General features: G+C 43.2%; 1 protein-coding gene across 1 annotated transcript; it reads right to left on the bottom strand.

The window, feature by feature from the left end:
* Window positions 1-32,468: 32,468 nt before the first annotated feature.
* Window positions 32,469-228,972, bottom strand: LARS2 (leucyl-tRNA synthetase 2, mitochondrial). The gene is made up of 21 exons (XM_069960317.1): window positions 228,909-228,972; window positions 223,004-223,249; window positions 220,526-220,654; window positions 193,970-194,061; window positions 164,348-164,408; window positions 129,095-129,184; window positions 115,499-115,642; window positions 104,036-104,143; window positions 102,677-102,836; window positions 101,171-101,275; window positions 99,047-99,159; window positions 97,521-97,804; window positions 95,609-95,707; window positions 90,774-90,911; window positions 84,031-84,134; window positions 70,743-70,925; window positions 69,915-70,084; window positions 66,969-67,046; window positions 36,639-36,750; window positions 33,443-33,570; window positions 32,469-33,329 (listed from the first exon to the last, which is right to left on the bottom strand). Exons 2-21 carry the CDS (start codon window positions 223,229-223,231, stop codon window positions 33,150-33,152), a joined length of 2,706 nt encoding a protein of 901 aa, XP_069816418.1. The 5' UTR covers window positions 223,232-223,249; window positions 228,909-228,972; the 3' UTR covers window positions 32,469-33,149.
* Between the last annotated feature and the right edge of the window lie 10,231 nt (window positions 228,973-239,203).

Here is a 239,203-nt window from a genome sequence, read left to right as displayed (position 1 = left end):
CGTACATGTAAACGCAACGAACGATCGAGCAACGAGCGAGAAATAGTTCATTTTGATCTTTGAACTTGTTCTTAAATCGTCGTTTGCAAAAAATTTGCAGATCGTTCCGTGTAAACAGTCGTTAACCTATTTTACCTATGTGCAAGATAGGCTTAAAGGGGTTATCCAGCGCTACAAAAACATGACCCCTTTTCCCCCTACTGTTGTCTCCAGTTTGGGTGCGGTTTGTAATTAAGCTCCATTTACTTCAATGGAACTGAGTTTCAAAACCCCACCCAAACTGGAGTCAACAGTAGGGGGAAAGTGGCCATGTTTTTGTAGCGCTGGATAACCCCTTTAAGCGATCGCAAAACGAATCTCTGTACGATATATCGTTCCATCTAAACGCTGATCGTAAAAAAAAAATTGTTACTTCGAAATCGTTAATCGTATGATCAGGCGAATTATCGCTCTGTGTAAACGTAGCATAAAGTGTACCCATCACTACAAATAACTTTTCACAAAAGTTATTGGTCACAGTGGGTCTCACTGCTGATAGCCGTGGAGATAAAGCCCAGAAAAACTCCAGACTTCCTAGGACTTGAGCATGCTCCAGTAGGGGCTCATCTCTATTGGTCACCATAAGGCTGGGTTCACACTACGTATATTTCAGTCAGTATATGTATATTTCAGTCAGTATATTTCAGTCAGTATTGCCACCAAAACCAGGAGTGGATTAAAAACACAGAAAGGATCTGTTCACACAATGTTGAAATTGAGTGGATGGCCGCCATTTAATGGCAAATATTTGCTGTTATTTTAGAACAACGACTGTTATATTGAAATAATGGCCGTTATTTACTGTTATATGGCGGCCATCCACTCAATTTCAACATTGTGTGAACAGATCCTTTCTGTGTTTTTAATCCACTCCTGGTTTTGGTGGCAATACTGACTGAAATATACGTAGTGTGAACCTAGCCTAAGGGTGGTATTACACGGGCCGAGCAGGGCCCGATAATACCTGTAAACGAGCAGTGATCTGCTAGATCGTTGCTCGTTTACTGGGCCTATTACACGGCCCGATAATCGTTTGACAAGAGCTGCAAGGACATCGTTACCGATGTCCTTGCAGCCCTTGCTAAACTGGCATACATTACCCATCCACGTTCCAGGGCTGCTCCTGCCGTCCGCTTCTCCCGGGGACCCGCGCGCGCTCTAGCTTCACAGCGGCCTGTCAGCTGGTAGGCCGCTCAGCCAATCACAGGCCGGGACCGCCGCGGCCTGTGATTGGCTGAGCAGCTTATCAGCTGACAGGTCTCTGTGAAGCTAGAGCGCGCGCGGGTCCCCGGGAGAAGCGGACGGCAGGAGCAGCCCTGGAATGTGGATGGGTAATGTATATTGTTAGTCGCCGGCCATGCACCGCTATTACACGCCGCGGCGAAAATAGGGTCTAACCTATATCAACGATCAGCCGATGATCGTTGCATTTATTACACGGAGCGATAATCGGCCGAATCGGGCCAATTCGTCCGATTATCGTTCCGTGTAATAGTACCCTAAGGGTGCGTTTACACAGACAGATTTATCTGACAGATTCTGGAAGCCAAAGCCAGGAATGGATTTGAAAAGAGGATAGATCCTAGTCTTAAAGCCCTATTCCACCAACAGATCTGACAACAGATTATCTGCCAAAGATTTGAAGCCAAACCCAGGAGTGGATTTGAAAAGAGGAGAAATCCAGTCTTTCCTTTATGACCTTATCCCTGTTTATAGTCTGTTCCTGAGCTTGGCTTCAAAGATCTGTCAGATAAATCTGTCTGTGTAAACGAATCATAAGGTGATAGAATACTGAAGGCTAAATAGATGGTGTAGTACACTAACCACTAATGCAACAATTATGAACTAATAAAGACAAAATTGCTTTATTTCTTTATTGCTGCTCAGTTCTCTTTCAAAAAGAATTCATACGAATAAATAGTTTTCCAGGGCTCCCTAGGACTGAAACCAATTTCTCCAGATTTGGATCTGCCCAATAGTGAGTCTAAGCTCTTAGGTTCCAGGCTACAGCAGTGTAATCTAGTGGGCAAGGTTTGAATTGTCACACAACTGTGAAAAATTGTAAGCTCTGAATATAAATCATAATCCAGAGGAATGGAGGTTCTTTATCAAGTCATCATTATCTTGCTGCATACTGGCAATTCACTATCTTCAATTCCAGTTGGTTATGCAGTCCACATGAGAGAAACCTTTGACAAAGATACAGGAAGAATCCTTTATTGGACCTCAGATTTGTAAGCTTCAAGATGAAGAACTTCTCTATTTATTGCAGGGCAAGGAAAAGACTGCTTGGATAACATTCGCATTAGTAGTAACTCAGTTTTTGGGAAACTGAAGAGCAGATAACTTTAAAGAGTTTGTGAACCTTAAAACATGTAAGGATCTTGGCTGTAACATGTCTTTAAAGATCCATTTCTTACATTTGCAGCTATATTTCCCACCAAACTGCGGAGCAGTGAGCGATAAGCATTGTGAGATTTCAACAAGGTATTGGGACTATTAAGAAAAGATATCAAAGAAAATGGAATCCATCAATGCTTGCAGATTGCTGTTGGACTATTGTAAAAGATAATCTGATGCAGGTGTGCAATAGACAAGAGTTGTCACTTGAATGAGGACAAAATACTGTAGTGCAATTTTTGTCACTTTATTGTTTGCAGTAGTGTTAAGATATGTTTTAGTTATTTGAATTGTTGCGGTTTCCTCTAAATATAAAAAAATTGTCATACAATGTGATTTTCTGAAAAATGTTTAGGGTATAAACCCACACACCGTATATGCAGCGTATTTACTGCTGCGATACGCAGCAAACTCGCAGCAAAATCGCAGCAGATTAGATCTAAATAACTGAACACAGCATCAAATCTGTACCAACAAATCTGCTGCGTATTTGTTGCATATCTGCTGCATATACGGTGTGTGGGTTTATACCCCTAAAATAAATTCTGTCTCTCACAGTTGAAGTGTACTTACCAGGGCTGTGAAGTCGGTAAGCCGCAGCTCTGACTCCAACTCCGACTCCTGCTCCTTCATAAATGGCCGGTCATATACCAGGGGAGTTATTTATCACACTAGCTCAGCAGCTTCTCCCTAATGTTCTACATGATCCTGGGGCAACTTCTGAGGGAATAAGGAAAGATATAAAGCAGCTTCTCCTGTGTGTGCAGTGGATGCAGCCAGTCTCCAGCCTCCATGTCCTGAACTACTCACAACTAGACTAGATGGAGCAGGTGGTCTTTTCCTGCTGACAATCTTCTATGTTTCTAACTAAATTTTCACCATACACACAGAAACACTGCTAACAATGCCAGATACCTGTAATAGAGAGGTGTTACACATAGTGATATAAAGAAGTCACACATAGTCATATAGAGGGGTCACTGGAGGTGTGGGGGCATGCCATAGCACACACACAGCCTGCTGCAGCCATAGCATACACACACAGCCTGCTGCAGCCATAGTGCACATACACACATAGCCTTCTGCAGCCATAGCATACACACAACCTGCTGCAGCCATAGCATATACACACACACAACTTACTGCAGCCATAGCATATACACACACACACACACACACACACACACAACCTGCTGCAGCCATAGCATACACACACACAACTTGCTGCAGCCATAGCATACACACACACAACCTGCTGCAGCCATAGCACACACACACACACAACCTGCTGCAGCCATAGCATACACACACACAACTTGCTGCAGCCATAGCATACACACACAACCTGCTGCAGCCATAGCATACACACACACAACCTGCTGCAGCCATAGCATACACACACACACAGCCTACTGCAGCCATAGCATACACACACAACCTGCTGCAGCCATAGCATACACACACAGCCTGCTGCAGCCATAGCATACACACATAGAGCCTGCTGCAGCCATAGCATACATACACACATACAGTCTGCTGCAGCCATAGCATACACACACACACAGCCTGCTGCAGCCATAGCATACACACACATACAGCCTGCTGCAGCCATAGCATACATACACACATACAGCCTGCTGCAGCCATAGCATACACACACACATACAGCCTGATGCAGCCATAGCATACACACACACACCGCCTGCTAAAGCCATAGAACACTGAAGAAAAACACATTGAGGACAGAAGTTACTGCAACACTACTTATGTCTCCTCCTCCTCCTCCTCTATATTACACAGGATATCTTCATATTACACATCCAGCATCCAGGGAGGGAACAGCACAGATTGGACTCTTCCAGCTCAGAAACAGACTGCCAAATAGTGACTGAAAACCTTTCAGAAGGAATATGTTTACTTAGGGAAAAAATGCTCTTGGCATGTGTTTCTTGCAAAGTGGGGGATTGCACTTGTTTGTTTTTTTTGTTTTTTTTTGCTAGCCAGACAATCTTCTCACTAAGGTAATAAAAATAGAGCCTTAAAGGGAAACAGCATTTTAGAAGGCTCTGTTATGTCTCCATAGAGCAGGGCATACAAAGAATGAAGGATTTCTAAGTGCTGTTGAATAATTTGGCAGTTTTGTGACCTTGGGGCGGTACTAAAGCCCTCAGTGGATCCACAATAAGTATGTTTTTACTTGTTTTTAATTTTGTAGTACACGTTGTATACTACTTTCCATTTATCTGAATATACTGTATGATACAGGAACTTGGCTAGAGGCACATCTGACAGGCACGATGTTCAGTTTGCAGAGGCGCTCAACATCTCACCAGCATATAGAAACAGATACTGTATACATATAAATAATAGGGGTGCCACAGGGAGAGAGGCAGGACTTAAAATAAAATAAAAAAAGTATAGGTTTTTCTGCATTGAATTGTATAAATTTACATTTCAGTATGTCTATAATGCAACATTTCAATGGGAAAGAATACCACAAAAAAAAATTCAAATATATAGATGACAAAACATAGTCAATAGTGCCAAACTTTTGACTGTTTGCTCTATTTAAGTCTTTGAAGACACAGTGGGTTATGTTTTCATATATTTTATACTCACCTCTTAGCGTACTGGTGTGGATTAGGTGATGATGGTTGTGTAATTGCAATATAATTCAATATGACTGTTTTAGCAGTGGGCAATGATGGGCTGGAGAGGCATATCCTTAAAGAGTTGCACAAACCTCCAAGTGATAGCCAACACTACCCTGACTGCTGTTACATCCTTATGGCACTGTAGTGGGCTTTGGGTTCCTTCTGGTGCAGTACAATGTCCATCTTTTTGTGGCCAGAGGGTATAAGCAGTTTCTGGATGACAAAGGCATTGATGCTCTTGACCCTTAACATTCCCCAGGCTTAAATCGAATTGGTAACGTCTGAAATGTTATGTTTCAGTTCATTTGACACTGCCTAGAACACCATTTAATGACTTACCAGGAAAGTGCCCAAAGGTTAAAGTGAATCAAAGCAAATCGTTGCTATGCAGATCATCAGTCTGCAGCAGTGTTACTTGGTATTGCTGCGGTAATTAGGGGTTAGTGTCTATAGGGCTGCTCCAATGCTAAAAACCTGAACTGTCACTTACAGCTCTGCTTGTTAGGCGTTCTACAAAGCACAGTCAGGACTAGAGATGAGCGAACCCCGAGCATGCTCAAGTCCATCCGAACCTGATCGTTCGGCATTTGATTAGCAGTGGCTGCTGAAGTTGGATAAAGCTCTAAGCTTGTCTGGAAAACATGGATACAGCCGACCGGGTTCGGATGGACTCGAGCATGCTCGAGGTTTACTCATCTCTAGTCAGGATCTGTCTGTTTAAAGAGGACCTGTCACCCCTGTGCCGGGGTGACAGGCTCCCGACCCCCTGTTAGATCCCCCTATACTCTTGTGATCCCGCCGGGTCCCGCTTCCTGAGCCGGTCGGGTCACGGAGATTTCAGCGCCCCAAGCCCGGCGCGCGCGCTAAGAGATCAGTCCGATGCCCATAGAGAATGCAGAGCATCGGACTCCCCATTCATTCTCTATGGGCATCTGACTCTGCTGTCAGCGCGCACGCCGGGCTTCGGGCACTGAAATCTCTGTGACCCGACCGGCTCAGGAAGCAGGACCCGGCGGGATCACGTGAGTATAGGGGGATCTAACAGGGGGTTGGGAGCCTGTCACCCCGGCACGGGGTTGACAGGTGTCCTTTAACTCTTTGATGACTGTAGCATGATTAAAGGAGATTTTCCAATGGTCATTAAGTATTACATGGCCCCATGATCGCTGTAAGGGTGCCTTTACACACAAAGTATCCACAGCGAATTTCTCGCTGCAAAATTTGCTGCGGATACTTCAAGTTCACTTCAAGTATGTCAAACTAAGTGCCATTAACCCCCGCGGGCTGGGAAGATACTGTATGTGGTCCCTGCACCTGCTTGCTTCAGGGTCTCCCTGCGGCCATCCAATCAGTGAACGGCCACTTGGTATTGGATTGGGGAAGGTAGAAAGAGTAACATATAGTTGGTACCAACAAAGGAGGAGTGGGATAATAGTGGGAATGAAAAATAAAGTAATTAAAATTGTTATTTTGATTTTTGATTAGATTTTAAATTCTGCCCTCATTTCATGATTGTGGTTTGCATTAACAGTTGTTACGTCATTTTGCTGTCAATCAGTTACACAATTCGTCATTGTAGAGAGAGCTGAAAAAACATTGTGTGAACATAGCCTTTTACTGCAGCAATACCAGGGAGTGCCTGACAAGCTTTCTGCCCGTCAGTGCGCTCTGAGAAGGTGATTGACAGGAAAAGCGTCTTCTAACAGGCAGATTTTCATGTCAGTTACCCCGTAGAGCACACTGACAGGCAGAGAGCCTTGACTAGTAACAGCCTTCATTTTAGTGCCAAAAGATTATGAAAATTATTTGTGTTCTTCATTACCAATACACAGAAATCTCTTTGCATTAAAATTACAACTGTCCAGAGCCATTTCCTATTAAATTCCATAGACAGCTAACATCTGGCCACATAGTTTTTGCTCAAAAACACTATGGTGTTTTTCAAAAATTGTAGACAGTTTGAGGCCAGCCTAATGCTGCACAACCCCAAACTATGACTGTATTTTTTTCACATTTTGAACCTTTCAAACCTTATTTTCTAACAGTTCTACAACACTGCCACCTACTGTTAATAGTAGAGTATTGTTGTACCGTGTTAGCCATAGAAATCAGTAGAATAGAGAAGAAATCATGCGATACCTTTTGGAGGCTAACTGAGTATATTTGATTGTAAGCTTTTGAGAGAGCTTACAATCAAATATACTCAGCCTCCAAAAGGTATCGCATGATTTCTTCTCTATTCTATCTACTGTTAATATACATGTATAGAATGTATAAAAGAGCAGCTAGATCTCACACAGTGTTGAAATGTCTAAAAAATTTAATATATTAAGAAACTTTAAAGATAAATAAAAGGAATTATATACTAGATTAGATCGCCCAGCCACTAAGAAACATGACTATATTAGGCTTCTTTGCCGTGTTTAAATCAAAAGGTTTGGCATTGTGAAGAACATTGAAGCACCAGGCTGACAAAGAGCCCGGAAACCTTGAAACAAGCTATCATGTCTTCTGCAGCTAGTTACCATAGAAATCATTAGCTAGTCGGCTCTTACTGTCAAAGATACAAACTATATATTCAGAATAGTTACAGCCAAGTATGTCATTGTGTTGTCTTTCTCCAATATTTGCATGATCACAAGTCACCAGTCACCAGTAACAACTGATAGTGTCCTAGTTGTGATAGAGATACAAAAAATGTAGAATCACAATGTTTAAACATCATAATGTTTAAATCCTATGATGCATCATGATTTTGGAAAACATAATTGGGGAAGGGCTGTGACTACCTGCCGTCTGAAGCTGTGTGACAGTGGCTTTAAGAATACTTGTGGCTCATGAATATATATTTTTTTTAAATAAAATGGTCAATAGGGGGGTGTGGGGGTATTTTATAAGTGGAAGAGTCGTCTGGGGGGAAACTAGACCATTCAACTGTGACATTAGATAATTGTTTTGAACCTGCCTACTCTGTCCACATCTATTGTTGGCTTTTTATTGGTCTGTTTAACCCTTTAACGACAACTGACGTAAATGTATGCCATGAAAGTCATGGACCAAGTGACACATGGCATACATTTACATCATGTTGTCCAGGGCCACTTTGAAGCGAGCTCAGGAGCTGAGCTTGCTTCAAAGAGAGTGAGGACCAGCTGCAATGAGCAGCTGGGTCCTCACTGTTAGGCCCCGTTCCCACTGAGCAAAGGTAGCGGAATGAACATGTTCATTCTTTAGCGCGGACAGGGCAGGAGCGCGCGCCTCCCATAGACTCCCATTATGAGCGGGAGGCTAACGGCATTCCGCGGTGGACAATTCCGCCGCGGAATTCCGCTACCTTTGCTCAGTGGGAACGGGGCCTTAATAACGGGCCACCATTTACCCTTTCAATGCCGCGATTGTGGAATTCAAATGCCACCGACAGGAGCTGTGCCTTCCCTCTTTCCCATTTTATAAATAAAAGACAAAAAAAATAATAAAATACATAAACATATAATACACTGTAGCTTCTGTAATTGTCTGATCTATTACAATAAAACAACACTGTTCCCGCACAGTGAATGGCGTAAACCAAAAAACGGTAAAAATGATGATTTTTTTATTACATTTTATATGAAAAAAAATCATAAAAAGCAATCAATACGTCCGATGTACACATATGGTAATAACATGCAAAACACATGTCCTATACAGCCCCGTAGGTGAAAAAATAAAAGTGCTATAACAGTCACAATGTCACTATTTTAAATATACCTATTTGCAAAGAAAGATGTTTTACTGGGGATAAAACACTAAAACATTAGAAAAGTTACGTAAACATGCATATCGCTGTATTCAGAATGACCTACAGAATAAAGATAAAGCGAATGGTGTAAACATGGAACCCCCCAAAATTTGCAGAATTGATTTTTTTTTCCAATTTCACCCCATAAATTATTATTGGGGGATTTCGGCTTTCAATTTTTAGTAGATTGAAAGGCAGCATTAAAACACCTGTTCTTGAAAAAAAACAAGCCCTGACATGGCCTTGTAGATGGAGAAATAAAAAAATTATAGCTACTAGAAGGCAGAGGAAAAAATGAAAACGCTACATTGAAAATTGTTGCGGTTATTTTGGTCATTTTAGGCTCCGTTCTTAAGGGGTTAAATTCAATGAATAAGTTCAAGCATTGTAATTTTAGTATACTATATTGTGTATTGTCAAAGTATACTATATGTTTTTTTAGTGCAGAAAGGAAGACAATACAACGTGGGATTCAGTAATAATGACATTGGTAAGCCCCGCTCCCACCAATACACCTCGCCACCTGTCAGTAAGCCCCGCCAATACGCCACTTCCTGTGTCTTGACTCTTCTTTCTAATGAAGAGTCGAGATTTCACCCAGTATAACAGTGAATAAGAAATAATGCAAACATCGCACCCTGGTGTTAGAAAGTTTAGTCTAGGTTTAAAACACATTATGGCCAACATATTTCATTAAATTATAGTACAAGATTGTCAGTAAGCCCAGGATCTGTTGTTTAACTAAAAAAAAAAAAAAAAAAAGTGAGAGCCATAACGCTTTTATTTTTCCATGTACAATATGTCATATTTTTTTTTTTTTTTTTTTACACATTTTAAGGCCCCCTATGGGAACAATTACATTCATCACATTGATTACACTGGTCAATGCTATGCCATTCCATAGCATTGATCAGTAAAAACTGCAATCTTTCCATAGAGTCTACCTACAGCATTAGAAGATCGCTGATCTGACCACATGGAGGCAAGCCCACTGCGGGGCTCTCGATTGTTCAATGACAGAGACCCCTCCTGTCACTGATAGTTAAACATAGTGATCAGCTGCATTTAAGTTGTTAATGACAGATGGCAGCAAAATCGCTGCAGCCCATCATTAATGGTGCAGACCCTCTATGAAGCAAATTTAGCTCCTGAGCTTACTTCATACAGCCCCTGGACCCTTTAACGTACTGGTATGTCATGGGTTCTCAATAATAAGAGATTAACAAAAAGGTATAGTCCTATCTTCAATTTAGACTGTGGGTTAGCTCTCTAAGTGACCTATGTGTATTGTATTAATTCTATTGTGTAAGAGACTGTCAGACTGGAAAGAATTCACCACTTCCTGTAGGACATACAGCAGCTGATAAGTATGGGAAGACTTGACATTTTTAAATAGAAGTAAATTACAAATCTATATAACTTTCTGAAACCAGTTGATTTGAAAGAAAAAGATTTTCGCTGGATAGCCCCTTTAAGGTTGAAGAACCTGTTTCCATTGAGCACCTACATTTGGATGAGGAGTGCAGTTACAAATCTTCTAAACTGCTTGATATAGGACACAATACCTGCGCAGGACTTACTCCAGTTCTAAGGCTATACATAATATCTACATGTTCTCATCCAGGTAAATAGCACACAGCAACAAATAAAAAGCTGTTTTGTAAGTCCAACTTATTAGGCTTTATAATAATACCCATTCATTAGATCAGAAATGCCGCACCAAACCCTAGAGATGGACATTTGGAACATACTCTTACAGATAGGTTGATCAGGGAGCTAATCAGAGGGATAAAGCTGCTTCCTTAAAGGGGTTATCCAGTGCTACAAAAACATGGCCACTTTTCCCCCTCTCTTGTCTCCAGATTGGGTGGGGTTTGAAACTCAGTTCCATTGAAGTAAATGGAGCTTAATTGCAAACCGCACCTGACCTGGAGACAAGAGGGGGAAAAGTGACCATGTTTTTGTAGCGCTGGATAACTCCTTTAAAAGTAAATAAGTCATGGAAACACATGGTACCTTTCATATAGTCATCTATGTTTCCAGAATATGCAAAATTCTTTTATTCTCCATTGTAAAGTGTCAAAGATACTTCCAGATAAAAACTGCAGCAAAGGCTGATTTTAAACTGGTAAAGTAGAAGCTATTTTTGTGTCCATATGATGGCTAAAAATCAAATATATTGTATGCATTGGCACAGATTCTCAGACAATAGACCTATAGGTCAGGTGTACACCTCACCTCCAGTAGTTCAATGTAGCATTCAAAACAAGATCCACAAGGCAGCACCACAATTCCACTCCAAACAATGTCCTTATTGCACCAGGTGCTAGCATCTTTCAGAATGAAGACACCGTGGTGCTGCCTTGTGGATCTATTTTTCAACCCATAGTTAGAGATGAGCGAATTTGCCGAAGTTCGGGTTCGTATGAACCTGAACTATCGGCTTCTGATTCCCGCTGTCTGCATCCTACGTAAACAGGGTGGATACAGCCTTACGGACCACCCGGAAAACTGGGATACAGACATTGGCATAGGCTGTATCCCAGTATTCCAGGTGGTCCTTAGGCTGTATCTACCCTGTTTACGAAGGCTGCAGACAGCGGAAATCAGAAGCCGATAGTTCAGGTTCATACAAACCCGAACTTCGGCAAATTCGTTCATCTCTACCCATAGTCACTCTATATTACACTTCTGTGTAACTGGATTAATAGTGCAACGAAAAGGGTCTTCTACTTCTTCCAGTGTATAGGTCAAAATTTCATCATGCCCTCCCAATAGAGAATGCCCTCAAAACAGCGAGTGAGCGCTGTCTGTCTGGCAAGGTCTGCATTTTTACAAAAACCTCCTCAGACACCCATTGTACCACTGTGCCAAATTTGGGGCCAAATGGTTGCGGCGTTTAGAGGCTGAGTGCATAGAGACATTAACTTTTAGAATATAGATAGCCATCACTCAATAGACCATTATACTGTAGCCAGTAGTTAATAGCTGATTATTTATTCTGAAACTGGTATTATATGCTTCTCTGTATAGCAATGATACATTCTTTGTGTGTATATTATTGGAGTGTTTTACCCTACAGAGTTATTGGGTGATCAGTGCAACTCTCTGTACATCCGTGCAGAGAAGCATGTTAGGGGTTAATGACAATGCCTCTTTTGTAGCGCTGCACCATAGGAATGTCGGAGGGATTACTGACTGGGAGCTCAGCTGCGACTTAACATAACAATGTTACTCTACAGTATTTTTAGCTCACAGAGTAACAAACCGGAAACATCTTCATGTTAGCATCTTCGTGTGATGATAATAGATAATGTGCTTGCCAAGCTCTGGGATTCCAGTGCTGAATGATGTAAACCAATGCAATCCAAAGCACCAATGGTGTGGCTTGGATTTGAATTTCCCATGGTACCTCTGTCCAGCTTTTCCTGTCTCAAAACAGGAAAGACATTGTCATTTTTCTCGTTTTTCTTCAATAAGAACACAGAGTAAGAGCACAATCATACTCTTTTCAGTGAGCTATTGCTTTAGGCTCGTCATGTGGAAAACCTCTCCATAATGTAAAAATCCTGTGAGGAGTGGAGCATATATAGAGCTGAGCTCCAGCAGTACTTTCGGCTGGTCTTGATGCAGTGGTTACAATTAATTGATTACAGACAGTTACAGATTTCTTTGTTCTCATACCCCTTCCCCCTGCTGCACTTGACTGGCCTTTTGTTTATTTCCCCAATAACATTACACACAAGTAGTATGGACACATTGCTGGACTAAATGAAAAGATACATCTCTTAGGGAGCTTTAACCCCTTCACCCCCCCCCCCCCACACACACACACACGTAACAGATTTAAACATTTCCTGTGACATTTTTTGTACATTTTATTGGCACCTTTATTTTACCATATGGTAAAACTAACATGTCACCTTTATTCTACAGGTCAGCATAATTACAGTGATGCCAATTTTGTATACTTTTTGTTTTGTTTTACTACAAAAAAAAAAAAAATAGGTGCATTGCTATGTTCTGCCCCTATGCCTATGTTCGCACACATTAAAATAAAAGCTAAAAAGTATAGAACTAAAAGAAAGTATTTTGAGTAAGAATAGAACTAAATATATTGCTAAAGCAGGTGCTAAATACTGAGCACGTTTAACATTTGGTCAGTCGTAATTAATTACGGTTGTTAATCTATACAGTGTGTGCACTGTGTGTTTCTATATTGAAAATACAGACGTAATGTTACCTCATAATTATGGTCGTAGTTTACCTTGATTTTATGAAGTGTAAACTAAGCCTAGAACTTTTTTATCTTTCCGTCTACAGGGCTGTGTGAGGACTTTCTTTTGCCATGATCTGTAGTCTTTACTGGTATTTTTGGCCTAGATTTAAAGGGGTAGTGCGGCGGTAAAGAATTATTCACAGAATAACACACATTTCAAAGTTATACAACTTTGTAATGTATGTTATGTCTGTGAATGGCCCCCTTCCCCGTGTCTCACCACCCCCACCCGTGTACCCAGAAGTGTGGTGCGCTATACATACCTGTCACGTGCCGACTCGTCTCCGATCTTCAGTCAGTGATGTCGTCTTCGGACGGCCGGGCCGCATCCCTCTGAGCATCCACAGTTATGCTTAGCCAATCGCGGCTGAGCAGCCAATGACGCGGCAGAGGGCGGTCGGCACTCAGGACGGTCGGAAGGATTCGGCCCGGCCGTCCGAAGACGACATCGCTGACTGAAGATCGGAGACGAGTCGGCACGTGACAGGTATGTATAGCGCACCACACTTCCGGGTACACGGGTGGGGGTGGTGGGACACGGGGAAGGGGGCCATTCGCAGACATAACATACATTACAAAGTTGTATAACTTTGTAATGTGTGTTATTCTGTGAATAATTCTTTACCGCCGCACTACCCCTTTAATTATTCCATTTTTTTTCTGGTTTGTGATGTGACCTAAAATCATCTCTGCCATTTGCTTTTTACTGTGCAGGATTAGTAACATTATATTTTAATAATTCTGCCAAATATGAAATACCAAGTATGTAAATTTTTTGGTTATTTAACGTTTTAATTTTAAAAATCGTAGTACCCCTTTAACCACTTAGCGACCCATGACATACCTGGCAGATTGCAGCCGGGCAGTGCCTCTATTTGCCGGCGCGGGTCCCATTGCCACGCCGGCTAATTAAGCACTTCAATGCAGCTGTCAAACCTGACAGCTGCATTGAAGGGCTTTACACTTCACATCCCTGGTGTCTAGTGGGACGGATCTCCCGTTCTTCTGCCCGTGACGGGCCTCAGCGTCGCAATGACACTAATACCGGCTTGGCAATAGATTGCTGTGGCCTGCGGAATCTGTGACCGATCTGATGGATCTTTGCTGTGTGTATACACAGCATTGATCTCTATGAAAGATCAGTGCTGTTTATATACAAGTCCCCCAGGGGGGCTCATAGTTAAAGTAAAAATAAAAGTAAAAATGTTTTTTTATTAATAAAAAAAAGCCCCCTCCCTTAATAAAAGTCCAAATCACCCCCCTTTTCCCATTTTATAAATATAAATAAATAAATAAACAAATAAACAAACATGTTTGGTATCGCCGCGCACGTAATCGCCCAAACTAATAATTCCTGATTCCTGATAAACATTCCTGATCTCACACGGTAAACGGCGTCAGCGCAAACAATCCCAATCCCAATCACCATCATAAAGTCGCATATGCGCAATCAAGGTACCGATAGAAAGTAAACATCATGGCTCAAAAAATGACACCTCACACAGCCCCATAGACCAAAGGATAAAAGTGTGGGAATGGAGCGATTTTATGGAACATATATTTGTTAACAATGGTTTGAATTTTTTATAGGCCATCAGATAAAAGAAAAGTTATACATGTTATATATTTTTTTAATCGTAACGACTTGAGGAACATGCATAACATATCAGTTTTACCCCAGGCTGAACGGCGTAAAAACAAATACCCCCCAAATAAAAGAAATGCTTTTTTTTTTTTTATTTCACCACACTTTGAATTTTTTTCTGGTTTCACAGTGTACTTTATGCAAAAATTCAGCCTGTCATTGCAAAATACAATTAGTGACGCAAAAAATAAGGGGTCATGTGGGTTTCTAGGTGGAAAAATGCAACTGCTATGGCTTTTAAACATAAAGTGGAAAAAGCAAAAGCTCAAAAATGAAAATTGGCATTGACCTTAAGGGGTTAAAGTCCTTTTACACAGGCCGATTATAGGGTTCCCCATTTAAAATGGCCAGCAATCAGCCAAATAATGAAAAACTACTAGTTCAGTTGCTGATCTGAAGTGGCGTCTGAAATGATGTTTTTGTCTTTGTTGATAACCAATTGCAGTAATAAAATTAGATTTTTCCTTTGAAGCTGAAGTGCCACAGAAGTGATACTGAGTTAGAGCATGTACACCTCTTACCTCCTACACCCTCCCTGTCTTAACTAATTGACATACAGGACTGAGCGTCCAGCCCTGTATGTCAGTTAGTCAAGGAAGGGAGAGGTGGAGGAGGAGGCGTGCATGCTGTAGCTCAACATCAGCTTCCAAGAAAAAAATCTAATTTTATAACTACAAATGGTAATCAGCAACGGCAAAGGCATCATTTCTTTTATCTCCCTATCTCATATTTGTCTGCAGCTTTGTACCAGGTATGGATCTGAAAGATTCCTTTGTAGGCCCTTTTATATGGGCTGATAGGGACACACAGACATTTACAAATTGGTATAACTTTTTTTCTCCAGGTACCCCATTAAGGCTCTTTTTACACAAGCTGGTTATAGGGCAAATAAGATTTTATAGGAACATTCAGGCTGTACTGAAGATCCAATGAGCTGGCAAGCAAGCGTTTACTCATTTGTCAGCTGATCACTGGCCCTACATGGGCCGATTATCGGGTAAATGAACATTCCCAGTTAACTAGTAAAAGGGCCTTAAACAGTTAATGTCATTAAAATATCTTTTGACATGTCATTGGACTATGTAGTAAAAAGTCTAGGGATGTGTTCTGTGCTAATAATAATGGATTGGGAACTGAATTAGCACATTAAGGGGAACCAATCAGCACATCTGTATTAATTGGGCTCCCAGAACGGCTGCATGCACCTCGTAGCCAGGTCTTTAATGATGTCGGGGGTTCCAGGCTCTGTGTTCTTCATGTCCGGTAAAATACTTTTTAATCCTGCACATGAGGCAGGGGGAGAACATGAACTAGTCATCTGGACTGTGACTAGTCACGGCTCTCTGTCCTGTCAGCATGCTCTGCGGGGATGATTGACAGGCAAGGCATGCGAGATTGAGTCTAGAACCCCCTACACCTAGTAGACCTGTGAGGTGCGTGCAACCATTCTGGGATTAATTGGTTCCCTTAAAAATTTTGCACTACGGCAAATGTCCTAAGTAACTGAATTACAAAGAAGATGAGAAAAACAAAAGTATAGAGTGAGGTCATCCTGCATATAAGACTGCAGATGTGATTACCAGAGCAAGTTATGGGGAAAGTAAAGAATGCAGAATCTGAAAGTCTGTGAAGGTGATTAGTGGTACAGAAGAAAAAGTAATGGAGAATGTGCAGATCAAGTGCTGTACATAAAAGTCTTCTGTTAAATGGCTGCTAAAGCAAGGAGACACGTTGTACATATCCAGAACATAAGAAAATGCTTTTACTTTCTAGTGCAAAGTATCAAAGTGGCTTCCCCAAGTTCCAGAAGTGCTGAGGGCTGTAACACCTTCTCACTCCCCCCCCCCCCCCCCATCCCTGCTTGATTGACAATCAGCTGGAAGCTACACCCGGTTTCAAAATGTGGCACAGGGGCCAGGGCAATTTAGTAGTGATAGGGTTGCAAGGTGGCGTTACAGCCCTCAACACTTCAGGAGCTTGGGAATGTCTTTTTGACTTTGCACTTTAAAATAAAAGAATTTTTCTACATTATGGAAGCACAGTCAGATAAATGGAAGGTATCATGTGTTCATTTGACCAAACAGCTATCTAACAGTGTCAGCAGACATTTATGTGCAATTTAAGAATCCATGTCAGGTCCAGTCCTCAACCATAAACCCTTTTGATTCAATTGGGGTTGAGTGCATTACCGTCACAGCTTGTTCAAACCCATGGATACCTGAATTTTCAGCCGCAGAATGGAATTCACCGCCAATCAAGTCAGCGGATCTTGTCACAAGTACACTTTACACCCTCCCCAGTTCTTTGTAGCTGCCAGGCACAGTGATGGAATGATGTGCCCAGTAGTCTGCAGCAGGGTGGCAGTTTTTAAAATAATTAGCTTTAAATGGGCTCTGCTGCTACGAGTAAATAATTTTAAAAGGGTAGTGCGGTGTGAAGCATTATTTCACTTAACACACATTACAAAGTTATACAACTTTGTAATGTTTGTTATTATGTGAATGGCCCCCTTCCCCATGTTCCCCCCCCCCACACACGCTAGACCCGGAATTGAGATGCTGTATACTTACGGTATCACTGTCGACCCTGCGGTGCCATCTTGGGATGATCACATCATCTTCAGTAAGAAGCCAGACGGCTCCAGCCCTCCCTCATGCCGCCCCCCCTCTAGCGCGTCATCAGCTGCTCAGCTGTGATTGGCTGAGAAAACCTATGGCGCCCGGGGTCGACAGTGATACCGTAAGTACACGGCATCACACTTCCGGGTCCAGCGTGTGTGTGTGTGTGTGTGTGTGGGGGGGGGTGCACATGGGGAAGGGGGCCATTCACTTAAATAACACACATTACAAAGTTGTATAACTTTGTAATGTGTGTTAGTGAAATAATGCTTCACACCACACTACCCCTTTAAATCAGAAATTTTTTTCATTTATTTTTGCCTGTTTTGTATATGAAATATAATGCTATACATTCAGCCACCAGGTGTCTCTACTGAAAAGTTGCAGTTGAGGATGCAACACTAAGGTCACTTGGTCTGTAGTAAGCAATAAAAAGAGACCAAATACATGAAGTGATGTCAGCTGGCCCAGTCAAAATGAATGATGATTGGCCAGAAGCCATGCACTCCTACACCTGAGTAAACTAACTGATAAAAAGCTGACCAAATGCAGAATGTGGTGAAATGCAGAAGCATAAGCAGTACAATGGATCACTAAACAGGCTGAAGGAAAAGTGAAATTAAAATAAAAAAGACAACATATATAATGCAACTATAACTATATATTTACTGGGGTGATATACGTATCCCACTAAAATGGTTGCTGTTTTCTGTTTGAAAGGAATCCTAATAAAAAAAGTTTTAAACATGTCATGATAGGTGCACTTTAAAAGGAGATATGGAGGCAAGGCTGCAGTCATGAAGTTCCCAGCACCCAGGGTGCCAATCAACCCCAAGAGGCTGAGAGGTGGCTGCAGCACGATTACATACTGCTGCACCTTTATGCCTCCTTACTAGTGATGAGTGAGCATGCTCGTCCGAGCTTGGTACTCGATCGAGTATTAGGGTACTCGATGGTACTCGTTACTCAGACAAGCATCTTTCGATACTCGAGAAAATCTCATCATTCTTTTCCTGTAAGTTTGGGCGCTATTTCTCAGCCAATAAACATGCAGGAGACTCTTTGGTACATCCTGCGATGATGTGGGACCCATACATGTCGACCGCAGCGATTGGTTGGCCAGATCAGATGACCCTGCCATATAAAACTCTGCGCTGGCAGTGCTCGCTTCAGACGCATGCTGTGAGAGATCAGGGACAGAGCTGCTGCTGGTCACGGAGAGTGTCAGTGTAAGATTTAGTGTTCCAGTAGGCAGGGTATATACTAGCAATATAAACAAACAGCCCTTTTCAGGGCTTAAAAGCTTTTATTAATACTATTACTACAGACTGCTGGCTGGGAGTTGCAGTGCTGCTACCGCGATTTAACCAGCACACGGTGGTGACCAGCTGCTGGCAGAAAGGAGGCATTAGGTGTTGCATACACACCCCTAAGAAGTGCTCAGTGTACTCCTTTTTGATTTTGGGGCTGGTGGTGCTGCTGTACTACATTTTATTGCTGGGATTTGTAGTACACCTTTATAAAACTTCACTGCTCATAGTAAGGGGGTATCACAGCATGTATCTAGGTCCAGCCACTACCAGATTGTACCGTACAGCCCCCCTAAACTAGTGGGTACTACACTGTATTGCTGGGATTTGTAGTACACCTTTATAAAACTCCACTGCTCATTGGACAGGGGTATCACAGCGTGTATCTAGGTCCAGCCACTACCAGATAGTACCGTACAGCCCCCCCTAAACTAGTGGGTACTACACTGTATTGCTGGGATTTGTAGTACACCATTATAAAACTTCACTGCTCATTGTAAGGGGGTATCACAGCGTGTATCTAGGTCCAGCCTCTACCAGATTGTACCGTACAGCCCCCCCAAAACTTGTGGGAGCACAAGTATTTTTCCTGATTTCTGTATTTCATATGCAAGGCCTATCTAATTTCAATCACATCACAACTGCTTTCACAGAGTAAAGGGTGTGTCAGAGAGTGTGTCTAGGTCCAGCCACTACCAGATTGTACCATACAGCCCCCCAAAACCTGTGGGAGCACAAGTATTTTTCCTGATTTCTGTATTTCATATGCAAAGCCTATCTAATTTCAATCACATCACATCTGCTTTCACAGAGTAAAGGGTGTGCCTGCCCTTGCCTCCATGTTGGCTACTGCTGGGTCTTCACTGGCATCCATGTTGACTACTGCTGGGCCTGCCCTTACCTTCCTTGTCTTGTCCATTTCAAACCATATCATCTGTGGATGTCATCTTATCTTACGGGTGTCTTATGCCATTCTTTCACCAGTACCTTCTACCTTTTTTCAATGTTGTAGCCGTTTTTAAGGCAGGATTGACCACAGCAGTAATGGACATCCATGTTGACTACTGCTGTGCCTGCCCTTGCCTCCATGTTGGCTACTGCTGGGTCTTAACTGGCATCCATGTTGACTACTGCTGGGCCTTTACTGGCATCCATGTTGACTACTGCTGGGCCTTTACTGGCATCCATGTTGACTACTGATGTGCCTGCCCTTGCCTCCATGTTGGCTACTGCTGGGCCTCAACTGGCATCCCGGGTTCGTGTGTAATTAGCAGTGAATTTGGTTGTGGGTGACAAGGGGCGGAACCTGGTGGCGGTTCTGCAACTCGGCAGTCTCACACATGTACCATGCCTGGCCCACATCTTCAACCTAGTGTTGCTGCGGTTCCTTAAAACTTACCCCAATGTGGCTGACTTGCTCACCAAGCTGCACCGCATCTATGCGCATTTCCGCAAGTCAACCAGTTAAACTAACCCCAACTTCTACAGTCAAATTCAAACTCAAAACAATGATGGGGGGAGAAGTGGGGAGTCACATGATGCAGGGAATATTTACCTTCCTTGTCTTGTCCATTTTGAACCATATTATCTGTGGATGTCATCTTATCTTAGGGGTGTCCTCTGCCATCCTTTCACCAGTACCTTCTACCTTTTTTCGATGTTGTAGCCGTTTTGAAGGCAGGAATGACCAGGCCTTTCACAAGTACCCCAAAATTTAGTTAAGCAGTATTCCCTCACTCAGTTACCATAATTGTCTCACATCTGAGCGGAGAAATGAGTATAATGTAAAGGAGACCAACATAATAGGGGTTCTAGTTACTCAACAGCACACCAACAAAGCACAACTGAACCTCAAACTGATATCAATACAAACAAATCTTTATTGAATAAATAATTAAAAACACATGGAATGACAAAGAGCAGAAAAGGAATGAAGCAGTCAACCACTTCTGGACAGAGGTTAAAAAACACACAACAACGAACATAAAAGCAGGGGGTGATGGTGGTAACTCATGAAGGTGTAATGCAGATGAGAACAATATTATGAATGATCTATAATGAATCCTAGAACCACTGGATGTGTCATGCTGCTAGCATGGACTATGTGTAGCTGAGTGACCTAATGGGACTTTTTGGTCAATTTATACCATCGCCATAGTTTTATTATTTATTATTATTACTTCTTATATCATGCTGCGTATTTAGGTTTTTCTTGTGTCTGCATTATCATACTAGCCATACCCCATTGAAAGTTTGCACGTAAGCACTTTTTCTTTCTCTTTTCTCTCTCGCTTATACAGATGCGTCTCTTGTAATTTGGCACTTTGTGGGTCCCCCTTTTGTTTTTTTGTTTTTTTCTTTGTCACTATTTGTGTGTATTCACTTTTTCACATCACACGTGTGTTGCACTAGCACTTACACTTATCCTCCGCACTGTAGATATTGACTATCTTTGTTTTAATAGATATATATGTGTACATTTTTCTATTTTTGTACATTTGTACATCATATTTCTGTTTTTGATTATACACTGTCACTCATGAATTTTTATAGGTAATTATGTAATGATATGTTAATTCACTTTGAGGTCTATTGTCTATATAGATTCTCGTCATAAATGTATATGATGACCACTATATATTTATTTTCATCAAATTCATTTTCATCATATTCATTTTTTACATTGTTCGATGGTGGGTGGCTGTATTTATGTATTTTTTTATTTTTCTGTGTAGCTTTATAATTAATTAATTTATGTATTTATTTATGCAATCCTTATTATACACGTTGATCCATTTCATCTTTTATAAATGAAATTTCCTATTGGCGATATAGGATGTCCTATGGTCTATTCTGCACTAGTGAGCACCTTTCCCTTTAATATGCAGTATTTATCTGTTTTTTGCTGGCAGTGGCAATACCTAGTGAGTTCCACTAGATGGCAACAATGCGTAGGTATACGGTGGCTTTGTCATGACGCCGTGGCACACGTGACGGGTCACGTGATCAATATGTATCACATGACGGGCGTTTCCATTTCCCTTGAGCGCGCGTCACGTGATTGACGCGCTCCACGTGACTTACGGACGTGGCGTTATGACGTCACAGGAGGATGGCGGACAGACGCCGAACCCGGCAACATGTTCTTTTGCCGCTTCTGGGTAATTATAATGATTATTTACACCTGTTGAGGGATAATATGATTGGTTTTCAGTCTGCTGAGTATAGGTATTTATATTGGGGCCTTCTTACTAGACAGCATCCCCCTTTTGAAGAAGGCATAGCCGAAACGTGCGTCGGGGTGGGGGCTGCTGGTGGACTCTTTACCTCACTGCTACCTTTGGTAATATACCTCTAACTTTATTTACACTTACTATGTATGAGATATTAGGATCTAGGTGTATGCATACTTTGATTTAGCAGATAGGATATTGTTCTCATCTGCATTACACCTTCATGAGTTACCACCATCACCCCCTGCTTTTATGTTCGTTGTTGTGTGTTTTTTAACCTCTGTCCAGAAGTGGTTGACTGCTTCATTCCTTTTCTGCTCTTTGTCATTCCATGTGTTTTTAATTATTTATTCAATAAAGATTTGTTTGTATTGATATCAGTTTGAGGTTCAGTTGTGCTTTGTTGGTGTGCTTTCACAAGTACCGTCTACCTTCCTTGGATGTTGTAGCCTTTTCGAAGGCAGGATTGACCAGGTCTTTTTAATAGACACTTGTCCTCTCTTAAAGACTCTTTAAAGGATTGAAAGTGTATTCATTCGTTCAAATCAAATTCCGGGGCCTCTTAAGAAGACTGTATTGTTATTCTTCGTCCATACCTCCAAAGATATGCCTCTCACACACAACTGCATGTGGGTGTGAGGCTAAAACTAGCCATAATTGTATTGTCCATCTTGGTCTGCGTCTGTGGTGTCAGGCTAAGTTTTTGGGTGGTCCATATGCTACCGGTGTTTGAATGGTTCCATGTGTTCTCACCGCCATGCTGTGTCAGGCCAAATTTTTGGGAGGCTCACTTGCTACCTCACTTTTAATGGTTCTTTGTGTCCTCACTGCCATGCTCTGACGTCACACTACGTCTGCGGAGGAGTGGGACTGGTTGCCAGGGGCCCACCGATCGCACCCCCGCCAACCAGCCAGCTGTTTTATTTTATTTTCTTTTTACTCTTACTCTACTGTGTCAGGGCTAATTTTTGTGAGGTTCCACGCCTGCCTCATCTAAAGGCCGGTAATGGCCACTTTATGTTTTTTTTTTTCTAACCTTCAATTTAAATTTTAAAATCAAATCGACTTCAATTCAAGTGCTATTTTGCAGGGCTGCCTGGTCATCTATTTTATCTCCAAGATACACGCCACTGTTCAAAGGAACAGACAAAGATAATGGTGGATCCTAATTTAGCATCCACTGTGGATGTCAACTTGCGGGTGTTCTCTGCTGTCCTTTCATTTTTTTAGCTCGGGGCCTCTTAAGAAGACTGTATTGTTATTCTTCGTCCCTACCTCCAAAGAGATGCCTATCACGCAAAACTGCATGAGGGTGTGAGGCAAATTCTAGCCATAATCCGGCTATTTTAGTTTTAGGCGCAGCAGCACTGCCGTGGGTAAGCGCCAACAGGCGGTGCTCAAACTGATGAACAGCACCTTCTACCTTTCTTGGATGTTTAAGCCGTTTTAAGGCAGGATTGACCAAGCCTTTCATCAGTAGCTTCTATTCTTCCTTGGATGTTGTCGTAGCCTTTTTGAAGGCAGGATTGACCAGGTCTTTTTAATACACAGGCTACCGCACTTGCCGTCTCTTAGAGACTCTTTAAAGGATTAAAAGTGTATTCGTTCAAATTCCGGGGCCTCTTAAGAAGACTGTATTGTTCTCTGTGTCCTCACTGCCATGCTCTGACGTAACACTACGTCTGCGGAGGAGCGGAACTGGTTGCCGGGGGCCCACCGATCGCGCCCTCGCCAACCAGCCAGCTGTTTTATTTTATTTATTTTCTTGTCTAGCCGTGGCCTCACCAACCCCCGGTCGAGAGGCATCAGGTGTACCCTTGATGGTGACTGACAGCTGGCCTAGCCAGTTAACTGTCAGCACCTAGGTTCGTGTCCACTAAAAATCCCAGCCCCTGGACTCACTCCAATTTTTGGGTGGGCTCACTTGCTTCCTCACTCACTTTTAATGGTTATCTGTGTGCTCAATGCCATGCAGTGTCTGGCCTAAATTTTAGGAGGCTCACTTGCTTCCACACTCACTTTTAATGGGTCTCTGTGTGCTCAATGTCATGCAGTGTCTGGCTTAATTTTGGGGAGGCTCACTTGCTTACTCACTCACTTCTAATGGTTGTCTGTGTCCTCACTGCCATGCTCTGACATCACACTATGTCTGCGGAGGAGCGGGACTGGTTGCCGGGGGCCGCCGATCGCGCCCCTGCCAACCAGCAAGCTGTTTTATAAATTTATTTTTTTGTCTAGCTGTGGCCTGGGCCTCACAATCCCCGATCGAGAGGCATCAGATGTACACTTGATGGTGACTGACAGCTGGTCTAGCCAGTTAGCTGTCAGCACCCGGGTTCGTGTCCACAATAAATCCCAGCCCCTGGACTCACTCCAATTTTTGGTTGGGCTCACTTGCTTCCTCACTCACTTGTAATGGTTCTCTGTGTGCTCAATACCATGCTGTGTCTGGCTTAATTTTTGGGAGGCTCACTTGCTTCCTCACTCACTTTTAATGGTTCTCTGTGTGCTCAATGCCATTCTGTGTCTGCCCTATGTTTTGGGAGGCTCACTTGCTTCCTCACTCACTTTTAATGGTTTTCTTTATGCTCAATGCCATGCTGTATCGGGCCTAATTTTGAGGAGGCTCACTTGCTTCCTCACTCACTTTTAATGGTTCTCTGTGTGCTCAATGCCATGCTGTGTCTGGTATAATTTTTGGAAGGCTAACTGGCTACCGCTTCTACCTTGTTTACTCTGTCCTTACCGCCATGCTGTGTCAGGCTAAATTTTGGGGTGTTTCATCATATGCTACCTCTGTTTTAATGGTTCCCTGTGTTCTCACTGTCATGCTGTGTCAGGCTGAGTTTTTGGGTGGTCCATATTCCTATCTCTGTTTTAACCAGGCTGTTGCACAGAATTAGGCATAATGGTGTAATTAGGCAGCCTCAGAGGCATGCATACATGCTGTCCCTGCTGTTTCGTGTCCATTTCCGTTGTGTTTCCATCAATTTCTGAGGTTGACAGGTTTTCACACGACCTTCCCTCTACCGAACTTGAGTCTCCTGCAAAAATACTCGAGTCTCCCATTGACTTCAATGGGGTTCGTTACTCGAAACGAGCATTCGAATATCAGGAAATACTCGTCTCGAGTAACGAGCACCCGAGCATTTTAGTACTCGCTCATTACTACTTCTTACCAGAAGCAGGGATTAATGCCACTCTGCCTAAGGTACCATACAGGGGTTAAACAGGATGAGGGATCTAACCAGTTCCCTTTAAAGATTACAAGTCATGAATACATAGATGAACTGGTCGGCAATATGAAGGTTTGATGAAGTAATTAGAGGTATATCGGACGATTAAAGATTGTGTAAGGGGTAGTAACTAGAGATGAGCGAACCTCAAGCATGCTCGAGTCGATCCGAGCCCAAACTTTTGGCATTTGATTAGTGGTGGCTGCTGAACTTGGATAAAGCCCTAAGGCTATGTGGAAAACATGGATATAGTCATTGGCTGTATCCATATTTTCCAGACAACCTTAGAGCTTTATCCAAGGTCAGCAGCCCCTGCTAATCAAATGCCGATCGTTCGGGTTCGGATCGACTCGAACCCGAACCCGGTTCGCTCATCTCTAGTAGTAACTTTATATTAGTGAAAAGAAATCAGACAAGCCAATCTGGGTATTATACCAGACAAGATAATAACAACAAACATTACACTGGAAGGCCATTTTAATAGACACCTGCCCTTTCAGGACTGGAGCCTTCCTGTATTGAAGTGGCACAAGTGACCAGCAAATTATTTGTTGGTCAGTTTTGGTTATGAATCCAGATTATAATGGGAAAATTAAATTATCCTGGGACAGAATTTTAAAAGCTGCAAACTTGATTTAGAGTACACAGGGAAGAGTGTGACCTTGGAAAAGGAATTCTGTGGACGCAGCTTGGTAACAAAAAGGTCAGATGAGGATGTCAACAATTTCTTGGATGAATAGGAGGTGCACAGTCAGGAAACTGTACTTGCATACAACACTGGTGCTCAAAATGAAGTCCTGGTCAGATGGATACAGATTTCCGCTACACCATGCTGAGGTGTGGGTCAGAATTTGGCACAAGCAGCAAGAATTCATAAATTCTTGCTATCGGATATTAATAGCTGTGACTGGTGGAGGCAAAGTTATGATGTGAGAAATGTGTCATTGGCACACTCTATTTCCTTAAATACCTGTGGATGGACATGTAGACAGTAGGGCCTACAGTATCTAAGCATTGTGGCCAATTAACTTCATCCATTCATGGCAGCTTTGTATGCGATAGTAGGACACTTTCAGTAGGAATGAACCCTGTCAAAGGGGTCATATAGTCATGGTATGGTTCCAGAAGCATGGCTGTTTTCCTCAAATTCCCTGGTCTTCACTTTCCCCTGGTCTTCATCCTATAGAGGCTCTTTCTGATTAGGTAGAATGAGTTGTGGTTCTGAACAACTTGCTACTAGATGGGTGTCTCTAATAAAGAGGCCATTCAGTGTTTCTATGTGTACACAGAAATAGGATAGGCCGTACAACATTTATTAAAACATGTAAATATGTAAGAAATACTCTGTATTTAGAATAATTTTTATCTGTTTGAAAAGCCATCCTTTATAGAGTCATCCTAGTCATCCTTCTGCTACAAAGTTAGTTGTATCTTGTAATAAAAAGTATTATATTAATCTGAAAATTTTGCAGCAAATCAGGTTCATTGACCAGGTGACACGCATTTCTGCAACACCAATCAAAAAGTGATGGCAAACACATAGAAGGCTGCTAATGTAACATCAATTCTCATTTGTGCTTCTGTCAGTACCATTCCAAGTGAAGGTGTGAAAACACAACCCATACAATTTTGTGTGTAACATGATATAATGTTAAGTGTATGTAGTGAGTTCTTTTTTTTTGGTCTATCTTTGTGTGACTATTACTTTGAGTTTCTAGCTCAAGTGATTTATTGCTCAGTCTAGTCCACATCTTTATTGTGATTTTCTTTTATTACAAATCATTTAGTTACAATTATAGTGGCTGAACTCTTCATCTGTCTACACAGACACAATCCAACATATTTAACCACTTAATGACTGCCATTTCAATTTTATTTAATGATGGATGAGTTTTAATGCACTGTGTTTTTAAGGGGTGCTTTAGGAGAAAATGGCACCGTTTTGCATTATACAATGCCGATGCCCAGGCAGCTACTATTGACTTGGCCATTAGACACTAGTTTGTTCTCATATTATAAAACCACTTTGACCCTGGTGTCAATTGTGACATCTACAGTGATTGAGAGAGGGAGAGGGCAGGACAGAATATGTTGGCAGCTGCACGTACAATCTCCATTGCTAAAAGAGACTAAAATACACAAGTGAAAGATGCTTAGACTGTCTTCACCTTCATATCACAGCAAGGAACACTTGATAAATTGAGCCATGAATTTAAACCAAAATATTTACTAGGTCATTAAAGTGACACTGCCCCCCCCCCCCCCTTTTTGCATTCGGACTTCTTTACACAGGTGTAATGGGTAAATTTACCAGTTTTCATACCTTATTTTATGATCTTTTAGCACTAAGCACAATCTGCAGTTGATAAAAGATGACTTTTTACTTGAATAAGCACCACGACGTATGATATAAAATAAGGTATGAAAACTGCTAAATTTACCCTTTACATCTGTGTAGACAGGCCCGCTTCTGCCATGAGGCGGAATGAGCCTTCCGCCTCAGGCGGCAGAATTTGCGGTCCGGCAGGGGGCGGCATTATGTCCCCCCTGCTGTCATTTTTGTTAAGTATCACTTAACAAAAATGACAGCGGCCGCTCACCTGTCCCGTCGCCCGCGCTCTCCACATCCCGTCAGGTCCCGCGATGTCACCCTGCAGCTGTCACGGACCTCCAGGCTGTGGTGAGTGCCCGGGGTCGGTGGGGGACGCGCTGGGGTGATCGGGTCGCGCGACCCGATCACCCCACTCACTCACCACAGCCTGGAGGTCCGTGACAGCTGCAGGGTGACATCGCGGGACCTGACGGGATGTGGAGACAGCAGAGATCGCGGGCCGGCTGCGGTGTGGGACAGGTGAGTAGATGGTTGCGGCGGCGGGGGGGGGGGGGGTTGTGGGGGGTCCGTCGGGGATGCCGGCTATCACTCAGGCGGCAGAAACCCTTGAATCGGCCCTGTGTGTAGAGATGTCAGAATGCAAAAAGGGGGTGACAGTGTCACTTTAAGTTAACATTCATGTCATCCTTCTTGCCACTGGGTGCTGTTAATTTCTTGGCAACTCATTAACTGCTGATCTAACGGCCTCTATTTTGCAAGGCCTGTAATAAAGTATAACTCAAATAGAAAAGTAGGTGAAAAGTCATAAAAACATTTTTGCTACCCGCTCATTGCATTTCAATGAGCCACAATTGCATTTAAACTGAATCTGTAGGCTCCCTGACCTCCAAACCACTGGTACCATTGCATTGCTTTGGTCAATCCATGTCTAGTCCTGGGTCCAAATATCTCCTGGCGCCATCCATTTTATAAAAGCACTGCAAGAGCAACACCAGCAGATATTCGGACCCTGAGACCAGACATGGATTAACCACAGCAATGCAATGGTGTCAGCTATTTAGGGGTTTGGGGTGCCTACAGATTCGTTTTAGATGCTAAATCTTCATGAATCAGGTTTGTAGTATGCACAACTACAACCACAGGCCACAACTAAACCCCTTCCTTGCTTATTATTAATAGTTTGTGCCATACAAAAGCCTAAAAATTCAGAGTTGATGTGTCCATGGGTCCATGTGGCTGTGTTATACAAAAAAGCTGCGCAGCTAACAGGCTTTAGAAGCCTAAGGCTATGTTCCCACACAGTATTTTTGCTTGGTATTTTGGTCAGTATTTTGCAACCAAAACCAGCTGTAATTTTAAAGCAATGGTGGTTGTTTTAAAATAACAGCAATTATTTGCCATTAAATGGCAGCCATCCACTCAATTTCAACAGTGTGTGAACATAGCCTTTCTGTGTTTTCAATCCACTTCTGGTTTTGGTTGCAAAATACTGAGAAAAAATACTGTGTGTGAACATAGCCTTTCATAGGACAAGGATCCTCAGAATAGCTCCAAGGGTCCCTGTCAATTTAAAAACCTTTTGAAATGTTTTAGAGACATAAATACAAAATGATGACAGCATCCCAAGTATGTTGAGAAAAATGCTTACTTCTTTATCAGTGCATCCCGAAAACAGCAGCAACATTTTACCAATAGTGAGACATATTTAGATTACATATAGTCAGAATGCTACATCAACCAATAATAAAAATACTACCCACTGTGGACGACCCCCATCCAATAAGTGTTAGTTATACATCATAATAAATAAGTCATAGGACTTAGCATAAAACCTGGACTCAGTGCTAAGAAATATAAAGAATACATCACAATACTTCCAGTGAAATCTGTATAGTGTATTCAGAAAAAAACTGTGCACAAGTCAGCGTGTCCACTAAACTAAATGATATCAACTATTGGCAAGTACTGAGTGATCCATCCCTGTTGTCAATGTTTCACTGTGACTATGACAGAAAGACCCATGCGGGCTGCTGCAGCAGATAGTCAGATTTGCTTCAGAGTAACTAATCATGTTTTACCCCTGCGAAGGGGAGATGAAAGACTAGCACTATAACTAATGGTGCCTTTACACAAAGATTTATCTGACAGATTTTTTAAGCCAAAGCCAGGAACAGACCATAAACAGAGAACAGGTCATAATCCATTTCTTCCTTTGGCCTCAAAAATCTGTATAGAGGCACCCTTAGATATCCTTAGGGCTGTATGAATGGCCAGATATGCTACGTAAATGAACACGGATCTACTATATTGGCACTTGCTTACTAAGTCTATTACACAGCCCGACAATCATGCAGCAAGGTCTGCACAGACATTGTTATTGATGTCCGTGCAGCCATTGCTGCATATATAGAAAATAAGAAAGCAATACTTTACCTCTACACACTCCCTGGCTTCTCCACAGCCGCTGCTGGCACTTCTGAGACGTCTCTTCAGTGACAAGCTGCTCAGCTAATCACTAGCTGAGATGGGACAGAGCTGCAGCCAGTGACTGACTTAGCGACCTGTCAATGCAGAGACGGGTTCAAGAGTGGTGGCTGCAGTAAGCTTGGGATAAACTGAAAGGACACAGAGAAACCCGCGGACGTAAAGTATAGCTTTATTATTTTTCTGCAGTCATCGGCAGCCGATCTCAAGATGCCTAGTCAGCAGCCGATGATTTTAAATCCTGCTGAAAGACAACGATCAGCCGATGATCGGGTCCTCAGCTGATCGTTGTCCTTATAATGTGGGTCGATGTCTCCCCGAATCAGCCTGATTGCACAGATAATCTCCCCTAATAGGCCCTAACTCCTAGGGGTTTAACCTAAATTTTAGATTCCATATACAGTGGTCCACACTTAACTATTGGGTCTCTTTTTTGAAACCTTGTGAGGTGTAAAGGAGGCCAGACCACTTCAATAACTAATGGCCAAAGGATTATCCAACCATCAGCTTTATCACCAGCTACCCATCCTCTACATACTGTATACAGGAATGTTCGGCATTTGTCTGTGGCGAGGAGAGGGGTAAGATGCAGCAAGAACGCTCTCACCAAGGCTTATTTCTTTCTGAACAAAGAGGTCAGCCGGGGCCTCACCAGACTGACCAAGAAGATGCTGGGCCTCACCATCTGTGATGAAAGTCCATGCAAAGATAAAAACTATTGCTCAGTCTACCCTTCATTTGTCTCCTAACCTCTGTATAACATTAAATAAGCACAAATTGAGTTAATAATGCTCCTTAACCAGAGATTGTTGCATTTAGGGAAAGAACTGTGTAGCTACTTTTGTGAATACTGACTCCTCAGCTGGGCCTCACCAACAACTAGGGGGTGCCTCACTGGTGAGGCCCGCCTCACAGTTTGAGAAGCACTGTTCTACGGGATGCCCTTAATGGGGTTGTTCCTTGGAATGATGCGCTGTGTGTTGGGCCACCTGTCCTCTTTGCAGTGTATGATCTGGTCCGTACACAGACATGGTTCCCAACTTACCATGGTATGCCTGCTATCAAACTGCTTTAGTAGCAGGAATAGTTAAGGTCTGTGATGTTCACAGAACTAAGCCCTTATGGTTATGGCTATGCATTAATTATTGTAAATAGGTTGGAGACCAATTTTATTTATTTTGTTTTGAATAGTTCAACATAATGTTCTATTTAATATCAGACACATTATTACTTTAGGCCTGCCCAATATGTAGCTCGCAATGCAGAAATTGCACTGTGTGTCTGGAGGCCCACATGAGTCCTGCTATCATTGCCACAGTGAAGCATTGTAGTTGCTTGAAAACAAGGATGGGTCACTCAGTACTTGTCCGTTGTTGATGCCATTTAGTTAAAGTGACACTGACACCCCCTTTGTGCATTCTGACATCTCTACACAGGTGTAAAGGGTAAATTTAGCGGTTTTCATACCTTATTTTATATCATACATCATGGTGCTTGTTCAAGTAAAAAGTCATCTTTTATCAACTGCAGATTGTGTTAAGTGGGCGGGGCCTCACAACATTAGCGCCACTTAGCCCCGCCAACAACACCACAGTTGGCCACGTCCCCTCTCCGGCCATTGGAACAGGCTGGCCGAAAGGTCTAGACCCCACCCCCTTTACGTCGGCCAACCAATGGGTGTCAAGGGGGCGGGACCAACGGTGCCATTGTGGGCGGGACTAAGTGGCGCTAATGCCATGAGGCCACGCCCACTTAATACAATCTGCAGTTGATAAAAGGACACTTTTTACTTGAACAAGCACCATGACATATGATATGAAATAAGGTATGAAAAAAGCTAAATTTACCCTTTACACCTGTGTAGAGATGTCAGAATGCACAAAGGGGGTGACAGTGTCACTTTAAGTGGATACGCAGTTGGCTTAGTTTATTTGCAAGCAGCAAAGATCCGGAGCTCCTCCATGGTTATACAGTTTTCACTGGGAGATATTGTTATGCACTTATATTTACAGTATATGTATTTTTATTTATTAGCACAGAGTCCAAGTTGTATGTTTGGCCCAGCGACTGTGTAAATAACACTGCACGGGGTTGCCCACAGTGGATGGTGTTATTATAGCATTGGTTGATGTGCTGTTCTAACATATATATCATTTCTTTGTATGTTTGACAAAGCCCACATATAGGCTGCATGTCTGATAATGTATTACTGCAGTTTTGGGGATGCTCAAAGAAGCAAGCATTTTTTTCGAAATACTTATGCTACCACCTTTTTGTATTTTCTAAGGTAATATGGGAGCCATGGCCACCATCAGAGAAACAGATCACTGATCTCAGGGAGACCAGCTAAACGATAACACTGCCGGCTGCTAGTAAAAGCGCTCAATGCAGTGAAATCCTAGGTGCATTGCCCCCTGGGAAACATGAATATGCAAAAGAAGAGCCCGTGGAGCCTCATTGAATAGTCTCAAAACCAAGGACTAGCCAGATATCCCTCTGGGAAGGACCCAGCCAAGGGTATATGTGTTGTGTGTGTTTATAATGTTTGCAGAATCCAGTGGCATACATAAAGTGGCAGCTTTACCATTTTAACCACCCCCATGAGCCTCTGTGAACTGTATGGGCATCCTCAGTATAACGTGGTGGACGAGAGGTGCTTTTCAATTGTAAGAGCATCCTAGCCAAACCTTTATAATATGTTACACATATTATAATGTACAAACCATTTATTTTTAATACAACAATATTTTGTCTCAATTTATGCAGCTACTTATTATGATGAAATGCAGCTACTTACAGGAAGGACCAGTTATCACCCCATGAGCCCTACACATAACTACAGGTATTAGAGATCATTTGTCCAGCTGTTTGCTTCTCATAAGAAATATGTAAAGAAAATGCAAGCAGAATAAATAAGTCCTTGTATCTTCAATTGAAATCTACAATGGTGAAAATTGGAAATATTTCCCATTTTTTAGCAGCTAAACCACATCACAGAGAATCCTTCTATATAAAATAGACACTTATCAGCTGGATCAGTGGAATCCAAGTATGAAGCTGGATCAGTGCAAATGCCATTCCCACAGTGTGTACTGCTGTGCTGGAGTGATTAGGCTCAAGGTCCTCTGTTAGGAATCTTTATTCTTGTACAAGGAAGTTAACAAGAGCTGTTCGTGGAGAGAGTATCACCCTTTTGATAGTCCGCCCCTGAAGATAGTTTGCGCCAAGATCACTCTGTATAACAAGGTCTTGAACCTTTTCAGCATCTCTGGATAGTGTGAATGGTACACTGATGGAGCCACAGTTTTTGTTATTAATCTGCAAAACAGATGACAGAATATAGTATGTAAGAAAGTGTAACAAATACACAGAGATGTCTGTCATGTGAGAGCTGCATTATGTCTATGTTATGCTGAATGACTTCTCTTTACCAGTACTGAAACTTCTACTGTGTCAGGTGGACTAAAGTATTCCGGGTCAAGTGCGGGCCAAGTCTGGAAAAGGACATCTTTGCTCCATTCATATTGTGTGCACAGTTTATGAGTCACATGTCCCATACCTGTAAAACATAAAGACTGATTATATTTTGGACCAGATTTGCTGGGGGGTCATTGCTGGGGGGCAACTCTTAGAGGCATTCAATGTCCGTGTTTGAATGCAACCACAGACTTCACAGCTGGTAACAAGAAGGTTATGGGATCAGATTGATTCACAAATGCATTAACACATACTCAATCTATAGCAGATTTCACAATGTGGGCTTGATGCTACATTGTGCAAAATCTGCAACATCAAATCGGGAGTGGAATAAGTATAGATAAATACACCTTAATAATGGGCCAATACTTGTGGGCCAATGCTGTGTGCTTGCTTCTCATACATACATTTGCCAGCCAGCCCCTGTAGTTATCAGTCTTTGGTTGCTTCCACATCATGCTGCCCTTATTACTGCAGCTGCCATTGGGCTCTGGTGTTAGTTCCACCTTCATGGTCTCTCTAAGGGCCCTATTCCACTGGACGATTATCGTTCAGATTATCGTTAAATCGTTCGAATCTAAACGATAATCGTTCGGTTGAAATGCAGTTAACGATTAACGACCGAACGAGAAATCGTTGATCGCTTTATAAGACCTGGACCTATTTTTATCGTTGCTCGTTCGCAAATCGTTCGCGTTGAATAAGACATCGTTCGGTCGTTCGCAATAGATACGAATGCAATAGCGAATAAATAGCGAAGAAAAAACGATCGCAATTACGATCATAAGTAACGATTATCGTTCAATGGAAATGAGTGAACGTTTTCAGGTCTTTCGCAATAGTGGTCGTTTGCGATCGTTAATCGTTAATGATATGCAAACGATAATCGTCCAGTGGAATAGGGCCCTAACACTGATGTGGGATTTCAACCAGTTCATGGGAGGAATGCATAAACAGAAAAAGTCTTTAGTCAGCTCACCCACTCAGCCTTGCTTCACCATTTACATGGACCTCTGTGACTCCAAAGCTCGTGGAATAAATATTGCGGGCCGCAACCCGATCCATCCTCTGAAAGAAGATTGTGTATCCACGGCTTCATAAAATCCAATAGCTTTTATTTAAACGTCACAAAATAAAATAACAAAACTGATTAAAAAACATGAATTTTTTTAAATCAGTTTTGTTATTTTATTTTTGACGTTTAAATAAAAGCTATGGATTTTATGAAGCCGTGGATACACGATCTTCTTTCAGTTCATGGGAGGAATGCCTGCCCCCACCCACCCACCTGATTTGAATGTTGAAAGTTACTTTTTAAAAGGAACCTGTCACCACGGAAATGCTACCTAAGCTATCAGCGTCAGGTTACAGAGCAGAAGGTGATGAACAGATTGATATACAGTGGTGCCTTGGATTATGAGCATAATTCGTTCTGGTACCGTGCTTGTAATCCAAATCCACTCTTAAACCAAAGCAGATTTTCCCATAAGAAATCATTAAAATGCAGACAATTGGTTCCACACCCCAAAAATAATGATTTTTTTTTATTCTGAATAACATGTAAAACAACTGAAAAGAATATTGGAGAAACAGCTGAATATGTGATATTTTAAGTTACTGTACAGTAATGGAGAGGATGGGAAACACAAGGGCTGACAGAGACTGCAGGGAGGAATGAGAAGGGCAGATGTGGGCACATAAATGCAGCACTCTCTGTCTGGGGAGAGAGGGGTTACAGCTATGAAGAGATTACCTCCACAGTCCTGTCCCCTGATGTAAGCCCCAGCCTGAAGTGGATCTGCTGTGATTTAAGGTGAGGGAGACTTCCTGGGTCAGAGTACAGGGCTGTAGACCACGCTATGCAGACCATGCCCTCCCCCACTCCCCCTCCCATCCAGTACAGGGAGCTCTTAAACCAAAGCAATGCTCTTAAACCAAGTTACAATTTTTAAAAACTGTGAGCTCTTCTTGCAAAACACTCTTAAACCAAGTTACTCTTAAACCAAGGTACCACTGTATATCCTTACAGGAGAAGATGCCGTATAACTTGTCATTTATTGATTGGGAATCTCTCATCTTTCTATGCTAAGGAGTCCAGTGAATGATCCTATAATTGTGTGAGAGTGTTCACTAAACTTCTTAGTATGGAAAGATGAGAGATTTTAATCCATAAATTACAAGTTATACAGAATCTTTTCTTGCTCTATTATCAGAACATTATTTCGATAGCTTAGGTAGAATTTAGAGATGAGCGAACCTGGAGCATGCTCGAGTCCATCCGAACCCGAACTTTCGGCATTTGATTAACGGTGGCTGCTGAAGTTGGATAAAGCCCTAAGGCTATGTGGAAATCATGGATATAGTCATTGGCTGTATCCTTGTTTTCCAGACAACCGTAGAGCTTTATCCAAGTTCAGCAGCCCCCGCTAATCAAATACCGAACGTTCGGGTTCGGATCGACTCGACCACGAACCCGATTCTCTCATCTCTAGTAGAATTGTATTGGTGACAGGTCTCCTTTAAAAAAAATAAAATAAAAAAAAGAGAGAAAAAGCAGAAAGTAGGGGGTGTGGAAACATAAACATAGTACACCTACCTATCCTCCTGCCCTTTAGCGACGCTCCTGGGTCCAGCTGACAGACGGCAGCCTCCAGCTGCAATATCACTTACCTGGCTGATCGATTTCCCGCTCAGCGAATTAGTGACTGGGGCACCCCAGTCATTGCCTGAACAATCAGCTAGCCCGGCTGTGATATTGCAGTTGGAAGAGCTGGGTACATGACCTAGCCAAATTTTAACTAAAAACGACAAACGGAAGCCATCACCGGGACTTGGGAGCAGCGCTGTGGAGGCACAAGGACTGGTAAGTATTTTTTGTTTCTTAAGTTGTTGCACCCCCCTGCCTCTTTTTAATTTCATGGGACTTCTTTTTTAGGTGACAGTAACACAAACTGAAAGTGCACCCAGTGCTTTCTCATAACTATATTGAATTAAACAGTGTCTATTCCCTTTTATGTAACGGTGGACCTAAGAATGTTTCTAATACAAGATTACAATGACCTTATCATACTATAATCTAAAAGACACTACAATCATAAATGGTTTAAAAGATTATGCTCCTAAATACTTTATAGGAGTTCCAGGATTTACCTTTCCATAACTCTGATGCCAAATGTGGGGCCATTGGTGAAATCATAATGATGAGGCTTGCTAGTGCATCTTCAAACTCTCTGCTGTGCTGAATAACTCGTAAAGATGATTGCTGATAAAAAGGATAGAGAGGGGTATTACTAGTTACACACTTCAAAGACTACTCTGTCTCCATACCTTTCTACTTATTTACTTCAAAATCATAAGGTGACAAGTATAAGACAAATAAGTACATTTTCAGATTCTCCATGGCAAGTTATTGCTGGATAGATTGAAGTGTAGACCATGGCACAATATCCCCTTGGCCTGTTGACATATTTAGAATATAAAGAGAATCCTTACATAATTCTGTTCTGCTGTTCTTCTGATATGCAGGAAAGTTTTTTGCTGCACCATGCCCTCTTCCCTCGGCTGCTGATTGACAGCTGCTTGCCTATACACAGTAGCTGATGGGCAGACTGAGCTGCTGCTCATGAATATAAAGGATTGCTGAGCAAATGCATATAATGATGAGGACTAGGAAAGTCCTCAAGGAGAGTATCTCCTAAGCAGTTGCATAAAAGGAGGTCAGTGATGCATCACTCTGTTCAGCTTTGTCATTAGCTTTTGCTACCCTTAGATTGGTCAGCATAAACCTAATAATAGTCTCTCTTTAAAGTGTAAGTGTAAAGTTTGCAATTTACATTCATTATTATTATTTTTTTTTTTGTTATCATGAAAGAGTCAGGAAACAGGAAGTCCAATGTTTTCCATGCCATCTGAGCTCTCATAGAAGGCAGTCATGTGACTGATGGACACATTGAGCCGTGACTCTCTGTACAGGTTGGAATTCCTGTGTTTAGTCTGTTTTTTTTCTTTCAACTAGCAAAAGTCAGAAAATCTGCCTTCAGGAGACTGGACCTGGTAAGTTCAGCTTTGTATTACAGCATGATAACAACAACAAAAAAAATAACGAATGTATATTGCAAACTTTATATGACATCAACTGTTGATTAAGATTTTCAAAAGTTATAAGAACAGAGACACTTTAAAGATTCTATGCTAATGCAGCCACACTTTAGGGCTCAATACCTGCATCCTTCATAGTTCTATGGATCCAAACTTGGGTCACCTATTGAGACCCTCAGAGACCATTGGAACGGGCTGTTCTGGCGAAAATATAGATCATATTATGGACATAAGAAACTAGCCCTAGACAAGACATCTTGGAAAGTAAGGTGTCCAACATGTTAAAATATGCTTGACTATGATTCGTCCACACTGATCATGGTAGCAAATTTAGGTACTGTATATTGTTAATTCCACATCCACAATTACACCAATATCAAACTGACTGCTCCAGGTGTTTTAAAATCCCTTTTTGTAGCTTCATCAGCACCAAAACCGATTCCAAATGGTTACTTCCTCAAAAATATAAAGCTTTGATATTGATTTTATCCATCCTATGCACTTGTATTGTGATACTCTTTATTTAACACTATTCCTTTCGACCCTTCTGAAAAGTAATTATAGTTGTCTGGAAATAAGAGTGGCCTGACGTCTGACATTGGGCAGGAAATTATTTCCTTAACGGTGAGAACACAGAGGTCCGTGAAAAGATCGAATAAGTAATGTGTGATATGGACCTGCCGAAATGAGATAAATGCCACCTTATCATCAGCTTCATGTACAATATGTGCCAGGAACCCAAGTGTCAAACTGAATCCATGGTTTCTAATAAAGAGACTTCATCACTAACATTGTGTTCCTATTCCACACTGATGCAGAAGAAATCAGAGGCTGCATACAAATTAGGCAACCCAGAGTCAATGTTTCCACTATAATATGCATGTATTACTCTGGTTGCCCATCTTTAAACCATCTCCAGCTCCAGTATAGCTTTTTTTTTTTTTACACTGGTTCCCAAAACTGTCCACGATTAGAGATGAGCGAACCTCGAGCATGCTCGAGTCCATCCGAACCCGATCGTTCGGCATTTGATTAGTGGTGGCTGCTGAAGTTGGATAAAGCTCTAAGCTTGTCTGGAAAACATGTATACAGCCAATGACTATATCCATGTTTTCCACATAGCCTTAGGGCTTTATCCAACTTCAGCAGCCACCGCTAATCAAATGCCGAACGATCGGGTTCTGATGGACTCGAGCATGCTCAAGGTTTGCTCATCTCTATATTCACGATCTTAGGTGTGGATTGACTAGCGATTTGTACAATGGTAAAACTATTTGATCAGTGGGGTCCAGATACTAGGAAAGGTGCCAGTGATCTATAAATTCATAGAAATTCCCATAAAATTTCTATAAATCAGGGACAGCAGAGCTTTATTTAGCCCATTTGTTTCAGTAAATGGTGGTTTCTGGTTGGTCACTATTACATCTTCAAAAGTTTATTTTTTTAAAAGGGATTCTTAACCTTGTAATCGTTGAAAACATGAAAAAACTATATAAATCTGGTATCACTGTAGTTATTCCTACTCACAGAAAAAGGCACCATGTTAATAATATCATGTAGAGAATGTACAAAAAACAAAACCAGAATAGCTCTATTTTTTGTTCTTCTCTCCCCCTTGAAAAATACATAAACATTTTCTATATATTATTTGTACCCCTAGGAAGAAACACAAGAAGAAGCACAAAAATGAGGCCATGTGAACGCATTGGGCACTACATGGCTAAACTGGGGAAATTTTCTGTCTTTCCTTGGCATCAAATGATTATTGGTAGGGTCAAAATGCTTAATGTACTCCTTAATAAATGCATTGAGTGGTTAAGTTTTCAAAATGGAGTCACTTTTTGGAAGTTTATTTTATTATTTCATGTCAATTTAATTTGCCATTGTGGATCAATAATGAGTAAATCAGCACATTCATCCTAAAAGGAAAACTAACAGCAAGTCTTTTACATGCTGTTTCCATAGTGAACAGGGCACTAAGGATGAAGGCAATTTTCCTACCTTGATCCTCAGTGAAGTTTAGTGAATCTTGAGTTTACTCCTCCATATGCAAATTAGGCAGTTTGGTGCAGTGGAGGGAGGGACTACTGCCCTTAGTACCCTGATTTGTCGCCCCCCCCCTTCTAGAGAATATTGACGCGTTGCTCTGCCATGATGTCACTGTAGCGCTCATTGATGCAGAGCGCTGGATAAATACAGTATTCATCAAGGAGAGGTGGCCAGTTCACTAGACCACCTCATTTAAACACTGAATTTCTTGAGAACTTACTGAGGGTAAAGATAAGCAAATTATATTCATCCTCGGCATCCCCTGCCCTATGGGAACATAACAGCAGGTTAGAGACCTCTAACCTGTTTTAGTTTCCTTAAAAAAAAAACAGATGCTCTTTTACTTTTGAGCCCTGATGCATATCCAGGCAAAAGCTTCGGACCACATGGTGTATCTAAAGCCAGGGCACACAGTAGAATAATAAGAAAATGTCTTTTCAGTGTAGCACAAGTAAAGCCCTGAAATGGCAAACTGTTGTTCTGTGGAAAAATTGCAATTTTACTTGTGCAACATTCACTATGTAATTGCTGAAAAACACCTGTGGTGATAAACTGCTTACTACGTTTGTACTGTACATGTATACCCTGCAGAGTATAAAACTGGGTCATTTCTAGGGGTTTTTCCACTGTTATAGCAGCCCAAGGGCTCAGCAAATGCAACATGACATCTAAAAATCATTCCAGCTACCTATGTGCTAAAAAAGCAGAATGGCATTTACCCCTCGTCAGGTCCCTGGCATGTGTCCAAAAAGTGTATGACCGTGTGCGGAATATTGCCTCACAAGGGGGAAATTCATTTTTTTAAAATTGCGATGCTGATTCTTCTGCATACCTTTTAAACATGAGAAGTTCTGAGATAAAACTACATTTTATTTGAAACATTTTTATTTCATGGCCTGATGCTAATAAATACCACAAAACATCTGTGAGGTCAAAATGATTTTTAAACATCTTGAAGACAAAAAGGCCCCAAAATTCACTAGGTTCTTCTTCAAGTATAAGTAAAGCAGAACTCCAGGGCCACAGTTGAAAAAAACTTCAAATTAGGGGAAAATTGAAATTTAAATAAATGACTAAACTAGCAAATTTGTAGGATTCCCTCATTACAATATGCATATATTTAATACTTCACCCCATGGAAGAGGTAGAATTAAAAAAAAATAAATCATAGCAATTATATATATGCACACAAGAGGGTGCTATCATCAAAGTAGAAATATAAAGGACCTTTCACACCCACAACAAACACATTTTTAAATGCAAAAAGAGTTTTAATTAAAAATAATTAGCAATGCCAAAGGAAATAATGATAAATGACATTAAACCAGCGCTGTCTGCTGCAGTGAGGTATTAGACTTTAGCTCAGGAAATTAGTAGCAAAAAGTGTCAAATGTGAAAATAAAGCATCTGCATTACATCATATTTCTGCCACACTGACTTGTTAATGTATTCTAACATTGGCACATTACCTGTGCTAGACAAGGCACAACACGCCTACCAAACTGACGATCAATACAGGGTTTTTTTAAATACATATTTTAGATAAGGAAAGATAGAAAAATAGATGACTATTTTAACCCCTTAGCGACCCATGACGTATCTAATACGTCATGGCGCCGCGGGGGGTGTTCAGAGCGGGGTCCCGCCGGGACCCCGCTCTGAACGGCGCTGATCCCGGCTGACACGTGCAGCCGGGCAGTGCCTCTGTTAGCCGGCGCGGGTCCCGTTGCCGCGCCGGCTAATTAAGCACTTCAATGCAGCTGTCAAACCTGACAGCTGCATTGAAGTGCTTTATGCACACTATCCCTGGTGTCTAGTGGGTCGGATCTCCCCCTCGCGATGCGATCACGGGGGGGAGATCCGTTCTTCTGCCCGTGCCGGGCCTCAGCGTCGGAATGACGCTGATCCCGGCTCGGCAGTAGATTGCTATGGCCTGCAGCAGGCCATAGCAATCTATGACCGATCTCATGGATCTTTGCTGTGTATATACACAGCAATGATCTCTATGAGAGATCATTGCTGTGTATATACAAGCCCCCCAGGGGGGCTTCTAGTGTATGTAAAAAAAAAAGTAAAAAAGTGTTTTTATTAATAAAAAATCCCCTCCACTAATAAAAGTCCAAATCACCCCGCTTTTCCAATTTTATAAATATAAATTAATAAATAAATAAACATATTTAGTATCGCCGCGCGCGTAATCGCCCGAACTATTAATTAATCACATTCCTGATCTCGCACAGTAAACGGTGTCAGCGCAAAAAAATCCCAAAGTGCAAAATTGCGCATTTTTGGTCGCATCAAATCCAGAAAAAATGTAATAAAAAGCGATCAAAAAGTCGTATATGCGCAATCAAGGTACCGGTAGAAAGATCGCATCATGGCGCAAAAACTGACACCGCACACAGCCCCATAGACCAAAGGATAAAAGTGCTATAAGCCTGGGAATGGAGCGATTTTAAGTGACATATATTTGTTAACAATGGTTTGAATTTTTTACAGGCCATCAGATACAATATAAGTTATACATGTTATATATCATAGTAATCGTAACGACTTGAGGAACATGCATAACAAGTCAGTTTTACCATAGGGCGAACGGCGTAAATGCAAAACTCCCCGAAATCAAAACAAATTCGTTTTTTTTTCAATTTGACAGCGCAAATGATTTTTTTCCGGTTTCACAACATATTTTATGGAAAAATTATGCCTGTAATTGCAAAGTACAATTGGTTTAGCAAAAAATAAGCGCTCATATACGTCTCTAGGTGAAAAAATGCAAGCGCTATGGACTTTTAAACATAAAATGGAAAAAGCAAAAGCGCAAAAACGAAAATTGGCTTAGACCTTAAGGGGTTAAAGGGGCTGTCTCATATTTACTTCTGTCTGTTTACCCTATACAGGTATACACAAGGCTTTACAGAGCTGACCAGTGTTGTAGGGGAAATGAATGGTAAATAAAGCCTTCTTTCGGAACTGACAGGTGGTCACAGAGGATAAGAAACATTAACAGGCTGAGGTCAACTGGTTCTAAGGCTTTTTTTCCTCTCCAAATAATAAAGATGTTTCTGAAGGCCTGACTAGGTCTCTTCAGTGCTCTGCTATGAGTGTACTGAAGTAAGCAAGATTCTGTTTAAGGCCATGTTCACATATCGGGGATGTCTGACATGTTCACCCTGGTAATACTGCAGTATCGGCTGGATGAACATCGCTTTATTTTAATTGGCATTTGGGCACATTCGGGTGTGCCTGCACTCCAATTTGCCATAGACCACAGTGTAAAGTACTGCCAAGAACCGTACAGGCTATCACATACAGCTGCTGTTTACTGAATAGCAGTCTCACAAAATAGACCAGTCAGTTATTTTGTGCGGCTGCAGAGAGCCATGGGCATAGTGTATACAGTGTGTATACACTACGCCCGTGGTTCCATACACTTCTATGTAACTAAGCAGTGCTGTTAAACAACGTCCGTTGTTGCAACCTGCAACAATGGCAGTTGTTTAACTATGAAATACAGTGTGTGAACATGGCCTAAGGATGCACTCACATGTAAAGACTTTGCAATGGATTCCACGTTTTGCAGCAAATCCACTGTGATGCTATGTCACATTATATTCTATTTAATAAGCTGCTGGTCAAAATAATAAACAGTAAATGCTTACCTGCTCGTGCTCCCTGTTCATGCTCTTGATTGAGTCTCCGTATCCATGTTTACTAACGGCTTGCTCAGCCAATCAGTGCGCTGTCCATAATGGGCCTCTCTGCCTGTCAATCATCCCAAAACTGCGTGCCAACAGAGAGCAGTGACTAGTCACAAGCAACTCCCTGCCCATTTGGCACCCCTCTCCTTGCCTCGAGCGGCAGATTAAAGGTACCTTTTCTCCTTACTAAAGCCACTGGTACATGCCACTAGCTGCACAGTAGCTCTATACTATGATTCTGGGAACCATATCAGCACAATCCGATACGGTTGCCTTTAAGATCTGTCCCCATTTACAGCAAAATAGTTTAAGGTGTTGTAAAGCAACAATGATATATATATATATATATATATATATTACATTTGACGTGTCTTTCTACCATATCAAAAGTTTTTTGTGATGACAGTGCCTCTTTAATGGTTGTGTAATCACCGATCTATATGAATTCCAAGATGACATGACAGACATAACAATGAAAGCTGCAGCTACATTCTGCAATTTATTAGAGGTCTGTTCTTTCATGGTTCATCACCTACCTCCCTCATTGTAATAATTATGGAATGCAGACAAAATCTTTATCTACATGTATTAAAAAAAACAACTCTAGAAGCTGTCAAGGGTGCACAATAGGAGCAAAAACCTTCTTATAATTTGCTATTATCTGCTTTCAACTTTTCAACAAGAGCTTCTAAATTAAGCCAACAATATAACCGAGCACTGAGAATAACCATTTTTGTTAGCTGAAATCTTAATCAAAGCATTCACACTATAAGATATAGCATCAGAATGGTGATTTCCCCTCTGCTTCAATGTGGCCAAAGAAATCATAAAACATAAATCCTTAAATGACACTAATAAGTGACTATTCAGGTGTCAGAATCAGGAATCAAAATAGGCTGACCTAACTGGCCTAAATTCTCATTACAACTAGAGACGCTCGGCATTTGAATCCTGGTGGGTGAAGAAGATGGATGCAGCCCTAGAGCTGCCTGGAAAACGTGCATACAGCCTATATTTTCCAGGCAGCCCAAGAGCTGCATTCATCTTCTCCAGCCACTAGAAATCAATGTTGTTCTTTTAGTGTTTCATGGTATGGCACTTACTGTGGTTTCAATCATTTTTCATTACAATGATTTGTCGTAAAATGGACACTGTACAAAACAGATCAGGTCAGACTGTCTTAAAAATGGCATATAGCACTGGACAGTTGGAAGGGCATACCACAGATTGGGTTTTAGTTACTAGTGGGGTACCACAGGGGTCAGTGTTGGGTCCACTTCTTTTTAATATTTTTATTAATGATCTTGTTGAGGGGCTACAGAGTAGAATCTCCATTTTTGCAGATGATACTAAACTGGGTAAAGTAATGAGTACAGAGGAGGATGATATTATCCTCCTCTGTACTGATTACTTTACCCAGAGGGATTTGGAGAAGCTAGAGGCTTGGGCAGTGAAATGGCAAATGAAGTTTAATGTGGATAAATGTAAGGTTATGCACTTGGGCCGTAGAAATAGTAAGTACAGTTATGTGCTAAATAATAAAACACTGGGTAAAACTACTTCCGAAAAGGACCTGGGGGTATTGGTGGACAGTAAACTCAACTTTAGTGATCAGTGCCAGGCAGCAGCTGCCAAGGCTAATAAAATAATGGGATGCATCAAAAGAGGTATAGATGCTAAAGATGAGAACATAGTTTTGCCTCTTTATAAATCACTAGTCAGACCACACATGGAATACTGTGTACAGTTTTGGGCACCGTTATATAAGAAGGACACAGCTGAACTGGAGCGGGTGCAGACGAGGGCAACAAAGGTCATTAAGGGAATGGGTGGGTTACAGTACCAGGACAGGTTATAAAGCTTAGGGTTATTTACGCTGGAAAAAAGACGTCTTAGAGGCGATCTGATCACAATGTACAAATATATGAATGGACAGTACAGAGATCTTTGTAGTGATCTTTTTACTCCTAGTACTGTAACCATGACAAGGGGGCATCCTCTACGTCTAGAGGAAAGAAGATTTCATCATCAGCATCGACGCGGGTTCTTTACTGTACGAGCGGTAAGACTGTGGAACTCTCTGCCACATGATGTTGTCATGGCCGATTCATTAAATAAGTTCAAGGGAGGCCTGGATGCAGGGGCGTAGCTAATGTCTCCTGGGCCCTGGTGCGAGAGGCCAACTTGGGCCCCCCCCCCTCCTTTCACGACCAAGTGATGCTATTGTTGTGTGTGTATATATATATATATATATATACACACACAGTGGTGCCTTGGATTATGAGCATAATTCGTTCCAGGACCGTGCTTGTAATCCAAATCCACTCTTAAACCAAAGCAAATTTTCCTATAAGAAATCATGTAAATGCAGACAATTGGTTCCGCACCCCAAATATATTTATTATTCTGTACTGTACAGTAATGGAGAGGATGGGAAACACAAGGGCTGACAGAGACTGCAGGGAGCATGAAGGAATGAGCAGTACAGATGTGGGCACATACATGCAGCACTCTCTGTCCGGGGAGAGAGGGGGTTACAGCTATGGAGAGATTACCCCCCCACACAGTCCTGTCCCCTGATGTAAGCCCCAGCCTGAAGGGGATCTGCTATGATTTGGAAGGTGTTTAGAGTACAGTGCTGTAGACCCCGCTATGCAGGCCATGCCCCTTCTCCACTCGCGCTCCCACCCGATACAGGAAGTTCTTAAACCAAAGCAATGTTCTTAAACCAAGTCACAATTTTGAAAAACTGTGAGCTCTTAAACCAAAACGCTCTTAAACGAAGTTACTCTTAAACCAAGGTACCACTGTATGTATATATATATATATATATATACACACACACACACACACCAAGACAGATATTACCTATTACCGCCATACTGTTACCGACCAAATCCTGTATACTGAGACCAATATTACCAGTAATACCAGTATATAGGAAGGAAACATTACCGCCACACCACAACCACTACCATCACCACCATATTGTTACTGACCAAATCCAGTATACTAAATCACCTCATCCAGTCATATAGAGGTGGCCCCAGCTCTACACAGGCTCTATACACCATATACATTACAGTGCAGATATATCAGGTGACTCACAGGGGATGTCTTCTCTGATCGGAGTTCTTTCCTTTTCATCATCTTCTCCATCCGTCCTGGGCCGTTATGAGAACTTCTCCGAGCCACGAATCCACAGAATCTGCCAGACAGACATATTAGGCTCCACACTCTGACACCATCTCCATCTCTCTACACACTACACATCTGTACTATCCCCTTTACACCCTCATTTAGTGGGTAGCCCTGACTCTATGTGACCTCCTAATAATATATGCCCCCCTCTGTGTATTCCCTCTCCCCCTATGTTGCCCCCCTCCCTTATAGATGGCCCCCTCTACCCCCTCCCTTATAGATGGCCCCCTCTACCCCCTCCCTTATAGATGGCCCCCTCTACCCCCTCCCTTATAGATGGCCCCCTCTCTCCTCACCCTCCCTTATGGATGGTCCCCTCTCCCCCCACCCTCCCTTATAGATGGCCCCCTCTCCCCCCACCCTCCCTTATAGATGGTCCCCTTCCCCCCCCCCTCCCTTATAGATGGTCCCCTTCCCCCCCCCCCCCTCCCTTATAGATGGTCCCCTTCCCCCCCCTCCCTTATAGATGGTCCCCTCCCCCCCCCCCTCCCTTATAGATGGTCCCCTTCCCCCCCCCTCCCTTATAGATGGTCCCCTTCCCCCCCTCCCTTATAGATGGTCCCCTTTCCCCCCCTTTATAGATGGTCCCCTTCCTCCCTCCCTTATAGATGGTCCCCTTCCCCCCCCCACCCTCATAGATGCCCCCCTCTTTCCCCCCACCCTCATAGATGGCCCCTCTTTCCCCCCACCCTCATAGATGGCCCCTCTTTCCCCCCACCCTCATAGATGGCCCCTCTTTCCCCCCACCCTCATAGATGCCCCCCCTTTCCCCCCACCCTCATAGATGGCCCCTCTTTCCCCCCACCCTCATAGATGGCCCCTCTTCCCCCCCACCCTCATAGATGGCCCCTCCTTCCCCCCACCCTCATAGATGGCCCCCTCCTTCCCCCCACCCTCATAGATGGCCCCCTCCTTCCCCCCACCCTCATAGATGGCCCCCCTCTTTCCCCCCACCCTCATAAATGGCCCCCTCTTCCCCCCACCCTCATAGATGCCCCCCTCCTTCTCCCCCACCCTCATAGATGCCCCCCTCCTTCCCCCCCACCCTCATAGATGGCCCCCTCTTTCCCCCCACCCTCATAGATGGCCCCCTCTTTCCCCCCACCCTCATAGATGGCCCCTCCTTCCCCCCCTCCCTCATAGATGGTCCCCCCCCCCCCCCCTCCCTTATAGATGGTCCCCTTCCCCCCCCCCTCCCTTATAGATGGTCCCCTTCCCCCCCTCCCTTATAGATGGTCCCCTTTCCCCCCCTTTATAGATGGTCCCCTTCCTCCCTCCCTTATAGATGGTCCCCTTCCCCCCCCCCCCCTCATAGATGCCCCCCTCTTTCCCCCCACCCTCATAGATGGCCCCTCTTTCCCCCCACCCTCATAGATGGCCCCTCTTTCCCCCCACCCTCATAGATGGCCCCTCTTTCCCCCCACCCTCATAGATGGCCCCTCTTTCCCCCCACCCTCATAGATGCCCCCCCTTTCCCCCCACCCTCATAGATGGCCCCTCTTTCCCCCCACCCTCATAGATGGCCCCTCTTCCCCCCCACCCTCATAGATGGCCCCTCCTTCCCCCCACCCTCATAGATGGCCCCCTCCTTCCCCCCACCCTCATAGATGGCCCCCTCCTTCCCCCCACCCTCATAGATGGCCCCCCTCTTTCCCCCCACCCTCATAAATGGCCCCCTCTTCCCCCCACCCTCATAGATGCCCCCCTCCTTCCCCCACCCTCATAGATGCCCCCCTCCTTCTCCCCCACCCTCATAGATGCCCCCCTCCTTCCCCCCCACCCTCATAGATGGCCCCCTCTTTCCCCCCACCCTCATAGATGGCCCCCTCTTTCCCCCCACCCTCATAGATGGCCCCTCCTTCCCCCCCACCCTCATAGATGCCCCCCTCCTTCTCCCCCACCCTCATAGATGCCCTCCTCCTTCCCCCCCACCCTCATAGATGCCCCCCTCCTTCCCCCCCACCCTCATAGATGGCCCCCTCTTTCCCCCCACCCTCATAGATGGCCCCCTCCTTTCCCCCCACCCTCATAGATGGCCCCCTCCTTTCCCCCCACCCTCATAGATGGCCCCCTCCTTTCCCCCCACCCTCATAGATGGCCCCCTCCTTTCCCCCCACCCTCATAGATGGCCCCCTCTTTCCCCCCACCCTCATAGATGCCCCCCTCCTTTCCCCCCACCCGTACAGGCTGATAAAAAAAACAAAACTTAACTCACCTGACATCACGCTCCCACGTTGATTCTCACTCCTCCTGGTCTGTCCCCGACTGCTGCGCGGCTGCCGGGGGTGTCGCGTCTTATCCCCGGCAGCGCGCGCATCCCAGAACTCCCTGCGCGCCGGAACCGGAAGTCAGGGCCCAAGGCGCGCAGGGAGTTCTGGGATGCGCGCGCTGCCGGGGGTAAGACGCGACACCCCCGGCAGCCGCGCAGCAGCCGGGGGAAGACGGAGCCCGACTCTTGTGACCGCAAGCAAAACAATGCTTGCGGTCACAAGAGTGATTGATCGGGGGGCCCCGCGGGCCCCCCTTGTGGCGGGCCCGGTCGCGGCGGCGACCCCCGCGACCACGGTGGCTACGCCACTGCCTGGATGCTTTTCTTGAACAATATAATATTACAAGTTATGGGCATTAGATTTCCGGTGATACGTTGATCCAGGGATTGTTCTGGTTGCCATTGGAGTCGGGAGGAAGTTTTCTCCCTGTGATGGGGCAATTGTCGTCTGCCTCATGGGGGTTTTTGCCTTCCCTGGATCAACACAGTAGGATTTCCCTAGGTTGAACCTGATGGACTCTTGTCTTCTTTCAACCTTATTTACTATGTTACAGCTCTGTTTGGAAGTGGTATACACTAAGCAGCTCAGCCAATCACTGGCTGTGGTGCTGTCCCATCAGTGATAGGCTAAGTGGCTTGTCACTTCAGAGAAAGGTGTAGAACGGGAAGGACAACGCCAGAGAGCATTGACTGACAATTATACATGTTTATTATTTTCTATATTCCTTAATTAGCCACTGACCGTGCACCTCTTTTTACACAGATCAATGTACAGTTGGCAGCTGATGATTTTTCATCATACTGAAAGACAACAATGAGCCAATTAGCGGCTCCTTGGCTCTTGTCTCTATTACACAGGGCGATATCTGCCTGATTGGACAGATAATCGCCCCATGTAATAGGACCTTAAGGCTCTGTTACACCAATCGATTATTTGACGTATTCGGCCTGTTAAAAATCCTTGTCTTTAAACATGTTGAAAGATTTTGGAATGATAACGACGGTCTGCTGGCTATCGCTCTGTGTAATAGGAGCAGTGGCAGCAGACTGCCGCTATCTCCCATGGGCTCCCTGGACGATCTAAAGATCGTCCAAAGAGCCCCTCCTGGGGCCCCCTACCCTTACCCTCTTGCTGTCAGTGCGTGTAATAGTTCTGGCAGCGGGCGGGAAACGAGGAGCAGGTGAGCGCTGATCTGACAGCTTTCGAGTCAGCTCTTTAAATAAGAGATCCCACCCAAGGGCTTTATACACTGTTTGGGTTGCTCACTACAACTTTATCATGGCTTCTATGTTACTGCTTCTGCTGTTTAGGCTACACACAATACACAAATGGGCAGGATCTCCTCCTCTGCATGTGGTGTAGACACCATAGACATTAGACTCCACCCATCAGCTCTGGGAGAACTGAAAATTACAGATTTAGTTGGCTGAGCAGAAATCTGCACAAAAAGCCATAAATGAGATATGAGACGGCCAGATAGAGTGCCAATCCTCATGTAAACATACATGACAGCGTATCCTGAAGCACTTTAAGCTACAAACTTTGGTCATGGTCATAACTTACCATTTCCCCATAAGGAAAGATATGACTTGCAACATAACCTAAAAGGGTTTTCCAGTGTAAACTGCTCATCTATGATGCTGATGGGGCTGTGGGAGACATAAAAGAGCTGTATACATACTTACCTGTCTCGGTCCGACACAGCTGCGGGTTCCCGGGTTGCCTGCTGTCCACCACTTTCCTCTTCTTCACAGCTTTCTCTGCCGTTCAGACAGCATAGACAGTATAGTGCATTCTGTGCTGAGCTGTAATTACCTGTCGCAATGGCACATCAGTAGAAGTTGTTAAGAAGAGGACAATAGCAGAGAGTGGTGGACATTGGGCAGCCCAGGAACCGGCAGCTGTGGCAGACTGGAACAGGTATATATACAGCTTTGTTATGTCTCTGGCAGCATCATAGATAAGCAGTTGATAACAAACAACCCCTTTAAGATAACATAACATATTGCAGACACATTTCAATGAGCTACAGAAAGCCTAAAAGGGCTGTCTCTTGCCTCATTTAAAGCAACCTATTCAAAATGCTGCTAATTTTGCTAGGCAAAGCCAGGGCCATCTAGGTGTATGTTGGCACTGCATTTTCATGATGGGCCATTTTATGACTTTGCAGATAATTTGCTATAAATATCTTTGAATTTAAAATGATTTTACAATAATATAATCCAGGTCATAACCACCTTGATTTCTCCTTCACAGATATTAATGAGTAGGTATAATTAGTCAGTGTTTCTTTCCTGATAATGTAAGAAAGAGTATGCTCTTTCATAAAAGCACACTTTCAAAGACAGGTCACAGGTAATGTCACCAAATGGCTTTTCCAGCTAATAAGTAGATAGCGTTAGCATTGCACAAAACATATGTCAAACGCAGGGCCGTTTCTAGCGGCGGGCGGGCACGGGGCGCCGACAGCTAGGGGGCGCTGGTGGCACCTTCCCAGACCTCACCTGGCTGCGCACGCCCCCGCCAGACGGCCACATTATCTGCCTCCGCGCCCGACCGCAGCTCCTGCCTCCGCGCCCGCCGGCCACATTATCAGCCTCCCCCGCCCGACCGCAGCTCCTGCTGCCCCGCGCGCCGGCCGCATGATCTGCACAGATCGCCGGACTTCAGCTCCTCCCCGGCCCATCACCTGACAGCAGGCCGCCGCCCCCGAACGCATCTTCTCTATCCTCCAGCAGGCGCCGTGATATGACGTCATTCGCCTGCTTGAGGATAGAGAAGATGTGTGCGGGGGCAGCGGCCTGCTGTCAGGTGGTGGGCCGGGGAGGAGCTGCAGTCCGGCGATCTGCGCAGATCATGCGGCCGGCGCGCGGAGAGGCAGGAGCTGCGGTCGGGCGGGGGAGGCAGATAATGTGGCCGGCGGGTGGGGAGGCAGGAGCTGCGGTCGGGGGAGGCAGATCATGCGGCCGCTGGGCGGGGAGGCATGAGCGGCTCCTCGCAGGCCCGAAGAGAAGATCTGATGAGAGAGAGGGACCCGCTGTGTGCAAGAAGGTGAGTATAATGCTTTGTTTTGTTTTTTGTGTTGTGGCAATGAAGGGTATCACTAAGGAGCAGAACATGGGGGGAGGGGGGGGGGAGATTATTATTATATAGCAAAACATGGGAGGGGGATTATTATTATATGGCAGAACATGAGAGGGAGGATTATTACTATATGGCAGATCATGGGAGGGGGGATTATTTATTATATGGCAGAACATGGGAGGGGGATTATTACTATGGGGCAGAACATGGTAGGGGGAATTAGTACTATGGGGCAGAACATGGGGGGTTTACTATGGGGCAGAACATGGGAGGGGGAATTAATACTATGGGCAGAACATGGGGGGGTTTACTATGGAGCAGAACATTGTAGGGGGATTATTACTATGGGGCAGAACATGGAAGGTGTGATTATTACTATGGGGCAGAACATGGGGGGGGGTTTACTATTGGGCAAAGCACAGGGGGGTTATTACTATGGGGACAGAGCACAGTGGGGATTATTACTATGAGGGCAGCACAGGGGGGATTATTACTATGGGGACAGAGCACAGGGGGATTATTACTATAGGGACAGAGCACAGGGGGGATTATTACTATGAGAACAGCACAGGGGGGGGATTATTACTATGGGGCAGACCACAGGGAAGATTATTTCTATAGAGACAGCACAGGGGTTATTACTATGGGGCAGAGCACAGACGTCATAAAAAGGGGAAGCTGTTGTAAAAGTGTGGAGCCTAAGATGTTTGTCTGGCAGGTTCAGAAGAGACGAATTGTAGCTGCAAGAAATCATCATGGAGGCCTGGGCCAGATGGAGAGGGAAAGGAAAATGACGCCTCAGATCAAAGAAGACGTCACCTGTGAGTCACTGGCTTTTTTTTTTTTTTTCAGTTGAAAATGGTTAAATAACACTGCTCAATGCCATAATACACACACTGCTTCTTCATAGCAACAACTCCCTCCCCCCCTCCCCGACATCACTTGAGAGGGAATTGGGGGGGGGGGGGCACTTTTAGCAAGATTCGCCCTGTAGTCAAAACTACCTAGAAACGGCCCTGGTCAAACGTACTAAACGTCTGATTTGTTGATTGACCTTGTTAAAAATTGTAGCTACTAAAAATGTGTTCATTTTAAATCCACAAAATTAGGAAAAGACCCTTATTATGTGCCTTCTGGTCCCCACTTAAAGGGGTGCTTTGAGACATCAGGCAAAAATAAAAAAAGACGGAAAAACACATGCTAAAGAAGCATATAAGTATGTTAACCTGTTCTGAAACCTCCAAAAATCTATTTGCTTTTACAGTCTTAAGGGCCCTTTACAAGAACCGATTATTGTCCAAAAACGTTAAATCATTTAAATTTAAGCAATAATCTTTTGGTGTAATCGTGGCAACAATCAAACGACAAGTGAAAATTTGATGTCAATTGCATGTTTTGAGCTGACCTCAAAATCGTTAATTGTAATCGTAAGTCTTTCCGTGTAAACACTCATCATTCACAGCATATATACGGACGCAATTACGATCATTCACAGTATATATAAGAATGCAATTACGACCATATTTACCATCATAATTACAAATGACTTTTCAGAGCGACTTAGCTTCTTGTCTAAATGCCTTTCGTTTTAAAAAAAAAAAAATGATCACGTGTTTGCTAAACGAGCGCTTAAGCAATTAAGCAGAGGAACAGCATCCATCCACCAACCGGTCACGACAATTTTCAAAAACTTTCCGCTCCAGAGCACGTTTGAGGTCTATCAATACAGTGCCCTCCAACACCTGATCACGTCAGCAGGAGGAAAGAGACATTCCAAAAAACTGGCAAGGACCCACAGAGCGGGCAGGAAACACCCAAAAGGTCGGGGGAGAGGACAGAGGAGATAGAAACCCCTATGGGTATGGATGTCTACAACTTTTCAGCTTGTATTCTGAGGACCAAAATAAGGTATTGACTATTGTTTGTCCTTTGTTTCCAATAAGACTTTTAATCTCTATGAAACACCACAGGATGTAAATAAACTTATATGTTTGACTACAGTAAAGAGACACTTTACTGACAGTTCTGAACAAGGGGAACAAATTGTTGTTAATAATGTATCATGTGATAGGTCAGGTCATTAGAATGATTTGAATGTTGTAGGATGGGGCATTATCCCCTTGAAAATGTTTTTTCATGAGCAACTGTCAATTCAATCTCTCCTGGACTTACAATGTGGTGGAATGTTAACCTAAAATCCCATACGTGACACTACTAACAGATTAGCCATACTGAACCCTGGACTGTATCCTATAAACTCCAGGGTTACAGCTATGGGTGGAGGAAGAGCCCACAGCTTTATGTGATGAGTCTCATTTGCACACAAGTGGAGATAACCTGACTAAAGCAGAAAGAGTGGCTCTTAAAAATATAATTATTTGTCACTCTGCAAGGTTGGCTTGGTGGTGGTCTTAGACAGGGATCTGTATGTCACGGAGGTCAACAAGATGCTTAGTGATGTGTCTATGTACAGATCCCTGCCATCCGACCCCACACCCACTGTCAAAGGGAGATTGAGTTTTAGACACAGGCGCAAAGATAGGGATGGTTCAGGGAAGAAACAGAGTGCTGCACCTCACACCTATGGCTGATACTAGTGCCCCTAGGCTAAATAAAAAACACATCAGAATTTTGTGTATGAATTGATCAAGCCATACTGCCCCATGTACCATCGTGCAGGTATCTGATACACATGGGTCCCTACACTAAGTCCACACCGTGCCAGTCAGTGGCTACCAACCCCGCAGGCGGGCACAGTCAGGGAACGGGGGCCATGGGACGGCCCTGCGACCCCCATGCCACAGGACCAGACCCAAAAACACCACACCAGAACCCGGCCAGCACCGCCGGCGGAGAAGGTTGCCCCCAAACAGCACAAGTCTGGATGAGGTATTGCGCTCACCATAGCTGCTGCAGACAGAATGGGAAAAGACAGGAGGGATTAAAACCATGTGCACTCCTGCTAATTGTGGTCATGTGGGTCTCACCAAAGATAGGGATGATTAAAGGGGAACTCCAGATAAGAAAAACTTGTTTTCTATTAAAAGTACATTAAAAATTATATAGATGTGTCTATACATTGTATTACTGTATCTGTGCGGTTCTGCCACGCTGATGGAAATCCAGGAAGTGAAAAAAAAATTGCCTCTGTGTCAATCCACATTGTCTCCTGCTCTTCCCCATTAGGAGACAAATATTCCATGCCTCTGTCTCACATTGTGTGTGTCTGCTAGTCTCATTCTGCTCGTCTCAGCAGGTGTTTCAGCTTTCGCTGATTGTGCAAAAGTCTACAGAGAAATTAGGGCTGTGTTCACACATGTTGGAGTGTCATTGCAGTACTGCAGTATCTGCACAAAAATGATGCAGTAACACAAATAGATAATGCTAAACGGCAGAGAGGATAAGAGCCGGCACTGCCAATCCCACCTGCACAAAAAACAAGGCACAAACAGTATATCCCATGTAAGATAGTATCGGATAATTTCCTTATTGTGGGAATCAACTTCAAAGATAAAAGATGCTTGATCATAATATGTGAGTGGAGATGAAAAGAAAAAAAAATGTAAAATTAAATTTAAAAAGTTCTTTGAATACAGCGCTGTGCGAGTGGGACCACAATGAAATGATAAAGTACTGCAAATAATTCAGTAACACAATGAAACTGCAATGTGTGAACACAGCCTAGATGTTCTGCAACAGCTTTGGGCGGGGAATGTGCAGGGTGGGGGACTGTGATGGAACAGCTGAGGGAAAGCATTGCATTCTGGAACCTGTAGTACTGTGTACAACTGCTCAACCAGGAAATACAGAAACACAAAACAGAACAAAACCTCCCAAAACAAATTGATTTTTAGTAGTTTCAAAGCTGGGATAGATAGGTAAGTATTGTTATATGCTTCTGCAGAAGTTTCATTTTTTTTAACCTCTACCCGGTGTTCCCCTTTAACAAAAAGCAATGTGAGAATATGTTACCTGATTTTCTGATCATTCCGGTTTTTCATGCACTTCTGAAAACCCACAAAAATGCCTCCCCCCATCTCCCTCACCTCTGCACCTGATTGGTTCTCTATAAGAACGTTTGTGTGTTTGGCTGGACAATTTACTCCAGCTACTAGAACCATGGGATTATATCACCCACACTGGCAAGTATATACATGGCATATTGGGAGGAGGTACATAGACAACCTCCTCTTAATATGGACAGGCCAAGAAAAAGAGGTTTGCAATTTTGTTCGTTTCACCAATGCTAATAATTTGAACTTTTGAATTTGAATAATTTGAAGTGACAGAGAAACTGAACAGAATGATGTATCATATCATTGTTCTGTGCAGCTGATGCAAAGATATCCTCCTCAATAACATGGACAATCGAAGTAGTCCTCTCCATTATGTGCACAAGCCTTGTAGTCCTAAATATTCAAATAAAGCAGAAAACTCCACCCACCAGCTGCTGATTGGCAGTCATCTATCCATGCTGTGTATAGGCGGTCAGCTGTCAATCAGCAGCTGGGGGAGCGGTGTGGCAAGAATCCTATTCTCCTGCATATTAGGAGAACGGCCGAACAGAATGATGTAAGTAATACACCGATCTGTTCAGCATTTCTGTCACTAGTTTATGCTGCTCTTATCAAAGGTGGAATAAACCTAGTGACAGATTCCCTTTAAGTTTACCTATAAGTTTGAGCATAATACCGTTTCTTTTTTGGATGTTCAATTATCTTTCCTAAATGGCAAGATACACACTAGCCTTTATAGGAAGCCAAGCGCGGGCAAAGGCTTGTTGTATGCAAGTAGTAGCCAACCTGCGCATGTAACTAGGAATCTCCCGATTGGAGAATTCATGGGGTCTCGCCACAATTGCTCCGACTTGTCTACTTATAAAGTTATTATACAAGATTTGGAAACTAGGTTGCGAGCTAAAAGTTATGCTAAGAGTTGCCACAATGCCTCAATTTGTGTTTTAAACCATTTACTTTTTAGATGTTTTGACAATATAGCCTATTTTATGGAGCTTTGGATCACAAACGGCCTGCAATATCTATCCGATGTGCTCCTAACTGTGAAAAACTGCACCATTCGTTTGGGCACAATTCAGATGGTGAGCTGATGAACTTTCCTTCTATTTGTTCATCAGAAGATGATGTGTTGTCTCAGGAGACAGGGAGGAGCTGAGGACATACAAATTTTATTGTTCTTCTATTTTCTATTTCAAGTCATTGATAACCAAGCAAAAGTTCACTGAAACCAATATTAATAGTGATAACATTATACAGGAAGTTATATATTTTGGCAATACTTTTATTTAAATATATTTTCTTATACAGATTCTGATAACCACCACTCATGTCCTTAACTCACCAATACCCCTTACCATCATAATCTTTACTGTATACACTCTTTTCCCTCTTAGTAAGACAATGGTTATCATCAAAGAGAAACTAACAGTAGGTTTGTACAAAAGAACCTGCTGGTCAGGGGAGTAGATATAGGGGGTGCCGTTGCACCCAGGCCCAAGAGCCTGAAGGGGCCCATATGAGGAGACTAGCACTATAAATAAAGCATTAGAATTGGGGGGCCCTCTGATTATAAGTCCAAATATATAGGCCTCTTCTTCAAATGTTCAATTTAATCAATCAATGTAAAAAGGATTACAGGTACACACCAGCAGGTTAATATGTACAAACTCGCTGTTAGTTTCCCTTTAAGCCAGTATGCTATTGGGAGGTTCATTGTGTATACCCCTCTCCCACCACAGAAATATGTTGTGTATTTTAAATACAGTTATACAAATTTAGGTACTAGGTTTTGGTAATCTTTGGTAAAAAAAAAAAAAAAAATAGTAATTACTTGTAAGATTGGTGAGTTCACCCACGTACAATTAAATCTTAGGTACCAGGTGCAGTACACAATGAAGAAAGCTTTTTATTCTAAATCCAGTGCTTTATGAATAGAAAACCATGTCTACTCTGTTCTTTAGAAAAGAGGCAGCGGAAGGAAGTGTATTTATGCAGGTTATATTAAATTATTTGTGCAAAGTGGCTGTAAACAAGCAGCAGAAAAATACCTGAAGGTACTGACAGATCACTGGCCTCAACCTACCCCTGGCGGGACATATTCAGTGTCACTACAGGCCACCATACAGTAGAAGCTTTATGTCTTTTGTTTTTCATATTTAAAGTGCTGTAAAAATGTACTTCAAAGAGAAGAAGGAGAGGCACCACGGGGCGCACATAGTGTAATCCGCAAACTGGCAAAGAGGGGGTACAGGTGGTGAGAGAATCGCACACTCACCTGATGCGGTCGTGCTACGAGCACAGCACCACTGGGCGCAAGCAGATTAGGCTGTCCACTGCCTTCCTGACTCTCCGGTCCCCAGAAGCAGACTGTGAATGAAGCAGGTAATAGCAAATGATAGGATGAGTAGTAGGTAGTTTAAAACCACGTTTAATATGGACAACGAGGTTAAACCTCTTTCCCCTTGGACTTGAGAAAGAGGTTTAACCTAGAAGCGCTTTGTCCATATTAAGGATATGTTCACACTTTGTAAGAGACCGGCCATTCCGTGACCCGGCTAAGTCACGGAACGGCCGGTCTCTGCACAGATCATCCCGGCCGGTACTTAAAGTGACTGTACCACCAGGCCCAGGCTGAAGCACTGGAGGCGTGCCGACCCACCCCCAGTGGGAAGAAACCCCCGACCCTCCATGACGTGACTCCATTAGAATCAATGGAACCCTATCATAGAGGGGTGGGGGTTTCCTCCCTCTAAGGGTGGGTCGGCTTGCCTCTGGTGCTTCAGCCTGGGCCTGGTGGTACAGTCGCTTTAAGTACCGGCCGGATAACCTTTATGGTCGTAGTGTTTTGATGCGGGCGCATCAGCGTGAACCCGCATCAGAACTCCCCATAGAACACAACGAAGCAACCGGCAGGAGGCGCTCACTTCATTGTGTGAACGGACATGGGTTTCTACGGCCGCAATTCACTGAATTGCGGCCGCAGAAAACTGACATGTCAGTTCTTTGCAGAGGCGCACGGGATCCCGGCTGGAGAGTATACGATGTGTATACGCTCCGGCCGGGATCCCATAGAGGAATAGGCAATATTTAACACTACTTTTACGTAGTGTGAACATAGCCTAAAAGTGGTTTTAAACTACCTACTACTACTAATATCATGTGCTCTTTACCAGTACTACTAGAGCTTGCTGTACCAGCGCCTATGCACCCAAATCCTTGCTACTTGTGGACTTCCACTCGTATTACCTGCTTTGTAAAAATGTACTTGCTTCCTATCTTCCATCACATTTTATGGTTCACAATCAAGATGTTATATTGGGGTAAAAAATAGCCTAGGTGAACTTATAACAGGGTTTCAGAATTGTTACTGAACTTATTGAAGGAACAAAGTTATGGAACATCCATGTTACCTCCTCCTATTTGTTATCAGTGTTTTACACAGTCCATTGTTGAGGAATTTCTGTCAATTCTTCCTGGCAGAACTGCTTCAGTTCAGACACATTTGTAGACTTGCTTTTGCACTCTATGACACTCTGTTATAAAAGTACAATCCCCAGTATGTAAGCTTCTCATTGCCAGGGTTTTCTAAGCAATGAAAATGCATAAATAAAGCATGCAGGCATTGAAAATTCACTTAATAATTTATAAACAGGTATTGACAGCTGCCCATTGAACTATTCAGCAGCAAGGCATGTCCAGAGCAGTAGCAAATCCTTAAAGAAAACCCCTCCTGCTCTGGAAAGTTCCTGTCACGGACAGAGGTGGCAGCAGAGAGCATGGTGTCAAACCGGAAAGAGTACACCACTTCCTGCAGGACATGCAGCAGCTGATAAGTACTGGAAGACTTGAGTTTTTTTAAATAGAAGTAAATAACTAAATAACTAAAATCTGCCGCTCCACCACAGGTGGCGGGGAAAAGCTTGATCCAATCCTGGGAAACTGAAAGAAGTTTCCCAGGATTGGATCCAGCTTTTCCTGACATCCTGGGCGGAGCGGCAGGGCTGAAAGGCCAGCGGCTTGATGAGCGTAATGCTGATCAAACGAAGAGCTTTTTTTTGTTCATCTCTATATAAATTACAAATCTGTATAGCTTTCTGACACCAATTGCTTTAAAATATTTTAAACAAATTGCATCTTAAATAGCAAAGAAAAGCCTCTTTGACACTTATGACAGGAGAATAAAAGCATAATGTAAGCATTTTGGAATGTGAATTGCAGCTCATGGATTGACCTTAAGGTCAAAAACTAAAAAGCTAAATTATCATTTTGTGATATTGCTATTTCACGTTCAGGGGTGTGTTACATTTAGTAGCATAACCATTATTAAGGAACACAAAAAAATTCTTTTTTCACTGAAGATACATATGTGTATATGCATATATATATATATTTTTTTTTGTATATACACATACTTTCATGCTTTTTTTAAGGTGAGAGTTTATATGGGCCACATATTCATATTTTACCATCTTTCATCCTAAGAATATGCAATTACTGCTGCACTAATATTATCATCATATTTTATTAGTATCATCATTGCTGCGCCGGAGCCGATTTTGTGTTTATATATATACAAGTTCGAGCGCATGCGCAACTTATTGGTTGGGCATTCTTTGGGGACGGGTGTTTGTATGGGTTGCGCGTTCACATGTCGCCACTTCTTATTATAAGATATATATTTATATTTGACTATCACTACTTTTGTGGTGCCGGCATGATTATCATATCATACATTATATATTATATTTTATTACTATTATGTTCATATATATATATATTTTCTCTCCTCACCTTCACGACGGCACCACAGGAGTTAACTCATGCCCTAGGGACAGGAAAAGCACAAACACAAGAGGTTAAAAGCCCCTCCCCTTCCTGCTAGCACCAGTGCTTTTCCTGTCCCTGTAGGGCAGGCACGAGAGGTGGGGGATCCATGGTGAAGATGAGAAGATCCCCCTGTTTGAAGATTTATTTCCCCTTACCAGCAGGGATCGATCGGGGTTTAACCTCCTTCCTTCCCATGGAGGCGGCTGGCTGATCTTCGGATCTGGGGTAAGGGATGGCCCGCTGGTTCTCCTCGCGCCATCCCTGACGTGGCGGGGGCGCGCAGAGAGTTTCTGTTGCTGCAACCTCCGGACCTCTCCTTTGTATACGCGCGTCCCAGGACTGGTCGTGCTGTGGCCTAGTGGTCGGCATTTGCGGCCTACTTCCGGCCGCAATATACGGGCGTTCGGTGGAGGTCAGGCCTGAGGCCTAGTCTTTCAGCAGTGCCTTCAGTGGGGGGAGCACGCTGACGCCATGTGCCGGAAAAGACAAAATCTCCTGGTCTTCCGAGGACACGGGGCGGCAAGTTTGGAAAATCTGCAGAGTTTTGTGTCATCAGTCTTCTGAGGTCTCATCCACTGCATCACCTATGAGGAATCCTGCTGCAGACTAGCCTCCTCTGCCGCTGCTGGGGGTAAGTGTGCCAACTAAAGTCTGCTACACTTGGGGGACAGTGCTGGGGTCAGTTTGTATAGTTCTGACTGTGCCAGTTTTCTATCTCCCTCTCTTCTTCCCTATACCTTTCAGGGTGATATATAATTACTCTGTGTGGGCACCAGTGTGCTGTATTGACCTTGGTGCTTAGGACTGTGATATATATACTTATATATGTATGTATGGATAAGGTTTTGCTCCTAGCTTTATTTTGCGAGAAGGAGCTTCTCCTCTTAGGAGATTTACCTGTTACTATGCGGGCCTCTCTCCTTTATTAACAACATAAAACATCCTGTTTTTAATGTCATCATTATAGAGAATGTTTAAATGGATGGAAGATCTGGCCAATCAGATGTTGCATTTCACCTGTTAAACACTTGCATAACTTAATGTAACTGTCATCCTCTGCGCTGTTTTTCTCTCCTCATCTTCCTTCCTATCTGTTCCGTCAGATAATGAAGGTTGATATGGCAGCTGCAACACCTATTGCTATACCTTCATATGGCTTTAGCAGCTTTCAGTGTACCAGAGGTACCTGTTAAAATCATGTGTTCTTGTGCAGTACATATGGGAATCAATCAGAGACGACCATCAAAATAAATAAATATATATAGGTTCCCTCGGGAACACATTATTGATGTGTCTTTTCTTTTGTGGCGATTCCTTAGCCTTCTTGGCTGATTCCTCAGCAGTGATGGTCCATATGGTTGCCAGGAATTAGGTTCTATCTTTTCTGTCATTAGTCACACAAAAAAAAAAAAAAAATCTGAAATCCCATTCTATGCAAGGTCTTCAGTCTGCCCTTGATAGTATCTGGGAAATTCTTCTGTTCTAATAGACCTTCAGTAGTTAAGAAGTATGGGTTCAATGTAGCACCATAGAATTCAGGAGCATTATAGGAGGGATGTCTATGGACCTCTCCCAAGGCCTCCCAGGACTACACCAGGTCACTATCCTGGAGGTGGGGGGAGATTCTGGAGTTCAGGAGGCTTGGATGTGTGTCACCCAAGTCAGCTGGATCCTGGACGTTATTCTCCAGGACTTCAATATAGTCATCTTCTCCCCCCAAATGTTTCCTAATGCACCTACCTTCTCAGCTCCTTTAATCAGGACTCTTCTACAGTGTCTAGAAGCTGATAAAGCCCTGTGTTGTGACCTCTGTCCTAGTGCCAGAGTTAGAGAAGGGGCACTTTTCAGCTATTCCTTATTTAGTAACTGAACGGAACATACAGGCTTAGTATAAACCTGGAACCCATCAAAATTTATCTGATACAGAGGATTCAAGATGGAATCCATGTAGTCTACTACTCAACTTAATCTATAGGATGCTATGAGGGCGTTAATCGACTTAAAGAGATGCTTCTACTATGTTTCAACTCTTGTCTTTAGTAGTAGTTTGCATGGGCAGTTGTGTCCAGCATTATCAATGCAGTGCTCTCTCCTTCGGGATTCATCAGCCCTTTTGCATCTTCTTTAGTTTATGGGGAAGTTGATTCCCTACCTTCATCGGTTTGGGATAAATATTTCCGCCTGTCTGTTTTCTTTCTTTGACAGATTCCACATAAAAGCTGTTCAGAAAATAACGACAGCCAGTGGTGATCTTTATTCCTGGGGGTGGCCGATAAACAATCAGTAATCGGATCTCAACCCAGACACCCAAAATATATTTGGTGATCCTCCGGATTCCTAGGTAATAATGTCCTCTCTCCCCTCAGATTGGGTATCTCTGGTGGAGAAGACTAGACTGTTCCCAATGTAGGAGGCCTGGTTACACTTTAAGACTATGTCCATTTGGAATCCATGACTATTTATTCTCCAGTGACACCTTAGAATCAGACTTATTCTAGATTCTTACTGTAATAAACCAATAGACTTGTCATTCTGAATCAGGCATAGGTATCCTTTTTTCCCACAGGTCTGGTTATCTCTATATGCTGGCCTACATGGCTTACTTGAAGAAGGGGTTATCTTTGTATCCCTCTTCCTAAGATAAGATTAGTCACAGACGTTGGCCAGTTGCTGCTATCTCCAAGGACAGCAGCAAGGTCTTCAGGCCTTAAAGAGCTGCAGGCAGTCGGGTGCCTTACAGCAGGCGAATAATATTTGGAATCTAACAAGTCACATTTTATTGGACAACAGTACCACTGTGGCACATCTGAGACACCAGGTTAGTGCAGAGCAGAATCTACTTCAATCCATTCAGATTGGATCTTCACCTAGGGGAGCGACATATTTATCCCCAACAGCCGCATATCTTACGATTCACATGGTTTATCTTAGCAGTCAATCCATTTTCATGAGTGAATGGTGTCTTAAGGAGGAAGGTCCAGATTTTATCCCTCAATTGGGCCTGCCTCTGATTTGTTCGCAGATTTATCAGAACAAGGAGGTATAGAAGTTCTTTCCAATCGATGTTCCAGTGGCGGTGGATGTACTTGAACAGCCTTGATTTTCAGTCTTGTATACATTCCTTTATCTTTTGGCTCTTTCCTGGGACACTACAGGAAATCCTAACAGTGGAAATGACTGTCATTATCCGGTACCATTTCGACCAGAAGGTGTAGTCAGGCCTTGTACGGAGACGGGTCCTGGAGCCTCTGGGCTCTTTAACTTTTGGATTTGAGCCTTCGCCTTCTACTTCTTCAGGGACCAGTTCCGTCCGGATCTGTCAAGACTCAAGATGTCGACCTGAATCCTAAGTCTATGTTTAGGAGCAGAGGCCTCTCTGAGGCTGTGATTCCTACAGTCTAGGAAAATGAGGCCATTCTCTTCTAGGATATATCAGAAGGTCTCAAGTCGGCCACTCTTAAGGTGCATGTTGCAACCTTATCCGCTATTTATTGTTATATGATATATCATCTGCTATTTATCATATATCATCTGCTATTACTCATTATATCATATATCATCTGTTATTTATCATTTTATCATATATCTGCTATCATTATATGATACATCATCTGCTATTTATCATTTATCATATATCATTTGCAATTAATCATTGTATCCATATATCTGCTATTTATCATTATATTTATCATGAATCATAGATGTGTTTAGAACTTATGAGGAACGCTTTTAAACAGGAATCCTAACTTTAATCGACATTTCCCTTGGGATTTTAACATTGTACTTGAAGACCTAAATACTCTTCCTTCAAAACCTATTTGGAGTACAGTCTCAAGTTCCTGTTCTACAAGACAGCCATCCTGTGACCATAATCTTAGATAAGACGAATCGGAGACCCGCACACTGATTATCCCTGACTCTTACTGTCTTTTCCAGAGGGACAGAATAGTCTCACACCGATCCCAATTTGTTTCCGTGGTAGTGACATCTTTCTTGGTCTTATGATCATTCTGTATCAACTCCAAAGATGATTAAGGATGGAAGTTTTATTCCTGGACTGTAGGGAAACTGTAATATAGTTCCTGGAATCCTGTAACACCTGGATTGATCTTCATTCAATTCCAGAGGAAGAATATACTGAAGAGATTTCCAGCAGTTTCTAGCTGGTGGAATCCGGAATGCTGTATGGAAGCATAGGTATAGGACTTACCTTTACCTTTATTGATCAAGGCCCTTTCATTCAGGGCTGCGTTCACTTCTTGGGTGGGAAGGCTTACACATCTTTAGATCAGATTGCAGAGCTATCACCTGGTCTACTACTATTGCCATGCATCGTGGTTGGCAGTTTCAGCTCAGTGAAGACCTGGTTTGGTAAGAAAGGTCTTCAGGCTGTGGCCCCGCCCTAGGGGAAATTGTTGGTATTTCTCCTGTGGTGCCGTCGTGAAGGTGAGGAGAGAAAATAGTATTAGTCTTACCGGTAAGACGTTTTCTCCGAAACCTTCACGACGGCACCAACATCCCTCCCTATATTGTATTGTTGAATATAATACTCACGTGGTGCTCAGAAACTGTTATAATGCACTGGTGCTAGCAGGAAGGGGAGGGGCTTTTAACCTCTCGTGTTTGTGCTTTTCCTGTCCCTAGGGCATGAGTTAACTCCTGTGGTGCTGTCGTGAAGGTTTCGGAGAAAACTTCTTACCGGTAAGACTAATACTATTTTTAAGCGCATGCGCAAGGCATTGGTTAAGCATTGAACATTCTTCTAAGTGCCGTCACCAAAATTGTAATGTGTGCCGGGTTACTGGCTTGATATCATGGTGGTGACGTGTAGGTGTGTGGCTTGTGTGCACAGCCGCCCCCAACCGCCTTCAGCCAATCACCACGTGTTGGTCTGGACAGAATGTGTCCAACATTGGGGCGGGACATGCGGTCATGTGACCCAAGTGTCATGCACATAGGATGCACATAGGATTGTCCATGTGATGTTTCGGTGTACAATGTGATTTATACGTCACTCCCGATCATGTGACAGTCTGATAAACATGGGGCCTATATGTCAGTTCCGGCAATCCGCGTTGTCCGCGCGGCGGACCCGGAACAACCGCAGCAACATCTGGCATAGAGCTGGCGTCCGGGAAACGGAGGTGAGAGGGTGAGGCGAGACCATTGGGAGACACAATCATGTTCTCCTGCTCCTTAGTCCATTTTGGTGTTTGGTGACGACCGGACACTAATTACACAACCTGTGTAAGGTCTATAAAAAGTGCATACGTACTGGTGGCCTTTAACCCTTGATGAAGTCTTAGGACGGACCGCGTGGGGACTCTGCTCCTGCCGCCCTCCTGAGCTGTTCTGAGATACCAAATCTGTTCATACCTATGTTTTTTGTTTATTGATTTTCCGGTGTGATTGGCTTATTGCCTGCATTCATCCTCTTATTCAATTTATTGATCTCTAGTAGCATATTGATTGCAATAATATCACTGGTTTATTTATACACATATATCTTTTGTGCTATTTGTTTGTGGGTTACTAACCTCATTTATAAGACAGCTCTGGGTTATGTTATCCCCTTTTTTTGCTCTGGGGGTGTGTGAGGTTGCACATTGAGCCTCATTTAGCTCTGTGCTTGATTTAGTTTCTGGTTTTAGGTGTTTTTAAATGTTTGTATTTTTTGGTTGTGTAAAATAAACTTATCCATATTTTTGCATATTACATATTGAGGTGCAGCCTGTTCTTCTATACTCATTTCTGTGTTCTTTGTATCATGCTTTTTGGAGTTTAGTGGCTGGCACTCAGCTAGGATTACATTGGTGGTGCCCGCAAAGGAGGTTTCTTGACCTATCTATTGTTGAATCATTGACTGTAAATCACTTATTTATTCCCATCTAACTTTTATTTTCTCTCTATTGTTTAAACTGAAATGTGCTCTTGACTGCAATTCATGAGGGTTAATGGTACTAGACAAAAGCCTCTCTTTTTCTGCTTTAATATAAAAAAATCTTTGAGAAAGAGAGAAAGAAAACATCTGCAGATGGTAATAGAATGTAACTGCAGAACAATGTACAAGTCCACCAGCTCTTTGCTTTAGCCTAAAGCAGAAGCAAAACAATGTATGCGTCTTGTTTAAGCCTGGGCAACAGAAGAGGAAGCCACCTCATCATGTTATTACTGATCACAGGTCACATCGCACATTTACACAGGAGAAGGAACGGAGGCAGCAGATGCACTTACCAAGAGTAGGTTGCTTAGACCCATTAGCTGAGAAATAGCTGCATTGAAAACGAAATCCTCAGTGAAGTATCTGGTTACCTAGGCAACGCAAACAAAAATGCCTTTTTAGAATAACTCATATTTGTGAAAGTTAACAGTGAATGGCTAATTCTTGCACAGAGGTGAATAATTTCATCATTATGTTTGCGTGGGATTTCTGCAGGCATTCTGATCTCCTCTCAAAAATATTCAAAAGACAATCGCCACATAAATGCACCCATGTACAAGAGGTAGTAACACTTTTGCAATAGGTTCCCCCCTATGATTTGGCAGGGTCCTCACTCTGGCTTACAAAATAGCAGCCTTACAGGGCAAGATAGATAGATAGATAGATAGATAGATAGATAGATAGGATATAGATAGATAGATAGATAGATAGATAGATAGATAGATAGATAGGAGATAGATAGATAGATAGATAAACACACACATATAACTTCTATAGGTTCAACTAGTCACTAGCAGCCAGCATCTTCGTGTATCCCCGCTGTACTCAAAGGGTCCCCCAAAACAAAGACATCGGCTGCTAGGCAACTGACTGTTAAATAGCTGTGAAATATGTCCGTAGAGGCGTGATTACAGCAAAACCCAGCTCGGGACTAATTAAAACCCGCAGAAATTCCCAGATGACGTCTATTGGCATACAGCGAAGGAATTGATAAAAGTATGTTTTCAGGGTATACCTGGCAGGCAGGCACACTATAGATATACGTTTGGAAAGTTTGTTACGGGGTGTAATAGGATGGAGTAAGAGTGTGATAACCTTTTTTTGGTGATCGGTGTCCTTTAAGACTAACCCTTTTGGACTAAAGACTACCTGTTGGTCACCTGAAGCTATGGCTGATCATTCATTTCCTATACAGCAGCCACTGTAAGGGAAGTGTAGTATAATACACCAAGGATATAACTAGCTGATCAGTCGAAGTCAGACCCCCAACAATCATTAAAATGTTGGTAATTTCTGCCCACTGTGAATGCTGTGTCAAAACAGTGACAATGCGCATATTTGGACACTGCCCCATTCATTGTATATGAGACTTCTAAACATAGTAGAGTTCAGAAGTCTTATGGAGGTTGAACAGAATTTTCTTACCTTCATCCTTGGTGCCATTTTCATGCCGTCCGTAGTTTAATCCCTATGCTAATGAGGCACTGAGGGCCACCGCACTCAGTGCACATATTAGCCTGTTTTCTATATGAAATACAATGCTGTAAATTCAGCCACTAGATGTTTTACTTACTGGAAACTGCAGTCAAGGCTCTGTCTCTAGAAAAAGCCCGTGTACACATCCCTGTACACTGCTGCAGCTGAGTATACTATCTGATCTTCTGGCCTAGGGAAAATGTCGTTTATTAAAAAAGGACACCCAGACTAAAATGCAGACTCATCAGCAGTGTAATAGGGCACTAAATGGCCAGAAGGATCTGCAATATTTAATTCAAAACTGACAATATACAGAAGGACGGCATGAATTATATATTTGCACTTTTTTTTTCCTTTTTATATATCATGACAGACTTTTAACTCCTAATGTCATAGAAACAGAGCAGCGGATAAAGGTAAGAAAGTCATCTTCATTCTTAGCACCCGATGCCCTATCGGGAAATATCAGGTTAGATGCTGATAGTTTGTCTTAATGGGTAGCTTCACACACAACAAATCCGCAGCAGATTTTACGCTGCAAAATCCACTGCGGATCTTTTGTCATTGATTTTAAATGAGATATTTTGAATTGACATCCCCCGCTGCGAGTATCTAAATGCCGCCCAATAACTCCCCGGAGCTGGCCAGAGCATACTGTACCTGCTCCATGCTTCGGGGGTTCCTGGCTGGACTTCCCGCTTAGCCAATCAGTGCGCTGCCCCGCCGCAGCTACTGATTGGCTGAGCGGAAAGTGCAGACATTGGGAGCCCCCTGAAGCAAGCCAGAGAATGGAGTAAGTAATGTATGCTCCAGCCGGCGAGGGGTTAACGGGCAACATTTACATACTCGCATCGGGATGTCAATCTCAAGTATGTCTTCAAATTCAAAATTAATGACAAGGGATCCGCAGAGGATTTCACAGATAATTCACATCGTAAAATCCGCTGCGGAACCGTTGTGTGTGAAGGTACCCTAACTCTGTTCACGTAACTGGAGGAGACCCTGTGGATAGGGTATACTATTTAATCTTGGGAAAGCCCAGTCCATGAGCAAACTGATCAATCTATTATGTTGTGCTTAGAATGTTCCTGTGTGTACATATTGCTAGTGAATACTTTTTAGTCCACCCTATGGTGTTCTTTTGATTCCCTTACAAAATATTTATTTAAAGTGCTGCAGGTGATGGTCTCACATGTCCAGTCTCTTGACCCTTGCTACTGGAACAATAGCTAAACATTGGAACTTTTATTTTATAGAAATTCAATTGAAGACTTATTAAACGTTGGCTGGGTTCACAGGGTGAACAACATTTAACCATGGCATGACCCCTTTAAGTCAGTCAGTTATGATTTAGATATTGGTATAAGTGTTGAACTGAATCCATATGAAGTTTCCATGATAATGTTCTATCACTGAAAAAAGGTTACAAGTTATGATCTATATGTTCTGATATTTTTTGAGATTCTGTGGATTTGTTGCAGATTGACAGTGTTATTGTTTATTTTCGGTGATTCTGGTCTCCAAGACAAAAGTACACCTACCAGAAATAGGAAATAACAGGGGTACACCTTTATGTTTAACTTCACTAGACATCTCATACAAACACCACAAAATAACACCTAAGCAGGTATAGTGCCAGATTTAGCAACTGGGGGTTCATGGTGCAGTAACAACCAAAAATGTAACCAGAGCACCATAAAAAAAGTTCATGAGACCTACAAAAGAACTAATGTGAGAGCCTAAACAATAATAAATTAAATTACCTCAGACACAGTAAGATTCCGATGTTGCCAGATTTTTTTGGTTTCTGCTATTTCATTCTTGCTCAGCACTTGAGGATTTGGTGTTACTGACGCATTTCGGGCTTCAATAAACTTGCTTGTTAGTGCCCACACACGAGACTGCCACCTTTGAACACCAGGTATTGCATCAGCTGTGAAACAACACAAAAGTAGAATAGATATGCTAGGTTCCCAAGAGCTGCTCTTTGCTGCAAATCTCCTCTGTCTCACAGGGGGGGTCTCAGGATAGGCCAAATTTATTATAAAATCTGAACAGTCTTATTTTATGTGCTAATAATAACTTCAAAATTTTAATTTAAGTTATTCGGAAATTGATTTCTTGTGACAAAATGTACTAAATGCTAGTAGTATATTTTGGTTGAAACATTAAGCCTTTCTTTCTGAAAAACTCCAAATATAATTCATTGAATTCATTAAAACATTTGCATTTTTCTAGGTTTGAAATTCTCTGCATGTAACAGGTAGTCACAAAACACAAATTAGATAATTCATATTTACAATATGTCTATTGAAAAAGTCCTTTTACTTTTTAGGATGTTATAGTGATTACAAGTTTTGCAACAAGGTTAATATGCAATAACAGTAGACAATCAGGTACACTAACAGTAGCAACAGTTAGGTACACTAACATGAGCAAAGATCAGATACAGCCACAGGGGACAGGTACAACTATCAGGTACAGTAACAGGGGTGACTATAGGTGAAGTAATGGAGGATAGGGGAGACTAACGTGCAGCAACCCTAGACGAACATGTAGAATATAGAATATAGAAACAGAAGCTTACATACTCTTCATATCCCATAATATGTCTTGCTCTGGAGGGGCAGCAAACAGCAGATACAGACGAGTGGTGTCTATGCCATATTTCTCTACCATTTCCTCTGGGTCTACTCCATTGTGCTTGGATTTGCTCATTTTTTCCCAGGTTACTTGCAGCTTTTCTCCATTCTTTGCATGAACCGGTTCACTGCCTTCAAACAACAAAGTTAAACATGTATAAAAGGGAATTTCAGTAAAGTTAGAATACGATGTTCTAAACGGCCACTAAAAACTTGTGTGACACTTTTATTATGGTTTGATCAGCCGTACTACTTTTAGGCTGGGTTCACACTACATATAGTCCTCATATTGCAACCAAAACCAGGAGTGGATTAAAAACACAGAAAGGCTCTGTTCACATAATGTTGAAATTGAGTGGATGGCCGCCATTTAATGGCAGATATTTGCTGTTATTTTAAAACAACGGCTGTTATATTGAAATAATGGCAGTTATTTACTGTTATATGGCGGCTATCCACTCAATTTCAACATTGTGTGGACAGAGCCTTTCTGTGTTTTTAATCCACTCCTGGTTTTGGTTGCAATATAAGGACCACAATACTGACTGAAATATACGTAGTGTGAACCCAGCCTTATATTGCTGAAATTAATGGTGTGTTTTAATACAAAAAAATTTATATAAAAATAGTGTCCTTTAATGAATGAGGGTCCCCCTCTTTTTTAGGTTTAATTCAATGCCCTGCCAGTAAGGAAAGCCCTAGCTGAACCCCACTGAAGGTTCTGTAGTAAATTATATAAAAAAAAAAAAAAATAGGCCATAGAACATATTGAAAGACATGTCACATCCATTGTACTGCAGTGAAGCAATAATGTGAAATCCGTTAAAGTGTCACTGTTGTTATAACTTTCAAAATCTAAATCAACATTCAACTGTAGATGTGAAATAAAGCATGTTTGAAAGTTACATTTATTATATGTATTTTTAGTCTTGTGCTGGGTGAAAAAAAGAGACTAAACGCATGCAAAAGTCCTGGCCCGTACAGTGTGTCAAAGTTCAATGCATCTATCCATCAAATAATTGATACCTTTCCTGTGAGCAGATGACCATGACTTCCTGTATGTAGTTTCTTTTATTTTTTGAAAGAGTCTAAACATAGGAAGGGTCATGTTTCCGATGATAATGAAAAACATACCTGATTCAGATTTTGAAAGTTATAACAACAGTGACACTTTAAGTGCGAATATATAAATATAGCCATGCATCTGTCTGATACCCAGTAGGTCCTAATCTAATAAGAGGCATATTCTATGTATATACTATCTTAAGAAGCTCAAATGGTCGGCACATCATCTCTTACACATGTTGCAAAATTGTTCCCTGATGAACCCGTTTTTGAGAAAAATGCATTATATGTTCAATTATTGCTGCTAATATTGTCGTATGGTTTGCACTAACTGCACCTATAACTTCAATTGTTCTTTGTTTGTAAAAGGCAGGGTGAGATACATCAGTCACCATGAGCAGGACACAACTACTCCCCTTCCATGTGCTGCTGAAGATATTTTTTATATGTGCACTAATTTGGGCATGTTGTTTTGATATATGTGCCTTGTTATATGTTATCTGTAGACCGTGAGCTTTTATATTTATCTATAAAAAGTTGTATTTTACTTTCTTCATGTGCTACTGTGGTCCTAAGTAAATAGTGATTTATGTTCTACTGGAAAATGTACTCAACACTGCCTAGGTATAAAGTGTAGATTTGTCCCTTCCAAACTAATATTATTGTGTGCGTGGTAAAAGACTGACATCTTTGGGAGGTAAAATCTGATCTCTAAAACCCTCTACCATTTATTTCTGTGCGTCTGTTTTAAGGCAGCTGCCCCTAGCAAAAATCTGATTCTGTCTTCCTTTAAAAATGAAAGTAGTAATCATATTGGTTGCTTAGGCTTCAGTGTATCTTCCCAATTACCAATATTGTGTGTGTGATAGGAACAGGGTGTGGCCAGACACTGACATCATCTTTGTGAAAAATCTCCAGAACACACCACCATTTATTTGATTGGGTCTGTTTTTCTCCAACTCTCTCCTTGTGAGCCACCAGCAGGCTGCCATATTTATGATTGCAATTCTTTAAATCTGAACATTGATGTCTGGCTGAGGCTAGCTACCTCACCTGTGCATTGCTGGGAAGACATGCAGCTTTAAAGGGGTTATCCAGCACTACAAAAACATGGCCACTTTTCCCTCTACTGTTGTCTCCAGTTCAGGTGCGGTTTGCAATTAAGCTCCATTTACTTCAATGGAACTGAGTTTCAAAACTCCGCCCAAACTGGAGACAACAGTAGGGAGAAAGTGGCCATGTTTTTGTAGCGCTGGATCACCCCTTTAATGACGTCACCTGTGTGTGCAGTGTGGAGATTCTCCCAATTATTTCTATGGGGTGGTCCTCCCCATCCCCCTCCTCTCCTGTACAAGGACAGGACCTTTGCTCTAACCTCTCCTGGCACCCAATGTATCTGCCTGCCAGATTTGGGGTCAAAGAGTTCAGGCATTCAAAAGTATATAGAGGACAGATGGACAGACAGACATTCATTTTTTATTATAAATATATTTGACTACTGGGTCATACTAAAATAGTGGGGTAGGGATCCCTTGATAGTTACATAAGTGGACTTCTGTGACTTATCAAATAGACAAATGTCATAGTTTGCAAAATAAACAAAAAGTCTGTATATGAGTTAGCACTAAATTTGAAAAGCAACACAGGAGACTGTGCACGATAAGTAACTGAGTCTACCTTCAAAAAACAGGGCTAAATGCCACTTACACTAGAAACGTAGGATAAACAGTATTCTAACGTCCAGTCAGGGTGATGAGGTCAAATATATCAGACCAAGACTGCCACACTGCATCAGATTGAGCTTGGAAATCATGTAACATACTCTGCACAGATCAATAGTACAAGTGAATGTAAGAAACTCTGTAATATATAATAATAATGATAATATTATTATGTTTTTGTACAGCACCAACAGACTCCGCAGTGTTTTTTTTTTAATACATACAGCACAGAAGTTACATTTAGATATTACAAAATTGATAAATTAGAAAAAATTCAAATACAAAGGTGATATGAGACCTGCTCGCTAGAGCTTACAGACTACGACTGGGGGGTGACACAAGAGGCACAAGTGCTTTATTTGCTCATGGTCTAACCATTGTACATAGTAAGAAAGTACTGGATGAGCCAGTCTTCCAAAATGCTTCCTTCTTCTATTATCAAGCTTCTTCCCTCTTCCACCTTCCATGCTAAACTGTCTTTCCCTTACGTCCCATTGGCATCACAACATATGGGGGGTAAATTCGCCCCTGCGAGCCCCTGGGACGAAGGAATATTTAATGAAAAAATAACAATTAAATTTTAATCCCCTCCTCCATGAGGTATAAATAGGCTCCACCCCCCCCTAGACCTCAGTCTTTTTTTACTTCGTTGCTGTTAGCCCTAGGGGACTTTGTCCCTCCTCCGTTTTTATGCTTTGTTAACCTGTTGCATTCAGGTTTTCCCTCCAGGTAATGATTGCTGGGATGCCGCTGGAGCCGGTGTCCAGGTAGTATCCTGATATTTGCTTCTGCAGGTCTTAGCTTTTAAGTTTTTCTTACCTAGTGCTTCTTGGAACGCACTCTGCGTGTCACCCGAGCCGCTGGCTTTTCTTCCAGTCGCGTTCGACTGTGGAACGCATCGGCGCTGCGTGCGTCTCAGCACTTCGGCGTCATGTCACTTCCGGGGGCCGGCAGCGGCGCACTCTCTGCATGCCGGATTAGCTGTGTGTTCAAGGCAGAAGGTAAGCTGTTGCTACCTCTAGGTCTGGCTGTCTTCCTCTGGAAGGATTTTCTGTGGCTCATTTGGATCTAATAGAAAACATCTGAGTGCAAAGTGCTGTGATCTCTCTTCTATATACTTAAAAGTAAGTGTTGCTGCCACCTAGTGTCTCTTTCCGATATTACTCTAGCCAGGCTAGTGGTTTATATGTATTGTAATACATTGATTATTTGCAGATGTCTGAAATGGAGACCAGTCCTGCTGCTGGCAAAAGACCTTCTAAGGAAGCACTTCATGTACCGAGTGTGAGACTCCTCTACCTGACGGCTATGGATACCGTAGGAGGATCATTTTTTCCAGATAAGATTCATCCTTTCTTTCATAAAAATATTTATGAATGCCTAAAAATATTTATAATGCCTAAGTACGCTGTCCTTCATGCAGACCTAAACCTATGAGGAGCCTGATGTTCAGGATGTAGTTGTATGGGTCAAGGACTATGTGCAAAAGACTTTAGCGGCTAATGAGAATCGCCGCCCGTGTCCTAAGTTAAAGACCAAATGGAGTATTTCTCTCTCTACTCCCAGCCTTTGAGTATATTACTTTATGGCTGTAGGATTATGGTCATTTTCAGTTTTACTGTGATTGATGAAGTTAACTCATCATCTTCTGAAGATGAGAAAGAATTATTCAGGGGTATTTCACAGCTGATAGAATTCACAAGCTCTGCTAGCTGTGCAAGCTGAAATACACCCTGAGGAAATAGAAGAGGATAGGATTGGTCCTCCTCAAAAAAGCCTAGGGCTTTTTCTGTGGGTAAGACTTCAGTGTCTATGTTACAGGCGGAATGGAAGGAACCGGAAAAGGCTCCGGGTTTGAGCAAGAGGTTTAAGACCTTATATGTTCTCAAGGAAGAACAATGTAAGGACTGGATTGAGCCTCCAAAGGTGGACCCGGCCATAGCCAAACTGTCAAAATGTACTGTGCTGCCTGCGGAGGACGGATCCAATCTTAAGGATCCGATGGATAGAAGGGTGGAGGTAGCCCTCAAGAGATCATATACGGCAGCGGCAGCCCAAGGGGCAGTCTCCATTTCTTCTTTTGAGGTTTCTAGAAGCCTAAGAAGATGGCTGACCAAGGTCCAGGAAAATTGGAAGGTAGAGCTAGCAGGGACAAGGTCCTTCGCTCCTTAAAAAAGGTCATTATGGCCATTGACTTCCTCTGCGATGCTGCATCTCAGGGAACCAGGTTAGCGTAAAAAAACTAGTACGCTCTCAACCGCTGCCGAAGGGCGCTATGGTTAAAACCCTGGGTTGGAGATGCTAACTCCAAAATTCAGCTCTGTAATATGGAGTTCCAGCCAGGTAGGCTGTTTGGCTCTGAGCTGGATAAATTAATGGAGGAATTGTCTGACAAGGAGGGGAAGTCCCTACCATTGTCCTATAAGAGCGGTGATTCCTTTCGCAGAGCAAAATCTCCTCAGCGAGGCAAAGGGAGATACCAGTACAGAGGTCGAGGAAGAAACTATTCCAGAAGAGGTTCCGGGAAGCAGCAGAATAAGGACACCAACAAGAAACCAGACTTCTGACGCAGAAGCTGTCCAGTGGGAACACGTCTGAGTTTGTTTCTCCCTGCCTGGGAAGAATTAAGAAAAGATCACTGGGTGTTAAATATTATTCAAAATGGTTATGTCCTTCATTTATCATCTCTTCCTCCTCCAAGATTTCTTCTGTCAAGAAATCTTAAGCCAGAAAGACACTTAGTCCTAGAGACAGAAATTCTTCGCCTCCTTTCCATTGAGGCTCTAGAGGATGTTCCTCTATCAGAGATCGGTCAGGGAGTTTACTCCCCAGTGTTACTAGTGCTGAAGCCATCCGGAAATTGGAGGCTTATTATAGATTTGCGATATCTCAACAGATGCATCGTAAAGAAGACTTTCCACATGGAGAACATAAGATCGGTAAAATCTATCCTCCAGGATATCCTCACCATAGATCTACCGGATGCATATCTTCATGTACCGATTCTGAAGGCTCACAGGAGAGCCTTCGCCATCCAAATCCAGGGGAAGGTAAGACACTTACAATTCAAAGTCCTTCCACCCGGAATACCTCCGCACCCTTTGTTTTCACAAAGGTAGTGTCACCATGATGGTTCGCTTCCGTTTACAGGGGATAAAGTTATCCCTTACCTGGATGATTGGTTGATTATGACTCAGACTCAGGATCTTCTGAGAGTTCAGTTGAACTATGTCCAGGACATACTTCAACAATTAGGTTGGCTTATCAACATAGAGAAATCAGACTTAATTCCTAATTCCTCCTCGTCAGGTATCCATAAGAACATAAATGCGCTTTTTAGGGCTCCTTGCCTCAGCTGCGGACGCGGTGCCATGGGCGTTATGGCACATGAGATTTCTTCAGAGAGAAGCACTAACAGTATGGAACCGAGGACTGAAGGACTTGGATGCGATGCATGTTCTATCGACTCAAACAAGACATTCTCTAATGTGGTGGAGACAAGTCAAACATGGAGTTTATTTTCAGAACCACACTGGATAACCATCACGACGGATGCTTCAGGAACAGGTTGGGGAGCTCATCTGACAGTCATCACGACTGCAGGATCTTGGAGTCAACAGGAATCCGCTCTGCCCTCCAACGTGAGGGAGCTTAGAGCGATTTACCTAGCTCTTCTTCATTTTTCTCCTCCTATTTTACAGAATCCGGATGAACGACATGACCTGTGTGGCGTACCTAAACAGGGAGGTACCAGATCCCCTTCTCTCCTCAGGGAAGTAGAGAAGATTTTTCTGTTGGGCAGAAACCAGAATAACCAGACTCTCTGCGATTCATATCAGGGGTGTCGACAATATATTGGCGGATTGACTGAGTCGAGGCCTGACATTACCGGGGGAATGGTCTCTCTCAAGGAGAGAGTTCATTCAGTTAACCCAGAGGTGGGGGCTTCCTCAGAGAGACCTCATGGCATCAGCAAGCAATGCCAAACTGAGGAATTTCTGTTCCCTTTACAGGGCAGACAATCCCACGGTAGTGGACTCAATGACAATACCATGGACATACCAGCTGGCGTATATCTTTCCTCCCATAGCCATGATTCCCAGAGTTTGATGAAGATCAGTTGTCAGTGATAATAATAACTTCCTTCTGGCCGAAGGGGTCATGGTTCACCCTGCCCATGAATATGAGCAGAGGGGAATTTTGGAGATTACCTCTGCATCCGGATCTAATATTCCAGGGTCAACATCTGTGCAGGAATCTTTCCAGCCTCAGCTTGACAGCTCGGAGACTGAGAGGACCGTATTGGACTCTAGTTTTTCTGAGAAGGTATAGTATACCCTTTCTCACGCTCGTAGTTGCACTACAAATAAATCTTATGCACGGATTTGGAAGATTTTCAAGATTGGTGTGTAAGCAGGAGTATTGATGGACTTAAACCTTCTACTCCACAGTCATTGGAGTTTTTACAGGAAGGCTTCTATAAAGGATTAAAACCTAGTTCCATCAAGGTGCAGATAGCAGCCCTCTCTGCACACCTAAACTCACGTTTCTTTCAGATCTTGGAGGTAAAGAATTTTGTTAAGGCTAGACTAGGCCTAACCTGGTAAAGCAGGTAGACCCATGGGACTTATCCTTTGTGTTGAGACGCCTGTGTCTTCCTCCCTTTAAGCCTTGGGAGGAAGTAGACTTCAAGTTAACATTGAAAGTTTCTCTTTTACTAGCCATTACCTCTGCTAAGAGAGTTGGGGAACTTAAAGCCCTTGGCTCCGCACCTCCATACGTGACTTTTTCCCAAGACAAAGTTATCCTTAGGTTCCTTCCAGGATTCCTGCCTATGGTGGCTTCATTTGCCAACATCAACCAGCCAATAGTATTGCCTGTATTTTCTCCTACTGGATCATCTAAAGAAGACTTGGATCTTTCTTTATTGGACGTATCCAGAGCTATCAAGATCTATCTACATAGAGTAGGTGATTTTCGTAAAGACGAGAATTTCTTTATCCCTTTCGCAGGAAAGAACAAGGGGAGAAAGGCTTCAAAACCTTTAATATCCAGATGGATCTGTGACTCCATTGCCTTATGTTACTCTTCTGCTGATCTGGATCCACCAGAATTTACCAGGGCTCACTCTACTAGAGCTGTGGCCTCCACTTGGGCAGAGCGTGCCGCTGTGCCACTTGAGGACATATGCCAGGCAGCTACCTGGTCGTCTTTGACTACCTTTGTGAGATATTTCAGGCTGGATACTTCTTTCTTGTCAAGAACAACCTTTGCAAGATCTGTTCTTAATGCGGACGTAATAAATAACCCGCCCATTGGGGATAATGCTTGCTAATTCCCCATATGTTGTGATGCCAATGGGACGTAAGGGAAGCTAAAATTATTATGTTAATTTGTTTTCCCTAAGACCCATTGGCATCACAAGACTCCCTCCCTGTGTTTTATGTTTCTTTATAATTAGACTGAGGTCTAGGGGGGGGGTGGAGCCTATTTATACCTCATGGAGGAGGGGATTAAAATTTAATTGTTATTTTTTCATTAAATATTCCTTCGTCCCAGGGGCTCGCAGGGGCGAATTTACCCCCCATATGTTGTGATGCCAATGGGTCTTAGGGAAAACAAATTAACATAATAATTTTAGCTTCACTCTCAAAAATCAGATCAGTCCCCTCCTGTAGCTAGCTCAGGGACGAAGTTACAAGCAAAGCAACTCTATGGAAAGGGGGGGGAGGCGGATATAAGGTGTAGTGTCTGGGGACACAGATAAGAGAGAGACACAGCTCTGTAAGGGTACTATTACACGGAACGATAATAAGCCAAATTACGATTTAGACGATTATTGCTCCGAGTAATAAATACAACGATCAGCCGATGACAACGATCATCAGCTGATCGTTGATATAGGTTTGAACCTATAATTGTCGGGCACCAACCGTGCATCGCTATGTGTAATAGCGGTGCGCGGTCGGCGACTGACAATTTACATTACCTATTCAGGCTGCAAGGCTCCTCTTGCGGTCTTCTACTCCCCGGGTGCCGCACTCCAGTTTCAGAGCGGCCTGTCTGAGCTGACAGGCCACCCAGCCAATCACTGGCCGGGACCGCCACGGCCAGTGTTTGGCTGAGCGGCCTGTCAGCTCAGACAGGCCGCTCTGAAGTTGGAGCACGCGGGACCCGGGGAGAAGAAGACCTAAAGAGGAGCCCTGCAGCCTGGACAGGTAATATATAAAGTAAAAGCAAGAGCTGCAAGGACATCGGTAACGATTTCCCTGCAGCCCTTGTTAAACGATAATCGGGCCGTGTAATAGGCCCAGTAAACGAGCGCCGATCTAGCAGATCGGAGATCGTTTATATTTATTATTGGGCCTTTATCGGCCCATGTAATACTGCCCTAAGAGATGTCAGCCCAGGGCTTTGTACTCAGTTTGGATTGCTTACTACACTTTCATTATGGCTTTCATGCTCCTGCTGCAGATGATTTTTAGGCTTTGCATTAGGTTTTGCACAGTATCTCACATTTTTGTAAATATTTTCTTATATCTTTTCATGGGACATCAGTGAAGATATGAGTTTGATACAATGTGAAATAGTCAGAGGACAGCTTGTATAACAGTGTAAATTTGGTGTGCCGTCAAAATAACTAAAACCACAGCCATTAAAGCCACTCTGTATCCACCAATCTACCCCACCAAGCCACTAGTACCATCCGTTAGATTAAATCACAGTTGCACCACCCAATATTGGTGTGCAAAAAAAGGGGGTCTAAATACGTGACAAATATAAAGTGTATCCCAGAATTACGTATAAAATATAACTTTTATTGGATATACATTAAAATCATGAATAAAACATTGTGTTCTACACACAAAAGAGTAGGCACTACACAACAAATCCAAGGTTTTAGCCTTTCAGTAGACTGGTTCACAGCGGGTTAGTCTACCCAGATAACTGTACATAGAACCAGGCTAAGGCAATGATAATTACACATTTATGTCTCTGTATTAGTCTCTGCGCGTTTCACCCAGATCTGTGCCTGGGATCATCAGGAGACTTTCACATAACACAATGTTTAATATTAAAGTTGTAAGTAGAATGGTTGTATTAGATAAAGATAAAAAGATGTGTGATACTTGAGTGGGGATTGTACTGATGTGCATACGGTGCATGCATATAGGGTACACAGCCCGACCCGGCCTCCGATAAACGCCTGGAGCGACAGGTCCCACACCCACATGCACAAAATGCACGTCAAGGATGCTTGTGCGGCAAAAATATTAGACCATAAGTATCATGCACCAATGATGTCTGATGATACTAACGTATATACAAGCTGACAAACGGCTGATTACAAGTGCTGACACAGTGCAAATACTGATATAGCATGAGTTATCTGCAGTACCTAATTCACTCAGTTGATAGCTATACCTGGTGGGTATCTAGCACTGTATAATTTCAGACATAAATTATTATTCAATCGACTAGTGTAAACAAAATTGATAAACATATGTCCACTAGGTCGCCATCAAAATAGCCATCACAATAAGCATTCAAAGTACAGATGTATAGCACTTATCCCCACAGGGATTACTCACTACCCCCACGTGCCCAGGATGGTGATTAGTTAGATTAGAGTAAAACCTTACCGGTCGTGTCTTTTAACCCCTTCATGACCGGGCTAATTAGTTTTTTCCTCCTTGTGTTTAAAAGGTCATAGCACTTCCTTTTTTTCACCTACGGCCCCATATTTTTTGTGCCACTAATTTTACTTTGCAATGGCAACTTAATTTTTCCATAAAATATGCTGCGAAATCGGGAAAAAATTATTTGCGCAGTGAAATGTAAAATAAAACTTTTTTTTTTTTTTTTAATATATATATATATATATATATATATATATTTGGGGGGATTTTGTGTTTACACCATTCATCCTATGGTAAAACTGACATGTTACTTATGTTCCTAAAGTGCGTACAATTACAACAATAGGCAACTTGTACAACTTTTATTTTATTTGATGGCTCTTAAAAAATCAAAACCTCTTCAAAAAACTAAATAAATGTTCCTTTCCTAAAATTGCTCCACTACCATCCTTATAACGCTTTTATTTATTGGTCTATAGGGCTAAGTGAGGTGTAATGTTTTGCGCCATGATCTGTAGCTGGCTTTCTTTATTACAATTTTTCTGGATTTGATGTGGCAAAAAAAATCAACAATTTTGCACTCTGGTGGGTTTTTGTGATTACGCCATTTACCATGCAAGATCAGGAATGTGATAATTTAATACTTCAGGCAATTATGCATGCGGCAATACCAAATATGTTTATTTATTTATTTTTAGCTATAAAACGGAGTGATTTTAATTTTTATTAGGATAGGGGATTCTTTTTATTAATGAAAAAAAGTTTGTTAATTTTTGCACACAGTAATTAGAAGTCCCCATCGAGGGAGGCTGATCACCACAGTTTATGACCAAAGCCTTTTTAACAGCATTTAAATGGTTAAATAGCCAGTGCAAGCAAGCAATTCGCGATGGCTACCTCTCACTGTACCCCCTGGCAGTGCTATGGGGTACATTGACATCATGCTTTGTGAAAGGTGAAAATGCAATCTGTTTCGGCTCACTAGTATATACACTAGTGTATACCTCCTATATACAATACAAGGAGGTATCACCTCTCCAAAACTTTTGAATATAATTTTTTAATAGCTATGTCCCATTGTCATGGTACTAACGTTTGACACTGGTCAATTGGGCATAACAACTGCACTTACCCTCGGGAGGAATTTTCTGTCGGCTGGTCCATGCTGACTTTATCATATGGGACACATATTATTCCCAGACTTATTTGGCATAAGGCCATCACGAGGGAGAGTAAAGAGGAATCATTCTCTAAAACAGCACCCTTTGTGCTCTGTGTCAAGTGGTACTCTAAGTGCTTGTATTTAGATCTGACGCATACAACCAGGAACCAAGGTAACATAACTTAGGGCAACTTCATCAACAGTATTGATATAAAGATCATTAAAATTTGTTCTGTTGCTAAGGGGGTTAAACATAAACAATGCACAGGACTTATGTACCAAATAGATTTTGTCAACCTTGATGCTTTACACCTGCTTGTTCAGAAAAAAATCTGATTATCTAGTGCCTTCTACACATACACTGATTTGAGCTTGAACAGCTTATAAAATGGCAACATCTTCAAAGAGTTTGTATGTTCTCTCTGTGTTTGCGTGGCTTTTCTCCGGCACCCAAAAGATACAGATAGGTGATTGTGAGCCCTATTGTGGACGAGAGCAATAATTGGCAAAAACCTATGTAAAGTGCTGCGGAATCCGTGTGCGCTATACAAATAAAAACATTATCAGCATGAAACGATTCAGACTGCATTTGACACTTTGGGGGAAATTTATTAAAAGGCTAAAATGCCTTTGTAAGGCGCAGATGGGCTCGATCGGCGTAAAAATATTTGCAAATGGTCTATTTGCGAATATTTTATTTGCATCGGGTCAATCTGCACCTCCTGTGCTAGTGGGTCGGAGAGGAGGCATTTTGGGGGTGCGGCAGCACGCTGAAGGGGCGCGGCCAGTGCGTGAGCCACATTTAGCATTTTTCAGAGGGAAAAATTATAGTGAAACCTACGCCAACTTTGAGCTGGCGTAGGTTTCACTTTATTCGCACGGACGGGCTCCTTGCACTCGGGATTAATGTACAGGCAAAGCGCCTCTACATAAATCTTCTGAGCTCCGGGGACATTTGTAAGCCCGGCGTAAAAAACACCGGACTTAATAAGTGTCACCCTTTGTCTGTACATGTAATCTCCAATATAATCTCTGAAACATTTTTAAGTCTCAATTCAACTGGAGCCAGAAAGTTCGAGAGAGCTGTAAACTTCTTCAATTTAAAATTCTAGCTTTCCAGTACTTTAGCTGCTTTCTGTCCCAAAGAAAGTCATGTAGCCAATCTGACACTGAAATCCCTGCTGCTACCTCTACCTAGAGCACTGTTTCAGATCAGAAAGAACTACATGGCTTCCTCTGGGGCATAAAGCAGCTGATAAGTACTGGAAGGCTTGAGATTTTTTACAAATCTGTATATCTTTCTGGCACTAGTTGATTTAAAAAGTAGTTTTTTTTTCATCCAGAATACTGCTTTAACACGATTGTCATGTCCTACAATGTCATTATTCCGTGCGATTTGGCAACCACATCTGGATGCTGTGTTTCTGTGTAACTGCTTTTAATTTAGCAATCTGCTTAGAATGTTTTTTTCCCTAATGAATTCTGTCTGTCATTGATGTGATGTATGGCTATGTAGTTTAAATGTCCATTGTGTGAAAGCTTCTCATAAATAGTATTTGTGTCAATTTATTCCACTGAAAATAGAGAAACTTCTATGATTTATGTATACATGTTTAGAATACAACACAATAAGAACAGACACCACCTACCACTTATGTCCACTTCATCTCTCTGTAAGTATCTTCCAGTAGAGGCAAGTTTAAATGTTTGTCCTTTGATGAGGCCTTGTACTAAAAGCTTAATGAAAGGTTCCCTAAAATAAAGAAAGAATGAGGAGCAATGAGAGATAGCATAACATATGTACATATCATAGTAATATAAATCATTATCGTGACGTTTAGCATGAACTTCAAGCCTTTCAGTACTTATCAGCTGCTGTATGTCTTGTGTCTTGCAGGAAGTGGAATTTAAAGGGGTTATCCAGCACTTTTTATATGTTGTTGACCTTATATAAAACTTAAACAATTCTTACCTCACCGCACTCCCCTGGTGTCCGCCAGCAAGCGTCCCATGCTGACCACAGCCATAACAACTTCTGAGACTCATTTCAACTAGACAACCCGCCAATAACTGGCCGTGGCACTGTCCTGTCTCAGTCAATGATAAGCTAAGCGGGCTTTCTTTTAGAAGTGGAGACTGCCGAGGTCAGCATGGGATGCCAACGCAGGAGGACACCAGGGAAGCAAGGTGAGGTAAGAATAAAATGTTTGTTACGTTTTATATAAGGGAAGCAATATATAAAAATCTTTTTAAGTGCCGGAAAACCCCTTTAATTTCTAGTATGACGTGCTGCTCTCTGTTGTCACTTCTGTCCGTGACAGGAACTGTCAAGAGCAAATCCCCATACAAAACCTCTCCTGCTTTGGACAGTTTGACACATTTATATTTCAGTACTCTACTGAATAAAGAGGCCTCCCAGGAGGAGGTAGGCCCTCTTTACATTTCTAATATGAATGTTAAGCTATTGATAATACCTACATGTGAACGAAATTCTTAGCATATCATAAATGAGGATAGACCTAGGTGTGTCTTGTACAGAGCCCCAAGTTTCTTGCAAAGATATTCATTTAAAGGGGTATTCCGGTTTTAGAAAATAATATTAATTTTAGAAAGATAAAATTGTCCAATATACTTTCTGTATTGGTCCATTGTTTATTCATCTAGAAATGAACTGACTACTTGCTGGAAGGCACTCGTTTCAGTCACTTGTGAAATGGGGGAGCATGTAATTTTTAGAACCACAAAGCCAAACCCTTAGGCTGCATTCAAAGACAGTATTTTGGCTAGTATTTAGAAGCTTTGGTAAGAACCAGGAGAAGGTTTTTTATTTATTTATTTATTTTTTTCAATCAAAATTTTTATTGAAAGTACTTGTAAATGATAAAACAACAGTGAGCAATTGTAATATAATCAGGGACACGCAGGTCCCAACATAAACTATTGCTAGTTTTGTGATGCTCAAGCATTGTACATTTTATAACCAGGAGTAGGTTTAAAACACAGCAAATGTGCCAATCTTTTTGTTATAGTTTTTCTCTGTGTTGATGCCACTCCTAGTTTTGAAAAAAATACTGACCCAATTACAGTTTGTGAACCAGACTTGGTCAAAATCAACTCTACATGGGGTGGACTTCAGGCTTAATGGGCCCGGCCACAAAATGTAAAAAAATAAAACCCTGAAATAATACACACCACTATTCTAACACTTTCTACGGGAAAACAACCTTTCACCTAGATTTGTTTTTATGATTAGAGACAGATACTGGAACATGTTCTTTTTTTTTTATAATGTTTCTGTATTTTATTGTAATTTTCTATAACTTGCAGATTTCATGCTGGAGTTCTGCTGCGATACTCGGTACTGTCATTTTCTATGGCTTTACATTCTTGCAGTGGATTTTACATTCTGCTGTAATAATGTAGCCCCTTCCCACTTAACCCACCGCTGCTGGACTAATACATTAAATTGAGAAACAAGCGGGAGCACAGACTGGTAATGTAGGAAACTGAGGGTTAAGTGGGAAGGGGCTACATTCTTGTAGCGGAATGAAAAATCCACTGCGCGAATGTAAAGCCATAGAAAATGACAGTCCCGAGTATCACAGCGGATTTTGCTGTGGAACTTGCAACAGGAAATTCGCTGCAATGCGGTATGTTTGAAAGCATCTTTTACATTATTATGGGGGTATTGCCATAGCTGCATTTAGTGACATGCTTTATGGCAAGTCTCATGGACATATACAAAGAATAAGATATGAACATGTTCATTGTGTTTAAGGGCGGAGGGGGCAAGGTTGTGAGCAGTAGCTTTTGTGTGTACTTCTGTTATGTAGACTAATGTCACCTCTTAATGTACTCCTGTATGTAGTGATAAGAAGCAGACATGAACGAATTAGACTTCGATAATGTTTGTACAAACCCGAACAATCGGCTTTTGAATCCTGCCTAGAAAACATGGATACAGCCTAAGGCATAGGTTTGTTTTCAAGCCGAAGCGGGCAAACTGCGGGATTTAAAAACTCATCAGTCGGCTTTGCTCAAACCTTAATGAAGCCTGATTTGCTCATATCTAATAAGAAGTTTATTGCTGAAAAATGATCTGTACAGAACATGAAGTCTCAGCTTCGTTTTAATGGTATGTTCACACAGTAAAACAGTGCTCAGCCAATTGCAGCTGATGACGCGCTGGAGGGGGGCCGGCATGAGGGAGGGCTGGAGCGGTCCAGCCGGCCTCCTGAAGATTACATCATTGTCCCAAGATGGCGGCCGGGGTCGACAGCGATTCCGTAAGTATAATGCACCACACTTCCAGGTCTAGCGTGGGTGTGGGGAAACATGGGTAAGGGGGTCATTAACTTAAATAACAAATATTACAAAGTTGTATAACTTTGTAATGTGTGTTATTTAGTGAATAAATGCTTTACACTGCACTATCCCTTTAATAATACGTTTAACATAAAAATCTGATGTAAACAACAGGTCACTTGTTTGATGACACATTGCCTTTAAAGGAGAAGTCCGGTAAAATTTTTATTAAAGTATTGTATTGCCCCCCAAAAGTTATACAAATCACTAATGTACACTTATTACGGGAAATGCACATGAATTGATTTTTCCCTGCACTTACTACTGCATCAAGCCTTCACTTCCTGGATAAAATGGTGACATCACCACCCGGCTGTGCGGGCTGTGGCTACTGGAGAGGATGATGGCAGGGGGACACTGAGAGACACAGGGCACTGGAGGGACACAGCATCCCCCTGCCATCATCCTCTCCAGCAGCCACAGCCCGCACAGCTCTGGGAGTCGGGTCGTGACATCACCATTTTATGCAGGAAGTGAAGCCTTGATGCAGTAGTAAGTGCAGGGAAAAAAGCACTTTATAAGCATTTCCCATAATAAGTGTATATTGGTGATTTGTATAACTTTTGGGGGGCAATACAATACTTTATTAGAAAATGTTGATGGACTTCTCCTTTAAGCCTATTTTACCTCTCTGGTCTCTTTACTTTCTGTTGCCAAGCCCCAGTGTGATCATATGACCAGAAAGCTGCTGGATTTCCCAGAAATGCATTGCAGTCTGGCCCTTAGTAGCTTCCTAGTTAGAGTCCTATCACCCCGTGTAATAAAGACAATGACCAGCCAAGGTGCCCATCATCAGCTGATCATTGTCTTACAGTTAGTTTAAAAATCATTAGCCGCCAACAACGCATCAGTGCGTGTTATAGGAAGTGGCAGCTGATTAAAGTATATAGAAAATAATAAAGTTATTGGTGGAGATTTATCAAACATGGTGTAAAGTAAAACTGGCTCAGTTGCCCCTAGCAACAAATCATATTCCACCTCTCATTTCCCAAAGAGTCTGTGAGGAATTAAAAGTGGAATCTGATTGGTTGCTAGGGGCAACTGAGACAGTTTTACTTTACACCATGTTTGATAAACCTCCCCATTATGCTCCACACTCCCTGGTGTTCTCCTGCCTGTTCCTATCTCACTGCAGCCTTTGCTGAAGCATCTGAAGGAACAGTAAGGGCTGCACAGACATTGCTAACGATGCTGCACGATAAAGCTGTGTAATAGGTTCAGCAAGCAGGTACAGATTTAGCAGATCCACACTCAGCAAATGTTGACCAGTGTAATACGGCCCTTATAACAGCTCTATATACAAAGCTGTGCCTCACATACAGCTGCAGAGATCTCATGTTTTGCTATGAGACCTAACTTTCCATAATTTTCTTCTCCACTGTCCCCACTGTTTTATCCTTCTTATAGGGCCAGCAATGGAACTTGTGAATCCACTTGAAATCAGCAGGACAGGGAACAGCAGGGGGTGCTAACACTGTCATCAACGTACGGTATCATACAGAAACAGAATCTATAATCAATTCCTATGGATGAAATATTTATCTTTCCTCATCTTATTAAAATACACACAGTATTTTTCATGGGATAACCCCTTTAAGTAACCTGGCCCTCAAAGGCCACTTAAGATGGTACTTTGGGCAATGATTTTAATGTAAAAGAAGGCCTGAGAGTGCAGAATAACTTTGAATAAAGGCCACTTAGTTTTATCTTGGCTTCATTTCTTTTTCTGTCCCTTGTTTATAATATGTTACAGATTAAACAAACATTAAAGATGCGCATAAAATATATCAGCTGGGAGAAAAGAAATACCATTAGCACACAGCTTCATAGAATTAATAATACTGACATGAAAACTTCAGCCTCCAGGCATTTCTTGGAGCTTTTGAAAACACCACAGGGAAAATATTTAGGATGAACAGCAGTTTCACCAGTAAAATGGTGTCACTAAGCAGTTTTATGTAAATTCCCTAACACAAAAAAGTGCATTGCCCTGAAAATTGAAAGTTTTACTAAAAACTTAAATAGTTTTTTAACAAAAGAACAGATGAGTCTGCCTGGTAGAATGTTCTACAAAAAGTCCAAATTTTTTTTTAAATCATCCTCAGGCATGTGGCAAATTAATAAATTAAAACAACTGAAAGAAAAAACACAATTTTTTTTTGTTTTGGCTCTCCTGCCGTTTAGAGTACCATGGAGCTCCAGCCTCTGCAACACGGTGCTTCTGGGTTTGTGGTTTAGGCGGGACACCACTGCAGACAATGACTGGCTGAGTGGGTCTATGGGCCCTATTCCACCGGACGATTATCGTTCAGATTATCGTTAAATCGTTCGAATCTAAACGATAATCGTTCGGTTGAAATGCAGTTAACGATTAACGACCGAACGAGAAATCGTTGATCGCTTTATAAGACCTGGACCTATTTTTATCGTTGCTCGTTCGCAAAACGTTCGCAAATCGTTCGCATTGAATAAGACATCGTTCGGTCGTTCGCAATAGATACGAACGCAATAGCGAAGAAATACGGAAGAAGAAACGATCGCAATTACGATCATAAGTAACGATTATCGTTCCATGGAAATGAGTGAACGTTTTCAGGTCTTTCGCAATAGCGGTCGTTTGAGATCGTTAATCGTTAACGATTATGCTAACGATAATCGTCCGGTGGAATAGGGCCCTAAGATGTTATTTTCCAAGACTATGTGCAACTGGAGCAGGAGTTCTGTGATACTGTCAGGAGCAGGGAAACAAAGACAGTAGTGTATTTACCACTTCCCGATAAAAAATGCTGCCCAGATAACCATTTTAGGCTTTAAAAATATGTATGATTTAAGGATACACCACTAAAGTATTATACAGGCTCCCAACCCAACCCGTTAGAAGGGGTTTAAAGAGACGATCACCAGATTTATCCTGCCCTATCTGACCGCAGCATAAGCCTGGTGACAGGGTCCTTGAGTATGAGTTTGTATTACTTTTCCTGTAGGTGCCACATATCAGATAGCTGTTTAACACGTCAGACTACTAAGCGAGCATACTTAGTAGTCTGCAATGTTTATGAGCGGCCACTTTGGACCACCCACCAGTCATCAGCAGCATTCTGTGAGCAGCAATAACAAAAATCTGATAACAAATCCCTTTTAAGTAGAGAATCTGCATCATACTCTTTCCACTTAGGTAAATGGGATGATGATAAGCATAATTAATATAGATGTATTTCCTACCTAATTCTTGTGAATACTGACTAGATGATGTTGCAGTCTCTTACCATTTTTAAGATATTTTGCTGTTCGTGAATGTAAATGCTTGTTTCTATTTACAAGCTGCAAACCTATACATAAGTAGTGCCGCTGTCAGCTCAGAAGTGGATAAGGCCAAGTTGGACACCCCCAATGAATGGACAATGGATTAATAAGGTTAACCAGCTATACAGGCTTGAAGAACTGACTAGTATAGTAAACCATTCACCTTCAAAACGCTATAAAACCTGATCTCCATTGCTTGCATCCGGAGACAACTTGCTAAATTTCTCTTAGAAAAATTAAATAAAGAATTGATACCAAAAAAAAGTGGGCAAGGGCCAAGAATAAACACTGCACACCAGTCTCATGAGTGTTAACAACGGATGCTTTATGCTGGATAATAATTTATAATCATATAGGATACTGAAAGCCTCTTGACACAAAAGAAATCTAAATGTCCTGTACATCCCCTTCATATTACAGAGAAAGCTGGAGGGATTTTAAGAGAGTTTGGTTATTATAGGTCATTCATTTTGTTGACTTCATTTATCATGGTAAAAAATACAAATGCTGATTTCAATCACTGGGAATTTGAGCTAATGCAAAACAGCTGGAAGAATATGTAAATGAGCTGCATACAAGATATACTAAGTGCAACAGTCTGAGGAGTATCCGCTGCTCTATATATTCCAGCTACACTACTTGAATCAAGAGAAAAATTGATATGCAATCACTGTTGTGCTTGATGAAAGTCAGCTGAAAGAATAGGACAGAGATTATATTTAACCTGTGTTTCACCATGCCCTGGGACCGGCAGAAATGGCTGAAAAATCGTGCATAGTACAAGTGCATCACTGCATGCTCCTTTCCTCCAATGTACAGATCTACAGGCATCCAGAAGTCAGCTAAGGATTTGTCAAATGGCCTGGAAAAGTAAAAAAAAACAATAATGTGGAAAAGATTTAGAAACATTTTAGAATGACTCCATTATTCAGTAGAAGGCTTTATGTAACAATAAGAATATCCATGCACAATCCAATAACCACATGCAATAAATCAATGCTTTATTTGTATTTGCTGAAAATCCTCTGAAACTGGTGTTAAACTGAGTTACCATGTATTACTGAGGATAAGTGTCAAGTACAGATTAATTACAGTACTAGAATAACACATCCTGTACATGCAACCAAATGGTCTGCAGACACTAACACGGGCTTTCCTCATCCCTCCCCTTCACCCTTCCTTTGCTACAACAGCTAGAGCTTCTTGCTGGCTTTTTTTTTTAACATGATACAGACAAGTTCCCAACAGCTAGTAAGTAGTAAACATAAACGGGGATATAAAGAGAGTCTGGAGACAAAGAGAATGTGATGTGTATATGTGATCAGGTGTTCTATTGCAGTACTCGGCCAGTGATGGTAATGTTGTGACGCCAGTGCTAGTCCAGCACACAGGTGTGGTGTTGGTACCTGTATTATGTATGGCCGGTTTGTGCTGCTCCCCGATGGTCGGTGACCTGCTGGGCTGTGATGGGTCCCTTGGGCTCCTGTCATGGTAGTCCTGAGTGGAAAATGACCCACCCAGACTATCGGTACTGCCACCCAATGAAAGGGGAAAATGACTCAAGGTGTATAGCAGAATGTGTCCAGGTGCTGGTGCAATGATGAGTCCCAGTAGAATAAATATAATGGCTTTATTGAACAGTCTCTTGGAATACAGAATACTTTGGTAGCAAATGACTTATCTAGATACAGACTTGTGTTCATTGGATCTGTACTGTGTGTGCCTTCCTCCCATGAGAATCTAAAAGGAACTAACGCTACACTACTCCCACCAAGTGATTACTTTCTACAAGGGTGTGTAAGGGTCCTATTACATTGAGCGATTTTTAACGATTAATGACCAACGATAAACGATCGCAAACGATTTATTGTTAACCTGAAATCGTTAACCATATGACACAAAAAGATGGTCGTTAGGTAAGATCGTTATTACGATCCTTACTAAGATCGTTTATTCCTTCTGATCCCAGCAAAACAATGAACAATGTGCAATTATGCTGCGTTTACACAAAGCGATAATTGGCCCAATAGATTGATTAACGATTTCAAAGTAACGATGTGTTTTTTCTAACGATCAGCATTTAGACAGAACGATATATCGTTTGGAAAAATCGTTATTGCGATCGTTTTTAAGATCGCTTAAGCCCATCTCACACATAGGGTAAATAGTTGAAGACGAAGCGATTTGCTAATTTTTTGCGAACGATCAACGACAATTTGAGAAAGATGTTGAAAGATCAAAATAAACGATTTCTCGATCGTCACTTGATCGTTTGCTGTGTTTACACGAGCCGATTATCACTCAAATGCGATCATTATCGCGAAAATTCGAACGATAATCGTTCCATGTAAACGCAGCATTACACTGAACAATTAGTGAACAAATGCGGAACTTGAGCAAACAAATGTGGAATTACAGTGAACGATTAGCGAACAATTAACAATAATTTTAGGTTCAGATCTATATCAACGAACAACGACATACGAACGATTTTTCAATCATTGCCTGCAATTACACAGAACGATTATCGTTTAAATTCGAACTAGCGATTTTTTGCACGATAATCGTCCCATTTAATAGGGCCCTAAGAGCCCCTGTGAGTAGTGGAGAAGAGTGTGTGTAAGGGAAAGAAGAATAGTGATAGGCAAAGAGAAAGTAGCATCTCTATTGATCAGCAAAACACACAACATAGAAAGAGCAGTAACCCTTTGTTCAATACAGCTGTGTAATATATAAAGGTTCACATACAAAACACTGACACCTGGTGGTAAAACCAATACCTTCATCACCACCTGACCTTTGAGTGAAGGGCTTTTGGGACAGGTGTCGTACAAGGGACACCACATATATATGTGAGTGTGTGCATATATGTGCTCAGCTATCTTGGCACTACTGCAGTTCTATAGATAATTATTGGGTCAGTGATCAAGTATGCGAACTGCCACTCTATTCAGACAGGGGCTTTTGCAGTCCCATTATTGAGATTAAGGGGGCTCCCAGCATTTGGAGAGCTTGTGATCAGGCCTTTCCCTACCCTGTGGCAACAAGTGTTTATGGTTCTGACATTTATGTTATGACATGTTCTACTGCACTGACTAGGAGTGTATGTGCAGGTCTATTCTCTTTCTGCCTAGCTAATTAGACAGCAGAAAATGTGCACTTACAACGCATCATTAGTGACACCAGTATTAACCTTAAGGGTGCCTTCACACCTACCGTATCGCAGCAGATTTAACTAAATGAATGAACACAGAATCAAATCCGCACTTACAAATCTGCTGCAGATCCGCAGCGGATTTGACAGTGCGTATTTAATGCTGTGTTCATTCACTTAGTTAAATCTGCTGCGGATCTGCTGTGGATCCGCAGCGGATTTTCTGCTGCGATACGGTAGGTGTGAAGGCACCCTAAGGGTACAAACCCACTTGACGTATTTGCTGCGTGAATCAGTCTTAAAAATAAGCAGGCAAAACAGCTGACTGGCTTCTAATTATTGTTAATGTAATAAAAAAAAGTGTTTTTAATAAGAAAAAAATCCCCTCCCCTTTCCCCATTTTATAAATAAAAATAAATAAATAAACAAACAAACGTGTTTTGTATAGCCGAGTGCGTAATCGCCTGAACTATTAAATAAAACATTCCTGATCTCGCATGGTAAACGGCGCGAGCGTAAAAAATTCCAAAGTGCAAAATTGCGCATTTTTTGTCACATCAAATCCAGAAAAAACTGTGATAAAAAGCAATCAAAAAGTCGCATATATGCAATCAAGGTACCGATAGAAAGAACACATCATGGCGCTCACTTAGCCCTATAGACCAAAAGATAAAAGCGCTATAAGCATGGGAATAGAGCAATTTTAAGGAACATTTAGTTTTTCGGAAAGTATTTAATTTTTTTAAAGCCATCTATTAATATAAAAGTTATGCAAGTTACATATTGTTGTAATTGTTGAAATGCTGCCTTTTTATTTTTAATTTCACTGCCCATACAATTTTTTTCTGGTTTCACAGCATATTTTATGCAAAAATTAAGTCTGGCATTGCAAAGTAAAATTAGTGGTGCAAAAAATATGCATGCGCTATGGCCTTTTAAACACAAGGAGAAAAAAACGAAAACGCAAAAACGAAAATTGGCCTGGGAGGGAAGGGGTTAATACAGCAGCATCTTCTAGGCCAGCGTTTCCCAACCGGGGTGCCGCAGCACACTGGTGTGCTGGGAGAACCCGCAAGGGGTGCCGTGGGATCCCGCTGGGAAATGTGCGCTGTCACTTTAAGCATCCCAAGAAGCTGCGGCCGCACAGCTTCTCGGGATGCACATTTAAGTGAGCATAATGTAGGAGCAGGAAGTGTCGGCATCCTGCTCCTACATTCACTCCCATAGGCTGCTGGCACTTCATACCAGCAGCCTATGGGAGGCCGGGACATGACCTCTCCGGCAGGTGTGATGATGTGACGTCATTACGCCTGCCGGAGGTCCTGTCCCCGCGGCTCGCAAGATGGAGCCAGAAGAGGAGGAGGAGAGCTTCTGCCTGCAGCCACAGCGTGGATTAGGTGACTAGGATGTTTGGGTTTTTTTTAGGGGCACCTTTGGGGGCATTATTAGTTCATGGGGAAACCTCTGGGGGCATTATAAGTATATGTGGGAACCTCTCAGGGCATTATTAGCTCATGGGGGCACCTCTGGGGGCATTATTAGCTCATGGGGGCACCTATGGGGGCATTATTAGCTCATGGGGGAACCTCTGGGGGCATTATTAGCTCATGGGGGAACCTCTGGGGGCATTATTAGCTCATGGGGGCACAGCAGGGGGCATTATTAGTTCATGGGGGCACCTCTGGGGGCATTATTAGTATATGGGGGCATCTCTGGGGGCATTATTAGTTCATGGGGGGCACCTCTGGGGACATTATTAGTTCATGGGGGGCACCTCTGGGGGCATTATTAGTTCATGGGGGGCACCTCTGGGGGCATTATTAGTTCATGGGGGAACCTCTGGGGGCTTTATTAGTTCATGGGGGCACCTCTGGGGGCATTATTAATTCATGGGGGCACAGCAGGGGATCCTACATACAGGGGGCATCCCACATTCCTACTCGCTTTACTGCACATAACACCAAACAGCGCAGTTACTTTGGGAGCCTACAGGAGGGAGAAAGGAAAGAAGTTGCTAGAAATGTGCGGAGCCTAAATTGTTTGTCTCACAGGTTCTGAGGGGATGAAACGTATCTGGAAGAAATCATCATGGAGGACTGGACTGGATGGAGAGGAAAAGGGAAAGCGACTCCTCAGATCCGTCGCTCCGTGGAATAGGACCGGGAGCAGTAGACTGCTGCTATCCTCTTTGGACTGCCTGGACGACCTAGCGATCACCCGGGCAGCCCCCCTGCAGCTTCCCGCGGCCCCTCCTGTACTCACCCGCTCGCTGCCGACACGTGGAATAGTGGCGACAGCGAGCGGGGAACGAGGAGCAAACGAGCGCTGATAGTGCTCATTTGCTCCTCTGCATCGCCCCGTGGAATAGGAGCTTTACTGATCAAGTCTGGACCATGCTACTATACCTTTCAGAGTTCTGAGGATCTGTATATCTCAAATAATACCAAGCCGAATCAACAAAAGTATCCATGGTATCTGTCTCTCTCACAGCTGCTCCAGCACACCTGAAAAACAAGTGGATATATGAGCATGGTTACCTTGGTACAGTAATCTGGTTGCACATACTGTGTTTTCTTTCAAATTTCTCTACAGTTTATCATGCAGTTCTTGAATCAAAGCCTGAAAAAAAATCCAATAAGAAGGAGAAGTAAAGATGTAGCCAACAGCAATATTGCACTGGTGTGATATCCAAAGGTCACAGCACACTACCATGCTACATTTGTCACAGGTCACATATACAATAGTTCCTGTGGAACCCTACACAAACAGAATCTATTGCTTCTGAAACTTTGTGAAGCAGGGACTCTCATTATCTTAAAGTGACTCTGTACCCACAATCTGACCCCCCCCCCCCCCCGAACCGCTTGTACCTGGGGTCCGTTCGGCAGGTGATGCAGTTATTGTCCTAAAAAACTACTTTTAAACTTGCAGCCCCGTGCCCAACGGGCATGGCCTAGATTGTGTATGCATTAGGTTGGCACAACCTCTCTGTCCTTCCTCCGCACCCTCCTCATCATTAGGAATGCTCCAGGCAGATTGTCTCCTATTCATCAGCTGTGTGAATACTGAACATGGGCTGGATCGTTAAGGAACCTATGCAATGTTCAGACAGGAGAAAATGTTCTAGTGGCATTCCTAATGATGAAGAGGGTGGGGAGAAGGGACAGAGGGGTGGTGCAAAGTTAGGGCACAGATAATCTAAGCCCCGGCCATTGGGCAAGGGGCTGCAAGTTTAAAAGTTGTTTTTCAGGACAATAACTGCATCACCTGCCAAACGGACCCCAGGACAGACCTTGGATTAAAAGCAGCTATCCGAAAGTACAAGTGGTTTGGGGAGGGGGGGAAAGATTGTGGGTACAGAGCCACTTTAAAATAAACCAGCAATGCTTTCTTAAAGGGGTATTCCTGTCAGGTAAAATACATATTAAATCAACCCCTCCTTCTAGAGACTAACAGTTTGTTCCATACTTGTAATTTTCTTTTTAGTCTCCTTCCCCCAGTTTTGAGTCTGCTGCTTTGTGCTGAACATGCAGAAAACCGTGCGTGAGCTATTCACACTGTCTTCCCTCTGATCTCCCTACTCTCCTATCCCTTCGGAGACAGCTCATGTAAACAGCACCCCTGGCCAGTTGTCTATGCACTCTGTAATGCTGGGAGGGTTTAAAGTGGTAGTACATTTCCAGTACTTATCAACTGCTGTATGTCCTGCAGAAAGTGGTGTATTCTTTCTAGTCTGACACAATACTCTCTGCTACCATCTCTGTCTGTGTCAGGAACTCTCCAAAGCAGGGGGGGGGGTTTCTATAGGGATTTTCTACTGCTCTCAATATATAAGGATAAGCGTGGATATATATTTCTATATACTTTTTTGCTATAGCGGCAGCCCAGCATCTTAGGTTTTACAAAACTATTTCACTACATTCTTGAAGTGGAATGAAAGTCTGCTGTTAGAATGGAGTGCCATAGACTTTAATGGTACTCAGTGGCGCAGTGAATTTCAAACTTTTAAAATGTACACCCTTATGTAGCCTCCCTAGGGGACTTCTGTAGGAAATATCATGACTGCTCATAGCCATCAATGTAGTACATATGTGCACCTATATGGTTAAATAGCCAGCACAGAGCTACTGATAGCATCTGGGAGCTTCCAGGTATAGAGAGGGCTCTTGATCTAAATACTGATGACAAATAATGATAGCCATGAAACTGATGTTGATAATGTGATATTGATAATAACACCATGGATTTGTCCTTTATGAAGAGAGGCTATCTGGTTTGTATTTGTCTAATGCTCTGCTTTCATAATATATGTATTACCTAGGACATTTGCAATTTTTCCATTCCAACACTTTTGCTAAGGGAGATGACCCCTTCCCTGTGAAGGCAGACACTGTAGGCAAGCCAACTGGTAGGTCATCATAAGGTACAGGGACCGTGCCACAGGATGAACAATGGATAATGGGTATAGGAGTGCCCCAGTAACGCTGCCTTGAAATTAGCCAATCCCTCAGTTTGGAACTGGTCAGGTGACCTCCAACCCCATCATCCTGAGCTTGCTTGGTTATGGCATAGAAGGCATCAAGTCTGGACATTCCTGTGAACTAAAAGGTACAAACATAATATCTTAAAGCAGTTGTGAGTCAGACATCATAAAGCTTAGAGACAGTTATTTCATTGTCACATACAATAAAACAAAGGTGTCAGAAGGAACAGAAATCATAGAAACTGTAGCCCTTTACATATAAAGGATAACATGGCAAGACAAAAATGACTGAGAGCAGGGCAAGATAAGAAAAAATTTCAGAGATGGCTTGGTAATAAGGAGCTGAACCCTGCCTTTGTGATCCATTCATGTGTCCACCCTACAGGAATGTCCAGATGTTATTCATGTGAATCAGTCACGATTTAAAGCGTCTCTGTACCCACAATCTGTCCCCCCCAAACCACTTGTACCTTCGGATAGCTGCTTTTAATCCAAGATCTGTCCTGGGGTCCGTTCGGCAGGGGATGCAGTTATTGTCATAAAAATAACTTTTAATCCTGCATCGCTGTGTCTAACGGCCGGGGCTTACATTTGTATATGCATTAGGCTGGCACCACCTCTCTGTCCTTCCTTTCCACCCTCCTCAACATTTACTGCTGTTTGAGCTTTGCACAGGTGTATTAACGATCCAGCCCATGTTCATTATACAAACAGGTGGGGAAAAGGGAGCAATCTGCCTGGAGCATTCCTAATAATGAGGAGGTTGGGGAGGAAGGACAGAGAGGGTGTGCCAGCCTAATGCATATACAAATGTAAGCCCCGGCCGTTAGACACAGCGCTGCCGGATTAAAAGTTGTTTTTATGACAATAACTGCATCCCCTGCCGAACGGACCCCAGGACAGATCTTGGATTAAAAGCAGCTATCCGAAGGTACAAGTGGTTTGGAGGGGTCAGATTGTGGGTACAGAGTCGCTTTAAGTCCACTCAGCCAATCACTGGTTGCAGCACATTGCCACTGTGAACACTACTTGGCTGAGCAGGCACTTCCTGCATGGTCAACACATCAGAGGAGAGAAGCAGAGAAAAGCAGCAGGGACCAGGTGCTCTTGGTACAGTAGTGGTAGGGAAGTGAGGCAGTTTTTAAATTCATTTCTAAAGCATCCTGAATCACTCTATTCTATACAGAGACACGGATACAATTATTTTATCAGTAGATACAATTATTATTGTAATGGCTAATTACTGGGAGGGCAGGAAAGGATTGGCATCTTGTTAAGTGAAATTCAATTTAAATTGGCAATAGTTCTTTATTGGGAATACAGAATTACTAACTGTAAGATGATACTTTCATTCACATACCTTGTCTGAATTAGATATTTTCTCAGTACCATCTTGTGTATCTATAACACTTGCATAGGAAATACCCAATGTATCTGCCAACATGGAATCATCCAAATCTATACTTGGAATTCCTGAAAATGCGAATCAGTGTTATGAAGGCAAAAAGATGAAAAGATTGGATTACATGGCTGCATAAAGTGTATATAATTGTAATCATTTTTTATCACACCATGCTGTAGAAAAATGAAATTTATAGTATGCTTGGTCACTATTAGGCTATAGGCTGTTTTCCAGGCAGTCCAGGGGATGTATCCACCTTCTCCATGGAGTGGGAAGACAGTGGGATTCAAAAGCCGACTAGTAACCTAGATAATAGCTACACGCTTCAAGAAAGTGATATTAGACGTTATTCATGTGGGTCAGTCACGATTTATGCCAGGAAAGTCAACCCCAGACAATATCAGATGCAAGTGCTATCCCAGATTGGCTTTGTCAAACATCAGCAATGAGCTTTGGCCTCCCTAGATACAACCAAGGCCTTTGACTCTATGGAAGGGAATTATTTAATACAAGTACTTGTATTTAATACAGGTGTTCCAGGTGCTAATGTGATGGTTAATAGCATAAAATAATCTTTTCTTTTCACCTAAACAGGGGCACTCACCAAGGTTGCCCATTATTCCCTCTTCACTCTTTGCTTTGGTGATAGAACAGCTGGCCTGCACCTACCACAGGATGACTTTATTGCCAGTATTTGTATTGGAGGGAGAGTAAACAAGGTGGGCCTCTATGGCAATGATTTAATACTCTATTTCTTTTAAATGTCAGTCCCCCGTCCTAAAGCACTCAGACTCATTAATACCTTTGGATATTTTTCTGGTTTGAAGATTAACTGGGCATAATAAGTGATAATGCCTCTATGGGATCTTGATGACACAGCTGAATTATACAATTGGTTAAAATGGGTTTAATGAGTTATTTTGACATTAAAGATCTTACATATCTGGTGCAGTGAGATCACTGACCCAGCTGGCCTCTAGCTAGGTACGTGCCTTGTAAGCTTTCAGAGCCTTCCGAGTGGCTCTCTCAATGGCCCTCCACCCGAGCACAGGATGTCACAGTGACACCCAGGTCTGGCCCTATACCGTAAGTGTGAACACTCTCCACTGTCTGGACATAGCTGTATCACACTGATGTCCCGGTCCAGGGCGTGACTTCCCCTTCTGTCTGGCTCTATTCTGTTTCTGGATGTTGGTGCTTGTCTTTTGTCCCTGCCAGGATGTTGGTGCGCACTCTCCCCGGCTCTTGAGTTTCTGATTGACAGTAATTGTGCATCAGTAGAGAAGCTCTAAAGCAGGAGAGAGTGTGCACCGTCATACAGAAAGAGAATGATGACAGGCGCCGACATAGCACCTATACCAGTGTTTCTAAACACTGGTAGTATTTATTTCTCATGCAGTTAAAGGGGTTGTCCGGCGATAAAAAATTATTCACAGAATAACACACATTACAAAGTTATACAACTTTGTAATGTATGTTATGTCTGTGAATGGCCTGTCACGTGCCGACCACGGTCTCCGATCCTCAGCAGTGACGTCTTCTTCGGGAGGCCGGCGGATCTTCCCGAGTGCCAGCCGCCCTCTGCAGCGTCATCCGAAGCTCAGCCGCGATTGGCTGAGCATAACTGTGCTCAGCCAATCGCGGCTGAGCGGCTGATGACGCGCCCACGTCATCAGCTGCTCAGCCGCGATTGGCTGAGCACAGTTATGCTCAGCCAATCGCGGCTGAGCTTCGGATGACGCTGCAGAGGGTGGCCGGCACTCGGGAAGATCCGCCGGCCTCCCGAAGAAGACGTCACTGCTGAGGATCGGAGACCGTGGACGACACGAGATGCGGTGAGTATGATGCACCACACTTCCGGGTCTAGCGTGGGTGGGGGGAAACACGGGGAAGGGGGCCATTCACAGACATAACATACATTACAAAGTTGTATAACTTTGTAATGTGTGTTATTCTGTGAATAATTTTTTATCGCCGGACAACCCCTTTAAGTAGAACATGTTTATCAAGCTCCAAAGGTATAATTAACTAAACAAATATTAGGAACAAAAAAAAAAGCATTGACATTTTTCATTAACTTACCAATTTTACAGTCAAGGTAACCCTCAAACTCACATTTTGCAGATATAATGAGTGGTAACTCTTGTTTGGTGAACAGATTTACAGCTGACACGCGAGTGAGGCAGTCTGCAAAATCATAACAAAGAATTCATTTCCATTATTTAATCATATTTGCTATTTCACACAAATGACTGAGACCGTACCATTTTGTAGAAAGTGTACAAATGTAAGCATAGGTTCACACTTAATATAATGAAAATGTTGTTGTATGAAAACACAATACTTTCTAATAACACAATGTGCCTCTTATGGATCCACTCAGGTAGTTGAGTCAACTGAGGGGGGAATTTATCATTTGTGGCATTTATGATGCAGTTTGTAAATCTTAAAATGACTTTTTCTAGCTTCCTTAAATGCGACAATTTATTAAACTATTGCATGTTGTTTCATAAATTTGTCTCCACTGCATATATGTATCTAAACTAGAATACTTATGTTATAGGATAAGCCTGCTCTAGAACAGATTAAACTTTTATAAATATGCTTTAGGTTGAACTTGACAGACACATGTCTTTTTTTTAACCTTAATTACTACACAAGTATTTATTAAATGCTAAAATATGCTTAAAGGTGGACATATATTAAGACTGGCTCTTTCAGCGCTGGTCTTAAAAATGCACTGGCGGCTCACAGAATTTATCTAGAGGTGCAATGCCTCTACATAAATCCTGTGCACACTGGAGCCCCTGTCTGCACACAAAGTAAAAATTTATGCCAGCTCAGAGCCGGCATAGATTTCACTGGCATTTTTCAACTGGAAAAATGATGAATGTGTCACATGCAGAGAGTCCACCCCCATTATGCCCCCTCCCCTGCCATAAAATGGCATCTCCGCCATGTCTTAAATGCCGCCCAAAGTGTCACTGTGATTAATTATTATTATAATTTTTTTTTGTTATCATGCTTTAACACAAAGCTGGCAGAAGTCCCAGGCCGGTACAGAGTGTCACGGCTTAATGCGCCCATCAATCAAATGACTGCCTTCTCCGTAAGCATGCAGATGATCGGGACTTCCTGTGTTTTGCCCTACTTTTTTCAATAAGCACAAGACTAAAAAACTGCCTTCAGGAGAATGGACCTTTAATTTTTGAACATTATAATAACAATGACACTTTAAAAGTGAGGTGCTGGGGTGTGTATTGATGACAAAAAGCACAAATTTATGAGCGACCAAGAAACTTGGGACTTAAAAATGTGGTAGTGGTAGTTTTGATACTGTACATTAATACTGGCTTCACAGGGAATATATTCGTAATTACAGAATATTAACCATAGAGATTGTATGTAATCATGTTATTACATTTCACTGCACGTAATAACACATATTCCATGCTCAAAGTGCCTCAGTTGTGTGTCAAAGGCGCTTTAAATGACATGGCCAAAAGTGTTACATTATGGGCCCTATTATACAAAGTGATAATCGGACGAATAATATAAATAAATGATCCAAAATAATCAATATATTACCTTTGCCTGCTGCAAATGCTTCTTGTAGGGCTGCTTTAACCTTGCTGTCCCCATGCAGTAATCTGTGGTTTGGTAATATGGCAATATGAGAACCACCATAAATAGCCTCTGGATTAAAAGCATAAGCAGAAATCTTCTCTCCAGTTTCAACATTGTCCACCTGTAAAGAGAGAACATAAAACTGATTTATTGTCATGTTTAAAGCAAATGTCCAGTCCTCAGGGATGGTGATGTGTATTGTAGAATATAGGTGTACACTCATGAATGACAATGCACCTGCTTACCTGCACTATAGGAGTGCATGCAAGCGTACTTTATTCACTGTGGATTTCATGCTGCAGATCTGGTGCAGATTTAAATCAACAAACTGAAATCTGCAGCAGTAAAACCACAGCAAATTAAGTACGCTTGAAGGGAGGGCTCCATGCTACCGCTTGACCACATCCGAGATAAGTATTCTCTCTCTAATAGGAATTTTGAACAATTTCTACAGCTTAGATACACCCTACAATCTTAGCATGTGAAAGGACAATTGACAATAACCTCACATTCCCTCATTCTGGAGATGGGAGACGGGGACAGATAAGGAAATAATATCATATGAATATAAACAATTGCTCGACAAATTAACTAAAAACCCATTGGTGATAAAAGAAAAGTGGGAAGAGGATGTTGTTAACATTAAGAATTCTTATTGGTAAAATCTACTGAGCCTTAGGGCCCTACTACACGCCCAATATTAAGGAGCAAGCGAGCACCAACCTGTCAGGTCAGCACTCGCTTGCTCCTCGTTCCCTGCTTGCTGTCTGTACTATTACATGCACAGACATCAAAGAGGGAGAGCATGGGTGGTCCAAAGAAGAGAACAGCGGTTTGCTGCTGCTGCCCCTATTGCATTAAGCGAGGGCCAGCAGACCAACGCTATCATCATCATGTATTTAGAGCATGCTGAAAGACAACAATCGTACGACATCGTGCATTTCAAATGACTGCTGCCTTTCAAAGTAAGTTATTACACAAAGCGATTATCACTTGGGCAGAACATCATTAGCATATACGGCACTCTCCCCGCTGGAGAAAGATATCTACACAGTTGTTACAACTATATCACCAGTTTTGTCTGACAACTGTTACTGTATCTACAGTAGCTATTACACTTATTAGTCACACAATAGTCCAATCCATAGTCGTCCTAGTGCCAAATACATCATTATTGTTATTATTAGATCTTAATAATACTCTCAAATATTGTGTGTTCACAACTCTGACCTCTTCATATTATAGACTGAATGGATTAGGCCTTTTATGCATAGCGGCCAGCATGACTCAAAAAAAAAACAAAAAAAAAAAAAAAGTTACCTTTAACATGCAGTCAAAAAAGCAGCCAGTGCAGTCACCAATCCAGTTAGCCTGCATGCTTTTAACACCGTACCACTCAGGCAGATCTGCTAAAGCCTCCTGCATTGCCTGCAATGAGATGGTTATGTATGTATTTAGATATCAAAATGAGTAATACTTCCCACACATTGTATGCAGACCATATGCCACAAACTACATACATATATTACAGTAAATACTATACAACGTGGCACCAAATTATAAATATACAGTTGCTTGACAAAAGTGTTTTGCTAACTTCATTCTTATTACCTAAAAGTTCTTGAGGTGCAGGAATAAGAAGGACAAATGCAAAATCATTACTGCATATACAGTGGTACCTCGGTACTCGAACATAATCGGTTCTGGAAGGCTGTTCCAGAACCGAGCAGTTCGAGAACAGAGCTGTCAGTTCCCATAGGGAACAATAAAAATCGGATTGATTGGTTCTTACACTCCGTGGGTCAGGTACAGAGCACCCAGCCCACAGAGTGTAAAAACACTCCATATCCCCAGCAACAGTGAGAGGCAGGAGCGGGTGTCTATTTAAACTTGCTGCCGTGCTCCTGCTCCACTCAGCTGCGGGGGACACCGCATAATGATGGGATTCCCCACTTCTTTACAGGGTGTCCCCCGCAGCTGAGAAGCAAGTTTAAATAGCCGCCAGCTCCTGCCTCTCACTGTGGGGACGCTCTGTAAAGAAGCCGGCCAGGGGGCGCACTGCTCCCTGCAGAAGCGCTTCCTATGCTTACCCAGCCGGTACACTTCTATAGCCTGCGGCGCGCCCGTGCTGTTGCGCCCGCAGCCTCACTCACCAGCTTCTTAGCTTCTTGCTCCCGCTGCTCCCTGCTGCCTCTGCAGGGTGAAGGTGAGTTCCGAGCAAAACTTCAGGGGGAAACTTAGTTCAAATACCGAATTGTTCGAACTCCGAGGTGTTCGGGAACCAAAGTTTTACTGTGTATATAAATTTAAGTCTCTTTAGGGCTCAGTTTTCCTTTGGCATTGGAGAGATTCTGATGCCACAACTGATCCCACTGTTCTCAATTGGAGAATTTGTGATATCGAGGCTGCGTTCACAGAAATGATCTGTTCACACAATGTTGAAATTGAGTGGATGGCCGCCATATAACAGTAAATAAATGCCATTATTTCAATATAACAGCCGTTGTTCTAAAATAACAGCAAATATTTGCCATTAAATGGCGGCCATCCATTCAACTTAAACATTGTGTGAACAGAGCCTTTCTGTGTTTTTAATCCACTCCTGGTTTTGGTTGCAATACTGACTGAAATATACTGACTGAAATATACATATACTGACTGAAATATACATAGTGTGAACCCAGCCCTAAAATGTAAGATGCAGCAGCAGCAGAAGGCAGCACAAGCCGGATAGGAGAACATTTCCTGGAGCATTTTCCTACCCAGCTTGAAACTTTTCTAGTAATTAATAGTGGCACACACTATAGATGCTAGGCTCTGCCCACCAGCTCTGGGACTACTGAAAATTACAGATAAAACTTGCATAGCCGAAATCTGCTACAAAATGCAATATAAAAGATAAATAACAGCCAAGTATAGTAGTGCTTCTCCTCATGTACACCAACAGGACAGATTATCCTTAAAGAGTCACTATTGTGATTTTTTTTGCAGAAATCAATAGTCCAGGCGATTTTAGGAAACTTTGTAATTGGGTTTATAAGGCAAATATGCCATTATCTGCATTTAAAAAGACTTTTTTCAGGTCAACCCCCTCTTCTCCTTTTTGTCATCCAATGCAAAAAATCAGGAAATTGTGACTTGTTGCATCAGACACAACCCTGTCTGTTCTATAGAGGGGGAGGGGGGAGTTAGTCAGCAGCAGAGAGCAGAGAACAAAGGATTACACAAACACGGAGCTGGGTGACAGCGTATTCAGAGGTCAGAGAGGTCAGTGGTGACTGTCAGAGGAGATAGAGGGTGATGTTGCTGTAGATTAACTCTTTGTTGTCCTGTTTTGGTGTTTTATTTCCCTCTCTACATAGGAGAACAATAAAGACAGGGGGAGAGCTTCAAACTGCTTTTTCATGATAAAAAAATAACTTTCCGACTAATAAACCCAATTACAAAGTTTCTTAAAATCGCCTGGACTATTGATTTCTGCAAAAAGAAATTCACGACAGTGACTCTTTCACCCCCTAACAACACAGGGCGTATATTTACGCCCTGTGGTCGCTTTGGGGACTTCAGAGGGGGGCCGCACGGCGAGCCCGCTCTGAAACGCCGCGGTCCCGGGTGCGGCATGTAGCCCAGGACCGTGGCTATTAGGGGGCAAATTCCGATTGCTGTGCGGTATAAGAATCCCCCCCCCCCCCCCGGAGGAGCGATTCACACATCCCAGGTCGGCAGTTGGTTGTTTTCGGGTGCAGCAGCCGAAAGCAATCGAGTGCCTATCTTATTGATCTATGCTGTATAACTCTACAGCATAGATCTCAATGAGAGATCAGTGTGCATTTACTAGAAGTCCCCTAGAGGGGCTTCTAGTATATGAAATAAATAAATAAAGTGTCATTATTGATAAAAAAAAAAATCCCCTAATAAAAGTCCAAATCACCCCCTTTTCCCAAGTTATAAATAAAAATAAATAAATAAATCAACAAACATGTTTGGTATCGCCGCGTGCGTAATAGCCCAAATTATTAATTTATTTCATTCCTGATATCGCACGGTAAACGACGTAAGCACAAAAAAATCCCAAAGTGGAAAATTTTGCATTTTTGGTTGCATCAAATCCAGAAAAATTGTAATAAAAAGCGATCAAAAAGTTGCATATGCGCAAGGCCTGCAGCAGGCCATAGCAATCTATGGCCGATCTCATCGATCTTTGCTGTGTATATACACAGCATTGATCTCTATGAGAGATCATTGCTGTGGATATACAAGTCCCCCAGGGGGACTTCTAGTTGATGTGTAAAAAAAAAAAAGTAAAACAGTGTTTTTATTAATAAAAAATCCCCTCCCCTAATAAAAGTCCAAATCACCCCCTTTTCCCATTTTATAAATATAAATTAATAAACAAAAAAATAAACATATTTGGTATCGCCGCGCACGTAATCGCCCGAACTATTAATTAATCACATTCCTGATCTTGCACGGTAAACGGCGTCAGCGCCAAAAAAATTCCAAAGTGCAAAATTGCGCATTTTTGGTCGCATCGAATCCAGAAAAAATGTAATAAAAAGTGATCAAAAAGTCGTATATGCGCAATCAAGGTACCGTTAGAAAGAACACATCATGGCGCAAAAAATGACACCTCACACAGCCCCATAGACCAAAGGATAAAAGCGCTATAAGCATGGGAATAGAGCGATTTTAAGGAACATATATTTGTTAACAATGATTTGAATTTTTTACAGACCATCAGATAATATAAAAGTTATACATGTTATATATCGTTGTAATCGTAACAACTTGAAGAACATGCATAACAAGTCAGTTTTACCATAGGGTGAACGGCGTAAATGCAAAACTCCCCAAAATCAAAACAAATTCGTTTTTTTTTTTCAATTTGAAGGCGCAAATGATTTTTTTCCGTTTTCGCAGCATATGTTATGGAAAAATGCCTGCCATTGCAAAGTACAATTGGTTTCGCAAAAAATTAGCGCTCATATAAGTCTCTAGGTGAAAAAATGCAAGCGCTATGGACTTTTAAACATAAAATGGAAAAAGCAAAAGCGCAAAAACGAAAATTGGCTTTGACCTTAAGGGGTTAAACCATAAAAATACATTATAAGCAAAAAAAAACTGAACATAGGCTGTATGAATTTAAAAAAAAAATGGTAATATAGTACAGCTTATGATAATTACAACTTAAAGAGCCTCTTTCAGTAGGTTTATGCTGTCCTATCTTAGGGTAGCATAAACTAATGACAGAGCAGCCACAGAAAGATGCATCACTTACATTGTTCTGTGCAGCTGATTCGGAGATATCCTCCTGAATAACAAACATGGACAATAAGTAGTCCTCTCCATTATTTGCATGAGCCCAGTAGTCCTGGGTATTTATGAGAAGCAGAAAACTCCACCCACCAGTTGCTGATTGGCAGTTATCTATCCATGCTGTTTATAGGCAGCCAACTGTCCATCAGCAGCTAGAGGGTGAGGGGAGGGGTGTGGCAAGAATCCTATTTTCCTACATTTTCGGAAAACAACTAAACAAAAGGATTTATGTAATACACTGATCTGTTCAGCATTTTTGTTACTAGTTTACGCTGCTCTCATTTACGGCAGCATAAACCTAGTGACTAGAGATGAGCGAACCTCGGGCATGCTCGAGTCCATCCGAACCCGAACTTTCGGCATTGGCTGTATCCATGTTTTCCAGACAACCTTAGAGCTTTATCCAAGTTCAGCAGCCCCAGCTAATCAAATACCGAACGTTCGGGTCCGGATCAACTCGAACCCAGTTCGCTCATCTCTACTAGTGACAGATTCCTTTTAAAAAAAGATACGCTAAATAACCAGACCAGGTCTTCTTTTTAACAGATATATTGCTCCTTTTCATTAGTTTTACCACCATAATGATCCAAGCCCAATGACACAGAGCACTGTCCTCTTCAAGGTGGCATGGTGGTGGAAATTATCAGCTAACAGGTCCCTATAGCATTTACCATTCAAGGACTGTGGTATCATGACCAACTGTCCTAGAGTATGCAAGGAAAATGCTCCCCATATTGGAATAAAGAATAAGATTAAGACAGGTTCGAGATCTGTTATATTTATGTTGGTTTAGGGAGTATTGACTCTCGATAGATTACAGGAGTCCATATATTTAAAAATTTATGTCGGGTCAAGTCTAAATATCTGATCTACTCAAAGCCAGGTATTTATGGACCTGTTTATAGTCTGTTCCTGGCTTTGGCTTCAAAAATCTGTCAGATAAATCTCTGTGTAAACACAACATAATCCATGACAGCAGAATCCCTCCTCCCTGACTGAGCGCACTGATTGGGACTAGGAGTGGAGCAGGTGTTTGCATAGTCTGGCTGGTCATATATTCTATCAGGAACTTTTTTCCTCCAGAATTTTATGGTGTGTCAATTTTATGGTGAGTGCAACTTCAATGTTTTCTTACAATATAGGCTGATTCCCACATCTGTAGAGCTGACCCATTAATTTAAATAGGTGGACCCGTGCCCCAATAACTACCGGTGTTTGTGTGGGACCACAGAAACGATGTGGGAAAGGGGCCATATATGTATGTATGTGTGTGTGTGTGTGTGTAAATAATTTCTTTACAAAGTAAAACAGATCTGGCCTATGCTAAAGAACACTAGCTGCTACTTGGAGAAATCTCACTGTATTCCACAGGGTAATACAATTGCAGACATTCACAAATCTCTTCAAAACATAGATATTTAGCATCAAAGACCAATATGTGGAGAACAGTCACCATGGCAACCACTTATGTCTGCCCAAGACTAGAACATGCAAAGCTGCTGATTTGAATTACAATGCTACAAGTTACTTTGCCATCTGTATTGTTCATGTATGTGTGTCTCTTAGTAAGAATATGTGGCACATTAGTTCTTTGCATTGGTACCGAAAGGAAACATGAACTAATCCCTCCAAGCCAATACCCAGACAGGAATCCTCCATGCAGTGGCTGGGAGTCTCCTTAAAGGAGAAGTCCGGCAAAAAATGTTATTGAAGTACTGTATTGCCCCCCAAATGTTATACAAATTACCAATATACACTTATTACAGCATTCAAGGCTTCATTTTCTGGATAAAATGGTGATGTCACGGCCTGACTCTCAGAGCAGTGCGGGCTGTGGCTGCTGGAGAGGATGATGGCAGAGGGATGCTCAGTGTCCCTCCAGTGCCCTTTGTCCCTCAGTGTCCTTTGGCCATCATCCTCTCCAGCAGCCACAGCCCGCACAGCTCTGGGAGTCGGATCATGACATCACCATTTTATCCAGGAAGTGAAGCCTTGATGCAGTAGTAAGTGCAGGGAAAAAGCACTTTATAAGCATTACCTGTAACACGTGCATATTGGTGATTTGTATAACTTTTGGGTAAAAATGGCTTGTTATCAACAAACATCACCAGGCCCAGTCTACCACTTACAGTCTGCTGCAGCAGGGCTGGAAGGTTGGCAACACTCACTGCCAATGACATCATCTGAAGCCAGGAGTGGATTGGAAACACAGAAAGGCTATGTTCACACACTGTTGAAATTGAGTGGATGAAATTTAATGGCAAATAGTGGCTGTTGTTTTAAAATACCGGCAATTATTTGCTGTTAATTGATGGTCATTCACTCAATTTCAACAGTGTGTACACATAGCATTTCACTGTTTTCAATCAACTCCGGGTTTTGGTTGGAAAATACTGACCAAAATACTGTGTGGGAACACAGCCCTTATGTATGTCTTCTATTTCTAACCCCTTAGTCATAACCTTTATAGTTTTTTTTATATGTGTGGCTGTGGCTGTATTTTGTGGGACAATTGGTAGTTTTTATAGGAACCATTTTTGGGCACATATGTTGTATCTATAATTTTTGTTATTTTTATTTTCTCAGGGAAATATAAAAAAAAACTGCAATAATTTTTACTGTGGACTAAAAATGACATTTTATCTTTGTACTGTAAGTCAATCTGAATCCACTGATACTAAATATGTACACAGTGGTGCTTTGGATTATGATCATAATTCGTTCTGGGACGATGCTTGTAATCATTGAAAATGCAGAAAATTGGTTTTTCCACCCCAAAAATAATGATTTTTTTTTTATTCTGAATAATATGTACAACAAATGAAAAAAACATTCAAAAATAGCTGAATGTTATATTATAAGTTACTGTGGAGTATAGCAATCTGCATGTGGAGTATAGTATAGTTAGTGCATAAAACGTGAAAAACAGCAGCAGTTTGTAGATACAGGATGGAACTGCAGATCCCCATAATGTAGAAGCGTAGTACAACAGGCAAGAATAAAGAAGCAGGGCTGCTGTCAGAGGTCTGTGGGGGAAGGTGGGTGTGTTCAGCATGGGCCAAACAGGAATGAGAATCACAGAGCTGTGCAGGAGGACAGTGTCAGAAACATTTCTATACAGCAGTATGAATGGCTGAGTGTAAGTGCAGGCACATAATAGTAGGAAGGCAGAGGATGAAAAACACAAGGGCTGACCGAGACTGCAGAGAGCATGAAGGAATGAGCAGGGCATATGTGGGCACATAAATGCAGCACTCTCTGTCTGGGGAGAGAGGGGTTACAGCTATGGAGATATTACCTCCACAGTCCTGTCCCCTGACGCAAGCCCCAGCCTGACATGGATCTGCTTTGATTTAGAAGGTGAGGGAGACTTTCTGGGTCATAGTGCAGGGCTGTAGACCAAGCTATGCAGACCATGCCCCTCCCCCACCCCCCTCCCACCCAGTACAGGGAGCTCTTAAACCAAAGCAATGCTTTTAAACCAAATTACAATTTTGTAAAACTGTGAGTTCTTCTTGCAAAGCATTCTTAATCCAAGCTGCTCTTAAACCAAGGTACCACTGTAGTTCTTTTTATATTTTAGTATTTTGATTTCAGTATTTTTAGGAAAATGTAATTTTTGTGTCACTCTATTCCAAGAGCCATCAGTTTTTTATTTTTCCATTTAAGTAGTTGTATGATCACCCTTTTTTCATTGCATGGGCCTAAGTTTTTACTGGGGATTTTACAGGGTGGCGGGGATGAGAGGGGTTAAACAAATTAAATGAAAAAATGTTTGTTTGTTTTTTCAAAATTTCTTTATTATTTTAGTACTTTTTTAAGGATTTTTATCTTAATGCATTTGTATACAGAGTATACCAAAGCATTATTATTGCCTTTCAGTGTTACACTGGCAGGCAATATAATGAATTGGGCTATGCCTCTGGCACAGCTTAATACTTGGTAAAGCCATGACAACCCTGGGAGCACTTGTTAGGCTTTTGCTATTGTGCTATTGCTGTGTGCCAATGGTGGCAAGGGGAGCTTTCTCCCCCTGTCAGGTCCTTCACGCACTGTGCATTCAATATCACATGTAACTTGTAAAGCCAGTGCCCCTATCAAGACAGCACAGCAATATTCTGAGGTCTAAAGGGGGGCCTGCCAGACGAAACCTACTCTGCAGCTGGCACCCGTCCAACAACAAACATCACCGGGGCCCCGCTAACCCCCAGCCGTGCACAATCTGCTGCAGCAGGGCTGGAAGGTTGGGAACACTCAATGCCAATGAAATCACCTGAAGCCTGGTGTGAGGAAGAAGAGGAGGCTCAGTCCTGGCATGCTTCCATCTCTAATACCTGGTCAGTGCAGTAGGAAGTAAGTATCCAGCCTAGAAAGAGAAGCTGGCAGCAGTCACAGGGGGAGCTCCCTCCACCTGTCAGACCCTTCAAATGCCAAGTGGTAGTGGCTGCCCAGCATGTAAAGGGTTAACTACCAGAAACAGACTTTCCTCCGCTTCTGGCAGTAACAGCATTATTCCAGCTATGTTATACAACCTGGATCCCGTTGCTCTTCTGATGCTGCAGAGTGACAGAGGGGGCTACTGCCCTCTGTCAATTCTCTTTACACAGCAAAGTCTCTATAGACCATGGCATGTAAAGACTGTGTCACAGCCGGGCCCTGCTGACTGTATGCAGGGCTTCAGTGCAGAGCCCCCTGTGATCAGCCCGAGTCCTGCTTGGGCAAAACTGTAATGGCCGTGGCCATTCAGTCCAACCAGTACCAAAACTGTGAAAGGGGGGGGGGTTTAAAGGGGTACCCTGGCACTTAAAAACTTTTAATATTGTTCTGCCCTTCTATAAAATGTACTAAACATCTTATTCTTACCTCACCACGCTCCCTTTGTGTCCTCCTACAGCGTCTCTGGGTCCCCCCTGACCACAGCCACCACTTCTGATGCAACTTTCTCTCAGCAATGATAGCCTGCTCATCCAATCACTGGCCGTGTCGCTGTCCCATCTCAGAAAGTGATTGATAGGCTGAGCTGGCTATCACTGCCAAGACAAGAGTTTGCCTCGGAAGTGGCGGTGGCTGCGATCAGCGAAACCCCTAGATGCCCAAGAGGACACCAGGGGAAGGGGGCATAGTAAGATAGGAATAAGATGTTTATTATGTTTTATAAAAGGGCAGCACAATACCAAAAGTGACAGAGAACCCATTCAATGCCTTTGTAGCAATCTTCCCCACCTATCAATAAACCCCATATATTCATGACAAAATCACTGCCGAAGTGCAACATGGTGTATAACATCATGTTGAGTTTTGAAAGTGGAAGAAACATATAACTATATAAGAGAAGGAACATATAACTGATAGATACTCTGGGATCTTGGATACCAGGGAGGTGACATCCTGACTACAGAAATAGATTTAAAGGGTAACTCCGGTGATTCCCCCCCCCCCCCCCAAGCTATAAAAACACATTACAAAGTTATATAAAACTTTGTAATGTGCTTTAATTACCCTTCTGCCCCTCCTCCCCTCCCCGGAAGTATTAAAACACACATACCTAATCCCTGACGACCACATCCGGCACCATCTTGTGTCGATGGCATCTTCACAGCGGGCCAGCCCTAATGTGAGACATCAGGAGATGACTCACAGCTCCAATTGGCTGCACAAGCTGCAAGTCATCTGACGCTGCTGGCCGAAGAATGAGGAAGTGCCAACTCCAAAGGGAGCTCCGGGGACTCCCTACTTGAAGCCATAGGATTCTATGATCTTTCCCAGGTCGAAAGTATAGATTGATAAGACTAAAGTTCCTATGATGGAGCCTTGGGAATGTAAACAGTTAGAGGGCACAGTTATGAGGTTGACTGTGTCAAAGGTAGAGTAAGTAAGTTTCCGTAGAGTGGTGGTGGGGAAGCCAGATTTTAGGTGGTCAAAAGGTGAGAGGTCAGTTCAAGGTAAAAATGTTGTTCAAGAAGTTTTGAGGCAAAGAGTGTAGGTAGCTGGAAGAGAAGGATAAGAAGGATGTCTTTTGAGGATAGGTCTGATGATTGCATTTTTTAATAGAGAAGGAAAAATGCCAGTGGTGAGTTATAGAATAAAGAGATTGGTTAGGCCTACAATGAAGTAAATGCCTCTAGTAGATAGTTAACCCCCTTCAATTAAAGTAGTAGTGCGGTGCTACACATTTATTCACTAAATAACACATAGGTTATACAAGTTATTTAAGTGATTGGCCCCCTTGCACGTGTTCCCCCCACCACTGGAAGTGTGGTGCATTATACTCATCGAATTACTGTCGACACCTGCCGCCATCTTGGACAATGACTTAATCTTCAGGAGGCAGGCCGGACCGCTCCAGCCGTCCCTCATGCCAGCCACCCCTCCAGCACGTCTTCAGCTGCTCAGCCGAGATTGGTTGAGCATAACTATGCTCAGCCAATGGCGGCTGAGCAGCTGATGACGCGCCAGAGGGGGGCCGCCATAAGGGAGGCCTGGAGTGGTACGGCCGGCCTCCTGAAGATTACGTCATTGTCCCAAGATGTCCAGCCAATGGCAGCTGATGGCGTCCCAAGATGCTCAGCCAATGGCGGCTGAGCAACTGATGGCGTCATCAGCTGCTCAGCCAATGACAGCTGAGCAGCTGACGACACGCCAGAGGGGGGCCGGCATGAGGGAGGGCTGGAGCGGTCCGGCGGCCTCCTGAAGATTACGTCATTGTCCCAAGATGGCGGCTGGGGTCGGTGAGTATAATGCACCACACTTCCGGGGGTGGGGGGAACACGGGGAAGGGGGCCATTCACTTAAATAACACACATTACAAAGTTGTATAACTTTGTAATGTGTGTTATTTAGTGAATAAATGTGTAGCATCGCACTACCCCTTTAAGTAGATGTCCCCAGTAGGTGAAAGTAGATAGTTACTCCCCCCTCCCTAGGATGCTCCTAGTAGGTCCTGCTAAATAAAAAAAAAAATCCCACTCACCACTCCTCCAGTGCTGAATCCTTCTCATCTGCTTTGTGTAAGTAACCTGAGTAGGCACAGGTCTGCAGACGGCAAGCGATGCAATGACGTTGTTGCACACGGCCTGCTGAAGAAGATCTGTGTCACCCTACAGTACAGGAGCACTCTACAAAATTCAGGAGCAGGGATACCTGTATGAGATCAGTCTCCCTGCTCCTGTACAATAGTGAATCGACAAGACTACATCTCCTAGTATAACCATTATTTTGTTACAGTAATACCTGCAGCAGATTCTTTACATATGAATGGACCTTTACAAAAATAAATTGGCTCTCAGAAGGTAAACAGGAAAAAACACAGTTGCCAAAAGCTGCTGAAGAAAGAAGGGGTTTAGGTCCTCTCAAATGGCAAATATACTTTGTGCATTGGTTGCCACATGACATAGAAAACAAAACAGCCAGTACTTTTCAGGCGCTAAGATCAAGGATAAGTAAACTTTCTCTTTCTTTGCATCTTACCTTTGCATAAACTGTTGTTTTAAGGAACCACTGTTTTAAATATTTTTGCTCCACTTTTGCTCCAGAGCGCCAAGAGCATCCATTTTCATCCACCTGCTCATTGGCAAGCACAGTCTGATCTACAGGATCCCAATTAACCAAGGCCTGCCATAAAAAATAGTAATAATATGTTACCATGAGCAATGAATAAAGTAAACAGATACTATAATATTCTCAAGGTTCCAGAAGCACACTGAAATATACTAATACAACCATAGTCATAGCAACCATACGAATTCTTGATGTATTTTTTGAGAGCAATCCTGTGTTGCAGAAGGTTGCTATGGGTAATACATTCCTCTATGTTTGGCATTTATTTTTATAGAGATTGCAGAAGCCACGCTTTCTATTATCCTTTTACATAGTGAATATAAAGGAAAATTTATATAACCAACAAATAACTAAAAAAAAAAATAAAAAATAAAAAATATATATATATGTTGTTTCACATGTAGAGAACCTACACATAACAGCAATAAATTGCATAAGCAGTCGTTTCCTAATACATTGTTATAAGCAGAACTGCAGCCTGAATTCATATTATCCACCTATTCCCTGTCAGCCCATCAGCAGCTGAAGCTGGGTAAATGTCTGTGTGTAAAGAGAGCAAAGCCATTATTATTTTATTATGTGATTTATATAATTGTGGTAACATTGTTTTCTCATATATATTATGACCTTTGAGACTACATATTTAAAAGGGTTATCTGGCGTTAAGACAATTTTTTACATAATGGTGCCCTATTTGAACACTCCCCCGATGTCCTGTGGCTTCTGGAGTGACAGCCTGCTCAGCCAATCAATGACTGAGATGGGACAGCGCTGCGGCCAGTGATTGGCTGAGCAGGCTGTCACTTCTGAGACACATTGGTTTTAAAAGTGGCAGGGCTGCAGTCAGTGGGGGACACTGGAGATGCTGCAACAGGAGACTGGGAGAGCGCAGGGAGATAAGCATAACATGTTTGCTATGTTTTCTTATAGGGTAGCATTATATAAAATAAAATGGTCTAATTTCAGATAACCCCTTTAACGATAAAACACTGGCTAAAACTGGAATAAACTTTGGTGGACAGTTCAGAGTATTAGCCAGCATTAGAAAAAAAAAACAGCAATTTTCTTGCAAAAAAAGCACCTTCCCTGTTTTTAGGTTGTGTGTGGTATTACAATTTAGCTCCATTCATCACAATGGGTCTGAGCAACAAAACCACACCCAAACTAGGGACTAGACATGTGCTGTTTATGGAAGATAGTGGCTATGTTTTTCTAAGCCTGGATAACTTCTCTAAAGTACCACTCCAGGAAAAAATTTGCTACTCCACTTTAAAGCGACTCTGTACCCACAACCTGACCCCCCCCCCCCCCCCCAAACTACTTGTACCTTTGGATAGCTGCTTTTAATCCAAGATCTGTCCTGCGGTCCGTTTGGCAAAATTGCAGCTCCGTGCCCTATGGGCGTATCTGTGCCCTAACTTTGCACCACCCTTCCGTCCCCCCTCCCCGCCCTCCTCATCATTAGGAATGCTCCAGGCAGATTGCTTCCTATTCACCACCTGTGTTACCACAGCACATGGGCTGGATCATTAAGAAACCTGTGCAATGTTCAAACAGAAGTAAAAGTTCCAGTGGCATTCCTAATAATGAAGAGGGTGGGGAGGAGGGACGGAGGTGGTGGTGCAAAGTTAGGGCACAGATACGCCCGTATGGCATCACCTGCCAAACGGACTGCAGGACAGATCTTGAATTAAAAGCAGCTATCCGAAGGGCATCACCTGCCAAACGGACCGCAGGACAGATCTTGGATTAAAAGCAGCTACAAGTGGTTTGGGGGGGGTCCGATTGTGGGTACAGAGTCGCTTTAAAGGGAACCTGTCACCCCCCGTACCGGGGTGACAGGCTCCCGACCCCCCGTTAGAGACCCCTATACTTACCTCATCCCGCCGGGTCCCGCTTCTGGATTCGGTCGGGTCCCGGAGATCTCAGCCGCTGCAGCCGGGCGCGCGCGCTGAGAGATGAGTCCAACACCCATAGAGAATGACAGGAGAGTCCAGCGCTCCGTCATTCTCTATGAGCGTTGGACTCATCTGTCAGCGCGCGCGCCGGGCTGCAGCGGCTGAGATCTCCGGGACCCGACCGAATCCAGAAGCGGGACCCGGCGGGATGAGGTAAGTATAGGGGTCTCTAACGGGGGGTCGGGAGCCTGTCACCCCGACACGGGGGGTGACAGGTTCCCTTTAAGTGTAACTTTCATTTAAAAAACAAAAACATGTCATAAAAAAAAAAACATGTCATAGTGACATGATTGCTAGAATGAAGGGGCAGACGGCCTTAGCAGCGTGCACTCTGTTCCTTCATCTCTGCTATAACTGTTAATATGAGCAGTCTACAGAATTATAATAAGAGCATATGTAACTTTCGTCAGTGCCGTATAGCCGAAGTTCCTTAGGCTCCCATTATAAAGCAGAGTCCTCATATTAGCAGTTTATAGCAGAGAAGAAGGGACCGACCACTTCCTCATATAAACATGCAAGTTTTGCCAAGCTTACTGAATATTTAAAGTGACACTGTCGCTCCCTTTTTGCATTTGGTTTTCACAACTTATTTTATATCATACGTCATGGTGCTTGTTCAAGTAAAAAGTGATCTTTTATCAACTGCAGATTGTGCTACGTGGGTGGGGCTTCACGGCAACAGCGCCACTTAGCCCCGTCCACAGCACCACAGTTTTCCCTGCCTCTCCATGGTGTCATATACACAGAGGCCACATCCCCTCGACGACCATTGAACAGGCTGGCCTAAAGGTCTAGGCCCCACCCAGTCTAGGTTGGCCCATACAAGACGACGTAAAGGGGGCGGGCCTGTGTCGATTACATCATGGAGGGGCGAGGACAAATGTGGCACTGTGGACCAGGCTAAGTTGTGCTGTTGCCGCGAAGCCCCGCTCACTTAGCACAATCTGCAGTTGATAAAAGATCACTTTTTACTTGAACAAGCACCATGACATTTGATATAAAATGAGGTATAAAAAAATTGACCCTTTACACCTGTGTAGAGAAGTCAGAATGCAAAAAGGGGGTGACAGTGACTTTAAGTTAATGTTAAATGTTTTACTTAACACCAGTATGATATGTAACTCCCCTGGTGTCTGACTGGCCATTCATGAAGGAGCTTGAGCTAGAGTCGGTCCCTGATAAAATTCAGGAGTCGGAGTTCGAGTCACAGCTGGAGTCGGCGCTGCACTTACCAACTCCACAAAGGATGAGAACGAAATTAAACTTTTTGTCACCAAAGAAAAAGCTATGTCTGATGTAAAACCAAATAATGAGAACACTAGGGCTATGTGTGAAAAGTATTATTTATTGATATATTTCTAGCCACTGTTAGTTACCAATCACTAGCAGTTAGCATAAGAAAGGGTCTCCAATAAACTATATAGAAATATGCAATAAGACAGTACCAGTAAACGGTTGTCTGTTCATGTGTCGTTCAGACCAGTCTCGACTGTATGTCCTGTCGTGTGTGTATAGGTCATCTCTGACACATCCAAAATCAATGTACACAATCTATTACCAAGTAATATGTCACTTAGTAACTCATAAAATGCACTGTCAAAACAGTCTAAGACCTGTGTAGGTCAATGTAAGACAATCACCTGCTCAGTAACAAACAGGACTTATACAATTAGGACTAGAGATGAGCAAACCTCGAGCATGCTCGAGACGATCCGAACCCAAACTTTTGGCATTTGATTAGCGGCTGCTGAAGTTGGATAAAGCCCTAAGGCTATGTAGAAAACATGGATATAGTCATTGGCTGTATCCATGTTTTCCAGACAACCTTAGAGCTTTATCCAACTTCAGCAGCCACCACTAATCAAATGCCGAACGATCGGGTTTTGGATCGACTCAAACCCGAACCCGGTTCGCTCATCTCTAATTAGGACCTTTATCAATTGTAGCACACGATGGGTGATATATTTCCACCCATTCTATATTTCTCCACCTCCCATTCTACACTGATTAGTACCGTAGTCCCCCTGGTCGTCTCCCCCCCCCCCCCCCCCTTGTTCCCACATGCCCTGGACCCATGCCCCTTTTTTCTCCCCCCTCCTAACCTGCAAGTAGCCAGGTAGTTAGCCGTACCTTAGTAGGTACTGGATTAGGTAGTACAGGCTGCATCAATAGGATTAGGGTTTAACAGGGATTTTTTTTAAATTAGGTTCCAGTGTGGGACCGCACTTTTTAGGGCGGCCACCCTACCTAGGCATAGGGATACTAGTAGACAGGGCATTTTAGGGTTTGTCTAGCGCCCACCAAGTATGTTCTGGAATACTCACGCAAGTACTTAGCCTGGCGATATCCTCTCCCCCCTACATGTACTTCCTCTCCTTGTTTATGTGTTTGGCTACCTCTAATATTCATCTGCTCACATTATACATACCCACCGACTTAATTTACCTATACGTACAACCTGATTTACCAACCAATGTCTTATAGCTAGTTCAGCACCAGGGACAGCATCACTCTCCTGGAGGCTGGTTACTCACTACGCTGACCGGGTAGCGCCACTCAGCTGATAACATGCCCCCACCCCTTCCAGCGACGTAGGAAGGCGGGACCCGTTCCTGAGGAAGGCATGCACGGAACGGTTGGCGGAATTGGCACGCACTTGAACCCCAAGTGACGTCACATGCACCGGGATCACGGGCATTTTGGCTATGTTCACACTATGTAAAAGTACGACCGTTGTTGCCGATGGCAACAACGGCCGTACTTTTGGCGCGGTGGAACAATGCCTTACTATCAATGGGACTCCGTCCGGAGCGTATACACATCGTATGCGCTCCGGCAGGGATCCCGTACGGGGCCGCAAAAAACTGCCAAGTCAGTTTTCTGCGGCAGCAATTTAATGAATTGCGGTCGTAGGAAACCCTGTCAGTTCACACTATGAAGCAAGCGGCTCCGGCTGCTTGCTTTATAGTGTGCTGTGGGAGGTTCTGATTCGGGCACGCGCTGATGCGCCCGCATCAGAGCTCTGCGGCCGGACAGATCATCCGGCCGGTACCTAAATACCGGCTGCGATGATCCGGGGGGAGACAAATGGCCGGTTGTTCGCGGTGTGTGAACATAGCCTTTGGGTGCGCGTGTTCACCTGGGAACTTCCCTTCTATCTGCCACTGCAGGAGAGCGGAGAACACACGTCTCCAGACTGAGGACACATTGTAAGTTTACCTTCTATCCTTTTCACTTACATATGCATGTTTATGGGACTCGCCGTAGTCCTCCTCTCTTCAGGCCACCACCGGATTTACTGACCGAATTCATACTCACTTTAGTAAGGACTGCTGGGGACCTAGTAAGTATGGTCGTGGAAACAATTCCTGTTGCTAGTTTCTTATGTATAGCGACTTATACCCACACTTACTTGATAATTTATAGGATTGGTAGTAGCCACTGCTTCTAGATGGTCCTAGTCCTCCCACCGTGGGACAGTACTACATTTGTAGAGTCGTATAATCAGACTTAACACCTGTATACACCGGATGATGTCATTGCCATAAGTTGACTGAAACGCGCTGGGAATGGTGGTTTAGAAAGCACTTCTATACTATAAAAAACGTTTTGCTTACCACATCTTTTGAGCGACAGGGGTCAATGCTGACTTACTTAACCAACACAGGTCGTTGTGACTAAGGGACCTACAGGTCTTAGACTGTTTTGACTGTTTGACTGTTGTGCATTTTCTGAGTTACATAGTGACATATTACTTGGTAATAGATTGTGTACATTGATTTTGGATGTGTCAGAGATGACCAATACACACACGACTGGACATACAGTCGAGACTGGTCTGACCGACACATGAACAGACAACCGTTTACTGGTACTGTCTTATTGCATATTTCTTGCAACCCTGTGCTCGACGGCTGTAGCCTAGATTGGGTATACATTAGGCTGGCACAACCTCTCTATCCCTTCTCCCCACCCTCCTCATCATTAGGAATGCTCCAGGCAGATTTTTTACTCTTCATCACCTGTGTCAGCACGGCACATGGGCCGACATGAGTGAGGGCTGGAGCGGTCCGGCCGGCCTCCTGAAGATGACGTGTTCGACCCAAGATGGCGGCCGGGGTCGACAGTGATTCCGTGAGTATAATGCACCACACTTGCTGGGTGGGGAGAACACGGGGAAGGGGGCCATTCACTTAAATAACACACATTACAAATATGTATAACTTTGTAATGTGTGTTATTTAGTGAATAAATGTTGAACGCCACACTACCCCTTTAAGGAATGGGCAAAAATTCTAGTGACAAGCTCATAGAGACTCCTCTCCAAAATGGCAGCTGTAATTGTCAAAAAAGGTAGCTCAACAGAGTACTGATTTTAGAGGGGTGAATAGTTTTGCACATTGAAGGTTGTTATTTTGCCCTATTTGATGTTCCCTTTACAATAAAAAGAAAATACATTGTTCAAAGTTATGTATGTTATTTACATGAAATGATGCAAACCCCTTAAAAATCCTATTAACTTCAAGTTGTGAGGTAGCAATACACAAAAAATGCCAAGAGGGGTGAATACTTTCACAAGCCAAAGTACTACTTAAGTGCCAGGCTCTGGGTTGTAAACTGGCAAGCAAATAGAACTGTGTTATGACAGACTGCCAGGTCAGGAATGCTGGTTTATCAAACAAGGTAAACCTTAGTAACATCATGTCTCTTTCTTCTATAGCCATTGATGGGGTCCTACTGAGCAGCATATCTAATAGACAAATTATCTATTAATGGTTATCTTGAGAAAGCCAGTAAATTGTTATTTCGATAAATAGAACACCACTAGATATGCATATATAGTAATAGGCAGACAAACTAAAACACATATTAAATTGCAAAAATAACTTTATTAATTAACTGCAAAAAGAACACAAAGCTCTGGTGTGCAGCCAGCCTACAAACACGATAATAGCAGGAAGAACAAATGTTCTCCTGGGCTCATTCAATCAGAATGCCAGATAGAAAATGAGAACTGCTATGAATCATCTAATAGTTTGATCCGGCCAGTAATTTTCCTTTTTGGAACATAAACAAGCTATCCAATGCCAAAACTCTGTTGTGACAATGTAACCCCCCCCCCCCCCCCCCCCCCAAAAACAGTGGTGTTCAAAAGAAGGTGATAAATCTCATCTAAGTGACAAAGTGACAAACTATCTGTGAGGAAAGAAAGCTGTTCTTTATGAATAAATCAACTTAAATAACTGTGGTTAGTATAGTATACTTAAAATGCGTCTGATGGTTTACTAATAAAGGACTCCATGCAGAACATTTGCTGGATTAATTGAGCATCTGTTGTTAGTTCTTCACATAATGCTCCGATGCTCTGCCAAGCCATAGATAATATATTTGGTGGATCTGATACCTTCCCATACATTTTTGGTTTATGGTATACGTTTTGGCTTCATCACATCATTAGCTCTACACAATGTTAGCTAGGCCATGAACTGTACACTAAACTACACAAGCTTTTCCCATACTCATTCTCTAGAGTATTCTTAAAATTAATATGACAGTAAAACAGGTAGAGTAAATGCATAGTGGACACTATGAAAATAGGTCATCTTAAAAGCAACTGGACTAAATTTAAGGCAAATGAGCAAAAGTTAAAGGAAGAAGTTGAAACAGTACTTTATCGCAGTTTTATGTTAGTGAACAGAAGGATTTAGGGGTAGTGATTTCTGAAAGCCCCATGTGGAATACTGTGTCTAGTTCTGGAGACCTTACCTAGACAAAAAGATATTGATAAAATAGAACACGTTCGAAAATAGTAGAGGGTCTTAAACAGTAAGAGGGGGCAAAAATTGCCAAGTAAATTACTAAATGATGTCATAAATTTAAAGGGTACTTCAACAAAGTACTAACTGAAGGGTGTGTATATTTATACAACCACATTATTTTTAATATTAGTTCTTTATTTTTATTTTTCCAGTCTAATACACATTAAGGTTACAAACCCACTTGGCGGGTCTGCAGCGATTCTCCATGCTGCGTTTTTGCAGCGAGACTCGCTGCAGATCCCGGCCCTATACTTTTAATGGCAGACAAACACGCAGCAGGGATGTACATCCCTGCTGAGAGTTTGTCTGCAGCCCACCCCATTAAGCCCCCGGCCGCCGGAGCTGATACTTCACCTGATCCCGGCTCCGGCGGTTCCCGATGTCTTCAGCAAGCCGGAGCGGGGACCAGGTGAAGTATATGCTCCAGCCAGCCGCCCGCAGCCCCGGCCGCCCGATCGCCCCCCCGCAGCCCCGGCCGCCCGATCGCCCCCCCCCCCCCCCCGCAGCACCGATCGCCCCCCCCCCCGCAGCACCGATCGCCCCCCCCCCCCGCAGCACCGATCGCACGCCCCCCCGCAGCACCGATCGCACGCCCCCCCGATCGAGCGGCCGGGGCTGCAGGGGGGCGTGTAAGCGATCGGTGCTGCGGGGGGCGTGCGATCGGGCGGCCGGGGCTGCGGGGGGGCGATCGGGCAGCCGGGGCTGCGGGGGGGGGGGGGGGGGCGATCGGGCAGCCGGGGCTGCGGGGGGGGGCGATCGGGCAGCCGGAGCTGCGGGGGGGCGATCGGGCGGCCGGGGCCGCGGGCGGCTGGCTGGAGCATATACTTCACCTGGTCCCCGCTCCGGCTTGCTGAAGACATCGGGAACCGCCGGAGCCGGGATCAGGTGAAGTATCAGCTCCGGCGGCCGGGGGGTTAATGGGGTGGGCTGCAGACAAACTCGCAGCAGGGATGTACATCCCTGCTGCGTGTTTGTCTGCCATTAAAAGCATAGGGCCGGGATCTGCAGCGAGTCTCGCTGCAAAAACGCAGCATGGAGACTCGCTGCAGACCCGCCAAGTGGGTTTGTAACCTAAAGATGGAAAAAAGTTCTCAAATAATTCCTCTTGGTCTCTTTTTTACATGACAAATACCTGGCATCTTAACAGAATAGCACAGCTCATTTACTAGACTCACATGAGTATATTTTCCATCCATATTAGGGCAATTTTACTTGGCAAGAACAGCGGCCGTTGTGTGACATGGCCGTGTGAAACAATGGCCACTGTCTCACATGTTCACCCGGCCAATACTGTGGTATCGGCTGGATAACAATTATTTGATTTTAATTGGAATGCGGGCACATTCGGGTGCCCGCACTCCAATTAGCCATAGACCACAGTGTAAAGTATGGCCAGGAGCCATACTTTACACTGTGAGCACAGGCTATCTTGTACGGCCACAGTTCACTAAATAACAGCTGTTCAAAATAGACACATTAATTATTTTGTGCAGCCGCAGAGAACCACTGCCATAGTGTATACCAGTTCTTCCAAACCTTTTTAACCTCGGGGCACCATTTGGGCTAAAAAAAATTAGCTCGGGGCACCCCTACTAAATAATGTTCTACAAAACACGAAAACCGCCGTACAGTAACTCACAGGTGACGTCTTCTTTCATCTGAGGTATCACCTTCCCTTTTCCTCTCTATCTGGCCCAGGCCTCCATGATGATTTCTTCCAGCTACGTTTCATATCTTCAGAACCTGTGAGACAAACATCTTAAGCTACGCACATTTCTAGCAACTTCTTTTAATTTCTCCCTTCTATAGGCTCCCATACAGTGGTAACTACGCTGTTTGGTGTTATATACAGTAAAGCAAGCAGAAATGTGGGTTGCCCCCCTTTATGTAGGATCCCCTGCTGTGCCCTCATATACTAATGAAGCCCCCTAATGTGCCCCCTTATACTAATAATGCCCCCTGCTGTGCCCCCACATAGTAGTAATGTCCCCTGCTGTGTACCCTACAATAATATTGCCCCCTGCTTTGCCCTCATACAGTAATAATGCCCCCTGCAGTATACCCCCATACAATAATAATGCCCCTTGCAGTATACCCCCATACAATAATGCCCCCTGCAGTATACCGCCCATACAATAATAATGGCCCCCGCAGTATACCCCCATACAATAATAATGCCCCCTTCAGTATGCCCCAATGCAATAATAATGCCCCCTGCAGTATGCCCCCATACAATAATAATACCCCTGATGTATACCCCCATACAATAATGCCCCCTGCACTATGCCCCCATACAATAATAATGCCCCCTGCAGAATGCCCACCATACAATAATAATGCCCCCCTGCAGTATACCAATATGCACCAATAGTTTAAAAAAAAAAAAAACATCTTACTCACCTAATCCGGGCTGTGTGGCTGCAGGGAGCAGCTCTCCTTCCTATTCGGGCTCCATCTTCCGAGCAGCGGGGACGGAACCTCCTGCCGAAGAAGTCACGTCCTGGAGTCCCATAGGCTGCTGGCATGAAGTGCTGGCGGCCTATGGGATTAAATGTAGGAGCAGGACGCTGACAGGTCCTGCTCCTACATTCTGTTCACTTTAATGTTCCGCCCGCTCACTGTGTAAGCAGGCAGATCATCAAAGTGATTGGTATATCCCTAGAAGCTGCGTGGCAGCAGCTTATAGGGATATTAAAGTGACAGTGTCACAATTTCCACCGAGATCCAGCGGCATCCCTGGCGGGTTTTCCCGGAACCCCAGTGTGCCGCAGCACCCGGTTGGGAAACACTGATACATACAGAGTGTATACACTACGGCCGTGGTTCCATACACTGTAATGTAATCAATCGCTGTCATTAAACAAAGGCCTTTGCTTAATGTGAAAATACAGTGTGTGAATGTGGCTTAGTTCTGTATCGGGTGCTTAATACGGGATTAATGTTACAAAATGGAGCAATTTTTATAGCTGTATTTTAATATACATATTTAAAATATACAGCATTTTCATTGATGATTGTATTTAGTCCTTATACTTGTCATGGCATTCGACAACACCTGTAAGCTTTGTATTTTACAAATAACTGTGTATTTGGTAACTATTTCAGCATAACAGTGAACATTATGGATGGATATGTGGAACTGTGTTTGGTTGGAAATACAAACAAACATCCTATATATTGCCAAATATAAAGAAGCGATCCATATTTGTAGTGGTATTTTCAGTATATTTCAAAACAATTAACACTCCAGCTTCTACATTTGTACAATTTGCCTTTTTAGAATTTACCATTGACCTTACAAAATGGCACCTTCTTTATTTAGTGTCTGCTCAAACTGATGTGTTTCAGTAGAAATTCTTTAGTGTTCAAATGCTGTTTTTCATCTCTGACTGTGGTTCTTTTTCTTTAAAAACCTTCAATTATCTGCTCATTTTTTATTTTATATCAGCAGCTTGTTTCAGAACTGCCCTATAACACCTGAAGCTGCCCCTTATGAAAGACAAATCTGTCTTTCCAACATTCTAATATTCATCTTTAAAGTATTCACTCCTCACACTTATATGCTGCCATCTCAACTTACCACCCAAATCCATGCCTGTCATTCTCTAAATCGCTGTCTGCCACAATACCTAATCCTATTCATCTACAAGCACTGATCTCAATATTATTCATGTATTACTTCTTAGTGTCTATTCTGAAATATCCCCAACCAATGATAGTAATCCTATTTATCTTTGTTCTTTAAGCTGCCCTTCATTCACTCCTGCTGAACTGCTCTCCTTTCTATCACGCTCACAGTCAATCCCAGTGTTTATTTCTTTCATCCAGCAGGAATGTACAATACAGATCTGTATAATACCTTTATAAAGACAGTAACAAATATAGATAATAGTAATGCTGTAATTTCTGACAGTTATAAATATTCACCTCAAAAGAGCATAAAAAAAATAATTCATCCCATAATTAGGAGAGGTGGTGCTTCACCATTAATTAGGGGTACTCCAATGACTGAAAAGGGGCAACATGGACCCCTCTGCTGCCTTCAGCATTTGTGTTGGGAAATGCAAGAATGTCGCACTTGGCTATACAGAGTCCCGTTCCCCCATGTACTCTCTCTTTTTCCTAAAAAATAAGCACTAGTTTTAGTTTGCAGGGTCTTCAGAGTAGGCCTTAAACCCTTCACATCCACAATCTGTATACTGTATATACGTTCCTATTGCACATGCCCCGTGCAGTAGGAACGTATATATACGTTCCTGAACTGAAGGGGCTTTGAATGTGTGTGACAGCTCCAATGTAAGCAATCCCGCACACATTAGTTTAACCAGCGCCAGAGCTAATGACAGGCAGCCGCGGTGAGGCAGCTGCTTGTCCTTAACCCCCTTAAACGCCGCAATGTGACCTGTCACTGACTGATCTGGACCCCGCAGCACGGCTGCAGGGGTCATGATTACTTGTACCGACAGGCGGGGGTAAACCACTTACCTCCATCCTGTCAGATCTTTGATCTGTACATAGAGTCTGCTCTCAGGCAGACTCTATGCACAGATCACCAATAATACTGAATAATTGTGTGTTTACAACAACAGATTTATCTGACAGATTTTTGAAGCCAAAGCCAGGAACAGACTATAAACAGAGAACAGGTCACAAAGGAAAGCCTGAAATTTCTTCTCTTTTTAAATCCATTCTTGGATTTGGCTTCAAAAATCAGAAGTCAGATAAATCTCTGTGTAAAGGCACCATAAAATAAATACTGAATTTAAAAAAACACATAAAAAACTAATAAAAAATGTCCCAATAAACATTTAAATTACCCCAATAAACATTTATATTACATTATACAATGAAAAGCGGGAAAAACCCCACCAGGATAGCTGATTTTTTCAAAAAATCATATAGTAGAAAAAAATTCCTACACATATGTACAGATGTAAGTTTACATTTAGCTCAAAATTAGTCCTTTTAACAATGAACATATGGTTATATGCATCAAAAGATGTGTTACCCAATTTCTCCTGAGTACAGCAGTACCCTATATATACTGCTGTTTGGGCACACAGCAGGGCTCAGAAGTAGTGATGGGCGAACATTGGTAAAATGTCTAGGTTTGTACGCATTAACACAAACACCCAGCATCTGCAGAAAATTGATGCTGCCTGAGGGAGTCCTACAAAACATGGATAAAGCCGTGGTAGCCCTAGGGTGGCATCCATTTTCTCCAGACACTGGGTGTTGAATGCCGAGTGGACCATATTAAGTTAAAAATAATTTTTAATCTTTAAAAAAAAAAATCATTTAGGTCCTTTGAACTTGTTTATTGAATCAACTATATCAGGGATGGGGAACCTTCGGCCCTCAAACTGTTGCAAAACTTCAATCCCCATCATGCCTAGGCAGCCGAAGCTTGGAATTGTAGTTCTGCAACAGCTGGAGGGCCGAAGGTTCCCTATCCCTGAACTATATTATCATCATATGGCCGAGAGTTCTATAATTTTAATGCTCTTATAATAAACAACCCTTGTCTCTGATGGTGTTAAACCTTCTTTTTTTCAACACTAGAAAATGCTGACAGAATTAGGTTTAATGTTTGACGTTTTTGTATTGTGTTTGTAAAATGGTACCCAATTGTTAATAGTTACTATATGGGACTTGGTATTTGACACTATTTAACAAAAAGAAACTCTCACCAGGAACAGTAGGCACCAGTAAGTGCAGAAACTACTAACCTCTTTTTGGTAAACCAGTCCAGCTTCAAACATCTTCACAAACAAGTATTGTGTCCACTTATAATACTCGGGGGAACAAGTGCTGATTTCCTAGATAGAAAAAGAAAAGATCAACTAATAAAGAGAAGATACTGCTCAACTACATATCTACTAATATACATTGCTGATGTATTTTATTATATAGAATTTACAACAATGAAAAAATCTGATTACATAGGAGTTCTTGAATTGCCCTCTTCTGTCACACTGCTAAAGATGACTAGTCATTTGTTTTATGCTCACATTGCCATGAAGATGTAATTTTGAAATAGCTAGGATAAACCTAAATTCACAAGAAACAGATTCTTAGTCTGAGGAGACAGACAGCAGCTTCCACATGTCATCAAAGCTTTAAAAAATAATTTCACCTTGCATTTTATTCTTGTCTGTACTGGTTAGGAGTGGACTGGAGAAAAAGAAGGAAGGGCTGCTTCCTAGAGTCCAGTGTGGAACCTACTGTATACTGTGAGGAGAGGTGAAAATACAGCTGTGTAAAGTTTCTTGCTCTCTTTAGAATAATAGTTATATAGCTTTATAAAAATGTTATTTTGTTTGTAACATTTTTACATTGCCCGGCAGCAGCCAACCCTCTGCTTCCCCTAATGCCTGTTTCAGGAAATGACTGCAGGGCTGCTTAAGCCCTGATCCCAACACAGTTACATATAATTAGTGCTTTGCTGATATGGCTGTGATACGGAGCCTCCTCTAATGTCTATTCTTGTGCATATTAGCATTAAAATACAAATTAGTCAAGGAAGCAGTCTGTATTACCAGCATTGTAGCTGCAGCAATGTGCAGCGGAGCGCGAAAGCACAACTGCTCCCATATGCTTGGACTTTCATGTTGTCCGTTGTGTTACAACATTGATGACATCTAATGTGTTTATATAATGATTACTAGATAATGTGCAGTGTAATAGTATGCTTTGGATACAGACACGTGTGTGCTTTGTTTTGATTTTCACTGTGACACTAATTACTGATTTGTTACACGTTGTTAATGAAGTTTGCTGTGCATTTATACACCATTGAGCCATGCCTGCACTTCATACTGCATGAAGAAGTGTGAGGTTGAAATGTCGCGGCTTTGGGATACATAAACCACAAAGGTTTTTGTTTACATATTTGAGTGCTGCGATAATCCTGTTATATACATTCTAGCACCTGTGGTTGCAGGGCACGTATCGTGGGCACCGCACCATATATATGTATTTATTTTTTGCAAAAAGTAGTTCCAAATTTAAAGTGTGCCAGTTCCCTTGAAAAGCCTACAATTTTCCTTGCCATCTAGAAAATGGAACCACATTTTCATAACAGAACAAATCATGTTTGCACTCAGGTCTTCACAAATTTGTAAACTCAGGGTACAAACACACGTACCGGATCCGCTGCTGTTCCCTTGCCTGTTAGTTTTTATGAGAACACATACTTGCAGCGGGATTGACATCCTGCTGTGAGTATGTGACAGCCCCATTAACCCCCACCGGTTGGAGCATACTGTATCTGCTACAGCTTGCTACGGGGCTCCTGGTGTCTGGACATTCCGCTCAGCCAATCGGTGCACTGCGGCGGGAAGCATAGGCAGGTAATGTATTAGCTTGTTAAAGTGACTGTACCACCAGGCCCAGACAGAAGCACTGGAGGCGGGCTGACCCACCCTTAGTGGGAAGAAACCCCAGCCTCTCTATGACGTGACTCCATTACAATCAATGGAACCCTGTCATAGAGGGGCTAGGGTTTCCTCTCACTAAGGGTGGGTCAGCCCGCCTCCAGTGCTTCTGTCTGGGCCTGGTGGTACAGTCACTTTAAAGTCTGACAGCTGGTGGGTTAAGTGGGCAGTGGTTACATTCTCACAGCGGAATGAAAATCTGTAATGGAAATGTACAGCAATAAATAGGCAATGACAGTACAGAGTATTGCTTCCTCAGCTGCGGAACTCGCAGCGCAAAATCCATAATCCGCAAACTCAGTACATGTGAACCTCCCCTCATGTAACATTATCGAAGTAGGGGATGTTTCACTGCATAACTAAGCAAATTTCCTATCCTAGACTCTAAGGCTGCATTCACATGTTCCGTTTTCCTCACGGAACATGGACGTGGAATGCCTGTAACAGACTTCTCCCCCCCCCCACCCACCACCTCGCCCGGGCAGCATCTGTGCTAAGATGCTGGGAGCGAGGGAACTGTACAGATATGCGCTGCACTGTAATGACAGTGCAGCATGGCAGTTTCATTAAAGCGTGACTCATATCTGTACAGTTCCCTCAATCCCAGCATCTAATTACAGATGCTGACTGGGCGGGGGGGAGAGTCCATTACAGGCATTCCATGTCCGTGTTCCGTGAGGGACACGGAACGTGTGGATGTAGCCTAGAAAATAAATTTAACTTTCAGATATAGACAGTAACATTTATATAGGAACTGACTGAGATCTTGGCCTCGCGGCTGTCACATCCCCTGGGGGGCGCCATCCACCTGGAGCAGACCGGCTTCTTACCTGGATGGGAGGCCCGAGACAATACGATACACGCAGTTGACTTGATCTATAAGGCCAATGTTGGAGGAACGCCTCTCATGCTCTTATCAACTGACGCAGAGAAGGCCTTGGATCGAATCAACTGGGTATTCATGGAAGAGACTCTTCGGGCTTTGGGCCTCGGTCCTATCTTCTTGTCTTGGGTCTTGGCTCTCTACTTTAACCTTTCTGCCATGGTCCGGGTGAATGGCGTCCTATCTGAGGGCTTCCGCATAGCCAACGGTACCCGACAGGGGTGCCCCCTATCCCTGCTCATCTTTGTCCTGTCGCTGGAGCCCTTCTTATGCAGAATCCGTGCCTTGGGGGACCTGGGGGGGATTCGGGTGGGGGAGACCGTGCACAAGGTGGCAACATACGCAGACGATCTGCTGTTTTTTGTGTCCAGCCCAGCCACATCCTTGCCCGTTCTGATGCGTGAGCTGGAAACATTTGCTTCTCTCTCCAATTTCAAAATAAATTACTCTAAGTCGGAGGCTCTCAACGTCTCCCTTTCATCTGGCGCGGTCTCCCTCCTCCGGTCCTCGTTCAGGTTTAGGTGGGCGGACAGGGCTATAAAATACTTGGGCATTTCCCTACCATCTAACCTTAATGACTTATATCGGCTTAACCTCCCCCCTATCCTGGCCCACATTCAGTCCTGTTGCCAAACTTGGGGTTCAGGTACCTTCACTTGGTTCGGTAGGTGCTCCATTTTTAAGATGTCTCTGTTACCCAAGCTTCTCTATGCATTCCAGTGTCTGCCAGCGAAGATCCCAAAGGCTTTCTTTAAGGCCCTCTCCTCCATACAAACCAAATTTGTCTGGGGTTCCAAGCCGGCGAGGCTGAAGAGAATGCTGCTGTGTAGGGCCAAGGCACATGGGGGAGTGGCATTACCTGATGTGCAGAGCTATCACCTGGCGTCCTCCTTGGTGAGGGTGATTGACTGGTTCCGCCATGGGACCGTTAAACAGTGGGTGGGCATCGAACAGTCCTTCACCGACATCCCCCTGCGACACATTCCCTGGCTGCCTCGCCGCTTCCTAAATGACTTGGCACTCCACCCGTCCATTGGTCCCCTGATCATGGCATGCAATTAGGCTGAGACTCGTGCTCGCCTCGTTCCATTCCTCTCCCCAATGCTACCCGTGTTGGGACATCCTGGCTTTGCGCCGGGCCTTTCGGACCCAGTATTCCGTGCCTGGGTCTGGGATGGGAGGGGCACAGCTTCAGAATTTTTGGTAAATTCAGTCTGGGCATCTGTCTCGGATCTTGTCGCCAGGTCTGACCCAGTCCCTTTGAGTTTCTGGTGAGCTAATCAGTTGGCCCATTATCTCCGCACGCTACCCCCCCCCCTGCTCTGATTCCCTCCTCGAGGACGTACTTCGAGGCACTGTGCGATGGAGAGGGGTCTCTCCGGCTCTCCCTATCCCTGATCTACAGGGAGTTGTTGTTACCCCCAGACTCTGACCCCCCCCCCCCTTTTCTGGCCAAATGGGAGGAGGAACTCCAGTTGTCGCTGACCCCAGCCCAGCGCACAGACATTGTCACTCTGGCCCATAAATGCTCTATCAGCTCCCGTTTCCAAGAAGCTGGCTATAAAATAGTCTCGCGCTGGTATAGGGTCCCCGTTAAACTGCACGCGATTTGGCCGGAGGCTGATCCCACCTGCTGGAGATGCGGAACCGCTGCGGGCACGTTCCTGCATATCTTCTGGTCTTGCCCCTCATTGACCCTGTTCTGGACCACGGTCCAGGAGGTGGCTCGAAAGATGTCAAGAGCCACTGTGAACTTCACGCCTGCTCTCTTCCTCCTTCATCACAGCGACATGTCCCCTAAAAAATACCGCCGGTCTATTTTACGGTTTCTCGTGATGACGGCGCGGGCCTGTACTGAAAACGGGTGGAGGCTACCCCTGTCTCTCTCTGGATCCGGAAAGTGAATGAGGTGATGAGAATGGAGGATCTGACTGCTTCCCTCCAAAATTCCAATACTCGCTTTTACCGGACTTGGCTTCCTTGGATGGACTTTTAACAAATTGCAGAATATACTGCGCTCCTCGGAGAGTCTGCACCTCCTGCGGAATGAGGTGTTTGGCTGCGGCTACCTCTGGGCATCCCGTGTGCCATTCTGATTTCCTCTTTTATCTTGTCTTGTCTCATGTCCCCCCCCCCCTTCTGTGCCCCCCCTGCTTCTTGTCCCCCCCCCCCCCCCTTCCCTTCATCTATCTCTGGTTACCTTCTTGAAGCCCCGTCGGGCTCTGGAGTAGGCTTACTCCTTCTCTCTTCTACTGTAAATGGTTGGAAAATTAGTTTGGGGGCCGGTAACGGGACGCCCCGGAGTTAGTACCTTCTCATATTGTCAGTTATAAGCTGCTTAGTACGTGTATTATCTCTTTCCTAATTCTTTTGGAGTTTGTGTTATTTTCCCAGTGTTTTGACTCACTGCATTCCTCCTGGGGCTGCGTCCCCTACGCTGGCCTGCCATTGGTGTTTGTTAAATAAAGAATTTATAAAAAAAAAAAATATAGGAACTGACTGGTAACATTTTTTTTTTTAACAATTTGAAATTTTAATGGGAAATTCACAACCTAAAGGAAAAAGTCCATCAATCACTGAAGAAGAAGGATCCTTCTTACATGGTTTTGAAAGGAGGCCACGTGGGGACAATAATATCATTCAGTATGTGACAGGGCAGAATGAAGCTGATAGGTTTGCGATAGTGTTGAATACAACAGATGAGACTGGGGAATGAGACAGATGGAAAAGCCAATGCTTCATTACTCTTTTAGGGTTTCTGTAAGCAGGGAAGATGTGAAACAATTCTGCAAGGGACTTCACAACTTCTGCTGGTGGGAACCAGAGTGTGATGCATGACATACTACAAACTCTAATTACAGCTACAATACAAACGCCAATACACCATGCAAAATTCTCCCAAAACTCTGGGGGTCACAGCCTGACTGTGCTACTTTACACAACTGTGACTAAAAAAGCTGATTATTTCCTTTTCTCACTGAAAAAAACAAAGTTGTAAAATTATATGTGTAGCATAACATAAATATGACTCCCAGTATTTAAAGTAAGGCCCCGTTCCCACTGAGCAAAGCTAGCGGAATTCCGCGACGGAATTGTCCGCCGCGGAATGCCGTTAGCCTCCCGCTCATAATGGGAGTCTATGGGAGGCGCGCGCTGCTGCTCTGTACGCGCTGAAGAATGAACATGTTCATTCTTCAGCGCGGACAGGGCAGGAGCGCGCGCCTCCCATAGAGTCCCATTATGAGCGGGAGGCTAACGGCATTCCGCGGCGGACAATTCCGTCGCGGAATTCCGCTACCTTTGCTCAGTGGGAACGGAGCCTAATGCAGACAAAAAGTGTAAGTTCCCCATGCTATACTTAGTAATGGTGCGCTTACACAGAGAGATTTATCTGACAAGCCAAAGCCAGGAAAGCCAGGAACAGAGAACATAAAGATTGAGATTTCACCTCTTCTTAAATCCATTTCTGGCTTTGGCTTCAAAAATCTGTCCGATAAATCTCTCTTTGTAAACACGCCATTAGGCTATGTTCCCATAGTATTTTTTTATGGCCCCAGTGGGAGGAAACCCCCACCCCTCTATGAAGCTGCTCCATTGATTCTAATGAACTGCATTGTTTTTTTGTTTTTTTTTTAAATAACCCAACCATAACATAAACATCTAGGCGTTTTTTTAATCATATATTTTTGATGTAGTATTTAATGTCCTTGAGTTTATGGGCATCAGAAATTCACATAGAAGTGAACCCAGCTATTTATGGATCTCAATCTATGGATTAGCAGCTAGTACACCATGGGTAACAATACATTTGTTTTCTATCCTGTACAGGAAAAAATAGTAAAAATCGCAAAAAGGTCATGGAAATGTATTCGCCAATTGGTTTTAGATGCCTGGAAATGTACAATGTACAAATGTAATCAGATTTAGGTGCAGAGAAAAGGCACTGCTTTTATTACATTCTATTAGACTGAGAATAATATTGCAATTATTCATGACATTGTTTATCATATTCCTCTCAGAATAATTTTAACATGTAACATTTACAAAAGGTAGATTTGAATCAGTCTTTTGCAGTGCCTGAATCTACATGTAATACAGGAGAGAAAAGAGCGCTGCACCTCACACCTATGGTTGACAGTAGTGCCTCTCGGCTGCATAAAAAACATCAGAATTTTGTGTATGAATTGATCAAGCCACACTGCCCCATGTACCACGTGCGGGTATCTGATACACATGGGTCCCTACACTAAGTCCACACTGTGCCGGTCAGTGACCACCACCCCCGCAGGCGTGCACAGTCAGGGAAGAGAGGCCATGGAACGGCCCAGCGACCCCCATATCACAGGACCAGACCCAAAAATGCCACACCAGAACCCGGCCAGCACCGCCGGCGTAGAAGGTCGCCCCCAAACAGCACGAGTCTGGATAAGGTATTGAAAAAAAAAAATACACACTGGCGCAAAGGGCCATTAGCCCAAAGGGCCCCGGATCACCCATGGTGAATCAATTAAAAAGTAACTTTTAATAAACTAATATATACTAAAATATATGAATATATATGAACGTGATAAAGTTAAAAACACTCTCCCACAGTCCACTACTACTTGTATGTTTATGTCCACCAGCCGGTGGTACTCTATATTATCACTGAATAGCTGCAGACTACTCTAAGAATTGTGGAAGTAGCTGATTAAAACCTAACACACCGCCACCACAACTAGTTTCACCCCTAAACGGGGCGTCCTCAGGTGTAGGGCAAATGGCGGTGACCCCTGGTGCGGTAAAGACTTATATATGCTCCGTTCATGACGTAATGGGGGGTGGGGAACAAATTGACAGCCAATGAAATGGATAATGTAACTAACAGCCTACATCTAAAATGAACTCACCACTCACCTCACTATACATCATCAATCTGTGCCGTGGCGACAGCCAATCAATGGCACTGATACAAGTAAACTAATCCGCTGTCAGAAACCCTCCTCCAATCATGTTGGATGGAGATACGTCATCAGTCACATGAGTAATGACGTCCGATGTCCAGTGGAGCGCAGGCGCCCTCACTTAGAGTTGAACACTTGTACAATCTATCTATCCCGCCTGCGCGTCTATAACAACTAGAGGGTATATACCGGCACATGCGCACGGACTTTAACATGTAAAACTAAGATAATGATTGGCGCATGCGTGCGGACTTAAAGAAATATGAAAAACGACGGAGTGATAGAAAAATTTGTGAGGCTAATGAAATGGTATAGATTGCCTCAATATACAAAAATAATAAGTATTAAGGAAGAATGTAATTAATAATTAAATGGCAAAAGTAATCCCCCCCCCCCCCCAAAAAAAAACAACAACGCCAAAATACAGATAATACAACGAATATTCAATAAACATAAACTAGCTGACCTCAAATATTTATAAATGACACTAACTATCATAAGACCCCCACTGCTGTAAAGCCGCAGGAACCCAGACAAATGTCGACCACAATCCATCACTGAGGGGTAACATTAGGAAATTAATATGATAGGAAATTACATAAACAGGTAAGTATATAAACAATCCAAACAATATAAACAATGCAACTTAATTGCATATAAGTATCAAGCCTAAATTCCTGCATAGGGCAATGACATGGCACAAATCTATCTCCACAATAGAGAGGATCAAACTCCATTTGAAAGTCACATTGGCATAAGCCTTGTATTACCAAATATACACTATAATGAAGAAATACAAATAATCACAAAAAATGGTTTTGATATTATTGGCTGCCACTGACACCCCTCCTACGAAAATAGGTCCAAACTAGTTCCAAAACCAAAACAAAACCGCACAAAAGAATGAATCATGGGTAAAAATAAATAACATAAATATTACACTGAAAACAAATAGAAAATGAAATGTAATATTTACAGAAAAGCAGCATATGAGAGACCCTCATTAACCCCTTAAGGACAGAGCCTGAAATGGCCTTAATGACAGAGACAAATTTTATGAATATGACCAGTGTCACTTTAGTCATTAATAACTTCGGGATGCTTTTACCTATCCGGCTGATTCTGAGATTGTTTTCTCGTGACATATTGTACTTTACATTTCTGGTAAATTGGAGTCGATACTCATAACAAATCTTTATGAAAAAAACCCAAATAATGTGAAAAAATGTGAAAAAATGCATTTTTCCAACTTTGAAACTTCTTTGCGTATACAGAAAGTGGTTATACCACATAAATTATATATTAAATAGCATTAGCAACATGTCTACTTTATGTTGGCGGCATTTATTAAACTATCTTTCATTTTTTTTAGACGATAGGAAGCTTAAAACATTAGCAGCAAATTTCCAAATTTTCAGTAAAATTTCAAAATCAGATATTTTTAGGGACCTGTTCAGGTTTAAAGTGTATTTGAGGGGCCTGTATGTTAGAAAGCCCCACAAAGCACCCCATTTAAGAAACTGCACCCCCCAAACTCTGCAAAAGCATATCCAGAAAGTGTTTTAACCCTTTAGGGGAGTCACAGAAATAAAAGCTAAGTGTGTAAGGAATTTGAAAATTTTAATTTTCTGTGCAGAGATTTTATTGTAATCCAATATTTTTCATAATTATAAACCTATTACCAGAGAAATGCACCCCAATAATTATTGCCCCGTTTCTGCAGTTTATAGAAATACCCCATATGTGGCCCTATTGCGCTATTTGACGCAACCACAAGCCTCAGATATAAGGGAGCGCCTAGTGAATTTCAACGCCTCCGTTATATTTGGTCATTTTTGACTGTACCACTTCAGGTTGGCAGAGGCTCTGGGGTGCCAAAACCTAAAAAACACCCCTAAAAGGGACACCATTTAGAAAACTACACCCCTCAAGGAATGTAACAAGGGGTGCGGTGAGCATCTGGACCCCACAGGTGCTTCACAGATTTTCCGAACAATATGGCGTGAAAAAAGAAAAATTTATTTTTTACACTAAAACGTTGTTCTAGCCTTCAATTTTTCATTTTCTTAAAGGGATAAGAGGCAAAAAAAGATAAAAAATGTGTAGCGCAGTTTCTCCCGAGTACAGAAATACCCCACATGTGGCGATAGAGTGCCAAGGGGGCGCAGGACGAGCCTCCAAAGGGAAGGAACGCCAATTGGCTTTTGGAAGCTGAATTTCACTGAAAAGGATTTCAAGGGCCATGTCGCATTTACAGAGCTCTCGTGCTGCCAAGACACTGGAAACCCCCCACAAGTGATTCCATTCTGGAAACTACACCCCTCAAGGAATCTAACAAGGGGTGCAGTGAGCATATGGACCCCACTGGTGACGGGCACAAATGTGGAACAATGTGACGTGAAAGGGAAAAATTTCATTTTTTCACTTTCATGGCACAAATGTGCCCATCATCAAGGGGTCCATATCCTCACTGCACCCCTTGTTAGATTCCTTGAGGGGTGCAGTTTCCAGAATGGGGTCACTTGTGGGGGGTTTCCAGTGTTTTGGCAGCACGAGGGCTCTGTAAATGCGACATGGCGTTCATCATCCATTCTAGCCAAATCCAACCTCCAAAATCCAAATGGTGCTCCTTCCCTTCGGAGGCTTGCCCTGCGCCCACATGGCGCTTTATGTCCACATGTGGGGTATTTACGGACTCGGGGGAAATTGCTCTACACATATTGTGTGTTTTTTTCTCTTTTAACCCCTTGTGAAAATGATAAATTCAAGGCTAAACCAACATTATAGTGTAAAAAATGTAATATTTCATTTTCACGCCACATTGTTCCACATTTGTGCCCGTCACCAGTGGGGTCCATATGCTCACTACACCCCTTGTTACATTCCCTGAGGGGTGTAGTTTCCATAATGGGGTCACTTGTGGGGGGTTTCAACTGTCTTGGCAACACAGAGGCCTTTTGAATGCAACATGGCCCCTCAAAATCCATTCCATCCAAATCCAGCCTTCAAAAACGAAATGGTGCTCCTTCCCTTCGGAGGCTTACCCTGCACCCGCATGGCGCTTTATGTCCACATGTGGGGTATTTACGGACTCGGGGGAAATTGCGCTACACATTTTGTTTTTTTTTCTCCTCTTTTAACCCCTTGTGAAAATGATAAATTCAAGGCTAAACCAACATTATAGTGTAAAAAATGTAATATTTCATTTTCACGCCACATTGTTCCACATTTGTGTCCGTCACCAGTGGGGTCCATATGCTCACTACACCCCTTGTTACATTCCTTGAGGGGTGCAGTTTCCATAATGGGGTCACTTGTGGGGGGTTTCAACTGTCTTGGCAACACAGGGGCCTTTTGAATGCAACATGGCCCCTCGAAATCCATTCCATCCAAATCCAGCCTTCAAAAACCAAATGGCGCTTCTTCCCTTCGGAGGCTTACCCTGCACCCGCATGGCGCTTTATGTCCACATGTGGGGTATTTCCGTACTCAGGGGAAATTGCTCTACACATTAAATGTTTTTTTTATCTTTTAACCCCTTGTGAAAATGAAAAAACATGACAAGATTAATGATTTAGAGTAAAAATTTTACAAAAATTACACTAAATGTTGGTCTAGCCTTGATTTTTTTCCATTTCCACAAGGGGTTAAAAAAGAAAATGAACACAAAACGTGTAGGGTAGTGTCCCCTGAGTACGAAAATACCCCACATGTGGGCATAATGTGCCATATGGGCACAGGGCAAGTCACCAAAGGGACAGAGCGCCATTTAGAGGCTGGAATGGAGGATGGAGGCCATGTCGCAATTACAAAGCTCCTGTGCTGCCAGGACAGTAGAAACCCCCGACAAGTGACCCCATTCTGGAAACTACACCCCATAAGGAATCTAACAAGGGGTGCAGTGAGCATATGGACCCCACTGGTGACGGGCACTTACGTAGAACATGTGCCGAGAAAATAAAAAATACAATTTTTTTCATTTTCACGTCCCAAATGTGGCCGTCACCAGGGGGCCATATCCCCGCTGCCCCCCTTCTTAGATTCCTTATGGGGTGTAGTTTCCAGAATGGGGTCACTTGTGGGGGGTTTCTACTGTCCTGGCCGCACAGAGGCTTTGTAATTGCATCATGGCATCCTCTAATGGGAATGGCAGCCATACCTACTTAGCTGGGGAAAAGGGACAAGTCTAATTTATTTGGGGGTATTAGGCCAATTATTAGTTTATAAGGTTGGAAATGACAGGTGTCCATCAAATTCAACCTGTGTTGATCCAGAGGAAGGCAAAAAACCCTTGTGAGGCAGACGACAGTAGCCTCATCACAGGGGAAAAATTCCTTCCCGACTCCATAATGGCAATCAGAATAATCCCTGGATCAACGTGACCCCTGAAATAGGAATAAGGGACAGAATTTAGATAATGTAGAACCCCAGTGACGTGTGGTGCGCCTTGGAGCGATCCAGTATGCAGAGCCGGGGTGATCAGGACAGGTGTCACACTGGAAAATGGTGTCCTTCCTGATCCCCCTGTTACGCCACACTCTGCACTTCTTCTGGGGTCTCCCGTTCTCCAGTGTGGGGGACGTCACCTGGAAAATGTTGTCCTGGTGCGATAGGGGGTCCTTCATATCCAGAAGCGTTGGGTCCGCTCCATGGCTGCTAAATATTAGGGCGCTATTACGGCTTCTGATATGTTCGGATCGTGCCGCAAGCTACAGGGCAGCGAGGGACCGGAAGAGGGGGTGCTGGTATAAAGGTTATACCCGTACAGGTGGTAACCTTTATCCAGCAATGGAAAGATCAGTTCCCGAACGATCTTCCCACTAACTCCGAGGATGGGGGGGGAGGGGGCATCTGGGGGCTGGATTCAGGTGTCCCTTCCTACATACACTCTAAGGGTACATGCACACTGCGGAATCGCGACAGATAACCTTTTGTGCATTCCACAGCTGGCACCCACCGGCGGACTGATGCAGGCGCACGTCTCCACACGTGTCATAGACTCCATTCTATGCACGGGCGGATTCCGCTCTCCGTCCAACGTATTCATTCTTTGGATGGACGATGGAATCCGCCCGTGCATAGAATGGAGTCTATGACACGGGTAGAGACATGCGCCCGCATCAGTCCGCCGGCGGGTGCCAGCTGCGGAATGCACAAAGGGTTATCCTTCGCCATTCCGCAGTGTGCACGTACCCTAAATCTGTAAGTGTACCCTGAGGTACTGTCACAGAGTGTGTAGAATTTCACACCATACCGTCATCTCTTATTGGGACGGTACTGGCGGAAAAGACGTGTCTGGGGGGCAGCGTACGCTACGCTACCCCCAGACACGTCACTGGATGATGAGGATGAATGGAGGAAAGAACGATCCCCCCCATTCATCCTCACTGGCTGTTTCGGTGTCGGAGGTAATAATAACGTATCCCTCTGACGCCGAAAACACCCTGGGGGCCATCTTTATACGGGGATTGGTATATGGGGTATGTAGTGGTGTAGTGTCAAACTTTATTCAATGTAGTGTGGTGTAATGTAGTGTTTTTTACGTGTTTTTTTACAGTAAGTATAAAAAAAAAACCTACGCCAACAAAGGAGTTGCTGATAAATGCCGCACTTATGTGCGGCACTTATAAGCAGACCGTGGCAGTAGAATATAGAAAAAAAACACCCTACGCCAAAAAGGAGGAGTTGCTGATTAGCAGCGCACTTTCGTGCGATGCTGATCAACACTCAGCGGCGATAGGGTGCGGAAAATAGAAAAAAAAAATTTGAAAAAAAAAATAAAAAATTCTACATTCTGAACATCCCTATAGTGGCTGATACGTGTATTACACATATCAGCCGCTAGAGGGCAGCAGAGCGCAAAATACGGAAACAGCCGACGCTGGAGCCGAAAATAGCCGAGAGAAGCCGAACGTGACGTCACGGAAGAAGCCGAAGACCCGAACGAAGACGAGGATGCCGCGAACCCGGAAGACGCCGATCAGGAGCCCGGGACAGGTGAGTAATGTACAAATACCTGCTCTGGACCCCTCGGCTGCCTAGCTGAGGGGTCCAGGGCAGGTATTTACTATTTTGTGGGACTCTGATCGCCGTGCCACCGGCCCGATCGCCGTGAACGGCCGGCCGGCCGTTCACGGCGATCGGGCCGGTGGCACGGCGATCACCATTACTTTTTACAGTAATGGCGGTCGGTGCCGTCCTCGGACAGCACCGACCGCCATTTTTTTCCGGGTCATCGGGTCGCCGATGACCCGGAAAGGTTCCGATCGCCGCTATTGGCTGATCTGAATTGATCAGCCTATAGCGGCGATCGTAAGCACGGGGGGTGTTAACCACCCCCCGTGCCGTGAAGCTAAGATGGCCTGCTATGATTTATAGCAGGCCATCTTCCCCGACCGCTGTGTGTGAACACGCAGCGATCGGGGAAACATCGGGCGTAAATTTACGCCCTGATGCGCCAAGTACCAGGGCGCGAGGGCGTAAGTTTACGCCCGATGTCGTTAAGGGGTTAAGTCCATTCGGACTCAGACTAGAAAGACGAAAAATCCACCTCGCCTCTTCACGGAGCAACTGTAGATCCAGATTGCCCTTGCGTTCTCCCAGTTTAATGTGGCATATACCCCATATTTGTAAATGTTTGAAATCACCATTATGGAATGTGCATGTACGTGTCGCGACAGAGGTGTGTCCTGAGATGTGCGTATGCAACTCAAATGTTTGGAGACTCTTCTTCTCAACTCCTGAATGGTCTTACCGATGTATAATTTGTTGCAACCACATCTTATTGCATACACCACTCCTCTGGAACTACAATTTATAAATTGTCTAATCTGATAGATTTTACCGTCGGTAGGATTGGTGAATTCCTGTGTTTTAATCATATATTGGCAAAACCCGCAATGGCCACAAGGATATGAACCCAAAACGCTAGGGCCTCTGATGATTTGTCCACCACCATGATGACTGTGAACCAGCAGGTCACGTAAGTTTTTGCCTCGCCGATAAGTAATGTTAGGTCTTTGTCCAACCACTTCCTTCAAATCTTCATCTAGCAATAAAATGCCCCAATATTTCTGTAATACTCTCTTAATTTCAATTGCATCTGAGTCATAAGTCCCTATGCACCTGATGATTTTGTTGGGACTAGATACAGTGGTGTTTGTCGCGAGAAGGGTCGAGCGGTCACTGGCACATGCTCTATGATATGCCCTTTTCAGGGGTTTTCTTGGATATCCACGTGATGTGAAACGAGACTGTAGATTTCTGCATTCACGTTGGAAATCTTGTTCACTGGAACAGTTCCTTTTGGCACATAAATATTGTCCCGTTGGTATTCCATTTTTTAACGGGACAGGGTGCCAACTGGTCCAATGTAACAAGTTTTTTGTCGCAGTATGTTTACGGAAAATATCCGTTTGGATATTCAAATCATCATCAATACTTATTTTGATATCCAAAAAATTAATAGACTGTTTCTGAATTTCAAAAGTAAAATGCATCCCCAAGTAGTTGTTGTTCAATATGTCGACAAAGTCCACAAACAAATCCCGTTCCACCTCCCACAAAATCAAAACATCATCAATAAACCGCCCCCAAAATAAAATGTGACTAGTGAAAAAAACTCAAATCCTCATTAAAAACGTGAAAGTGCTCCCACCACCCCAAAAATAAATTTGCGTAGGTGGGTGCACAAGTGCTCCCCATCGCGGTCCCTTTCTCTTGAAAATAATAAGAGCCATTAAAAAGAAAATAGTTATGTGTCAACACAAATTGTAACAGTGCCAACACAAAATTGTTGTGTGTATTCAGGTGCCTACTTCTAGTGCTCAAAAAGTGTGATGCCGCTTCTAAACCTAAATGGTGCTGAATATTCGTATAAAGTGATTCTACATCCAGACTCGCAAGGTAAGTAGTGTTAGAAACCGTGAGATTAGTGAGCTTGAGCACTGTGTCTTTAGTGTCATGTAAGTATGAGGGGAGGGAGGTAACGAACTGCATGAGGACCCTGTCGACATAAATACTGGCTCCCTGCGTCAGGCTATCATTGCCCGAAACAATTGGACGGCCACGCATAGGGGTAACCTGCTTATGGTAACCGGCAATGGTAGGTTATGAATTGAAAATAAATTTGTACTCCTCATCAGTGATTACTTTGGAAGACTTAGCATCATCCAATAATTTTTTCAGGTCTTGTAGAAAAGGAGCCGTAGGGTCTGCACTAAGTATGGTATATGTACTTGTATCATCCAGCAGTGTTTTAACCATCCTTACATACTCGACCTTGTCCATGGCTACAATATTCCCCCCCTTATCGGAGGGTTTAAGTATCAAATTGGTATAAGATCTCAATTCCTCCAGAGCAATTTGTTCGGAGGGTGTCAGATTTCTGTATACTTTATCTTTTCTCATAGGTAATTTTTTGAGGTCATCCGTAACCAAGGCCAGGAAGGTCTCCAAATTTGGGTACATAGAAAAATTAGGTGTGAATCTGGATCTAGGTTTCAGATCAGTCTGAGGAAGTATAATTTGTGAGCTTTCATTCTCACTCAAGAGATCTACAAGTGTATCATGCGCCTCACGTTCTTGTCGCAAAAAAGCTCTCCCATCGCATTGGCGCTGTAAATGCCATTTATGTAGAGCTAATTTCCTGATAAAAAGATTCACATCTATAACCCCTAGGTTATTTTTGGCACCTTTGTTGTTTGTTTGGATAAGGTATTGCGCTCACCATAGCTACTGCAGATAGAATGGGACAAACAGGAGGGATTAAAAGCATGTGCACTGAATCTACATGTTCCTGCAGTGTAGGGCTGGGCGATAATGGCCTAAATCAATATTGCGGTTTATCATACAATTCGTCGCGGTAACGATAAATTGAACGATAATTATGACACGCCCTTTTTAAAAGCCACACCCCTTTTGAAAACCCTATTTTCCAATGGTAATACAAATGTGAATTTATTCCATATAACAATGTGCAGCAAACTTCACAAGTAATACACAATGTTTTGGCATCTCCTACGCCATTTTCAAGTGCCACTTGAAAATGGCATAGGAGACGCCAAAATGTCATATATTACTTGTGAAGTTTGCTGCACATTGTTATATGGAATAAATTCACGTTTTCACGTTTGTATTACCATCAGAGTGCTGCAGAGTTTTTTTTACTAGCTGACTTGGTCAAAGGTCTGGGATTCGTCTGCTGCACCCACAGTTCGTTTAGTGTGCTGCCTATATTGTTAGCCATATCTATACAGCATATAGATAGATAGATAGATAGATAGATAGATAGGAGATAGATAGATAGATAGATAGATAGATAGATAGATAGATAGATAGATAGAAGATAGATAGATAGATAGATAGATAGATAGATAGATAGATAGGAGATAGATAGATAGATAGATAGGAGATAGGAGTCCTATCTATCTATCTATCTCCTATCTATCTATCTATCTATCTATCTATCTATCTATCCCCCTATCTGCCCAGTGTGTATATATAGACGGACAGACAGGAGATAGATAGGTAATAAATAGTAGATAGATAGGAGACAGGTAGATAGATATATTATAGAGAATCCACAGCACTCTTGAGTAAACGGAGAAAACAATCTGTGATTTATTTCTTTAAAGCCTAGTGCAAAACATCAGGGCATTCAGCGGCATTTCGACACCATTTTCAAGCGGATAGATAGGAGATAGATAGATAATAGATAGGAGTCCTATCTATCTATCTATCTATCATCTATCTATCTCCTATCTATCCGCTTGAAAATGGTGTCGAAATGCCGCTGAATGCCCTCATGTTTTGCACTAGGCTTTAAAGAAATAAATCACAGATTGTTTTCTCCGTTTACTCAAGAGTGCTGTGGATTCTCTATATTATATCTATCTACCTGTCTCCTATCTATCTACTATTTATTACCTATCTATCTCCTGTCTGTCCGTCTATATATACACACTGGGGGGATAGATAGATAGATAGATAGATAGATAGATAGATAGATAGATAGATAGATAGATAGATAGGAGATAGATAGATAGATAGATAGATAGATAGATAGGAGATAGATAGATAGGAGATAGATAGATAGGAGATAGATAGATAGGAGATAGATAGGAGATAGATAGATAGATAGATAGATAGATAGGAGATAGATAGGAGATAGATAGGAGATAGATAGATAGATAGATAGATAGATAGATAGATAGATAGATAGATAGGAGATAGATAGATAGATAGATAGATAGATAGGAGATAGATAGATAGGAGATAGATAGATAGGAGATAGATAGGAGATAGATAGGAGATAGAGAGATAGGAGATAGATAGATAGATAGGAGATAGATAGATAGATAGATAGATAGATAGATAGGAGATAGATAGGAGATAGATAGATAGATAGATAGATAGATAGATAGATAGATAGATAGATAGATAGGAGATAGATAGGACTCCTATCTATCTATCCATCCATCTTTATCTATCTCCTATCTATCCATCTCTCTCTCTCTCTGCCCCCAGTCACTGTCAGATGCTGCCCTGCCTCCCCTCTCCAGCACATACAGTTGGGGGCAGGTATAGGTCGGCACCTCCTTCCTCCGCCGGGCACCGCTCTCTGTCTCCCGCACAAGAATCCTCAGCCCCTGTCACTCAGTGTCGGTGTAGCACATATATCTGTGTCCCGGGCTGAGCGTCACACATGGCCGCTTCCAGCACAAGATCAAAAGATAACGGGGCTCCGAGGATTCCTGTGCGGGAGAGAGTGCGGTGCCCATGGGAGCCAGGATGTGCCGACCTATAGCTGACCCCCTGCAGCCACTGTATGTGTGGGAGAGAGGGGGGCAGGGCTCACTGTGCAGCTTCCAGAGAAGCTAGGAGAAGTGAGCCGCCCGGCAGCAGCAGCAGCGCTGAGCACACAGCACGCCTGTGCGCAGCCGGTCAGAGTCTTCCTCTTCAGCCCCCGCAGCAGGATCTTCCATACCTTGCATATGTGCGCCCTGGCTGGAATTGGGAGGTGAATCGGAGGATCAGCGAGGGAGATCTGAGGGGAGGGGAGCAGAGCATGCGGCCGCCGGGTGGGGAAATACCGCAGATACTGTCCTGGCAGAGTTGAGGTCGGTTAACCGACGCCAGTGACGGTATCGGTATTTTGACGGTATACCGCCCAGCCCTAGGTGTCACACTCAGTTTTTAGGTCTGGGTCAGCAACTTATCAAATGAGAACAACAGGCTGTTTGCTGATGGGTCTGAGTGGATCCTTCTTCCTGAGGCTTGGTTGCTAAAAAAAAAAAAACCATGTCTTTCTGGATGGCCACAAAGTAACTTTTTGACTTTTTCCTTTTTAACCTCGAGCTTAACTGAATCCAGAGTTTACTGAGAGTGCCATGCTACTATGGAGCGTAACTTCATAGTCCCAGGCCACAGTATAACTCATACTGAGTACTGTCATAGTATAATTGGCTCCTAAAACCTATGGTAATTTGATCACTCCTAAAATAGTTTGGACCCAGTATAACGTATATAAAAAAAAAAAGTGCAGTAAGAGAAGAGAACAAGAAAAGCCACTTAATTCCCCTGGAAATTAAACATTTAATAATAAATGACTAGACTACTGATTTACAGATATTAATAATTATTTTCCTTACAGAAGATTAATACTCTAGGGCTCAAGCTCATCAAATGTCACACTGATGAAGAAAAGCTAGGAAATGATTTCTGGGGTCACAGCTCCATGACACATACAGTAATTAAAGGAATCCACTATGAGTACTGATCTTCTTTCAGATAATAGTACTGGCCCTGGAGAGGGGGGGTGGTAAGTCTCGGGAGACCAAACTTCCACTATCAGAAGACGTACACGTTAAAGGGGTCAAACAGGCTTACAAAAACATGGCTGATCTCTTCCTGAACAGCACACTCTTGTCTGCAGTTTCAATGTGGTTTTGCAGCTCAGTTCCACTGAAGTGAATCGAGCCGAATTTTAATACCACGTCTAACAATAAAAAAGCGTGAACCACTGCCGGAGTGCAAACCTAGGCATGTGAACAATGCACTAAACCAAACCAGAACATGCATAAAACTAATTTGCACATCAAAATTCACATGTAATGAGTTTGCAGCAGATTTCACACAGTGCTTTTCGCATCAAATCCGCTGCGGTACTCATTACCATTAAGAGTTTATGGCTCTATATTCTTGCAGCAGATTTTCATTCCACTGAGACAATGTAGTGACAGGTTTTTTTTTTCACTACTTCTATATTATGCCGGTAAAAATAATGAAGATGCCATGCTTACCTGCCCAAGTTCCTAGGGCATGCTCCTGTCTGCTTCTCCAGGTCCTGACTCGCTATCAGCCCGCTACGCCAATCACTGCCATGTCCCACCATAGACAGTGATTGGCTGAGCGAACTCTAAGGGTAGTATTACACGGGCGGATGGGGGCCCGATAATACCTGTAAACGAGCAGCGTTCTGCTAGATCGTTGCTCGTTTACTTGGCCTATTACACGTCCCGATAATCGTTAAACAAGGGCTGCAGGGACATCGTTACCGATGTCCTTGCAGCCTTTGTTTAAACTGTATACATACCTAATCCATGGTCCAGGGTTACTCTCCTTCTTAACTTCTCCCCGGGTCCGCGCACTTCAGCTTTACAGCGGCTTGTCTCTGCTGACAGGCCGCTCGGCCAATCACTGGCTGCGGCAGTTCCGGCCTGTGATTGGCCGAGGGGCCTGTCAGCTGACACAGGCCGCTGAGAAGCCGGAGCGCACGGGACCCGGTAAGAAGCTCTGAGGAAGAGGAACCCTGGACCATGGATTAGGTATGTATTCTTCTTTGCTAATCGTCTATTACACGTAGCTGTGCACGGTCGGCGCCCGAAGATTATAGGTCTGAACTTATATCAACGATCAGCCGATGACAACGATCATCGGCTGATCGGTGTCTTTAGTACACGGAACGATAATTGGCCGAATCAAGCCGACTCGGCCGATTATCGTTCCGTGTAATAGTACCCTAAGTGAGCCAGGACCCAAAGCAGCAGATGGGATCGCACGAAAGGAACACAGGCGGGTAAGCATGGTGTATTTATTATTTTTACCAGCACGACATAAAAGTAATTTAAGAGTCAGCAGGTGCTATGTAAGGCTAACAAACTAGTGACAGAGAAGCTGAACAGAATGAGGCATCAGTTACATTGTTCTGTGCAGCTGATTCAGCGATATCCTGAATAACATGGTCAATTAGTCCTCTCCATTATGTACATAAGCCCAGTAGTCCCCATTATTCATGAGAAGCAGAAAACTTCACCCACCAGCTGCTGTCAATCAGCAGCTGGAGGGCGGGGGGAGGGGTGTGTCAAGAATCCTATTCTCCTGCATATTAGGAGAATGGCTGAACAGAATGATGTAAGTAACACACCAATCTGTTCAGCATTTCAGTCACTAGTTTATACTGCTCTAATTTAGAGCGGCATAAACCTAGTGACAGATTCCTTTTAAAGAAAGCTGTCACATTTTCGCAGCGGAATGGAAATCCACTACGAGAATGCAGGGCTATACAGTCATGGCCAAAAGTTTTGAGAATGATAAAAAAAAATAAAAATTTTTTTTACAAAGTCTTTTCAGTCAGTTTTTAAAATGGCAATTTGCATATACTCCAGAATGTTATAAAGAGTGATCAGCTTAATAGCAATTACTTGCAAACTCAATATTTGCCTAGAAAATTTACTTTATCCCCCAAAACACATTTCAACATCATTGCAGCCCTGTCTTAAAAGGACCAGCTAACAATGTTTCAGTGATTGCTCCATTAACACAGGTGTGGGTGTTGATAAGGACAGGGCTGGAGATCAATCTGTCATGATTAAATAAGAATGAAACCACTGGACACTTTAAAAGGAGGCTGGTGCTTGGCATTATTGTTTCTCTTCTGTTAACCATGGTTATTGCTAAAGAAACACGTGCAGTCATCATTGCACTGCACAAAAATGGCCTAACAGGGAAGAGTATCGCAGCTAGAAAGATTGCACCTCAGTCAACAATCTATCGCATCATCAAGAACTTCAAGGAGAGAGGTTCCATTGTTGCCAAAAGGGCTCCAGGGCGCCCAAGAAAGACCAGCAAGTGCCAGGACCATGTCTTAAAAAGTGTTTCAGCTGTGGGATCGGGCTACCAGCAGTGCAGAGCTTGCTCAGGAATGACAGCAGGCAGGTGTGAGTGCATCTGCACTCACTGTGAGGCGGAGACTCTTGGAGCAAGGCCTGGTCTCAAGGAGGGCAGCAAAGAAGCCACTTCTCTCCAGAAAAAAACAGACTGACTGAAAGTGGACTGATGAGGACTGGGGTAAAGTCATTCTCTCTAATGAATCCCCTTTCCAATTGTTTGGGACATCTGGAAAACAGCTTATTCGGAGAAGACGAGGTGAGCGTTATCACCAGTCTTGGCTCATGCCAACTGTAAAGCATCCTGAAATCATTTATGTGTGGGGTTGCTTCTCAGCCAAGGGAATCGGCTCTCTCACAGTTTTGCCTAAAAACACAGCCATGAATAAAGAAAGGTACCAGAATGTCCTCCAAGAGCAACTTCTCCCAACCGTCCAAGAGCAGTTTGGCGATCAACAATGCCTTTTCCAGCTTGATGGAGCACCTTGCAATAAAGCAAAGGTTATAACTAAATGGCTCAGGGATCAAAACAGAGATTTTGGGTCCATGGCCTGGAAACTCCCCAGATCTTAATCCCATTGAGAACTTGTGGTCAATCATCAAGAGACGGGTGGACAAACAAAAACCAACAAATTATGACAAAATGCAAGCATTGACTGTGCAAGAATTGACTGCTATAAGTCAGGAGTTGGTCCAGAAGTTGATTGAGAGCATGCCAGGGATAATTGCAGAGCTCGTGAAGAAGAAGGGTCAACACTGCAAATATTGACTTATTTGCATTAACTCATTCTAACTATCAATATAAGCTTTTGTTACTCATAATATGATTGCAATTATATTTCTGTATGTGATTAAAACATCTGACAAACACACATAAAAACCAGAGGGCAACAGATCATGTGAAAATTTAATATTTGTGTCATTCTCAAAACTTTTGGCCATGACTGTACACTCTAATGGTAACAAGTATCACAGCAGATTTGAACATATACCTGCCATGCCAAATGATCAAGGTAGAATGTGTGAGCAGAGACCCTCACAGATTACAAGTGCAAAAGAACTATTGGGCTACAGAATGGTTTGTCTGATAGCACAGTATTGTCTGAACGGAATAGTTTGTGACAAATCTGTAGATTTGACAAGTTAAAGGTCACAATTTTCGTTATCTAAAAACAACCAAGAAAAGTACAAAATATTAAAAGGGTAAAAATTTGAAATACATAGTAAATTGGACTGTTTAGTATAATTGTGCTACATATATAGTTGTGTTAATGTACTGTGGAAGTAACTGTAATAATTATGCAATTATACATACACAATGCATACCTATACTTTCATTTTAAAAAATCCTGTTTTTTTAGCTGAGTAGTGACAAGGAGCTCTCACCATTTTTACAGAGTCTCTGAGAGAATCCCCTCTGTGGTGCACAGCTATTTTTAAAGGGGCTACTCCGGATAAGAAAAAAGTGTTTTCCTTCAAAAGTTATATTACCATATCTGTATGGTTCTGCCACACTGGTAGCTGATAGAAATCCAGGAAGTGAAAAAAATGGCCCCTGTGCCAATTCACATTGTCTCCTGCTCCCTCTGCTCTCCCCCCCAGGAGACAAATATTCCATGCCTCTGTCCCACATTGTGTGTGTTTGCTGAGGACAGGCTGATGATGCAGACAGGTGGAAGGGTGTGATGTCACAGGAGGCTCGGCTGGATCCCCCAATCCCCTGAGTGATCCACCATCTCTGAATGGCCAGAAGCAGGTGCAGCACTAATTTTACTGATTGTGATGGGTGGGGGACTGTGATGATCAGCTAAGGGAAAGCATTGCATTCTGGGAACTGCTCAACCAGGAGGGACATAAGCACAATACAGAACAACCCCCCCCCCCCCCCCCTGCAGAAGTTTAATTTTTTTTAACCTCTACCTATTGTTCCCCTTTAATTCCCTCCATTTCAGGGGCTGGAGCAGGATTGAGCTATTTTCCAGTAGCTCATACTTCCTCCCTTACTTCACTTCATCGACAGCACATCAGGGCACATCACGTACTCCTCTCTGCTATGCCATAAAATGTGATAGTATACTGAACAAGCTTGCAAAGTGCAGGGCTGATGATAGTACACTACTAGAGATGGCATGTTGGGGTGGTTACTGATGCACTGTAATATGCTATATGAGCAGAAATAAAACATCAGTAGCATAACAGCAAGCAGGGGACAGGCTGGACTGTGCTGGGCAGATAATTTATACAGCATACTACTACAGGTGTCATGTAGGGGAGAAGGGATAACTGATGCACTGGTGTGGCACGGTGCTATTTGAACATTAACAAAGCAAGCAAATGGTTACAATAAGGTCGCAGCTGCTGAGCTGGTGAGGGGAGCCTTTAACCTTTATGGAGGTGTACAGCTTGTAGTTACACTTGCAGGTTACTATGGGGGCTGCCATCTTGCCTGAGTTGTTTTTGCTTATTGACATGCTTTATGGCAAGCCTCATGGCCATAAAAACAATGAAACTCTCCAGACCCTATTCTTTATAAGGGATACATTTATGAGCATATTCTGTAGTTTCATGCCATTGGGGGCAGGGCTGTGGAGTCAGAGCTAGTTTTGGCTGGAGTCGGAGTTGGAAAAAAATGTACCGACTCCGACTCCAGCTTTAAAAAAATCTTTAAGAATAGAATTGAATTTTGATATGAATTTTACAAGTTTTGCTCATGAATATACATTAAAAGGCAACATTCTAATAGGAAACTGGCCCTATTACATATGGTGGGTCATGGAAAAGTTGTTGGTCACTATTTGGCAGCTTGCTTCTGAGCTGGAAGAGTCCATTGTGTGGGGGGAGATCTGTGCTGTTCTCTTCCTGGATGCTGGAAGACTGTATATGAGCAGCAGTGTAATATGAAGATATCCTGTGTAATATAGAGGAGGAGGAGAAGACATAAGTAGTGTAGCAGTAACCTCTGTCCTCAGTGTGGTGTTTTTTTCTCAGGGAGAAGATTGTGTGTTTTTCTTCAGTGTTCAATGGCTGCAGCTGTGTGTATGTGTGCTATGACTACAGCAGGCTGTGTGTGTGTGCTATGGCTGCAGCAGGCTGTGTGTTTGTGTGCTATGGCTGCAGCAAGCTGTGTGTGTGTGTGTGTGTGTGTGTGCGCGCACACTATGGCTGCAGCAGGCTGTGTGTATGTGTGCTAAGGCTGCAGCAGGCTGTGTGTGCATGCTATGGCTGCAGCAGGCTGTGTGTGTGTGTGCTATGGCTGCAGCAATCTGTGTGTGTGTTCTATGGCTGCAGCAGGCTGTGTGTGTGTGTTATGGCTGCAGCAGGCTGTGTGAGTGTGCTATAGCTGCAGCAGGCTGTGTGGGTGGGTGTGTGTGTGTGCTATTGCGTGCCCCCACAGTGACCTTTTACATCACTGCGTGACCTCTATATCACTATTAGTGACCCCCTCTATATCACTATGGCTGACCTCTATATCACAGAGATCTGGCATTGTTAGCAGTGTTTCTTTAGGTATGGTGAATATTTAGTCAGAAACATAGAAGACTGTCAGCAGGAAAAGATCACCTGCTCCATCTAGTCTAGTTCTGAGTTGTTCAGGACATGGAGGCTGGAGACTGGCTGCATCGACTGCACACACAGGAGAAGCTGCTTTATATGTTTCCTTATTCACTCAGATGTCGCCCCAGGATCATGTAGGACATTAGGGAGAAGCTGCTGAGCCAGTGTGATAAATAACTTCCCTGGTATATGACCGGCCATTTATGAAGGAGCAGGAGTCAGAGTTGGTCCTGATAAAATTCAGGAGTCGGAGCTGCGGCTTACCGACTCCACAGCCCTGATTGGGAGGGGGGGTCACCTTGCACTGTACTACTGTCTGTGTTGATAAGGAGGACACTGATGGGAAGTCCAGAACAGAAAGACTCAACGGAGTTTTAAGTCTAGTGGCCAAAAGCTGTAAGATTTCAGGATTATTTTATAGTATAGATAATGAACGGTAAAGCTTTTATGTCTTTATACAGGATAGGTGTACCCTAGTAAATGGACATTTTATGTGTAACAGCAGTAATGTTTTATACACCTTGAGGCTATGTTTACACTACGTAAAAAACACGGCCATATTTCCTAACAACGGCCATATTTGCACAAACAATGGCCGTTATTTTGCAAATAACGGCCGTTGTTTGTGCACATACAGCCGTTGTTAGGAAATACGGCTGTGTTTTTTACGTAGTGTGAACCCAGCCTGAAATGTGGACAGTTATGTAAGAGAGAAATCCCTGAGAACGAAAGGTTTTTTAAGCAGAACCGCACAATATCAAAAGAACCTTCTTCTACAAGTAAGGTTCCTACCTTTTACCTTTAGGTCCCTAAAGGGGTATCCAGTGTTAGAATTTTTTTTTAATCAAATGCTGTCCTCTTTTATCCGTCCTGTTCGCTAACACTGTGCTGTTTTTTCATATTATTCTCAGATGCCTTACAGACAAGACACACACAAGAACCAGTTTCCTGGCTTGTGGTTTAGCCATGCACGTCGTAAAGGAGTTAACATATTTTGTAAAAGCGCCCTGTGTTTCATCTAAGTGTGACTACTTTTTGATATGTTACTACAGCAATGTCATATGTGCCAGTTAAGTGCATTATGAGAAGACAACTGTAACCTATATGCCTATATTGGCAAAAACGATGTAAAGTGCTGCGGAATCTGTGTGTGCTATATAAAAGCATTATTACTATTATATATTATTGCCTGTCCGAAATAAATATGAATTCTGTAATTTGTGAGTGCCGGACATGAGCAGTTGCCAAATTGGATACAAGAGCATGGAGCTCCAAACATTGGTGGATAGGTGTAAAAACAGATCATACCTTTGTTTTTACTGATGGCTATTTGCACATTTAGGTGCCCTATAGGTGGAGCTGAGCCACAGAATGCACACCCCTACCCCTCCCTTCACTGAATGAATAAAGTCCAGACCTCAGTGCTCTAAGCAGAGACCTGTATATCAATCATGCTGGCTCTGTACCTGGTACACAGCTGACACATTCCCTTTAAGAATATATTTTGAGCAACTCGCATGTGTCATGCATAAGTGGGAAATAACACATGCACGTAAACAATACAGTACTAGTCAACAGATTGCCAAGTTAATGATCCATCAAGACAGCTTCACCTGTGTAGCTTAATGTGACACATATGCAGAAAAATAATCCACACAATATACCTGGTAAATAGTAAAGCCTTTTCTATGCATTATTCGCCCACACAATAGCTATTTGTGAATACAGTCAGCAATATTGCCTGCTCCGGGGGAACTGTCAAACTTCATTAATATTTATGTGTATCCTCCAAGAAACTGACTGTCATTGAAGTAGTTAGTGCAGGTAATCTTTATTAATCATCTCCCATCAAATGTGATCTACCTGAAGACTGCAGATGGTACCGGACTGCAAAGGCACAAGGAAGCAGGATATGAGCTGGACGCAGTACTAGTTTAATACTTTACCTTGCTTGTCATAACTTTATTCATTATGCCTAGGGAAACATCAGGCAGTGATGTTTTTTCTCTATTCTGCTATCACCACCAAAAAAAGCTCTTTAATGGGAGGCTTGAGGAGACTAGACTTATTATGTGTCACTAAAGCAGCAGCGCCAAATTACAGTATGTCTTTGCTTATAAAGAAGTGACTACAAAATCCATTTAAATGAAGAAAAGGGCAGACTGTTACAAAATGATAATTTAGTCCATTAAAGAAGGAGGCATTCTTTCATTTCTGCCTCAATGCATTTGTCAGGCATAACTTTTTATTTATATGTTGATAAAGCTGTATGAAGGCTTGACTGGGAGCCTATGCATGTCTGATGTCCATCTCCGCTTTCATCAGCATTGCTCAGCTGGAATCACTGATCACAACACTCCAATGGAGCAAGCAAAAAACAAAAAAAATAAAAAAAACGTAAAACACATGTAAGGGCAGGTGAGAATGTAGAAGGTAAAAATGTTACCCACTGCTTCCACATAAAAGGCTATGGATACCTTTACACTATATTTCTTTTAATTATCACTGTTTTTTTGCTTCCTATGTGCAAAACAAAATAGATTTTCTAGGACTTTTTGATTAATGGCTATCTATATCTGATTGGTAGGGAACCCCTGTAGATCAGCTGTTTGCTGGAACATCATCATCCTTATACACAGATAACGTATGGAAGCAAGGCTGCTCAGCACATTGGGGGGGATATCCATGCTCCTAAATCCCACCCCTATGCCAGATTTATTTGGAGGCACAAGCCTCTTAGTAGATCCACCGGATTTGAGGCTGCCAAGTGTTAGTTTTATGGTGTGTTTACAAGAAATGATTATCGTTCAAATTTTCACTATAACGATCACATTTGAGCGATAATCGGCTTGTGTAAACACAGCGAGCAAGCGTTCATTGTGATCTTTCAACATGTTCTCAAATCGTCGTTGGTCGTTCGCTAAAAATTTGCAGATCGCTTCGTGTAAACAGTCTTTCACAGATTCACCCTATGTGTGAGATAGGCTTAGGCGATCTTAAAATGATTGTAATAACGATTTTACTAAATGATATATCGTTCCGTCTAAACGCTGATCGTTATAAAAAAACACATTGTTACTTCAAATCGTTAGTCTTTACGATTGAGCAAATTATCACTCTGTGTAAACGCAGCACTAGAAATCTGCATCAGCTATGGATCTGGTATAGATTTTCACCATGATTTGCACCTGCCCTCCAGCCTTGCCATACAATCCCTGCCCACCCATGTTATGGAAGCCATCCAAACAATGGTGAAGCCATCCTTATGGCTCTACATTCTCGGATTTTCATTCTGCTATGAGAATGTAGCCCCATCTCCACTTAGCCCACCAGGATAAGGGTAGCCTCACACGTACCATATTTTCTGCTGCGGATCCGCAGCAGATTTGACTAAATGAATGAACACAGCATTAAATCCGCACTGTAAAATTTTACAGATTTTACAGTGCAGATTTAATGCTGTGTTCAATTATTTAGTCAAATCTGCTGCGGATCCGCAGCAGAAAATACGGTATGTGTGAAGCTACCCTAATACATTAACCTGCCCACAGTCCCACCTGCTTCTCCGGCTCCCTGATGTCCCGCTCAGCTCAGCAATTGGTTGTGCTGGTAAAGCACACTGATTGGCAAAGTGGGACGTCAGGGAGCCAGAGAAGCGAGCGAGAACGCGGGCATGTAACTTATTAGCCCGGAATCTGGTGGGTTAAATGGGCAGGGGCTACATTGTAGATTTCATAGGGAATAACACTACAGAGTATCTGAGACACTGTACTTGTAAATACACCCTTAGGTTACGTTCACACAGCGTATGTTTTGCATAAATGACGGCCGTTGTTGTAATTTGCAACAAAACATACGTTGTATTTAAAAGAATGAAATCCCGCACAGACATGTCAGTTCACACAATGGAGAGTGCAGCTCCGGCAATGTTCACAATGGCTGTTTTGTTACATTTCTGATGTGTTCTTTTACCACAATTTTCCTGCTAACATGCCATGTATTGCATGGATGTGGTAAAATAGCACTATTTTCAATTTGCCAAAAACAATGCATTAAAAACACATAAAAATGTGACAAAACACTATGGGGGGATTAATCATGCCGTAAAGTGTAATTTTTTGGTGTAAAATGGGCTAAAGCAAATACATTTATTCGCAAACAGCTATAGGTCAACTGTCATAACAATCATATCCTCACTCTTTGATTTACTGCTATTGTGTGATCTGATTAATTTAAAGCAAACACATCACTATTTTGGAAATGCTGTGATTTATCCTTCTGTATGTTTTTTCTGCACACTCAATTTTAATAATTAATTAATATAGTGCAACAACAATCTGCAGCAATAGACACAACTCGAATCAGCCCCTGTCCCCCATTAGGACTGACAATCTAAATTTCAAATTCATCTGTATGTTTTGGAGGGTGAGAGGAAACCAAACCAGGGAGAACATGCAAACTCCTTGCAGATGTTGTCCTTGGTGGGGTTTGAACTAACAACTGAGCCACCATGTTTGCCTTATTAACCAAGATTTGGGAAATAAACAAAACAGAAATACATTTATTTAAATTGAAGTAAATCCTAATCTAAACTAAATTATTCTTTAGAAAAAGAATACTAATGGGAGAAGACAAATCATGTTTCAGGTTAGTCTGACAGCAGCGTATGGACACATCGACTGTTAAGTCTATCTCCACTCACCATGTGTGACAGGGAGTGATTCTGCTGGCAGGATCATAATGGAACGTGAGCACCTAACAACAGAATTCCCTTTGTACTGACAAGATGTTCCAGTTTGCAAGCTCTGAGAGGAGACAATAAGCGGATTTTGCTTGGTGTTGCTGTCATATAATGTAAATCACACAAGCAGCCTAAAGATATATTGGCCCTGCTTGAACAGAGGGACGTTACTGATATCTTGCAGCGCTGGAAGAATTAAATGTAGGTTTTATTTGTCCTACAAGATTTACAGATCTATTGTAAGTTTTGACATTTATAGTGGACAGTAGCTCTAAGATCCATAGTGCTTTTATTTTTCACCTAAAGGGCTGGTTGGGGTGTCAATTTTTTGCGGCATGGTGTAAAAGAAAAAATTTGGTAGCTTTTTTTTTATATATAGCTAATTTTTTTCTGATATATAACTTTAAAAAAATCAGCCATCCTGTTTTATTTTTTATTTACGTCGTTCATTGTGCAGGAACAATATACTTTAATAGAGCAGGTAATTCTGCATGCTACGATATGTAATATGTTTATTTATTTTTACATATTTTTATTTTTATAATGGGCACACAGGTATTTTAAACTTATATTGGGGATGTTTATAAGGGTTTTTTAAAAAAAATACTTTTAAAAACTTTTTTTTTTACACTTCACACTATCATTAGATTGCATATACTCAGGGCCGGCTCCAGCTTTTTGTGGGCCCTTGGGCGACAGAGCCTCGGCGGGCCCCTTTGAGGAGCAAATCATGGAGAGACAGGCGAGGAAAGATTTGCAGCAGAAGAAACATGCGGCTGCTGCATATCTTTCTCCTCCTGTATCTCCTGATCTCTGCAGTAGTCAGGACTCTGGAGGAGTCAGACCCAGTCACAGGATTATATATATATATCATGCTGGTGCTGCTAGTTCTCTAGTATACAGCTCCTTCTGTGTGTGTGTGTGTGTGTGTGTGTGTGTGTGTGTATATATATACATACACACACACAGAGCAGGAGCTGTATACTAGAGAACTAGCAACACCAGCATTATATATATATATATATATATATATATATATATATATATATATATATATATATTTATTTATAATATGAACATGGTGAGACCTCTAGTTCTCCTATATACAGGCCCTGCAGTGATATACAGTGTGTGTGTGTATATATATATATATATATATATATATATATATATATATATACACACACACACACACTGTATATCACTGCAGGGCCTGAATATAGGAGAACTAGAGGTCTCACCATGTTCATATGATAGATAGGAGGTAGGGAAATAGATAGATAGATAGATAGATAGATAGGAGATAGATAGATAGATAGATAGATAGGAGATAAATAGGATATATATAGGATATAGATAGGATATAGATAGATGATAGATAGATAGGATATAGATAGATGATAGATAGATAGATAGATAGATAGATAGATAGATAGATAGATAGATAGATAGGATATAGATAGATGATAGATAGATAGATAGATAGGATATAGATAGATGATAGATAGATAGATAGATAGGATATAGATAGATGATAGATAGATAGATAGGATATAGATAGATGATAGATAGATAGATAGATAGTAAGATAGATAGATAGATAGGAGATAGATAGATAGGATATAGATAGATAGGATATAGATAGATAGGAGATAGGGAAATAGATAGATAGATAGATAGATAGATAGGAGATAGATAGATAGATAGATAGATAGATAGATAGATAGATAGATAGATAGATACAGAGATCTAGTTGTTTTGTGTATAGAGGTCCTGCTGTAATATATATATATAAATATATATATATATATATATATATATATATATATATCCTGCTGTAATAGATATAGATATATTACAGCAGGACCTCTATACACAAAACAAGTAGAAGAACCAGCACATACAGGACACTTAGTTTGCAGAGCCTACCTGCTGCCCTCTATCAGGTCATGTGTCCGATCACATGACCCGTGACATCATCAAAGGTCCTTCAGACTCAAAGGTCCTCTTTCCTACTCGGCTGTAGGGAAGATTTGTGATGGAAGACAGGTGCTCGGGGGCCCCAGTATGGATCGGCGGGCCCCTAACTGTCACATGCGGCCTCTAGGGGCCCAGTCCCCTTTGTTACTACACTTGTTATTCTTTTTTACTAACAAAAAAAATGTAGTAACAAACGGGAGTGGGCCCCTAGAGGAGCTGGGGGCCCCGGCATTTGCCCTACTTAGCCGGGTGCTGACGCCGGCCCTGCATATACTGATGTATGCTATATCATAGATCAGTACTATCGGTGATTTATACATAAGAGTCTGCCTGAGAGCACAATACCTAGAGAACGCCGATCCGACAGGACGGAGCTAAGTTTCTTACCCCCGCCCATTGGTACGAGTGATCGGGACCCCCACAGCATGGCAGCAGGAGTCCCAATCAGTCAGTGACAGGTGCTTATGCTGTCACTGACTTACTTAAACACAGTGAACGCTATAGATTGCGGCATTTAAGGGGTTAATCACAGGCAGCTACGGGATTGCAGCTGCCTGTCATTATCCACGGCTCTGGACACACTGATGTGTGCGGGGCCGCTCACACTGCAGCGGTCCCGCATACATCAAAACCATCTGACAGTCAAGAACTTATACATACGTTCCTGCTGCACGGGGCATCTGCAGCAGGAACGTATATATACATATTGCTGACGTAAAAGGGTTAAATATGCTTATGGCAGTCATATGAATATGGGTGCTGAATGATTAGGTTGTGTTATTTAAAGCGACTCTGTACCCATAATCTGACCCCCCCCAAACCACTTGTACCTTCGGATAGCTGCTTTTAATCCAATATTTGTCCTGCGGTCTGTTTGGCGGGTGATGCAGTTATTGTCATAAAAAAATAATTTTTAAATTGCAGCTCCATGCCCTACGGGCGTATCTGTGCCCTAACTTTGCACCACCCCCTCCTCCCCTCCCTCTTCATCATTAGGAATGCCACTGGAACATATACTTCTGTTTGAACATTGCACAGGTGTCTTAATGATCCAGCCCATGTGCTGTGGTAACACAGGTGGTGAATAATAGGCAATCTGCCTGGAGCATTCCCAATGATGAGGAGGGTGGGGAGGAGGGATGGAGGGGTGGTGCAAAGTTAGTGACAGATACGCCCATAGGGAGCTTAAAAGTAATTTTTTTTGGACAATAACTGCATCACCTGCCAAATGGACCCCAGGACAGATCTTGGATTAAAAGCAGCTATGCAAAGGTACAAGTGGTTTGGGGGGGTCAGATTGTGGGTACAGAGTTGCTTTAAATTGTTTATTCATGAGAACAAATTTATTCTATGATTTAAAAATTTTTTGTTTATAATAATGTGTATTAGAAATAGAAGTAAAAATAAATTGGATATATCTGCTCTATATAATGAAGTCTTAAATCTCATTAATATATTAAGTTTATAGCCACATACAATCCATACAGTAACAGCCTTCCTTAGATATCATGTCAAACCAACTTGTATCTAGTCTTTTAAGTGAATATGAGTGCAGGATCCTGGAAAAGTTGGATCATGGAGAATATAGATGTATGAATAAATGATGAATGTTCTGGATCCTAGAAAAGCTAGAAGTAATTTCAAAAGTTTTTAGAGCCCTGGTAAAGTTGGGTTGTTGCATAAATGAAACAACTTGGTTTAAATAAAAAGAACTTATAGCGAACAATAGCCAAGCAGGTACATTGCTTTAAGATCTTTACATCAATAAACCGGTGCCAGCACAGGGAATGCCGATCTATTCCTGGTCACTGGCTCGGCCTCAAACACTCGAGATGGACCTGCCCGCCCCCAGTAAGACGTTTTGCCCTCTCCTCTGTGACAAGGCTCTATTAAAATCAATGGAGCTGAGTCCCAGAGTAGAGGGGTTTTGTCATTCTGGGGGCAGGCGGGCCCGTCTCCAGTGCTTCAGGCCCGGGCCATTGACCAGGAATAGACCGGCGCTGTGCGCAGGAACCAGGCTGCGATTGAAAAAAGGAACACGGCACCAGCATCCCTGCGCTGGCACCGGTCTATTGATGTAAAGATGCATTCTGTGCTGTGTGTAGTCTCACTCGGTGGGCAGGGTATAAATGAAATGTGGCTGTGAATTTATTAATATATTAATTCATCAATTGGATTTTATAGAGCAATTATATTCTATTTATCTCTATTTTTATATTTTCTCTGTAGACTACACTGTAAATGTTAAAAAGCCAAAACACTAAAAGTTGTCGGTCTAGCAGGGATGCATATGATGAACACTGCCAGAGATATTGTACCAAAAATATCACAAAAGAAAGGAAGACTGCATTTGTTATGTAAACCATGTAAGATGCTGAATTTAAAAGGCTAAGAAAAATTGGCTGCAAATAAAGCATGTCCACCAATATAATCAATGGCTATAATATATTATTAAACAGCTGATATATTATACAGTGTATGCACTGCAGGCCAATATTTCCATTCACTTCAATGGAGTGCATTATTTTATTGAAAATATGGCCGTATTTTTACCTCAAAATTATGCCTGTATTTTATGGTGTAAGTATAGCCTTATACGTAGAGAGAAATCCATCCACATCCACAGTATTGTATTGTCATACTGTGGAATTGTCAGCAAATCCACCACATCTGAAATTATTCAGACGTGTATAACCAATCCTAGACAACAGGAATGACAAGGGCAGGGTGACTGCAAACATCCTCAATTAAATCATGTAAAATTTGCTCTTAGTCTGTAAGCAGCCAGAAAACGTCTGATTCATGCACTCCTGGGAAAATTAGATGATCAGATCATTCCGGAATAACACAGTTCGAGTTTTGCCATTATTTAGAAAACAAATGCCATTTAGTCCCATGTTGAATCTTTAACAAAATTAATGTGAAATTTGTGTAGCAAAGATTGTATTGAAGTCAGAAAGGTCATATAAGTCTTAGGGCAAAGATGCTTCACTTCACAAGTCTGTGGCAGGTTATATGCTTATTGTTTTCTATGTCCTCAGCAGCAAACCCTGACGTACATGCTGCCGCCAACCCCTCATCTAGACCTGGGACAGATTTTCAGTTCCACCATTTATTATGCATACAAGATCACCCCCCTAGAAGACCAATATTTATTGCAGTTTTGAGTGGTGGTCTTAGAGGTGTGTGACTGTATTTAAGGTAAAAAAATCTGCAGGTATATCTTGAAATAAAAAAAGACAAACTTTTGCCAGGTAACAAACAGCATTTACTTACCCTATCCCAGCTAAATGACAGGCCAATTCTTTCTAACTGCTGCCTCATGTGCTCGATATTGCTGCAAGATACAATCACACAATGATTAATGGCAAATATCTGTACTGACAGAGGTCCAATGACGGAAAGATTTATCTGACAGATTTTTGAAGCCAAAGCCAGGAACAGACTGTAAACAGAACAGGTCATAAAGGAAAGACTGAGATGTCTCCTCTTCGCAAATCCATTCCTGGCTTTGGCTTCAAAAATCTGTCAGATAAATCTCTCTGTGTAAATGCACCATAACTCTTTTGCAGCCCAACCCATCAGATTTTTGAGGGGGCAGCAGTGAAATGTTTACATCAGCTGCGGGCTGGTTCTTAGTTGCAAACACTATGCTACTAGGGTATGTTCATACATGTTGGAGTTTTATTACGTTAATGAATTCTGGACGGCAATTAAAGGGAACCATATCACCCATTGCTAAGATGGCTTCCAAGTGCACCCTAGGATGCAGCAATGAAATGATCAATTGCTGCAAACAAATGATGCATTCAAAGTGTGTTTTTATTGGAAGCTGGACTAGCCAAATCTCTTTTAATCTCGCATGATTGCCCTGATTGGATATTCCTGATCGGTATTATTCACATTACTTCTTTACCACAAGTAAACACAGCAGTTTACTACAATTTTAAACCATTGCAAAAATCAGCTAGCGGTCATCAGCTAGTGGTCATCAGCTAGAGCAGTGCTTCTCAAACTATTTCTACTGGAGCCTAACCCAACAGATCAAGGCAATGTCTAGGCCTCACCAGACTCACCAAGAGGATGCCTGGGCCTCACTATCTGTGGTGAAAGTCCATTTAAAAGCTGAAAATAATGCTAGTGCTACCTATTACTCATCTCCCAAACTCTTTATACTAATAAAGGAAGTACAAATTAAATTAATAATGTTGCTAAAATGGAGATTTTTGCAAACAGCGAAAGGACTGTGCAGATCATAGTTACTTTGTGAAAACAGGCTCAACAGCTGGGCCTCACCAACAACTAGGGGGCGCCTCACAGTTTGAGAAGCACTGAGCTAGAGGATATCAGCTAGTGGTCATCACCTAGAGTTCATCAGCTAGTGGTCATCAGCTAGAGCACCTAGGACTTCACTGCATGGAGCACTTTCATTAGCAGTTGACAGTGTTATCATTTGGCTGGTCTCCCTGAGATCAGCGATATCTTTCTCTTATGGCTCTACTAGGCATTGCTTCCACCTAGCCAGAATCCTGCTCCACACTGATGAGGGGCAACACCCCGAAACAGCTGTATGTGGATGGTTACCTGGCCTTGGTTTTTCTCTTGTCATTACATTGACTTATAGGGCCACTTAATATGGTGGTTTTAATGGTTTCCTTACAGGAGCCACCCCTTGGCTGGGTCCTTCCCAGAGGGATATCTGGCTAGTCCTGTGTTTCGACACTCTTTGATGAGGCTCCTCGGGCTCTTCCTTTGCATATTCATGTTTCCCAGGGGGCAATGCACCTAGGACTTCACTGCATTGAGCTCTTTCACTAGCAGCCGGCAGTGTTGTCGTTTGGCTGGTCTCCCTGAGATCAGCTATCTATTTCTCTTATGGCTCTACTAGGCATTGCTCCCACCTAGCCAGAATCCTGCTCCACAGCGATGAGGGGTAACACTCCAAAACAGCTGTATATGGATGGTTACCTGGCCTTGGTTTTTCCCTTGTCATTACATTGACTTCTAGGGCCACTTAATATGGTGGTTTCGAGACTCTTTGATGAGGCTCCACAGGCTCTTCTTTTGCATATTCAAGTGTCCGAGGGGGCAATGCAACTAGGACTTCATTGCATTGAGCGCTTTAACTGGCAGCCAGCAGTGTTATCGTTTGGCTGGTCTCCCTGAGATCAGCGATCTGTTTCTCTCATCAGCTAGAGGACATAAGCTAGTGGACATCAGCTAGAGGACATCAGCTAGTGGTCATCAGCTAGTGGTCATCAGCTAGAGGACATCACCTAGAGATCATCAGCCAGAGTTCATCCGCTAGTGGTGATCAGCAAGAGGTCATCAGCTAGTGGTCATCAGCTAGAGGTCATCAGCTAGAGGTCATCAGCTAGAGGTCATCAGCTAGAGGTCATCAGCTAGTGGTCATCAGCTAGAGGTCATCAGCTAGAGGACATCAGCTAATGATCATCACCTAGAGGTCATGACCTAGAGGTCATCAGCCAGAGGCAGTTATTGCTAGAGGCAATAATTGCCACCACAACATAAAAGAACGACACACTTTTAAAACAAGGAAGTTAGGAAACCATCTACAGAATGAGCAATACAAGGAGCAGATGGGCTCATGCGATCCTGGAAGCTGACAGCATAGATATATATAAACCTGTGCTTTCAGTTTCCAGATCACACACAGCAGTATATACTTATCAGCCACACTGCTTGCGATCCAGTATCTGGCTCTCTGGTCCTCGAGACGTCTGTATCTTTAGGCCCCACCTGAAGTTACAGCAGCGGCCGGCGGACCAGAGAACCAGATGCTGCCGGATCACAAGTAACATGGCTGGTAAGTATATACTGCTGCTTGTGATCTGGATATATACATATCGGTTCTGTCAGTTTCTCTTTATCTTTCTCGGCTGCACAAGCCACTGTTTAAATAGGACCAGCTGCAGCCGATAAAGAGGCATTTTGGAGCATGATGAAAAGATGTGATCAGCTGATAATCGTCTCTAGCTACGCTCCTGGCCAATAATCAGGCCATGCAAAAGGCCTTTTAAGCCCCTATTACACAGGCCGATCAGCAAGAGGCAGGCAAGCGCCGACCTGTCAGATCAGCACTCACTTACTCCTCGCTCCTTGTTTACTGATGGCGCTATTACACATGTCGGCAGTTAGCGGTTAAGTGCAAACCGGCTGCAGGGAGCGGCGGGAGAGGCTCCCTGGACAATCTTCATATCGTCTGGGGAGACCATAGGAAATAGCGGAAGTCTGCTGCAACTGCTCCTATTGCACGGAACGAGGGCTAGCAGATCATCATTATCACTGAGAAATCTTTCAACATGTTGAAGGAAAAGGATCAGCTGACATTTTGCATGTCGGCTGATCATTGCCTTTTAGCAGGAGCTATTACACCAAGTGATTATGGGCCGTGATGACTGATAATTTGCCAAATACAGTTCATAAATGCTTGGTAATAGGGCCTCAAGTCTCTGTGGAGAGTTGAGACCACTTCATTAATTAAAAAAAAAAACACCAGAATGACCAATGGAGACCCCAGAAAAGGCTTGTAATGCAGCGAATTATACAGCAGTAAGAAAGCCCTGTAACATATTTTCCAAGTTACCCCTAAGACTGTTTCAAATGACATTTTTTGAAGTAAAAAAAAATAATAATAGTGGGGTCTACAGCACTGTACTCTGACCCAGGAAGTCTCTCTCACCTTCCAAATCATAGCAGATCCAGACTGGGGCTTGCATCAGGGGACAGGACTGGGACAGGACTGTGAAGGTAATCTCCTTATAGCTGTAACCCCTCTCTCCCCGGACAGAGAGTGCTGCATTTATGTGCCCACATCTGCCCTGCTCATATATATTCTCTCCCCCCCCGGATCTGGATAGACATTAGCTCCATAAATTTATTTTACTTGGTTTCTTTAAAGACACCTTTGTTACCAATATCAGCACAGACTATCCTTTTGAAATATATACCACAGGATATTAGGATGTCTAGATAAAATTGGATTAACATGCTGAGTCACTATTTTAGAGTCTGGAATTCTGCAATGGATATAGCCTGATAATGGATATGTCCTGCAGATCCACAGACTGTTTATGAAACACAATGAACAGAAACATGAATCTAGCTTTTTATCTTTTACTCAGTCTGAGATAAAGAGTCTGAAACACAAAGCCTGTTACTGGAGCAATCGCTGTGTTCTTCCATAACGCAAACCCATATACAATACCTGTGCATTGCAGGTGATCTCTGATTTGTGCACTATGGGGCTATGAGTCATTTGACATCATTTCTTTTGCTCTCTATTAAAATTGTGCTGTGAAAAGACATCTTTTCAATCCTTAATGAAAGAAAAATTGCTACTCTTTTAAAAGGCATCAACAAAATAGAAAAACGATTTTTCAGAAGGTGTTTTGTCCTGGTTAAGCAAGTTGAAATCTGGTACAAACCCTGAAAACATTGACACACACAGAATGATGTAATCTGGTCCAAGGCAAATACAAAGCTAATTAACTCGGAATGATTAAAACCAGAACCATTATTCAAAGTCATAATCTCTAGTCTATTCACTGAACCATGCAGTAAAGGCTTTGCACCGCGAGACAAGATATGCAAATATAATTAAAAGACAAAAGGAACAATGTTCCTCAGTGACCCTTTTAAGACCAGAGGCGTTTTATATGTTTGTAGCTAAAAATGAGCTTGAGCTATCAAAAGCAAAAACAAGCAAAACCAACCAGATATCTGATTAAATTCAGCTACTTTAATGACGAAATCCAGTTTGTACAGAGGTTAAAGGTTAAAAGTTTGCCCAGTATAAGCAATTAAGTATAAGAAACTCTGTAACAGGTTTTATTAGGCAAAAAAGCCTCTTTCTGTACTCAAAAAGCTGTTAAAGGGGAAGTCCACATAAGGAAAACATGTTTTCTATTAAAAGTACATTAAAAGTTAGATGGAAGACCACTAAAAGCTCTACAGTGACAGATTGGTTTAAAGAAGTCTTAGTGATTTGCAGGATAGAAGAGTCATGAGATTTAGGACTACCGCACCCTCACAACTTAGATTATGAGTCTGGAAACTCATCGCTGTTGGTACTTATGTTCCTTCTCTTTTCAGGGCACTATGTAGAGGATTGCATTGGTTGAGTTCTTTCTTCCCCACTCTCTTTTACCCCCCCCCCCCTCTTTTTTTGGCTCTACTCTCTTTTATTTTGGCACCGTATCGCCTAGTGACTATGAGCTATAACCTTTGTTTTTGTTGTATTGAATATTTTGTTGTTTATTTTTCCAATCTTTGATGTTGGATTTATGCAATGATGCTACCACGTGTACTCCATAGTCTGTATTCTTTTGATACTTTCTTGACCCCATTATCCCTTCTTTTTCTTCTGTACCCTTGCTAAAACTTTAATAAAAACCTTTTGAATGCAGATTACAGTCTTTCTATTTTCCGCATTCACTCTTTATGATCTTACACTTAATACTTATCGGTACCTTCCATGTTTTAATCTGGTATGATGTCCATTAGAGTCTTCTCTTGGAATGTCAGAGACACATCCTCGGAAAAGGGCTATGATACATGCTCTTATTCGTAAACACAACCCTCATATAGTATGTCTGCAGGAAACGCACCTCACTCCTGAGCACCAGGGTGGTTACGCAAACCTTGGGTTCAGTGGGCTGCGCATTCCTGTCATACTTCCTATTCTAGGGGTGTATCTATGTTAGTATATAAGTCCCTGAAATGGGAAGTGCAAACCTGTAAATCCGACTCTGAAGGACGTTTTTTGTTTATTCATGCCCTTATTGACAACAGCCCTTTTGTTATATTGGGAATATACAACCCTCCTCCTGGGACCCTGGATGTGCTGCATCGGGCTGCGGCATATCCCAGTGCCCAAATCATGTGTATGGGGGACCTTAATATGCTCCTGCACCCTTACTATGATAAACAGGGAGCTGACCCTTCTTTACTCACCTCCTCATCTCCTTTGGCAAAATTGCTATCTGAGTTAGGATGGCTGGATGTGTACCGCCATTTTTATCCGACCTCCTCTGTGTTCTCCTGCTTTACTGTAGGGAGGATGACTTTTATCTCGTATTGACTATGTTTTGGGTAACCCATCTCTTATTTCTAACATAACTGACATTGCCTATCTCACCCGATCTGTCTCGGATCACTCTCCTCTGGCTTTCACCTTGGGTCCTCCTGATCGAAGTGTGCGGACCTGGAAACTAAATCCTTTCTGGCTGACTTTATTTACAGATAATGATCGCATACCTGATCAGCTACAAATATTTATCCAATTAAATGGGGAACATGAGGATAAGCTGGTCCTATGGGAAACCCTTAAGGCCTACCTTAGGGGTTGCTTACAGTCCTCGATCTCTTATGTGAAAAAGGTGGGCGATGCAGAGGAGCGGGTTCTTGAGGTGAAATGTGCAATGCTCGAGAGGTCATATACAGCGGATCCCACTGATGTTGCGAGGGAGGCATGACTAGCGGCTGGTAGACAATATTTGCACGTACTACAGGAGAAGGCTAACAGGAGAATATTTCATATTTCAGGCTTCATGCCTGGGAGGTCGACTTCTGACAATATACGAAGAGTTCAGGTGATTACTCAGGTGGGGGTAGCAGCAGAGAAGGGCTGGGCATTGGCCTCCTTAGATACGGCTAAGGCTTTCGATTCTATCGAATGGCCATTCTTGTTTGCTGTCCTTCTACGATTTGGGTTTGGCCCTGTCTTTAGAAAGTGGATCTCCCTGCTCTACTGTAGCCCCAAGGCCTGCATACTGATTAACGGCATTTTATCCTCTTATTTTCGCTTAGCACGGGGAATGCGACAGGGCTGCCCTATCTCTCCCTTATTATTTGCCGTGGCAATTGAACCCTTGGCTCTATGCATTCGTCAGCATCGGAGCTTCAGAGGAATTGTCAATGGTATTCGGGAGGATAGGGTAGGCCTGTATGCTGATGACCTGATTTTATTCATGTCTCAACCCACAGTCACACTCCCTTTAGCTATTAGTATCATAGAATCCTTTGGTAACTATTCGGGCCTACGGATTAATTGGGGAAAGTCTGCGTTTATGCCTCTTAACCTGGTGGGATGGAGGGAGGAGGCCTCCGGATTGAAAGTAGTGTCCCAATTCAAATACCTAGGGATAATCATAAGCCGTGACTATTCAGAGGATCTGGCTCGCAATGTTTATCCGCTGTTGTCCTATGTCAGAGATAAATTTAGAGTTTAGGCCCCCCTCCCACTAGCAGTACCAGGACGTATAAACTTAATCAAGATGGTGATATTGCCCAAATGCCTATATGTTCTCGAACATGCCTCTTCTCCAGTTCCTAAATCCTTTTTTAAACAGCTGAATGCCATGCTCCCCTCGTTCGTGTGGGGAAATAATAGATCAAAAGTGAGACTGTCTTGCCTATTGAATAACTTGCCTTGCTTTCATTATTGGCCACCATTTCTGGCCGTGTTTACATGCAGTGTTTAAACTGATAATTTCAATAAAATATAAGTCATAAAAAAAAAAAAAGTGAGACTGTCTGTACTGCAGAGGCCCAAAGCATCTGGTGGAATGTCTCTCCTTGACTTTTATGTGTATTATCTAGCTGCCCACCTTACCTACTTAAGAATTTGGGTTCAAGCTGGGATCCTATCTAATAGAGAGCATCATCTGGCTTATTACTTAGGCCTTAGACAACTCTAGCCGGTATTGGAAGGTAAATCTGCTCGCAACTGGCTCCCCCTCCACCATCTGGCCTCGCAAGTTTGGTCCTCGGTAAAACGGATCTACCAGCATACAGATGTAATGTTAGATATGCCAATTTGGTATGACCCTTCTTGGACTCATTTGGGTCCTAATCTAGACCCGACATTCTGGATAGAGCATGGGGTTGGCTTTTTAACAAATGTCTATGCAGATGGCGGGTTTCGCACTTTCCAACAGCTACAGGAAAAATATGACCTTCCTAGACAGTGTTTTTATAAGTACCTACAGCTTCATCACGCTGTTACTGCGCAGTTTGATATCCCTAAACACCCCATGTCTAAGTACCCTTTAACCCCTTAAGGACCGGGCCTGAAATGGCCTTAAGGACCGGAGCAAATTTTATGAATTTGACCAGTGTCACTTTATTCATTAATAACTTCGGGATGCTTTTACCTATCCGGCTGATTCTAAGATTGTTTTCTCGTGACATATTGTACTTCACATTTCTTGTAAATTGGAGTCGATACTTATAACGAATCTTTATGAAAAAACCCAAAATAGCGTGAAAAATTGTGAAAAAATGCATTTTTCCAACTTTAAAACTTTTCTGCTTATACAGAAAATGGGTTATACCACATAAATTATATATTAAATAGCATTAGCAACATGTCTTCTTTATGTTGGCGGCATTTATTAAACTATATTTAATTATTTTTAGACAATAGGAAGCTTAAAACATTAGCAGCAAATTTCCAAATTTTCAGTAAAATTTCAAAATCAGATATTTTTAGGGAACTGTTCAGGTTAAGGCTGGGTTTACACTATGTATATTTGAGGCTGTATTTGTGAGCCTGTATAGCAACCAAAACAAGGAGTGGATTGAAAACACAGAAAGGCTATGTTCACATAATGTTGTAATTGAGTGGATGGCCGTCATTTAATGGCAAATATTTGCTGTTATTTTAAAACAACAGCTGTTATATTGAAATAATGGCAGTTATTTACTGTTATATGGCGGCCATCCACTCAATTTCAACATTGTGTGAACAGAGCCTTTCTGTGTTTTCAATCCACTCCTGGTTTTGGTTGCTATGAGGACCTGACTTGAGGACCAAATACTGCCTGAAATATACGTAGTGTGAACCCAGCCTTAAAGTGTATTTGAGGGGACTGTGTGTTAGAAAGCCTCACGAAGCACCCCATTTCAGAAACTGCACCCCCTAAACTCTGCAAAAGCACATCCAGAAAGTTTTTTAACCCTTTAGGGGAGTCACAGAAATAAAAGCTAAGTGTGTAAGAAATTTGAAAATTTTAATTTTCTGTGCAGAGATTTTATTGTAATCCAATATTTTTCATAATTATAAACCTATTACCAGAGAAATGCACCCCAATATTGATTGCCCCGTTTCTGCAGTTTATAGAAATACCCCATATGTGGCCCTATTGCGCTATTTGACGCAACCACAAGCCTCAGATATAAGGGAGCGCCTAGTGAATTTCAATGGCTCCGTTATTTTTGGTCATTTTTGACTGTACCACTTCAGGTTGGCAGAGGCTCTGGGGTGCCAAAACCTAAAAAACACCCCTAAAGGGACACCATTTAGAAAACTAAACCCCTCAAGGAATGTAACAAGGGGTGCGGTGAGCATCTGGACCCCACAGGTGCTTCACAGATTTTCCAAACAATATGGCTTGAAAAAAGACTAAAGTATTTTTTACACTAAAATGTTGTTCTAGCCTTCAATTTTTCATTTTCACAAAGGGATAAAAGGAAAAAAAAAAAAACAAAACATGTAGCGCAGTTTCTCCCGAGTACGGAAATACCCCACATGTGGACATAAAGTGCCAAGCGGGCGCAGGACGAGCCTCCAAAGGGAAGGAGCGCCAATTGGCTTTTGGAAGCTGGATTTCACTGGAATGGATTTCAAGGGCCATGTCGCATTTACAGAGCCCTCGTGCTGCCAAGACACTGGAAACCCCCCACAAGTGACCCCATTCTGGAAACTACACCCCTCAAGGAATCTAACAAGGGGTGCAGTGAGGATATGGACCCCACTGGTGACGGGCACAAATGTGGAAAAATGTGACGTGAAAGTGAAAATTTTCATTTTTTCACTTTCATGGCACAAATGTGCCCGTCATCCAGGGGTCCATATCCTCACTGCACCCCTTGTTAGATTCCTTGAGGGGTGTAGTTTCCAGAATGGGGTCACTTGTGGGGGGTTTACAGTGTTTTGGCAGCACAAGGGCTCTGTAAATGCGACATGGCGTTCATCATCCATTCTAGCCAAATTGAAACCTCTAAAATCCAAATGGCGCTCCTTCCCTTCGGAGGCTTGCCCTGCACCCACATGGCGCTTTATGTCCAGATGTGGGGTATTTACGGACTCGGGGGAAATTGCTCTACACATTTTGTGTTTTTTTTTCTCTTTTAACCCCTTGTGAAAATGATAAATTCAAGGCTAGACCAACATTATAGTGTAAAAAATTTAATATTTCATTTTCACGCCACATTGTTCCACATTTGTGCCCGTCACCAGTGGGGTCCATATGCTGACTACACCCCTTGTTACATTCCTTGAGGGGTGTAGTTTCCATAATAGGGTCACTTGTGGGGGGTTTAACTGTCTTGGCAACACAGGGGCCTTTTGAATGCAACATGGCCCCTCGAAATCCATTCCATCCAAATCCAGCCTTCAAAAACCAAATGGCGCACCTTCCCTTTGGAGGCTTACCCTGCACCCGCATCGCGCTTTATGTCCACATGTGGGGTATTTCCGTACTCAGGGGAAATTGCTCTACACATTGTGTTTTTTTTTATCTTTTAACCCCTTGTGAAAATGAAAAAATCAAGACAAGATCAATGATTTAGAGTAAAAATTAAAAAAAAATTACACTAAATGTTGGTCTAGCCTTGATTTTTTTCCATTTCCACAAGGGGTTAAAAAAGAAAATGAACACAAAACGTGTAGGGTAGTTTCCCCTGAGTACGAAAATACCCCACATGTGGGCATAATTTGCCATATGGGCACAGGGCAAGTCACCAAAAGGACAGAGCGCCATTTAGAGGCTGGAATGGGGGATGGAGGCCATGTCGCAATTACAAAGCTCCTGTGCTGCCAGAACAGTAGAAACCCCCGACAAGTGACCCAATTCTGGAAACTACACCCCATAAGGAATCTAACAAGGGGTGCAGTGAGCATATGGACCCCACTAGTGATGGGCACATGTGTAGAACATGTGCCGTGAAAATAAAAAATACCATTTTTTTCATTTTCACGTCCCAAATGTGGCCGTCACCAGGGGGCCATATACCCGCTGCCCCACTTGTTAGATTCCTTATGGGGTGTAGTTTCCAGAATGGGGTCACTTGTGGGGGGTTTCTACTGTCCTGGCCGCACAGAGGCTTTGTAATTGCATCATGGTATCCTCTAATGGGAATGGCGGCCATACCTACTTAGCTGGGGAAAAGGGACAATTCTAATTTATTTGGGGGTATTAGTCCAATTATTAGTTTATAAGGTTGGAAATGACAGGTGTCCATCAAATTCAACCTGTGTTGATCCAGAGGAAGGCAAAAACCCCTCGTGAGGCAGACGACAGTAGCCTCATCACAGGGGAAAAATTCCTTCCCGACTCCATAATGGCGATCAGAATAATCCCTGGATCAACGTGACCCCTGAAATAGGAATAAGGGACAGAATTTAGATAATGTAGAACCCCAGTGACGTGTGGTGCGCCTTGGAGCGATCCAGTATACAGAGGCTGGGGTGATCAGGACAGGTGTCACACTGGTAAATGGTGTCCTTCCTGATCCCCCTGTTACGCCACACTCTGCACTTCTTCTGGGGTCTCCCTTTCTCCAGTGTGGGGGACGTCACCTGGAAAATGTTGTCCTGGTGCGATACGGGGTCCTTCATATCCAGAAGCGCTGGGTCCGCTCCATGGCTGCTAAATATTAGGGCGCTATTACTGCTTCTGATATGTTCGGATGGTGCCGCAAGCTACAGTAGCTCGGGCAGTGAGGGACCAGAAGAGGGGGTGCTGGTATAAAAGTTATCCCCGTACAGGTGGTGACCTTTATCCAGCAGTGGGAAGATCAGTTCCCGGACGATCTTCCCACTAACTCCGAGGATGGGGGGGGGAGGGGGCATCTGGGGGCTGGATTCGAGTGTCCCTTCCTTCATACACTCTAAGGGTACGTGCACACTGCGGAATCGCGAAGGATAACCCTTTGTGCATTCCGCAGTTGGCACCCGCCGGCGGACTGAAGCAGGCGCACGTCTCCGTCCGTGTCGTAGACTCCATTCTATGCACGGGCGGATTCCGCTCTGCGTCCAACGTGTTGATGGAATGACGGATGATGGAATCCGCCCATGCATAGGATAGAGTCTATGACACGGGCGGAGACGCGACCCTGCATCAGTCCGCCGGCGGGTGCCAGCTGCGGAATGCACGAAGGGTTATCCTTCGCCATTCCGCAGTGTGCACGTACCCTAAATCTGTAAGTGTACCCTGAGGTACTCTCACAGAGTTTGTAGAATTTCACGCCATACCGTCATCTCTTATTGGGACGGTACTGGCAGAAAAGATGTGTCTGGGGGGCAGCGTACGCTACGCTACTCCCAGACACGTCACTGGATGATGAGGAGGATGAGGATGAATGGAGGAACAAAGGATCCCCCATTCATCCTCACTGGCTGTTTCGGTGTCGGAGGCAATAATAATGTATGCGTCCGATACCGAAAACACCCTGGGGGCCATCTTTATATGGGGATTGGTATATGGGGTATATTGGGGTATGTAGTGGTGTAGTGTAAAACTTTATTCAATGTAGTGTGGTGTAATGTAGTGTTTTTTTACGTGTTTTTTACAGTAAGTATACAAAAAAAACCTACGTCAAAAATGGTGTTGCTGATAAATGCCGCACTTATGTTCGGCACTTATCAGCAGACCGTGGCAGTAGGATATAAAAAAAAACCACCCTACGCCAAAAAGGAGGAGTTGCTGATTAGCAGCGCACTTTCGTGCGATGCTGATCAACACTCAGCGGCGATAGGGTGCGGAAAATAGAAAAAAAAAAAAATTGGGAAAAAAATTTTTTTTTTTACTACATTCTGAACATCCCTGTAGTGGCTGATACGTGTATTACACTTATCAGCCGCTAGGGGGCAGCAGAGCGCAAGATCCGAAAATAGACGACGCTGGAGCCGGAAAAATACGAAAAAAGACGACGCTGGAGCCGGAAAAAGCCGATCGGGACTCACGGAAGAAGCCGAAGTCCCGACAAGATGAAGAGGACGCCGGGAACCCGGAAGACGCCGATCAGGACCCCGGGACAGGTGAGTAATGTACAAATACCTGCTCCGGACCCCTCAGCTACCTAGCTGAGGGGTCCGGAGCAGGTATTTATTACTTGTGGGGACTTTGATTGCCGTGAACGGCCGGCTGGCTGGCCGGCCGTTCACGGCGATCGGGACGGTGGTACCGTGACCACCATTACTTTTTACAGTAATGGTGGTCGGTGCCGTCCTCGGACAGCACCGACCGCCATTTTTTTCCGGGTCATCGGGCCACCGATGGCCCGGAAAGGTTCCGATCGCCGCTATGGGCTTATCAGCCAATAGCGGCGATCGTCGGCATGGGGGGGGGTTAACAACCCTCCATGCCGACAGGGAGAGATGGCCTGCTATGTATTATAGCAGGCTATCTCCCCCGATCGGGACCCGGCCGGCCGCGGCGCCCGTTTAAAGGGCTGACGTACCGATACGTCATGGGTCCTTAAGTGACAGTGATCCATGACGTGCCGGTACGTCATGGGTCCTTAAGAGGTTAATAGGTATCTTTAAGTCTCAGGGCCCTCGTGGGATAATTTCTACTCCTTACACGTATTTATTGGATGCGGTAATAAAAGCTGCCCCACTCCCCGTGCTGGATAAGTGGAAAGCATGGATCCCATCCTTGTCAGATGATGACTGTAAGGAAGCGTTGTCCTCCCATCTGTATGTGTCGCCTGCGATCAATAATAAACTGACACAACTTTTTATTTTCCATCAGTGTTATTTAACACCGGTTCGGCTACATAAGATGGGAAGACATCCTTCACCAGAGTGCCATAGATGTCACCACCCCCACTCTGACTTTAGACACATGGTTTGGGACTGCCCATTCATACGGTCTTTCTGGGAGGATGTGATTAAGCTACTTAGTAGTGTTATGCAGCGCCCAATTGCGTTAGAGCCCAAAGGATGCTTGCTCGGTATCCTGGATAATGACGTATGGACTCATCATCAGCTGATCTGTCTAAAAGAAGCACTGTTCATGGCCAGGAAGGCCATTGCACTCAAGTGGATGGATCCTAGATCTTCCACGTTATCCGAATGGGTGACTTTGGTGAATACTGTTGTGTCCTATGAGAATTTAGTATTTAAACACAGAGGGTGCCCTGCCAAACTCCAAAAGGTATGGGGAATGTGGTGTAAACACTCGGCTACTAATTATTCCATGATGGGATTTACACGCCTTAGGGATACCTTGTCTGCCTCTAATTCTTAGCCTTATGTATATTTAGGATAATTACGTTAACTTTTTTCTCTTCTTCTATGTACTGATGAGATTTTCTTATTTCAACAGTGAGTTGTGGTGTTCTTTAGCTAATTTTTTAAGTGTTTTGGGTATGTACTGACCTTGCCTTATGTTGATGTTTCTGTAGTATGCTTTTTGCCTCGTAACTAGAATTGGACGCATAACAAGGACTATACTTTTGCGGAACCTTCTTGTATGTATGTCTTTCTGTATGCGAACTCATGTCCTGTATGTATTTACGATGCCTGATAATTGAATACGAAAAAAAAAGTACATTAAAAGTTATATAGATGTGCCTATACAATGTATTACCGTATCTGTACGGTTCTGCCACACTGGTAGCTGATTAAAATCTAGAAGTGAAAAAAAATGACCCCTGTGCCAATCCACATAGTCTCCTGTTCTCTCTGCTCTCCCACCTTAGGAGATAAATCTTCCATACCTCTGTCTCACATTGTGTGTGTTTGCTGAGCAAAGGCTGATGATGCAGACAGGGGGCAGGGTGTGATGTCACAGGAGGCTTGGCTGGATCCCCCAATCCCCTTAGTGATTCACCATGATTGCGCAAAACAGTGCAGTGAAATTAGGGCTTTGTTCACACATGTTGGAGTTTCATTGCAGTACTGCAGCATATTCACAAAAATCATTCAGTAACATAATTATGTGATGCTAAACGGCACAGAGGATCAGAGCTGACACTGCCAATCCCACCTGCACAAAAAATGAGGCATAAACATTATATTTCATGTAAGATAATATCGGATAAAGTCCTTATTGTGAGGCTCAACTTCAAAGATAAAAGATGCTTGAATACAGCATGCTATGTGGTGGTACAGGTAGAGAATACAGCGTGCTGTGTGGTGTTACAGGTAGAGAATACAGCGTGCTGTGTGGTGTTACAGGTAGAGAATACAGTGTGCTGTGTGGTGTTACAGGTAGAGAATACAGTGTGCTGTGTGGTGTTACAGGTAGAGAATACAGTGTGCTGTGTGGTGTTACAGGTAGGGAATACAGCGTGCTGTGTGGTGTTACAGGTAGGGAATACAGCGTGCTGTGTGGTGTTACAGGTAGAGAATACAGCATGCTGTGTGTGGTGTTACAGGTAGAGAATACAGCGTGCTGTGTGGTGTTACAGGTAGAGAATACAGTGTGGTGTTACAGGTAGAGAATACAGCATGCTATGTGGTGGTACAGGTAGAGAATACAGCGTGCTGTGTGGTGTTACAGGTAGAGAATACAGCGTGCTGTGTGGTGTTACAGGTAGAGAATACAGTGTGCTGTGTGGTGTTACAGGTAGAGAATACAGTGTGCTGTGTGGTGTTACAGGTAGAGGATACAGCGTGCTGTGTGGTGTTACAGGTAGAGAATACAGCATGCTGTGTGGTGTTACAGGTAGAGAATACAGCGTGCTGTGTGTTGTTACAGGTAGAGAATACAGTGTGCTGTGTAAGTGGAACTACTACTGAAAATAATTTAGTAATACAATGAAACTGCAATGTGTGAACACAGCCTAGATGTTCTGCAACAGATTTGGGTGGGGAATGGGCAGGGTGGGAGACTGAGAGTACAACTGCTCAACCAGGAATACAGCCATGCAATACAGAACAAAACCCCCCAAAACAAACAGATTTTTGGTAGTTTCAAAACTGGGATAGGTAGGTAGGTAATACTATATGCTTTTGCAGAAGTTTCATTTTTTTTTATCTCTACCTGGAGTTCCCCTTTAAGAAAGTAGCAGTGTTGTAGCAATGTGTTCTTTCAACAGCTGACTCAAACAGTTTTTTGCTGCAGAAATGTAAAAAAAATATATAAGCCCCAACCCCTGTCTCAGGGAACACCCATTAATGTAGATTGTGAGCCTCTAAATCCAGCCGGTTAAATAGGGGCAGGTCTTACTTGACCTCACATTTACTGCTAAGCAATAATGAAAGTGATTAATTTAAGACATCCAAAATCTATAAAGGGCGCTCTTATATGCTAGGCTACTGGTTGTGGCTTTCACCTGATTAAAGATAATTGCAAAGAGGCCATAAGCAAAGGCAAGTCCAGGTACAGCCAACAATAATTGCTGCACCTGGATTTACCACTGCTAAAAGCAGCAATGTGAGGAAAAGGGAGTATGGTTCACCAATATATATTGAGGTATATCAATGTATACTGTATGTGCTGTATGTATGTTTATATATTGGAGATATAAGGGGTAGTTGATTGCCCAAAGCCAACCATCTGCCAGGAAATCATACTCCACAGGAGGGCCTAGTGTCTACAGCTCTCCAGGTCCTTAAGTGTGAAAACTCCCACTCTAATAGAATGACAGGCATCCAAAACCCTGATAAAGTCCCCTAGCTATATCAGAGAGGCAAACTAAATATGTCCAGACTGAGCGGCACCACAATTTCATAACAAGTTATGGAATTACTGTGGGGCCTAGCCTCATAAGACTTAAATCTATTGAGTCGCCTCACTCCCCCCCCCCCCCCCAAACGTCATTTTCTGTGTCTCTCTGGGACCAGGGAATAGGGAGATACGAGGAACTGGTAGACCAAGCTGGGTAGAGGAGTTGTGTTTGGTCTCCAAATGTTCTACGGGCACAGCCGGACCCAATGATACCAGAACTGTCTCCCTATTACCCAGTGTTATAAAGATATGACCCACTTTGCAGTCATATCATAGGGTTCTGGGCTGTAAGCCCAAGGGGGAGTAGCTGAGACCAGCCCACACCTGCATATACCAGGGGCTAGGCAGGGGCTAGTGTTTTTTGTCAGGTGAGGCCATGACTATAGGTCGGAGAAGATCCTGAAATCTAAGCAGCTAGCACACGCTTCCCATGCTTAGCTTTACCACTAAGACGCGCAAAGTACGGTAACCACCAATTGCTGAAACTGCAACGATCAGCCGACATAAACAATGTCGGCTGATCGTTGCACTCTATTTAACGGGACGATTATCGTCCGTAGTGGCCGATATTCGTTCCGTGGAATAGGGCCTTAAGTCAATACCCAGCTGACCTCCTGTAATCCTGGTGGAGTGTGGGACATCAGATGCAAGTAAAGGACCCATCTGCAATTTTTATTTTCTGGTAGTGCAGCACATTTTTATGGCCTTTCAGAATTCATTTCCCATTCTTAAAAGCTTAACCGTAGTGGCTGAAGCAAAGGACTTGGAATGCCTGTAACGGAGTCTCCCCGCACGCGCAGTATCTCTGATAAATGCTTTGAGCAGGGGAACTGAATGAATATGTGCCACACTGTTTATATGGTTGCAGTCATTATTTTAAAAAAAAAAAGTCACTCCATGACTATCCCTTTAAGAAAGTAACCTGCTGTTTTGTTTTTTTTTTTGACTGAAATTTTTATTATAAGTTTTCAAAATATTACAAAAGGAGACACATAGGCCGAGGACATCATCGGCCTTTTCACAATAGAGAAAACATACAAACCACCAGAGCAAACAAGACAAACACATCAAAACCAAACAAACAAAACAAAATACAGTCCTAACTCAGTACATGCTGAGGACAGGGAAGGGGGGAGGGGGAATAAGGGGGGAACCCACCATGTGCAGATGTGAGTGTCTAAGCTAGTACATATTTCACACCTCACGGTGACACTTCACTACAATTGCCTCTGTTAAATAAGCATGTAACCCTTAGCCTTTGGAAGGTAAACTTGGGTAGTAACCCTGCTGACATATCTGAGTGCGTGACCTTATGTGTCAAGTATAGTGTATTCGCCTCAGCTATGGCATATCATGAGATACCATACCGTACCCCTTCCTTCACACTTTATATTGGTTGGAGTGACCGCCACTTTTCCCACTGTTTGTCAAAACGACTTAGATTGTTCGATCTCATAGCTATAGCAAGTTCCATACTATAGTTAAATTGTACTGCCGCCCTTATTTCGGCAATAGTAGGTACTTCCTTCGATTTCCACCTTTTGGCTATACAGGTTCTAGTGGACATAAGTATATGTAAAAGGACTGTTATATCCAAAGTGGGGAAATTATCTAGGTCCATTGACAGTAACGCTAAAGTAACCTGCTGTTTTTAAGATCTTAAAGTGTCACTGTCGTGAATTTTTTTTTTGCAGAAATCAATAGTCCAGGCGATTTTAAGAAACTTTGTAATTGGGTTTATTATCCGAAAAATGCATTTTTATCATGAAAAAGCAGTTTGAAGCTCTCCCCCCTGTCTTCATTGTTCTCCTATGGAGAGAGCTAAAGAAAAGACCAAAACAGGACAACAAAGAGTTAATCTACAAATCCCTCACGGGATATCTCTTGTGACAGTCACCAGTGACCTGTCTGAGCTCAGATTACAGCTGTCACCCAGCTCCGTGCCTGTAATCCTCTGTTATCTGCTTTCTGCTGCCGGCTAACTCCCTCCTTCCTCCTCCCCCCTCCCCTCTCCCTAGAACAGACAGGGTACGTCTCCTGCAACAAGTCACAATTTTCTGATTTTTCAGAGTGGATGAAAAAGAGGAAGGAGGGGGGGACCTGGGAAAAGGCTTTTTACATGCAGATAATGGCAGATTTGGCTAATAAACCCAATTACAAAGTTTCTTAAAATCGCCTGGACTATTGATTTCTGCAAAAAAAAAAAATACGACAGTGACTCTTTAAGATAGTTATAGAAATTATAAGTAATCCATGCAGATCATGTCTTCTAGTTAACATATACTACCTAATGCACTATTAAGCACCTTTAACCCCTTAAGGACAGAGCCTGAAATGGCCTTAATGACAGAGACAAATTTTATGAATATGACCAGTGTCACTTTAGTCATTAATAACTTCGGGATGCTTTTACCTATCCGGCTGATTCTGAGATTGTTTTCTCGTGACATATTGTACTTTACATTTCTGGTAAATTGGAGTCGATACTCATAACAAATCTTTATGAAAAAAACCCAAATAATGTGAAAAAATGTGAAAAAATGCATTTTTCCAAATTTGAAACTTCTTTGCGTATACAGAAAGTGGTTATACCACATAAATTATATATTAAATAGCATTAGCAACATGTCTACTTTATGTTGGCGGCATTTATTAAACTATCTTTCATTTTTTTTAGACGATAGGAAGCTTAAAACATTAGCAGCAAATTTCCAAATTTTCAGTAAAATTTCAAAATCAGATATTTTTAGGGACCTGTTCAGATTTAAAGTGTATTTGAGGGGCCTGTATGTTAGAAAGCCCCACAAAGCACCCCATTTCAGAAACTGCACCCCCCACACTCTGCAAAAGCACATCCAGAAAGTGTTTTAACCCTTTAGGGGAGTCACAGAAATAAAAGCTAAGTGTGTAAGGAATTTGAAAATTTTAATTTTCTGTGCAGAGATTTTATTGTAATCCAATATTTTTCATAATTATAAACCTATTACCAGAGAAATGCACCCCAATAATTATTGCCCCGTTTCTGCAGTTTATAGAAATACCCCATATGTGGCCCTATTGCGCTATTTGACGCAACCACAAGCCTCAGATATAAGGGAGCGCCTAGTGAATTTCAACGCCTCCGTTATATTTGGTCATTTTTGACTGTACCACTTCAGGTTGGCAGAGGCTCTGGGGTGTCAAAACCTAAAAAACACCCCTAAAGGGACACCATTTAGAAAACTACACCCCTCAAGGAATGTAACAAGGGGTGCGGTGAGCATCTGGACCCCACAGGTGCTTCACAGATTTTCCGAACAATATGGCGTGAAAAAAGAAAAATTTATTTTTTACACTAAAACGTTGTTCTAGCCTTCATTTTTTCATTTTCTTAAAGGGAAAAGAGGCAAAAAAAGACAAAAAATGTGTAGCGCAGTTTCTCCCGAGTACAGAAATACCCCACATGTGGCGATAGAGTGCCAAGGGGGCGCAGGACGAGCCTCCAAAGGGAAGGAGCGCCAATTGGCTTTTGGAAGCTGAATTTCACTGAAAAGGATTTCAAGGGCCATGTCGCATTTACAGAGCCCTCGTGCTGCCAAGACACTGGAAACCCCCCACAAGTGATTCCATTCTGGAAACTACACCCCTCAAGGAATCTAACAAGGGGCACAGTGAGCATATGGACCCCACTGGTGACGGGCACAAATGTGGAACAATGTGACGTGAAAGGGAAAAATTTCATTTTTTCACTTTCATGGCACAAATGTGCCCGTCATCAAGGGGTCCATATCCTCACTGCACCCCTTGTTAGATTCCTTGAGGGGTGCAGTTTCCAGAATGGGGTCACTTGTGGGGGGTTTCCAGTGTTTTGGCAGCATGAGGGCTCTGTAAATGCGACATGGCGTTCATCATCCATTCTAGCCAAATCCAACCTCCAAAATCCAAATGGCGCTCCTTCCCTTGGGAGGCTTGCCCTGCGCCCACATGGCGCTTTATGTCCACATGTGGGGTATTTACGGACTCGGGGGAAATTGCTCTACACATATTGTGTGTTTTTTTCTCTTTTAACCCCTTGTGAAAATGATAAATTCAAGGCTAAACCAACATTATAGTGTAAAAAATGTAATATTTCATTTTCACGCCACATTGTTCCACATTTGTGCCCGTCACCAGTGGGGTCCATATGCTCACTACACCCCTTGTTACATTCCCTGAGGGGTGTAGTTTCCATAATGGGGTCACTTGTGGGGGGGTTCAACTGTCTTGGCAACACAGGGGCCTTTTGAATGCAACATGGCCCCTCAAAATCCATTCCATCCAAATCCAGCCTTCAAAAACGAAATGGTGCTCCTTCCCTTCGGAGGCTTACCCTGCACCCGCATGGTGCTTTATGTCCACATGTGGGGTATTTACGGACTCGGGGGAAATTGCGCTACACATTTTGTTTTTTTTCTCCTCTTTTAACCCCTTGTGAAAATGATATATTCAAGGCTAAACCAACATTATAGTGTAAAAAATGTAATATTTCATTTTCACGCCACATTGTTCCACATTTGTGCCCGTCACCAGTGGGGTCCATATGCTCACTACACCCCTTGTTACATTCCTTGAGGGGTGCAGTTTCCATAATGGGGTCACTTGTGGGGGGTTTCAACTGTCTTGGCAACACAGGGGCCTTTTGAATGCAACATGGCCCCTCGAAATCCATTCCATTCAAATCCAGCCTTCAAAAACCAAATGGCGCTTCTTCCCTTCGGAGGCTTTCCCTGCACCCGCATGGCGCTTTATGTCCACATGTGGGGTATTTCCGTACTCAGGGGAAATTGCTCTACACATTAAATGTTTTTTTTATCTTTTAACCCCTTGTGAAAATGAAAAAACATGACAAGATTAATGATTTAGAGTAAAAATTTTACAAAAATTACACTAAATGTTGGTCTAGCCTTGATTTTTTTCCATTTCCACAAGGGGTTAAAAAAGAAAATGAACACAAAACGTGTAGGGTAGTGTCCCCTGAGTACGAAAATACCCCACATGTGGGCATAATGTGCCATATGGGCACAGGGCAAGTCACCAAAAGGACAGAGCGCCATTTAGAGGCTGGAATGGAGGATGGAGGCCATGTCGCAATTACAAAGCTCCTGTGCTGCCAGGACAGTAGAAACCCCTGACAAGTGACCCCATTCTGGAAACTACACCCCATAAGGAATCTAACAAGGGGTGCAGTGAGCATATGGACCCCACTGGTGACGGGCACTTACGTAGAACATGTGCCGAGAAAATAAAAAATACAATTTTTTTTCATTTTCACGTCCCAAATGTGGCCGTCACCAGGGGGCCATATCCCCGCTGCCCCCCTTCTTAGATTCCTTATGGGGTGTAGTTTCCAGAATGGGGTCACTTGTGGGGGGTTTCTACTGTCCTGGCCGCACAGAGGCTTTGTAATTGCATCATGGCATCCTCTAATGGGAATGGCGGCCATACCTATTTAGCTGGGAAAAAGGGACAATTCTAATTTATTTGGGGGTATTAGGCCAATTATTAGTTTATAAGGTTGGAAATGACAGGTGTCCATCAAACTCAACCTGTGTTGATCCAGAGGAAGGCAAAAAAAAACCCTCGTAAGGCAGACGACAGTAGCCTCATCAGGGGAAAAATTCCTTCCCGACTCCATAATGGCGATCAGAATAATCCCCGGATCAAAGTGACCCCTGAAATAGGAATAAGGGACAGAATTTAGATAATGTAGAACCCCAGTGACGTGTGGTGCGCCTTGAAGCGATCCAGTATGCAGAGGCCGGGGTGATCAGGACAGGTGACACACTGAAAAATGGCGTCCTTCCTGATCCCCCCGTTACGCCACACTCTGCACTTCTTCTGGGGTCTCCTGTTTTCCAGTGTGGGGGACGTCACCTGGAAAATGTTGTCCTGGTGCGATCCGGGGTCCTTCATATCCAGAAGCGCTGGGTCCGCTCCATGGCTGCTAAATATTAGGGCGCTATTACTGCTTCTGATATGTTCGGATCGTGCCGCATGCTACAGCAGCTCGGGCAGCGAGGGACCAGAAGAGGGGGTGCTGGTATAAAAGTTATCCCCGTGCAGGTGGTAACCTTTATCCAGCAGTGGGAAGATCAGTTCCCAAACGATCTCCCCACTAACTCCGAGGATGGGGGGGGGAGGGGGCATCTGGGGGCTGCATTCGGGTGTCCCTTCCTACATACACTCTAAGGGTACATGCACACTGCGGAATCGCGACAGATAACCCTTCGTGCATTCCACAGTTGGCACCCGCCGGCGGAGTGATGCAGGCGCGCGTCTCCACACGTGTCATAGACTCCATTCTATGCACGGGCGGATTCCGCTCTCCGTCCAACGTGTTCATTCTTTGGATGGACGATGGAATCCGCCCGTGCATAGAATGGAGTCTATGACACGGGTGGAGACACGCGCCTCCATCAGTCCGCCGGTGGGTGCCAGCTGCGGAATGCACAAAGGGTTATCCTTTGCCATTCCGCAGTGTGCACGTACCCTAAATCTGTAAGTGTACCCTGAGGTACGTTTACAGAGTTTGTAGAATTTCACGCCATACCGTCATCTCTTATTGGGACGGTACTGGCGGAAAAGACGTGTCTGGGGGGCAGCGTACGCTACGCTACCCCCAGACACGTCACTGGATGATGAGGATGATGAGGATGAATGGAGGAAAGAAGGATCCCCCCATTCATCCTCACTGGCTGTTTCGGTGTCGGAGGTAATAATAACGTATCCCTCTGACGCCGAAAACACCCTGGGGGCCATCTTTATACGGGGACTAGTATATGGGGTATGTAGTGGTGTAGTGTCAAACTTTATTCAATGTAGTGTGGCGTAATGTAGTGTTTTTTACGTGTTTTTTTACAGTAAGTATAAAAAAAAAACCTACGCCAACAAAGGAGTTGCTGATAAATGCCGCACTTATGTGCGGCACTTATAAGCAGACCGTGGCAGTAGAATATAGAAAAAAAACACCCTACGCCAAAAAGGAGGAGTTGCTGATTAGCAGCGCACTTTCGTGCGATGCTGATCAACACTCAGCGGCGATAGGGTGCGGAAAATAGAAAAAAAAAAATAATAATTTCTACATTCTGAACATCCCTGTAGCTGCTGATAAGTGTATTACACATATCAGCCGCTAGAGGGCAGCAGAGCGCAAAATACGGAAAGAGCCGACGCTAGAGCCGAAAATAGCCGAGAGAAGCCGAACGTGACGTCACGGAAGAAGCCGAAGACCCGAACGAAGACGAGGATGCCGCGAACCCGGAAGACGCCGATCAGGAGCCCGGGACAGGTGAGTAATGTACAAATACCTGCTCTGGACCCCTCGGCTACCTAGCTGAGGGGTCCAGGGCAGGTATTTACTATTTTGTGGGACTCTGATCGCCGTGCCACCGGCCCGATCGCCGTGAACGGCCAGCCGATCGGGCCGGTGGCACGGCGATCACCATTACTTTTTACAGTAATGGCGGACGGTGCCGTCCTCGGACAGCACCGACCGCCATTTTTTTCCGGGTCATCGGGTCGCCGATGACCCGGAAAGGTTCCGATCGCCGCTATTGGCTGATCTGAATTGATCAGCCTATAGCGGCGATCGTAAGCACGGGGGGTGTTAACCACCCCCCGTGCCGTGAAGCTAAGATGGCCTGCTATGATTTATAGCAGGCCATCTTCCCCGACCGCTGTGTGTGAACACGCAGCGATCGGGGAAACATCGGGCGTAAATTTACGCCCTGATGCGCCAAGTACCAGGGCGCGAGGGCGTAAGTTTACGCCCGATGTCGTTTAGGGGTTAAAGGGGAACTTTAAAGGTTAAAAAAAATGAAACTTCTGCAGAAGCATATAGCATTACTTACCTATGTATTCAAGTTTTGAAACTACCAAAAATCCATTTGTTTTGGGGGGTTTTGTTCTGTTTTGTGTTTCTGCACTTCCTGGTTGAGCAGTTGTACACAGTACTACAGGTTCCAGAATGCATTGCTTACCCTCAGCTGTTCATCACAGTCCCCCACCCTGGCCACTCCCCGCCCAAATCTATTGCAGAACATCTAGGCTGTGTTCACACATTGCAGTTTCATTGTTACTGAATTATTTGCATTACTTTATCATTTCATTGTAGTCCCACCCACACAGCACACTGTATTCTCTACCTGTAACACCACACAGCACTCTGTATTCTCTACCTGTAACACCACACAGCACGCTGTATTCTCTACCTATAACACCCCACAGCACGCTGTATTCTCTACCTGTAACACCACACAGCATGCTATTACTACCTATAACACCACACAGCACGCTGTATTCTCTACCTGTAACACCACACAGCACACTGTATTCTCTACCTGTAACACCACACAGCACACTGTATTCTCTACTTGTAACACCACACAGCACGCTGTATTCTCTACCTGTAACACCACACAGAACACTGTATTCTCTACCTGTAACACCACACAGCACGCTGTATTCTCTACCTGTAACACCACACAGCACGCTGTATTCTCTACCTGTAACACCACACAGCATACTGTATTCTCTACCTGTAACACCACACAGCACACTGTATTCTCTACCTGTAACACCACACACAGCATGCTGTATTCTCTACCTGTAACATCACACAGCACGCTGTATTCTCTACCTGTAACACCACACAGAACACTGTATTCTCTACCTGTAACACCACACAGCACGCTGTATTCTCTACCTGTAACACCACACAGCACACTGTATTTTTTTTCTTTTAATTTCCATGCACATATGATCAAGCATCTGTTATCTTTGAAGTTGAGCCCCACAATAAGGCTCTGATCCTCTCTGCCGTTTAGCATCATTTACTTGTGTTACTGCACCATTTTTGTGAAAATGCTGCAGTACTGCAATGACACTCCAACATGTGTGAACACAGCCCTAATTTCACTGCACACTTCTGCACACTTCTTATGGAAGAAGAAAAAAAACAGACACTTCTGCACTTCTGCACACTTCTGCACAATTAGAGGAATCAGTGCAACACCTGCTTCTGGCCGGTCAGAGGGATTGGGGGATCCAGCCAAGCCTCCTGTGACATCACACCCTGCCTCCTGTCTGTATCATCAGCCTGATCTCAGTAAACACACACAATGTGAGACAGAGGCATGGACACTTCTGCACTTCTGCACACTTCTGCACAATTAGAGGAATCAGTGCAACACCTGCTTCTGGCCGGTCAGAGGGATTGGAGGATCCAGCCAAGCCTCCTGTGACATCACACCCTGCCTCCTGTCTGTATCATCAGCCTGATCTCAGTAAACACACACAATGTGAGACAGAGGCATGGAACATTTGTCTCCTAAGGTGGGAGAGCAAAGGGAACAGGAGACAATGTGGATTGGCACAGAGGCCATTTTTTTATCTTCCTGGATTTCTATCCGCTACCAGTGTGGCAGAACCGCACAGATATGGTAATACATTATATAGATACATCTATATAACTTTTAATAGAAAACAAGTTTTCCTTATTCAGAGTTCCCCTTTAAGCCAAACTGGCTAAGTTGACAATACTTAGGTTGGGCTTACACTGCGTTTTTTTAGTCTATTTAACATATACATTTTATGGAAGAAGAAAAAAAACAGACGCAACTGTGTGCAATTAGCTCAGATCTGTTTTTCATTGACTTCCATTATAAAAAAAAAAAAAAAGGATCAAAACGTATGTGTTTTTTTTTTAGCATACACAAAAAGGTGGTTGACCTAATTTTTATGTACGTTAAAAGTAACCATTTAAAAACATATGTTAAATGGGCTGCAAAAATCACTAATCACATCATAGCTGGCATTTAATCACATTTCCTTTTGGATCTGACAGAGCTGATCTAATCCTGAAAAGATGAAGGACTGCAGGCTCTGGACCTCTGTCACAAAGTAAAATACAATTTACAAATCAGAATGCAATTACCGGATCAGAATACCTAATCTGGGAGGCTACAAATAGGCTGGAATTTTGACAGTGCTGCAATCAAGGCATAATTACCTTTGTTCTATAAGCAGAATGTTTAGATGTGATCGACATTCCAGTGGAGGAAATTGCATGTTACATAAGCATACTGTAACTGAAAGAGGACAAATGTATGTGTGTATCTTGAATGGGTAATCCAGTGATAGAACATAGCTGCTTCCCTCTAGAAACAGCACTACTCTTGTCCTCAGTTTGTATGTGGTGTTGCAGCTTTTAGCTATGTTTATCTCATCCTGGATAATACACACTTCACCTCCGTGACACATGCAAATTTTCCCTGAAGAGAGGAAAGTCGTCTGACAAGTTTTTTTTAACATGGTCAGAATTCTTGCAATTATTTGAAACCAACGGCAACCTTATAGGAAAACGTCAAGTTCTAGTAATGCTGCCACTTTAATGTAACTCACAAGCAAGCCTGTGACATAGTGAAACCCTAGTCTTAATGCTTAGATGATTTCCAAGGTCATGATTAGAGATGAGCGAATTTTAAGTATTAAAGTGGTATTCCATTGAAAAACTTTTTTTGCCTCATTTAATAGTACAACACGTTATATATACAGGCAATAGAATGTTATTATTGCCTTTGGACCGTCTGTGAGCTTATCCAGGTGACTCACCCCCTCTGAACGCTAAAAAAAACTGTTGGAGTCCACTCCATCTAACTCATTCCTCTTTTCCCTCTCCCTTCTGAGACATGGATGATGTGTCCTCTGTCTCTTCTGTGGATCAGGCTGTAAGCACTAACTCAGCCCACTGACCAATCCGGGCACTGATGTCAGTGGTGGGCCAGGTTAGTGCTGACCTGCCCGCACAAAGGATACTATTACACGGCCCGATAATAAACAGTAAACGAGTGACGATCTGCTAGACTGGCGCTTGTTTACTGAGCTATTACACTGTGCAGCCGACTGCCGAGCTAACAAAGTGCTTTGTTAGTACTGTAAATTCACTCATCTCCAGTCATGATAGTTGAACACTTTATATTAAATGGAAAAAATATTGAACATTAAAACATGGCAACTTTCTTCCAGAGACAGCATGACTCTTGTCTCCAGTTTGGGTGTGGTTTTGCAACTCGGTTTTATTGAAGTGAATGGTGCTTAATTGAAAACCCCACCCGAACTGGAGACAAGAATTGTGTTGTATCTGGAAGAAAGTGGCCATGTTTTTCTAATGCTGGATAACCTCTTTAAGCCTTTTTAGAGAGGTGCGTTAATGCCATATGAGTGCACCAAGGGAGGTAGTGCTGACCCCCAATGCACCAGATAACCTAATTTACATATTAAAGTGAAGATTTAGCAAAAACTGTGTTGAGGATGAAGGTAAGAAAATGACCTTCATTCTCATTGGCATTGGCCTCCTAACGGAGCACCATTAGGAGCACTGCCACGTCGTCCGGCCTGCCCCTTCCCGCCTGCTAAACCCTAAACCCACATTGACCTGAAGGAAATGCAATATATCTTGATTCTTTAAAAGCGAGTTTTCCTTTGGGTTACTTCTATCATTCACTTGGTTTTAGCAGCTGAACACACAGATAAATTACTCAATGGTATCTAAATTCGGTCAGAATATGCCATAAAAACTAACCAATGTTGGTATCCATCATGTTGAGACTGGGACATTTCTTTATCACTGCTGCGACATACTGTCTAGTTGCATTATTATGACCACCAGCTAATATACAGAGTATAATCGATGTGTACAGCAGGGACAGCATCAAGATGGCTTGGAGTAACTCTGTAAGGTCCTGGTAGGTTGTGGTAGGTATCTGGAGCAATACTGAGTATATCGTACCCTTCAGCTGCTGGAGAGGGGATATGGGAGGATCCATAGGAAGTGAACACAATGACCATGATGGTCCCACAGATGAAAAAAGACGTTCAACATTTCACAAGATGTTGCATTGTCTTCCTGGAAGATCCCATCAGCTTGTATGAATGTATTTGCAAGGATGCATTAATACATATTTCAGAGTGCCTTCCACATGGTTGAGTGGTGCCCAGAGAATTCACCCTACAACATTCGACAGACCTTCACCCCAACCCGTTTGTGTTCTTCCAGCAATGGTTGTGGTTGTAGGGCGTTTGTTCTCTGAGGTTTCTCACTTTACATCCTAATGTCCATTTGACATGACACCAATTCCGATACTGCTGTTAAGAGAGGTCTGGTGACTATGCATCTCTTGGCCCGCTGGTTCATTTCAGTGGTGAACAGCTTCACTGTAACAAGTTGGTCCGTCCTTGTGCACTGTGCCGGCCCATGTTTACCTTTCCTATTAATGGTGAGTGGTGCCATTTGTCCACTTATGATACACTTTCACTACAGCAGCATGTGAACAGTTCAAAAACTTTGCAGTTTTAGAAATACTACCATCCTTGGCCTGAATGCCAATAAACAGCCATTTTTGGAACTGTGATAAATCTGCCCTTTTATCCATTACATTAACAAGGGATGTGTGTGCAGGTTACCTATCATACACCTCATTCATTCCCCAAGCCAGGTCACTACACATGATTTCCTATTAGAGATGAGCGAACCGGGTTTGGGTTCCAGTCAATCCGAACCCGAACATTCGGCATTTGATTAGCGGGGGCTGCTGAACTTGGATAAAGCTCTAAGGTTGTCTGGAAAACAAGGATACAGCCAATGACTATATCCATGATTTCCACATAGCCTTAGGGCTTTATCCAACTTCAGCAGCCACAACTAATCAAATGCCGAAAGTTCGGGTTCGGATTGACTCGAGCATGCTCGAGGTTCGCTCATCTCTATTTCCTATATAAAATACAAAATATACGCAGCACTCTGAAGACTCGTGTATGGGTGCCAGCTGTCCCACCTCGGTCCAACCGGTGTAGTAGATAAATCCAATATCAAAACGACTGCAGCACTCCAGTAGTGTAATCTGTGCAAAAATTTATTGGCTCATAACAACAAGCAGCGACGTTTCAGACCCGTCGATGGGGTCCTTTCTCAAGCAAGTGCTTGAGAAAGGACCCCATCGACGGGTCTGAAATGTCGCTGCTTGTTGTTATGAGCCAATAAATCTTTGCACAGATTACACTACTGGAGTGCTGCAGTCATTTTGATATTGGATTTATTTCCTATATAAGCTATGCACTGCCTATATAAGAAGACTCGACTGTGTACAAATACAAACTAGCACAACAATGTAAGTACCTTTTAGTCCAAGTGTCAGGATTAAGACCACGTTCAATAGCAGCATTTTCTGCTGGCAGCCCAAATGCATCCCAACCCATTGGATTGATGACCTGAAAGACAATATATAAGAATGCTGTTATTTCAAGGTAACGTAAGGCTTCACTCAGACAAGTTTTGAACAGGCTGATTGTTGCCTTTTATTATACAAAGCGATAATCAGCCAAATACAGCCGATATAACTGTGTAATTGGGCCTTTAGTCTAATCACAATATATCAGAAAAGGGCAACTAATACATCTTCTGTACTCACAAATCTAGTTTAGGGATGCCAGATGCTAGTTGAGCTTCCTTGCAGATACAATGAATATGTTTAACATAACTAGATTAGTGAAATATGACAATATAAAAAGACTGGTTTATACTGACAAATTGGTTTAGAATGGTTTGCATTTGACAAAACACACAAACTGCAATCTGTGTTCTTTTAAAAACATAGGAAGTGGTTTTTCAGGTAGAGCTCACAGAACAGATCCTATACTTGTATTCAACCCAATCAAGTTCTTTTAAATAGCACTAAAATGCTGATGCCTGTCTATAATAAATTTTCTGTTTGTTTGCATACTGTAGGATCTGCAAATCTTTAATCACTTTCTAACAAAACAATAGGTGTGGACTGCTATGCGATCCACCTATTTTGGCTTTGGGCCATGATCAGAATCAGTCTAAAGGCTGAAGCGATTATTGGCCGTATTTGGGCCATTATCGACCATTACGGGCACGGTGGCCCAGTGGTTAGCACTGTAGCCTTGCAGCCCTGAGGTCCTGGGTCCGAGGTCTGCAAAGAGTTTGTATGTTCTCTCTGTGTTTGCGTGGGTTTCCTCCCACACCCAAAAAAACATACAGATAGGTGAAGCACTGATGAATAATTATTATTATTATAATCGCTTTGAGTAATAAAAGGCAACAATCAGCCGACATGAACAATGTCTTTTAGCATGTTGAAAGGCAAATGACATGGAGAGCCTGCAATAGGAGCGGCGGCAGCAGACCTTGGCTATGGGCTCCCAGACGATCTACAGATTGTCTGGGGCCCCAACCCACACTTACCTGCCTGCTGCAGCCATAGCACACACTCACACAGCCTGCTGTAGCCATAGAACACACACAGCTGCAGCCATAGCATACATGCACACACGCACGCACACACACACAGCTGCAGCCATAGCACATACACACACAGCCTGCTGCAGCCATAGAACACTTGAGGACAGAGGTTACTGCTACACTACTTATGTCTTCTCCTTCTCTATATTACACAGGATATCTTCATATTACACTGCTGCTCATATACAATCATCCAGCATCCAGGGAGAGAACAGCACAGATCTCCCCCCACACAATGGACTCTTCCAGCTCAGAAACAAGCTGCCAAATAGTGACCGACAACTTTTCCTTGACCACCCTTATCTAACAGGGCCAGTGTCCTATTAGAATGTTGCTCATAATATATATTCAGATCAAAACTCAATTTAAAAAATTGTTCTAAGATTTTTTTTAAAGCTGAGTCAGAGTCAGTACATTTTTTTCTGACTCCAACCAAAACTAGTTCCGACTCAGACTCCACAGCCCTGGTGGCCAGCCCTCCAAATAGTCTCTTATATAGTAGGCAGTCCCTAAAATAGTCTCTTATATAGTAGCCAGTCCTCCCCCATAGTTTTATAAATTAGCCAGCTCTCCCCAATAGTCTCTTATGTAGAAGCCAGCCCTTACCAATAGTGTCTTATGTAGAAGCCAGCCCTCCCCAATAGTGTCTTATATAGTAGCCAGCCCTCCAAATAGTCTCTTATATAGTATCCACTCAGAGCAGCTGTCCGGACCACCCATGTTATAATCTGCTGCAACGTCAGGCGGGCCAGATTTAATACAGCAATGGAAAAGCTCAGCGGGCCAAAAATAATGGCACTGAGGGCCAGATTTGGCCCACAGGCCAGAGTTTGATATGACTGTTCTAGATGGACACTGGGACCAAATTTTGCATTCAGATTGAGTTTATTTACTTCCTAAATGTTTTATAGACACAGTTTACTGGATTATAGGTGTGCTTTGGATCTTTTCTATCTATCTATCTTTTTCCAGAACAGGAAGCAAGAGCCCTTTATTAGTCATAGCAGCCACAATAAAGACTTCAAGATTTCAGGTTTATTGTCAAATATAGACAGTAAAATAGAAAATTAGAACACAAAATAAAAAAAAATAGGTATAACATAACATAACTTTATTTGGCCCAAAATGACCCAGTGGACCGCGCAAATTTTGATCTTAGTGTTTCCGTTTTTCCCTCCTCCCCTTCTAAGAGCTCTAGCACTTTCAGTTTTTTATCTACAAGGCCATGTAAGGGCTTATTTGTTACAGGAATAGTTGTACTGTGTAATGGCGTCATTCATTTTACCATAACATGTATGATGGAATTCCAAATATATTATTTATGAAGATATAAATAGGTGAAATCATAAAAAAGAATGCAATATGGTAACGTTTGGGGGGTTCCTGTGTCTACGTAATGCACTATATGGTAACAGCGACATGATACAATTATTCTATAGGTCAGCCAGAACACAACCACATGCAGGTTTACACAGATTCTCTAATGTTATATATTTTTTTTAAATGAAATCCTTTTTTTTGGCAATTAATTATAAATAAAAAGGGACTATTGTGACGCTTATAACGGTTTTATTTTTTCACCTACGGGGCTGTATGGGGTGTAATTTTTTCCGCCATGATGTCTAGTTTTTATTAATACCATATTTGTGAAGATCGGACGTTTTGATCACTTTTTATTAATTTTTTTTATATATAATGTAACATAAAATCGGTAATCCGCGCACTTTTTTCCCTCTTTTCGTGTACGCCGTTTACAGTTCGCAATGACGCTTGTTATATTTTAATAGATCGGACAATTACGCACGCTACGGTATATTATATGTTTATCTATTTATTTATTTTTATATGTTTTATTTATATAATGGGAAAGGGGGGTGATTTAGACTTTTATTGGGGGAGGGGTTTTGGGGTAGTGTGTTAGTGTTTTTAACTTTTTTTTTTTTACACATTTGAAGTACCTTTGGGGGACTTTTACATCCAGTACGTCCAGGATTTTTACACTGATCATTGCTATGCCATAGGCATAGCATTGATCAGTGTTATCGGCGACCTGCTCATTGAGCCTGCCTGTGCAGGCTTAGTGCAGCAGATCGCCGATCGGACCGCACGGAGGCAGGTAAGAGACCTCCGGCAGTCCGTTTTATCGATCGGGACCCCCGCAGTCACACGCGGCGTTTAAGGAGTTAATGACACGCGGCAGCGCGATCGCTGCAGCGTGTCATTACCGGTGAGGTCCCGGCTGCTGATTGCAGCCGGCCCCCACCTGCTATGAAGTGCGCTCCGCTCTTGAGCACGCTTCATAGCGGGAGAAACACCCAGGGCGTACAGTTACGTCCTAGGTCGTCTGGGGACAGAATTCCATGGCGTAACTATACGCCCTGGATCGTCTAAGGGTTAAAGCGTAACTGTCATATTTTTTTGTATTGCAGAAATCAGTAGTATAAGCAATTTTAAGAAACTCTGTAATAGCTTTCATCAGCCAAAAAAGCCTCCTTCTGTACTCAAAAAGCAATCTCCCAGCCTCCCCCCCTGACTTCTTATCTGTGCATTATCAGGCAAACGCGTCTTCATTACAGAGAAGCCAGTGAAGACGGGCTCTGCTCTCTCTATTCTATCCTTATTGAGGGGGGAGGGGCTGAGGGAGAAGGAAGAGGTGACATGAAGGTCAGCTGTTTGTAGACTGTCTAGGCACCTAAACCGCAGGATTCTGGGGTCAGAAAGGTCAGTTCTTATCTGTGAACTTACTGAGAGAAGATTGCAGGGTGTTGTGCTTTGCAGGACTGCTCCGTGCTCAGTCACTCCTAACAGCCCCTCCCCTTTCCATAGCCACATAATGGACACAGAAATCCTGCTTCTTCTGAAGTGAGGGGGGAGGCTGGGAGATTGCTTTTTCAGTACAGAAGGAAACCCTTTTGGTTTATAAAACCTATTACAGAGTTTCTTAAAATCGCTTGAACTGTTGAAATTTTATGTTTTAAAAAAAATTAACCTGAAATGACAGTTACGCTTTAAACAGGAGGTCATTTTATGATTTCACATCCCCTTTATAAGTTGAAATTTATTATAGCAAATATGATAGTATTAAAGGGGTAGTGCGGCGCTAAGAAATTATTCACAGAATAACACACATTACAAAGTTATACAACTTTGTAATGTATGTTATGTCTGTGAATCGCCCCCTTCCAGTGTCCCACCACCCCCGCCCGTGTACCCGGAAGTGTTGGTGCATTATACATTACCTGATCCGTGTCGCGCATGTCCTCCATCTTGTGCCAAACGTCATCTTCGGACGGACGGACGAATCGCTGCCGCCGTCCCCCTGCTCAGCCAATCGCGGATGAGCGGCTGATGACATAACATACATTACAAAGTTGTATAACTTTGTAATGTGTGTTATTCTGTGAATAATTTTTTAGCACCGCACTACCCCTTTAACCCCTTCCCACAAAAGGACCTGCCGGCACGTCCAAATCTGCATCCCCAGAGATTACAGGGGTGCAGGAGCTGCACTCATGTCATCCCCGGCGGGGCCCGGCTGTCAGTGATAGCCGGGCACCCGCCACAACTGCCGAGATCCGGGTCAAGCGCAGATCTTGGCAGTTAATCGCACAGATCGCAGCACCTATAGTGCAGCAAGAAGGGAGAATCCTCCCTTCCTCCTCCATCGGGGCTGTGCGGTGAGATCGCACAGTCCCTATGGAGCTGTTACGTCAGGAGACTTCCCAGAAGCCTCCTGGTGTCACAACTACGGTGGCTGATCAGGCTCAGCCTAAGGATGCGTTTACAGACAGATTTATCTGACAGATTTTGGAAGCCAAAGCCAGGAATGGATTTGTAAAAAGGATAGATCCAAGTCTTTCCTTTATGACCTGATCCCTGTTTATAGTCTGTTCCTAGTTTGGGCTTCAAAGATCTTTCAGATAAATCTGTCTGTGTAAACGCACTATGAGGCTGGGTTCACACTACGTATATTTCAGTCAGTATTGTGGTCCTCATATTGCAACCAAAACCAGGAGTGGATTAAAAACACAGAAAGGATCTGTTCACACAATGGTGAAATTGAGTGGATGGCCGCCATATAACAGTAAATAACTGCCATTATTTCAATACAACAGACGTTGTTTTAAAATAGCAGCAAATATTTGCCATTAAATGGCGATTGTGTGAACAGATCCTTTCTGTGTTTTTAATCCACTCCTGGTTTTGGTTGCAATATGAGGACCACAATACTGACTGAAATATACGTAGTGTGAACCCAGCCTAAGGCTGAGTCTGATCAGCTTTGCCTTTTGCAGGCATAATGCGTTGCAGTGCTGATGAGCACTGCAATGCAATATGCCTGTAATCAGGCTATTTTACAGTAAAGTCCCCATGGTGGGACTAAAACACAAACTGTAAAAAAAAAACAACACTCACACACAAAATATATTTATAATAAAATAAAATTTACATATAATCCCCAATACAACAATGAAAACAAAAATAACACATATTTAAAAAATCGCCGCGTGCGTAATGACGCTGGCAATACAAATATTACATGAACCTCTTAGTGACCGCCAATACGTATTTTCACGGTGGTCACTAATGGGCTTTATTCCGATATTTATGCCTTTTACCGACGTACGTTTCCGAATGCTCTGCCGCCCCCTTGCGGCGGCAGAGCGGGGGATTAGCTGTCAGTGTGACAGCTGATCTCCCCCTGAAACTACCTGGAGCGGAGGATCCCCCGCTCCGGGTAGCTTAACCCATTAAATGCCGCAGTCAAATCATGACTATCATGGTATACTTACGTGATCGGAGGTCCTGCAGCGCCGTCCGGTCCCTCGATGGTCTCCATGGTAATCCCAGGTGCCTCATGAAGGCCCCCAGGATAACCATGGGCATGCTATCCATGGGCATGCTATCATGCTGACAGGCATGGCTATGCAGATTGCCTGTCAGCATGATGCATAATACAATACACTGCACTACCGTAGTAGTGCAGTGTAGTGTATCAGTGATCACAGATCACTTTAAAGTATTACACTAGTATACAGTAATGTACGCTAGTGTAAAAGTAAAAAAAAAAAAGTGCACCAAAACACAAAACAGCCCCACCCCTTAATAATAAAAATGCATTATATTCCCTAAACACTATAAACCGTTACATAAAATAGATCAAAAACAAAACTTATGCATGTTTGGTATTGTCACGTCCGTAAAAACCCAATCTATAAAACTAAATCATTAAATATATCGCACAAAACACGCCGTAAATTAAAAAAAAAAAAAAACAGCAACAGAATAGCTGTATTTCATCAATCTGCTTTGGAAAATACATCATAAAAGAGATCAAAAAGTCATATATAGGTAAAACTTGGTATCAATAAAAACTACAGATCTTCCCACCAAAAAATTAGCCCAAAACCAGCTCTGTCACGCAAAAGATAAGAACACTATGGATCTTGCAATGTGGCAACAGTTTTTGTGGGTTTTTGTTAGGAAGATAGTTGCCATTACTGTGAACAGACTGTTCACAGTGATGGATTCCTAAACATGATCAAAGTCCCATTCTCTTCACACCCGGTGTGGTCCTGATACAAGCAATCAGCGGTATATACTATATACCGCTGATCGCTTGTTCCAAATGCTGCAGATACTTTTTATCCCGTCACCATAAATCATTGGTCAAAAGTCAAGGGCCCCAGATTACCTGTAACCACCCCGGATTACCGGTATCCACCCCGTATTATCTGTAACCACCTCAGATTACCTCTATCCACCCCAGATTACCTGTAACCACCCCAGATTATCTGTGATCACCCCCAAATTGCCACAGACTGGCCGTAACCACCCCAGATTGCCACAGACTGCCCATCACCACCCCAAATTGCCCATCACTACCCCAGATAGCAAGTAACCACCCCAGATTGCCCGTCACCACCCCAGATTGCCTGCAAACACCTCCAGATTACCTGTAATCTCAATTTTACATTGTTTTTTAGCAGTTTTGCTATTCTAATTACCGATACTAGCTGCGGTTTTGCTCCAGCAAAATGACACTGCTTCCCTTCTGAGCCCTGCTGTGTGCCCATACAGTGGTTTATGCCCACATATGGAGTACCGTTGTACTCAGGAGAACCTGCGTTACAAATCTTGGGGTGCTTTTTCTCTCTTGTTCCCCATGAAATTGAGAAATTTGTAACTAAACATACATATTATTGAAAAAATTAAATTTTTTCATTCTTACTGTCTAATTTAGAATACTTTCCTCTAATACCTGTGGGGCTGTAGCGAAATTTGGGTAGGGGCAGGGGGGGCACCGCTCCCGGGCCCACCAAGGCTGGGTGCCCACTAGGGCTGGGCGAAAAATTATTTCGGGCTGCGCGTTGACTCGTGGGCAGTCCTGAGAAGCCAAGCCGGGGGGAAGGGGGGTTGTGGTGTCGGGCCGGCGGGCAAGCCGTATAGGGGCGGTGTCTGGCGCGACACAAGCTGGAGAGAGGTGAGCGGAGGCTAGATGTTGGGTGAGCAGGCTGCAGAGGTGCGGTGTCGGAGGCCTCCAGCCGCTTGACAGCGCCGCTGCTGACCTGCCCCCGCTCCTTCTGCTGAGGGTCCTGCTCGCCTCCCAGCTAGACATGGAGCTCCCCCGTCTCTGGAGAAGGTGATCACGTCGCTGCGGGTCATGGAGCTGTACAGCGGGATCGGGGGTTAGTGCAGACCCTCAATCCCGCTGTACAGCTTCAGGACCCTCAGCGACGTGATCACCTTCTTCTGTAGTACCTGCAGCCGCCTCCAGAGACCGGGGAGCTGCATGCCTGGCCGGGAGGAGAACGTGTGTGCGGAGGAGAGAGGAGAAGGAGGTGTATGTGCCCTCCTGCTCCATTTACCCCCAGCTGCCCCCCAGTCCCCCTCAGTGTCACCCCAGTCCCCTTAGCCCCCTCCTTAGTGTCTCCCTAGTCCCCTTAGTCCCCCTCAGTGTCTCCCCAGTCCCCCTCAGCATCACCCCAGTCCCCCTCAGTGCCACCCCAGGCCCCTTAGTCCCCCTCAGTGTCTCCCCAGTCCCCCTCAGCGTCACCCCAGTCTCCTTAGCCCCCCTCAGCGTCACCCCAGTCCCCCTCAGTGCCACCCGTCACCTCAGTCTCCCTCAGTCTCTCCCCAGTCCCCCTCAGTCTCTCCCCAGTCACCTTAGTCCCCCTCAATGTCTCCCCAGTCCCCCTCAGTGTCTCCCCAGTCCCCCTCAGTGTCCCCCCAAGCGCAGTGTCCCCCTCAGTGTCTCCCCAGTCCCCCTCTTCTATACCTGTACTACTACACCCCTTATCCACTAGACCTCCACTACTACACCCCTTATCGACTAGACCGTATATGCACACAGAGTAATTCTGTCAGAAAATCATGTGTGGCATCTGCCACTCATCCCCTTGCACTCCTGCTTCACTCCCACACCGGCTCCATAGGCTCTATTATATGCTCCAGCAGATTCCGCTGTGTGCCCAAAGAATTAACATGTGTGGTATTACAATTTGGCCCCGTTCTCGTCATTGGAAGTGAGTTGCAATACCACACACAAACTGAGGACAGGGGTGGTGCTGTTTCTGGAACAAAGCAATTATGGTTCTCTAATGTTGCATAACCCCTTTAAATTTTACATGGCCATATATGTGAAAAGTAGAAAGCCTTTAACACTGCTCTCAATTCCTATTCTCTATGAGTAATGTAGTCGAATATTCCTTTCATTATTTGGAAAGCAGTGTCGTCTGCTGAGGTTCCCTATGGGTAACTTAATCGGTTGGGGGCCCACTCAGACTTGCTCGCCCCCCCTAGACTAAACCCCTATCTACGCCCCTGCTGTGGGGTTAAATTGCTCACCACACCATAAGATGTATTCTTTGAGGGGTGCACTTTCCAAAATGGGGTGACTTTTGGGGGGTTCTATTCTGTTGACACTATAGGGACACTGCAAACACTCCTGGCACTCAGAAACTTCTTCAGCAAAATCTGCACTGAAAATGCTAACTGACGCTCCTTCCCTTCTGAGCCCGGCTGTGTGCCCATACAGTGGTTTATACCCACATATAAGGTACCATTCTACTCAGGAGAACCTGTGTTACAGATTTTCGGGTGCATCTTCTCCTCTGTTCCTAGTGAAATTGAGAAATTTTAAACTAAACAAACATATTATTGGAAAAATTCGATTTTTTTCATTCTTACTGTCTAATTTTGAATACTTTCCTCTCATACCTGTGCGGTCAAATTGCTTACCACACCCCAAGATGTATTCTTTGAGGGGTGTGCTTTCCAAAATGGGATGACTTTTGGGGGGTTCTATTCTGCTGACACTACAGGGGCACTGCAAACACACCTGGCGCTCAGAAACTTCTTCAGCAAAATCTGAAGTGAAAATGCTAATTGCCGCTCCTTTCCTTCTGAGTCCTGCTGTGTGCCCATACAGTGGTTTATACCCACATAAGGTACCATTGTACTCAGGAGAACCTGCGTTACAGATTTTGGGGTGCGTTTTCTCTCATGTTGCTTGTGAAAATTAGATAATTTAATGTAAACAAATATGGTATTGGAAAATTTCTATTTTCCATTTTTTATGGCCTAATGGTGAATACTTTTCTCAAGCCCCTGTAGGGTCAAAATGCTCATTATACCCCTAGATTAATTTTTTAAGGTGGGAAGTTTCCGAAATAGGGTCACTTATGGGGGTTTCCAGTATACACGCCTCCTTAATCCATTAAAAAAAAGAACTGGTCCCTAAAAAAATCAGTTTTGGAAATTCCATGAAAATTTGATAATTTGCTGATACATTTCTAAGCCCCGTAACACCCTAAAAAAGTAAAATATGTTTACGAAATGAAGCCAGAATAAAGAAGACATATTGATAATGTGACCTAGTAACTAATTTATGTGCTATGACTTTCTGTTTTTAGAAGCAAAGAATTTCAAAATTAGTAAAGTGCAAATATTTCAACATTTTCCATGATATTTTGATGTTTTTTCACAAACACACACAATTAAGTGACCAAATTTCGCCACTAACATAAAGTACCATATGTCATGAAAAAACAATCTCAGAATCGCTAGCATACGTTAAAGCATCACTGAGCTATAAGCGCATAAGGTGAGACAGTCAGTTCTTGAAAATTTAGCCTGGTCATTAAGGCGCAAATAGGCTTGGTCTTAAAGTGGTTAAAGCAAACGTACCACTAAGTACATCACTTAGTGTTTTTTACATTAACAGACTTTTTTTACGCCGCCTGGTTCATGCACACGGCGCCGGCCTATCACAGAACACTGGCCGGGCATGAAGCACTGGGGGTGGGCCCACCGGCTCCCAGTGTGACGATATCCCCTTGATTCTAATGGAGCCGCGCCACAGAGAAGAGGGAAGCTCGCCACACCGTGGGCCAGCGGGCCTGCCCCCAGTGCTTCATGCCCGGCTGGTGCTCGGGAATAAACATGTGCCGTGCTCGGGAACTGGGCGGCGGTACAACAAAAAGGACTGCGGCATCAACATCTCTGCACCAGCACCGGTCTATTCAAGTAAAAAACACCAAGCAATGTACCTAGTGGTACATTCGCTTTTAAATACATAAAAATTTTAGAAGAAAATAAATCTTCTCTCAAGGAAAGACTAGATGAACCGGGTGTTTTTTTTAATCTGCTGACAATCATCTATGTATCCAAGAGGCCTATATAGGCAGACAAAAGGGAAATTGAACATTTGTCACATCAAAATCTGATCTAGATGTTGGGTGATCTCCTTAAAGGGGAACTCCAGGTAGAGGTAAAAAAAAAAATGTAACTTCTGCAGAAGCATAATGCATTACTTACCTGTCTATCCCAGTTTTGAAACTACCAAAAATCCATTTGTTTGGGGGAGGGGGATGTTTGCTCTGTTTTGTGTTTCTGTTCTTCCTGGTTTGACATTTCCTAGAATGCAATGCTTTCCCTCATGTGATCATCACAGCCCCCACCCATTAGAATCAGTAAAGTTAGTGCAGCAGCTGCTTCTGTTCGGTCAGAGATGGTGAATCAGTCAGGGGATTGGGTTATCCAGCCCCGCCTCCTGTGATATCACGCCCTGCCCCCTGTCAGCATCATCAGCAAACACACACAATGTGAGACAGAGGCATGGAAGATTTGTCTCCTGGGGGGGGGGATAGCAGCAGGAGCAGGAGACAATGTGGATTGGCACAGAGGCCATTTTTTTCACTTCCTGGATTTCTATCAGCTACCAGTGTGGCAGAACCGTACAGATACAGCAATACATTGTATAGACACATCTATATAACTTTTAATAGAAAACAATTTTTTCTTATCCGGAGTTCCCCTTTAAAAACATATTCTGGAAAGGTTTAACTGTAAATGGTAAGTGGCTATCCACTGTAAATCACTAGTCTACTACTTAATCTACTAGTTAAGTCCATTATTTTAACTTCAATATAATGTTAAAATGGTTGCATGGGATTAGATAAAAGGATCTGCTTTTTCTGCACCTATAGCACTGCTGACCACAGGCTGTATATGGCAATGCAGCTCAGCCCCATTAAAGTAAGAATGCAATAAGTATTTTAAGTAGGTATTCAGAACTAGGTACAGATCACAGAGAGGCACCCATTCAAAAAAAAAAGTCCCTTTACCCAGTGTTTAATGCAACTGATGGCAATTTCAAGAATCACACAAAATCCAGTTTAACAAAATGTTTTGATTCACTGTATGTAAAATTTTGCTTACTGGGACTGTACAGAGTTATGCTGGAAAAAAAGCAGCAATAGTTTAATCCTGTGTGTTCTAGAAATCTGTTTAAAGGCAATTACCAGAGACCATATGTAGACTGTTAATTATTGGCTTGTTAGCTCTGCAACAAAAGTGCAAATCCCTTACCTAGCTGACCATGGCAGAAAAGATTATGTAATGAAGCAATTTCTTAATTTTTTTCTGGCTCTCAGGAAGAATAACAAAATAAAGCTATTTCTATTCTGTTAAATCCCACTTCACCAAAGCAGCTTAAGGGCCCCGGTAAAGTCTTTGAGCTTCTTAATCCCCATCAAATATGATTGAAATTCAAGAATGGAAAGATAAAATATTGGAAATCAAAAGCAAACCTCATTGATTATTCTTCATAGTTCTATCATCTTCAGCAGTACTTTTTAAAACATATGAAAAAAAACAGGAGGATGTCCTGTGCTTTTCTGCATTTGAACATGGCTCATTGGATTTAAAACATGGCTGCCTGATGTGGCAAGGCATACACTTGAGCTATGCAGGTTGCAACTCATAACCTGTTATATTTCATTGGAAATAGTTTATCTGTATGCTCAAAGAAGAGACGCCTACCAAGGCAAGTTATACCCATTAAATTCTGTCTTGTATTCAGTAACTCAATCTCAAGACAGATCAGGTTATATGTTGCCCACCAAAGCCTATACATTAGAAGTGTCTGTAAAGAGGAAAAAGACAGATATACAGAAAATGTGCTTTAGATTGTTGTGAGGATTATAAACACATAAACAAGTTGTGCTTTATTTCACAGCTTAGCCTGCTCACTACTGTTTTATAATGTCTTCCATTCTGCTGTTGCTTCCGGGGTGTGCTATAGAAAGTCAACGGAGCAGAATCTCCTTTGCCTGGAGTATGTGTATAGTATATAGGAGACAAAATAGCAGTTTTTCCCTTACACATTCCCTGGCTCAAGGACAACAAAAAAAATTGAGACTAGAGACTACAGTTGCACACATTTTGCATCTTTTTGGTAGTTTATGTATATTCTTGCTTTTTGGGTTTTGGATTAAATTTGGTATGAAAGAATACTGTTTATTCCCTATTTCTATATTTTTTATTTCACCCCATTTTCACTTACAATTAAACTGAAGCATTTTTAAAAATGTAACAAAGGAATGGAAATGCAAAAATGAATAATTGCAGAAAAATATATAAATGTATTACCAGGAAAGGAGTAAATAACTTTTAAATCGTAAGGGAGGAAGACATATCAGACTTAGGGCCAGTTCACACAGTAAAACTGGCGGAATTCCGCAGCAGAATCCCGCCAGCCTCCGTGTCATACAAGCTGTCTATGGGACGGCTCACGCGCCTATTAACCAGTAAGAATTCTGGCTCTCACAGATCTGTTTTTATTTATGAAGTTCCTTTACTTTGCATTTATTACCTGTATTATTTACATCTCTTTGATCTTGTTATCTGTATAAAAAAACACCTGTCCAAACACTCAATCCCATTTCAACTTCTCCACCATGACCAAGACCAAAGTGCTATCTAAGGACATCAGGGACACAAGTGTAGACCTGCACAAGGCTGGGATGGGTTACAGCACTATAGGCAAGCAGTCTGGTGAAAAGGCCACAACTGTTGGCACAAGTATCAGAAAATGGAAGAAACCCACGAGGACTGTCAAACCTGCTTGCTCTAAGGGTCCATGAAAAACCATGGGGCAAGGATGATTCTGAAAAAGGTAAGGAATCAGCCCAGTATTACACAGGAGGACCTGGTCAATGACCAAAAGTAAAAGACTAATTGTCATGGATTAAAATCCTGCAGGCCTGTAAGGTCTCCCTGCTGCTGCCAGCACATGTTCAAGCCCGTTAGAAATTCACAAATGACCATCGGGATTATCCAGAGGAAGTAAGGGAGGTGGTCATGTGGTCAGATAAGAACAACATAGAACTTTTTGGTATCAACTCCACTTGCCATGTTTTAACGATGAAGGAGGATTTGTACACCTCCAAGAACAAAAAACCAACTGTGAAGCATGGGTGTGAAAACATCATACTACAGGTATACTTATGTGCAAACAGGACAGGACAACAGGAATGTATTGGAGGGAGGATCGATGGGGAGAGATTTTTGCCAACAACTTCCTTCCCTCAGTAAAAGCATTGACAATGGTGGCTGGGTCTTCCAGTATGACAATGACCTGAAACACACAGCCAGGGCAACTAAGGAGTAGCTCTGTAAGAAGCATTTCAAGGCCCTGAAGTGGTCTAGCCAGCCACCAGACCTAAACCTAATAGAAAATCTTTGGAGGGAGCTAAAAGTCAATGTTGCCCAGAGAAAATACTGCCCAGCCCCGAAACCTAAAAGATCTGGAGATGATCTGTATTACGAAGTAGGACAAAATCCCTGCTGCAGTGTGTGCAAAATTGGCCAAGAATTATAGGAAACATCTGACCTCTGTGATTACAAACAAAGATTTCTATTAAACTGTTTTTCTATTATTTATTTAACCCCTTAGTGACCGCCGATACGGCTTTTTACGGCGGTCACTAAGGGTCCTTATTCTGCTGCCATCAGCTTTTTACGGCGATGGCAGAGAATAAGGCTACGGGCCGGGACGGCCCCCACCCCATCCCCCCGGCTACCGGAGGTAGCTGAGGGGTTGGGGCAGTGTGTGGGGTCCGTCCCGCCCCCCCCCCCCCCTTACCGACGATCGCCGCTATTAACGTTATAGCGGCGGCCGTCGGTAAAGGAGATTACCGGTGCTGCCGCCGCCTTTCATCTCCCCCCGTCGTGAATCTACGGCGGGGGGAGATGAAATAAGTGTCCCCCAGACCTCAGATCAGCCCCCCCGAGTAGGGCGATCACTAACCCCCCTCCCCCGGCGGCCATCATTTCCAAGATGGCCGCCGCCATCGCTGTGAACCGACTAATGTCTGTTCACAGCGATGGAAAAGTTCAAATGAATGAAAGCCCCATGCTCTCCGCCACCGGAGGTAGCGGAAAGCATGGGGCAGGCATCGGGGACTATATACCGCTGATCGCTTGTACCATGTGCTCCCGGCACTTTTTATCCCCTGTCACCATGAATGATTGGTGACAGGGGATAAAAAGTGATGTCCCCCCACCCCCCAAGTCGCCCCCCACCCCCCCTGTCACCCCGTCCCCCAGTCACCCCCCCCCCCCTTCCCCATATACTCACCTGCTCCTGGAGCTCCTTCCTCCTCGACGTCCTGGCTGGTTATGAAGTGCGCATGCGCTTCACAACCAGCCAACTCTGAAAATTTAAAGTGACAGAGACCAATTTGGTCTCTGTCACTGAACTATGATTACTGAGATAGAAAATATCACAGTAATCATAGTAATACAGTGAAAATGAATATGTAAAGTACAAAAAGTGACAAACATACAAAAAAATAAAACACACACTTTTTATTATAGTAATAATTGCAGTTTACTCCCAAATTACCCCTAACCCCTCCCCAGATTACCCGTAACCACCGCACGTTGCCCGTAACCACCGCATGTTGGCCGTAACCACCGCACGTTGGCCGTAACCACCGCACGTTGCCTGTAACCACCACAAATTGCCAGTGACCCCCTCCCGATTGCCCGTAACCACCCCAAATTACATGTACCCACCCCAGATTACCTATAAGCACTTCAGTTTATCAGTAACCCTTCCAGTCTGTAACCCTTCCAGGTTGCACAAAACCCCCCCAGGTTCCCCGTAATCATGCCAGATTACATGTAACCCCCCCAGATTGCACGTAACCACCGCGCGTTGCCTCTGACCACGCCACGATGCCTCTGACCACCGCACGTCGCCTCTGACCACCGCACGTCGCCTCTGACCACCGCACGTCGCCTCTGACCACCGCACGTCGCCTCTGACCACCGCACGTCGCCTCTGACCACCGCACGTCGCCTCTGACCACCGCACGTCGCCTCTGACCACCGCACGTCGCCTCTGACCACCCCAAATTGCCAATGACCCCCTCCAGATTGCGGTGCCCTTGCCAGATTACAGGTATCCACCCCAGATTGCCTATAAGAACTTCAGTTTATCCGTAACCACCCCACATTGCCCGTAACCACCCCAGATTGTCAGTAAGCACTGCAGGTTGCCCGTAACCACCCCACGTTGCCCGTAACCACCCCAGATTGTCTGTAAGCACTGCAGGTTGCCCGTAACCACCCCACGTTGCCCGTAACCACCCCAGATTGTCTGTAAGCACTGCAGGTTGCCCGTAACCACCCCACGTTGCCCGTATCCACCCCAGATTGTCTGTAAGCACTGCAGGTTGCCCGTAACCACCCCACGTTTCCCGTAACCATCCCAGATTGTCTGTAAGCACAGCAGATTGCCCGTAACCAGCCCACGTTGCCTGTAACCAGCCCACGTTGCCTGTAACCAGCCCACGTTGCCGTAACCACAGCAGGTTGCCCGTGACCACCACACGTTGCCCATAACCACCCCTCGTTGCCCGTAACCACCCCACGTTGCTTGTAACCACCCCAGGTTGCCGTAACCACAGCAGGTTGCCCGTGACCACCCCATGTTGTCCGTAACCACCCCAGATTACCTGTAACCACCTCAGGTTGCCCATAACCACCCCTGGTTGCCCGTAACCACCCCACATTACCTGTAATCTCATTGTTTTTATTTTATTTTAGTAACTGCGCTATTCTAATAACCATTACTAGCTGCGGTTTTGCTCCTGTAAATTGGCGCTCCTTCCCTTCTGAGCCCTGCTGTGTGCCCATACAGTGGTTTATGCCCACATATGGGGTACCGTTGTACTCAGGAGAACCTGCGTTACAGATTTTGGGGTACGTTTTCTCTCCTGTTCCTCGTCAAATTGAGAAATTTCAAACTAAACCAACATATTATTGGAAAAATTCGAGTTTTTCATTTTTACTGGCCAATTTTGAATACTTTCCTCTAATACCTGTGGGGTAAAAATGGTCACCACACCCCAAGATGAATTCTTTGAGGGGTGCACTTTCCAAAATGGGGTGACTTTTGGGGGGAATCTATTCTGCTGACACTACAGGGGCTCTGCAAACGCACCTGGCGCTCAGAAACTTCTTCAGAAAAATCTGCACTGAAAATGCTAATTGGCACTCCTTCCCTTCTGAGCCCGGCTGTGTGCCCATGCAGTGGTTTATGCCCACATATGGGGTATCGTTCTACTCAGGAGAACCTGCTTTACATATATTGGGGTGACATTTCTCTCCTGTTCCTCGAGAAATTGAGAAATTTCAAACTAAAGGAACATATTATTGGAAAAAATCGAGTTTTTCATTTTTACTGTCTACTTTTGAATACTTTCCTCAAATACCTGTGGGGTCAAAATGCTTACCACACCCCAAAATAAATTCTTTGAGGGGTGCACTTTCCAAAATGGGGTGACTTATTGGGAGATTTTACTCTGCGGACACTACAGGGGCTCTGCAAACGCACCTGGCGCTCGGAAACTTCTTCAGCAAAATCTGCATTGAAAAAGCTAATTGGCGCTCCTTTCCTTCTGAGCCCTCCTGTGTGCCCATGCAGTGGTTTATGCCCACATATGAGGTACCTTTTCACTTAGGAGAACCTGCGTTACAAATTTTGGGGTACTTTTTTCCTCTTGTTCCTCATAAAATTGAGAAATTTCAAACTAAAAGAACACAATATTGGAAAAATTTGAGTTTTTCATTTTTACTGTCCACTTTTGAATACTTTCCTCTAATACCTGTGGGGTCAAAATGGTCACCACACACCAAGATGAATACTTTGAGGGGTGCACTTTCCAAAATGGAGTGACTTATGGGGAGATTTTACTCCGCTGGCACTACAGGGGCACTGCAAACGCACCTGGCGCTCGGAAACTTCTGCAGAAAAATCTGCATTGAAAAAGCTAATTGGCGCTCCTTCCCTTCTGAGCCCTCCTGTGTGCCCATGCAGTGGTTTATGCCCACATATGGGGTACCATTGTACTCAGGAGAACCTGCGTTTCAAATTTTGGGGTACTTTTTTCCTCTTGTTCCTCGTAAAATTGAGAAATTTCAAACTAAACGAACATATTATTGGAAGAATTCGAGTTTTTCATTTTTACTGTCTTCTTTTGAATACTTTCCTGTAATACCTGTGGGGTCAAAATGGTCACCACACACCAAGATGAATTCTTTGAGAGGTGTACTTTCCAAAATGGGGTGACTTATGGGGTTTTTTCTCTCTGCTGACACTACAGGGGCACTGCAAACGCACCTGGCGCTCAGAAACTTCTTCAGCAAAATTTGCATTTGAAAAGCTAATTGGCGCTCCCTTCCTTCTGAGCCCTGCTGTGTGCCCATACAGTGGTTTACGCCCACATATGGGGTACCGTTGTACTCAAGAGAACCTGCATTACAAATTTTGGGGTGCTTTTTGTCTCATATTCCTTTTGAAATTGAGAAACTTTAATCTAAACGTATATATTATTGGAAAATTTAATTTCTAAGCCCCATAACACCCTAAAAAAGTAAAATATGTTTACCAAATTATGCCAGAATAAAGAAGACATATTGGTAATGTGACTTAGTAATTAATTTATGTGCTACGACTTTCTTTTTTTAGAAGCAGAGAATTTCAAAGTTCATAAAATGCAAATTTTTTTAATTTTTCATGATATTTTGATGTTTTTCACAAAAAACACACAAAGTAGTGACCAAATTTTGCCACTAACATAAAGTGCCATATGTCACGAAAAAACTATCTAAGAATCGCTAGCATACGTTAAAGCATCACTGAGCTATAAAAGCATAAAGTGAGACAGGTCAGATTTTGAAAAATTTGCCTGGTCATTAAGGCCCAAACTAGCTGCAGCACGAAGGGGTTAAAAACCATACAATGTGATTTTTGGAATTTTTTTTTAATAAACTGTCTCCTACAGTCGAAGTGTACCTACGATAACAAATTACAGGCCTCTCCATTTTTTGTAGATGGAAAAACTTGCAAAATCGTCAATTGTATCAAATATTTATTTCCCCCACTGTATGCAAGAAAAAGAATTAATAACATGTTTTATACATATTAAGCAATGTATGTGTGTATTTAGGGTACATTGTATTCCCATCTTTTATGAGATAGAAACACATTATTAGCGTATATGTCTAAACCAAGATGTAAAATCACAGATCAGTAGCGTATAAAGAGCAAAGCCAGAGAAGGCCTCAAGGGTCATCCAGGTCCAGCCTCAGAGGTAATATAATTTTGGAAGTACCTAGTGAGGTCCTCTGCAAAAAGCTGTTTATTGTTTAGTCTGGCAAGTAGTGACAAGGGGTAAATAGCTTTCCCACAAATTTGGCAAACAAATTTGTGTCACAGTCAGACCATGTACAGTACAGATCTCTGGTAAAAAGTACATAGGGTAAGATCACTGAATTTGTTGAGATCCAATTAATATGTGTATAATTTAAAAGAATGGGAGAAAAGTATTTGAAACCTCTTTGCACTCTATTGAGATCCTTTCAGACATCTACAAGTATTTTGCTGAAAAAGACTTAAAATCATTTGTAACAATGAACATTTAAAGGTGAAGTCCGGCGGGGGAAACATTTTAGCCTGGTGATGGGGGGACCACAATAAAGACTGTATATTTACCTGTCCTGGTGCCCACGCAGCTTGCCTACCACTCCTGGACCCTGCAGGCGGCCTGCACATCTCCCCCTGCTGCTAAGTCATGAACCAACTGATGTATGCCCCGCTACGGGGCATAAATCCCAGCTTTCAATGACGTGGCAGCCGGGTTGTGATGTACCTACAGCTGAGAGAAAGTGGCATCCGGCAGGGTATGGGAGCCCTGCGATGCGGTGCAGTGCAGGAATGAGATCCGGTAAGTCCAGTAAGACTACACATAGGAACTGTCATCTGCACAGAGAAGCATCATTTGATTTATGAATGCTTTGAGCCATGACTCTGTACTGACTGGGACTTCTTGCATTTAGTTTTTTAGTTTTTTTTTTCCAGCAAGCACAAGGCTAAAAGCTGCTTTTAAGTAAGTATAGCTTTGTTTTAAAGCAATAACTAAAATTATAATGCAAATCGTAAACTTGCTTTATTTCACATCCCCTGTTGATTTAGAATTTAAAAGGTATAATGACAGAGACACATTAAGGCATTTAGTATGAGACCTACCTAATCTCCTGTTAGTTCCAAAATTAAAGTCACCACTCCAAAGAAGTTGAAGAAAGGTTAAAGAAAAATAGGATCTATGTGTGGCCGCCAATCTATGCCACAAAAAAAAAAGAAGAGGACCTGCACATACACGGTCCCTTTTGTGGTCTGGGCTTTCATTCGCCTCACAAGTCTGTGGGCAGACCCAAATCACGTAACATGCATCATGGTCTCAACCACAGATGTGCGAATGAGGCCTAACAAAATATATAGGATGTTGGGTACCTTCAACAGAACAAAATAAAATTCTCAGAACTGGGAGACATAGCAAAACTAAAACTCTAAAAACCAAAACAGACAAAAGTATAATACCTATAGCAGGGATCTTTGTTAATATCCATGGGTCCCATCAGCAAAACCAACATGATAGTCCAACTACTCACTTCCTTACTGAGTAAGAAGAGACTTCCTATAGAGCGTTGAGCAATCTAGTTAAGGGGGGAGATGGGCAACAGACCGCAGATCCCGGAGCAGTGCGAGATGTCTGCTCTGCCTCCTTGGCGCCGCACGGACCACCAACCCCCTGCCCCGGATGTAACCTGGAAACGATCTCTGAGGGATCCTCCGGCAGGGGCAGTGATGACATCGCTGCACCTGCTGGGGGATCCCTCCGGCGACTGACTGGCTGAAGTGGAGAGAAGAGGCCAAGAGAGATGAAGACAGTATTAGGTGAGTATAATTTTTTTTATTATTATTTTTTTTTTGGTAGCAATGCAGTGGGACATTATAACTATATGGGGGACATTGCAGGGGGACAATATAACTATATGGGGGACATTGCAGGGGGACAATATAACTATATGTGGGACAATATATATGGGGGACATTGCAGGGGAACAATACAACTATATGGGGGACATTGCAGGGGGACAATATAACTATATGGGGACATTGCAGGGGGACAATATAACTATATGGGGGACATTGCAGGGGGACAATATAACTATATGGGGACATTGCAGGGGGACAATATAACGATATGAGGGACAATGCAGGGGAACATTATTACTATATGAGGGACATTGCAGGGGGACATTATTACTATATGGGGGACATTGCAGGGGGACATTATTACTATATAGAGAGCACAACAGGGAGCATTATTACTATATGAGGGACAATGCAGGGACACATTATTAGTATATGGAGGACAATGCAGGGGACAAGATTACTATATGGGGCACAGCAGTGGATCCTACATACAGGGGGTAACCCACATACCTGCTTGAGTGCTGCTTGAGGGGGTGAAGTGGGGGGAGTTGAAAGTGAGGTGAGGGGGCTGGTTGAGGGTGTAAAGGGGGAGTAAGGGGGCTGAAGGGGGAGTGAGGGGAGGATGAGGGGCTGGGTGAGGGGTGGAAAGAAAGAGGGATGCTTTTACTTTGGGGGGGGGGGGGGGTTGTGGCATTTTGCACTGGGATTTGATTATAGTTTGTTTTTTTATAGTCCGGCCCACCAACAGTTTTAGGGACAGTGAACTGGCCCCCCTGTGTGAAAAGTTTGGGGACCCCTGCCATAGAGGATAGCAGTGTTCTGCTGCTGCCGCTCCTATCCCTGCTATCCTGGTCGATAATCTTTTTGTGTAATAGGGCCTTTAGCCTGGTTAATAGAGGCCCACTTTGGATCATTAATGCAGTGGGGTCATCTGGGTCCATGTTCTCAGTGGTGTAGTTTTTAATGCTTGATCCCAGGAGATTCCTTAAAGCTGGAAAACTTCTTGCATTTCATGTAATGAATTGACTGCATATTCATGAGAGTCTACCTGAAAGTATAGGCTACAGGGGTAAGCCCTTTTGTAGCAGATTTTCTCTTTTTGTAGTGCCAGGGCAATAGAACACATATTTCTCCTGTGTTGGATGTATGGAACGAGGTCTGCATATAAGTGAACCCATAGCGACATATTATGAGAGATTGTGTGCTACACATAGTACTTGATCTCTCACTTCTAGATTTTCCACATTTTCCAAGTTCATTACTTTTAATTTCGAGGCCTCTAGTTTAGCAGTGTGGTCTTCCAGCTCTAGGCCATCAGATTCAATGGCATCTGTAAGCTCATCTACTTTGGTCTCTGTGTCAGAGCAACGCTGACCCAGATATGTTGTTTAGTAAATTCCATCATGGATTGTGATAGTTCATCTCTGTATAACTTCTGTATAAACTGTACTTGGGAGCAGTTGTGGGGTAGGTATGTCTACAATGTCTTTCTACGGCTGTGTAGGGCTGGTAGGGGTAAGATGGAAATTCAAGCACTGACATGCTGGAGTCCTTTGCCGCTTGTAAGATTTAGGATATTGTCTGTGGCAGAAAACATGCTGAGCAGTCTATCACAGCCTTCTAATACAGACCTGGCCATGTCGATGACGAAAGAGCACTTCGACAGGCTTAACAGTGATAGGGACATGCACCCTTCAGCTAAGAATCTTTCGACAACATGTTCCTGGTTTATTATTTTTCATAAACAGGTAAAGCAATCTTGACAATAGATGCTATTTGAGGTGTTTTCTGTAGAGGAGAACCTGTACTATGCCTATCATGAAACAAGCTGTGTCTGTGGAAAGGGTGCAGGGTGTAATTTCATTATTGGACGTAAACTAGAATGTTGCTTTTCAGGTAATTCCATAATATATCTGTAAATAGTACACAAAGCATTTCCCTGGACAAAATGAAAAATGTGTTTATTACACTGTTGTATTATTCACCACTAAGCAGATAGATGTGATCTGAACCTACAGTCCCTATTATATTCCAGTCCTGCCTTTGGAATAACACAGCCATTTCCCTGCACAGCAGGAAGTAATGAGAGGTAAGGGACAGAGTATTGTGCAGCCTAGCCTTCCAGCCCCAGCAGCCAAGGACAGTGGAGATCTGCCAGCATTAGTAGCTATTTACAGTTTAGTTCCCTTTATTATTTTTGCATATATCAGGGAATGAAAGTAAGAGTTGCATATTAATAAATGTATGGCAGAAATGTACATGCTGCACCAGATGTATTAGGTTAATGAATATATTTTTTGCCCCCATTCCTAAATGTGAGAATTTAGCCTTTATTAAGCAGTACTAAAAGCTCCTTAGGTTAGCCTCTTTCAACACCACAAAAAAATTAGTCTTTTACACCCACACACTTATTATTTGCATATTTGTATTCAGGAAAACCTTCAGTAAGAACAGCACCTTTCTTTTTATAACTAAACCCCACTGGTTTTCATAGAAGCAGCTAGGTAAGTTTATAGGAAATATAGTAATGCTATAACATTGTAACACTGGAAAGAGAATTTATTTCCAGGACAAAAATGATAAGTGATGAACAACCCTGCGGTTCCTAATTATTAGTAGTAGCCACGTTTAGAACATACTTTCTGGCACCTAGTCACAAAAAGGCATTTCAATTTAACCCTTTGTTGCCAGCAATATGTTTATTAAATAGTCTATCAGCAACACAAAAGGCCACATGGATGCAATATGGAAGGGGCCCCTGCTCAGGCCTACCTAATATGACAGGTGACAACAGTAAACACAGCTCAGACTCCCCCTCACCCCCAGTCCGCCATAAAACCAAAATAAAATCATCAAGTATCTACATTTTATCCCGTCATCATGAAAATGATGATGACAAAGCGTACCTACCATTTCCTGTTAAAAGATTTTTTTTAGGTTAACCCCATTTAATGATTTTAGTGCTCCAACCGTTGTTGCTGAGTCCATGACAGTCCCATCCATGGTGCACAGCTATTTTTCTTTTCAATAGTTCTTTATTGGGTTTTATAACAAATTTTTGCAATTACAAAGCAGATATATCACAAAAGTAGCACATGTGAAAACAAAACAAGATTCCGAGCGAGTGCTCGGGTAACAGCAGCCGACAACGGCTTAAAAAACAATGTACAGAATAGGCATAAGTTAGGTAAGGAAAAGTGAAGGTACCAATCCTTCCAGCTAATGGCAGTGATCAATTCGGACTCTGGTGGGGTTTTATCTGACTTCCAATACTGTAGGAGCACTGTTTTGGCTGGATAAAAAAAATGCAGGCCAAGTATCTGTGCTTCCATGGGACTGCAGACAATTGCACGAATAATAAGACTGATTGTGGTGATTCCAGCAGTCTGGAGGGGATTACAGAGTTAAATAGTCGGAAGCAGTTTTGCCAATAATGTCGTATGACTGGACAACGCGAGTATGTGAAATAAGTCTCCCCTTTCTCCACACCCGCGCCAAAATTTGTCTCAGGAGGTGGGGTAGATTTGAGACAGTTTAGCAGGGGTAAAGTACCACCGCAGCAACGTCTTAAGGGCTAATTCAATGGGAGGTGCAGCGAAAAACCTGGTAGATTGTTTGAAAGGCATTCTGCCATTCTTTATCAGTAAAGCTAGTGCAAAGATCTGTCTCCCATGCTATAAAAGTGTGAGTTCTCTAGAATACCATTTTATTATCTAAACCGCCATATACCTGTCTGAGTCCCTTTTGTCTAGAGTGTAAGAACAGAAAGATTGAGCGGTCGGCCTTTATAGTCACTGGATGTAAGCTTGTTAGAAAGTGCCTAACCTGTAGATACCTATAAAAGTCAGACTTTGGTAGGTGGTATTGGACTTGTAGTGCTTGATAAGTCTTGAGGGTGCCGCCCTCATTAAGATTTGCTACTGAGTGGAGTTCCGCATCTCTCCAGCCGGACAAGGACATATTTTCTGGCCAATCACAGTGCAGCACCTAATTCTAACTGCTTTACTACAGTGGTGGTGAAAGCGCATTGGACTTAATAGGCCGCACTGTCCTAGGGAATTACCTACACAGTACAATACTATAAATAGCATTTCACAATTATAAATAATAAAAAAAATGCAGTCACCAAATTCTGAGAGCCCTGGTGACTCTGTCAGCCCCCTCCCTCTGTCTAACCATTTAGATCAGGGGTGGGGAACCTCCGGCCCGCGGGCCGCATCCGGCCCCTGACACCTCCGGATGTGGCCCGCGGCTCTCCTGTGACATGCGCCGCTCTGGAGGAGAAGGAGCCGACACACACGGCATCCTCCTGTGTCTGTGACAGCTGCCAGGAGGATGCTGTGAGTGTCGGCTCCTTCCCCTCAGAGCGGTGCACATCTTCTGACTCCTGCCCTCCTGTGACGTGCGCCGCGCTGGTGAGGCAGGAGCTGGCACAGACACAGGAAGTTGTGTTGTATGCCGGCTCCTGCCCCACCAGCGCGGCGCAGAGCGGCGCACGTCTTCTGACTCCTGCGGGCCGCGCGCGATGACGTCATTTCATCGTGCGCCGCCTGCAGGAGAAGACCGGCACAGAAGAGAGGAGGGAGAAGAGGACCTGGACAGCGTGGGAGCGGAGGAAAGGTGAGTGGGATGTTTATTTTTTTCATTTGGGGCAGACACTGGGGGTTAACTAGGCCACCAGGGACATGACTGGGGGGGGGGTTAACTAGGCTACCAGGGACATGACTGGGGGGGTTAACTAGGCCACCAGGGACATGACTGAGGAGTTAACTAGGCGACCAGGGACATGACTGAGGGGTTAACTAGGCTACCAGGGACATGACTGAGGAGTTAACTAGGCTACCAGGGACATGACTGAGGAGTTAACTAGGCCACCAGGGACATGACTGAGGAGTTAACTAGGCCACCAGGGACATGACTGAGGAGTTAACTAGGCCACCAGGGACATGACTGAGGAGTTAACTAGGCTACCAGGGACATGACTGGGGGGTTAACTAGGCCACCAGGGACATGACTGAGGAGTTAACTAGGCCACCAGGGACATTACTGAGGAGTTAACTAGGCCACCAGGGACATGACTGAGGAGTTAACTAGGCCACCAGGGACATGACTGAGGAGTTAACTAGGCTACCAGGGACTTGACTGGGGGGTTAACTAGGCCACCAGGGACATGACTGAGGAGTTAACTAGGCTACCAGGGACATGACTGAGGGGTTAACTAGGCCACCAGGGACATGACTGAGGAGTTAACTAGGCCACCAGGGACATGACTGAGGAGTTAACTAGGCTACCAGGGACATGACTGAGGGGTTAACTAGGCCACCAGGGACATGACTGAGGAGTTAACTAGGCCACCAGGGACATGACTGAGGAGTTAACTAGGCTACCAGGGGCATCACTAAGGATTCAAATCAGGTACAAGGGGCATCACAGAGGGTTAACTACAATAGCAGGGGCATTAGGGGAACAATACTTTGCCTTGTTCTGGTGCTGCAAACCCCCGCTACTAACTGCCGCCCACGGTATAACATTGAGTGCGGCCCTCGAATGATTTTATTAAGGCCCGACCGGCCCTCGACATGGAAAAGGTTCCCCACCCCTGATTTAGATGCTGCAGTGTCCAGCCACTGCAACATGCAGATTTCATCTCCAGCTGCAAGTTCTGTTGTTGTTCTAAGTATCAGGTTTTGGAATCTTAAACAATTGTGTCCCTATTACAAAATTTATATATTTTTAATTAAAAACACATCTGTTTTATTATGGCTTTCCTAAGTTACCTGCATGCCTCGCATCTTCTGAAAGCGAGCTACTGTATCGCTCAGTGTGTAAACCCGTACATGGCCCATGTGCAGTTTCCCAGATGGATATGGAAACATTGATAAGACATAATACTTTGGTTTTGATCTCTGTAAAAATAAAATATAAATAATTATCTCTTAGTTCAAGAATATACTTGGGAAAACATAACCTACCAATATAAACTGGCGCCATTACAGTTCCATTCACATTTGTGCATAGTAACAATGTCTTTTTCTTTCTCATTGCTATTTGTAATAAGCAGAGAGACAATATTGTATTTCAACAAAAGAACCTAATGATGAGCATGACTGCATTCATTTCTTTCCTGGGACTGCAAATTTGTTTCATAATTCATTTTATTTTACGCGGATCATTATGAAAGTACAGAGAGACAGGATTTAAAAAACTATTGAACAATGTCATTTAATTGCTGAAACCATTTCCAATACTTTTAGCTTCCATGTCAGGCACACTTCTGCATAAACAAGCTGTTCTTTGGAAATTCAGTTTCCATTAGTCCTATTAGGGAGCTAATGAACAAGATCCTAGCCTAAAAAGAGAAACTCTCCATTTGGTGGCTATTTTTCAGCCATAAAAGCGGATCGCAGGAGGTCCCATCTTTAGAAAATCATCAAGGTAAATGTTAAACAGAAAGAAGTTGTCATTGAAAGGGTTATAGCAAAGTTGACGGACTTTCTCCCCATTCTTCAGATCGGGAATGAGAGATGCACTAAGGTTGCCTAAGGAACTGTGTGATGTCCAGCAAGCTCCATGCACTAATCAAAATAACCAGAAATGGGCCCATGCACCGAACACACTTCGTGTTGTACATTTGCCGACCAGCATGGAATGCATCTCTTCATGTCCAAACTAAAAAACAGGCAGGAGTTCAACTTAATAAGTCTCCCAACACAGGGCCCAAGAAAATGTTTATTTCCCGAGTCCCACCCTGCAAAACCTTGAAAAATGTACTTTTATTCATTCCTACGCTGTATGGTAATTCATTGTAACTAGTCATCTGGGCGGTACTGGGGCACCAACTAGTCATGGTGATGGGGCTGCATGTAGTGGTAATTACGCCCCTCTGGGTGTGATTTACAGCTTAGTTTTTCACCAAGGGGCGGGCCTGAGTGCTCATACTAGCGCCCATGTGTATATTCATGCGGACATGCACAGAACAGCACAGTCCTTTCCTGCTGCACTGTATATGTCCACAATAGCCTTGAATGACATTTATTAGCAATGTCTGGTTTCTAGAGAGTTTGGTGGTAATTGGTTTGATTCAAAAGATTCACATCAAAGGTCACTGTGTGAACTATGCTGCACACTTCCTATTAAAACAATGGTTTTACATGTGATTTTCATATGTATTCTGACACAAAAAAAATTTAAATACAACCAAGTGAACACAGCCTAAAGGACTCGCTCTTTAAGGGTATAAACCCACACACCGTATAAGCAGCGTATTTACTGCTGCGATACGCAGCAAATACGCAGCAAACACGCAGCAAATACGCAGCAAAAACGCAGCAGATTATATCTAAATAACTGAACACAGCATCAAATCTGTACCAACAAATCTGCTGCGTATTTGCTGCGTATTTGTTGCGTATCTGCTGTGTATACGGTGTGTGGGTTTGTACCCTAAAGCAAGAAGAGATTGTTTTAAACACTGATGGCCTCTCCTAAGAATAAGGTAATCAATATTTATTTGTAGGGTTCCGACTCTTGGTGTCTCCACCAATCAGCTGTCTGAAGGGGCCACAGATGCTTGAGCACAGAACTCTGAAGGAAAAGTTCAACAGTCCAGCACTTGCCAAAGAAGTTTTTTCATTTATTCAGTTTTGTTGCAATAAACAGCAGAACACCAACATGCAGTGACCCCACAGATTAGACGCGTTTCGAGCGCATGCGCACTCTTGTTCACCAGGTGAACCGAGCCATATGTGAGTCCGGGCACCAGAGAGGTTGCAATCGGTGAGCTGACACTACTTACCACATGTTGAGCAGAGAACTGCATTCTCTTTATTCCTTACATGGGCTTGTTTTAGAATACACCTCTTCAAAGAAGCTATACTGGATATTGCCTGGTGTCCCATTCATTCAAAGGGAACCAATTAGCACGATTAGACAGATCTGAGATGCAACTCCACTAAGCAGAGCGTGCTGATGGCAGGCAGAGAGCTGTGACTAGTCCCGCTCCCCGCCTAGATGACTAGTTGCCGCCACTCTCCCAGACTCGCGCTCTGCAGTAAAACACTTTTTTCCCTTGCAGACGCTGATCATATGCTAGGGGAGCTGCATCTTAGTAACATACAGCTGGGAGCCATTTCAGCACAATTGTGCTGATTGGTTCCCTTTAAATGTACACAGCAACCAGCACCTAGCAAAGCCACAATGATAAGTAGTGTCTAAAAAGGAGTAATGTAGGATGAAGTTTATCTACAAATACTTACATCTACTTCATTAATTGCTGCAAAGTTGTCTTTAATCTTTTGGTGCCAAAATGTTTCCACCTTTCTTCTAGTTTCTAATCCATATCCTTTCTCCCACTGTCCGGTCTCACTGTAAATGGCTCTTGTAATTCCATGACTTAAAACCTGAGGCCACTTATAAGAAAATCCATTCAGTCTTCTCTTTAGACAACTACTACAAAATCCTAGTGTAACTGCAGCAGGACCCATTCTTCATACATAGAACCCCTATAGGAACAGTAAGGGGGAAAAAAAACACCTGTAATATTACAACAAAAATATTTCAGACCAAACACAGACAACAGTGTGAGGCTAAATATTGCTTGATAAAATATATGATTTTTGTTTATACATAGTAATAGCACTGGGTACACAATCTATTTACAGTCTCCTATATTAGTGTGTAAATTAAAAGCAATATAACTTCCTAATACACCCAGTTACAACTGCACACCATTCACCATTTAAATATCTGGATGCTGTCAGTGAATGAACATGTTGTTCAAAGTGTTAAAGGGATATTCCAGGAAAAATTAACTTTTCCCCAATCCACAGGGTAGGGGAAAAATAATCGCAGGGGGTTCGACCTCTTTACCCTCCGCCGATCTCTGTATTGGGCCCCACCACCTCTGTTATTAATAGAGCTGAGGGTACGGCGCGACGGAAAGAGCGCTGTACTGTATGAGATGGGAGTACCAATTTTGGGTTAGCATCTACTGCATCTGACTACAGAGGAGGCTGACTGTTGTCGGAAACCACCAGGTAACCACAGAAGTTGGCAGAAACACCCTGGAGTTGTCTAAATATTTTTTTCTTTATTTAATGAAGGTCAAGGTGGAATAAAGAAATAAAAAAAGTGTACTAGCCTGATGCTGATCATCTGCTGCTGCTGTTCCACTAGTGCTAATCTCTGCTGTTGAGCACTTCCTGGTCTCTGTCCCACCTCAGTCAGTGATTAGCTGAGAAAGCTTACTACTGTTTAATCAATATAAATCTCTTTATTATCTCAAATAACAATAAAATCACAACATGGAGTAAAATTCATGCACACAAGGAGTACTGTCTAAATATACAAAAATAATATAGATACAACAGTGTATCCATAAGATGTAAAGGTATCCACTACTAATGTGAACACTGCCTACAGGATGGTATTGGCTTTGGTGCTCTGTATTGCACTAAATGTCTCCTGCTATTGCACTAAACCCAGATAAATGAAAGTATCTAAACAGTAATGAGAAAGTTCTCCAAACAATAAATACACTAACTGGGAAGGAAAGACAGTACCTGATATAACTGTGTGCTGCCACCTCTAACGCACGTTTCGCGTACCGCTTGTTCACAGAGTCCTCCTCCTCTGTGAACAAGCGGTACGCGAAACGTGCGTTAGAGGTGGCAGCACACAGTTATATCAGGTACTGTCTTTCCTTCCCAGTTAGTGTATTTATTGTTTGGAGAACTTTCTCATTACTGTTTAGATACTTTCATTTATCTGGGTTTAGTGCAATAGCAGGAGACATTTAGTGCAATACAGAGCACCAAAGCCAATACCATCCTGTAGGCAGTGTTCACATTAGTAGTGGATACCTTTACATCTTATGGATACACTGTTGTATCTATATTATTTTTGTATATTTAGACAGTACTCCTTGTGTGCATGAATTTTACTCCATGTTGCGATTTTATTGTTATTTGAGATAATAAAGAGATTTATATTGATTAAACAGTAGTAAGCCTTTTGTTTAGGAAATCGTTGATAGTGACCCAGGCAGGTCAGGTGGTCTTTTTAGGATACAGTGATTAGCTGAGGAAGCACATTGCTGTAAAACAACAGCCGTTATTAATGATCTTGATCATTATTAACGCACATGGTTTTGCAACAGCCACTGTTTGTATGTTGTGTGAACATAGCATTTATAAGGTTAATAAAGTTGATGCATAAGGTATGTTCAGAAGACAACTGCCCAGATCTATATAAAGAAATTCCCTCCAAGGATGCTTGAAAACATATGCTCTCTATCCTTCTCATCTGAGGTTCGCACTGAAAGGGTTTTCAAAGTATTTTCAGCACTTCAATGAAAATTTATTTGACTTTATGCTACCATGTTAGCCTACTAATAAGGATTGCCTTGCTCCTTTGAACATCCAAATTCTCCTTAGAATTTTTATAATAAACAGAAACTAGTAATACCTTAGCCCCTTAAAGGGGGTGGCCACTATAGTAAAATAGTTTAGTATTAGTAAGTGTACTCACTGACAGCAGTCTGTCAATAAGATGGCTGACATGGAGGAGCATGTGACCATGACTCACCCCCATGGTCCTCCACAGGCATATACAGGCTCAGTGGTGGACACTGGGGGGGGGGGGGGGCATGGTCACATGCGCCTCCATGTCAGCATCATATGGACAGACTCACCCCAGCCTGGGCAGCCCAGCCTGGAGGAGGGGAGTCTGATATTAGCTGTATGAGGCACACAGGGAGCTGCTGTCAGTATATACAGGAAGAACACTTACTAATACTGTACACTGAACAATTTTAACCCCTTCATGACCCAGGATGTAACTGTACACCCTGGGTTAGGATCCCGGCTGCCATGATCCCGGCTGATATTACAGTAAATGGCGTAAGCGCAAAAACCCGCCAAATTGCTGATTTTTTGTCACATCAAATCCAGAAAAATTGTAATAAAAAGTGATCAAAAACTTGCATATATGTAATCAAGGTACCAATACCAAGTAGAGATCATGGTGCACAGCCCCACAGATCAAAGGATAAAAGCACTATAAGCACGGTCATAGAGCAATTTTTTAAGAAACATTTAGATTTTTAAAACGGTTTACATTTTTTTAAATCCATCAAATAAAATAAAAGTTATACAAGTTGAATATTGTTGTAATCATACTGACTTGAGAAACATAGATGTCAGTTTTACCATAGGGCAAATAGTGTAAACACAAAACCCTCAAAAATACAAAAAAATGTGTTTTATTTTCAATTTCACTGCGCAATTTTTTTTTCAGGTTTTGCAGCATATTTTATGAAAAAATTATGACTGCCATTGCTAAGTACAATTAGTGGTGCAAAAAAATAAGGGTTTGTGTGGGTCTGTAGGTCTTTTAAACATGAGGAGGAAAAATCGAAAGCGCATTAGACCCACATTCCGGGTCTAATGTGGGGGGGGATAGGGAAGGGGGCCAGTCACTTCTTTAACACACATTACAATGTTGTATAACTTTGTAATGTGTGTTATTTAGTGAAATAAGCCTCTATGACGCGGCTCCATTAGAATCAATGGAGGCGCGTCATACAGGGGCGGGGGATTCCTCCCACTGGTGGCGGGCCGCCTCCTGTGCTTCAGCCCCGAGGCGGTACCCCTGAAAAGAACGGCGACGTACATGGAATCGGGCTGCGGTTCAGAAAACAGACCGAGGCACCGGCTTCCCCGTGACAGTGCCGTTCTATCTGTAGGTCAGATTAAAAAGGATGTACCTGATGGTACAGTACATCCTCTTTCAATGAAAGTTACACTTTGAGGCTGGGTTCACACTACGTATATTTGAGGCTGTATTTTTGAGGCTGTATAGCAACCAAAACCAGGAGTGGATTGAAAACACAGAAAGGCTCTGTTCACATAATGTTGTAATTGAGTGGATGGCCGTCATTTAATGGCAAATATTTGCTGTTATTTTAAAACAACGGCTGTTATATTGAAATAATGGCAGTTATTTACTGTTATATGGCGGCCATCCACTCAATTTCACCATTGTGTGAACAGATCCTTTCTGTGTTTTCAATCCACTCCTGGTTTTGGTTGCTATGAGGACCTGACTTGTGGACCAAATACTGCCTGAAATGTACGTAGTGTGAACATAGCCTAAACATGTGCAGCCATATAACACTGTACAGATGTCTATGATCTCAAACAGTCCAGCTGCTCTTCTATCATAAGGCTATGTTCACACTACGTACATTTCAGGCAGTATTTGGTCCGCAAGTCAGGTCCTCATAGCAACCAAAACCAGGAGTGGATTGAAAACACAGAAAGGCTCTGTCCACACAATGTTGAAATTGAGTGGATGGCCGTCATATAACGGTAAATAACTGCCATTATTTCAATATAACAGCCATTGTTTTAAAATAACAGCAAATATTTGCCATTAAATGGCGGCCATCCACTCAATTACAACATTGTGTGAACAGAGCCTTTCTGTGTTTTCAATCCACTCCTGGTTTTGGTTGCTATACAGCCTCAAAAATACAGCCTCAAATATACGTAGTGTGAACCCAGCCTATAAATGTATGTGCTTCCAGGCGACACAATTGTAGAGGGGCGATCCACGTGTCCTTACCCAGCCGGGGTCTGTGCCGTAATGGTGCTGATCACGGCTCGGCACTCGGTTGTTTTCAGCTGCAGCAGCCAAAAGCAATCCAGTGCCTATCTCATTGATCTATGCAGTATAACTATACTGCATAGATCAATGAGACATCAGTGTACTTATACTAGAAGTGTAAAAAAAAAAAAAAAAGTGTTTTAATTAATAAAAAGCCCCCTCCCCTAATAAAAGTTTGAATCAACCCCCCTTTTCCCCTTTTATAAATAAAAATAAATAAACAAACAAACATACATGTTTGGTATCGCCACGTGCGTAATCACCCAAAATATTAATTTATCACATTCCTAATCTCAAAGATCACGGTGTAAAAAATGACACCTCACACAGCCCCATAGACCAAAGGATAAAAGCTCTGTAAGCCTGGGAATGGAGCGATTTTAAAGTGACTGTACCACCAGGTCAAGGCAGAAGCACTGGAGGCGGGCCGACCCACCCTTAGTGGGAAGAAACCCTAGACCCTCTATGATAGGGTTCCATTGATTCTACTGGAGTCACGTCATGGAGGGGCTAAGGTTTCTTCCCACTAAGGGTGGTTCGGCCCGCCTCCAGTGCTTCAGCCTGGGCCTGGTGGTACAGTCACTTTAAAAAACATATATTTGTTAACAATGGTTTGAATTTTTTAAAAACCATCAGCTAATATAAAAGTTATACATGTTATATATCGTTGTAATCGTAACAACTTGATGAACATATATAACTAGTAAGGTTTACCCCAGGTAAAATGGTGTAAAAACAAATACCCCCCAAATAAAAAAAATGTTCTTTTGTTTTTTTTTATTTCACCTCACAATTTCTTCCCGCTTTTGCAGTGTACTTTATGAACAAATTCAGCCTGTCATTGCAAAGTACAATTAGTGGCACAAAAATAAGAGCTCATGTGGGTTTCTAGGTGGAAAAATGAAAGTGCTATGGCCTTTTATTCACAAGTAGGAAAAAGCAAAAAGGCAAAAATTGTAATTGGCCCGGTCCTCTAAGGGTTAACAGAATATTCACATCTCAGCTAATATAGTTATACTTGAAGGGCTCATCATGTTAAATATTTTTGCTAATACATTCATTTAGCAAACTTCTGCTCTGAGGGCCAATTTCCCAGACTATTCCACTTCTAAGGGCAGCAAGAAAGCCGGCTGTTACCCTGTGGGCTGCAGCTAGTTTGGGCTTTGTACAGGTCACTCATTCTTCTAGGTCCCAGTTTGGGGATTGCTCTGACCCTCCTGGCACATATACACTGGCTGCAGACCTGCGCACAGCTAAATGGCCAATGACATGAGACGTCACAAGGGAAACAGAGGAGGATCAGGGATACTTTATAGTTCTGTGTATCTTGTGTTCCCTGATATCCTGTGACTTGTAGTCCCACACAGACCAGGAGGCATACAGTACAGTGTATAACAGGTTTCCTGTAGTCTGGTGCTGACTGCTACACCCAACTCTCCACAGTGCCCCTGCGCCCACATCACTGCTCATACACGCTCCACTCACATGTCCTACCTCAGGAGCTGATAGTTCCTGCAGTGGGAAAGGACCTTTGATGATGTCATGACCATGTGATCAGTCACATGTGTGGGAGGGGTCAGGTTCCAATGCGATCTGCTGAAGAAACTTATGTATGGTTTATGATAAAGTAATAACGTTAGTGATGAGCTGCTGTATCTGCGGATAACTGCTCTGCTGCCTGTGCTGTATCATACAGACAGCTCGGCTCTCCGTCTGTAATACACACTATGTGCTCTATGCACACAGCTCTGCAGTCTTTGGGTCATACACACAGGCTCTGCAGTCTTTGGGTCATACACACACAGCTCTGCAGTCTTTGGGTCATACATACACAACTCTGCAGTCTTTGGGTCATATACACACAATTCTGCAGTCTTTGGGTCATATACACACAGCTCTGCAGTCTTTGGGTCATATACACACAGCTCTGCAGTCTTTGGGTCATACACACACAGCTCTGCAGTCTTTGGGTCATACACACACAGCTCTGCAGTCTTTGGGTCATACACACACGGCTCTGCAGTCTTTGGGTCACACACACACGGCTCTACAGTCTTTGGGTCACACACACACACAGCTCTGCAGTCTTTGGGTCATACACACACACACAGCTCTGCAGTCTTTGGGTCATACACACACACACAGCTCTGCAGTCTTTGGGTCATACACACACACACGGCTCTACAGTCTTTGGGTCACACACACACACAGCTCTGCAGTCTTTGGGTCATACACACACACAGCTCTGCAGTCTTTGGGTCATACACACACACACAGCTCTGCAGTCTTTGGGTCATACACACACACACAGCTCTGCAGTCTTTAGGTCATACAAAGCTCTGAAGATTTTGGGTCATATACACAGCTCTGAAGAGTATGTCCACACTACGGAATCCTGGCGGATCACCTGCCGCAGATTCCGCAGCTCGCCCCCGCTCGCGGTCACATGCATCTCTGCTGGTCCCATAGGCTTCATTCTATGGTTTGGCAGTGATAGGGTTAACTTATATGATTCTAATATCTGAGACATTCTAAGTTAACATTTCTTACGTAGAAACTTCTTTTCATGGACACAAGTCTCCTGATCAGTTTGAGGGTAGCTTCACACGTACCGACTCGCAGCGTTATTAACGCTGCAAGTCGGCTAGGTCCTGGCAGATCACTTTCACTACATACACACAGCGGTCTGAACCACTGCTACGTGTATGTAATTCTGACGGCCGCTTAACCCCTTCGGCTCCCGCTCTGTATACACTACCTCTACTCGCTGCACGGGGTCCCGGCATACTGCTCTCCCGCCCGGCCAGGGAGGCAGTCGGGTGAAAGGGACAGAGGCAGGCTTGAAAGTTCCTCCCTAATGCAGCGCCGGGGTGAGCTTCCGCCACAGTCAGCCTCTGTATCACACACGCCGGAAGCTCAAAGCTGCGGCCCCGCGCTGCCCGAACTCCTGCTCGGCAGCAGCGCGATGACGGGGGAGTTCGGGCGCCGCTGGGCCGCAACTGTGAGCTTCCAGCGTGTGTGATACAGAGGCTGCCTGTGCCGGATGCTCACCCTGGCGCTGCATTAGGGGGGAACTTTCAATACTGCCTCTGTCCCTGTCGCCCGGCTGATCCCCCTACCCCCCTGCCTGTCACCTCAGCTGCCCCCCATATTCTCCCCCTGCCACCCTCCCATCTTCCCCTCCCTCCTGCCCTCCTCATCTTCTCCCTCCTGGCCCCCCATATTCTCCCCCTGCCCCCCTCCTATCTTCCCCTCCCTCCTGCCCCCCTCATCTTCTCCCTTCTGGCCCCCCATATTCTCCCCCTGCCACCCTCCCATCTTCCCCCCTCCTGCCCCCCCCCCAGCTGCCCCCCTCATCTTCTCCCTCCTGGCCCCCCATATTCTTCCCCTGCCACCCTCCCATCTTCCCCTCCCTTCTGCCCCCCCAGCTGCCCCCCTCATCTTCTCCCTCCCGCCCCCCATATTCACCCCCTGCCACCCTCCCATCTTCCCCACCCTCCTGCCCCCCTCATCTTCTCCCTCCCGCCCCCCCATATTCTCCCCCTGCCACCCTCCCATCTTCCCCCCCTCCTGCCCCCCCCCAGCTGCCCCCCTCATCCTCTCCCCCTGCCATCCCAGCTGCCCCCCATCTTCTTCCCCTGCCATCCCAGCTGCCCCCCATCTTCTCCCCCTACCATCCCAGCTGCCCCCCAACTTCTCCCCTTGCCCCCCCCCCCAATCTTCTCCCCTGCCATCCCAGCTGCCCCCCAATCTTCTCCCCCTGCCACCCCTGCTGCCCTCCCATCTTCTTCCCCTCCCCCTGATCATCTCCCCCTGCCATCTCAGCATGCAAAGTGCCTAGGGCAGCATGAACTCTAAATACAGGCCTGGTTGTAAGCAGAACTGCAGCTGCTATCTCTCAATCTGAGACCATCCTACACCTGGGTAGTTGACTTTTCTCCATAGAGACAGGTCAACATCTAAATTTAACCTTATCAGGCAGATTCCGACGTCCACCTGAAGAATGAGCCAGTTCAACAATTGCATAAACATGAACAACTTTTTGACTCAATGACCCACCCTATAGTTTATTGAAGTGTATTTGGAGGCTTAGAATAGCTGTATTATAGACTGTATATACTGTAAGTCATTTACCACTTTTGCACAGCTCTTCTTCTGCCTGTAAGTAATGTACTTATATGCAAATAATCTATCAAACTGTTTAATGATGCTTAGTGAATTGGTTGTCTGTAAGTATGGTTTCAGCATAAATGTCCCTACTTACTGTAAGGCTGGATGTACACGTCTGTGATATACGGTCTGTAAGCTGGCTGTATATCCCAGCAACATAATTCGTTATAATGCAGTGAGCTTCGACACAGCTAAAGCACTATGCTACTTTACTGATGCGGTTGTTTTTATTTTTATGTTTTCTTATTTTTTTTAATTACCTTTAGGGTACACACATTCACACGTACGGATCCGCAGCAGATTTTCTGCTGCGGATTCGCAGCAGATTTCATCTAAATAACTGAACACAGCATCAAATCTGCACCATCAAATCTGCTGCAGATCCTGTACGTGTGAACGCACCCTAACACATCTACAGAACACTGTCTGTGCATGTACAGTGTTCTGCTGACCAGACCTCCAAGCTCCCAGGCTCATTCAGTACACTAGCACAGACTTTTAGGGTAGCTTCACACACACCGTATTGCAGCGGATTTTTAGATTTGATCAAAATAACTGAGAATAGCATCAAATCTGCCCTATCAAATCTTCTGCAGATCCGGTGTGTGTAAAGGCACCCTTGGGGTGCAAACACACAGGACGTATATGCAGCGAGTTTCTCGCTGCGTATACGCAGTGAAACTCGCTGCGTATCCCGTCCCTGTGTAGTCAATGGCATCCCTGCTGCGAGTTTGTCTGCAGCCCGCCCTTTTAACCCCCCGGCTGCTGGAGTGTATACTTTACCTGATCCCGGCTCCGGCGGTTCCCGGTGTCTTCAGCAAGCCGGAGCGGGGACCAGGTAAAGTATATGCTCCAGCCAGCCGCAGCCCGCAGCCCCCTTAACACATCCTGCAGGCCCGGCAGCTCCGATCGTCCCCACGGGCGCCTGATCGCACCCCCCCCCCCCCCATATACTTTACTGGTACCATTCACCATTTTTATTCTACTATTTTGAGGGGATTTACTGGACTTGGCTGTCAGATTAGATAATGGATTTGCAATATGCACATAAGCAAGAACTACTGTTAAAGGATAGGAGTCCCTGCTCCTGTACGCTGAACAGTTACAAAAGTACAGAGCAACCAGTCTAGCAAATGTAGTGAGTGTAAGCAATGATGCATACAGTATTGCTGTTTACCTCCAGGCAGCATGGCACATCTGCTGCGCCAGGTACTCTGAGTGGGTTTATATCTTGCAGCAAAGTAAAATTGTTTAATTTTTATTTGCTCATCACTCAACATTGTTTTGTACACAAAGGGGGAGATTTATGAAAGGGTTTAAACATACACCTGATGTAAACTGCCCACAGCAACCAATCACAGATCTAACTAAACAGTTTGCTTTCCCTGCCACCTGGTTGCACTGGTGACTCATCTTATTGCTGTCAGAAATCACTACCCCTAAATCCTTTTCCTCTGCAGTCTTTTCCAACACAGAACTGCCATTACTGCTTTTATGGCATAGTCAAAGAAATCAATGAGATTAGTCTGACATGCTCTGCCCTCAGTAAAGCTCTTCTGGTTTGGGTCGATCAAGTTGTTAATATTTAGGTGATCCATTATCCTCTTTGTTAGAAGAGTTTCCATAATTTTTACTACTACAGATGTTAAAGTGTCACTGTCGTGAATTTTTTTTTTGCAGAAATCAATAGTCCAGGCGATTTTAAGAAACTTTGTAATTGGGTTTATTATCCGAAAAATGCATTTTTATCATGAAAAAGCAGTTTGAAGCTCTCCCCCCTGTCTTCATTGTTCTCCTATGGAGAGAGCTAAAGAAAAGACCAAAACAGGACAACAAAGAGTTAATCTACAAATCCCTCACCTGATATCTCTTGGGACCATCACCAGTGACCTGTCTGAGCTCGGATTACAGCTGTCACCCAGCTCCGTGCCTGTAATCCTCTGTTATCTGCTTTCTGCTGCCGGCTAACTCCCTCCTTCCTCCTCCCCCCTCCCCTCTCCCTAGAACAGACAGGGTACGTCTCCTGCAACAAGTCACAATTTTCAGATTTTTCAGAGTGGATGAAAAAGAGGAAGGAGGGGGGGACCTGGGAAAAGGCTTTTTACATGCAGATAATGGCAGATTTGGCTAATAAACCCAATTACAAAGTTTCTTAAAATCGCCTGGACTATTGATTTCTGAAAAAAAAAAAAAATACGACAGTGACTCTTTAAGCTAACTTGCCTGTAGTTACTGGGCTCTTCACTACCCTTCTTATGGATGGGTATAACATTCACCGTTTTCTAACCATCACAAACATCTCCTGTTAGCAGGGATTGGTTATATAGATATGTCGGAGGGCAGCTATCACTTGTTGCGTTCTCTCAGAACTCTCGTGTGGACACCATCTGGACCTATTTTCTTATTCAACTTTAAATGAGCAAGTTCCTCTGAAAAATCAGCCCCTGAAAACACTGAAGCTGCTATGTCCAACCATGCTGTGATTGTAAAAGCTGCCTTCTAGAAACACCGAGCAGAATCAGCTATTCAGCTGGTCAGAAACCGCCTTATCTTCATAAATAAATGTATTGTTCCTATTACTTATTTTTGTAATGCCACTGTTTTTCTTCTTCCTGTCAATTATATATCTGAAGAAAGTTTTTTTCCCCTCCTTAACAGGGAATTCCCTCCCGTCTATGACGCGGCTCCTTTGATTCTAATGGAGCCGTGTCATAGAGGGGAGGGAATTCCCTCCCACTGGGGGCGGGCCGGCCGGCCGACCTCCAGTGCTTGAGCACCAGCCGATAACCGTGGAAAGAACAGCGCCGTACAGGGGAACCGGGCTGCGGTTCCAAAAACGGACCACGGCACCGCCTTCCCCGTGACGGTGCCGTTCTATCCCTGTGTCAGGTTAAAGAGGACGTGGTGATACATCCTCTTTAAATACTACCCACTGAGAGCTCACTACCGCTGTGATATTCCGCCCTTTTCACTTACTCTTTAGATACTCCCCCATTTTTTTTTAAATTTGTCTCTTTGAAATACTTTGGTTGCAGTAGGATTCTTCACAGTTAAAGCGACTCTGTACCCACAATCTGATGCCTCCCGCCCAAACCGATTGTATCTTCGGATAGCTGCTTTTAATCCAAGATCTATCCTGGAGTCTGTTCGGCAGGTGATGCAGTTATTGTACTAAAAAACAACTTTTAAACTTGCAACCCTGTGTCAAATTGGCGTGGCCTACAGTGTGTGTGCGCAAGCCTTGCACCACCCCTCCGTCCCTCCTCCTCACCCTCTTTATCATTAGAAATGCTCCGTGCAGAATTTTTTCTTTTCATCACCTCTGTGAACACTGCACATGGGTCTTAACGATCCAGCACCTGTGCAGTGTTCACGCAAGTGATGAATAGGAAAAATCCTGCCCAGGGCATACCTAATGATGAGGGTGGGGAGGCCACGCCAATTTGGCACAGGGCTGCAAGTTTAAAAGTTGTTTTTTCGGACAGTAACTGCATCACCTTGCAAACGAAACCCAGGACAGATCTTGGATTAAAAGCAGCTATCCGAAGGTACAAGCGGTTTGGGGGGGGGGGGGCAGATTGTGGGTACAGAGTCGCTTTAAGGTTCCTATGCACTTAAGGGAAGATTTATACTCGTATGCTGGTTGTAAGTAAAGCCCCACCATTCACTCCACCAGATTTACTAAGAGGCACACATCTCTTAGTATCTCACATCTCTGGCGGAATCCGCAGTTGCAGCACAGCCTGAGCAGAATCTACACTGCCTCCGGAGCAGGTGTAGATTTCTGCCATGGTTTATGCCTGTTTCCTGCTTTGACATTGACATTGACATTCCTGCTTTGACATTGACCCGACACACCACTGACAGATTATGTTGTTAGAGATAGGGGTCAGACGTGGTGGAATGTCACTGCCCAACCCCCGGCAGTGATATGAAATGAATATAAGAGAAACAGATCACTGATCTCAGGGAGACCAGCCAAACGATAACACTGCTGGCTGCCAGTTAAAGCGCTCAATGCAGTGAAATCCTAGGTGCATTGCTCCCTGAGAAACATGATATGCAAAAGAAGAGCCCATGGAGCCACGTTTAAGAGTCTCGAAACACAGGACTAGCCAGATATCCCTCTGGGAAGGACCCAGCCAAGGGGTGGCTTCTGTAGGGAAACCACCAAAACCACCATATTAAGTGGCCCTATAAGTCGATGTAATGACAGTGGAAAAACCAAGGCCAGGTATCCATCCATGATATAAATATGACAGGTGTAATTCCTGGTAAGTAGGAACTAAATCAATTCTATACTAGGATGCATGACCAATGTGGAGGCGTTTACGACCTCCTCATGTACAATGCAGAAAACTAAATCAGTGCCTCCTAACAAAGTAAAAGGAAAGGTACAAAGCTGCTGTGATTTCAGTGCAAAAGTAAACAAGCACAAAGATGCAACCGCGCCCTGTGGACACTAATGTTATTTTGAAGACTTTTCTGGGCTTTTTTTTTTCTGTACAGAGTAAATTGATGTCTGAATATAACCTTGTTATTAATGTCATTGTACCATGACAATGCAGCAGCCAAGGGATTAGTTCAGGATCTTACATAGCGATAGTGGCTTAGTGGGTAGCATTGTTCAGTTTCTGCAAATAATTGGCCTATGTGCTTACATATATGCGTACAAATGTAGTAATAAACTTCCATAAATGTATTTCTAAGTACCTAAATGCAATATTTGCTACTTGGAAATAATGTGTCTAAGGCAATCAGACTCAAATTACTTCTATTATTGTTGTTTTGTTTTAGTTTTTTTTGTCATTTGTGAGAAAATTATTACATGTAATGATATCAGATGACATTTGTAAATGGCCAATTCCTTGTAAAATGTGGCTTCTTTCCCCAGTTCTTCAATAAAAGTCACATTATGTAAGTATAGAACGGCTTGTAATGAAAAAAAAATGCAAGGGGATAAAAAGGCAAATACAAAAGCACCTGTACTACCGTAATACACACTAAAGCAGAAAAAACACCTTGAGGCTTCCAAAACACAGTAAAAAACAATATTATGCATGTATGCAATACTTCTTTTTTTCTGTATTTTAGGCTACTGTCACCCACTGCATTTTGCATTAAATTTAAGAGTGTTTTCAATGAAAGGCATATGCCTCTTAGTAAACCTGACCGGCCCTGTTCCTGGTGCAGTCACTTCCAGCAGGTGTAGATTTATATCATGATTTATGCCTGCGAGCATAAATGAGGGACTGGTGGAGGCCACACCTCCCATCAGCCTTGCTGTGCCCCAGCTGCCCGCCCACTGGCGAACGTCACGGAGAAGGAGCGAATCTACCGCTTTTCCATGGCATATGCCAGGGGCGCATATTGATGAATGTGCCCCATTATTTTGGTCAGTACCTGGGCCTCATTTTGGTCAGTATTTTTACCAAACCGGCAATGAGCCCAAAGCACAGAAAAAGTTATAAATCTTTCCATCAAGGTGGGACGACACTAGACATTTTTGCCAAAAAACTAATTCCAACTAAACAGCCATAATTGGCGAATTACCTTTTTTTGGCCCAAAAACGCTTTGGCTAAATGTTACCTGAATGTCAATAGGAAAATATGAAATGCCAAACTCACAAGGCGTTTTTGTGGTAGTTTTTGCAAAATTGCTGAGTGGTCTTCTTTTTTTAAGTTTGTGTTTTTAAATTGTAGCGTTTTTTCTTCCATCGACTTCTCAAGGTAGGGAAAAACATCAGAAAGAGCATCATGTTAATATGCATTTTTCCATTTCTGTTTTTTTTTTTCACCCAATTCTTTAATGTAAATCCTGGAACTACATGATGAGAGGATCACATGACATGTTTGAAATGAACTCCACATACTAACCAAAATACTGTGTATAAAGGCGCTGGCTGAGGCCGGGTCCACACGGAGTATTTTATCAGTATTTGAAGTTCAGTCTGCCATAATACGGACTCATTTTTGTATCTCAATACTGCTACAAATCCTGGCCTGACCATGATGTCCCGACCTGACAGCTGACTGTTTGTGTTATCAGATCTACAGATGGGGCAGGAATTGTGGCCATAATACAGTGACAAACGTGTCCATATTTTGCTAGTAAGAAGTCTTTTGATTTGCTGATACTGTACCTGGTCTGATTGCTTAGAAGAAGACAACCGTGCCTGGAGATGCAGCTGATGTCCAGATGATGTCTGCAATTCATTGTGAATGAGCCTTCCTAGCTTGGTTTGTACAATCATACATATAAGCTAAAGAAGCAAAACTGTTCAAAATGTTCTATAAAAATCTATTGAAAAATGGTTTCAATCACAAAATACATGTATTAATATGTGTATGATATGCTAGAAGCCAGCTTATGTCTTAAATCATCGCTATAATGCCAGTCCTGTACTAAAATTTCAGTTCATTCTTTATGTGCCAGTTATAGATGGTGACTTGTTTATACAATAACTTGTCATCTGGTTTTCCCCTAATTGTGCCAGTAATTCCTTCCTTTGTCTTTTTTTAAAGCCATTCTTTCTAAAGAAGGGAAAAACATGATCAATGCATAAAATATGCTGAACAGATTTCTTAAAAATACTGCTTTGTGTAGCTGACATCAACTAGAGATAACACTGGCAAGGAAGAGATACAAGAAAAAAGACGAAACCAAGGAACATGCTGTAACTGTAAAATAAGAAATCTGCACAAATGGTTCAAAATTATTTGTCATCTTAGACAGAAATGGAAAGTCCAATAAAAACGTATTGCTCCTTGCTTCCAAAACTCCCAGTCTTGGCTGCCAGAGGATGATGGCCAGAATTCAGCAGCAGCTCATGCTCTTGGATTTTACATATAATTTTGTGCGTCTGCTTTGCAGTTTTCCCTCTATAATTGGGCACACAGCCCTGATACAGATTCATGTAGTGCTGACTCTCCCCTGACATCATCTGTTGGGTGAGATTAGCCATTGGGTGAGATTGTACAGATCAAAGGGACTGGCCAGGCATAGACTTTTTAACCCCTAAACGACCTTTGGCGTACCCGTATGTCTTGGGCCGCCTAGGGGTGCGCGGCCCCGCTCTGAACCGCCCCGGTCCCGGATGCTGCATGTACCCCAGTTGACAGCTGCATCTGATTACTATATGTAGCCTTATCCCTGGTGTCTAGTGGGGGGATTGCCCCCCCCCCCCCCGCGACGTGATCGCGGAATGGCGATCCCTGTGTCCGGTACCTGCCGGGGTCTGCGCCGTAATGGCGCTGATCCCGGCTCGGCACTTAGTTGTTTTCAGCTGCAGCAGCAGAAAGCAATCGAGTGCCAATCTCATTGATCTATGCAGTATAACTATACTGCATAGGTCTCAATGAGAGATCAGTGTGCTTATACTAGAAGTCCCCCAGGGGGGCTTTTAGTATAAGTTTAAAAAAAAAAGTGTTTTTATTAATAAAAAGCCCCCTCCCCTAATAAAAGTTTGAATCACCCCCCTTTTCCCATGTTATAAATCAAAATAAACAAACATGTTTGGTATCGCCACGTGTGTAATCGACCAAAATATTAATTTCTCATATTCCTAATCTCGCACTGTAAAAAGCGTAAGCGCCAAAAAATCCCAAAGTGCAAAATT

This window comes from Dendropsophus ebraccatus, chromosome 2, assembly GCF_027789765.1.
Source record: "Dendropsophus ebraccatus isolate aDenEbr1 chromosome 2, aDenEbr1.pat, whole genome shotgun sequence".
Taxonomy (NCBI): Eukaryota; Metazoa; Chordata; class Amphibia; order Anura; family Hylidae; genus Dendropsophus; species Dendropsophus ebraccatus.
Note: the sequence above shows the minus strand (reverse complement) of the source record. Positions and strands in the feature narration are given on the sequence as shown.

Bases quoted from the DNA above. Each gene is read 5' to 3' on its own strand.
- LARS2 (XM_069960317.1), bottom strand. From the start codon at position 223,231: ATGGGTCCTGCTGCAGTTACACTAGGATTTTGTAGTAGTTGTCTAAAG. The intron at 104,144-115,498 runs GTAAGATGCAAA...ATCTCATTGCAG, and splicing joins AAACAACAGTTTATGCAAAG to GCAATGCAGGAGGCTTTAGC. The intron at 33,571-36,638 runs GTAAATCCTGGA...TATGTTTTACAG, and splicing joins GGCATCAGAGTTATGGAAAG to GTATGGGACATGTGACTCAT.